The sequence below is a fragment of the Stigmatopora nigra genome, chromosome 13 (genome assembly GCF_051989575.1).
Source record: "Stigmatopora nigra isolate UIUO_SnigA chromosome 13, RoL_Snig_1.1, whole genome shotgun sequence".
NCBI classification, from domain to species: Eukaryota; Metazoa; Chordata; class Actinopteri; order Syngnathiformes; family Syngnathidae; genus Stigmatopora; species Stigmatopora nigra.
The window spans coordinates 4,634,170-4,922,527 of record NC_135520.1 but is presented as its reverse complement, the minus strand read 5'-3'; the positions used below and the strand labels follow the sequence as shown (position 1 = coordinate 4,922,527).

The 288,358-nt window shown below is 39.0% G+C and overlaps 11 protein-coding genes, 2 long non-coding RNA genes and 1 pseudogene across 46 annotated transcripts; 5 read left to right on the top strand and 9 right to left on the bottom strand.

The window, feature by feature from the left end:
* Window positions 1-636: 636 nt before the first annotated feature.
* On the bottom strand, window positions 637-86,016 carry esrrb (estrogen-related receptor beta). Of its 9 annotated transcripts, XM_077730774.1 has the most exons (20): window positions 85,941-86,016; window positions 83,977-84,030; window positions 81,014-81,165; window positions 79,933-80,030; window positions 79,204-79,261; window positions 75,215-75,276; window positions 72,047-72,089; window positions 71,820-71,935; window positions 70,693-70,735; window positions 69,982-70,101; window positions 68,530-68,712; window positions 47,371-47,510; window positions 45,711-45,800; window positions 33,986-34,054; window positions 26,310-26,719; window positions 21,292-21,417; window positions 15,269-15,379; window positions 14,738-14,899; window positions 6,372-6,641; window positions 637-3,459 (listed from the first exon to the last, which is right to left on the bottom strand). In XM_077730774.1, the coding sequence occupies exons 15-20, from the start codon at window positions 26,704-26,706 to the stop codon at window positions 3,215-3,217; spliced, it is 1,311 nt and encodes a 436-aa protein (XP_077586900.1). In that variant the 5' UTR covers window positions 26,707-26,719; window positions 33,986-34,054; window positions 45,711-45,800; window positions 47,371-47,510; window positions 68,530-68,712; window positions 69,982-70,101; window positions 70,693-70,735; window positions 71,820-71,935; window positions 72,047-72,089; window positions 75,215-75,276; window positions 79,204-79,261; window positions 79,933-80,030; window positions 81,014-81,165; window positions 83,977-84,030; window positions 85,941-86,016; the 3' UTR covers window positions 637-3,214. The 9 variants fall into 9 exon arrangements, with proteins under 9 accessions (XP_077586900.1, XP_077586898.1, XP_077586897.1 ...); XM_077730772.1 differs by lacking the exons at window positions 68,530-68,712; window positions 69,982-70,101; window positions 70,693-70,735; ... (6 more) ...; window positions 83,977-84,030; window positions 85,941-86,016 and adding exons at window positions 51,254-51,342; window positions 51,465-51,527; window positions 52,067-52,117; window positions 52,928-53,022; XM_077730771.1 differs by lacking the exons at window positions 68,530-68,712; window positions 69,982-70,101; window positions 70,693-70,735; ... (6 more) ...; window positions 83,977-84,030; window positions 85,941-86,016 and adding exons at window positions 51,254-51,527; window positions 52,067-52,117; window positions 52,928-53,022.
* A 7,468-nt stretch (window positions 86,017-93,484) lies between these two features.
* On the bottom strand, window positions 93,485-112,406 carry ift43 (intraflagellar transport 43 homolog (Chlamydomonas)). Of its 4 annotated transcripts, XR_013328289.1 has the most exons (14): window positions 112,276-112,406; window positions 111,762-111,851; window positions 108,768-108,838; window positions 106,831-106,863; window positions 106,171-106,217; window positions 102,739-102,811; window positions 102,088-102,163; window positions 101,917-101,979; window positions 101,607-101,717; window positions 101,056-101,176; window positions 97,431-100,048; window positions 97,206-97,366; window positions 96,745-96,900; window positions 93,485-93,648 (listed from the first exon to the last, which is right to left on the bottom strand). XR_013328289.1 is itself a non-coding variant. In XM_077730776.1 (9 exons), the coding sequence occupies exons 1-9, from the start codon at window positions 112,318-112,320 to the stop codon at window positions 101,619-101,621; spliced, it is 597 nt and encodes a 198-aa protein (XP_077586902.1). In that variant the 5' UTR covers window positions 112,321-112,406; the 3' UTR covers window positions 101,434-101,618. The 4 variants fall into 4 exon arrangements, 1 of the variants encoding a protein (XP_077586902.1); XR_013328288.1 differs by having other exon boundaries at window positions 97,431-101,176; XR_013328290.1 differs by lacking the exon at window positions 101,056-101,176.
* Window positions 112,407-113,256: 850 nt separating this feature from the next.
* tgfb3 (transforming growth factor, beta 3) lies at window positions 113,257-125,840 on the top strand. The gene is made up of 7 exons (XM_077731872.1): window positions 113,257-113,977; window positions 119,157-119,320; window positions 121,284-121,413; window positions 121,761-121,868; window positions 122,947-123,103; window positions 123,872-124,025; window positions 124,586-125,840. The coding sequence occupies exons 1-7, from the start codon at window positions 113,632-113,634 to the stop codon at window positions 124,742-124,744; spliced, it is 1,218 nt and encodes a 405-aa protein (XP_077587998.1). The 5' UTR covers window positions 113,257-113,631; the 3' UTR covers window positions 124,745-125,840.
* Window positions 125,841-125,925: 85 nt separating this feature from the next.
* Window positions 125,926-165,316, bottom strand: ttll5 (tubulin tyrosine ligase-like family, member 5). Of its 5 annotated transcripts, none has more exons than XM_077731864.1 (32): window positions 164,477-164,759; window positions 164,070-164,179; window positions 163,236-163,342; window positions 162,704-162,786; window positions 161,898-162,004; window positions 161,255-161,385; window positions 160,899-160,981; window positions 158,949-159,018; window positions 158,746-158,830; window positions 157,975-158,076; window positions 157,111-157,202; window positions 156,757-156,864; window positions 152,581-152,662; window positions 152,403-152,464; window positions 150,694-150,785; window positions 149,429-149,521; window positions 149,232-149,323; window positions 148,754-148,816; window positions 148,031-148,179; window positions 147,503-147,776; window positions 146,400-146,517; window positions 145,851-145,997; window positions 145,678-145,766; window positions 145,441-145,589; window positions 145,065-145,168; window positions 144,647-144,941; window positions 144,036-144,223; window positions 142,316-142,446; window positions 137,006-137,198; window positions 134,164-134,342; window positions 131,261-131,343; window positions 125,926-127,107 (listed from the first exon to the last, which is right to left on the bottom strand). In XM_077731864.1, exons 2-32 carry the CDS (start codon window positions 164,126-164,128, stop codon window positions 127,061-127,063), a joined length of 3,657 nt encoding a protein of 1,218 aa, XP_077587990.1. In that variant the 5' UTR covers window positions 164,129-164,179; window positions 164,477-164,759; the 3' UTR covers window positions 125,926-127,060. The 5 variants fall into 5 exon arrangements, with proteins under 5 accessions (XP_077587990.1, XP_077587991.1, XP_077587988.1 ...); XM_077731865.1 differs by having other exon boundaries at window positions 145,086-145,168; XM_077731862.1 differs by lacking the exon at window positions 164,477-164,759 and adding an exon at window positions 165,226-165,316 and having other exon boundaries at window positions 144,647-145,168.
* Window positions 164,947-166,893, top strand: erg28 (ergosterol biosynthesis 28 homolog). 3 transcript variants are annotated; one of them, XM_077731875.1, is made up of 5 exons: window positions 164,947-165,490; window positions 165,586-165,729; window positions 166,201-166,291; window positions 166,381-166,499; window positions 166,609-166,893. In XM_077731875.1, exons 2-5 carry the CDS (start codon window positions 165,597-165,599, stop codon window positions 166,695-166,697), a joined length of 432 nt encoding a protein of 143 aa, XP_077588001.1. In that variant the 5' UTR covers window positions 164,947-165,490; window positions 165,586-165,596; the 3' UTR covers window positions 166,698-166,893. The 3 variants fall into 3 exon arrangements, with proteins under 3 accessions (XP_077588001.1, XP_077588000.1, XP_077587999.1); XM_077731874.1 differs by having other exon boundaries at window positions 164,950-165,505; XM_077731873.1 differs by having other exon boundaries at window positions 164,951-165,490; window positions 165,569-165,729.
* A 48-nt stretch (window positions 166,894-166,941) lies between these two features.
* On the bottom strand, window positions 166,942-180,618 carry flvcr2a (FLVCR choline and putative heme transporter 2a). Of its 6 annotated transcripts, none has more exons than XM_077731867.1 (12): window positions 179,905-180,055; window positions 175,920-176,569; window positions 174,071-174,212; window positions 172,925-173,065; window positions 172,777-172,844; window positions 172,442-172,545; window positions 170,609-170,719; window positions 170,237-170,342; window positions 170,049-170,160; window positions 169,516-169,580; window positions 168,462-168,581; window positions 166,942-168,107 (listed from the first exon to the last, which is right to left on the bottom strand). In XM_077731867.1, the coding sequence occupies exons 2-11, from the start codon at window positions 176,532-176,534 to the stop codon at window positions 168,507-168,509; spliced, it is 1,539 nt and encodes a 512-aa protein (XP_077587993.1). In that variant the 5' UTR covers window positions 176,535-176,569; window positions 179,905-180,055; the 3' UTR covers window positions 166,942-168,107; window positions 168,462-168,506. The 6 variants fall into 6 exon arrangements, with proteins under 6 accessions (XP_077587993.1, XP_077587992.1, XP_077587997.1 ...); XM_077731866.1 differs by lacking the exon at window positions 179,905-180,055 and adding an exon at window positions 178,693-178,786; XM_077731871.1 differs by lacking the exon at window positions 179,905-180,055 and adding an exon at window positions 178,693-178,730 and having other exon boundaries at window positions 175,920-175,989.
* A 275-nt stretch (window positions 180,619-180,893) lies between these two features.
* On the bottom strand, window positions 180,894-183,028 carry LOC144206433 (jun dimerization protein 2-like; annotated as a pseudogene). The gene is made up of 3 exons (XR_013328355.1): window positions 182,839-183,028; window positions 182,250-182,354; window positions 180,894-182,053 (listed from the first exon to the last, which is right to left on the bottom strand). The product of XR_013328355.1 is annotated as a jun dimerization protein 2-like (transcript).
* Window positions 183,029-184,747: 1,719 nt separating this feature from the next.
* On the bottom strand, window positions 184,748-188,128 carry LOC144206302 (protein c-Fos-like). Of its 2 annotated transcripts, none has more exons than XM_077731208.1 (5): window positions 188,012-188,128; window positions 187,793-187,970; window positions 187,012-187,227; window positions 186,613-186,720; window positions 184,748-186,515 (listed from the first exon to the last, which is right to left on the bottom strand). In XM_077731208.1, exons 2-5 carry the CDS (start codon window positions 187,943-187,945, stop codon window positions 185,850-185,852), a joined length of 1,143 nt encoding a protein of 380 aa, XP_077587334.1. In that variant the 5' UTR covers window positions 187,946-187,970; window positions 188,012-188,128; the 3' UTR covers window positions 184,748-185,849. The 2 variants fall into 2 exon arrangements, with proteins under 2 accessions (XP_077587334.1, XP_077587335.1); XM_077731209.1 differs by having other exon boundaries at window positions 188,058-188,072.
* A 236-nt stretch (window positions 188,129-188,364) lies between these two features.
* On the bottom strand, window positions 188,365-194,117 carry mlh3 (mutL homolog 3 (E. coli)). The gene is made up of 12 exons (XM_077731207.1): window positions 191,773-194,117; window positions 191,425-191,526; window positions 191,251-191,330; window positions 191,066-191,170; window positions 190,864-190,933; window positions 190,723-190,791; window positions 190,532-190,640; window positions 189,814-189,973; window positions 189,684-189,707; window positions 189,454-189,532; window positions 189,211-189,362; window positions 188,365-189,132 (listed from the first exon to the last, which is right to left on the bottom strand). Exons 1-12 carry the CDS (start codon window positions 193,943-193,945, stop codon window positions 189,061-189,063), a joined length of 3,195 nt encoding a protein of 1,064 aa, XP_077587333.1. The 5' UTR covers window positions 193,946-194,117; the 3' UTR covers window positions 188,365-189,060.
* Window positions 194,118-194,495: 378 nt separating this feature from the next.
* Window positions 194,496-258,234, top strand: LOC144206299 (ryanodine receptor 3-like). Of its 7 annotated transcripts, none has more exons than XM_077731199.1 (105): window positions 194,496-195,010; window positions 195,109-195,393; window positions 201,879-201,998; window positions 204,806-204,910; window positions 207,565-207,579; window positions 207,944-208,018; window positions 208,318-208,396; window positions 208,740-208,852; window positions 209,796-209,895; window positions 210,215-210,308; window positions 211,380-211,448; window positions 211,835-211,991; window positions 212,088-212,252; window positions 212,873-212,994; window positions 213,605-213,785; window positions 214,919-215,054; window positions 215,779-215,874; window positions 216,026-216,144; window positions 216,260-216,393; window positions 217,032-217,273; window positions 217,424-217,616; window positions 218,753-218,969; window positions 219,070-219,174; window positions 220,530-220,633; window positions 221,322-221,405; window positions 221,527-221,686; window positions 221,848-221,995; window positions 222,186-222,388; window positions 222,585-222,759; window positions 222,897-223,105; window positions 223,181-223,377; window positions 223,696-223,762; window positions 223,842-224,002; window positions 224,075-224,240; window positions 224,726-224,812; window positions 225,368-225,594; window positions 226,036-226,843; window positions 226,973-227,173; window positions 227,827-227,929; window positions 228,529-228,660; window positions 230,883-231,156; window positions 231,235-231,349; window positions 231,686-231,818; window positions 231,946-232,049; window positions 232,263-232,398; window positions 232,618-232,804; window positions 232,918-233,026; window positions 233,122-233,242; window positions 233,965-234,134; window positions 234,786-235,006; window positions 235,148-235,238; window positions 235,919-236,059; window positions 236,690-236,853; window positions 236,969-237,047; window positions 237,614-237,703; window positions 237,838-237,987; window positions 238,080-238,142; window positions 238,254-238,329; window positions 238,594-238,717; window positions 238,806-238,921; window positions 238,997-239,064; window positions 239,135-239,256; window positions 239,408-239,457; window positions 239,992-240,052; window positions 240,739-240,977; window positions 241,348-241,429; window positions 241,524-241,654; window positions 241,761-242,084; window positions 242,582-242,822; window positions 242,888-242,975; window positions 243,068-243,160; window positions 243,754-243,768; window positions 244,379-244,549; window positions 244,633-244,692; window positions 244,834-244,968; window positions 245,373-245,485; window positions 246,657-246,753; window positions 247,507-247,616; window positions 247,721-247,772; window positions 247,844-248,000; window positions 248,097-248,176; window positions 248,251-248,327; window positions 248,415-248,488; window positions 249,638-249,655; window positions 250,163-250,243; window positions 250,326-250,414; window positions 250,509-250,637; window positions 250,730-250,834; window positions 251,007-251,088; window positions 251,185-252,503; window positions 253,238-253,296; window positions 253,570-253,741; window positions 253,827-253,913; window positions 253,991-254,191; window positions 254,675-254,805; window positions 254,887-254,929; window positions 255,091-255,218; window positions 255,293-255,353; window positions 255,424-255,570; window positions 255,902-256,036; window positions 256,113-256,269; window positions 256,462-256,526; window positions 256,620-256,720; window positions 256,888-256,939; window positions 257,346-258,234. In XM_077731199.1, the coding sequence occupies exons 2-105, from the start codon at window positions 195,346-195,348 to the stop codon at window positions 257,439-257,441; spliced, it is 14,679 nt and encodes a 4,892-aa protein (XP_077587325.1). In that variant the 5' UTR covers window positions 194,496-195,010; window positions 195,109-195,345; the 3' UTR covers window positions 257,442-258,234. The 7 variants fall into 7 exon arrangements, with proteins under 7 accessions (XP_077587325.1, XP_077587326.1, XP_077587328.1 ...); XM_077731200.1 differs by having other exon boundaries at window positions 238,254-238,332; window positions 238,600-238,717; XM_077731202.1 differs by lacking the exon at window positions 207,565-207,579.
* Window positions 258,235-261,927: 3,693 nt separating this feature from the next.
* LOC144206580 (uncharacterized) lies at window positions 261,928-263,774 on the top strand. The gene is made up of 3 exons (XR_013328387.1): window positions 261,928-261,966; window positions 263,007-263,084; window positions 263,174-263,774. It is a non-coding gene; the product is annotated as an uncharacterized LOC144206580 (long non-coding RNA).
* A 426-nt stretch (window positions 263,775-264,200) lies between these two features.
* LOC144206785 (uncharacterized) lies at window positions 264,201-267,113 on the bottom strand. Of its 4 annotated transcripts, none has more exons than XR_013328426.1 (6): window positions 266,769-266,927; window positions 266,497-266,589; window positions 264,900-265,157; window positions 264,668-264,762; window positions 264,446-264,603; window positions 264,201-264,389 (listed from the first exon to the last, which is right to left on the bottom strand). It is a non-coding gene; the product is annotated as an uncharacterized LOC144206785 (long non-coding RNA). The 4 variants fall into 4 exon arrangements; XR_013328427.1 differs by having other exon boundaries at window positions 264,201-264,368; XR_013328428.1 differs by lacking the exon at window positions 264,900-265,157 and having other exon boundaries at window positions 266,769-266,926.
* Window positions 267,114-268,866: 1,753 nt separating this feature from the next.
* On the top strand, window positions 268,867-271,720 carry tmem179ab (transmembrane protein 179a, genome duplicate B). The gene is made up of 4 exons (XM_077731490.1): window positions 268,867-269,193; window positions 269,842-269,979; window positions 270,400-270,478; window positions 270,560-271,720. Exons 1-4 carry the CDS (start codon window positions 268,892-268,894, stop codon window positions 270,731-270,733), a joined length of 693 nt encoding a protein of 230 aa, XP_077587616.1. The 5' UTR covers window positions 268,867-268,891; the 3' UTR covers window positions 270,734-271,720.
* On the bottom strand, window positions 271,380-279,274 carry c13h14orf180 (chromosome 13 C14orf180 homolog). The gene is made up of 9 exons (XM_077731489.1): window positions 278,933-279,274; window positions 278,704-278,734; window positions 276,828-276,914; window positions 276,251-276,371; window positions 275,257-275,287; window positions 275,064-275,172; window positions 274,680-274,852; window positions 274,324-274,456; window positions 271,380-273,474 (listed from the first exon to the last, which is right to left on the bottom strand). The coding sequence occupies exons 1-9, from the start codon at window positions 279,083-279,085 to the stop codon at window positions 273,269-273,271; spliced, it is 1,044 nt and encodes a 347-aa protein (XP_077587615.1). The 5' UTR covers window positions 279,086-279,274; the 3' UTR covers window positions 271,380-273,268.
* Window positions 279,275-288,358: the final 9,084 nt, after the last annotated feature.

The window sequence follows — 288,358 nt, the reverse complement described above, 5'->3', positions numbered from 1 at the left end:
CATAGTTGCAAAATAATTGAGGGTAGGAAGAAGGACATTTACTATAGTAATGCTAGTAAGAAAGGATAAGCCAAAAGACTGAATTACTATTGTCCGTTTACATCATCAATGCCATCTTTATGAATAGTTTTAATAAAATTGTCTTGAGTGGAACAGACTACTGCTTTTCAAAAAGTTAAGTGTGTGCTTGCGTTTTGACATCTTCTTGTTACAATGACATTGTTAGCCACTCAATATGATGAGTTTGCCCCTCTTGAAAATGTTTTTTTTCCCTAAGTAAGTTAATATATTTTTGGCTATGTCATTTTTGTCACAAGATAGAAAAGGCAGGACAGTTAAACCAATTGCTATTTCAATCAAAATGTACCTTTTAACAAAATTAAATTAGTATGTATTTGAGTTACGCTGGTAATGTACAAATCTATTATACATATCTACGATAATTAAAATCCCTAAACTTCGCCAAGCGAACCACTACACCATCAGGCGGCACCCATCTACTCACTACAGTGAAATTTATTAAAAATCCTATAATAAAAATAAAAAAACTTTCTGTTAACCTCCAGATCTTAGGTCTAACTTTGTGCATGATATTGCATATGTATGTTTGTCTTGGGAAAAATGTATACAAAAGAATGACAGATTTCAGGGAATATTTAATTCATTGATCCCTTACCTTACTGAAAATCCGAATGGACACAAATACTGACGGTTGAATGACCAGCGGTAACAAATGTACACCATTGCAAATGATATATATCACACGGTAATTACTTGTAATAAAATTGCAGGAACAAGGAGTCAGTTGCCTGGCCCTATGTGCATTTCATCATTGAGAGACCAATAGTGACACACCATTCCAAATAAAAAAAAAAACAGTTCAAAAACAAAAAAACATACCCGCTTTATAACCATCATGGGTGTGGTAAGTGTGGAGGGTTGGGGGTCTCACACCCAGTGATGGCAAAGTCATGTGATCAACATGAAGCATGCGTTACCTTTACAAACAGATCAGTGACAGTGAATGGGACGGTCAGTAATTACAGTTCCAAATACATTTGGAAGGAGTGCTGAGGGAGGATAAAAAACATGGCTCAAGTTAGGTCACAGTCATGTAGTACAGATGATGAAAAGATGCGAAATGAGAGAAATATTGACAAAATGATAGTGAGGTAGTAGTCAGCAGGGCGCTGCATACTTTATTTTCAATGGTACTTCGGCAACCTACTGCACTGAAGGCTGATATATTTACACAATTAGCTTGTTCTGTAAGACATTTTTATGTTAAACAGTGTTACGTACAATGTGGACAGAATTTAAAAAAAAATGTTGGCTACTCGTCATCTACTACAAAGGTTTTTGTTGTTGTTTGATTTTGAAAACGATTCCTGTGTAAAAGCAGTTTCATTTAAATAAACACAGGTTTCTTGCCAGTGAAGCAAATGAATTATAATTATTAATCTGATATACAGGTTACATGTGACTGATTAAAATGAATTCTGAAAATGATCTGATGGAATAACATGCTTTGAGCATGATTTCAATCAGAAACAGTCCCTGTTGTAGTGCACAAGTGGACTTACAGTGTCACAACAATGAAGTTGGGATGTTTATTTGCAATAGGTGAAGGGGGGGTTTGACTTCATAACATAGACCTTAGAGTGCAGTGAAAACTGAACACGTGCCGGGCCATTGCTATCATGAACATGGCAGCGCCTGTCTCTACTTCTTTGATCACAGTATCGTATTTTTGTGACAGCGCCGTTTATTACATCTCATAAAATCCTTCAGTGGTGTAAAGCGGCATGTCTCACAAGTAAGCAGAAAGGAGTTGAGCACAGAGTAATGAGTAACGGCCTAATGGAGGTGGAGCAAAATGGAGACTAATATCTCCTTCTCCCAGTAGGGATCACACCTTGTAGTGACACATTGTTGGCTTTGCATGGCGCATGCTGACACTTTGTTTCTTGCATAGCTCGGCCATCCCGCCCGGGAAGCAAGCCGCTGGGCAATTGTGTCATTCGGCACAGGGCGCCGTGTCAACACGAGGGTCACAAAGCGGTCCGCCAAACCCGCCGCCATGCAGACGACAACCTCTCGCGGGGTTAAATATAAACCCGGTATGAAGTGTCTGTGCACCTGCCGTTTACCTTGCTGCTCCAGGCTCTATGAATGCCGACAGCTATTTAAAGATAGAAGGTGTCTAAGATGGTGAGAGCAGATGCTGGCCACCTTGCTCCCAGTGTGTGGGATGACTGTGCCACAGGCTTAAAGGGTTCCAAAATAGAGCGCTTTGACATATGGGCCTCTGATTGTTTGAACATGGAATCTCCTGGACTAGTGCCACTCTACAGAAAGCCTTTGATACTGATGATCAGCTTTCACCTGGAACTTCCATTTCCAGGCGCCTAAAAAGGGCATATTTGGAGCTCAATGGCTGTCACGAGGAACGGTTTGCGCACGTGCGACGAATCTAAGCGAGCAAGCACGTGAAAAATGAAGGTTGAGCCTGGCGTTCCCACACCATCATTTATTGCTGAGTCACTACAGAAGAAGACTACCAACTAGTGTAACTGCCTATGCTAGTTTGATTAAACAAGCCTTCCAATCTGACCACACTGCTCCCGAGAGGTACTCTACTGGATGTCCCAGGACATTTGAGGTGTTAACAGTTCACATTTAAGCAGTTCTTTTTTTCTTTTTTTCCTCTCCTCTCTGCGTGTGAAGGAGAGAGAAAATGGCCACTGATATCAACAGACTTTAAACTTTACACGCAGTTCTCCAATAATAAATATATACACACCCCAGATGAAAACACATTGGAGAGAATGTTGTCACCTCGGCTGTCTTCAGAATTAATTCAAGGAAATAAATCATTTTTCTTGTTACTGGCGTTGTTTACATATTCTGAAGATGCTGAGGGACACCTGGGAGCATGACCACCAACAATTAACAAAAGAAATGATTACTGTACATAGTATTTCTTATATATTTTAAATTAATCTTCATCATTCTTACATTTATATTAATAACCAAGATTGCTTCTGGTTCTTTTTTTCTCTTTTTCTTTTTTTTTAAGATGGTGTCCCAGTGTTTCAGGAGGAAGCTGAGGTCGCCAAACTGTGGTCTTCCCTTCTGAAGGACCCCCCTCATCCCACCCCCCAAATCGTGCTTCAAAAAGTCTCACGGGGCAGCACTAAAGTAGATCCAAGAATCAGACCTTGGCTTCTAGCATCTCCAAGAACAGTTTGTGCATGGGCACCTTGCCCTGCACCTTGATGCTATAAAAGTGCTGCACAGCCTTGGTGGCCGTCTGCCGCAGTAAGGGCAGCGTCATGAGCAGTTTTCCAGCCCGCCTTGGGTCCTCTGGGTGCTGGCTGCTTTCGTAGTCCTGCAGGGCCTCGTGGAGAGCATCCTGCAGCTTCTGGACAGCCTCCATATCCTCTATGTGCATGGAGTCTAAGGAGAGGGGGGATACATACACAAGATTTAGGGAGAGGAAGAAATGTAGGCTGCACTTGGATACACTGATATGAAATGAAGGTGTGTGTGTGTGGATTTGTGAAAATGAAAGCCCATGATTGATACAAAGTGCTTTCAGTGCAGTGAGGTGAGGAAAAGAACACGTTATCAGTAGATCTCAACCATAGACAGGACAAAGAATGGATCATAAAAGAAACAACAACATGTGCTTTGTTTTATTTATTTCCTTTCGAACTCTGCAGTCCTGTGCAGCGTATTAAAACGGCCTTTGACCACCCCCACTGAAAATCAATGTTATTCCCCGTTACAATGGCATGAATCAAGGGTTAATAGTACACATTAAAAAGCCGTTTAGGAAAGGCAAACAACTATTAGTAGATAAAATGGGGGCTCCATTAGAGAACTTGGATGTCATGGAAAGTCGTTAATAATTTGTGACAAAATTGTGCCGACTTAATTTTATATTAAAATGGGAAAACATTTATTTTGACGTGATACATAACTGCAGATACAAAATTGATATCTGTATAGATTTTGTTTTTATATTAATCTGCTTATCAGAGAAAAAAAGTGATGTTTGTTTGCTTGTGAAAACATTTAAGAGGTAAGCTTGAGGAGATAATGCACTTTTTATTTAATAATTGCTTGCTTATTTTACGGCATTAAGACGACAAAATATCACACACAAATGTAGCCTCTTTGCTTGGATTCTCTAGAGAAGTGAAAACCTGCCACAAACTTGACCTCAATCCCTAATTGACTAAATTCAAGACACATTTGAGTCGACCACCTGTGTAGCCTTGAGGCCACATACATGTTGAGTGCATCACGTTACACGCATCTCTCTCTCTCTTTGTCGCCTTTTTCTCTATTACTATCAGCTCTCTCCTCTTTAAGGGAGTCTCCGTGGTGGCGCGCCTCTCAATGGCTAAGCAACGTCTGACACCCCGGAGGCGACGAGTCATTGCTCGCCTCACACGTCTCACCTTGGCGCCACGCATTTGGCCACGTGGGGCAATAAAAAGGCAAAACAGATTTCAAACTGGGCTCTGTATTCATTGACTGGAACGAGCGTATTCCCAAAACCTTGAGACATTTTTCACCATGACGGCTTTCAAGTCCGCAGTGGTGAAATGAAGTAGGTCGTTTGGAAGAGCGCACGGTAGGGGGGAGGGAGAAGCGACAAGAACAAGAACATAATTATCTTATGTTAGATTTACACTGAAATAGAAAACACAACCCTAATGAGTAATTTGTTCAAATTAGGTTATTTCTTGTTTCATTCTTTCTCTACTGTAAAACCCACAAAGGACACCTTTTAGCAATATTTAAAGTCACAAAAATATTTTTTTTAGTACATAGATATTTAATAAGGATTTTCCTTTTAACTTTTAACAGTATTTAGCAATTCTGCCCTTTATAATAGAAATACTTTTTAGCCATGCTTGTGATAAAATATATGGAATCGATATATATATATATATATATATATATATATATATATATATATATATATATATATATATATATATATATATATATATATATATATATATATATATATATATATATATATATATATATATATATATATATATATATATATATATATATATATATATATATATATATATATATATATATATATATATATGCTCCTTTATCGTATAATAATTGACGAAGGTAAGAATTTAATTGTAACATCTTAAGAAGAACAATACAACATTATTTTTTTTCCTCCTCGACACCACTATGGAAAAGGGAAGATGAAGTGCCATTTGTGCTTGGAGGAAAGCTGGACTTAAAAAACAACTTTGAAGAAACAATTTCCTCGGAATCCATCAATGAGCGCCCATCGATGTGATTGATAAACTGCTAATTACAAAATCAATGGCTATGAATTTTCACAGCTGTCAGACAGGTGGGGTTGCGGGGGTGTCTCCCAAGAGAATGATTTCCCAGGGACCTTGTTCTAACGTTGCGGACACCCCCCACCCCCTTTTCCTCTTCCCCCATCTCACCTCGTGATCAACGTTCGGCTGTTAAAAGCAAATAGCTTGCATCAGCATATTTATTTTTCAGCCTGGACAAAACAAGGGGGAGCGGCCTGGTGACCTGAGTGTGCATTGATCGAGGGTGGGGCGCAGGGGTGGGAGGGGGGGGACAGGTCCTGCCTTCTTAAAAGGAGGCTGTCAATAGTAGCGTGGCATCTTTGCATTGGAACAAACGAGCTCTATCACGGCCTGATACTCATTCCATTCGACTTAACACATTTTATTGACAGCCACTGTGCTCCTAATGAAATGCTAAATTTATCTCTAGTGACTGCTGTGCCCTGCAGCTACTGGTATGGAGATAGTAGAGGAGAAATACCACAACTCGCAAGCAGTTGAATTAAAAAGCTCTCCCTTTTCTATGGCTCTTTTTCGTGCATTGCCCTTATCTTCTTCCCATCTGCTACAAACTAAAGGTTACATGCTAAAAGTCCTGGAAAAGTGAGAAATGTCATATTTAAAACTGCTAGGTAATACCTCAATTTTATTGTACGGTCGACATATTCGTTGGTCAACTAAGACATTGGTCAAATATAACAAAAACTTTTTAAAAATGCATTTGAAATTCTATCCGACACAATTTATATTTTAAATTAGTTGAAAATACAAAATATGACTATGATTCTTAAAAAATGATCGCACATTTAAATGTGTGTATATTGGAACAACTGTTGCATTTAATGTTATAGTAAACAAAGTGAAAAAAAGAGAATAACAATTTCTAACCTATTAAAAACTTGAATTCATTATAAAATATACCGTAAATCCTGCTGATAAGAAAGAAAAAACAAATACCAGCGTGTGTGTGTGTGTGTGTGTTGCTTAATGGCTCACCTGAGTTGGCGAGAGCGATGGCCTTGAGGGTCACAAACTCCTCCTTCTCTACTTTGAGCTTCTTGTATTTGCGAACAAGCTGCAGGATGGACACATAAAGGTCGAGCAGGCCCGTCAGCCGCGAGTGCTCCTCGTCCATGATGTAGTCCTCGGCGTACACCAGCTCGTCCTCGTAGGGTAGTGAACGAAATACGATGCTAAGGATGAGAATCTCCATCCAGGCACTTTGCAGCAGACTCATCTGGTCTCCCAGAGATAAAGTAGAAAAGCCTGGCAGGGCACAGAAGGGGAATAAATGTGTTTTGAGGCATATTGAGGTATGTAGGTGTATTGAGCGAGACCGGCAAAAATATTAAGTAAAGGGTTTTTAAAAAAATAAAACAAATGAACCCGCCTTTATCAATACCAAAGTTATTCTAGTCTGGAAGAGTACAAACTTAATAAGCCTTTAATTTTGAATCCACACATTTACTTAAATACATTTATCTTTGATGTGGTATTGATTTATGTATCAAAAACTCTTAGTTGAGGTAAAAACAAACACGTATGATTTCCAAATGATGATTTAAAAAAAAAAATCATTAACAAATGAGTCCCAAGTGTGTACACATACAGAGGAAAACATGGGAAGCACCTGCTTAAATTTAAATGCAAACAGGAAGGTCTGCTTTGAAGCAGGTGTCAGGGTGTTTGAGTGGGCTTTACTCTGGGCGACGACAGTAAATCAGTACAAAGGTCTGGGACGCACAAAGCCAGGTGGTTACCCCCTTGTATCCCGTCATACTTGTGTTGGTGAGCCGGGGATTAGCACTAGGACGAGTTTTCATTGTAGAGGTTGAGGACATGACACACATGTGAATGGAGGAGAAACCAAGTGAAGAGGGAATACTTGACAAAGTTAAACAAACATGTCACCCAGGAAAAGAGACCTGACAGGAAAAACACTTTCGCTCAAATGCCTGCACACAACATCCTCACATGGTTGAAATCCTTACTCAAATCACAATTGTGCTAAAACAGCGACTCAAGTGCGTCACCCCATTCCGTCATCAATAGAGAACCCGGATTTGCTCTGCGAAAAATTGGGAGGACTCAAAAAAGGTTGTTTTTTATAAAGAGAACGATCTAAATGTCTATTTCCCCAGATACAAGGCAACAATGAACTGTCAAGGCGACAACCCCCACGCAAACCATGCTTTGACACTGTCCCTCCCTCCCTCCCCCCATTGTGCCTGCAGGCGGCCCATTCTGACAGCATATTAGGCTCTCCAGCTCCACCAATGATTAACATGATTGCTTTTACAAGTTCGCTGTTGCCATGCCACCTGCCACTACGTGATTAAGAGGCGATAGATTTCAGTATTGACCCGTGCCTGCTCAACAACTCTATGCCCTTTGTTTTCTTTAAAAAAAATCACACTTGGGGCCACTAACAGTCCCTCTGTTTATCTGCTTTTGCCCAGGACAACAATGAACACACCGAGAAATAAATGCTAGGCTTGGGAAAACTGCAGAAAAGGTACCAGAACATGGCTGAGTGGTACCTGTGTTCAATTCCCCTTATCGTGGTGATGACCACTGCAGGGGAAGAGCTGCAGGATACATTAATTAAGAGATTGGGATCAGAATGCGCGGGCCTTCACATTTTGAAGGGGAATCAATAGTCTGCGGACTCGAGTGCTAACAGTCCGGCAGGACTGGTCAGGGGGCTGAAGAATTTAAACCACACCAACAATTGCTAAAAGCACTCTAAGCACTTCACTATAATCAGTGGAAGCAATAAACCATAGTTTGGAACAGCTTGCACCATTAAATGTATTCGGAGTGAATGTTAAAATGCTTTGTTGTGTTATTTCCTTGTCTGCATACGTTTCCATTAAATTAGACAGAATGCGGACCGGCCAGAGAGAAACTGTCATCGGAGCATGGGCGCCCCTTGATTGCCACATCAGGTTGGCATCGCAATCACAGCCAAAGCTCTGTAGAGCCTTTTAATGGCAGAGAGGGCTGAAGCAGAACTAAAACGGCGCTCCCAATGTGACAGCTCGTATGAAGGCCTTGTCCGAATCTTGTTGAAGAGGCTTTAGAGTTGCACTGATGCAGCTCGCAGCCCTCAGCCTTATGCACATAGCGCAGCAGCCTACAATTACCTTTGACGCTAAAAGTCCTTAAATTTAATCCGCTGTTGTGAGATGGAGAGGTGGTGTTTTCCCGCTGCTTCATCTGTTCTGTTCAGGGTCGAAATTATCACTCCAAATGGGATCTCGTGTCGTTGCCTTGCCTTTTTCCACTCAATTTAATCGAGTAATGAAGTGACTTCCCGACTCCGCAGGTCACACAGCGCTCCGGCCGCCGCACTCTGAAGGTGGCCCGGTTAAGTGCCGCCAGAGTGGGTGATTTCCTCTAATGAAATATCAATATTTACATCTTCATTTCCAGCTGGCTGCCGACGGTGGGGTTTGACCAAACATGACACGATATTGACCAAATCAGAGAGGCCTGTCTGCACATTTGAAGGGCCTTTTCCACTCCACTGCTGAGTGCATTTAAAAGTCCCACCCAACCAAAACAATAAGAGTAATAACAAAGCACAGCATTACCTTGGTCATTTAACGCTGAAAAGAATGTTCATTTTGAAGATTACAGGATGCAAAACATGCCCATGATAAACACTGACATATTCACTTCCCTCAAGTTTCAAAAAAGAATTGGAGCTTAATGACTTTAAACGACACCTCCGCTCAAAGGGTTGGGGATAAGAGCAGCAACGACAAAAGTCAAAACCATCATCTCTGCCTTTATCTCGCCAGTCGGCATCAACAAGGAGGGGGCAGACAAAACCCACAGGCAGCCATCTCCAACCTCCCGGAGATTAATCAGAGCACTGCTTTATGTTCCAGAAGACGGGATGGGCCGAAATGAAATGCGGGAGATTTCTGTTGAGCTGGAGTTCATATTCTATTAATTTATTATTGTTTCCCTCTCCCTGAGGGCCATTAGCGCGGGTAATAAAAAGAGGTGTAATTACGAGGCATGGCGGCCCCCTCCAGCTGCAGCCCCCTCGTAACTCACCCTCAATCAGACAACATAGAGGAGCCAGCGAGGCAGGGAAGGAGAGGAAAAAAATGGCAGCAGGAAAAAAAAAGTGAATTGGAGGATAAAAGAGAAGAAGATACAGGCCAGAGAGGTGGGAGATAAGGGTGAGGGAAAAGGCGTGAGAGCATAAAGTGAAGGGGTCTAGAGTGAGGTGAAGGGGGTTGCAAACCAGAGATAGACAGTCATTCAGGCTGGACGGATGCTGATCTTTCATAGCCAGTTATCAGAAGGACAAGCGGGCCCTGAAGACTTGTGCCCAGTGGCAATCTCACCTCAGCCAAGGCAAGTGCTCCCTTGGCTCCAGTTGGAGCCAAACTGCCTCTAACTGAGCACATCTTTTTTTTTTTTCAACACTATATCCTCAAACTGAATAGAAGGATCATGCTGTGTAACACTCCGTTTATATCAAAGCCTGCTATTTCAAATGGTACTTAAACACACAAATCATTGGTTTGTATAGAACTGTTATATCTGCAGGGGAAGAATGTATGATTGTACATCTAAGTTATGAAATGTTTGTATGAATAGTGGTACAGAGAGAGTAAACTAAGATGACAGAATCTATAGTTGACATTCAAAAATGTTTAACAAAGGTTTCCTTAACACTAAGATTGTACTATTATCAAAATGTCTGAAATAATCTGCTTTCTTTTTATCTTTAGTGCCTGCAAGTCAGCTGTATGTATTACATAAAAAATGACAGATTTGAAAATGAAAGAACACTGAATGAATATAGTAATCACTTGCTTTAATTTTTACCGCTTGGCCACCTGACCCCAGAATTGGAAATCTGCAGACCAATCCTAATGTTAGATATTGCTGGTTGACTCCTGGAATAAAAAAGCCTTTAATCATTGCCATAATTACGCTTAATTTATCTCTGCAGTCATGAAGCAGCACAGCTTAATGAGGGGATGGAGCAGGCTTGATGGTCTCTTAAAGGCATACCAGAGTCTCATGATTTTCTGATGGTTCAGCTTCAAGCAGTTTCAACATAGAATAGACAACAAAGTGATTTTCAATTTTGCAGCGTTAGAATAATTTAATAGTAATGACCTAATGCAAACAGTGTATTCAAAGTCATTTAATACTTGCATTTTACGCAGCAAATTACAGGGCTTCTTGAGCTTTTTTTTTATTACACGCAGGTTGTCTTTAACATTAAACTAAAGAATTTACTGAATGGTTAACTTAAGTCAAACAAATTCATTTTTATTATAATATTTTACCCTCTGTAATTCTGTGGTATGGGATATTACTGTGTGATGTAACTGCCCTACACTTTTATTAGGGGTAGACATTTTTAAAGGGCAAAACAGTAAAACGTATGTATGATTTTACCTATAGAAAAGTAGGGTTAGATATTAGATATTTTTCCATGTTGGAGTATGTGTGTTGTGATGTGTACATCAATATTTTAAGCATAAATTTGCCCTAACTATGAAATTGCTGTAGTTCAAATATAGTATTCCAGAGGTACAAAAATTGACTTTAGTCCAGCTGACATTATGATACATAATACGACAATATTGGGCTGTACCATCTAATGTAACATAACACAACCCTCCCCAATCCCATTCGGCAGACCTCTCCATCCTAGTGCTTGAGCTTCCCGACTGTCTGCCTGTCTCTGATATGCTTTGTCCTGTCTCAATCTCCATGTAGCCTTTCCACCTTCCACCAGCTCTTTTCCTGTTCAGTCTTAGGCTTCAGCATGCACCTGATTGCTCAATCTATCTTTATCTCCTGTGTTGAAGCCTACGACAGTGGGTAAATTGAATATACTACGAGCTGTCTGTTGATGTCTATATTTAATAAAGTTCACTGATGAGGTACTGATTTATTGCTGGCCAGTATTCACACTCTATTACAAGGAGATTACGATGCTTGAGTGGGATCAAGATGGCAACTCAGTAAGTAGATTTCACAATTTAATGGCAAAGAGAAAACAAGAGCCCTTGTGGGGAAGGAAGGTGGAATTGGTGGATTTTATGGCGGAAGGCTACCCTGACGCCAACGTAATATCTCTGTTATCAGCACAGTGACAATTTACATGTCAGATAATTACCAGTCAAATTAGGAGGCAAGAAACTGACATTTAATACTTAAATATAACAAGTTAACAAAGAACAACTGCCAAATCAGTGGAACTTGGTGAAATTTTAATGGATTTTTGCCTGAGCCTAACCCAGCCGACTGTGGGCGAAAGGGCAGACTACACCCTAGACTGGTCGCCAGTCAGTCGTACAGCACACAGAGAGACAAACGACCATTGGCACCTCCAATAATACTGTCCCTAGCAAGAATTGAGCCCACACCTGCCCACACCTAAGTCAGGCGAGTGAACCGCTACACCACGAGGTGGTAGAAGACCAAAATATTGTATGAATGATATTCATTCTATGGGTCCAATACCAGAGCGAAAATACATTTTATTGTTTAGGAGGAAGGCAGTGGCTGCGGCAGAGTGTCAATATTTGCTTGGCCCTTTAGCCTCCCAAGAATTCCCAGCTGAAAACACACCAGCCTCGGAAACCGCGTCGGCAGTCGACAGACACCACACAACAAGCCCCTCATGTATAAGTCACATGCATGGCAACTTTTTACATATGAGCACATGACATTCCCACTGTGGGTGGAAAGGAATTCAGAGTGGAACATGGGGGATCATGGGTCACACTCGCCTCTCGTCACTCCCGAAGAAGGCATCGACGTCAAAGTAGTAAGCAGCTTCCACCAACCAGTAGCTGTCAATATACTGTGTTCTATGAAATATTAAACCTCTTCCACAAGGTAAATTACAGCTTCACGGGGACAAAATGGGTGCACAGTGGACTACTATATACTCTATAGTATGTCAAACATTGTTAACACCTACAGGGACAAGTAGACATCTGTCAGCATCCCGCTAACATTGCTACTAATGACCCCGTCACCTTAAGTAACAGCCGTGTTAGACTCTTCTGCATAGTTCTATTTGGAGCTGTGAGACTAGTGATAAGAATATCCAGAGCGATTATCAGTTTCATAAAATACACACCCAAAAGGTGACATGGCACTTATTTATACAGTATTATTATTAAGTATTGGGTAATTTAGCAAACTGTTCAATTATATACCAACCACAGTCAAAAATTATTTTTGGGCCTTGTAAAAGTTAATATCTAAAATGCTTTGAGAGCCTCCGTTTTGCTTCTCATTTCGGTCAACAAGAAAAAAAAAACTATTCAAAGCGCCAAGTGTAAGTTAACATGAGTTTTGAATTGTTATATTTGGACTTTAGTCATTGGCCCATCTGTCAGTAGTCTAATCAATATGGTCTAGTTCATAATGAACTGTTAATCATTTTAATTCCATCGCCTATGGCCTCAGAAATCTATCAGAATGCAATCACCCTTCTACCCCCCTCCTGTCCCACAGCAGACTGCAGCTCACTGCAAACGCATGGTACGCTACCCCGAGGTTGCTTTGGTGCATGGAGAGTTAGCGCATGGATTGGCAAAACCACTGAACCGTCTCTGATCAGGTTCAGCCATGTACAACTCAATTATGCTGCTATTTCATGGCTGGAGGACACCTACTGGGCTAATACAGACACCACCAATGTGGTAGACAGAGCACTCAGCTACCAGTCCATTTTATATGCCAATATTGTGTGATAATGTTATGTTTGCAAACATAAAACATAACCCAACAGGTTATTTTAAAAGCAGAGCAGAATAATCTTCATAAGCGTATTTCAACAGTACTGCAGGTACTGCACATTGTTTAGCAGAAGACACACTGGCTTACTGCCTTAGGTTTTGGGTTAAATGATCATTAACGTCGCATTTGGAATGACACAAATCCCATTAACAATATGCACCTACGCAATATGCAATATGTGTTTGTATAATCTGATTATCACAACACAGCTACACAAAATCCTAGATAATGTGTTCTTGTAATATGCTGATGATGCTTCTATGAGTCTGAGGGAAACATTTTAAATGAGGATTCTTTTGACGACATAATTTATATTTATATACATAAGGCAAGTGTTTGGCATTTGAGAGAAAATTGCTGTTCTTAACACTGAATGGATTGGGCTGGAATCAATATGGACTATACAGGTGCATCCTCCTGACTGCAACTTCATGCCGATTTGTGATCAGCTGAAACTGTCTGGCATTTTTTTGCAACTGATCAACGGGAATGTGTGTTACCAGGTCGTCTGAGGTCCAGTCCCGAGTAAGCTTCTTGGTTAAACTCTCAGCGTGCTGACCGCGCACAGCAGTTGGGGAGTTATGAAAACAGTTTAGATGCATAACGGGCTGGGGCTGAGCCCAAGGGCCACCGCTAATCTTCTTACTATCAGATCTGTACCTGGTTAATACCAGGCCTTCTGAGAAGTACTCTCAAACCTTTTCAGCACAAAATGCATTTGACATAGAAGACTTGAATTGGAGGAAAATACATTCATAACAACTGAGATGTATCTTTTCACTTGATTTGACTTAAGGTATAAGATAATGTTTGCATGAGAAGGAAAAACTGTGTTAGTGAGAGATGTGTTTAAGTTGTGCTACTAAGAAAAGGTTATGGAAGTGGCCGAGGAGCACACTGTCATTTAGTCTTTTACCCCCTCCTACACCACTGTGATGTTATATAGAGTTATGGGGGTCAAGCTGAAGATCAAGGAGAATCTGCCTTGGTGGCAAAAACAAGGGCCAAACAATGTGTTCTTTGTCAAAATGAGAGAGAAACTCTCGCAGGAAGCAAAATCTCTGCTGACGTGAGGTGCGCTGTGTCCTTAATTCAACAGCCTCTTATAACCTAACACCTCGTCTATCAGAATGTCTGAGGGCCAAAGAGGAAACACGATTATGCCCATCAATAATTCAACGAGTGTGTGTGTGTGCTTGTACTGAATGTGCCTTCGAACGTGCATTTGTGCGTCAGCGTGTGATATGATGTGTTTTTGAGAGGACAAAATCTAACTTTACTCTATGTCTCCCATGTGATTACAGCATGCATTGCCAGTAAGTCAGTGTATACCCCTTTCCATTTAATGTTGAGATTTTAGATGCAGTTCATTGATTTGTTTCTTCTACAGTCATTTCACACACCCTCTATCCCACCTGGCAAATTGTGTTGCGAGCGTCTGCCATTAATTATCTTTGTCAGTGCATATGCCTATTTGTATGTAAAAGCGCAAACTAGAGGAAAGGAAGACAAGAGGAAAAAATAGGTAAAGCTGAGTGGTTAAAGAGCATAGTGTAAGATTATACCTGGGATGTGCTTGGCCCAGCCGATGATGACGACCAGCTCACGGTCAGCCAGGTCACACAGTGTGGTCAGTGCCTTTATGTCGCTTTCTGGCATTGTAGGGTCTGGCATGGCATAGATCTTTTCTGGCTCTGCCACCAACAGATGAGATACTATCTTTGTGACTGAGGGTAGAGGAGAAAAGAAGGGCGGGCAAAGCAAAAGAGATGTTAAATGTGTTATCGTAAAAGAAACCAGAAAAAAAGCTTGATGTATCACAAATATTTTTTTGTTTTAATTCATGTATCAAGTCAAACGGACGGTTTAAAATCTCATTTGCACCAAAATAAATGCACATGTCCCGATTGTCCTTGAGCTGCTGGATAATATTGGCCCACATTTCTGACGAATAAAATCTGCTTGGCCCAAACAATGTAGAGTAGGGGAATATTATGGAGCTTCAAATTTTGCCTAACATTTAACTGACTAGATGCCTGGTAGAGGAGGGGTGACAGAGTAGGGGGACAATGGGTTAGTGACAGGGCAGTACTCACGAGGTTTTTTGGTAGGAGGGGGGAGCGCCAAGCCCAGGTATGGATTGTTTTCAGTGTCCAGCCTCCTCTTGTACTTCTGTCTGCCTCCTCGTACGCGGTCCAAGCGTACCCCTATGGAAGAAAAATTGAAACACAGAGTAGAAACCATAAGTTCTCAGCAGATTTAGGCTAGAGTAAAGACTTACAAACTACACTGGCCAGGTAGTCAAGAAAATATATGATACATGTAAACCTGGGGGACTGATTGTGCTCCTGCTTCTAAATAAACATAAAACGCTCATGAAAGAGTGCATGTATGTGAGCGTGCGCGTCTGCATGATATGATATGTCAGAGAAAAGGCAGTCTTTCCATATGTGGTCCATGCCTGGCTAGTCTACTGTGACACAGCTGAGCCCAGAGCAGGTCTAAACATATGAATATTTAATGCAGGGTCAATGATCTCACAGACTAGCCTTCTAATTATTTAGCTTTTGGGTGAGGCGAACTGCATACTAATTGGCTCTTTACTTGTTTCTGCTTGAGTGAGTGCTCTGCTGTGTGTGGTCCTTACGATCAGGTAAAAGAAACATGATGATTAAATGTACTGTCTCTCTCTTCCTCAGACAGTGAACAAAACATCCGCTGTCATACACCACATAGATAACTAGGTATTACTTCCTCATAAAAGACCCTTATTTCACCCCTCTTTCAGTGAAGCAGCAACAGAGCCTTATCACCCTCAACCACACCTTGGGGTCCAGGTTCTACACCGATACTGTAAATGTCAAGCCGGCCTCATCATAACATAAGTTATTTATTATCTCATTATTTGATAAGAATGTTTCTATTTGGATGTCTTTTCTATTCTATTCATTTTCTTCATAGTTAAAATACTTAATCTCCGCTGTTTTATTCATTTGATATGACCACACCGGTATTCACTTATTCAATGCAAATGTATGCAAACCATTTTCCTGCATCCCCATGTTTATACAAGCCTGTCACTGCTTCCATCCAGCCTAAACAGCCCTGATATCTTAATTCTGTCAAGAAGGAAAATCCCTTCAATTTACCTTGTATGCATAAAGCAGCATCTAAACAAATTTAATACTAAAACGTGGATGAGAAGAGGCTCAATGAAATGTGTTTGGTGAGGGGATAATTTGTCAGCTTGCTTCGTCCTCGGAGCGAACAACACCACAGACCAGAGCACTTTCTTGATGATTTCATCACTTTATAACAGGGAGGACAGTGTCAAACCTGGCCATTGTTGTGGCCACTGCAAATGTGCCTAATACAATTTGCCCATCAGTAAATGCTCTTGGAGAGGATGAGTTTGGATGTGCTGTATGCACAGAATAGGAAATCAGATAATGTAAAACAAAAGTGCCATTTACCAAAAAGGATTCAAGGGTGGATTTATGCAAAATATATCCCCGATTCTCTGCACTTATCTATTATCGCGATGGCCAAAAGCTACAGCACATAGGCGAGGTCATAAAGTGTACTATCATCTAACTGTAAAATAGAGATTTCTTTCACTTCTATGAATTATTTGATTCCCTAGGAGCCTAAATCTGATTAGGATTGTCTTTCAATTTCCTGACACTGACAACCCACTAACCTAATTACCCCCAATTCCCAACAGAGACTCATCCTTTCCAGCAAGACACAAGGAATAATCTGATGGCAACTATACCTGCACTTTATATGCACACTCGCTGATATCTTTTCTTTTAAGTCCAGTAAAGACATTTTTAGGGAGCTTGTCAATCTCTGTCGCATTATTGGAATTGTACAACAAAAAAATCTAAAGTATTTGATGCTGTTCAAGACAGCCAATGACACAGCTATGGAAAATTCCTCTCATGATCCAAAGTGATGTCACCACTTTCTACGGTTACTTGCGGCTCACCCGATGAAACCGACTACTGCCAGATGGCTGCACTCCCGCTCTCCATGATCCTCTCAACCAGTTGAGTCATGTGTCTGTGTCAGCCGGTGTACCGCCGGCGTTTGAAGGTAGCTGGGTGCCTCTTTTAATTAGAGCAGTCCTGGTCATAATTAACAGATGCTGACAGGAATTAAAACTTGGCATGATTCAGCTTCATATTACTGTCCAAGAGGCTCAGAGAAGTGTGTTGTGAAAGAGAACTGCCATTAAGAAAAGTCTCATACACTTTACCATGCAACATGGACCGGTCATTATAGGGTCCTTTGTGAGGTTCATATATCCCCTTGGTGGCCCTCCATTGTAAGTGGTCTGACTCTGCTGAGCATTCTCCATAGTAAACAGTAGGTGTGTTATAAATGTGCAAAGAGATTTTACTGCTCCCTCATCTGAAGTCATCTCACTCTTTTATGGCCCGCCACACAACGCAGCGAGGCTAGCAGAGTGCGGGTATCATCTCTTCAAAGTGGGGTGCTGGGGGAGAGGGCTTTTGGCCAAGGCGGCTGGCATTTGTGCACGGATTAGCACAGGCTTCAGGGTGGGGGCTGGGGCCAGCTGACCTGCGGCTCCTCTTTCTCTCCAAAAACAATAATAATCCCCTTCCAAGCACACTCCTACAAAAGAGCCTGTCTTCACTTACTTTGTGTGGCCGGTCATGATAGGGGCCCTTATTTTGAGTCGCTCACCTGTTCTGTGTCTCTCTCCCTGGGGAAAGTGTCAGGATGTCTGGGATGGTTGGCAATGCCAAGGGGGGCTTAGGCAGACCCTATTTTAGCTGGGAAAATCAAGAGGCCACCTGGCAAGGCATGGTGAACCTCGCCTTTCAAGGAAGCCGCCATGCTAAACTGCCGTCAGCACTATTTCCAAGGCCCGTTCACAACGTTGCATGCTCGTCAGGGTTTTTTTTTTAATCACGGACGCTGATGAGAGGAAGAAGCATGTTGACCCTTTCACATATTCTGACACAAGAGGCTGGCACACTGACACCCTTGTCACGTAGTCCATTTACAGGTTATCTAGAGGCTCCCAGGTGAGCTGACATCCCTGCCCTGACTGCTGAATGAAAACACTATATGTGTGGTACTTATATTACACATTATACATTAATACAACCGGAAGAAAACTGAGATACTGTCATTAATGACTCAGAATGAAAAGTTACTATTATTCGCACTCATTTTTTTTTTATTTACACATCTACTCAACAGTGTGCAGTGTATTAAACAACATATCAAAACAACTTCCATCAATTAAGGACATCAATTGGCTCATAGCCCACATTAAATAAATATTTACATTTTAGCGCATGCATTTCTGTCTTGTTGTAGAAATTGGATAACCTATCTCATTTTTAAAAAATCAATGTGTTGCTTTTTTGCAGACTTTACCATGTAAAGTCAAGTGTTCTGTGGCTATTTCATATGAAACCATGCGATCTAAAAACATATCCGTGTTAAACAGCTCACCAGTAGAAAGACTTCAATTGACTAAAAAAGCTTTTTTTCTGCTCTTGTGCCTGCAACCTAGGTTGTATTGGCATTTGTGCGTGAGTAAGTGAGAGGGAAAGGAAGTTGCTGCAAAGACCAACTGAGCGATGTCAATGTAATCTCTCAATAGTATCTTGTCCGCTCCCTTGCTCTAAGCTCTGACCCGTTTCCATTGATCAGAGGAAAAACCTGTAGCCTCTGACATGTGATTCTTCTATTGATCACTTCCTCCTTTTATACAGTGAGAGTGAAAGTACACCGACTCAACACAAGCTCTGAGCAGATCTCTTTTAATCGAACTGATTATTTCCACTATATGCAGTCAGAGGTACGTAATAATCAAGGAGTACTATTACTTCAAATTATTATGACCAATGAAAAAGTTTAAACTTCCTCTAAATTGTGTGAATAAAGCAAAGTATTCAATTAAGAATTTCATTCATTAAAATCATAGTCTATTAATAAAAATTATAAATAGAAAATAGATATAATTTAAGATGAATAGAAGCTTTACAGACTAATTTCATGTGATAGATTAGTATAATAAATCTTAAAGAGAAACTTTAAATTTTAATTGTAAATAGTATTCAATGAAAACGATTTGCTCACGTTGTATTGAAGCTTTTTTTTCTTTTGTTTTAAAGTAAAAAGAAGACTATTTGTCAAAAAAATGTTTTTCATTTCAGAATAGAGATTTAGGTAAAAAATAACCAAGTTTTAGAATTATGGGCCTAATAAAAACTGAAAGTAGTATTTAGTACTTAAAGAAAGTGGAAATACCTTACACAATCAATATTTTATTACATTTGAGAAATTAAATCTTATTGAGATCTTGAACATTTGAGGTGTATATCTTTTGGTAAATGTTAAACGGTAAAGGATAGTTGCATAGTGGCTTTCCCCCTTTGAGGCACTCAAAGCGCTTGTTGCAAATCATGTTTACTCTCATGTTTCTGTCAGGCATTACATAAATTAGTGACTTGGAAAGCTTAGATTTTCTTATTTGACAAAATAAAAAGAACAATTTATCTGATATGTAAACGCATCAGAGTAAATCTACAACCCACCTCTCTGTGCGGCATAGTATGATCTATACTACCTTTCATCAGTGCCATTAATTTTTGTTTGTTTTTGTGTTTCTTCTTTAGACAGTCATGCTGCACCTTTGTTAGAGCAGTAAAGTTATAATTAGGTGATTTTCCATTGGCACACAATGTGACCTTTCAGCTGTAATGAAAGTAAGTGGCAACCACAGTCACATGAGTGGTAGCCATTTCCACACGCAGGCCTCAACATGGCGTTGAGCTGACGGCTTCACAAAGCTTACAGTGGCCACTGATCACGTGTCCACTATTTCCAATTCATTCAGGTGACACTTTTAAGGAGCCTTCCAACAAGAAAGTCTTGCATAACTTCAACGATGCGGCAGGTTCTTGCTAATGAAGGGAATGATGTAATTCTAAGATTGTGCTGAATGGACAGAAGTTTGCATTAGAACCCCAGGCTTAGCCAAAGTCTGCATATTTGAGTTTTACACTCTTTTTACTCTGGCCTGACACTGGTCATTCATCTACAGCCACGACTACATATTTTTGTAGTCTTGTACTCCCCAAGATGATATATTGGCATACATTTTTCATCAGATAGTAATGCGATTACTCTGTCTTTCTGGCACTATGGCTTTATCTGACTGTATGCAGTCCAGGGGATTCAGTTTCGGCGGAAAGATCCATATAGGTTACGACTCTGGCTTCAGGTGGCGGCTGGATATATATGCATCTATAAATCCCTCTCTTCGGTGAATAATGGGAGGAATAATGTCAGAATATATACAGTGCAAGTTTGCCATAGAACGTTAAAGTCGGCAATTTTATGCAGAATTCTATTCGTTAGCGCCTCAATTCGGCAGAGTATTTAAGATACTAAATATCCATTAGGAATAATTTTACTTTAACAGTATTTACACATTAGTATTTTAGACAAGTAAAAAGTAATTTGACAAGTAACATCCTGATATTTTAAGAATTTCAAGCTAAAATAGAATGCCATACTGGTAATATAATCATTTCTAAGCATTAAAAAGACAAGCACAGAAAAAGAAGGACAAACACTAATGTACTGGAGTATGGGAGAGCAGCTTTGTGTGTCTCTGACAGAATGTTACAATTAGGAGTCTCACAGGGATCCCAGAGGTTAGGGAGAGGGAAAACCCAGCAGGACCATTCCATCCAAAACATGTTTAATTGTCTGGGAATTCTCAGGTGGATTCACAGGAAGAGACCAGAGATGTTCAGAAAACATTTAAAGGATCAATATGCCAGGGAGTGCTGACAATGTGCTCACTAAGCACAGCATTTAACAGATGAAATACGATTGCATTTCTATAAGTCAGATGCTGGAATTCAGCATATTTTTCTCTTCTCTTCCCTAGCTACAGTGACCATTATTTACTGATGTGTAGGTTGACTGGGAGAGAAAAAAAAACTAAGCTCATTCATGAGCCTTTGCGTGTTAAGGTCGACAATAGTTTTTTTATACTCAAATAATAGATGATATTTTTAATACTGTACTTATGGGTGCAAGAGAAAGTAAAAAATGCTCTTACTCTTCTTACCTTCTTTCAGCATCCCCACTTTGAGGCATTTCATGAAGCGACAAGCCTGACATGATTTGCGTCTCCGTTTTGTGATTTCACATTCATTTGTGGCAGGACAGCTGTATTCAATGTTGCCTAAGAAAAGGAACACAAAAGATTAATCAAACAACTGAAAATGGATTCGAAATCAAAAGGAATGGTTATTTGAACAATGTCATACAATTGTCTACATTTTCTGATAAAATATGCAGTCTATTAAAACAATGCAAACTTGGATCAGCAACAACAATAAACCCATCCAAAAATAAACAATGCTTCCTGTTCTAAAACCTAATGGAGTATGAATGAATATTATGAAATAGTAAAGGACCAGACTAGAGTAAGATAAGACTACACTTGGAGCAATTCTGCTCCAAAGCTAAATTGGCCTGGTTAATTCTGTGAATGGCCCTGCAGGCTCCACGGCACAGGCCATGTCCTCTTGTGCTCAGAGGGCCTTGCCAATGCTTCACTAGCAGGCGAGAGAATCAAACATGCTGCCCCTAACCGCTTTACATAATACTTCTTTTAGAGCCAAACCTGTTCTTACCACAATTGCCACTGTTGACTATTTGCATCAGCTTTATGAATTATTCAATTTCAGCACGATTCCATAATGGTGCTATGAAAAAGAGTTGCATATCTTTATAATAATAGAAAAAAGAAGGAAAAAGAAAAAAAAACTGCTGTGCTCAGTGCTGGCATTGACAGCAGGACATCATTTGACTCGGAATCCCTATATTTTCCTGAATTCAAGAGTTATCAATAAAGGGGTTCAGTGTAGTAGAGAAGGAATTTGAATTATACTCATTTGAATTGGAACTGCAAAGCTTTTAACATTGGTCACACTAAACTTTTCCTCGGGGTTGCAGGGGAGCTGGAGCATATCCTACTTAACAACGACCAGGAGACAGATTACACCCTGAACTGGTTGCCACCCAATCACATGGCACATGTAGGCAAGCAACCATTCATATCCACACTCATGCCAGGGTAGTCAATAAGTCTATCATGTCATCATTTGCATGTTTTCCCTGGGCCTGTGTGGGTTTCCTCCGGGTACTCCCACAATTCAAAAACATGCACGATAGGCTGATTGGTCACTCAAGGTATGGGTGTGAGTTTCCATGGTTGTCAGTCTCCTTGTGCCCTTCAGCACCCCCCACCGACCCTGATGAGGATAAAGCGATTCAGAAAATGAGATGAATATTCTATTGGTATTGCTCCACACACCCTTTGACAACTTATGCAATTATGTTAACATTATTAGACAGATCATGTCGGGGGTCCCAAGATGTTGTGAATAATTAGAAATTCCTTCTTATATCTGATTTGGAAATCATTATGCTAATTCCAACCATCTCCTTAGGGTTGGGGTAAATAAAGGTGTGAAGAAACTGGCTGATGGGCTTTGATTGTGTTTCCCCACTCTGTTTTCTCTGTTGTCATAGGAGAACCAGACCATCACTATCCCTTTTGTCTTCACACATGCCAGGAGGAGGCAATCAGTGCTGGAACTAATTCATTTTTCTTATTTAATTTCTATCATAATCGGATAATTTGCTATTTGCAATAATGCATACCCTTCATGACTGGACCACAATAAGCTGCAAATGTTTTTGTTTCAGATTCTTTGTTATATTAGTCTTGAGAATGACAAGATGGAAAAAATGCAATTAAAAGGACTGCTAAAAAATTGGGAGCATTAATTCGATGATTTTGTTTATTTGGTAGCACATGTCTCGAAGTCAAAGAGGCAATAAAAGTGATTATATTGATCTTCTACAGTCTCAACTTTTTGCATTTGAAAAGAGAAAAACATAATGTCAACTAAGGCCAACTAATTAAAGTGGCTGAACATAAATATGTACTAATGCTGTTGAATTAGTCCATATTTTTTTCCTTTTTAATCATTACGCAAGTTCATTTCCTTTTTTTTTTTTTGTACTGAAAGAACGTTATGTCGACTGATATTCCCGCAGCATTCAGCCTTACTTTTAAATTTTGGTGGCCATTTTTCGAGGCCAGTTGTGAAAACTATTAGCAAAACTGAGGTGACATTTCAATGATGTTCCACTGCATTGCTCATTTCCTCCCAGGTCCCCAAAACATGCACGGAATGCTGGTTGAACACTCTAAATTGCCTCTACAGCAATGGCAGCATCATAGCAGAAAAAAAATCTACCCCTCAACCCTCGTGAGGATAAATGGCTCCGGAACTGAATGAATCAATGTTTAATTAAGTGATTGGCTTTCAGACAAATGAGTCATATCCCTATTTCGAGAAGAAATTCAGTTTTTGTTTGTGCTTCAAGTAACACACATGACATGGCATATTTGAACTTCACCTTTCAAAATGTAGCATTCTGGCCATTCTTTGCCCAAAGCTCATGCACATTTATTTGTTTTTAAATAGGTTATGGGTTGGTTACAAAAAGCATTTTAGAGTGAAGGGAGAAGAAAAAAAGATTTTTTTTCCTTCTCTTGATAAGTATCTCTCAATCTGTTTTATGGCTTTTCAGGACCCGTGCCAGGACACAGAGGGGAAAGTCAGGTCTTGTAAGTAAATTACACTAAAATGGCAGGTATTTCTCATCAAAATCTAAACTGACTTTTACAGGCCTGCTGTCAAGGTCTATGAGTTCATATAAAAGAGGGTCACTGAGTTCAATTACTTTTCAACCAGTTTCACACTTAGAATGAAAATGGGAAGAAAACATGGTTCAAAAAGGTGAACGATGATTTTAATTGGTTAGGCACGTGAGGTTTAGGATGTATGTGTGTTTAGGAGGATCCAGACAAAAGCAGGATTTCTGATATTGCTCTGGATTCAGGTTAACATAAAGTTGGCCCTGAATTTAACTGTATCAAACAATGAGTTCATAGGGATTAATTATATGAAATAAATGGTAATAAAGGGTAGACCTTGAATAGGTGAATGAGGCAAAGTTGGAAGTACAAGTGTATAAAAATAGAAATAAAATGATTAAACAGATGAGAACAAATGCAATAAATAAATAAATAAAACATCATCATTAATTCATAAGTTTTTAGTTTAGGTTAAACTGAGATGTAATAAAATGCAATCACCAACTAGCAGTTTGATGCAATAGCTGTACACAATGAAAAACTATATATAAAGGGTAAATTTTTCTGACTGCCAGTTAAAATGATTTGAAAAAAAAAAATTTGGTTTGTGAGTGTAGGTCTACATGCACAGGGATGACAAAACAAATATTGTATTTAGCCAATATACTCTGAAAATACAGTAGTAGTAGGGAATTAAAAATAACTGTTAGAATGGCATTTAACATGAACCTATTTGCTCCAAGTGCTATAGAATAACGTAATAAATAGCTGAAAAGGACATGGTCTTTGTTTTCTTATTAGCTCACGCCGTCACACACTCCAACCTTAACTGCCTAGTTATCCCTTTTAATTAATCAGTTCTCATCAACCTCACTCACGTGCTATTTCAAATATGGTAAATCCTCTCAATTTAGTCTTTCCGTGTTCTCCACCTGTACTGCTATTATGGTCTTGGTGTGCTTTCACCTCCCCTAAAAAGTGGCCATTTCTCTGCCTGGGACCCCTGTCTGATTATTATGCCATTAACCCTCCCTTCTTCTTATGTGAAAGAGGAGCAGAGTCCCTCTTCAATCTAAAGAAGTCCAGGGTTTTCTTCCCCTCCTTTCCCTGAAATTACCCGGCGACGCGTGCCTGAGTTTCTAATTGGCATGCCCGTCCCTGGAGACGCCCCCTCCCTTCTTCCTAATGAAAAGCCTCGGCCTTAATTACACTTTCCAAACGCTGATTGTTATTGACAAAACTCCTGTGGCTCGGACAAACGACGGCAGATTAGCTCCATTACAGGCAGCCCTCCAAGAAGGGAAAGAGAGGGATTTCAAATCGACAATGCAAAGTGGGGGGAGTCTGAGTGGGTGGTGTGTGTGTGTATGTGTGTGTGTGTGTGCTGGGGTGGAATGGGGGGGATTAGGAGCTTTCAATTTCTTTCTTCATGTACCTTCCTCTTAATTGTTTAGGCCCAGGCTTCTCTTAAGACATCTCCTTCTTCTTTGACTCTTTTCTGTTCCATTGTGTTACTTTAAGTGAGAGGACAAAAGGCTGGCTATGTTACTTAGGGGAAAAAATGCTCATCTTTTGTCAATATACACAGGATTGCAGATGGCGGCAATGGTAAACATGTGGATTTGGCCTAATGCTTGTGTTTGCCTGGAAAAGGTACATAGACTGTCTAAAGCTGATAGTGATGCCAGGTCCAAAATCAACACCTCCCATCAAGACAGGCAGCGTCATCATAACGCACGATTTTCGTTGTGGGGGAACTTTTGCTGGGAGCGAGAGGTCGCACATGGCGCGTTCATTTCAAAGTTATCAACCCTCTTGAACTTAGACTAAGTTATTTCATCCTATTTAGTTGTCTAGTGCATATACTGAAGTTTGACATAGGCATTCATATTTAAGTATATATACTGTGTATACATTAAATTTATTTGTGTCACAAATAGAGTCAGAATATTAACACCTAAATCACAACTTTAATGACCTAATAATATCTGCCCAGGTCTCAGTCTAGTCTTATAATTTTAAGTTGTTAAGGGAGGCAATGACTCTAAACATGTAATGATGATGCCTTACTTACAGGACGAAAAAGCAGATATCATATATTTAAAATGTAAAGTTAATGGGCTTTTTAAAGTAAATATATCACTTTGGTCTTTGTAATCCATTAAAAACGTTAAGTGTTTTTTTTTTTAAACAAGTATGCCAATGTTCTAAATCGATATATGATATCTTATTGGTTTTATATAGCTCTATAGATTGAATCTTTTAGATTTCATTTGTATCAGTCTTGTAGTATCAGGAGTGTTTTCGAGATGTGCTTCTTGTGTGTGGAACAAAGGGACAAAATCATTTCAATTCAGTATGTTCAAGATTTAGCTGAGGAAAGATGAAGAAGAAAATACCTTGTATTGTCCTTTTAAAAAAGGCTTTGCAGGCCTCGCAAGATGCCACGCCATAGTGATACCCCGAAGCTATATCTCCACAGACCAGGCAGAGCCTCTTGGGGAGGGAGTTCAACATGTATTCACACTTTATGGATGAGTCCTCCATGATGGTGCTGGAGCAGTCATCATAGCGTTTGCGACAGGTGGCGGCAGCGAGCCCGCCGGGGGTGAACATGGGTGGAGAGTCCATGCCGTTGGAGTGGCTGTTCATTGTGCTGACATAGCCACCGCTAGCATCAGAATTGCCGCTGGGACTATGATGGCTGACCGTGTCGATGACTGAGGATGGACTGGATGGCTCTGTTTTAATGTAGGACCCACAGCTGGAGGGAAGGTGCCGGTCATCAGCAGCCATTCTATTCAGCAGCCTGTAAGAAGGTGGTAAGAAATGACAGGGGAGAAAAGAGAGAGAGATAAAATGTTAGATGTTTTCTTTCTTTATGAAGTAGAAATATAGTAAAAAAAAAAGAACAATACAAAAATAATGATTGTGATAATGATGAGAATGTTACCTACATGCATACTCTATAATAGGGGTTCCCAGCCCACATGCCATTATGGGCCAACTAAACAAAATGTATTGACCATCAGAGTCTGAAGAAAATATTTATCTTGGCACTCAACTATGTGACTCTGTCAGAATGCCCCTCTGATTCGCATGATGTCAGGAAAATAAAGTAAGTTTGGGAAAAGGAAACTTTTGAGACGAAGAAAGCCATTAAGAGACAATATCGGCAACCCTACTACAAACTGTATTGCAGGTTATCCCGCACACATTTCTCAATATAACATGCTGCCACTATAGGCTTGCAAATGAAGCAATTAAGCCATCAAATCTCCTTTGACACAAGGAGCTCACACTACAGTATATGGCTCAAGCACCTAACATTAAAAGACAGTAATGTGCTGTTTTTTTTAAAGATATATTTTTAAAAAGATCTTTGGAAGGGTCCAGCTCAATGAAGAGATAATCAGGGGCTCTTGAACACTACAACATTCCACGTAGTTTTACTTGAGTTATAAATTATTATTTGCGTCTCTCATAAATCTTTATGATAAACAATATATGAGCTTATTGTTCAAAAAAAGGTGGAGAATCTCTGCTTCATATGCCATTAAACAAACTACAACCATGATTTACAGTTACAATACAATGTTTATGTGTACACACGAATGGGAACAATGTTTCTTTTTTAGCCCTACCAACTTGCATTGAGGGAGTAACTGTAAATTAAAAACTATTTCCAAACAGCAAAAGCAAGACCGGACCTTGAATTGTCTCCTTGAATTTGCAGTGAACCGAAAGGAAACACGACAACATATTGGCTTTTCCCGTTCTGTAATAACTGTATTTTGGAGTACAAATGGTGAATGGTGTAGGCTGTCCAAGATAAAGCGCAGAATTTGGATTGGGATAGGAGAAAGTGATATAAAAAATTCTTTGCACACCACAACCATTGGCCTCAGGTGACCTTTAGCAGTGGACTGAAAAAGATGCCACAACTTTGCTTCTTTTTTTTATGGGTAAATAGATTAAATTGGCTAGGTGTGCTGGGTAAGGAGGATGATTGGGTGTAACTTGAAGATTTAGGAAGATTTAGTGACTGTTTAAGGTGATGGGAGGTTCATACGCTTGAATACAGATATCCCCCTTTGCATTAGGTACTGCAGTGAGGGTGAAAGTTCACTTGCAATTTTGTTGCAGTAACAAAATTGAGCATGGCGTGGTTTATGCTAATTTGGCATGCATCGGCTGCACAATAACAGCACCATTGGTCAATTCTGGGCTTTAGCACATTATTCTTATCAGTATATTGCAAAGGAATAATATTGTTTACATATTGGGAATTTTCAAACAGCTTTAACACTGCTGCACTTAAAGACTTGGAAGTCAGCTGTCAGTCTTTGAACTCTTTTCGCTGACGAGAGGAAACCAGAGGCCTCCGCTATGTCTCCATTCAGTTGGCCAAACTGTCTCTTGCTCTCTGAGGATGATTTAATTGTGAAGGTGGGTGACAGAGGGTTTCAGGCTCAAGGGTCAACGGGTCAACCTTATTTTCTCAACCTGGCTTCCTCAGCCCGTGGAGATGGGGGTCAGTGTGTCAAATTAAATCTGATTCCCAGGTTTCTCTCCGTGCCTTCATGTATATTCATCGGAGCTCTAGGTCCCTAACACTTCTAGAAATTTCAAAATAAAAAAAAAAGGTTAGCCGCTAAAATAAATAATAAAACTGTTCCTGCTAAAAAAAAAAAAACACTGACCTTGATGGGACATAGCTGCCAGCATTCACTGATCATTTTTCCTTCTAAATGTATCGTCCTAACTAAGTTAAAAAAATATACATATTCCCATTTTTTTTTACGTTAATATAAAATACAAGAAAATACTCATTTTTAAGAAGGATGGCATTGTTATTCAGATTTACTGATTAGAAAAAAATCCATTTGTTCTCTTAAACGTCCTTGCAGACAGAAATTGAAAGGTGAATCAATTTCATGCCTTTCTAAAATAGAACTTGCCGCTCTTGATAATGAATGCAGATTGCATTTGCGTATATTAATGCGTAGCTCTCTGTTCATCTGCTTTATGTTCTCTGTTTCAGATGGATATGTGCACCTGTGCGATAGGGCACCTGCACTTGGCTTATTAAAGGCTATATATTAAAACGCAGGCGCACAAGATGGCTCCATTTAGCTTTTATTTCACAAATTCAGAGTAAGCCTAACCCGGGTTCAAAGGCCATTTTCAGGGTGACACTTAGCATAATTGCATAAGTGTCTTAACTGTTTCGCCTCCAGCTCAATGCGGTCATTTATTATAAATGTGCTGGCTCGAATACCCTTAACTCATTCTACTATGACACATTACACCACTGCTATGCGTATGTTTTTAACAAGTCTGCATATATTGATTAATGATACTGAGGGAATACTAACCACTTGAACCTGTGGAATTAATCAAACAGTCTGAAAAAAAATCCATAAATATTCCTGATGACAAATGGAACAAAACTGATTTAATTGCATCAATATTGCACCACGAATTACGAACACTAAATATTTTGTCAGTCACAATAGGCGGGATTATTCTTTCAAAATGTAGGAATAGGCGACAATTAGCAGGTGCACTCACAATACTGCAGATATTTTCATGCGTAAAAATCTATCATTCACTTTCACTTCCTTCCTCAAGGTAAGTACAAGCATTTCATATTCTATTGCCTGACAGGCCAAAGGATCTCAGCGCTCTTTTTAGACACAGTAATGCCTCCTTTCTCATTTTTCTCACACCAATCAAAATGCTTCTCATATATTCCCAGTTTCTCTACACCAGAAAAGAACAATCAAGAACACGTGTCCCTCATCCTCTTGACTCTTCCTTCCCCTGCAAGCGAAACCTTGACAAGACCATGTTGAGAACAGCTGTTTGTAACTGAGCCAATTTGTAACTCTTTCTGTGAAGAACTTTCTCACTTCAGAGAGGATAGGGCCATTCTCCATTGTAGCCCATGACTCATGTATAAAACATGCAAAGCAATTCTATAGGCTCGGCTCATAACACAAGTGGCAATCTTCCGATCTTTTATACCAGCAAGAACACCTGATTCCAAAAGACACATTTCAACCATATACTAACCTCATCACAAGGCGTCACATATTTGCCACCTCAAATTGAGTGAGGATGGGCAGAAAAGGTGGGGGATGACATCTGCAGGCAGGGTGACGTTGATATCAGATGCCCCAGTAGGGGGAGATCTGTCTACGTGGCCCCAGGCAATGTGGTTTGATAAGCCACTGGACCTGGAGTCATGTGCAGGTAGGAAAAACTCAATTAGCTCCTGACAGACCTCCTCTGAGCATAGCTCAACCTCTGCGGCAGAGTCAGAACCTCCTGGCAGTCGCCACTGTGTGTGACCTCTTCTCGAAGGGCTACTACCAACCCTTTACCGGTTCAACACACAGCCAGGGACTCAGTGGAAAAGTGATGCCTGAAGAAGTGTGAGGGAGAACCTTACAGCTATTAAAAGACACATTAAGTTTACAGGGTGTGTTCACAGTAGGGTAAACAGACAAGAAAAAGGATCATGGATCCGGAAGGAGTTTGAACAACCCTTGGGGTTATGATATAGCATCAGTTTACACATAAGATATCCTCTTTATCGGGCTGGTCCAACGTTAATAACCATTACGGGAATTTGGGGTTCCCAGGGTTTGAATGGCCGATTGTGCTAAATCTGTGCTCTCCGGCCAAAATATGAAAGATGGAAATACCAGTGAGACAGACTTCAATTGGTCAAGATGAGGTCAATAATTCAGCAATTCTTTGTCTTGTTCCCTCATAAATTGGGTGAGCAGAGTTACCTTGCAAGATATGGGATGAGTTTACTTCCAACAGCAAAAGTTTGCAAAACTTTGCCATTAAAAAAAAAGAGATAAAAATCTGAGAAAGCACAAAAGAGAAAGCAAATCATACAAATGACTATTGTGCATATGCTAAGACAATGCTATCTGTGGCCTCTACAATTAAGTCTCTCAGTCTCTAGCACAAGATTATATTTAGCCACACCACACCAGCGCCGCTATCATCTTTATAAAGCAATGAGCTCACTCCACTATGACAACATGAGCCCCACGCTCCAGCGGCACCATATGATAGCCCAGACCAAGAAGTACTGTAGATCACATCTATTGATCCCAGCCTCCCTCCACCTCCTGCTCCTTCCTGTTGTGGAGATGCTGCTGGCATATAGGTTGTGCATTCCGACTGACGTAAACCGTCTGGGCCGCACAGGGCAGATCTAGTTCGTATAAGTGGCTGAGTTCAGGATGTTGATGGGAGCAAATGGCTTCTGATCAAGATATTGTGTGAGTATGGGGAGGGGGAAGGGGGTGACTGACTAAACTTTAGATTATATAGAGCAAAGAAGTACAATCATCTTCAGAACCCAGTGGGGGGACTTCCCTGCAGAATTGAACAGCTCATCATGCCGAATGGAAAAAAGTAGCTCATGATAAGTCTAGCCCTCTCGGTACAGTACATTTGGGATTAATTGTCTAATTGTGTCTTTTAATTTGAAAAGATTAGTTCCCATTACATCTGTTCTGTGACATTGTCTTGGTATAATTTAACAACATGAATTTACAATGGAACCATGAAAAATAAAAAGTCATTATAATTTTGCTTTTTGACTACTGATGCTGTGTTCCAAATAAAAATAGTTGTGTATTTTAGAGTTTGTCATAATGTCGGGTCACTCACACCCGTAGTTATATATGTGATTAGTAGGCTCTAATCATATGCACATGTCATACTTTCAGCAAGTTAATACATTCAAGTAGTTTTTCTAAATGGCCTATTTTTCCATCCAAAAGTGATACGGGAAGACAAAATTTCAATTAATCACTCAGATCCGTCAAAGTGACATTATACGATTAGTTTATTGAAATACTGACACGGTATGTATTACATTCAATATCTGTTTATAGCGCTATTGTGATAGAAAAAGAATAGGTTTATCAGCGATGCATGGGGTATTGTTGGTTGTGTTTGTGTTAGTGCAAACAGAAATATTATTGTAAAGGGTTAAGGCTATTTAAGTCCAGCGTAGCTTACAGGTTTAGAAACAGTGAGTGTGCGTACAGGAGGACAGAGGCATAGCACCATGCATGAAATTGCTTCATTAATCTTCCTCTGATAGGCTGTTCTTGTTTGGGGGGGTGGGCAACTCTACTTGCTTGAAACAAAGAGCCTATCATACCTCCACCATAAACAATAATTCCAGTCAGAACAGAAGATGAAAATAATCAAACAAAAACATGCAAACAAAATGACTAAATGATCATCATTACAATGATGACTTTTTTTAACATACATACTATTTTTTATAGGTCGGTCAATGTAACTGTCAGAACTGTCTAAAAATTAAAATCAGCATCAACTAAGACTGCAAAATCAAATAAATGTAAATTAATTGATGCTATGATGATGTTTGCGGCTGTGGCACACATCGTCATAGCAATGGCCTCTAGCTTTTTACAAGCTCATCTCCACCAGCTGCCACATATTTCCCATAAATAGTGTCGGTAATAAAAAGGCGGGTGGGCCTTACTGATTTATATGGTAGGGTCCGCCACCACACCATTCAGAAATAATTAAACTTTGGGGATATTTCATGAATTAATGTGTCTCCTTCAGGGGGCAATCTAAACATACATTTCAATGTGCTACTGGTATCTGCGGACACTCAGCAAGTGTGTGTCATGCTGTGTGTGTGAGCGGAGGGGGGGTGCTTTCTGCCTCCAAGGGGCAGGTTCAACAACCAGCCACTCAATGTAACTATTTGATTGCACTAAGCACTATCGCAGTGTTATCCTGAGGTGGTGTTTGAACAAGAGCATATATTTTTTAACCAATATCCAGATGAGCCTGAAATTGCAGACAGGCATGAGTCATTTAATGTAATATAACTATACTGCTTTATTTAAATTTGTATTATGTTAACTGTACAATCACAATTCACTTTGATAATTTAAAAAAAATACTAGAGAGATTCATCCACATTTTATATGGACTGCAAATAACATCCGTATACATGCACACACAGGTGTGTCGGTTGCTCAGACTTGGAAAAACACTTTTGTGTAAAAATTTTAGCTGTTGTTAGGCTGATCCAGCTTAAACAGAAGGGACTTGGTGAAGCTGTCAGTGGGAATGGGAGCCGCTGCTCTGACGGACGGTTCCAATATTGATTCCATAAATAAACAAAGCTAACCATCGATCCTAATGTTATTTTGCATTTCAATTACTGCTCAGAAACATAACCTTCAAACAACGGGCCGCTCAATACCAATAGCCTTCACTGATAAACACCCATATACTTATCCCCTCACATCATTTTTTTTTCAGCCAAGTGGCATCAAGCACCATTTTCGTAGCAGGTGAAACTTTGCAAAGAAAGTTTGTTTGTTTTCCCTCACATTTCCACATTTTTAACATTCACACTTCTTCCTTGAGTTATTTTAGGGAACTTATATGAGCAAAGCCTGTGTTTGTGTGTGCAAAAATGTGTCTGTAAATGAAGAGGAGCCCGCCACGGTTGGAGCAACAGGAAGAAGTGCTGACGCGCTTTGTCAGTGATAGCACTCGGCTGCCACAAGGGCATAAGAGCCCACGTAGGCTAGCATTATCCTTCTATAGACTAATGGACCTGGTTATTTTTAAACAGATTCTCGTACTGCGGCGGAGGTCTCCAAGGTTACCATGTAAAATAAATCAGTTGACGTATTTGTGATGACGGCTTAGTACACAAGCATATTTTTTTGTTGCAGTAGCTACTTTGAGCACTATTAAATTAAAAAAAAACACACCAAGGGTTTGCTTTAGGGACCGCATCTTAAGTTAAACAAAATTTATATTGATATTATCTGCCCCAAAATACATATATTTGGAAATAACGCCTTTAAAATGATTTTATTTCTGTGTAAGGTTGTTCCAGGCTGACAAAAAAAATCGTGAGCATCCATGGAGTGTTCATTTACTCAGCATCCCCATTTGGCCATTGTACTTTCTACCCCTCCCCCTTTCAACTCAATCTGAGTGACACATTTACAGTGAAAGTAAAAATACTAGATACCAGAAATGAGAAGGCTCCAGCGTGGCCAGTGGACTCAGGAATCTCTCTAATGAATTGGACAACAAAGCCCTGTTGGTACAAGGAAGAAGTATTTAGAATGGTGTGACAAACTGAATTTATAGACATCATAGACGCCACAATGCCTCCTGAATACAGGCGGCAAGGAAGAAAGGCGGGCTGGTCAGCTGGGGCGGCAGTTTCAGAGGCTACTGAGGCTCACGTCTCTTAGCGGGGTGGCCTTTCTCAGCTAGGAGCCTCTTCTTGTAATGTATTCGGAAACCAAATTATCGTAAGATGATCCCATCTGGATAGTGTCTGTGCACGGCTGCTTTGGTTACCCATCATTGCCTCTAACCTGTGATAGCATCTCCATGAAGACAGCAGAAATCTGATTAGCCCAACAACAATGAAACACTTGGTCAAAGAGCAAAGAGCTTTTAACTTAAGATACACTAATGTAATTCCCTCGCCTTGTTTTCCTGAAACCTAATAAGAATCTATCGGATGGACTCCTGCATGGGTGTTTGCAGGCTCCAATGCTGCACAAGAAAGGGTCTAATGTCAAATAAATTTAAATCTAATCCATCAATGTGTGCTATCTTAACTTAAAAAAACAAATACAAAAAAAACATGAAAAAGGTCTAATTTCATGAGGGGTTGGGTTGGATAGCGCAGTTCACTGAAGCAGTGGGAAAAGAAGAAAAATCAAGGTGTTGATGGTACATTTAAGACCACCGAAAAATCACAAGTACCCGAAAACATATTTATGTCGTAACATTTGACTATAAGCTGTAAGGTTGCAACTTAAGAAAACATAAAAACTGCTGCTATGTTCATTAAAAAAATATCCACAAAAAATGATAATTAAACCTGTTGTTAATAATTTATTTAAAATAAACATCTATTCTGAAGACCGTTTTGGAAAAAGTGAGCTTTTCAGGTCAATCTATAAAGTGCTGCGATAGGGATTTTATGATGCTACTGTTATTTAAAGAGTCAATTCTGTATATATTCAACTAATTCTCTCATCAACCATTGGTGTCAACTTCAATAGAAAGTGTATGTGCTGAAGAGGAAAAAAAAGACGATTCTTCAATAAATTTATATTACATTTTCAAACAAAAAGTATATTTCAGAAAAAAATATGTTTTAAGGCTGACAATGATTTTAGTTGTCAAGTTTTGCTTGGCTTTTGATTGTATTTGTGGTGGGGGGCAAGGAGTTGTGCTTGTGTGTGTATGTATGGGTTGGGAGTTTAATAATCATACATTTATTTGGACATATTTCCCAACATTCTGCCGCACTTTATGCCTGTTAAATTATCAGCTTGTGACACTAAGAGAATCTTTTATATTTCAATATTTAGAAAATTGTAAATATGCTGATTTTTAATCAGTTTAGCAAACTGATGAAGCAATAAGCTTTCGCTTGTATTAAATGTGTTCTTATGTGAGTGTGCATGCGTAAGTGTGTGAAAGTTCAGTTAAAGGAGACAAAATCAAACTTCACAAGCATAATTTTCAATATAAAGGAAACATGCAAAACGTAATTTACTTGCTTTTATGGCATGTTGGATTTGGGAAATGAATTTTCAGATTTTAATACCTGAATTCTTCATCTAACTTTTCAGATAAATAATGAGATGTGCACAATTTATGAAACATAGTTATTGAGACAATGAGACGTCTGAAAAGTTGCTTTGAAATAAAACTAGTGTTTTAAAGTTAAAATTATACTTCAAATATATTCTATATCCTATACCTAGACTTTATTATTAACTTGACAAGATTCATAATGTAAGTAAAAATTACATCCAGCATATTAACAAAGACTCTATGCAATTTTAATAATGTCACAAGTTTTGCAAACTGGAGTTTTTAAAGCAAAGTAGAATATCGGCAAGAGGAGGTGTATTAAAAAAAGAAGCAAGTACTTCCCTGACATTTTTATTCAAATATTCTAAACTTTCTAAATGTATAAAGTAACTAAACAAGGGATTTAATAATAATGAATTTACATTTTTATGTGATTACATTTGGCGGAAAACTTGCCATAATTTTAACAAGAAAAGCATTGTAAATTCTCAACTACACATTAAATTATATTTAAGTAAATATATCAATACATATAAATAGCTGACTGAATTTAACTTGACTTTAAATAAATACAAATATTTGATCAACCCTTTTACACCCAAGGCTTGCCGGTATCTTTTTTTTTTATTATTTAAAACTAGCAGTGATTAATTTTGCTTTAAGTACTGAACATACCATGAAAATGGTGCACATATGTAATTTAAAAGCTCAAATTGTAGGTTAGGTGCAGTGATGTTAAATGGGGTGAATCAGAGTGTTGAACTGAGGTGGCAGACTATTTTCCGTGCCGCTTAGGACATGACAGCGAGTCGTCCTTTTGTTTTGTTTTTTTTTGTTACGGCCTTTACTGTGCAAATATTCTACTCTTATGTGATGTTATATACATTTGCTTTTAACCCGTTTTAACTTAAAACTTGTACTGTCACAGCTATTGGGTGACCATAGACAAAATCATACCCTGAAGTAATTAAAATGACACTAAAAGAATAAGTAAAACGGAATAACTTAACTTAGCCCACACACTCGGAATGGAACATGTCAAGGCGGTCATAAAAGATGTGCTCACACAAAACATTTACACTACACGCAAATTCTCACACGTACATACATTTTCTCTTGCCCTGTTGCTGGAAACTGTCACCTAAATAACTGATGCAAAAGGACATATACACAGAAAAAGTTAAAAAGCTAAAAAAATGGAATACTAGACAGATAAGTGCAGACAAAATGAAATAAGATGAATTAAAGTCAATAATGATGAACACAGAGAGGTTAAAATGAAAAAGTGAAAGGAAGAAAAAGAGTGCACCTACTGGTTATGATAGCTGAGAGGGTCTGGAAGACAAAGTTCTGAAATGTCCATCAGTCCACTTTTAGCATTCCAGGAATGAGAGGGAGAGGAAAGAGAAAACAATTGAGAGCCGCTTCTTTCCCCAAATGACAGAGCAGGGCACCCTCAGAGACGTTGCTGCCGAAACCCCCCTCCAACAGCGCTTCCCCCAGCCTGCACAGGTATGTTGGACTCTGATGGACTGAGTGACTGTGAGGGTGTGTAAGGGGACATGTGTGTGTTGTTTATGCCTAGATGTGTGGCAAGAAGACTGTCTCTGATTGCAAGAGAGTGCATGTGTGTAGGACAGAGAGAGAGAGAGAGAGAGAGCGGAGGGGGCAGAGAGAGAGAGAGAAAGAGAGAGGGAGGGAGAGACACACAGGCAGTGACGGGATGGAGGACGGAGATGGAGAGTGCATGAAAGCGCCAGCGAGAGGAATGACTCTTTCCACAGGCGGGATAGGGCTCTTTAAGACTCAAGGGCTTGATGAATATGGAACAGCTGCTGTTGGCTGGCTCCGAAGGGGAGGACTTAAAGTGAGGGAGGCAGTCGGCCCAGCGCCGAGGAGGAGGGATCCAAAATTCTCGCTTTGCGTGGATACAACACACACGGACGCATACGCGTGTTCACACCACAACACACACAACATTAGAAGCGGTGTAAAAACTTTCAGGATTCAGCAAGGTGCCATAAACATAATATCCACTGAATAGTAAAAAAACAAAAACACCATAATGTATAGTCATTGAGAAACTATATCAAAATCACAGCACTAGGGCTGGGAGGAGGAGATATTGGATCAAAAAAAGTATTTAAGACTCAAGCGTATATAACAAAAGTTGCGAATGAAAGCAAAGCTCCTAAAAGATGTTGTCTGTTGTATAAAAGCAAAGGAAAATAAAATGTTTTCCAAAACAAGTTTCTTCTTTCTTAATGGCACAGCTATTTAAGAATGCGGACCTCACACTGTCTAATTCATTCATACTTTTTCCGAACTGCACATCCTCGTAAGGGTTGCCGGAGCCTATCCCAGGTGAAAGGCAGACTAGACCCTGGCCTAGACTGGTCGCTGGTCAATCATTGGGGACACAGAGAGACAGACAGCCATTCAAATTCACAATCATACTGCCACCAGAGGGAATTGAGCCCACGACTGCCTGCACTGAAGTCAGGCAAGTGAACCATTCCAGCATACATACATGTTTTAAGCATGTATGATTACTAGTGGAGCGGTGTAACGAGACATCAATCTGGATTAGTGATGTCCCGATCCGATATTCAGTATTGGCATGCCATACATCTATTTTTGGAGTATTGGACAGTATCGGATTTTGTCACAAGATCGGATCCAATCCAGTAGTCTTGTGTTTTCAGTCCCATGGTGCTTTTCGGCTAATGTAAATCCAAACTACTAAGCAAACATGCCGGCTGAGTGGGACTACTTCTATTTAGAAAGTAATTACAGTAACAGAACATTACCTTAAGCAGTATCAGCAGGGCTCACTTTTTTATATATGGCAAACTCCATTGAAATTGAGTATAACACGCACAATACAACAAAAAATGTAAACAAGCAAAGCAATTTTGTTCTAAAGATGATTTCATAATGATCAAAATCTAGCGTTCTCCTTAATATTGAGTTTAGAATCTGTACTCAAATAGTGAACTCATCTAAAATGCTGAATAACATTTTTAAAAGTGTCTGAAAAGCACATAGGTGAATGCCATACAGCAAAGCCACTTTATAGATGATGCACTACGGAGTGGACTGCATTTGCAGCCCAGTTTAAAAAAAGGCAATAGCTTTCAAACCACAAAAGACGGTTAATTTATTTATTGAGCTATGTCGCTGGCAACGCATGCGGATGTTACATGTGTGAGAGCATTGTGAACCTTTCAACACCTGCGAGAAATGATCTGGAGCTATAACTCATGGTGTGGAGACCCATCATCTTCTAAAGCGGCGGAAAATCCAGCTCTGCTCCTCTAACCCTGGCTTTAGAAGCTTCTGTGTTTCAGTGTTGATCAAGCTCAGTAAGAATGCAGAGAATGCAGATAGCATTTCACAGTCAGCAAGAGTTCCCGTGTTACTGTATCCTCGCATTGTACGAGAACAGATTATGGCATTTATTGGGTAAAACCAATAAATGCAACTTGGTAAAAAAAAGGCCTCCTGAGTCTGACTCCTACTAAATGTACAAAGTCTTATACAAGTGGCAGCAGAGTTAAAGTAGATTCATGCCATGGTTTTGCTAGATGGAGCAGGAACAGTGTAAGCCCTGGAGAGGAATCCTGTTCCATTCATCGGCTCACGTTTCTATAATCGATGCAAAAACATCACGCAATCCCTATTGATCATCACAAGCCTATTGATGCGCAACAATAGTGTCTCCACAGTGGCACTCATTTCATAGCATCTGCTCTCTCTTTTTTTTGGGACCAAAACAAATGACTAAATAAATTCAATCCAATTAAGACCGGTGCCAAATCTAGCATCTGTCAGCGTAATTCCAGGGTTCCATACAAACATACTGTCAAACAAAGGTTCAAGACTCCAACAGGACATCACACCACAGACGTTGATGGAAGTAAAACTGATGGAAGTAAAACTGAGGGTGCAAAGCAGATGATGTTATCCCTCCCAGTAAGGCTTATTGTTTTATGTTGGGATCAACATGAATGAGCCCAAGGGGAATCAGAAGAAGTGGTGATACTGTCATGATACAATGTACAATAGTATTATCCTGGTATCTAACTTGAATGGTACCTTTCACCTTGGTAACTGCCTGGATGAGACAAATCTCATATCTGCATGTTTTCATGTGGCTTGCCAAATCTTTTAAGTGACATTCTGACTTGTGTCGCACCGTGTGAGCTATGAAAGCCCTGCTGAAAGCTGCTATCGCTCCTCCTTATCAGCTCTGTTATGAAAAATCACAGCATGTGACAGTTGATTTGACAGAGAAGGATCTGATAGAAATAAAGAATAGAGCCACGTGAGGCCGGCACTCGATCACACTGCATGAAAAGTTAAAGCGGTAACAGGAGTAGGCAAGGACTTGATTATGTCATCTGTTAGAATTGTTGCGAGTTTAAACTGAAAATAAGTGTTTGTTTTGTCAAGGAGTAAATCATGTCCACTTGTGTTTATTTTAAATTAACTATTGCTACTTAAGAAGCAAGACCCGAAGGGGGAAAAAAAGTTACTAAAGTTTTCCAACTTAGATGACACCTCAGCACCTCAAATAATAAAATGCATGGTTATTACAATCAAGTGCTGGTTAAGGAATATATATTTTTTGCTTTATGTTTACTACCGTTTTGCCCACAGGAACAAAAAAAAAAAACAGAATGCTGAGAGGAAAATGATCATGATGTAAGCATGACAGAAATGATAGATTAAATATAGTAAAGTAATATAGTATGTTTATATAGGTACTGTATACATTCACAAGTCCATCTGTGATTGCAGCCTGCTTTGTGAGAAGCAAACACTCCAAAACAAGGAGTTAAGGTAGAGATATAAATGAAAGTAAACTAACATTACAATCTTGTGGGATATTTCTCAGTCATTATAATTGACCTCCTCTTGACCTTACAGGACCTCAAATAAACTGAAGTGAAAATGTGAGGGATGCTGATAGAATACATACAGTTTAGTCCTGAAACAAATGATTTATTGACTTTTAACATCCACTGACAAATGCAATTAAATATTAATCCATCCCCTATATTTTTCTGAATGACAATGAAAGCTACAACTTTAAAACATCACCAAAAAGAAGGGTGAATGTAAAGATAATATGAGATTAACTAACTAATGTATAAAATACCTTTCTAGGCATGTCACTGTCCCAGGCGACTAGCGTACTGTCAGAAAGTGATGATGTCTGTCGGGTTTCTCAGCCTCTGGAAATGCGGTATAGTAGTAGTATTGGAAAGCAGGCTATAGTACTTCGGTGGGCGTAATGCTGGCTGTGGGCTTCCAGGGCCCCCCGTCAAACTGTCGCACGCCACTGCCTCACTTGCAACTCCGCCCCCCGCACGTAAAAACAAACACCCCCACCTGCAAATAAGACTTGCGAGTCGCGTCAACCAGAAGGAGCGTCGCAATATTATGCGCTTAAATAAGCCTTAAATTATATTATTTTTGTATCTTGCCTGAATAAGTGAGGATTCAAATGATCAAATTAAATTCATGTCCATTCTATTCATTGGTTGTTTCAGAATTTGATAATGTGTGTCTTTTACACACGCACGCACAAATCTTTAACTTAAGAGTGCACAGAATTAAACTTTTTTTATTTTATTATTTTATTCTGGGTGTTGGATCAAAGGGCTACCATTTTTACACAGATACAATAAAAAACATACACCTGTCCAGCTTTAACATTGAGTGCAGAGAAGTCAACATGTTATTTATTTATTTACTTTGCTTTTTTTAAAAGTATATCAATAAGCATCATTTTATTTCTATGGATACAGTTTTTCCACATTTTAAGGATCAGTTCTGCAAAGTTATTGAAAGTTCCAAGGTGGAAAATATTATCCTTAGAGTCCAAAGAGGAAACTATTATAAGTGTCATGAATAATAGGAGATATTAAGAAAAACAACGGCTCAATTCAAAGTCATGCAATTAAAGCAATACATTTCCCCCTCTCCATTTGATACTTTGTACTTCTGATTTGAGCGTCTCCACTAGAGGGAGGGCTCTCTCACAACAAAGCCACAGAGGACCTATACAGCAAGGGTGCCTTTATTTATTTTCCTAAAAAAAGACTGTTATTCACATAGCCGATGAATGACAACCAGAAGAGTGCCAACAGCCAGAAGCACAATGAACACTCAACTCCACTGACTTATGAGCACAAAAAGCATCTCCTTTACAAACATATAATCACTGTCCCTAATAGATTAATTCATGGTGAAAGATAGAAATTGACTGGAGACTATTGATGGAATCATTTCAGCGTGGAAATTAAGTGACATCAAAAGAATTATATTGCCACCCGAGAAAGTATTATTGATGGCTTTCAAATGCAATTAAGTGTATTTGAAAATGGAACCTGAACATTGAGCCATACACTAGAAGAACTGAGGATCACTTCATTTGAGAGAGATATAAAGGCCAAATTATGCCATCAACGAGAAAATCTATAAATGTAATGGTGCAGCACTTTAGCACTAAGGAATGACAAAAGGGCCTCATTGAGTTCCCTCTGTTTGGAGCATTAACTACCAGTCTGTGGTTTAAAAATAAACACAAAACAATTGATTAAGTTGACCTAATCTTAACTTTAAAATATGTCATAAAGTCTAAAATGTGAAATCAAATGCAATATTCTGTTTGTACGAAGAGCTCTATTCCAAAATGTATAACGGTTAAAAAAAATCACACTCCTTTGCGTGATATATCAATGTTTGCTACCATGCGCCTCATGAAATACACTCAAAATTAAATATCATTTCAAACCACAATAACCGCCCTGCCTAATATAGTTGAGACTTGACCAGAGTACACTCATAACACATTTCATTTGCATCACTACACTACACTTGACAAATTCACTAAATTGTTACCATCAACAAGTTTTTGCTTTGAATAATTCAAATATGATTATACTACTGGGTGGCCCGCTGTATGAGTGGTTAGCGCATCGGCCTCACAGCTCTGGCCTGCGTGGGTTATCTCTGGGTACTCCAGTTTCCTCCCACATTCCAAAAACATGCATGTAGACTGATTGGACACTCTAAATTGCCCTAGATATGGATGTGAGTATGCATGGTTGTCCGTTTCCTTGTGCCATGTGATTGGCTGGCCACCGATTCAGGGTGTTCCCCGCCTATGGCCCGGAGTCAGCTGGGATAGGCTCCAGCACCCCCCACGAGGATAAAGCGGTTCAGAAAATGAATGAGTGAATTGTACAATTGTTTTTTTAATTGAGCACTTGGTATAGACTCCAATACTGAAAGTGTCAATTTCACTACCTAACTAACTACTAAACTAATAGTCATTTATAAAAGTTTAAAAATGTGCTTATATGTGTAAACACAGATACTGTTTAATCAATGCAAATGCCACAAGTTTAAAAAATTGCCTTTTGAAAGCAGCCCATTGTTCCTTCCCAAGAGTAACTTAATGGTGTGTACACATGTGTACGGCCTCTCTCAAAGTCATCCTCAATCAAACAGCGATTATCGCTCTCTGCTGCCTGCGCTGATGGCCCAACGCTAAACATTTGAAGTGGTCTAAAAATACAATTTTGAGACAAGTCAAACTAAAGCACTTTGAAATTAGATGGGATCAAGACGTAAGCACACATACGAATACATACAGAGTTTCTCACTGGAGGACGCATTATTTAGGAAACCAGCGCATTACACGATTATTCCGTAATCTGTCCTCAAACTCAAGTCTCTTTAGTGACCTTATAGAAAGTGTGTGGTTTATTGGCTGTAATTGTAAGCAGACTTTATTGATGAATTGCAGTATTTGCTGGTTCACTCGGCCATTCTGCATGGTTACACTTCTGGCAATTCAGTGAAATGAATCAGAATGAAACAAGAGACAATGACGTGATACATGTTCAGGCACAAACACTGCTATGACGAGCCATATTCTCTTTTTCAGCCCCCCAAAAAACTGCATCAAAATAACCCAATCATTTTTTTGTGATTGGCATTCAAACTGAATCAGGTTTTAAGTGCCTCTTGCTCTCCACCTACTGTCAGCCACGTTCAATTCAGACCACCCTTAAATTTCATTTAGGAGACATCTTACTCCCTTTCCCCTGCTTTTTGATGCTCCCTACGTTGCCATCCCTGTGTGCTCTTTGAATTCTATGCACCACGGCCCTTAGATTTACTTGCTTAACAAATATGGACAGGGGGCTTAAGTGGTTTTTGAAATCTTCAAATGGACTTTGGACCGCCTATTTTGTGCTTGGTGGCCAGAGTCCCTCCGTCTCCCTCCCAGTTTCAATCACAAGCTGCATGTATCCGCTATTGTGTGTGTGTGTGTGTGTGTGTGTGTATGCTTGTGTTTGCGTGTGCATGCACAGCCGCGCTGGGTGGAGCGGCAGTCTGGAAATGAGATAAGGACGTCTGATTCATAGGATCTGACAGGAAATCTATATCCTGCAATGTTTATAATCCAGCCATTACTACACAGCCAAATGAAAGAACAATAATCCAATCATTTACTCCCATATTTACCTGAGGCACATTCTCAGTTTAAAGAAAAAGAGCGGCCTAGAAGGCTGTAAAAGGGACGAGATGGGCAAGGGTGTCAAGGGGCGGGGCTGAGAGTTGGATGAGAGTGGGACATCTTGGAGGGTGAGGATGGAACATCCTCTAGGGAGCTGTAGCTACAGAGAGTGCAGTGTGCTCTCCATGAGGTTAAAGGTCACACATTAGTCATCATTAAGGTTTGATCGATTAATGTGTAAATGGAGGAATTTGAATATTGAAATGGTATTGTAACATTTCAATCGCACAGGTTCTGTTTCCGAAAGAAGAGGTGTCATTCCTCTCTCTCTTTCTCTCTCTTTCTCTCTCTCTGTCTCACTGATCCTATGTTATACGTTTGAGAAAACTCCTTAGAGGGAATGTCTCTGTAAAAGCGTGGAAGAATTCTCTGGTGATGCTTTACTTATTATAGAGTCTTTCATGACAGTATGAGCTGCTCTTCATTGTGCAAGAGGGGGGTTATCTTATTTGGAAAAGTAAGGGGGCCTGCCCTTATCTGTCAATAAACAGTAATTAGATTTTGTGGCCGATAGCGTCGATTGGTTTCTAATCTAGCTGTCGCTCCAGACGTGTGTAATTAAAATCCCGATTGATAAAGGGGGTAAAAGCCCGCCCACGCTACCACTTTACTGGGCCCTACCCCCGACCCCTTGAAAGCACAAACAAGGGAGAGATATGAAAGAATGCCCGAGGAGAAAACTGCACTTCTTATTGATCCGTTCTATCTGCCTTCCTATCTATGCCCTTTTTTCCACAATGGAGGGGCTAGTACAAAGGTTGCCGACGTAAAACTTCATGGGTAATCTCCATCCAACAGATATTATCCATCTTAATAGTTAAACAAAACAAAATAAACCTTTAAATGTACGTACTGATATTTTGGTAAAAGATGATATCAAAGGCCAGATGTCGTACTATTGAACTTTAACCTGCTAAGAATTATCGCTTCCATCCAAAACTGACATCGACCTTATAGACCTCAATTGTGACAGTTACAGCTGTTTGTCTTTTTTTTTTTTTTAGAATATATATACTGTACACGTAAACTTTTAACACAAGTAAACGTGAGCCATATTAAGAGAATCTCCAAATACACACAAGCATGAAATATAGCACAGCTATATTTGCTATGAATTTGGAATATTACACACAAGCATGCACAAACTTCCTCCACTAAAAATATTTGACCAATGGATCGGGCTTTATGGGGGCGACACACCCACTGTAGGCCATATAAAAAATAAAAAAAATATCCACAATATGTGAAGAGAAACATTGCGAGATAATGGCACATTAAAACAAAACAAATACTCCCAAGCATTGCATTGTGTACAAGTATATGCATGCGTAATACACTAGTATATACGAGCTCTTTTCATAATCTATGTAATGGGGTGTGACTTTACACATTATGATTGATCCAACATTTTTAAAAAAAATCCATGTTGTCCATGATTGCATTGCAGCATATTTACTTTCCGGAAATGATTACTAGGAAAGAATACTGAAATATGATCAGAAAGGGTATGTAAAAAAAAATTAAAGTGTACCTTTTAGTCAGTTTTCATCTCCAGTAGAGTTGATCATCTCGGCTATTTATTCATTCAACCAAGAAGGAATAGCAAAGAGCTGTCAAAGTTCTAGAAAGAGAAAAATATGAAGGTAAGTATGAAAACATTGTTTAAATATTACACAAATGCACATTATAAAGTGATGTATATAAGCGTTTCATCAGACTAAAAGGTGTGTGATGGTTTGCCAGGATTTAAAGACGTCTAAGCCTCGTATGACCTTCCCTGTCTGTCGTTGGTCAACTGCTGTTACGTGTGAATGCCGACCATCACCACTGAATGATGGCTGCCTTCTGTGCTTCAACCCCCTTCTCACACAAATACATGTATGCTTACAGTGTCCCAACAGTGGAACGGATAAGCTGGGCAGAAGTAGTAATATAACGTCGCCAAGAACATAATAAATCACACATTAGTGACTGTAACTCGTTGCAGTTGTATGTTTAAGAAAAGCACTGGTCTAGTGGTTAATTTGGTTCTTAATGGAAGGCAACATTTCCATAGGAAAACTTTCATTGGGCGCCAATGACTTTTCTCAGTTTTCACTTTAGTAACACAGAGAGAGAGAGTGATTGATAAATGCTGGCAGTGCAGTGCCAGGCCATGCATGGCGTGCCTCACTTAACGGATTTCTATAATTTCTCCATAAACAATGATTAATAAATGGCAAGCTAGTTGCACATGTGAAAAATAGACAATTCAAATGCATGTTGCTGAGAGAGCTTTTTCTCTTGTAATATTTCAATCATATGGTGTACTTGTCTTGAGCATTGTTCTTTGGTGTCATAAATTAGGAAGAGAAAATGGATGAATCACCGATTGGAACAGGGTTACTCGTTACCACAAGTGAATCGTGTCCATATTTTAGACAGCCATGTCCGTATTATTTTTTTTAAATAATAAGACATAAGATTACCCATTATAATCTTTTTTTTTTAAATGTCTTGTCTCCAGATAATAAGGCCAGATCACCCGTGCGGTGCCATGACAGTCAAGTGATCTTGTAACCGAGGTGCTACGGGCCACAGTAGGGGAGGCCTATAGGGGGATGGGTGGACATATCATTTCCCTGCAGGCCTGGCAACCGTGCCCTACCTTTCGTTCTCTATCCACATGTCTAACACCACACTGGCCCAGTGCATAGAAATGAGCAGCAAATTATGACTTATCATATATTATTATTAAGCAGCAGAACTAAAAACAATACATTGCTAATAACTATTGTTATTTTATGTTCTTTTATAACTGAAATATACATCTAATTAATTCAGGTTTGAGTAGAATATCTCTACTTACAAAATTAATCAGTTCCAGAAGTAGTTCGGTAATTTCAATTAAACTTAAAATTGTTATATTTGGTGAAATATCAGTCCAGAGACAAATGAGTTTAAGGACTTTTTGGAATTTTCCTAAAAAGTGCAAAGCATGCATCATCAAACTGGGTGATAGAACCACCTGTGAACTCTTTGAGAACAGGGAAGGGTACTTCTTTTCACTTGCATCGCAATAACTTTCTTAAGGCCCATGATGAAAGGCAAAGAAAGTTTCATTAAGAACACTTGCAAAAGCTCACAAAAGAGAGAGCAACCCTATCACACCAATATCGAAATAAAATACAGGGTGGTACTAGTCTATTTACCTTTTGGGGGATGTTTGAATTCCTGAGACTTCTCTTTTCATAACTTGTACTTATTTTGTATCCAGAGACAAAATTTTGCCATTGCGATCTTTCGTGACTGGAATATTTCACATGAAGAAACCTCGTAAGTTGAAGTACAGCTGTAAAACAAAAAAAAATCACTTGCCACATAGCAATGAAGTGTCCATTATTATTATTTTGAAGGGAGTTGCAAGCATTGCCATTTTGACCCACCTGTTCTACAAAAAAAGAACATGCAATATACAAAAAGTAGATGTCCCCGTTAATTGGGAATAGGATCAAAATGAAGCAGAACAAATGAAGGCAGTTATGAGATTTGTTTTGTGACAGTTAAGTTAAACACACTGAAATAGATGAGAGTGCCTGAGACGTTTGCTTCTCCGCTGTGATTAAAAATGTATATTGCCACACACAGCCTTTGGTGTGGAACTCTCCTGGAAAAGGAGCTGGTTAATATTCAGGCCCATGTCTGGCTAATGTCTAAAAATGACAAATAGGAGGGGGTTGCTGCCTTTTGATTGTTCTTCACAGGCAGTCTGGGAGCAGCAGCACAGAGGGATTTAAGGTGGAGGAATCCTCTCAAAGCTCTTCATTCATTTGCTCGCCGACGCCCATCATTAATTGGGCCTCTCGACATAACTCCTCTGTACCCAGGGCCACTAGTAGCTTGCATGGCCGAAGAGCGTTTTAAGACAGTTCAAAAGAGTTCTTGCCTCATGAAAGACATTCAAATGACGTGAAATTGCATTTGTTTCAAGGCTTGCAGCCATATGCATACAGTACATTGGCATAATGTTCTGTATCTTGCATATCTGTGTGGCCATTTAATCATTCTCTTGGGAACTAGACACACTGTAAAGCTTGTGACTTGCTCTATATTAGCTCCAAACTGATTTCAAATGCCTATAATGAGATAAATTAAACATCCAACACTCCACAGGGGGGAAAAAATAACCTTTTCAAATGCAATTCACATTGCAAAGTCTTCCACAAGTTGAAGCAGTTTATCACGATATATACTTAACACATCATTACATTTTACCTTAAGCAAGATAATATAAAACAATGTTGACATATTTGATTATTTTGATAAATAACAACAATAATGGACATGGTTATGTCCTATCAAAATTCTGCAAGAGAACAAGATCTGAAAATACTTAATGATAATATTCATTAAAAATTGTTTGTTTCAGACTTAAAATATGCTTTTCTGTCATCTGACAACATCCACACAATAAGATCTCCAGATCCAAAACTATTTTAATTGTTGAAATGGCAATTTTGAGGCCACACACTGTTGTTCCAACAAGTCTCCTGGCTATAGTCATCCAATCATTCAGTTCCATTATTTTTCCTTTTCTACTTTTCCACTCACATTCATTGAGAAACCTCTCCATCTCCTATTTCAGCCATGGAAGAAGCTTCTTCTATGGCAGTGGGAAGACTAACCGCAACGGGAGGGCTCCTAATTAACAGCCTATTCATTTGTGTGGAGGGACGAGCTCCTGCTTTCCAAGCACTTGTTTTATGGTGGCGCTAGGGAGCCCCATCCAGGGATTTGGAGGGGGATAATTGCCTTTGCCGCAGGCTGCAGTAATCTGGTCGGCTAATTCATTATTTTAATAAGTTAGCTTCTCCTCGGGGGTGTGGTAGCTGCGCTGAGACTCAAACCTTGCTGGTGCACCTCGTTATTGTGGTGCTCTTTTTACACCGCCGCCCGCACGGGGTTAATAACAGTTATTACCCTCTCTCCTCATCCTGCAATTTCTCGTTTAACTGGGGCGATTCAAACGAAACCTTTGCGAGCGTCTAATAATCAACCTCTCTGCAAGCAGGGGTAATCCCTATGAAGGGGCCCGCATAGTGTAGAGAAGTAATGGATGCAATCGCCTGAGTGTTCATTATGGCTCCTGATGTTGTTTTTGTTGTTGATGCGCCTGTTGTTTTTACTCAATTCCTTGAAAAGCATTTGAGGGAGGAACTATTTACCTCCGGCAAGGGGAATGGATCAGGTTTAGACACACAAATAAGATGGTCATTAGGTTTGCGTAACTAATGGCTTCATTTAGTTCGTCATCTTCCATCTCTCTAATAGCTTTGCAGTGAGCAGGATAGGTGTGCTTGCGTGCGTGTGTATGTATGTTAATGACTTGGGTGCACTCAGACATTTTGTGGATTGGCTGATTAAAAACCATGTCATTTCAACAGACAAGGAACAAAGAGAGGGCTTTGTGAATAGAAGCATTTCCTCATATTGCCGTCTAAGTCCAATATTTGAGATGCTGACGGCATGTTGCAGCATTCTTCAGCTAGAATTGAATTATGAATAAAGTACTATTACATTTATAAATAATACATATAATGTCACTTTGTATAGTAGAAAAAGATGTCCCTATTCACTTTTTTTTTTTTAAAACATTCCTATCTTATATCAGTTTCTGTCCCTTCAAATCTTTGTTACATGATAAGCAGTAGGACAAAAAATTCCAGGTGACTTACTGAATGTATATATTATTATTATTATAGTGTTTAATTACCGTGAATGCCTTGTTTTTTCAATATGGGTACATTAGGAATGCTTGCTACAATTTGGAGGAGATGACTGGGTTTAATTCACATACACTAACCTGGCTTATGTTCTGTGCTGTGGGCTAGTTTAGCTCTCATCATGCTTGTCACAATGAAATGAATTCCTGGATATTAAAGAGCCTATCTTTTCATCTATATACTTAACCATGGTGGAGTGACATGTCACGTGGCGTTCAATGGAATGGAAAGTGGCAGTATCATGCTGAGTGAAAAATTTCATGGTCAGTCATATGACTAAAAAAAAAAAACAATCTCACTCATGTCAACTGGCACAAGCAATTAAGTCAGTTGAAATATTGTGCAATGTTTATCCAACAGTGTGACTCTACAATGAATACTTTTAGTACTTTTAGCTGAACTGAAAAGTTAAAATTGTGCTCAGCCATGCATAAGTCCCTCACACACAATTTCAGTGGTTGTGCTCCATAAAGTATGCACATGATCGTAAATGACCTGGTTCGCTATTAACTATTATCCCCTTAATGTCCTTTCTAGCTTAAAGCGTATGTGGCGCTTTGGCCACATGTGGGCCCGAGGGGCCGCCTGGGGCTTGTTGGGGGCCAAGACTTTTCAAAGATTTCTATGCCATCTGCTAAACCAGCAACCTGCTCTACGTATCAGGCTGACGTGGCTAAGGAAAAGATAGGGGCACTTGGGATTGAACCACATCCAGGTGTTCACCAGAGTCACGTGCATAGGAAATTCTGGAGGTGATTTGTATTGTTTTAATTTTCCTTTTGTGATTAGTTGTCTTAACTCCTTCCTATAAACCGGTGTTGATCAAAGATCAAGTGCCTTGATATGAATAGTTGATGGGGAAGAAACTTCAGTGTCATTCACCCACCTTCAACTTCACCAGCGGACATTTCCTCTACAAGAGATATATCAAGACATGAAAGGAAGTAATTGCTAATTTGTGCTCCTATATTGGATTTGGCTAGATTGTGCAGGTATTTTCCAGTACATCTCACTCCTTTCAAAGTGAGTGCCATTGCTTTTTTTAGGAGCTGAATTACGTCACAGATGGAATTGCCTTCAGCAGCATTGCCCTCTTCCTCCTCTTTCACATCTGCTGTAAAAATAGCATGTGAGTGTTGTTCTCATAATGGCGGCGCGATCAATATCCAGTCCCATTTTAGTTGCCCTGCCCCTTTTGCTCATCCACAACCCCCGAAATGGGACAGCTTGCAAAACTCAAACACCAGGTCAGCTAATCACACTCCTATTGCTTTAGTCATCCAGACTCCATCGCCTCAGCTAGGGTTCTTACCCAAGGGTCAAGGGGCCATCCGCCAAATCTCCTTCCAACCTCACCTCCTGCCAAGTGGATCAGAAGGAGGCTGACGTGGCTCCTATCAGCTAAGAAGATGAGATCACAACAGCGCACTTGGGGGGTGGGGGTGGTTTGCCTATAGCATTTTTGGACAACATAACAGCAGAAAACCATTTGCATGAACAACGCATAATATTTCACAACTCACAGAGGATGGTACACTCATTCAACTGATTCTTCGCTCTTGAAGGACTGTCAACCACTCCAAGTTCTACAACATAAAGAAATGGGTTCATACGTAGAGTGTAATTTGTCACCAACAGCCCAGCCGTGCACGTATAAATGTACACAACCATCGAGATGCCACTTATAAAAAGCTAAAGCATGGTGGCCTGAAGCAAAGTTTCTAAAGGTATTTCCCTAAAGGCTGCCAGTGAATACACAAACCAACTGGATTCTAAGTTTGCAGGGACATGTTTAACTGTTGTGGCTCAGTGCTTCTCTCTGAAACTTCAAGAGAATACTACGTGATAAATTCTCTGACCAGAAGTCCTATCAAGGAATCCTTTGAGTAGGTGTATATCTCTGGGTCACTGTCATTTTTGTGTAATATGAGACAAAGACACATAGGTAGATCTATCCTAAAATACAATTAAGACAATGCATTTTTGAGTGAGTTTCCTATGCAATTTTCCTTTATAGGAGGTCAGAAATTACCATTAAACACTTGCAGTTTTATGACAATAGTTAATGTCAAAATGAATGTTAATTAAACAGGAAGGCAAAGGTGCCTAGTAGAATCTTTCTCACCCCCTCATCCACTTTAGCAGCTTGTTTCTGCAACAGAAACTGCAAGAGACGCTGCAAAGAATGAAAGGGAGCCATGGATTATCAATAAAATCAATACAGAGTTGTGTTACATGTGCCCTCTGACCTAAGCAAGCTTACTAACTGTGATGTCTGCAGAACAATGGCAGAAGATTACGTATAATTTCTATGCAGTCAACCCGAGATGATGCAATGATCATTTATTTTGTCCTTTAAATACCCCTGTATTCAAATATTTGTCTTAATTATATGGCATTCTTATATTAGTATGGGCCATTCACTTTATTAATCCATAATAGAAATAATAGATTATTGGTATTCTTGTCACATTTAATGAAAGTCTTATTTCAAAGTACAGTATCACTATAGTACATCCAAAACAGTAACACCACATGTGTGTAAAACTATGTTGGCACTTTAATTCATGCTTAGTATTTCATGTTTAATTTTTAGCCTTGGTTGCCCAGAGGGATTTAAACCCTTTCTGCTGTCTCATATTAATCGGATGCATTTTTTTTTCCTCGTTAAATGTTTAACTTAAATTGGGAGCCTCATAAATATTCCAAATCACTCGTGCTGTGTTTGATGAGGAAATGAGCTTTGTACCCGCCGTGATTCCCCAGGCAGAAAAAAAAGCCTACAACTTAACTCTTCGAAGCAGACCTCTACGCACCGCCCTGACAGCCTCCATTAACGAGCGGCAAATTGTTTTAACAATGCGAGGGACCGCCTTTGAGTCGAAATAATGATGATATCTCTTTTCTTTTCTGACACTACATGCTGAAGTAATCATAAAGGTTTCTGCAGTTTACAATCTGAAGCCCAATATCAATCTTACTGCACCTTGTGGGCTGAGGACATTCCAGGTAGACCATGATGGCGTCACATAACTGAAAGCAGAAAGCTAGATTTCAGTGATTTTTTGAGAGAGAGGATATATTTTGCAATCTTATACTCTCCTCTGGCAAAGGACTAACATTTCTCAGTGTTGTTTTCTTTAGATAGGTCGTTTGAGAGGTAGCCAAATGTTTCAGGCCAGCTTTTCATCCCTCGGCTCTGTGGTCGTTAATCTTCTGCGCAGGTGCTCAGGACTCCTGACCCTCTGCTCCACTTCCTCCATTAGTGCCATGACAGCTCAACTGAAAGGTTCATATGCGCCGCCTTATTCCCTCCCCTTTTCTCCCACGCCACTTCACCTGAAGGGGGGACAGAACTCCTAAGTGTCCCCTTAACACTCAGACGTTCATTCATATTAAAGAGAACCTTCCATATCGAAAATTTAACCTCAGACGAGGAAGGGTAGGGAAGAAAACAGAGACCTGGACAAGTGCCTTCAATTCAAACAATGGCTGTCATCTTTAAAATGTGAAACAATATTTCCTCCAAAGAACAAGCTTTTTCCTAAAAAATACTCTAAATATTGATAACACCTCCCACTCATTTGAAATCTTAATTCAGAGAAATATTTTTACTATGCTTTTCGCAGCTTGATTAGAGTAGTTTTAGCAACCAGCAAAAACAGGTAACAACAAAAAAAACTAACAAATAAAAAAGTGACCTAAATCAGAATGAAGAAAAAAGCCTTTAATGAACTCAATTTGTAGTAACTTCTTTTAAAAAAAATAAATACACTATATTCTAAATTTAACTTCTGTTTGAGAGCAATGCTTTCCTCAAAAATATAGCCAAACTGTGGACTCATTAAATAGATTCCATTCCATGTACAATACCCTTGAATATAGTAAAGGTTTACATACAGCGTCATTTATGAACGCTGATGATAACGTAGATATCTTTAAAAAAAAAAAAAGGTAGATAGTTTTGTCCCACTTTGTGATTCTCTGCCATGACCCGAGGTTGCAACCTTAGTTGCGCAGTTTCAGTTCCACTAGAGATTGAAGTGAACACGCCACAGTCGGGCTAACCTGCACCGACACAGACAATGGTGTATATGTGCACGTGTTCTCACATCACACAGAAAATAAACAGGCATAATTCATGCAGGCGATTGTTTAACATATGCAGAGACTGCGTGTGCATCGCCTGACAGGCCGCCATACGCGCAGGCCCAAGGCAAAGGAGAAGACAAATGTCAGTCAGGATGGGGGAAAGGTTACGGCCAAGCACAGAGATTGATACTGTTAATTTGCTCCCTGGGGTTCATGAAGTCAGCTCACACCCTGATCTGACTCTGCTAACTCAAGAGATATATTCAATCTAACTGCCTGGTCATATGGCAGCCAGAGGCAATTTTATGAAAAATAACTTTGACAACAACCAGCTTTGCTTTAAATGTAACAGCAGTAACAATTCAATTAATTTGAGTTAGAGATTGCAGAGCACACAATAGGTTCTTGTACTTTCTTTAGTGTAAAATAAAATATGGTTTGCGCAGGTGACCTTAATTAAAAGTAGGGGCAATTTAGTTGAAGAATATTTTGTCAAACAAAATGAATAGCATGCAATGTCAGCAACTTTCGGTCAATAATAACAATAATGTCAATTGTAGTTGCATTGTTGTTTGTATTGTTTTTTTAATTGTTGAATAATTGTATATTGTGGTTTGTATTTTTGATATATATATTTTTTTGTGTAAAAACTCTTTGGCATGCTAGTGCACAAATCAAGTAAAAAAATTGAACAACCATCTAAATGTCTTTTACATTATAAAAACACCAATTTCTCCATGCATTAGTTGACGGCTAGGTGGAGCGAGTCCCTTTTCAAAATATTTTTATCACAATAAAGTCAAAAATAAATTGCATCATATACAATTTAGCATAATGGGATAAGAACGCACTACTCCCTAAAAAACGGAATGATTTAATACATTGTAAACCTTGCATGTATTGCAATTCTTAAACCTCTATTTATTTTGATTGGATAAAAAATGAGAATCAATGGTAATTGTTTGTTAAATAAAGCCTGTATCTAAATTTAAATTGCTTGAAAACACAATAAATAATAACTTGCATTCCTGCCAAGAATCTCTCACCACTACCGCTACTACGCTGGCACAGTAAATATATAGTCACATTTTTGACATTCATTCACGACAAATGACATTTAGTGAAACACAATCTCCATTTTATCATTATTTACACTCGACAAAATTACATTCTAGGGTCTTTCTAGGTCATAATAGCCCCAAATAATTGAAACTTTGACCAAGTCAAAGGCTCATTTTTACCTTTTTTATGCGTAAAAGAAGTAGAACATTTAGATTTTGATGGCATGAGACCTTTAAATCTGTACTATACAGCTCCACATCCATAATTGTGTCTGTATACGCGCCTGGTGGTCCAGTTTGTACGCTGTTCTGACTTTCAGCGCACCCCAGCCCCTCCCTCTGCTGCCTCAGTGGGGTCACCTCGTTGGTATAGCAAGCGCAGCAGTCACATTGTGCTTCAATGCAGACAGATTGCTTATAATAACCTTTCATTTTTCCTTGTCAGCAATTTGCAGGATAATTTTGGCACCCTTTAAAGATCCAACTGTCCTAATAAGAGGATAAAAATAAACAAGGCACTATATTGGGATGGCCTAATCCTATTTACAAGTCAGAATGCACTCTGGCCAATAAAATCAAGGTCCCTTCAACAGTATGTGTAGCAATTTTCACCATTCCTTAAATAAGCAATGAAAGATTGTGACGCTTTTAGACCGTTAAGATTTGATAAAAGGATAAAACATCACTTTTCAAATGTCATTAGTGCAGGCCTGGACAGAAAAGGGCTGGCCATCAATTCTTGTGTAGCACCTTTCACAGACAACGCTCACAAAGCTCTTTCCATGGAAAGTTCAAATCCATGAAAACACTCGTAAACCAAATGCTGTCAGACTTTCAGAACATATTGATTTTTAAAAGCCTGACAATTATATTCCATCTATGTTTATAATGGAAAAAGAACAAGGTATAGTGAATTGACTGTGTTCTAAATAAATGACGTCATTTATATTACAGCACGCAAAAGACAGCTTTGGGGGGAAAGGCAAAGGATGAGGAAAGCGTAAACCCAATGGAGAAGGGGGCATGAGCAATTTATATGTTTTGATTTTTTTACAGAGACGCAAACAGGGTAATATGGGGATAAAAAATAAAAGCTGGGAGGTGGCAAAAACAGTAATAGCCAGGCAAGAATTCAAGAAATTATGTAAACAAGGAACTATCCAAAGAAAGGAGAAAATAATGAAAAAAAATGAAAATAGTAGAGAAAGACTCATCACCGGCCAAAAGATTAAGTAATGTCAACTCTCCCTCAACAAACACAGTATATGTTGATAAGATCTATCCATTACAGCCATGAACACATTTAATGCAACATTCTCATTAAAATAACCCCTTCCGACTCAAACATATCAACATCCCCTCTTGCACATAAGACCAGTATGCATAATTCCTACACACAGGCATGAACTGCAGTATTGCCTGACCATGCAATGTAATCTATGCATTAATAATATGCACAGGGAGCCAATAAAATGGTGACTCAAAAATGGGGTTCATGCAGGGGCACTGAGAGGGAGCGAGAAAAATACATATATAAATGTGTGACATTAACTCAGTGCCTCTATTTATGCCATTTCCTCTACTCCCTTTATGTATCTAATATTTCTAATTTAGCACCGTGCGGGGAAAAGTGACACAAGGCGCCATAAATTCTCTTCTAATTCCAAATAATTCCGATTACATGGACGAGCAGTTTTCAATCAGAAAGATAATCTGGATGATAGATGGTGGGATAATTGGCTGTCTGTGCCACGTAAATATTGTGTCGTTCTATTAATCTTGCCGAATGAAGTGTCAAACTGTCACTCATTCGTCAAAGTGAATTAGGAACTCCAACAAATAAATAAATGCATGTGGTATGTGTGTGTGTGTGTATATTTGTGTGTGGTGGAGAGAGATATAAAATAAGATCAGGCAGCTCAACCCAAGAAAAGGCCAAGTAGAGTTGAGTGTTGAAGTTGTTAGTGCACTGATCGAGAACATATAAAAACACATTATTTGACTATGACTTGATTCTCTTCTTGTTTCTTTTTTTTGAACTTTATCACAACATTAGTCCTTGAAAGAATCGATGACCGTGGAATTATATGTTAGTATTTTGTCATAATCTGGTCCTTTTCTTAACCAATCACTAAAAAATGCCACCAGTAAATCAACAGCAAATTAAATGTGTTAAACCTTAAGCTTTTCATAGTCCCTGGGAACAAACAGACTACAAAATTATTGTTTCTAATATGATATGTTTGGCCAATTAGGTTTGATGGTGTACCCTGCCATTTGTTGATATATTACAACATTTTCTCAAAAAAATAGGTCACATTTTCTATGAATTATACGCTAAACATGGGCAAAAGAAGCCAAATAGAACATATTGCAATTAGTATGGAAGGGGTGATATTTTTTTCCCCATCATTCCAAAGGTGATAAGTATCTTATCTTCTCAATAACCTGTAGGACGAGGAGATAAAAAAAATAAATCAAGCAGTGACATACTCTTAATTCAATTTATAAAGATCATAATTAACGAGCTGGAAGCTGTGCAATACGCCATTCAAAAGGCAGAGCCGAAAAGGGCTCGGCCACTAAGTATAAGAATTTTATATCGAATTTTGAATGAAATCTCAATATCAGTCATTTCACAGAAAAGGTCAGCCATAATTGAGTTCCAGCCTGCATTTTAACGTCTTTCAGCTCCTCGTGCTGTCAGGTGTGTGGCTAATTGAGGCTTGTTAATAAATGAGAGTGTGGCCGTTTTTTTAAACGCAAACAAAAGATTGCCCTACGATGTGGTTATTTTCAAACGAAGGCTGGATGCAAAACAGATTAGATCTCGGGTGAGAATAGGCTGTCCATTTATCTGCCTGATGAACTCGCAGTCTCTCTCCATTTTCAATTGTCAGAACGGAAATGAGATTAACAGAGTAATGATGCCAGCCAGTGAAGCAACGACATGTACATGGACAGAAAGCCACCATTGAGGCATTGATCAATGATCATTAGTGAAACATCAGAGATTACGTACGGTATCTGTTTCACGGAGGAACCATAGTATTTTCTTTGTGGAGTTCATCCATTCCGCAGCTCCCCAAGACTTGTAGCACAAGAAAAGTTTTTGATCAAGTGCATCCCAGCTGAAAGAATCAAAGCAATAAAAAAAAAAACACATTTTGTTTTTCTAATGTGTTATTGTGGAGAAATTGATTTACATGTTGACTATTTTCTCAATGAAGATGCCAATCATTATTTTTTTCCATGATCATGGTCTTCACACATTTGTAGTTTGCATATTTTAGAATTATTCTTTCATATGAATATCATTTCTATCAGGAATTTTAAGTTAAATAAATCTACTTGTGGATCCATGCTGCATTTTTCCCTCATGGGTCAGGCTTGGCTGTCCCTGACACGCATAGCAAACATCTCAGGCTCATCGTAAAGCTGACATCTTCACTAAACTATGCTAACAAGGCCGTAGTGATTTGTATGTGCCCGGCACGCTGGCACGGAGCTTTGGAGGGGGTTGGGGCGGCACTTGAAGAAGATGCGTGACCTCTGGGAGGGGAAGGGTGGAATCTACTTGTGTGGTGAGGGGACAGCTCATCAAAGCACCGCCACGTGCAAAAGGTGCAAACATATGTGCATTTAAGAGATCTGAGGATTGCTGTGGACTGAGGTGACAGAAAGGCAGCTGCAGGATACAGTGAACGTCTTAGACAGCAATTTATCGGTTCCAGGGTGAACAACTACCACAGGTGACAACTCCTCTACTACGGTCATGAGTAATTTTACTGAGTAACAAACAACCACCCTGGCATCAATATAAACAATTATTTAAGACTGCCGTTAAATGGGTGACATGATTCAATACTTAGACTATCATTATTTAATTAAATTGACAACTTTATGGTCTACATGCAAATAACATACCACAAAATGAACACCACTATAAATTGATCCAAAGTATGTTGTATCCAGCAGTACTATGTCTTAAAAGGATAGTTGATTAAACTATAAGAGATGATAGTATTAACGTCTGATGTTTGTAAAGCAGTAATGGTGAGACAAAGCCTCATCAAGTATTGATCCAATTGAGCCGTTTGTTCAAGAAAAAGTTAATTTCTCAAAGCTTCAATGTACCACCTTCTCTCCAGATGTATAATCACAGTAAGTTGTATTTTAGCCATATGACGGACTACGCCTTGAACAAAAAGTGACACAAGCATATGGTAAAATATTCCCATTTTTAGTGTGTGGAAATTTTTCTGCAAAGGCGTGTTGTATCAAGATTTTGTTTGCATCTGACTGTTCATTTTCTTCATTTCCTAAATTTAAAACTCTAGGTGCTAAATAAATTTTATCATCCCATTGTCTTTAAAATCAATCATGCTGGTATTAAAAAAATGGAATGGAATATTTTTATTAGAGGCAAAAATTAATTAAAATTATGCACCATGGCAATGTTAAAATAGGGTTATGTAGGATATGAATTAATTTTTAAACTTAAAAAAAAACTTTAAAAAGTCTTCTAGGTCCAGAACTGAACAAGGTAAGAACAAATCGAATGTATTATTGCTTTCCAGAGTCTTTAAGAATGTGATCCACAAAGCCATAACAATGATTAATATGTATTATGTGTCAGCATCTAATCATAGATATAATATGAGCCAGAAACTGACCACGTATTGTTGTTTTATGTCTCAAAGCTTTGAACTGCACACGTACAATGAGTTTATTGAGTACTGGTCGGAATTTGTGCTCTATTTATGAATAGCTGTAGCTGAGGCATTAGATGAAAGAATCATGTCGACTGCTCGCTTACTAGCGATTGAAGTCACCAACGTGACTCTTAGTGACCAACAGGCGAGGCTTATTTGGGGCTATCAATGAGCGCGGTAGCCCAGTCGTGATGCAGCTGCTGCTAACTTCAGAGGCTCATAATTTAAATTAAATTACATTTCATTAAAACACATTTTCCCCCCATCTGTGTTGGGTGTGACGTTAGGAGGGGATTGTTCAATAGGGTTATTCATGGAAAGAGCTTAAACTTTTAAGTGTGTAGCATGTTAAAGCCACATATGACAAAACAGAAACACTTCAACCATATACTTGGACCGGTATTTTTTTAAGTCATTATTTTAAAGATCCAGTACTTGCTGCAATCATCACATTGTTGTGATTAATTTGCATTACATATATAAATGACAAATCAACCTGTTTCAGTGATTGAACTGGTTAAAGTTCAGATAAGTGTGCGGAAGAAGTGATTGTTGATCTAAATTTCTTAGCGTGGATTACGCCTAAGACAAGGTCCTTTGTTTTTTTGCATCAAAAATCACCTGAAGGCGTGCGGTTGAGTTAGAATTTGAAAAAAAAAACACTAGTTTGGTGGTGATCCATTGATCCCCGTCCATCGGCATCGAGAAAAATGCTGATACCCAAGGACAGATTCTAATAAAGGACGAGATATATTTTGTGGAAATATCCACTGTGGAAAATTTCTATTGCTCATTTGATCAGTTCAAGTCAGCTCGATGTCACCACCAACATCAATACTTACATATAAATATAACAATATTGAATCCCAAATGCAAAATGATGCTCAAGGAAACAAACCCTTTCAAAAAAACCCTCAAAAATCAAATTGTGATTCATCTATCGTGGTTCCAATTACTCTAAATATTTCAGTTCCTTTATGGTCTGTCAAGGTCATTTGATATGAAGAATCAAGTCACCTTGATTGTACACACTAATAGAATTCCGCAAGCAAGTAAAAACATTAGCACTGCTATTAAGAGCTCACATAGAAAATCATCTGATTTGACTCTCCCCTCTCCAGTTTCTCCAGTTTCCATACACCTGCTTCTCTCTTCCTGTCCTGCCCTTCGAGTCTGCTGCCCCCTGTCCCACGGACCCATCCCTCGGGTCATCCCCTTCCTGTCTTATCTGCACTTCAAAGAGCATTGACTGAATTATCTTTGGCCCAAAAGAGAAGAGGAAACAACTGTCGTCAGCCTTCGGTCAGTCGGAAAGAAACTCTTCACCGACAGCTGGTTGGCTAACTGCTCTTTGCCGCCTAATCCCGGGGTGGAGGGACGGGGAGGTGAGAGTGTAAAGATTCATCACTCGGAGATCAAGAAGCACTCCTCCCCCCCAAACGCCGCAGACAAACACATTCACTGTTTCCTCTCATAGGGCAAGCCGTGTCATGAGATTTTCCTTCCGAGAAACAGCGGAAACTGAGGTCTCCGGTGTGATTGGGCACAGAGGGTGCTTGAATGGGGTGATGAGAGGTGGAGTGGCGTGGGGCTAGCAGGCAGCCCACACGGGAACACAGAAGGTTGACATGACTGCAGAACTAATGTGGGTACTTGAGCTTCTTGAATCAGAACATAGGCGTTAAATCAAAGGGAAATGTATACTCAGTGGCCACAACTTTCTGGCCAATGTAGTGAGCTCTATTAACTGCAAATACAACATTCTACCTTTTGTCAAAAGTCATAGGCAAATAATTAAAAAATAAGACAAAGAAACACATAAAAACAATCACTTATAAGAGCTGCGAAATGGCTGGTTCATAAAGGATAATGAAATGTATACTCAATGGCCACAACTTTCTGGCCAATGTAGTGAACTCCAAGAACTGCTTCATAAAGGATAATGAACTATCATTTTTTCCCTATTTTTTTCCCCCATTCAGTGAAATTGTCTATTTTGACACAGCGCATGTGTTAACAACACAAAGCTTGAGCCATAACTTTATACAATATGGACAGCTACAAAGACTTGATCTAAAGGAAGCTCTTAAGTCCTTCCCGCACATATTCACAGAGCTGTCCCCTCCGGCCCTCTCGTTTGTCTTAGCACGATGGAGCATGCACAAGGTCATCCCATAGCCGTAGCCAGTCACGACACTCCAATTAAGCCGACTGATGGACGCTGCTAATTGGTGCGATTTATAACCTCTTTTTATTATACTTTATGAGGAAAGCAAGTGGAGGGCATTACCATTTATAGGCCCCAAGCTCCACCCTGGACCACTGTCATCTGCAACTGTCCAGAGTGACAGCAGGAGCAGCATATTTGCATCCAGGACATCCGAGGGTAGGTAGTGCAATCAGTTTTCCTTTAAACTTTCCCTTTTCCCTTGATTTGTTAGTTTGAGAGATTCATTAAATTGCACAGTATGCATTTACAAGCTAAACCTGAAAATATGAAAGAGATGAAACGGTTAAAATATGGCCGGAGGAAAAGGAGTTTAAGATGCAGCGAGCCAGAGCAGGCTGCCGAAGGCAGGCAGGGCTCCTGTAATGAGTGTGTGGTTATTGATTGTATTGTCAGGGGGGCAGAGCGGGGTCCCGTGTGCGATGGGCCCCAGTCCATCTGTGGACATTGCAGTCAGTTACACTTCAATGCACCGTCTAATAAAGAACAGGCAGATTGATGTCACCAGTACGGTTGAACTCTGCCTAACACTTGCCAGGACACACCCATGCACACACACACACACACACACACACACACACACACACACACACACACACACACACACACACGTGCATGCACATGCATGTATTGTATACAGTAGGTCAGTGCTGAAGCTGTGATTTTTGTATTACTACATAGAATACTGAAAATTCCAACTATTGTTTACGATTAATCAAATGCATAAAATATCACAGTCATCTTATCCATTTTTTATACTGATTATTCTGTTAAGGGTCACAGGGGAGCTGGGTGTGGTACCGATCTCAGCTGAGCCCAAGTAGCAGACACAAAGGGCTGGTTACTAATTTCAGGCACTTTTAGGACACAGATGACACCTTATCACTATATGGGAATTGAACCCACAAAGACAGGGAAATGTGACACATATCACGGACCCTAAAACGTTGTCTTGTGTCTATATCTTAAGTCACATTTTTGAAGGGCAACTTTATGATTCATCAGAAACCAAGAAAAAACATAGTAATAAAGTAACAATAGTAAAATAGAGAAGAACAAGCATCTGTTAACAAGTGTTTTTGAGTGAGATAAAAAAATACCTCTATAAGTCGCAAGTAAAGCCAAACAATGAAATAAAATGCGATATACATTCCAGAAAATATGGTACTCAAGTATAAATAAATACATCAAAGCTGAGAAGCACACAACAAAGATAGCACAGTATAATGCTTGTCACAGAAAACTATGCAGCAGCCATAATGCCGCAGCACATTTTTTTTAAATTTTACATTTTGCTGTTGATTGGCCTGCTGATAAAATCTTCAGCATTTGACAAACACTGTAAATAGTGCAAGAAGTTGAAGTCAGAGAGTTAAAGTTGCATCCTTTAAGAGGAAGTCATTGCCTCCGCCTCAGCGCTGAAATGTACTGAAGCGGCGTGGCCGCTTTGGCCGTGTGGCGAGCGATTACCCTTGTGCAGCCAGCCAAAACACAAAAAATCAATAAACAATCTCAACGTTTCGGAGGGTCTGACTTAATAAATGCCTCAATCCACTCTTATGATTTCATTTTGGTCTTCTTTGTGTGCATCTTTTGCCGATCAATTAGAGAATGAAGTGTCCCTACTCTCACGCTTTCACCCCATCCACAAATGGGTCAAAGTGCACATAAATACGTGTCCAAGGTGAGTGTTTATTTTAGTCCTAGATATCGGATACTTTTCCAAAGCACTCTATTGAATGGCCATCATTTAATAGCATAAAGCATTCGATTTTACTCTTTTGATAAAATACAAATGTTCAGTACCTCGTAGTATTGTAAAAGTGTTTTATGTGTATTTAAAGCACTTTGGAGAGAGAACACTTTAAAAAAATGGACCCTCCGTATTTCAGACTTAGACATATTGCATGCAATGTGTAGGTCTTCACCATGCCTGTATTTTCTTGTACTGTTTTTTGGGTCGAGTCAAATAATGATTCAAATATGTCGTCTATGTCACAAGTTCCCAGCTGTCAATGGTCAATGACGAGAGCGGCATCCTTCTGCCGTGCTTCTGCGGCTGTCACAGGCCTTAATCTCAACGCTGGAGGGATGACAAGTGAGCCGAGTCAGAGCCTTTGGTCTGTGACTTGAAGCTCAGGGAGAATTTCACACACAGCACCCTCTTGTTTCTCATCGATTCTGCCACTTCCCATTATTGTCAATCAGTCGGGGCCATTTCTATCGGAGACGCTGTGGCACATGCGACTGGAGAGGTGGAGGGATACATGGAGCAGCAAATGGTCAGCATTCCATGATGGATAATGAATTGCGGTCATCATTTTTATCCTTTAACTCGTTTTTACACTTAGGACTTGAACGACTTCGGAATTGCATTAAATATATGTAGACTATACTAATAAGTTACCGTGGCATGGACTGTATTTATATAACAACCAGGAAAAGAAAGCAAATAATGCAGGCTTTTTTTCTATTAGCTGCTTAAAAAAAGGTGTGCAAAAGGAAAATAAAAAGTATGTAGTGTAAATGAGAAAGGTCTTAAGTTTGATGCAAGGCAATTGTAAAAGAGAAAGAACCCAACTGAAGTGGCACCTAAAATGTTGTGACTCCTTAAGCTTGACAAAAATAATTGAAATGACAATATACCACAAATTATCATCTCAAAACTCTGCCAATAACGATACCCTGAAAAGATGTATAAACACATGATTTGTTTTATAATTGTTATTGAAGGAGCAGGAGGATTACAAAGACATTAGCTAGGCATATCTTTAAGCAAATTGCAGAGAATTGGTTTTATGAAGGTGACGGATAAATATAGATAGGTGCGAGAATCTAAACAACATCTGTATTTTTATTTATTCACATAAATATCACTAAATATTAATTAATTTCCACTGGCTTTTTGTATTAAAATTTTCTTCGATTGGAGCCTTAAGATCCGATACCCGCTTGATCAGCTGGCTGAGAGAATTAATGGAATATCATTCATACTTGTTGTCAATGTGTATGTGGAAAAATAATGGATAATTTGTCAGGAAAATTGGAGAAAGTGAAACCCAGATCATAACATTCCCCCACAGTTGCTGTTGACCCTGAGTGGGTGCCTGTTGTTGTGGAGCTGTGCAAGGCATCCTGGTCAGGTGGGGCCACAAGGCAGGAGCTATAAGCCGTGGAGATTGATGGTAGAGGTGGCCTCCCTTCCTGCACTGTAAAAGATTATCCGCTCACCCGCTGGAAACAAAGCTGTGATGGAAATTCGTCTCGCATCATCAGCAACAAAATATCTACACGTCCAAGCGGGAGTCTCTCATTTTTCATGGGCTATATATTAAATAAAAAAAAAGGGTATTAAAGAAAAAAAGGAAAGGAGAGCCTGAGTGATAGCGTTGGTTAGTATTTTTTTCTAAATGGGATACTTGAATCAAGGAGATTATAAGGTTTTTATTGGCTGTCAGGAAACACAACTTTCAGCGTACTTCACCCGCTGAAGCTTGTAACGCTCTGATTAGAATGCCAGCCAAAATGAAAAGAGATGGTCCTCGCGCAAAGACACAGGAGGAGGCACAGCAGCAAAAGCACGATGCACTGGAGATGACTTGGCCACAAACAGGGGAGCATCTATAATCTCACTTAGAGGGGAAGTGAATAAGCCTGTAAACCAAATTTCCCTGTCAGGTCTGGTGTCGGGATCGGGTTATGCTGTGGCGGGAGACGCTGCTTATTCTGACCCTGACACATGAGACACATCAGGCAGTGTGTTATCTCACGCTAAGTGAATATTGCATTCAGCAGATATGCGATATTTGAATTTCCCATTAAAGGCCACCAGCCTGAATAAGGGGAATGGGGGATTGCCTCAGTGATGCTTGTTCATTGGACTCCAAAAAGTGAAACGGAGTCTTCCACCCAATGGAAAAGATTGAAAAGGTGATGGGGTCTCAATCATGATAAAGCTAATTGATCTTGTACAGTGGGTTTTAAACCGAGGATACACTGCACGAGTGTCAAACAAATATGTCGATTAACACCAACTATAAAAAATAAATAAATAACACTTTTTGGGGATGACAAGAAACATTCTGCAAGGTATCTGGGAGTGTCTGTCTTTGGGATTTTTTATCCATTCATCTGGAAGAACACATATGAGGTCCAAACTCTCGTCCATCCCAGAGGTTTATGGCCAAGGCATGTTTTTCACCACACTCACCCAAGCATGCATTTATGGACCTTGCTTTGTGCACTGAGGCACAGTCATCAAACCAAAACAGCTCCCCCAAAAATTGTCCAAAAGATCCAAATGGAAGAATAAGCAAAGGCTAATTTAGTAAAACATTGTCTTTCTATACTTCTGTCCGGTACCCAATGACGGAAGCATCAGAGTGAATGCATCGTCTTGGGAGGCTCTAGTGCTTTCACATCTGTCACTTAGTTTGCGCTTGGCTTTCAATTTCCCATTGAAGAGCAAGTGGAACAGCAACCTCTCCACATGACAGAGCTTGCGCTTTGTGACGAGAGGTAGCCATTGATTTTTTCCTCCGTTACACCATCAATCTGGAGGAAGAGAGGTGACTGTGGGTGCTCAGACAGTTGATGATGTGATTTTTAACTGTGGGCCACCAGCGAGCACAAGGCAACGCGCCGACAAACCTCTTTGGCATTGAGTGACGAGATGAACCCTTAGGGTAATACTAATAATCTTCATGGGCCCATGGACGATTGTTCCATTTACAGCCATGCGTCACTTTGTAACTCCTACAAGATGGCTCCTATAACCTCCCTCATCCTATAGGGCATTGGTGTCCAAAGCGGTTCTACAAGGCTGCAGGTTTTTACTCTGACCGATGAGAGGATACATTTTCACTAATCTATTGCCTCAAAAGTGTAATCAGTGGATTGCCATCAGGTACTACTGGTTTCAGAGGATCAAAAACTTGGACCCACTGTGGAAAGGTTTTGACACCTCAGTCATGGAGTATTCATTTCCATTAATAGGATATAACCACAATGCCAACTGTTTGATGTCAATGTTTGAAGTACTGGTATAAGATCATGAGTTTCAAATGCTAGAAAAAATCTCAAAGGTATTTTGTGAATATTTGAAACTGTGAGGCATACAGCATTCATTCATTCACAACAAGGCTTAACCTTAAAGGCGGACTACAATCTAGACTGGTCACCAGTCAGTCACAAACAGAGACAGAGAACCATTTACACTTACAGTCACACATAGCAGGAATAAATCCTACACTTGCCTGAGAGAAGTCAGGCAAGTGAACCACTACACTATTAGGTAGATATGCATAAAACAATGAGTTACAATTTTTTTTTAAATATTTTGTTACATCTTACAAATAGTATGACCCGATCTTGTGAATGGAATCAATAAAAATACTACAGAAAAGTCTGAATATATAATGCTTTGAGATGTTTTCACCAAAAAGAGTGAACAATTTTAAAATTGGTAACAAACTCAATGCATTATTTCAAAGAGGTCAGTATAGAGATGGCAAGAATGCCACATAATACGTCAAAGCAGCCGGCCAACAGAAACCCTTCAGAAAGGAGCAGGATACCACAATTGAAAAGGCATATGCAGACACTACAAAACCAGATTGAATGATTTTCTTCAATGTTTAAAGTTATAGAATAATACACATGCTACACAATAAAATATATTGCTGTCATAAAATATGTTTAATTAAATGGTATGTACCGGAGAGTAACAGTCATTTTAAGCCACAATTTAAAGGTTACTTTACACCAAACTGTAAATGATGCACAGAGAGAGTGTTTGCATTTTACCAATGTATGGTATATTTTTCAAAACTAACTGAAATCACACAGAGGCGTAATCCTTTGTAGATCATTTGCAAAGCAATTAGGCATGCCTTCACTACTGTTAAATAAAAAAGATAAGAGCCATCGAGATAAGATGTTATTAGTACTCCATATCAAATACTGCTGGCTGCCTGAGGTTTTGCTATCAGAAAAAAACTATTTCAATCTTGTTAATTTTAAAATGTTAAGAGGGAAAAAAAATACACAAGATGTACTTTCTGTCTGTCATGACTTTAAATTGTGCCCTCAGATCTAATCCTCAGTTAAGTGGCAGGTAATTACGCAACACTTCATTAATGGCACACTTACCCACCGCAATGTTCAATATTGATGTAGACATTGCATTGAACAAGGCAAATATATAAATAGTTGGAGCTGCCAAGAAAGCAGGAGATAATGTAAATTATATTGATTTGTGCTAGAGCGGCCACAGGAAACTACAGAGACCATGTGACTGTATGCGAGAATGGCACCTAACACTTTGAAACCCAAAGTGAGTTGAACTAGGTGACCCACAACATGCATTTGTCAGCAGGAACCAGAGGGCGTCGTTTGCATGTCTTTTTTTTCCCCGTCACAACGCACAAGACTCCTAAGCAAATGCATCAGATGCAAAAGAGGGCCTTCCAAAGAAAAATAATTTTGCACTGACCTGACCTGTGACCCCGAGGGACAAAGAGAAGCGGTTCAAACAGAGTTTATGACAGCATGATCTCTCCTCTTCCTCATCAGCCTTCCTCCCACGGGTGGACGCGAGGAGCGGCGGCAGTAGCGGAGCCGACAGAGCAGGCATCACTCATTCACTCACCTCCTAGGTGCCTTTGTCAGGTGATTGCTGGCGGAAAAAGGAAAACAGATCAATACATCTCCCATGGGCCTGACAGGTAATCTTTACCTGGGATGAAATATGAGCCGTACCAGCCTGCTGAATTTCTTAACTGTAACAGGGCAATTGACAGCCTGCATGGAAGCCATTTCCGCACTTCCTGGCCACTGGAAATTCATTTGGGACCAAATGGTTTGGCTAAAAAGTCATTATTGTGACTGCTAATTAACGTGGAAGTACCATTGGAGAGACATTCCCCCCCATCTTACTAATGGAACGTTATCTCACCCCAGTATTCCTGTCATGTCAATCTCTTGGCAGCAAACATGAACAAACCAATAAGACAAGGGTGAGAAGCTCTCCTTTGAACAAACCCAGTCAATACACAGCAGCCATTAATGTATTCTTCAAGAGTTTTTTTTTTCATAGCAAACATGCATGGGTCATAGGTGAGATTTGTGAAGGGTGGCCTACAAGAGCCATCCATTTAGATGAGTCTGCGAACACAGCATTTGTAAATGTCATCTCTTCGCACATGTAAAGCCGTCAGTGGAAAATTTGCCATCAAGGTGTATAACTCATTTTAATTGGCAAATTTCATTCAACTAAAAGCTACCTCTTTTTAATGACACTCGTGGCAAGATTGCTGGTTTAGGACTCATTTGTAAATCCCATTTTGCTTGCATGAATGTTTACACTAGGAGTTTGTACACAGAGACAATTTATTCTAAAAGGAATATTTTCCCTAAATGTGCTTTTTCTTGAGTTAATATTTGTCAAGTTGTTCAAAAAACAGATGCAATAATCAATTTCTAGTAGGATGTTTTTAACCAAGATTAATAACATTATGCAGTTAGACAGAGGTCTGTTGGTGTGCTGCATGTCATCTAACCTGGTCACCCATAAGGGATGACAGATCCAGTGTTAAACAATTAAAAAAAATAACAATAATAAAATCAGACATAGGCATTGTCATCATCATTGACTTGACAAAAGCCTAATTGTCATCATATCCAGCTGCATATAACGAAATTGCTAAATTGAATGTGTTGTCGTCTATATAGTGTCTGTTTTAACCAAATAATAATACTTTATATTTTTTTCTGGCACCCTTGTTCACTCCAGGAGTGCTCTGCACCCACATGTGAACACATAACATGCTTTCATCAGAAAAAAATCCTTACGTGGTTCTATGTTATACATTTGACTCTGGCGGATTTTTCAGCATATGTTGCTTATTTACCAGACTGACTGTATCGCCTCTCAGCGGACACTTACATTGATCTTTTAATGCATCCGATGGCGAGGGAGACAAGGAAACGATATCCTCTGTAAAATGTCTCCTTTCCTTAGGGCTCATGCTGGATGCACAGCTCCACGGGCAACAACTCGGCGGTGCTGGAAAACAGGTCGTTCAAACACAGTCATAACTGGACTTGAACTCAAATATGTTTTGACCACATTTGAATATGGAAGGTATATTGAAGAGAACAGAAAAGGCACTCTGGGGAACATAAGGACTCTCCCTCTATATTATGCTAATGAGTTGCTTTTATCATTTCTAGTTTGTTTTTTTAAAGAAGCCAGTACATTGTGTGGGATTGGAGCATGTCTGAAGCCTGCAGCAAAATTCTAATGGGCAAAAGACAAGCATCCGAAAAGTGTCCCGCTGTCAAATGGTGTGACACAAGAACTGACATGATGGTAAAGATGTCACTTTGCAGGTGGTCTCTCTGTGTGGAGCCATAATCTGCAGTTTAGTGCGGAGAACCTTAACCTGCTTGATTGGATTTCAATGTCTCATACTTGATAGAATTGGGAGTGAATGCTGATTGGAAATTTAATTTTTCTTTTTATCATATATTTCGTCCAGCAAAAAAATGTTGGACACCATTTCTGCTCGGCATTTCCACAAGCTCCAATGGCTACAATGCTTTGTTTAGGTATTAACATTTTTCCTCAGAAGTAAAACAATTACATTAAACTTACCTGGAGAAGACATGCGGGAAAGCTGATTGGGTGAAAACAACACCTATCAACAGGTGGGAATAATACAATTATCAAATTAGGGAAAATACTTCAGAGTGAGCCAAAGCAAGAAATACACTAAATAAAAAGCACAATTAAACAGTTGACCATAGACGGTTCAAGCAAGGAATAAAAAGAAAGCATAATCATAATTTGAACGCCAGAAAAGAACATTTTCCACTCTGACCGCTTGAATGCAAAAATTAATTTCATCAGAAGCTATTCATCACGCTGTTTTCGGGATGTTGAAATAAAACTTTGAAGCACTCCTTTGCTAATAGGTTAAGTATTAATGAGGTTTTGGTCAAGTGAGCCAAATCCAATTTGACCTCGTATGACTTGTGGTCATGGTTATTAAAAGGCCAATCTGTACAGCAGCACGTGGCTTAACTCCCCCCCCTCTTCTAGTTAGGATTTGTAAGGAGCTCTGTTTTTCATCCATCACACGTTCACATACGCCTGACATTCTTTTTATTTAACATGCTCCGTCTTGATGTTCACCTTTAAGGCCTTCTGTCTAGGAAAAAAAAAGTCAATTTTAGAATCTAACTTGCTTTCCTTCTCTGCTACTTCACTACGATAAATCTTGACCGATCTCTGTGTTCTCTCCAAAATAAAGCAGTGTGGGTCGGACAAGATATTTGTGAGGCAGACAGAGAGCAGAGGATAAGCGAACTAGAAGTGACATTGTGGCGGTGGGCTGTCTCAAAGGATTAGGCATTACAGCGTTCACTGGCATGTGCTTGTGCTCGCTCCCATTATATTTGCTTGTGCCTCTTTCCAGATGACTTCTTCCCCAAACCGATCCGGCGGGCAAGATAATTGATTAATTTTACTTGAGGGAATGATGACTAACCGTTGCCGAGTTTCAACCCAAACACTTGGTTTAAACAATACAATGTGGTCAAACCTCTAGACCAGTTTCTATATTTTGCAGATACACACAAATGGCTGAAAAAATGTAGGCAGCAAGCTATTCAAATATGTGTGGCCTGGTGGGGAGTGTTTAACGCATCAGCCTCATATTTATTCGGTCGAGGGTTCGATCCCAGGTCAGTTATGACTGTGTGAAGTTTGCATGTACTCACCGGGCTTGTGTGCATATTCTCTGGATAGTCCGGTTTCCTTCGACATCCCAAAAAGATGCAGGGTAGGCTGGTTGAACCCTCGAATTTCCCCTAGGTATGAGTTTGAGCATGAATTCCTTGTGAGAATGAGGGGTTCAGAAAATGAAGAAGATTATTAAATGTAACATTCAATTTTAGAGATAGGACAGAAGATAATTATTCAGAAAAAAAAAATAGACTTGGCTTACGTCAATTTCCACCGCAGATCATATCATAAATTGGAGGTTGTATCTACATTTTGGGTAAATACAAAAGGATTATCCTTCATTAGCTAATTAAATGTTTATTTACATGTGGGATGATTACTGGACTATTTAAAAGGTGAGTGTACAGTAGATAATAAATCAGATTATCTACACACTCAACTTGTTTTACATCAAGGTCACTAAAGATATTATAAGGTTTTGAGTCAATGGAATGAGAATAACCGTACATGCATTTATTGTGGGCGATAATGGGAAGTTGAATGGAACCATCTTAATAAGCTCTCATGTGATGCTCTTTAAAAACAATCATTAGAGGCTTTTCTGGAGCACTTGCCTTCCCCCTGTTTATTAATCAGCTAATTACACATTGACAGTCATGGGCTTGCTGATTCCCACATTTAAATGAACGAGACTCTTTAATGATTAAGCCTTTGTGTGTGGGTCTCTCTCTTTCTCTGTCTCGTTCTTTTTAGATCTTGTGCTCTTTCATTTTTTCCCCCTCTCTTGCTCTCTGATAGAGAAAGTAAAAGCAATCGTGAAAAAAGGAAATTAAAACATTTAAGCCTCTTAACATAAAGATTTGCCAACCAGAAAATGCACGGCATGTAATAGAATGACGTTCTATAAACAAATGGCTGCGAATACATACAGAAAAGATTGTCATACAGCAAACAATAACACTCAAAATTGATAGTTTTTATGTATACGAGTGAAATTATTACTACCACATAAACTCCACGCCTATTCCTTTACTTCCTCTACTGTTTGTGACTGAATGCCATTGAACCATGCCATTTAAAATAACACTTTGCCAATACATTGCTGGGGCATGGCATCACACATTGTTGAAGGGCGCGTGCAGGGTGTTGAAGGGAAGCCGGAGAGGGCGAAATAGTGCGGTGGGCTGCATTTCTGTCAGCAGAAGTGATGGCTGAGCACAAGCCATATTTGTCTTGTGCTGCCACGCGGGCCTCGCACCAACCTGGGCATTAATGAGAAGAGGCCGGACCGCTGGGTAAGAACACGACGCACCTACGATGTGGGTGATCTGTCACGCGGCCGTCTGGCCCACGGAGGGAGACACGAGAAAGGAAGGAGAGGCAGCAGGACCCCTTGATGTGCTCCAAATAACACTGGAAAACACATGTACTGCTTATTTTGTACAAAGATAACATTAAATAACTGCTGCCATATCAAATGATCACATCTTAAACTCAAAATTGCCATGGCTGCTTCTTTTTGGCTCTGTCTGTAAGTCTGCTTGTGGTGCAAGAACTTGGAGTGCCCACTCTCTATAAAAACACCCTTACTTTTATACAATCTATGATAGAGTAATCATTCACCGTGCCAAATGGTTGGCATGATTCGATTTGTAGTCTAAGTTAAATTATTACAATTTCTGTGAAAGGACGAAGAAGCGGTCCTTCGGATTTCGTGTTAATTTATGGATAATTCCCTCACATGAATTAATGTATATATACGTCCAATTCCAATATAGAGCCAGGCTGTTGCTAATTAAAGTGAGAATAGTACTTGTTGAAACATGGAGAAGCTGACAAAAGTTTTGTTCTCTATCTGACAAAGAGCTTTTAGACTGAGTTGGATGGTTGATTGATGGTTGAGAAAGTAGCAAATGGTCAATTTGAGCTGTTGAATTGGAAGGGCTGACCTAATCCAAACAGATCTCTTCTCTAGATGTTCTTTTTCAGTTTTTCTTCAGTTTTTTTTCCACCCGTAAATTTGGCTCCAGTCCTTCTATCTAAGTGCTAAAAGGATAAAAAAAGGAGGACAAAGTAACAGCTGGGTACCACCAAGGTAATTCCCCATGGAGACCAGGAAGACACCTCAGGACACAGACCATTTTCACTCTTGATTACAGATGCTCAAATCAGGCAGTAAGTCAAACAACAATCCACTCCATGCGGCCCACTTCAACAAAGGCTGGGCTGATGGGTTCACAAACAGCAACACAAGTCCTTCTTTTGATTAAGTTGACAAGTTTTTTTTTCTATCAAATTTACATCCAAAGGACCTAAATATGAACCCAGAGCTGAAAGGTTTGTCATCACGTGTCTGCTGGCAGTGCTGAGATTACAAGAGTGAGACAGTGTAACATGCTGCCAAAGTAAAGATTTATACTAGGCAGTTGCAGCTGCAAAAACTGACATTGGACAGCATGAGATCCTTGATAAATCACTGTGGACAGCAGGCGTTCAACTCAAGAAACAGAAAAACACTGTAAACATGCGAGAGGGGTGGTGTCAGTCAGGCACACACCGTTTAGAAAAAGGCTTTACCATTTAGTGGTAGTTTTCAGGTGTTTGTTGTTAAAAACGATCAAAATTTTAATTTTCATCTATAACAGTTCACTAAAACTGAAGCGTACAGTATTTAAAGCTTCCTTGAAAATCAGATTTTGGCCAATCATCAAAATGTGGCTTGCAAATTGAACAAGAAATCATATTTGTTGGGTAAGAAAACACAATTTTTATAGAGAAATATAAATTTTGAAGCGTCATTTAACATTTTATATCTAACAATACAATGGAAAACTCTAACTTCATAATCTATAATGGGTATTTAGTAGGCAGCAGTAAAGATTTCTTATTTTAAATTTCTGTCTGCAATTGGTTCAGCACTAGGGGGTGATGGACAGCGACACTGGCCATTCCATCACTCAGTGCAATAAATGGGTGGGATTTGTAACCATGTAAAGCAGTGGCTGGCTTTAAATTCCACCTCTATCCAAATTAATAATGGAACCCAGTATAGTGCACTGTGCGGCTACATATATTAATAAACATCGGATACCTGCACCTTTCACTAAATCAAGAAAACACCAACATTTCTATTCAAATGACACAGTGAGACGGTGAGACAGAAAATCTAAAAAAAACCATTGTAAAATGAATATACTAAATACATCATACCTGTACCATTACACTAATGAGAAAATGAAGGTTTGCTGATCCAGAATGATGCTTTTTAGTTTCAGTAAAACTAAAAAAGGCACTTAACACTAACTAAATGTACCAATTAATTGTTCTTCAGACGCTTGTAAAAGTTTACAATTGCTATTTTTAATTTCCAATAATGTTTAAATCCAAACTTAAATGAGCTACTGATGTATTGGTGCGAGTGAGGTGTTACCTGATGAGGTGATGGATACTGTATTCATGTTTCCCATGTCAGTACATGAGTGATGTTAGTCTCTGAAAGCACACAAACACACAAGTTAATCACAAATGTAGCTCTCGGCAAACAATGAAATGGAAACAAATCTAGTAAGTCACAATTTGCAGCTATTAAGTAAATATTATGTACCATTTGTCTTCATTAAGGCCTGTTGGGACCACAGAGTACATATTCCATGAATGGCGGTGCGTGTGGGCACGTGCAGAATTCACATTAACAAATTACACCTGCCCTGCGCCTCTTGTGCCATATGTTACGAGCCCTGAAAAAAGAACACCCCCGTATCCCCATCAGCTTAATAGCCCTGACTTCTGAGATGTAAACTTAAGGTCAAGGTCCGTTTCCATCAGAGGTGGGAGGGTCGACTGGGTTATAGTGGGGAGGGGGCCGGGGGAAAGGTACCACAGTGATAGATGTTTGCGTATGGGTCAAGGCAGGTGGGGGGGGGGGGGGGATAAGGTGAGGGGGCTATAGTGACAAAAAATGAGCGATTAGTTTTGTTCCCATACACGACTATAGGGAAACATATATACATATATGATTTTCTATAACCTCTCTGTCATAAAGATTTTAATTTTGCAGGTGAATCTGGAAAATATTCCCGTGTGATAGATTACAGTTAACTATATGTATTCTAAGATACATTTGAGGAACAAAGATTTTGAAACAGAAAAAAGGTCACATAAAGATAGGACTGATTGTAGTATGACACACTTTCTCTTTAACCCCTTTGGCTGATCTGAGACCACATGGCAACATCCCCATCGGGCATGTGCTACCATGAGGCCCTATAAGGGCAGCCTTTTAACAGGCACCATGTTCCATGACCTCAGCACCCATAAATCACATGACAAGCACGCAGCCACACGGTGTCGGGAGCCGTGCAGAGCTCCCTTTGAGTCTCTAAGTTGTATAATCAATAGATATAAAAATAAATGGCCTGACCGTTATTCTCTCTCTACTACTGCACTCTAATAAAATCTCGCTAATGCATATTTCATTTACTTTTATACTTATTGATCACCTGTACTCCAGTTAGTAAATCACGCGCCTATTGATCCCTCAATCGTACCTCTGTCGGACAGCACATAACCAGCTATTTGCACCTCTGATAAAGAACTCAGCCACTGAACAAACAGTAAATCCCTGCAAACTAACTTTTTAATTCTTTAATCGATCCCTAGTTAAACGTTGCATTATTTCGCAAAGCATGCCATATATATCAAAACTAATACTCTGATGCACTTGATGTTTGAGTTTGATTTATTTAATGTTAACATGCACATATGTCTGTCCTGGTCTAGGAGCATTGCTTCAAATGCCTAAAATGGACAGGCGACACCAGGCTAATAAAACTGTACAGAAAGACTGAAAAAGTGAAGTGATGAAGAGTGTTTTAGGGAAAATAATGTCAAGTTAGTGGCAGAGATTCCATAACAGGACAGGCTACCCATGCAAAGGAGGCTCTATGTAATTGTGACCAGTTTAGGGTATAGTCCACATTTCAACTGCACTTTGTAACTAGAAAACATGTTAGACTGAAAAACACAAGGACAGAGTTTTTTTTTTTTATAAATAAAATATTTGAGATAGATTTCTTTCTGGTCATATGAGACTTCACAAAGGAGGAGTGTTCCCGTAGGGTGCTGACTTAAAGATCAGTGACAACGGGTCAATTGCAATTTTGGCACTGACACCAAAAGCAAAAACATCAATTAAAAAGAATAACTCAAAAGAGGGCCGAGGTGCAACGGTTGCAAAATGGCTATCTATTTTCATCAAGGCGCACAGCGCTTCAGGTGCAAGCAGGATCTCAAGATTAATAGAGCTATTCAAATGAATCAGAAAGGATTAGGATCTCCAGGGAACATAATCAATAGCCTCAAATCAATAATCAATAGGCCACTCACACCAATATACTAACTGCTGACACCAAGATCTTACAATTAAAAGGAAAATAGGGAAAGGAGGGACATAAGTCTATGATATATCTCACCATGCGAAATAAGTCAATATAGAAAAGCCTCATAGATGGAAGACGCCCAGGCATTCTAACACGCCTGCGGGCCGGAGCATCACCAACTGAGTCCTGGTTTGAGGCGACGATAAGCGACATGTAAACTCACCCCAGCCTTCATTGCTTAACAGCACATCTTCTATTGTTTTCGTCACTCGGCGCCAAAGCGAAGATGACAGCTTTTATTAATGTAATGTCGTTTCAGCGTGGATGCAGTGCAAGATTAATTCTTACATTCAGCCCAGAGGGTAAACACTTGAGCCTGGAGGGTTATAAATCCATCAAGTGAGATCCTCAAAAGAAATGAAATTTTGAAAAAGGTCGTTTATGATTTGTTTATAGCAGGTATCGGTGATTACAGCAATGCTCCATAGTTCTTTTAATTATTTTATGTTGGGTTGGGGTCAATTGGATGCCGCATGTGCAAAGGGTCATGAGAATGGAGGAAGTCACTTCAGTGGAGAGTGGATTTGAGAAGCTTGGGGAAACTGATTTAGCCGGCGCCATCCAGCAGGACACATCAGAAGACCCTCTCTCCAATCCCTCCCTCTTCCTCATTCATTTGGGAGTATGATTTATACTTTTTGAAGTGAAGGGTCTTGAATCCTACTATAAAGGAATTAAGAGGTCTCCCCTGAGTCTGCCATTCAAATGAGAGCATGGCAGGGATATGAGGGCTTTTTAACACAGAGAAATTAGTATTCACAATGCCTCAAACTGAAATCTGAAGGAACCTTTCAGGTGGAGAAGAAAGAATGTGTTTGGAGAAGAGCGCCCTAAGAAGCCAGGGGCTTTTCATAGCACTCGTGTATTTGCCCCTCATCAAGGGGAGCTTGGGGAAATAAGGGGGTGGACGGTGTGTAAAAGTGTGGATGAAAACAAATTAAGAATGCACCATAGATAGGCAATCAGTAGTCGCACAGTTGTGAGGCCAAAGGGGCTTCACAATGGTCCAAACCACTCCTATTCACATGCAACAGTTCCTGTTATGACTGGAAGCCATGTGATGTTACAAACATCTTTTAGAAAATTGTATTTTTTTCCCCCAAAAAACTTTGCAGCCAGAGATGTGTGAGCATGCATATCGGCATTTCAACACATTCTATTTTTGTACAATGACCTTGAAAACTTGAAATTAAAGGGTGTATACAACAAAGTAGTTTTCTGTGGAGGACTACTGTCATTTATTAAGCCTTCAGCCTTACAAGACAACAAGGCAGGAATGCAACTTCACTTCTTTACCGACATTACACTATTAAGTGCTATGCTACAACAGCATCTTTGAATTTAAAATCTCCAAGCTACACCTATACTTTTGTCTGTTCATCACTAACTGTTATTTATATATTTTCAAAGTATCATGAAGGGCCAGAATGATCGTTCAGGATTGTATAAACAAAATAGTACCTTACTTGTTATATTAAGCATGAGGAAAAACACAAATTAACTGTGTTAAACTCATGGATTTCTCCAAGTAACAGTGAACTGCCAACTAGAACGAATGCTTTTAATAGAGTCTGTCTTCATCAATAAATGACCTTCATTGGAAAAGACTGAATTGTTTCTCCAATAGACCAATGGGAGGATTCCAACAAGTCATCAATGACCACACTGGAGGATAGTTGAGTCTCAAGATGGAGAACACTTTCAGACAACATGCCAATAGGACGTCCCAGTAAAGAAGGTCAGAAGTTTCTAATTAACATAACTAAATTATCAATTGAGCTTACAAGATGTAAACTATGAGGAATTGGTAAGGAAATCCTGGAGTTAAAATTTGTAATGTTGTGGGTAGTATATTGTGATTTATTTTTTCCGCTCTATATGTGAGAAAGTGTCCACCGTTTTGGTGCTGTGGAAATGGCCAGAATGCAAATAAGCTGTGTGAGGGACAGAGGTGACTATTTCTGGAATTGTGGTTGGATACCTTGTTGCAAATGTGGGTTGAGAATTATGCAAGTCAGCCTCACTGTGCTCATCATCACCTGCAAACACACATAAAGACAAGTTAGTTGTTGCACCCGTTCTACTTAATGTTACCTGTTGTCTGCCCGCATGCGATAATAATGGATTTTAACCACCATTTAAGCACAAGAATGCATACATGCTTTATACAACAGTCTTATAATTTAGTTCTATGAATAATTTAATGGGTTGAATTTAATGAATTCTCTCCAAGGATTGCTGTGCACACGAACCTAAGTCAACACATAAACATATTTTTCTAAACCTCTCTACCATATAAAAGGCACTTGTAAAAGTGCTCATACAGCTGTGCAGCTATTTGCAGGTACAACCGAAAAATGAGGATTTGTGAGTTAATTACTCCTATAAGTAGACAACACTAGTTTAGTCCCTAGACAGGAGGATCCTTTCAGATCTGTCAGTCAGCAGAGCTGTAACAGGCAGCATGCCTCTCATAGTCAAGGTGTAGTGACAACTGTTAAATCAGAGGCCGACTGGCCCCACCATGGCTAATGAGATTAGCAAAGGCTTCAGCGCTCATTAACACGACATGACAACGTCTTATTAGAGTCGCATGGGTGCCCAACAAACACTCCGTTAGGGTAAAATAGACAATTTTTGGTGGCATCAAAAGGAGCAGGTTTGTTTAAATACGTTATAAATGAATAGAAATGAATATAATAAGGATTACTTTGTTTCTTTTTTCTTTCTTTTTTTTCCCCAATACCTTGTCGGCCTTCATCATTGGTGAAAAGGTCTGTGTCGCTGCTGTAGTTATTGCTTGTATCACTGCAAAAAGAACAACAAACACATAAAATGAACGAATGCACTGACCTGCTTCTTTATCATCCGTGACATTACAGGCCAGTAGTTCTTTTTAAATCTCTATTCTTAAACCAAATGGGTTCTCAGGTCAAACAATATTATAACATCTGAAAAGTGAACAATGGGAAGTGAAATTTGTACCTGTGCCCTGTCAAGCCAAAATTTACCATCTAGTAATCAATAATAGCAATAAAAGGAGTAGTCTGGAGCTGGAGGTCGACATAAACAGAAGTGGCAGAAACAGACAGAGCAGGCCATGTGATCCCTTGCCGGGATGGCAAACACAAAGGCAAAGGCAGCAACTCTGATCCAAGCCACCGAGTGACATGCACAATCTAATTGAATATCCTCCGCTGTCAGCTCCAATCTAAATCGGGCTGTTGTCGTGGAGGATGACAGCAGAGTGAAAGGCATTCACTGCCCCTCCCTCTGGGTGTGCCCCACACATGCAGAAGCTGCATTCACAACTGGCCGACATCTGCTACGTGTTGCCTGCCTGGACTGTTCATCACCGTACCTCAGGGCAGCCCCGATTTCTCTGACTAACCCACACCTCGTGTGACTTGATCTGTGACCTTCGGACACACCAAGGTCATCAGGAGAACCAAAGATACCCAGTTTTGAAGATACAAGAGTTGAAATGTTGGAAGAAGCTAGAGTACCCATTGGCAAAAAAGGAACCATATATTTTGTTAAAATTCAGCACTATATGCATGTTCAATTTAATTTATCTCTGATATCGCTCAGGTGCATTTGGGTTCAAAGGCTGTGAATGTACTTTATTGGGTTCCATTTCAATGCTGTATACCACTACTGATATTGTAAAATTCTGGAGGATTTGATGGTCCTATATGTGCTAATACATTGCATTGCCATATTGCATATGCCCGTCAGCAATGGCACGATCAGGAAAACGCCCATCTAGTCCACACATTCGTACTACTAACCAGATGGTCCTGCATCTTGAGCAAAGGAAGCAGATGTGAATGGGTACGGGCCTCTCCAGGGAAACTGGACCATGTCTGGCCCTTTCCAGACTGATTCCCCAGGCCACAGCTCATCTGTACCACATCTCTGGAAGCACCACACTGGCTGGCAGCTGGACGAAAGCACATAGCGTCACGGTAGGACCCGATTCGCAAAAACATTAGCAAATACACTAGCAATGGGTTGGTTTGCTGTGGTTTAATACTTGCAGAGCAGCTTTATGAACAAAGTTACTGGTGATTAGTGCTATTTATTATATTTAAAAGGTCTATTTTTTTTCTTTTGTGTTAATAGTGACAAATGGAGTGGGTGTTCCTCCGCAGCACCCAGCGCGACCCTTATGAGGATAAGCGGTTTGGAAAATGAATGAATTAATGAATGAATAAAAGTTTACTCGCCTATTCTTGATTACCCGATGGGAGGGTTTAAATTCTGATGCCCTTAGTTGTTTTTGTTTTGTAGAGGAGATTAAGTAAAATAGCGGAGCCTGATTTTGAATATTTGTTTTTATGTTTCAGTGCGAATTAATCAATTATGGACTTATTGTTGTCTGTAGATGACATTACTTTTTTGGCTCTGCTTTTCATGTTTTTGGTTCGATGAGTTGTTTGGACTTCCGACCAGTGGTAGTTCACATTGAAATTATGCAACCTTCTTCATTCATTGACCTTTAAAGTGGAGTAGACGTTTATTTAAATACTTGGATGTGGCCCATATATAAAACTTGGAGGTTATCCTAAAAGGGAGCCACCCAGTTATAATTTACTCTGTAACGGATTATGCTTCATAAAAACAAATAAGGCTTAATGACCTAAAATGCCATAAATCCACAAAGAAACAAAGGCAAGGGCAAAGAAAATGGCATCTCAGTGTTTTGGTGCTGAACCCAACCCCCAATGGCCCTATTGTCTAGATACATGGCAACAAAGTGAGGCAAAAACACAGTATCCAGATGAGCACTAATCGTTAGGATATAATCCACGGCTCATGGGAGAGGCCGACCAGTTTGCTTACAGATTACAGGGTAGCTGCCATTTATTGAGCTGGGCTCATTCTTAAGGCATAAAGTGGAGGCATAGACAGAAGGGAACACAATACTGATAACAATGAATCTGTGCTCTCTTTAAACAAGCCACCGCAACTCGAAACCATGCCCTCTTCCATGGTTTTCTGATTATAAGGTTATCCCTTTCTCCCGAGCTGCAGTAATTGGATTAGACTCAGAGATTTATGAAAATTAACTTGGGCAAACGGCACACAGTTTTGCTCAAAGCTCCTTGTGGAGTTTTCAAAACAAAAATTAAAGCAAGCAAACAGCTGCCTTGTTGTATTCTCTCTAGGTGGTAAAGTGGGAGTCAACTCTAGCGCATGTCATGTGTGGTGTCACACCCACAGGTGAGCCCTACTTTTAGGCCAGCCGGGGTGCCAGGTGGCGCTGTGGCCCAGCAGGCTGCACCCGTTTTACGGAAGAGGGCAAGTTGGAGCTGCCAACATCTGGTTCCCTTACACTTGGGTGACTGAAGGCATGTTCTAAATGCACATCAGAGGGTGACCTTGAGGAGGAGCACGTATGAGGAGAGCACGAAACAAAGGCTAATGGAATGAACGGGGACCAATGGAATCTGAGTGCTTCAAAAGGACATTTTTACAGCGGTATCAGATGAAGCGAACACTGTAGGATTATAAATACAGCTGTTGTACCACTGTCAACCACTCATTGCTTGTAGCATTCTTCCAAATCGTTCCCCTCCGCCTGGATGGAACCATTAAGCTGGGATGGCCCTCACATCAGTGTGGCAGTCTACTGAGCAACAATCAAGAGCTTTGGAGTTGTATAAGTGAGAAATGATTGACAGTGCACTACGCTGGTCCCATTTATTTCTTCTCCGGAGCTGTTTTCTGTCAAGATGCCTATTGATTTTTCCATAAAGTAAGAAAACAAGTACCGTTTAGGGGCTAGGGAGGTCAGCACAAATTAAACCACAAGAAGTAAAGCCTTCTGCCTTGTCCCATTACTGCTCACCAAAATACACTTCATCTGAAAATGTTTTCAACAATAATACAAGTACAGCATCATCAAAATGAGGCTCTGCACAGGACTTGGTGACAGGAGACTTGATGGTTAACTGACCACAATGCATCAAACACTGTTTTTTCATCAGTTACTTTCATGGTTGCTAACAAATACAACAGAAAAAATAAAATTTGCCAAATGATTTGCTACCTAATGACTTTTTGACATTATTAAGTTCAAAGGTTCAGTATTCTCTGTGTATATGGGATCTTCATTAGTAGTCTAAAGGTGATAAAACTTTAAAATGAGCATTAATCTACAAGTATTCGATGTAACTTTAAATATGATCTCAGATTTCCATTACATCCACAAGGTCACACTAATAGCTTGATGTGTAATTTGTATGATTGAATTTTCTCAATATGATTGAGGAAAAAAAAGGAATTAACCCAAAACAAATCAATACCAAAGAACAAGTCGCTTAACTTATTTGTGACAATATTCTTGGGGAGGAAATAATGAGCCAGCAGATGCCCAGAGGCACAGCTATCAAAGATCCCTCCCTGGTGATCATTTCGGGCTATAGGAGATGAGGATGAAGAGACTTCATCATTCATTTTTAATGTCAATTCAATACTTTAAAGTGGAGACTCATGATTGCGCCACATTTTTGGGAGGGTTTAGGAGGTGTTTAGTTCAAGAGAGTGAATATTGACAAGCAGGTGGTTAAAAAGAGCATATACGGACCAACTTAACATCACTTGATGTGCTGTTACTGCACCCAAAATGTTGTCACCATTGCTCCAAATCTCCTTTGCCACAAGTTGAAAAGTGTATCAAACAAAGAAATAAAATAAAGCAGTGAGAAAATATATTTTAAAAGGTAAATAAGAGTCTAAAATGACTTACCAGCTAATCAGAGGAATTCTCTTCATGTACACTCGCTCAGGAACTCATCTGCTCCTAAGGATAAGAGTTTTAGACATTCAACATCAATGTTGGGCATTTGACTTCATTCCTTCTGGATAATATCTCTCACTTTTGCAGATTCTCTGAGCATGTTATTTAACTGATATCACATTTTAAAACAGGACAAATATATTTAAATATTTTAGAGATCATGAAATGAATCATTGAACTCTGAAGACCAGAAAACCTCCAGAGAATAAAGCTATGACACACACCACAGAATGTATTTTATTGCCAATGTATCCTTACATTATTAAGATTTATTTTCCAAAGCACCAATTTTAGGAATGTTTAGAAATGGTGACGTCTTCTGAAACTCTCTGAAATTTGCGCAGGATACAATTGTAACATGTGGCTATATTAAACCTCATGCAGCCAGAGGCAGAATTAACATGATGGCCATTTTCTTTCGTTGTTATTGCACCAGCAGGAAGGCCGAATACATGTAAAACCTAGCCTCAAACCGTGTAAAATGCGTCATTAGCTGTAGATTACGAGATTAGAGTCATTCTCTTGCCCCAGCACCTTTTAAAACAAAAGCGGGACTCATGTATGACATGTTTTAGTAAAGGTTCACTGCCTCTTAAAGTCAGTCTTTTTACTGAAAAAAAAAAAACAAAAAAACTAATTTAGCCTTTTTCCCATATCTGAGTCAGCGTGCAGACAAATAATCTAAAAAGAAAAGTGTGTGAAAATGAGTACAAAAGCAATTTAATCTCTTTTATCTTCCTCTTAATAACTGCAAATTTCCCCTTGGGCCCCTGGGAGAGAGCCTCTGTGTGCTACTGCCACCTTATCTGTCGCCGCCATATTTCAGCGGGCTGAGTTACTCCCTCAGTGTGCAACTACGGACCTCCTCTCCTCGGCCCTGTGGGGAAGCCGGGCTCCAGGGTCTTTCATTGTTTTGGCCTGGGAGGCAGTCCGGGGAGAGCTCAGAAAGCCTGAGAGTGGAAGTATTAAAATAAAAAATAAAAAAAGGAGAAAACTTGTGCCACTGCTTCATTAAGCGAGTGCCTTTCACAAGCAAACATATCAGAAGCAAAGTCCTTTCAGAGACACTAATTAGCAATTTGGAAAGCTTTCCCCCTCAGGATATACAGTTTCAATTTAGTCAGCAGCTTTAGATTCCCGGTCACTTAATATTCATTGTTTCTGCCATTTTCCCAATTCCTCAATGTCCATTGTCTTGTCTTTCACTGGTGATAAAGTGTTTTATCTTTCGTGTAATTCCTCTTTTCAATGAGCCCTCTGCAAGAGAAGTTACTTTTTATTCATGCGTTTCTAAGGGGCTTGCACAGAGAGCATGAGGAACGGTGCAAAGTGCTCCTCAGGTGCAGAATTGACAGCACTTTGGGGTATGTAAGTCTGCTTGGCTGTTGGGAAAGTTTGCTAAGTTTCAAAGTTAGTAAGAGTTGTCTTTGCATATGAATCATTGCTATTATCACCATTAAGAACATTTAGAACTCTAGAATGTGACCATCTTCTTAGCGTACAGGTTATGTAGTCAACTCACATACAAATATTACTTCAGAGGGAGGTTGTTTAGGGGAAGGAGCAAGGGAAAGACTACACTTATCTCATATACCATGGAGCCTTTGTTTCCCAAATGCTGCCATTCATTTGCAATCCACATTGTCTAAAAGAAATAATTGATTTTTGCCTCTTCTTTGACAAACGGAAGAAAATCCCCCGTGAGTTAACGTTTTTGTCGCAAAATCAGAATTCCAAGATCGACATCAACACTTGAGTACATTTGGCAACTCATTAGAAGCTCGTGAGCATCTAGTTGTAGACGTGAAAAGAGAAGGCAGGGAATGAAATAATGAATATGGTGAGTGTGAGCTATCTTTCCTGGGCAGAGCGCCACTTGGGATGCAAACTCTCAGCCAGCAGAAATGAGCTACCTATCTTGGAGAAGAGTGACTGCTCCATCCTATTTGATTTGGTTCTGCTATCATCTCTTAAGAAGATGTCAGCCTTGCTTCTTCTATTGCTCTGAGCCTTTATCAACCGCCACACCATTTTCCTACCCAAAAAAAAAAGAGGAGGAGGCATTTCAGCGCCTTTCAGGAAGAAACACTAAAGAATAAGTGTTACGCGATAAAAAGAGGTTTGTTAAATAGATCTGTCTATTTGTATGGTAATAATGATCGCTTAAAGACTCAAAGCTCCGTGACTTGTAGAACAAGGATACAAATTTGTATTCTGCTATTGTGCTTACACAACTCGGGGAGACGACCTTGGGAAACTTTCATACAGAGAGAAAAGAATGAGTGGGATTCTTGATGTTTTTTTTTCTTTGTTTATATCATTCTTTTCGTATCTTTTTAAAGAGCTGCTGCTCAACTTGTGTTCAAGCTGTATAATCTCAAACTTTTTCTCTCGAGGCTTTTTGCATGCTAATGATGCAGCTCCGGCATAGATTTTAACGCTTTCTTGATTATTTAAACAAAGACTAATACATTTTAAAAGGACAAAAAGACACAAATAAGGGAACATTGCTGTACCTAAAATCACCAACATTGAGAGCACATTACCAATATGCACAACCACTCTATTCATTATTAAATACTTCCTAGTTAATGACTGAAATCCAATTTAAGCAACAGGAGTAGACGGGTGCACAGATAAGACACATTTGGGCAAATGCTTGCATTTTTACAATAAAATATTACACTGTCACAAATGCACTTCCATGCACACTTCATTATATAGTTGTATATTATTTTTTTTACAATTTTATAGGGGGATATTCCTTCTACGTGGGAGAAAAATGGTTTGAAAGTGGAGAAGGTGTCAATGGTTACGTTTTAGCTGAGAAAAAGTCCAGTCTGTGTGTATGCTATTTTTTTCTTTAAATGGATTGAACTACAAATTGAAGGAGGAGGGGGCAGATTACTGTAGCTCCCCTCCCGGCCTGACGTTGAAGACACTCGAGGTAAATTGATTAGCCTATTCATTTTGGCTGATTATTCAGGCCCTGTTAACCAAAATGAGCGCCATTTGTGACTGATTAACATCCTCGTAGACAAAATCTTCTTGAATAATCTACAATAGATGGTGCATAGCTCAATTTAGGATCTTACAATGTTATCCCGACTGATTACTTGTAATATCTCTGTGCAAAGTTCTGAATTTTACATGTGTATTATGTAACCATCGCTTCATTAATTAAGAGGAGTAATTAGTTTTTCTCCTTTTCATTTCTTTTTAGCTTCCAATGGCTGTGTTCAGTTTAGTATATCCTTACCAATGTACGATTGAATAACGTCTTTATATTCTGTTTAAAAGTATAACGTGTTTACGCAAATCTTAATTGAACAGATACAATTACAATTCATACATTGTACATGAAAAGGAATGTCAACTTTAAACATGGAGAATCTTAACCAGATAATGTTGTTTCAGATTGAAGAGGATATTTTTATGCTCATTTTACGCAGATTGGAGCAGAGAAACATGCAGTGGACATTGACTTGGACTCGATTAGAGCTCAGTGCCATCAAACTATATGGGTTTTAGCGGTCATACCTACAGACAATTTTGGAGCATCCAATATGTCTACACACATGTTTTTCGATGTGGAAGAAAACCAGAATACCCAGAAAAAAACCCATGCAGGCATGTTAGGAACATGGAAACTTTACAAAGACAGGCCACAGCATGGGATTTATCCCTTGATCTGAGATTAGTGAGGCGACTACCGTGCCGCCACTTCCGTGAAAATATTTGAGGTTACAAAAGTGTTGCACTAAGGAATTTTCCAGTTCAGAAACTTAAATCACAATGGCTTGCTTATTACCACCTAACAATCTTTAGGCCAGGGGAGGGCCACATCTTTTTTTTCTTTTTAATAACGCTCCAGTGGAAACCGAACAACCACAACAACTTGCCTGTGAAGTGAGCTGAATGAAAGAAAGCAAGACATTAATGTAAAATGACTCTGACCTTTCGTATTAAAGTGAGCATGATATTGCTGACACCTCTAGAGAGAAAGCACCTTTTTACCCTCCGTATCGTTGCAATGATCCTTTTCATCTCAGAGTTTAATCTCAATGAAGCTTCACACCCAGTGACATACGGCTTTAACTTTTGCTTCTACAAACACAGCATTTGCAAAAGACAACTATTTCAATTGTGTTAAATTGGTACCAAGATGTTACTTTCATTTTCTATTGTGCTTACAGTGATGAAAAAGAAAAAGACGGGAGTTCTCAGGTAGTAAGCGAAACACAACTCAGCTATACTATCCGGGCCCACAGCTGACCCTCACAAATGAGTGGCGTTTCTCAGCCTGGTCCTCCGTTACCATTTATCTAAAGGGATAACTATAAAAATCTGTCATGATGCAGGGTGGGTTTTTTCGCTCAGCTCAGCCCAGCTGGCAGATTGAGAGGCCTCTGTAATGCAAAAGTCTGTTTTTATTATTCTTGCTGGGGGAACACTATTTCATCAAGTGCATGATTCCACGGAGGAGAGGAGATAGCCCATGCTGGGCTATATTTCTTCCAATCAAACGTTCCAAGGGGAAAAAAATGAGCGGGTGCCATCAAATCCGAGAATAATGCTGCCAGATTTTATGTAAAAAGAAGGACTGATGGACAAATACAGGAAGGCAAGACAAGTTTAATGGCGTGTGTTGAAGAGGTGAGATTGGAAAACTGACAGAGAAAAGCAGCCTCTTTGCTGGAATATAAATTGTTGTGCGCTGTAAAAAGGCTTTTATCTGGAGTGAATATGGGACGTAATACACAGGTCAGGGTTAAGTCATTTTCTCCGGCAAGTTAAGCGAATAATGAAGGCGAAGCCGCATGGAGAGGAGCACTACTACTGCCAGTTTGTCTTCATTTATTATGCCAAATCTCATGATTTTGGCATTGGCGCAGCAAGAGCTGTGGCGCGCACCGGTGGACGACATATCACTTAATTTACACAAGGTAATGAAAGCAGGGAGCGGGAGGACAAAACAATTTACCTGCTGACATGGGAAGAAGTGATTTGCGAACATGGGGGGGTGGAGCAAAGGAGCAGGCAACGGGCCGAGCGATTGGGGGTAAGAAGAGAAAAGGGGAGGGGGGGTAAAAGGGAATGACAGAGGGGTGCATGTGGAGAATGATGAAAAAGACAGAGGGGACTTGAGCCGCAGCAGGTGATGATGGAGGCTTCAATTAGGTGACAGTAAAGTCTCACGCACATCGCTCCCTCCCGTTCACAAAAAACACGCAATCAAGGGGAGAGACTGACCTCAAATCTGAAGAGCAGGTGCTGACAAGGCACTCGTTTTTACCACTCCTTCAATTCTAATCACTTATCACAAAGCCAATTGAGAAACAGAAGCAGACAGTCTCACTCCCCAGGGGCAACAGGTATTTTCCCACTGAAGACCAAATCACTAATATGGTCTCCAGACAAAAAAAAAACAGCACTGTGTCCATATGGATATTACAGGATTGGTCATTTTTCAGACATGGTATATTTGGGTATTTACTTTTCTAATAAGATGCTTTCACTACTAACATTCCAAAACAGATTTTGAAAAAAATGACACTACTTTACATCAGGCATGAAAATATATATATTTGAAAGGAGTGAATCATAAACCTGTGCTGAGATTTTGAATCTTTGAGAACTTCAAAAGCAGGAACAGGAGAAAAATAGAGGAACAAGAGAGTACTAATTGAAAATATATCAATCCAAATTTGGCGAACGACAAAATATGTTGATATTGTGAAGTGTTAGTACATTTGCCAAATTGGAAGGGCGTGTTAATTATTCTTTCACCGCTTTCATCCAAATATGCTGCAATCAGAGACGACCCTCCCAAACAATCACTCTGCTATTCTGTAAATGTACAATTGCCCATTCAACCGAAAGCAGAGGCTGTCCAAGCTGACAATACGTACTGCACTGTAATTTTCCAATCACTGGCGCTTGTTGCGGTCCCACTCTTCAGGGCAGTGAGATCAGACAAGCTGAGGCATTTTCTCTTGTAAGAGGCCCAACTCTATTTGTCTGCTCGCAAGAACAAAAAACCTTCAGGGAGTCGAGAGAGTAAGAGTACAAGAAAGCGAAGGGGCTCTATGGAGAAAGGCCAAAAGCAAAGGGGGTGGGTACGGTGGTGTGACACAGTTAACTGGTAAAACCCCCCTTCCCTCTTCCCTACTATGCTTTGCTGCCCGCTGAGGGGAGCTTGGCTGTGGTGATGATGAACGGAGACGTGTCTCAGCTCTAGATCTTTGCTGTCACAAGGTTCTCTGCAGGATGAGAGGGACAGGAAGTGTCACACTCTGTGGGCCTGCTGGGCCAGCCTGGATGCTACTGAGTCCTGCTGTTGGAGACTTCACACAAATCAAAACACACCAACACCTCCCTAACACCCACTAAGACTAATTAGCATAGCGGTCTCCCACCAATTGGGCACAACTGATAGCGGTCTGTGGGCCATTTGATGCCGGGTGGAATAAAACAAGTGTTCCAATTCTATTCGGATTTTGAAATCGCTTATTTTTGTCATCTTGATGTATAAGTTAAACACAATGCAAGGTTTACATCGCGAACCAACTGCAAAAAGAGTCAATTTCACGATACAAATACCCTATTTAAATACATTCACTATGAAAAAATGTAAAAGGCCTTGAAAAAGAACAAGAGAAATTGAGAACGACACTATTACCGAACACAATGTGATGTTTAGATTTTATTTAGATATGCATTTAGGTGTGGCTACTTAATTTAACACATTACTTGCGTCCACAAGCCAAGAGATCCCTGATACTGTTTCTCAATATCTGCCTTGCAGGCTCTAATGTAGGTGAGCGGGTTCTTGCAACGGGGCCCTTCGCAATGCCCGCCACCTTCTTATAGCCACACCACTCTCTCTCCACCGGCCGATTTCCCCTTGCAATGAGAGGTGACAGTGAACAGTGGAACTCGTCAGTGTGAATAACACACAGTCACGCTTGGTGAGACTCTCTGGTGGAGCGCGACGCACACACGGCGACTCAAGGGCCCGGCGGCGGGCACGCTGTCAGCCTCACTGCACGCCCTTCCATTATAGCTTAACAGGGGACAGATTGAGCAATCTGATGGGTTACGTTTGACATGTTTGCTGGTTTGACCTGCTTGAGGCACTGTGCAATTACTTTCCATAGTTTCAGGGCACAGAAAGAGGGAAGTGAAGCCCTCAAAGAATTCAATCATTACAAAGCACTGTGTCGGAAATACTGTAGCTTTAAAAACGGACCTGCGCAAGTAATATTGTCCAAGTCGTGGAGTGTCCTTCACTGGCTCCTAATAAGAGCAGTTCATAACACATGCAGTGGTCAGGCTTAATTTACCCACTTTCCCTGTCCACTGCCCCATCAGCATATAGTATCATATAACTGCTAATGGGGCTAATGGAGGAAGAGGTAGGGGGTCGAGAAAGGAAGACAGCAATAGATAGGGAAATGGAAATAAGGTTCATCCAAACATTTAATAACTTATCCAATCTAGAGTGTTCGCCTCTTACTGAGCTAATTATATCATTTAACTGGCCTGGGCGAGGGGGCCTGTGTGGATACTTCATCTTACAGTGTCATCACATAATTATGACTTATGCCAGTGCCGCCTCGCAAGCTGGGTGAAGTCAGCATGCCATAAATTTTAATGATCACCTAGACAATACTAACGTTCCTGGGGGAGAAAAATGTAAATGTCGCAAAAGAGTGGACAGAGCAGACGCAAGTGATTGTCCAGAGTGGACGGAGCACAAGCAAGTAGTGAGTGTCCAGTTTGGAAAAGGTGAATTAAACGGGAGTTCATGTAATGTCTAACTTGATAACATTGATTGGTCAGCAATTGATGATATGAATTGAGAGTCTTGTTCCACTGACATCTTCTCAAATGGCCGTGCGGTCTCCACTTTCTGTTCATATTCCATCTATTCATAGTGTGTTGTCCTATCGATGCAACATTAGAACAGAAACTCAGAGAACAATTCCTATCCTTTTGAAAGAATTAAATTAGATTGAAAGTTGTCTGTCCTGGGGTTGTCAAATGAGCTGTCAGTCATACGTCAAAGCCAGGCCTCTTGCTCATCTGCTCTAATACATCCCACTGCTTTTTATATGAATCAGCGTGAGTGGGAGTCACTACCCAAACGCCAGAAGCTCTCTCTCCTGCCACATCCCACCCCTGGGACATGTGGTGATTGATAACATCCCTAGCTAGTCACACCCGTCCCCGTTTGTACACTTTGGTTGCAGTGCGTTCCATTGCCGACATCCTCAGCGGCCATCATCGCCTCGCACAGAACAATGACATCAGCTTCTGTATTACAACAATTGGCTCAGACGTGTGCCAGGAGCGTGCGGCTTCTTCCCATTCATAAAGTACATCGTGACAGCAATTGACACCCGGCTCGTCCGAGGGGGCGATACTAGTAGTTTCAACAATAAAAGCAATTGGAGAAAAGAGCTCAGGTGCCACTTGCTATTAAAGATGTCAGCTATTAAATCACATCGCCTCCTACAGATAAATGTTTATTGCTCATTAGCATGTCAGTGCACCATTAATGCCCTCGAAACAACCGCCGACTATTGGCGTGGCATCCCGAGGCTGTTTTGTGTTACGTCCCACCGGCTGATTGGTCCAGTTAACGGGCACTTGGCTCATAGACAGCTATCCATCGCTATGTCAGCTTCGCTAATCCAATTGAGGCAACCTGCTTGGCATGAGAGAGGCTCATCTGTCTTTACCGCTTATTAATGGGTCTCATGGTGGAAGGGGGTCTTAAAGTGGAGTTACACGTATTTTTTTTTTTACAGTGTGAAAATGCTTTAGCACTTTTTTAAAATGCATTTTCCCAAACGTATCATGATCAATGCAATGTTCCTATTAAATTCAAAATATAGATAATCCTGGGTATTTTTTTATATTTCTGATTCTGTTTAATTGTCGTTTTTTCTGTCTTAATCATGGACAGAAGTGGGACTCTCCACAAAGCACAAATATTCTATTCGATGTCTGGAATTGTTGCATTTTGTTGCTATAGGCCTGAAATTGCTGCAGTCCATTACTTTAAAAAAATGCAAACCGGGTGGGTGGAGTATAAGGTGAGAATAATACAAAGGGTCAGCTGATGACAATAGATCAGAAATTTCTCTTTTCACGTGCAAGTTGTGTCCAGCTAGGTTTACACTACAGTCCTGACAAATTATAAAAAACTGTCAGTTTAATAAAAACATCTTACCTGCACAATTTCTTGATATTATTACGTTTGCATACATGTACCTTTACAGCATAAACTCAACTCATTCCTTTATGTATGTATATTATATCCATACAAACATACAAATTGGCGAAGGAGCGAAAGAGAGAGAGATAGAAAAAATATAGATATACAAATTTGTATTTGAACTCACCTGAAAAAAGAAACAATCTCTCTCAGGTATGATGGCACACGTTAGGTGATGGATAATTGGATTTCCTGTGTCCTGGGCGGCGTGCTTCTGCAGCTGTGACATTATCAAGGTAACGTAACCTGAAGGCTGCGTTGCAGCTGCGTAGGCCCTGCAAGGCCTGTCCTCTCGTTCCACATGACTGCCTGCTTGTCTATTCATCCTGTGGACCCTGTTAATGAAATTACGGGAGGAAGAGCAAAGGACATTCTTTAGGAATTAATCCCATTTATGCCTAAACCCACTCCCGATTTTTATTGTGAGCCCATCTTAAGATATACAGCGCATTTACAATTAGACAAGGCCTTAAGGGGGATGGAGAAAAGTAGCCTACTGTGTACATTGGTTTGTTTGACGACTCATTTGTGGACACAGAATCAATGTTATTTTCAAATATCAAATGTCATTGAGATTCTTCTTCACCTGATCTCAAGATCAATTTGAGTGGACTGAGTCATCAAAGGGATTTTTGTTCATTAGATAAAGAAAATAACAAGCGGGTGGGTGGGGTATTTTAAAATATTGTGAAATGGAATAGAAAATACTGTCATAAATCACATACGATTAAAGTTCTTAAAATATAGCCAATCTTGGAATTATGCAAATTAAAGTGAGAGCAAATTATTCCATATCCATTATACTCTCATTTCATGTGTTCATGTGATTTTTAAAATGAAAAAGTATATGGAAAAAAATGTGTTTATGGATTTATTCTAGTAAAAATAAAATATTTTTTTATGTTGATAAGCTTTTAATGTTTTAACACAGATTTTTTTACACAGTGTAAAAGGACATTTTTAAGTCATTTGCAACGAACACAGTAGCACAACTGTACATAAGAAAAACTTTAATGGCATTGTGAGGCCATTAACCATTCTCCATTGATGAAATTGTCACAGAGACAACATTAAAGAATGACCAGAAGCAGCCTTGGATAGAATTTAGCACTGACTTTATAAAATTTATTCTGCTGCTCTAAATGACAAACGTTTATTCCAAATGTATCGTATTTGAAAAGCAATGCACAATTTTACCCATCACCTCGAGTATAGCACTCTAATTGGCCATCAATTTAGGTTCGGAGAGTCGCGATAGAATGCAGATAAACACTGCCCCCTAGCGTCATTTATTCAAGTTAACTACTTCAGGTGAAAAATAAGTTTTGTAAGATCAGAAAAATGTTCTTTTCCTCAATTGAAACCATTTTTTTCTATTACCTTTATCCCGAACACATTTCATTCATCTTTTAAAAGGCCAAAGACTGACTTCACTTCTTTAAAAATGCCATTAAAAAGGATGATCAAAAAATGATTGCTCAACTGTGACGTAATCTCAATAACTTTAAAACGGAATTGTTTTTCCTTTCAGTCAAACACACCAGGACAATAAAACACACTGAATTATTGGTTGCCAAATCATGCTTTGAATGATTTTTACTCCATACCAACAAAAACACTTCAAATATTCCCTTCGTGTGGACATAAAAGGAAAATACACACACAAGTGGGGCAAAATGACAAGCCTCCTCAGACAATAATTATCTAGTCTGAGTATGCTGGAGACAGAATACATCCTCAACTGGTTTCCAGAAATGTCTGAATGTCCAAAAAAGACAAAAATACATTCATCTTCACATTCAGCAGCTAGGATAATATCTAACTAACCTACAGCAGATTTCTTATGATGTACAAGGAAACAAATCTATCTGCACCAAATACACCAAAACATTACAAACTGCCATTTAGAAATCCTGGATTTTTTACTTGAAAGGTGACTAACTAGTCCACTACCATGATGCCCCTTACAAATCTGGGTTTGCCTATTGCCATGATGCCTTCATTAAAAATAATCTTATTAAATTTGTTAAATGACTCATCACAGAGTACATGTGCACTCGAATTATATATGTCAAATCTAGCAGAGGTGCAGAGGGGCACACAAATACACGCAAAGTATTAGAACAAGGGCTGCGATGATTAGAGCTACTTCACTCAGCTCATCAAGACCAATGCAGCAGGACATGCACATATAAACACACCCTGTGTACAGAAACATACAACAACATCCAAACACACACTCAAGAGGCACAGAATGACGAGCCTCCTCAGGCGGCTGTACAGCTCATGCGAGTCCCCGCCATTATCCCGTCCTCTACCCTAAACACGCAGTTTTAATTTCAAAGCTCTGATTAGCTGATGATTGCATGACAGCCGCCGACGTGGTTCCCTTTTCACCGGCTCCCAGACTGCAACTCAATCACGCCCAATTAGTGAGTCCCCAAACACTCTCTCTTATTAGAGGACTCATAATCGACTCATTGTGTCCTGATTTGGCAAATAAATCACTCTGGAGGCGGCTGACTACCCCCCTTTTGCTCTCCTCCCTTTTCTTTCTTTCTTTCTCTGCACTCACCTCGTGTTTTTGCTTGTCCAGAGGTTTAGTGACAACATTTTCAGGCATGCTATTCATTGGACCTGGCAGTCTGAGCAATGTCGGACTCTTTTTTTCTTTTTTAATTCCTTCTACTTTTTTATTCCCCATGAAGAATGAAGAATAATTTAGTGGCTAAAAAGCAAGGCAGGCCGGTGGTAGCATGTGGGTGTCCTTGTCCTACAAGGTTAAGAATGTATTCTATCTGAGTAAGAAAGGAGAGAATTAAAATAAATGATGGCCAGATATTTATTGTGAGTTTGTAGATGAGGCCGAGCCATTGTAGAGGACCGGCAAGTCCTGAGTGACTCTCCTACTGACTAATTCAATGTCATTCATGAACTGCATTTTGATATGATATTTATACATACTCCATTTGGGTGCATCCATTAGTTTCTATGAGTGACATAAATAAGAATGTTGGGTAAATGAAATGAACAAAATCACTAATTTGATCAATAGGGAGTGAAGTGGTTCACTGTAGTTGATTCAGTAACTATAATATCTTGCATGATTTCATAATACTCGCTCTAGGAATGCTTCATAGTTGTCCCGTGAAGGGACAATCAATCAAATCCAGGATCTGCCTTTCATCCAAGTTACTTTTTCTGTAGCAATTTAATAATTTATTAATTTCACAAGGTTGCCATTTGGGGCAATATCACTCGCTGCCTCATATTAGAAGTGACCTTATTACAGTCACACCCTGGACTGCGAATAAAGAATATTTTCTTATTTTCTGAAAAATCTACACGTAGCAATAGAAACACTAAGTGTCAGGCTGTTAAAAATCAAAGGTCGGTGTGTAGATTCATTTATGCATTTTCTGTCAACTCACCCAGGCCGCCTCGTGGTGTAGTCGACTGACATTGGTGCAGTATGATTGGGGGTGCGGATGGTTGTTCGTCTCTGTGTGCCCTACGGGTGATTGGCGACCAGTCCAGGGTGTATTCTGCCTTTCGCCCAAAGACAGCTGAGTTAGGCTCCAGCAAACCTTTCGAAGATGGACAGTATGGAAGAAGAAATTAATAAATGAATGTAAACTCAACCTAACCGGCAAGCAACTTGCAGCTAACGCTGTCAAATTAATCCTGTTTTCAGTTTTTGCTTTGTTGGTTTAATTGTTTGAGTTGGATTATTTTTTTTTTACACAATTTGTGGCCGATTTGACTGTTCTGTGATGTTGCAGACTATATACAGGGGAGTAGGTGAGGAATCTAAATATCTTTAATTTATTGATTCTGCAACATTAATCTATATGTGTGCGTGCCTAAAGAATAGTCAATAGTGTCTGCTTACGTTGAGGAGTCTGGCCAGCTGGTTTATGATGTCTGATGTGCCACTTGGTGCTAAACCACTGTGAGAACCCCATGGCAGAATCACCGAGGCCCAGCAACTCTTCTCCCCAGGCAGGCAGCAGTCTGTGACGAACCCTCAGCAGATGGACCCTCCAGCATTCTCTTCAAAATGTAAAAAAAATACATTAAGATGGACTAGAGCACTAGAGACTGGACTAAGGCTAACCTCAACCCATCACAGATGCCAGGAGAAGGAAGGGATTTTATCGAGCCCCCCCACTGCGATGGTCCAGTTGGAACAGGTGCAGTTTCGTCTCCCTCAGTCCCTTTGTCAGCACCTCAGTGGTGGAGCCCGTGCTCTCTTCCTGTCCCGGGCTTCTTCTCATTCACACACTTGAGAGGTGTTGTGGGACTACTTCCAGCCCATCACCAAAGCCAGCCGCATATCTTTCCATGAATCCTCATTTTTCCACGCCAAACTCCACTCCCCCCTGCACAGTGTGTTATTCCTTGAACAGGAAAAATATTCAAGAAGTGAGAGTTGTTGACCTTCACAGGTCAAACACTAGTGTTGTGTTCCCTCTGCCTCGCCAAGATACAAGGTCCACTGTATACCATGCGGCCGGCACCCTGTGTGATGGAAAGGGTTTACGACAGGCGGCGCAGGCAGCGAGGCACCGAAAGGCCACCTTGACCTCTCCGCGCTTAGAGGACCTTGGTGAGCCCTTTCCCATTGGCCCCGGAACCCCATCACTGCGCCCCCCGACCATTTTCTACTACGTCTGAGTTATTATCATAATTTCCCGGAGAGTCATTGCAGGGCTTCCACAAGCAGAGAGGCATCTGTGTTTTACAGAATGTTTGGTGTTTTATTGCCTTTATGTCAGTCCTAGGCCAGCGTATAGGGGCCCTTCAATGATAAGAAAAGCAGTCATGTGAAAAATGAAGGCCCTGGCGAACAGGACTGAGAGGTGAAAAGGGAAAATAATAAAATACAAGACAAATGTGGAGCTTGACTGTATTTCATGGTCAAACCTTTTTCTTTTTAACCTGCCCACACTAAAAAAAAGCCAAACTGTGTCTACATAACACACCCTAAATGAAACAAAGGTACTTTTTTTGCCTGTTCTGGTCAATACTGTGATACATACATATAGGCTAAGGCATCACAGAATCAGGAATTTTTAAATGTAGTGGTACATCTACTGACAAATTCTTCTAAATGCAAAATGCTATTTACGTTACAAAAAGCATTGAGGGGAATCACGTACATATGTTTACTCAGCTGCAACGCAATTACACTTTGTTGGAGATTGTCTTTGCATTATTGATTTATTTTAATGGCTTAATAATTATCATTTTTCTTTTGCATAAATACATTTTGCATGTATATTTCATACAAAATTGGAAAATTACTTAATACTAATAACTTATAATTGATTACGAATTCTGCTACTTTAAGGTAAAAATATCTTTATTTTAAAAAATTCTACTTAAGAAAACACTTCTGGAATGAATTAATTTTGTAAGTATAGGTACCACTGTATATTAAAAATACCTATAAAACATTAGGTAAAAGGACACTGATAATACACCTCATAACTTTAGAACGGGAACATTTTTATCAATCCCACAGCAGGTACCTAACATGTGGGATTCCTTGTGATCATAATTTAGCGGAATCTCCAACCAATATACAGTATGTGCAAAGGTTTGACATACCTAAACTTGCATTCTTGGCTTTTTCAGGCAACTAATCATGTCTTCATGACAGACTGGTGCTTTGGCTGGTTCCGAGCACCTGAGTGATGTCGTGCTGGCCTGGTCACTGACTGGGAACCTGTGACCAGCGCATGCCCCCTGATGGAATAGAACTAATCTGAAATGTTACACAAGCTTTAGCACATCTGTCCTCACCACTCACTCTGGATCAGAGAGGCCCCAACAATCACTAAATCTCCACATTTTCGTTAATTACAGAACAGCATATTGCTTTTGGCTTTAATGAGAAGCTAGATATTGAGAGAAGATAAGATACATAAACTTCTGTCAACACCACAGCATATTAAGCAGAGCTCAACACATATCAACTCTATTATATCCAACCAATTAGCACTCAATCTCAAAATATGAAGCACAAACCTTAAGAGGAAGTTGAAGAAATATGTTGCTTTATGGGGTCATATCCATAGCCTAACTGGAATATCAAACAAAAATTGTTAAAGGTGCATTTGAAATTTTATGTGATTTTTGTTAAAACTGCAATAATTATTGCTTTTAAATACCGTATTTGAAGACAAATGCAACCGAGTTCAAGTGCCATGTTATTGTAAATTTAAAAAAAAGAAATTAAAAAGAGCAATCAATCATTTTTAAACATTTTTAACAATTGATTGGGGAAATATTTTCAACAAGGCCTTTAAATAACTGAATTAGTTTGGTAAATATTCATTGTGTTCAAGTAAAGAGTGTAAGCAGGAAATTGCAAAAATTGTGATCACTATTTTTAAACTGTCTTCTCCATTAAATCACAAAATTCCAGTTCAAGGTCCCGACTTTAAAACAGAATTTGAAACAACCGTCCCTAATAATAGGAGAACAACATGTATTGTAAAAAAAACAAATAACACCCTAAACCTATATGTGTGGTCTCATCTCCAATCCACATGATTATCAACATGGCCTCAGCCCCAGTCCACATACCAATGACACTGTGTTCATTCAAAAGCTTCTGCCACAACTGCCGTCTCCCTCACAAGAAATATTGTTGTTTTGATGAGATTGAATTCACTGCACCCAGACAAGAGGAGGTCATCCCGAGTCCTGCCGCAGCATCCCAATACACTGTAGATAATAAGCAACATGGGGAGAATAAAGGAGAGCATCAGGATGAGGCAGTCGAGAGGTCACTTTGAGAACCTGGATGAGAGCACATGCCAAGCAGCATCCCTCCATCCCCCACTCGCCCCCATCCTCTTTCCTCTCTATAATCCCCTCTCTGATCCATCAATGTTCACGGCTGCCATTGAAGGCAGGCCGCAACCCGCGACCACCGGCCCCAATCTGAGCCCTCGCCGTGGCCGGGCCGCACCTCTGACAGCAGCGGCCGGCTGCCAGCGTAGGAGTGGCAGGCTTAGCCTTCTCCAGAGAGACAGCTAGAGGTTGTCTCTACATGGATGGGCACTTCGCAGCTCGGCGGGGGCGGGAGGAAGGGGCAACATAGCAGCTGCTCAGGACATATGGGCAGAATTCATTAAGTCTGGCAAAATGAGCCAATTGTGGAGGTGGCAGGAGTGAGTGTTTGTATGTCTAATAGGGAAATAGTCATTGCATTTTGAACTGAAGTATTCCACAGCATATAAATATTCAGAGCACAAACATCCCGCATGATAGCTTCATCTGGAGGAATTACACTAGATGAGGACGACTCGGGGGCCTAACAAATAGGCAAAAAATCTGTCTCTGTTTGTGATGGGCAGTGATTGAGCTGTTAGATGCGTGGAGTGTGTCCTTGAGGTCTTTTGCTGTGCATCTCCAAATGTCAGGAGAGCATGGTGTGTCTCAGAAATAAACCTAATCACAATCTGTAAATGTTACAACTGTTTCCCTAATAGACGTGCACGCACGTTGGAGGGCCTACATTGAAATTCACACACATGAACCGACCAAAGACTAAACTGAATGCTGATACACACGGCCGGCTCGTGTTCAACAAGCAGTACACAAGGCATTTCATGCTTTACACAGATTCCACACGAACGTGTTGTAGCAAACGCTGTCCTTGAACTTGCGCTGTCCTCATTATATCCTATTTTCACTTAAAAGAGCAGTTTGAACGGGAGCCAACTTACATCTATACTCCTCTTCATCCAAAATAAAGGTTTAATGTATGCTAATCCACCTGATGTCAACAGGAACAGTGTTCAATGCATTTGAGATAATCGTGAAGAAGTGGTTGCTGCTATCGAAGAGCTGCAAGATAAAGTCAATGGCATAGTCAATAACAATAAGGTTGTGGGCCTTAATGAGGAATGTTAATTTGAACACAATCAACTGGATTTCAGCTTAGCTGATTATCAACCTTGGACTTGTATGAAGGTGTTGATAATAATGGCTGGGGAAACTACTTCATTTCTTCTTGTACTTCCGCGGGACTTTTAAAACAAAAAATACTGAAATGGTTCATTTTAAAAGGTTGCACAAGTCATTGACGCAAAAGCCCAAAAATGTACACTAAGCAGCAAACTTTATGTAAAAAAAAAAGCAAGACAAACTGTATAATGTGTATATATATGTACATATGAATTGCAAGATATAAATTTAAGATCAGACTGCAGTGGTAAAAGTTGAAAAATTCAAGCCATTGGCTTTTCAGTTCGTATTAGAGTTATTTAGTGCGGACCTGAGTTGTAGGTTATGAAGCTTGATCGTCACTTTCTCTTTGATCCCATTCCATTAGGAGCTCAGAGGACACCTCTGTAAACAGATGATCCCAGTCCCAGAGCACATCTTCCTGCAGTGCAGTCAAAGAAGAATTGGGGGCAGACAGAGATGTCCGGAGAAAGAGAAAATGGGGAAGGAAGAGGGGCGGGGGAAAGGGGGTTGTTAATGTACACATCATAAATCTTGATTACCTTGGAAGCAGGTGGACAACAGCTGGGCAGTTCTTAGCAGGGAGCTCAGAGACGATATCTACTAAAAAATGCACTCACCTCGTTCACCTCGTGCTCTGGTGCTAAAACTTTTGTAAGGAGCTTCAAGTCAATATCACCATCCTGACGAAAGAATTCAGTGAATGCCTTATATAATATTCCACTGATCACCTTGACAAGTCAAGTTATTAATATAAAAGATATCAAGATATATTCAAATGTTTGACTTACGAGAGTCTGAAAGGCAGAGTAATATTTCAGATCATTGTCCAGGTCTCTGTAGGACATTACCCGGTTGACTTGCACACTAATTACAGGATATAAAGTGAGGACATTAACAAAAAAATAACCATAATTTCAATCAATTTCATGCAAAACTGAAGTTAGAAAGAATACGTTTTTGGGTGTCAAGACACTAAACCCACAGAACACAGGGGTCGGTTGCCAAGTGGTAAACACCTCAAACTGAAACCCAGCTGCTTATCTGCTGGTTGGAATTAAGTGAGGGGGCTCTGAAAGTGGCCAGGGCCTAGTAGCGCATGCCAGTCCTACTTATTGCACATTACACGCTACATTGCCCCTGCAATGAGTTCAATGTGGATATTATCTCGCACAGAGAGCGAGCCCCAGCCTAATAACCTCCACCGCTGTCATAGCCTTGCTACATATTCGACACATGTCGGTATGCCTCTCACTGCCCTGTAAATCAAGGGACTTGTTTGGTAAGGACCCAGGTAACGCAGTTGCATAAATCAACCCAACAGTCAAGTGGCACACTCCATGGCAAAGGCAAGAGTAGAGAAAAGGTGACTGCCTCCATGTTCTAAATACCCAACTCCGTTTGTGAATCATGGTCATGGCTTAGTAGGTGTATTGGCCTACCTCGGTGGAGCCGCTACTTGCATGTTGAGATCTTCTTCCTGCACTTCATCCAAATCCGGAATGACTGGAATATCTGAAAACACAAAACTGTTTATAAGGCTTCTGCTAAGGGCAGTGAAAGAATTTTCAAACGATTTATTTTGAAAGTATGGCCGGCCTTATGTTAGGGTGCCATTTCCTGGCTTCCCATTGTCCCAACTCAGAGGAATGGTCCTGTCACAATAGCCATGCGGCCATGAATATTCAAGAGTTGAGGCAGCAGCTCTTCCCCACTGTGAGAGGGGCTCTGGCCAGGGGCTCCCCAGAAAGCACCCCCGCTACCATAGCATTTGGGCCCTGTCAGCGCTGCCCACCCGGAGGACCCTCAGTGGCCGGTGGGCTGACCTCCATGTCCACTCTGCCACTCCGAGTGGGGATGCGTCCAGCCTTGTGCAAGTGTTTGCTCGCAAGCCCATCTGTGCGGGGTCAGATGTCACCACGCGGCCTGGCAGGGACTGCGGTGCGGAGAGCCGCCAGCCCGCTGCTCAAACAGTAGGAACCCGCTTTAATTGGCGAAACGCAACAGGAGAGAGGATAGCTCCACTCCCAAGAAGGACAAGGCAAACTTTCACATCATTCCGCTTAGACATTTGCTGGAACAGGAAAATATGAAAGGCGATAATGAGACGTACAGCGAGACAAGATGGAAATGAGCTATTGAAATTTCTGTGCATGTATTATCAAAAGGTTAATTTGTTAATTGTTGTCATATTATGTAGTTTAAAAAAAAAAAAACTTTCCTTTGACACATTCACCAAATTAGATACACTAATTCTGTACTGGATTCTATCATTCTGGGATCAATCAATTAAATCCCACGCTTTGACATTCCTGTGTGGAGTTTAGGTGTTCTCACAGCCCAAACCAACTTGCATGGTAGGTTGACTGGACACTAGAAATGATCCATCGCTCTGATAATAGATGTAGAATGTTGTGCCGGGGGAAATATTACAGGGTACAAAGAAATTTACACAGAATTTTGAGGAAAATTGGATTAATACAAGATTAAAACTAACCCACAAGTGGAACTTTTAGCAAAGTAATGTCTGTGTAACCACAAAAACTGTTTTTTTGTGTGATATTAAAGGCATTGTGCTCTTCAACTGGCAACCAATTCAGGGTATACCACGCCTCCTTCATATCCCTTTCACAAAATATATTTGAGATTGTGGCTGCACTTTGGTCTAGTAGTGAAAACATCTGCGTTGTCAGTCACATAGATTAATATAAAGGGTAACAGCAATATTGTCACAGTAAAAATTTGAGGTGGATTCTGTGTCAGTCATCTCAGACCACAGCACTGCACTCTGAACACAACGACAATAAAAACTAAACAGAGCAGAAGTAGATGGGAGTTTGTGTCCTCAGACGTTCAACATGGACATTAGGAGAACTCCAAAAAGTAAACTAGAGCAAGACAGCTCATGGTACTCTATGGTGGTGACCATAAGAAAATGAAATGGCTTTGATGGTTATACCACATGCACATTTTTAGATCAACAACACAAATTTCCTTGTCAACTTTTTTTGCGTTTAAGAGAATTCTCCTCACATAACTTTTATCTTTGTTTTTGTTGTTGTTTTTTAATTAAAATAAATTAAAAATGCCAACCTCGTTTTTCCGCTGACAAGATTCATCTGTGTTTCTGATATCCAAATAAATGCAGGCGCTGGTATTTCATATTCATGAGGCCCCGGTGACACTTTGTCCTCTCATTTACAAAGCACAACGTTCAGCAGAATCCGTCCCCTCTGGACCCCCAATCAGATTTAATGGTCTTAGTACAATGACATCAAAAGGCCTCGCCACCCGGCTCCTTGCAAATAGCATGCTGGCCTGTCTATCTGTACCACTCAGACACCACTTCGACTAGAAATGCACTCCGTAAGGCATACTGTTGTCAATGCAAAGTGTGGAAAAACACTGGGAAAAAGACAACAATTGGTAGCAAGCTGCTCGTCCACTATAGAGCAGAGGTCATGCAGGACAACAGCCCAAGCTCACTCCATCATAAGGAGCCATTTCCTCTCTACCATCCACCACGCCCAGCACTTGCAGTATACACACAGCCTTGCCTGGACCAGGAATACATTTGATTGAGGCTGGTAGCGAAAAGGTCTGAGCCGATTCATTTTACACGATCTTCCTCTTCACTGAAGCATGTAAATATCAAGCGGGGATAATTTGCAGTGAATGTAGACCATCTCCCGGCAGGCAAACGCCAGTCAGCGACTTTGAACAGGACGTTTCGCCACATCAGTCGGGCCTCTTAAAACAGACGTAAGGGTCCAGTCAAACGATCGGTTAAGCGTAAAATCCATTTTGAAAAGGGTTATGGGATGATATTCAACACATGAGAGGTTCCATGCAAGACATGATATAGACGAGTGTATTTGCAGTGAGTTCTGCTATTTTAAATGACCGTCAATGAGCTGTGGGGTCAGGTGATGGGCGATGGGAGCCAAGACCTCCGCTCTTTCTTCCAGTTAGTAGCCAGTGGACATATGGGATAAGCGTCTGGGACATAATCAAGATCGTAGCGGCTATCTCACTACCCCTTAGCACTGCAATTTCCAATGCCCCAGCCTTTGCGCTCTGGGCTCTGTTTTAATAGTTTTTGGACACTTTGAAATCATCTTTCTGCCAACATTAAGGGAAAGAAAACTGAATCTATTCAATTTGGAAAACCATTGGCAACATGTTGATTGATTTAATTTTGTTCATTCTAACTTTGTCTTACACAGTTCAAAAACATCCAAGAATAAAAGGTAGGAAATGTTTCTTTTTCTAAATCATTTAACAATTCATCACAATCGTTGCAAGAATTTGAAAGATGAATGCTATAAAATTACAAATTAAGTAACAAAAATCCTGTGCATGCATTTTCACGTACTGTCATTTCAGAAAATATTTTGTACACTGCATTGATTATTGTCAATTATTTTTGTTACTTTGCATTTTACATGCAAGATTCTTCATATAAATGAAGAGCACCATGCATAATTTCCCATTATTTGAATGCTCTGACCAGGCATTTTTGTACACAGAATTGGACCCTCATTTGAATCAGTTTATGTGTGCAGTGATTTACTATGTCGTTATAATGGGAACCAAACGAATTCCCTCAACACAATTCCGTAGCAAATAAGGATCTAATTTTTCTTAATGAACATGTTCATGTTTATCAAAATGTGAGTTGATATTTATAAGGCGTCAGAGTCAGCAGCGCTCTACATTCACAGAGCATCCAAGGAGAAATGTTGCCAGCTACAATCTTGACGGCCTGCTTATCTGCACTATTGCTGAGAATAAATGTGCCGGGAAGGCACCAGAGGATTCCTATCTGCCCATGAGGAGAGTCACAGAGTGGGGTAGTGTAAAGAGGCTCTTACCTCCATCATCATCTGATCCTTGGGGAGTTTGCGGTCGCAGCCGGCGGCTGTAAGAAATAGAAAAAAAGTGTCCAAGAATTCATTAGTGAATACTTTTCTCAATGCAGTCTAAATAGTGATGTTGTTCTTTTGTGGGAACTTGTTTTTTTAACAGTGGTAGTAAGATGTACTTAAAGTTTTTTTATATACATATAAATAGTATTACCAAGACAAGAGTGTATGATTTTTTGGTGAGGTTGCCAACTGGGCCAATCTACCCTAAGGGGTCTTAAATATAGTGTAGCAGCTGTCGCGATGACTCAAAAATAGATACCTGCAATGCATCTTCTACCTGCTCTCCACATGACCACGTCTATTCTAGTCACAGCTTCACTGTTATTCTAAGAATAACAGCAGAGTTTGGCTCCTCACAGCAATAAAAGTGATGACAACTCAGTCACGCTGTTTTTTTCAATCATGTTAAGTGATTGTTCTTGGAAGGTAAGGATTAGATTCAACCAAGGACAAGCACAATGAATGCCAATTTCACTTTGCTACAAGGGAGGTATTTACATTTCAAAACCTATGTTTATCCACGCCTAGAAATGTGTCATTGAATTCAATCATCAGCTACAAAAAGTTCTTGGAAGTGTGGTTGATTATGTGCCTGAGTCAGCTTACTCTTCTAGGTCGGCAGCAGCTCGTCTTGAAGACCTACACAAGAAATACAAGAAATTGTAAGGTACTGTACATTTAAATAATGTGTTTTTCATTTGTAAAAACAGTAACTCTATGTATCTTATGATAGTAATCTTGCTCCTAGCAAGCAATATAATAGAGAAAAGCACCTTAATGCTTTTTTCCACTCTGCTGGAATCTTTGAAGACTTTACCATTACAACATACCACATGAACTATAATACTGTTATTTCAATGTATTGTAAAAATTAAAAAATAATAATTATGAAAGGGGGTATCTCCAAGTAAAATTTGATTTCACCATGTGATTTCTTTAAGACTACCCAAGACATGCAGGGATCAATTGTTTCATTCTAAGGATTGTGGTTTATTTTCCTGGTTAGATACTGCCCCCCTTTGGCAGATAAGATGACAGTCTGTGCCTGAAAGCCTTTGCATGATATCCCTTACATTACAGCAGCTAACAATTGCAATCTATGCAAAACTTTGTAGAGTGCATTAGCCTTAATCTGTAAAGCATGTCACGGCGTGATCATATTGTAAGAAAATTAAATGGAAGACTCACTAACACGGATAATTTGTGCGTCAAAAGGAACACCCTTTAGTCCCCTTTTATTTTGCAGTTATCAGAATCATAAAAATGTTTTATTCATTTTTTATTTATGCTACAAGTAAAGATCACCGACACCGATAAAGACATAAGCGACGCATGCGCTTATCACATTATAGGAACCTGAATAGAACACACACTGAATTGTGAATTATGTTAGGAGCATCCTACACTCTTTATGAATTTATCAAGTATTGCTTAATTACTTGGTGTTACATCTTAAATTGGAAAACAAGAAGGAGAAAGCAGGGGTCAAAACTGACAGGGCAGCGAGGTGCAGAGAGCCTCGTGTACCTGCATGCCCTTGGGCTCTGTCCTATCTGGGCGGGGGGGCGGTGTGGGTTCCACACTTAAGACACATTACTGGCTCCTTGATTAAGACTCATGTAAGGCAAAGCGATAGACATGGTATAACTGTCTGGAAAAAAGTTGTTAGGGATAAAATATATTGTGACAACCTGGTTTCAAAGGTTCATCAATAAACTGACAGATCATTTAGTGTCAATTAGAAGTGATAGGTCGACAAATCCTGGGATTTCTGAGCTGGGATTAGTGGGAGGAGGGCAGCGGTGATTGAGCACGAGGGGTGACATTGAAGAGAAAAGTCCTTGCAGGCTCCAGGGGGGGCCATTACTTACTTTGTTTCAGAGAGGATCAATGCACGTGCAAAACCCCTTTACACCTTCTGTATCTCAATGGCTTTGAGGCTAGGAATCAAGTTAGGTTACAAAAAAAATGCGGAGAAGTGAGACGCTGACCTTTTGGTAAGAGGAAGAAAAATCCATTGAGTTTGCTGGTTGGCCTGCTATAACACTAAAGGTAAGGTAAACTACACACGTGACTGATCACCTCAAAGTTCATGTGCTATTAATTCTAGAGAAAAGAGCAGAACTTCATGACAGGTATCCCACCAATATAAAACATTAACATAGATGTTCTGTCCTAAATGTTTAATGACTGTCTCTGAGTAGTGTTGTGCTCCCCATGTACAGCAGCTCACACCGGGTGATAAAGTGACTAGAACCTCTGTGATGGAAGGACTGGCTGGCTAGCTAACAGTGCCCTCCTGTGGCTGATGTATTAACCATGTCAATTACCACCTTGCTGGCAGATGAAAAAAAAAATGGAAAATGGCCTGCTCAGACAGGCTCGCTCAAACCTTTTTGATTCACAGCACCAGGACCAAAAATGCATTGATGAATAAACTTGTTCAAGAGCATCAGAGTCTATTAATAACATGCAACAACAGTACATCACAGCTTACTGACTGACTGGTGATGGCAATGGAGAGAGAAGATCAAGAGACTTACTTGCCAGAAGCGGGTCCCGAGCTTTCTTCTGCCCAACCACCCTGCCTGCGAGGTGGTTTAGGAGGGGGCCCCTGGAGTAACAAAATTAAACAATTTAAAAACTGGTGAAAAAATAATTGTTACATTCATTTTTACAACAAGTGTATGCCTTTGTTTGGTTGATTTTGAAAGAAAATGTTGTTGAAACAGTGGATATAAAAGGTCTAAATAATGCAAATGCAAGCTCAATAAGTGACTCCAAACAATTTTGACACCATTAATGGTGTATAAATTGTTGAATAGTGAAAAGATTTTACACATTTCAGCTCTACACTGGGATATGTCTTAGGTGACTTTAAAGGTGAAAGAAGCGGTCATGTAAATAGGGATGTGTTGTGGAGACCTTTTTCATTCACTGTTTCTGCCTGGAAATAGCAAAGCAACTAGGACAGGAAAGTACTTTGAATGACCTGCACTAAGGAGAAGGCCTTTGTTTCCCAGTAAGGCCAATAGGAGATGAGATTGTCTACTACAGAGATTCCAAAACGTCTCGCAGTGAAACAGAACAGAGCTACAACTTTAACTGAAATGTTTTCCTCAGGATGTGATAAGCGCAAGTGCACTCAAATAACTAAGCTACATTAATTTAGTTTTGAATAGCTTCATGTCCAAGACCAAACCATATGGAGCACAGAGTGTGGGAACAGCAAAGATCCCTATGTAAGTCTGACCTTAAAATAGATTAACAGAGAAAAAATGACCTTCTCCCTATCGTTCTTTGATTCTGAAAATAGTAAAGCAAGAATGCATCTTGATCTTGAGAGTGGGACCATGAGAACTGCCCTTGAATGAACGCATTCCTCCAAGCCCACGAGTAGGGGCACGAGACAAATGAATGTGGAAAAAAAATGCAACAACATTTCTCATTACCAAATTGAGTCCGCAGAGGACAAAGTGCTCGTGAAGAATTTCTTTCATTTATGATGAAATAGGAGATCATTTTTCATGGCTGCCCCCTTTTACCCGAGCTATTTATAAATCTGGACGTCAGTGTTGGGCACAGGATGAGGAAGGGAACATAAACCAACTGATGCCGCTTAGAGGGAAAACAATTGGGGCTCAAACAGTATGTTCGTTAGGTTTGGGGTTGGGGTCTGGGTTTGAGTTGGGGTCTGGGTTTGAGTTGGGGTCCGGGGTTGGGGTCTAGGGTTGGGGTCTAGGGTTGGGGTCTAGGGTTGGCGTTATGTTTAATTGCTCATGCCCAAATCCGTCAGGACTTTTAGGGTGCAGGTTAGGGTTAGTCTAATTGCTCATCTCCAAATATTATATTAATCCAATTGCCTATTACCAAATATGTCAGGAAATTTAGGGTAAGGGTTATTCCAATTTCTCATGACCATATATGTCAGGACTTTTAGCGCAATTAGTTGAGACCTTTTAGTTTCTAAATACGGACTTTGTAATGGCCTCCAGGGCAGGGAACTTGTAGTGTCCAAGCCCTGTGAGCCCAAAAGGCAGTGGCGTCTTTGTTTAAAAGGATGCCAGGAATGTGACCAATCAGTTGGGTATTTCAAGCGGAAGAGGCCAGGCTTGATAAACGATGACTGTAAATAAACTTACCGCACGCTGGAAAAATGTATTGCATTTACAGAGCAGGTCATAAGGGGCACGAGAATATTGGTCCCCGCATTGTGGAAGTTGGCCTAATTTGGAGAGATTGGCCTAAAGCGATAGCATTGCTGGGATGCTTCTGCTTGGGGAGTGCTGGCTGCATTACAATTTACCAAACCAAGCCATGTGACAGAGACCAAAAATGTTAGCGATTAAGTGATAGGAATTGTTGGCTTTTAACTGTCTGTGCTGCTGTGACTTGTCTTGCATATTTTTGTCCTATATTTACACACATGCCTTGCATCATTAAATGCACTCTCCCTGCCAATTGTTTTTCATTCATTTTTTAATTCATTTTCTGATGGGGCATAGTCTTTATTAATTCAATAAGGTTTAAAACTTGACATAAATATGTGAATCCAATAGATTAAACAACATAATTTTTAGTCTATAAATCCACCATTCCAGTGTCTTACAAGTATAATCAGTTGATTGATATGAGAAGCTGCTTGTTTCATTACAAACCTCATTGGTTAAACTGTCTGTACTGCATCGATTGGAACAAAGACCAGACCAACTGCAGCCCTTTGTGGAAAAATTCCCCACCATTGCTTTAAACTGTATTGGGCAGCCGAGACATATGGGTGCCGCTTTCATAAATTCAATTTGCAGTCAAACCACACAGCTCATATTTCTTTGTAGCTGCCATCCCCGTTTCTATTCTACAGCAACAACACACACAAGCACACAAAAAAGAAACACTTCACTTTACTAAATTGGTTACAAAGTTTTCTTGGTTTGTAGCCTAGATTTTGTACCACTTAAAGTGTAATGTTCAAGAACTTTCTACATGGAATTTTAAAATTAATTAGAAATGAATAGTAAAAAAAGAAGTGGTAAAAATAGCAGCTTTGTTTTTTCTCCCACTACTAGTAGTCTGTGTGACCATGTCTTGAGTCACAATGTGAATAAGACAAAGCATATAAAAAGGTAAAGAAATTAGTAGCGGCAGTTTTGGGCTATTTATTAGCTGCTCCAGGAAGAACATGACAAGAGAAAGAATAGAAGCATATATGATAAAAAAAAACACTCCATTCAGTTTATACCATTATGGCAACCTGGGTTAGTTTTCAAAAGGAAAACAAACAATCAGGGTTAACAAAACCATGCAGTTCAGATGGACTTTTAAAATCAGCCTTGACTAATTCTGATGTATGGGGTAAAGCTGAATATGGAGTGTTTACAACAAAAGCCATACAAAACCACAACAACATTCATTCAACCTACCTCATCTTCATCCTGGATTAAGGCATAGATTGTAGAAATGACTTATTTTATAATTATTGCAAGAATAGTGTTCTCTACAACATGCAATGAAATATAAGTTATGATGAGAACACATACTTCTCCAGCAAATGTGGACTTCCTAGAGTTGGGTGCATCTCCAAGGGATAGATCTGATGTCAAGCGAGATCTTCTGCCAGATTTTGCCACCTGAAAAGGAGATCATTGAATTTAATTTAGTTTTGGTGAGGACATAGAGAACAGCGTTATTCGTTTCTCCTCTTGGAAATGTAGATGTAAAACAGATCATGGGATTCAGATGGTGTCGATCTTCTGAATGTCACGTGACAAGATTTCAATGTTAGCATACCTAGCGTAGCTTTCAGTCTATGTTTTATTAATATGAAGAGACCATTCCTTCTGTAGTTCATCATATGAATTCACTGTTATGCAACCATCACATGAACCCAAGATCGACCAAGCTAATAAGCTATGATTGACGATTTACGTCAACAATAGCTTGAGCGTCTTGCACTAGCATTGCTATGGCGGAACAAGCGTATAGTACCTCGAAGTTACATACGAAAAGAAAAAATCCACAAGGTTACTATGCTAACAGGATGGTAAAACTCACGTTTTTAAACGGGCCACTTTCACCCGATTGCTCGCCGTCTTCCATTTCGTTCTGTGGTTTGGTTTAATTCAAGCCACCATCGCGTTTGTTTGGTGAGGAACACGTTGCACAGACGCAAAGCTGTCGCCTTGGTAACGATTTGCGGTACTTAAACAGTGGGTTTCAGAGGAAGAAAAAAAATAATACAATTATTTAATGATTTATTCATTTATAGTGTTTTTGTCTATTGCGCACTAATTGTCTATTTTCAAAATGAAAACAACACATCTTTATCAATAGTTTTTATTAAAAATGTAATGTTGTATCCACATATTCCCACTAGATGACAGTGTTGGAAAAGAATAAAATTGGCTGTCACTTTATGTCTGTAGTTGAGGGTTATTAACCCTAACCCTGACTGGCAGCGATCAAACAATTACTTCCATCCCAAAATAAAAATCTATTGCCACCAATGGCATTTCGATATGATAACTCACCAATTGAAAATGTATTTAATGTCTATAAATATCCATGAAACGAGTTAAGGGCTACAAACAACAAAATAATGCAAAGGTATCCCCAAAATATACCCACTTGTATTTACAATACTGAAACAATTTTTAAAAAAGTCAAACAAAACAATCAATTCCACAGTTTTCTACCTGTGTGTCAAAATTATGTGACGTTTTGAGCGTCTGCTAATGGAAAAGTGCCGTTTCAGCGACTCATTCCATCCAGTGCTCAATCAGAAAAGTCAAATGTAGGCTTTACTCGAGGTTCTTGTGCAGGGAATATTCACTGATGTGTTCATCCTTTGCTGCAGGCAGCGGGCCATAGTTTGGACACCCTTGCGCGCTATGTGCGCTGATGACGTCACGAATACAATGTGAGACCTAAAATGACAATTTTGACTAAAAGGTACCCATCGCTCCTAGATGGGGCTACATTTTCAGTTGTCCCACCCTCAGAGACGTCATACTCTGAGAGAGTATAAAGCTTGGAGGGAGCGCGGTGGTCGGTGCACTGTTTTAGAGGCTAAGGTCTGTTTGCTGTATCAACTCCTCATCCAAGTAGAGACAAAGATTCTGGCAATGGAGATTGTGACCCGTTCTGCACAGTGCGTGATGTCCGAGGAGGAATGAAGAGCAGGCCACTTAGTTTTAATGACGTCTTGACAATATTCGTTGCCATGGCACTAATTCGCACCCTGAAAAGGGCACATTTTGCACAGATGTCATAGCGCTCGAGATCATGGAACTCCTCCAGGAACCGAACTCGCTCACGTGAATGAAAAAAAAGGAAAGGGATTTCTGTTCTACTCAACGAGGTTGTTTTGTTCTTTTACCTGGACGGCTGTGAATAGAGAGAGTGTGAACTATGAATCTGGGAAAAGCGCTTCTGTTGCTCCTGATCTCCAGTTGCGTGACTATGGTGCTGTCGCTCTCCACCTGCACCACTGTGGACATTGACCATATCAAGAAGAAGAGAGTAGAAGCGGTACGGGGACAAATTCTTAGTAAACTCCGACTGACGAGCCCACCCCAGACGACGGGTCCGAGCCAGGTACCGTTCCAGGTGCTGGCCCTTTACAACAGTACCAAGGAGCTGATCGAGGAGCTCGGGAGGGACCGACAGCAGAGCTGTGGACAGGATAACACGGAGACCGAGTACTACGCAAAAGAGATTTACAAGTTCAACATGATCAACGGGTCGCCTGAAAATAGTAAGTTTCTATGTGATGGATTACGAATCCATCATTGCTGCCGAATAGAGGCCTGAAAAATAAGCAAAAATGTATTTGTAATATGTTATCCATCACTGAATTAGTTTGTGTGGACAAATCATCAAATCATTAAAATTTTGGAGTGAAAGTGAATACTGTTGGTCAGCAATGTGCACTTTTCCCAACCTTTTTGAGTCAATTACATCATTTCTATAATTAGTTTTTTTATGTAGCTGTCAGTCATTTGCCCAATTTACAACTTAGCAGGAAATGATTTTAAATGATTTAGTTTTGTTGCAAATAATTTAAGTAAATTAAACTACATTTATGAAGCCCGACGGGTGAGCGTGTCAGGCTCACAGTTCCTAGGTTGAGGGTTCAAAGTCTGTGTGGAGTTTGCATGTTTTCCCTGGGCTTGCATGAGTTTTCTCCGGGTACTCCACTTTCCTCCCACATCCCAAAAACATGCATGGTAGGCTGGTTGAACACTCTAAATTAACCCCAGGTATGAGTGTGGGTGTGAATGGTTGTCCGTCTCAATGTGCCCTGCGATTGGTTGGCCATCATTTCATGGTGTCCTGCACCTAGAGCCAAAAGTCAGCTGAGATAGGCTCCAGGACCCCCCGTGACTCTTGTGAGCATAAACATTTCAGAAAATAAATGAATGAATGAATGGGATATTTATAAATATTAGTGAGGTTCCTCTCACATTCTAAAAACGTTAGGTTTGTTGAGGATTAAAAATTCCGTTGCTGGGAATGTCATTTAATGGGTATGAACATGATTCCTAATTTACCAGAAATAATAACACCTATCTATGCCAGTGAAATTTTGACTGGCACAACAATTACGATGAATAATTGCTCTTTTTATGTATCAATTAATTTCCAAGTATCTAACCATATTTTGTGAAGTCTTCTCATTAACATGTTCTAATGAAATTGTATTTTAATGAAAAGGATTAAAGCAGCAATACATCAAGACCTAACAATACGAATCATTTTCCTTTTGTTATTATAAGAAAACTTCACACGACTATACTAAGCCAGAAGATATTCATTCACCAAATATATAAATGTGGTCAACATATGAACAATTATGGTCTCATTCGTATCTATTTTAAATGCTGTCATTTGTTTGAACTCGATCTTTACGCGTGTGCAAAGGGGTAACCAAAGTAAACAATTTAATTGAGCACCATTCCTCATACATACCTCACACCAAAGCCATGGGAACTCCAGCCTAATTCTGACACATTCCTAAAAGCGGGTGGATGGGGTGGTGAGGGGGTGGGGGGGTCTTCAGGCAGTTAGCTTCTACTATCCATTGCCAACTCCAATACCTCATTTCCATTTTCAGGCTGCCAGTTTCCTAATATTTTTTCATCCTCCTTCATAACTTTCTCACTCCTGTTAACTCATTCATCTCATAGTTCTTGTATGAGGTAGTTGAGGTATCCCAGTGTTTTGATCCATTTCACTCGTTCATCCACGTTGGTATTTCCTGTGTAAAATGCTGGCTATTTATTTTTAGAGACAGTCAGCAACTGAAGTTCGCTATAGAAAATTCCAGATGGAGTTTGTTTTTTAAGGTGGAGGGTGGGTTTTTTGCCCTTTTCAGGTCAGATCAACAGGTGTTTATGTTTCACTGTGACAGTGAGCAGACCTTTTGAACGTTTGGGTCTTGAATCAAATCTGTCGCAGGACCCGGCGTGTGATCCTGACATTCCAAACACACAACTCAGAGGTCTATCCACTGGTCAGAGGTATACAAACACAAACTTCTAAGTAGCAGGACCACTAATCACCCATTCTTGTACCGCATGTTATAATACAAGACATGAGTTTGAGTTACAATTGGCACCTCTTCATCTGACAAATCTCTGCCAACATACTGTAGATCGATCAAATAGCACATTTGTTTTTTTCCATGATATAATTTAAAGAAAGCATGACATGCTTGGGCACGTAAGAACATAGTGTGTCGCCTTGATAATTCGATTTATTTTCATTCCCATATGATATAATGACTTTTACATTCACTCGTTTTGGATGCTGAGAGAATGTAGGATAATAGTCATGTTTTTCACGCCCTCTTAAAAAGTTAAACAGAACCTTTTCTCCCATTCTTCATGCAACAGTTTTCCCAAATAGTTGCTATTTATATGTAAAAACTTTAAAAATAGTATACCAATACATTGAAAGTGGCATTGACACCATTTTTTCATGTAATCCTTCGGGGGTGAGACCCACCTTGTTGATTGAGCTTGAAAAAGCGAAGCTATTTGGATTTTTTAGCAGCACCTTAATGCAAGTGCATCTCATTTTTATAACTGCAAGTTGTGTAACAGTGTGGATAATCACATCTGCCCTTTCTTTCATGAGGTCAAGGCACTTGCGCAGCTGGCGTGCACCTGCAGCCTCGTGCTTCCTCTTTCCTTTGTTTACTCTTGTAAAGCTTTGGGGAGAGTGACATCATAGACAATATTCCAGGCAACAGGGGAAAAAGGAGATTCCCAAGTTCTTTATTTATTGTTTTTATTTTATTTTTATCTAATGTCAAACAGAAAAAGAGAAGGATCAACACTCGTCCATCCCTAAGCCGCATCCATCCTTAAAATTGAGAAACAACAACACAAAACTATGTTTGACTGTAACAGTTGGTCAGCAACTTGGCTTACGTAAAAGGGGAACCTCCAAAGTTGATCATAACATTCTCTAAGGCATAGGGGGACTTTTTCTGTGTCATTTTCAAATCTATTTCTGCCATTGGAATTAAAAACAGGAATTATAGTCTGTTCCAACTTAACTTTCCGCTTGAAGCTTTTAAAGAATATGGACTTGGCATTTGTAAAGCTCTATCACCCTCCAAAGCAGCCACAGAATCGTGCTTTTGTTGATGCTGAGTTCCAGTGCAGCCTTCCAGACAGGATTTTAAAGTTTTACTTACATCATTGGTAGGAGTAGCAGAGTTTTAGCTTGGTGGTTTGTCAAGAATAGATCCTATTCTTGACAAACTTGTCATGGGTGATGTCAAGTGTAGTACGTGTTGCAGCAACATGGAGTATAAAGCTTTATGGAATGAGATAGGACAGAAAAAAATCCTTCAGTTGACAATTTTGCGGCACTACTGCAATGTTGGTTGGAAAACCTTGGACAAAGAAATTATTTGCTTTTAAATACTATTATTATTGTGCTGTCAAGTACTAATCAACCCAAGTTTATCTGACTGACATCTGAAACTAAATACAAAAAAAAGTAGTGCTTTTGGATCTTTTTGACAGCCTGTAAAATGAGGAAATATTAAGATGTATGTAGTACAAAATTATTACTTTTTTTGTTTTGGCTGGAATCAGTTTTACCAAGTACATGGGGAATTTAATGTTCATATGTAATTGCCCTTTATTTAATTGCATTGGTCATATTACATTGGGCCAGACATTTAATGTCTGGCTTTCTATAATAACCCGCTTTCTCCTTTCGAGATTCTTCTGTAGTAGCATAACATAAAACAAAAGCTTAAAATATGGAGTTAATATTTCCTATCCACAGGGAAAAGAAGACTAAAGAGATTTGCTGATGTCTCATGTTTAAGTCAAAGTTTTGACTTTGGGAGTACATTTTCTCCTGTAAAAAAGTTGGGTCAATTCCAAACTGTACACTTTTTAGGGCCTTCAACTCTGGAGGTTCAATTGTAAAAGTGGTTGATGTTTGATAGTTACCTCACATATTCTGCTTCAATGGGTTTGTCCCTGCATGTGACTCATTCAAATATTGGGTCATAACATTAGTAAATATACTTCATTTTAATTATGTAAGCTATCCCCCTCCATTTGCCAACATGGAACAAATTACCTTTCAGACCCTTGGCAAAAATAAACCATAATGTGAAATCCACCTAAAAGTGTTGCAATGGGAAAAAAATGAGGTCATCCAAAAAGGAAACCAAAGACTTGATTAGAATTTCAAATCTTTTTAAAAAAGGGGGGCTTTCCGCTTTCCATAGGGGTTTGAAAGCGGGGTGGGGGCCTGTGAGTGAGTAGAGCAAAGGGCTACTGAGGTTTTTCTTTCTTGCCGATTGCGTGAAAACAGCGGGCAGATATATGGCCTGGGTTTGAATGCTTATAAGGTCAACTATAAATAGGTTAACTTTTGTGGAAATATCACATAATGGCTGGGAGTAGGATTATTAGGTCAAATGAAGTAATTGGAGATGTTTGTATGATGACACTGATACACAGCTGCATTTAACATTTTCCATTGTATGAAAACAGCTCAAGGTGGGAATCAGATGAGGGTGTGATAGCCTCCTTAAGCTTCTTCTACCAGAGTTGAAGCTGGGGGGCTTATAAATTACCCAAGGCTTGGCTGTAAATGACTGTTTCCACTTGGCTCGTAAAATGTTTGCTATGTGCTTGTTCAGCTCCGCTCATGTGCCTGGCTCGTTAAAATAATAAACTATACTTTGATTTAATGAAAAGAAGGGCGAGCCTCGGGTCGGGTGCAACAGGAAGCTTTTCAGGTACAAGCACAATGCGGCCATTTATATCCTGCTAAATGTCAGCCTGCTACTTTATCAAGCATGCACGCTCCAGCGTGCTGTATGACAAGTTATAGTGCTTGCAGAGCGCGTGCAGTTGCTCACTCGTTGCGATATCGTCGTGTTCCAGTATCTGGGTGCTTGTAACGCTCAGCTGGAATATATAACAATGATCAATACATTAGTCTATACGATACAATATTCAATTAACTAATCAAGTACTATTAATAACAAAAAAAGCTTGAAAAAACTGCTTTTTCGGCATATTAAAATATAATGTAGGGTTGCTCAATAGGGAGACTGAAAAAAATACATATTTGAGTGGTGGAAGTGATCCATGATTCAAGCCCTGGGCGCTGACAACACCTTACAATGTACGGCATTAGTTAAAGGGAAGCCATACAGCATGAAAAGGCCACATCTGAGAAAGTCTCTCTGAAAAACAGTATAAATCCTCACAAGATAAACATGTTCATTTCTCTAAGAATATTGGCGGAAAATAACTTTTAATAATAATATACCCAATGAGGTAAGAAGGGAATTTATCTTTCAAAGAATTCGGCCAAGAAAAACATTACTTTTGGGAGTCCCACATAACAAGCTACCGTTGAGTCATGTTTTTTTTCCATTTTACCTGCAGATGACCTTCCCTACTGCCCAAAGGGAATCACCTCTAAGGTATTCCGCTTCAACGTCTCCACCATGGAGAAAAACTCCACTAACTTGTTCCGGGCAGAGTTTCGGGCACTGCGGATCCCCAATTCAGGTGCCAAGAAAAACGAGCAGCGGATCGAGCTCTACCAGGTATGTCAACTTGCTCATGCCCCCTTGCTTTTTTCCTCTTTCTCTCTAGTAAGGGGGTGGTGAAAACATTTATATTAGGATATCCAATTCCATCCAGATCTGGTGCTTGTGTTAGCTGGTAATTAGTCCTTGTGCTTGTGATTTAAATTGGAGCACATTTAAGGGGATTACTACTAACCTGCGCTTGCTTTTTCTAAATTAACTAATTTTCAAATCCAGTGTAAGTGAGACCTGCCAGCGCTAATTTAAAATTGGTTTGAAATCTATTGCTTTCAATGATAGTCAGTGTGTTGTTATTATTATAGCTCTTCAGTTCATCTTTGTTTGCTTGACTTCGGAATCATCATTTGATCATTAAAGGTTGAAATGAATTTCACATTTTTACCATTAAGAGAGGTGACTTCAGTGGAAAAATGTGATTAATTTGAACAAAAATCTTTTTTAAGGGTCATATTTATAATTAATAGCTGAATGTAAGCACTTCTTTGCGTATATAGTAAATTTTGTATATAGGTGCTAAGGAATATTTTTTTAAGTGTGTTAATAAAATGTTGAAATGTAGTTGTTTGTTTTGCGGTTGTTTTTTAATGGTATTGCTTTATCTTGTATCTTCATTTTTTGCAGATTGGTCTGGAACCAATCCACTGTTATAAATGAGGGTTCAGTCTATGCGTTTTTCAGGAATGTTTGTCAAGTGTCAAAGATTTTCCTCATTAATCTCCCATGAGAGACTAGAAATAATGATTGGGTTCCTACATTTCCTGCCAGGGAGACAAGCGTGTCCAGACTGCATCAGGCCTGTGAGGCAGTCTCTGGCCAGCTCTGAATGCAGACTGTCAGGCTGGCGGATTGTTTCCAGGGGCCCGCGAGGAGATATAGACAGGGTCACCCACGGGGGGAGTAAATGGAGCTTGTCACTTGTTCGCCCACGCAGTCTTTAGAGGTGGTTGGCAGAAAGAAGCCTGATACTGCCAGCTCTCAGACCTTTACTCCCAAAGGAAGTTAGATTAGATTCTGACATTGTCCAGGGACCTAGTCAGGCCAAGTAACTCATGCTAATGACCTCAAGGCTGAAACACAATCCTTTTCAAGATCTGGTCCACCTCTGATACGATCAATTTGGTAACAATTTATAAGAAATATTGGGAATACTCAGGGCCAAATCAAATCATGAAATAAAAAGCCTTAATTGTCATCATACACAGCTGCGTATAACGGAATTGGTGGTAATACTCCACAACGTGAGATTTCCCAGTAAAAACATAAAAAAGTAATATAAAAATATAAAAAGTCACGTACAGGCAAGGTACAACTTCTACCAGCATAAGATGTGTATGGTATTACAAAGAAGGTACAATTCTTCAGTCATATAATTGTAAATATATGTTAACCTCGATAATATTAACACATTTTAGTCCGAAATCATTCTAAAAATCCCACAGAAATCGTAGCTTAGTAAATAATATTGAAATATTTACAGAATATCATTATTATGATGTCAGAGTCACTCGTGAATGAGTATCCCACAGCAACTTCATCCTCACTGAGACTCCCGAGACATTGGACTGAGGTTTTTGCAGAGGGAAAATGGAATTCTGTTTAACGTCATTTTGACTTTCGATCTTGAGCATGGTGACATCATGTTTTTGGGGCAAGTACGGTCGGTGCATACAGAAAAAAAAAAGCCCGGTAGTACAACACTGTCCTGCAGACCTTGTGGCTTTGCCTCCTAGCTCAGATGCAAAGGCCGGCTAGGTTCCCACTGGCAAGAGGATAACACGCAGTCATTAACTTGCAAAATGGGGATATCAACACAGTCAGTCACTTTTTCCATGAAGAGTAGACATTTGGCCCAAGGCATCCCGGAGAGTCTGGCTCAGACAGACAGCTCTGCTTCTTAGTGTGTGTATTTGTGAGTAAAAAAGTTTATGCAGCTGGGTCATATTTTCATACTTCCTTGCAGATCCTCCAGAAAGACGACCCCAAAGCCAAACAGCGGTACATCGGGGGCAAGAACGTCCTGACCAAGGGGATGGCCGAGTGGGTCTCTTTCGACGTTACAGAGACAGTGAGGGAGTGGCTCATGTACAGACGTGAGTGGGGTGTGGACGGGCAACCCTAATTCTCTCATCAATCAACATAGACAAAATTATTTATGGCCTGTGCTTGTAGAACATAAATTCATGTATCTGCAAGCTATTAACAAGCTGTGAGTGCCATCATAGGGAGTATTCTTTAACTACCTTGGACAATATGCACTATGCAATGCACTGTGCAATTTGCAATTACTGGACAAGCCAAAAGAAAATGGATTTTGCAGACTTTACAGTCAGTTCAAAATTTGCCATATGAATGACCAGAAATGTAAATGTATTAATGCAAATTTATGCATTCTGCAAAGATACTCAAGTCCAGCTTGTGTTTCCATCCTTTCCCTCAGAGACCAATCTTGGCCTGGAGATCAGCGTACACTGTCCATGCCACACTTTCAAGCCTAATGGGGATATCATTGAGAATGCCAATGAGGTGCTTGAGGTGAAGTTTAAAGGTAAGGCTGTGGTAGTGCATTGAGTTAGTTGGCATGCCAGACATACCTTTTTTTTTTTAGGGACGCAAAGTGTTTTGTCACATTAAATCCATTCATTCATCCTTTTTTTTTCTGTATCACTTATTCTCATCTTTAGAGTTAGGAATAAGTTGATTAGCCAACATAGTTTGGGTAATAGAAAGGATACAACCACAGCTAGATTTAACCAAAGTGCATATTCTTCCTGTGCTGTGTGTATGTTCTCTCTCCCTTCAAATATGAACACGTTTTATTGAATATTTTACTTTGTGTTTATATTATAAGTGCTTGGCAATCAGCCGGTGATCAGTCCAGGGTGTGCTTTTCAAAAAATGGATGTGTGCCACCTTTTTTTTTTTTTACATCTAGTTATTATAGTGTTTGTTTGAAGATCCCAGACCAGATTAACAGATGGCTTGATTTGTCTAACGCTCCAATATTTGTTGACATGCTAGCAATGAGCAAGATTACTGCATGAGGGAACTTGTGTTGAACATTTTTGTGATTGCAAAATAGCCTGTTTTGTCTCACAAATAAATTAGACTGACAAAGGACAGTAGAATTAAACACCTAAAATAGTGTTCCTTCATAGATTAATTGAATGTTTGAATTCTTGTCAATGTAGTCTTTTTGATTAAAAGATAATGGTCCTTCCTCTTCCGAGGAAGGCAGTCCGAGAGCATGGGAATGACATTGATCTGGTATCTCACTTAGTACAAGGGGCCTCCAGGCCTCAGGTCCTGGGAACGCTCCGGAACGGGCTTGGCCACAAGGAATGTGCTACCATGGCGCTCAGACGTTTGGCCCTAATTAAAGCGGGGCCAACATATCCACCAGCAGCATCTCTCCTGAGATATGTGCTGCTTTAGCCATCAGGCCTAGAGCGGAAGAGCAGACGGTGGGAGGAAGTAAGTTAGGGAACAACTGCTGTGGAAGGATGAAAACTAATGCCCTGTCTGGACAGAACCTTCCCCTTAAAAGTCGAAAACTGATTATGTGTGTCGTCGGTCCTGACTGGGCACCTTTTGCTTCTGAGTGAACACTTTGATTATTCCCGCAGGTACGGAGCCAGACTTTGATGACCTGAGCCGCACTAAAAAACAAAGGGAGCAGCTGTACCCCCATCTCATTCTTATGATGCTGCCCCCCCACAGACTGGATACCCACACTTCATCCCGAAGGCGCAAGAGGGCACTTGACACAAATTACTGCTTCAAGTAAGCATCAATACATTTTTACTAAGTCAAGTCTAAATTGAAAAATTTGAACATTTATAGCAATGATTCTCAAAATGGGGTTCCTAGGAAAACATGACTGTTTTAATACTTATGAATGCCTCTCAAAATATTAAATATCAACTCTTTCACTCGACAGGCGGTCCTTAGCAGTTTTCTTCTTTTAGATTCGATAACCTAAACTTGTTATCAGAAGGTGGCATCTGTTACTAAAATATGACATAATTCTACTATAATTTATAAAACAATCTAGGCCATAAATAACACCCCTCATGTGCTAACAGTGAAGTATTTTTACTCAACTACACTACCTCATTCATCAAACCATGAACCTTTGCATGTTTTAGAACAATGTGGCATTCACCAGTGTCTATGACACAAGTCCAAATTCTTGTTTTATGTCTTAACTTATCGCGATTAAATTGAAGGAGTGTTAAGCCAGCATACAGGAAGACCTTGCGTGATAATCAGCGAGATATGATGACATGATACAAGTTAGGATCTGTCCCTGCAGCTACTGGTAGAAAAATACTCGCCACTCTCACATGCCAAGCATCTCCTCGACTTCCCATATCCTCTTTCGGGCTGACAGACACCTGGGCTCGCTGGGAAGGGAAAATAAGGGCACACCTAAGAGTGGAATTTGGGAACTTCTCTTGTCTGTGGCAGCAAGGCCACAGGGAGGAAATAGTTGAGTTACATGGTGGTGTTATAATGAGCGCTAATCTCCTCTTCGCTCCTTGTCTACAGCAATTACGAGGAGAACTGCTGTGTGCGACCACTTTATATTAATTTCCGCCAAGACCTGGGCTGGAGATGGATACATCAGCCTGAGGGTTACTATGCCAATTTCTGCTCTGGTCCTTGTCCCTACCTACGCAGTGCTGACACCACACACAGCACGGTGAGATGAAATGCATTGCAGGGGAGAGTCTCTATTCGGAGGCATCTTATTTAATGTTAAAATCTTTGTAGGATAATATAGAATATAGACCAGATTAGGAGAGAATGGTCATCGTCCATGAAAATTGCTAACCTCCTTAAATTAGCTCATTAACTAATTGACTCATTTATATTTTAGAATTGGTCGGCCAAGTAAAGCAAAATTCAAAATATTTTCTGAATGATCTGCACTATAGTGCATACCTGCACTATATAGTACTATGAGCATTTGACTAATATGTATGTGTACATACATTCTATTTTTTTTAAGTTGGGACAGAACACATGTGAATAAAAACTGAATGCAATCATACAAAAGCTACACATTTCAATGATTTGTTCAGAATATATTCAACATATACATATTTTCCCCTTAAAGTTATACATGTATGTAAATATGAGCAAATTTGGGGTTAAAAAGTGGACTGAAAAGTAACTCTCAGACACTAAATAGTTTGGAAAAAATGCATGGAACTTTATAACCTGCCGAATTTATACCTGTGCTGGTCTCTTTACTCAAAGCTGCTGAGCCTCTACAACACATTGAATCCAGAAGCGTCAGCCTCACCATGCTGTGTGCCCCAGGACCTAGAGCCCCTCACCATCCTCTACTATGTGGGTCGCTCACCTAAAGTGGAGCAGCTGTCCAACATGGTGGTCAAGTCCTGCAAGTGCAGCTAAGAAGCTTCAGGGACCTTAGAGAAACCTTCCTGCACTCCTCAGGAGTGGTCCCCGAGGTTTGGGGAACCTCCATTGCTCCTGTACTTGAGTCTTGTTCTAGCTCCATCTCACAGTTGAACAATATGGGCAGTGTTTGGTCCAGTTTTGTTGATGTGACAGTGCTCTAAAACCCAACAGACCTCTTGACGACCATCAACCCTGTATTTTTTTTTTAAACCATCTTTAGTTTTACTTCTTATTCCAGCATTTCTGAACAGCTCGTACCTCAGTGTATTTTCATCCTGTTTTTATCTAAAGCGGAAAGGAACAGAATTGTCTTGGAATGACCACTGCATTCTTAAGGACAAGAGAAGGTGGAAAAAAAAGGAAAAAAAGCCCCATAGAAGAGAGACTGAACTCAGCATGACAGGACACATAGGACACGTTTGAATGTCCGAGCTGGAAAGTGATGCTCTTCTACACTGTGTATTTAGGATTAAATGCCTTTAAATAAAAATGATTTTAGGAAAAAATGTTAAAAATGCTGGAAAACAACCTAGTTAAAGTCATATTTCAACTGTCATGTTAATACCTCTACATTGCAACAAGATGGTGATTCCGGGTATTACATATTTCAGATGAAACTCAAGTTTTTCTCTTGGAGCCAGGGATGGACGTTTGGAAACACTCCCTTGATTGACTGTAGAGAAATGAATGACAGTGATTACTTGTATTGAGATGGGGATACCTTTTCCTGCACTCCCACCTCCATGTCAGTGTCGTATTGTGTAAAGCTGAGGTCTGTGTGGATGTAGACCTTAGTTTGCGTCGTTATATTATTGTTGAGACCACGGACACTAGTTAAGACAATTAACAGTGCCCATAATGGTTGCAGCCCTGTAGTGTAACTACTCAAGTTTGCCCTAATTTGCTTCACTAGTATTTAGCAAAAAAATGAACTCAATCATTGACAGTTGAAAAGTATGCCCATCCCAAAGAGAGCATGTATCTTACCATGTGGAAAATGTCCGAAATGGCAGACATGTAATTGATGTTCTACTTACTTTTGGAAACACATTTTTCTTTCATTAAAATGACAGTTGGGTTTTGATGTTTAGTTGTAGTGGGAATGCTGTTTTATTTTTAGTGAGGAATATTTTTAGAGGACTTTAAAGGATAGAGTGATTTAATCATAACAAGGAGATAATAAAATTCTACTTTATTGACGATATTATTTCACTGTATAACTTACACCCATTAACAGGATTAAGAATCCTTAAATATAAAATAACAGCTAACATCAACAAGCACAAGTTTTGTAACAGTCAGGAATTTTGAACAAATTGAGATTGTCTGAACTACACTTGCTAATTAGGGCAGTAGAAGATACACATTGGATATGGATTCTTGTAACAAAGCATGCTGTTGGCAGTGAAAAAAAAACTTGAGATGCCAACCATGCACTGAGTTACATTAGGTACAATTCTGAAATTGTATACAAAAATCTGTGCAAACCAGATACATTCATCAACATAGTAGAATTAAAATTCAAGTACTTCATAACAATTGTTCACAAACATACATTATGCTGACTAAAGATATCCAGCAGAAGTTTTACCAACAAGTTGCCCTGAGTGACTTCGCGATATCCACACAAAGATTTTTTCAAGATTCTTTTGCACTGCTGCAATGGCTAAACAGGGCCCACTTATAAAGTATTAACAACATTTCCTTCCCATATTAAATGGAGTCTATCCATAAATAAACCAAAATTGTTAATTTAAGCAAAGATTGCTATAATTAAACTTATCCTTTGCCAGTGAGGATTTGGTAACATGTTTGTTTTCATTCTGGACTGTAAGTCAGCGTCTAATGCCAAAAAAACTGGACTGCATGCTTACCATTCATGGGATGTCTCCACTTGATGACGGTGGTTTGATGTGAATAGCTTGCATACTAAATGCCAGCGGGGCATCTGTTGAAAGCTATCTGCCTGTGAAATCTTTCCGTGGCATTGGTAGCGCGGAGAGAATGAGGGGAGGGAAACTGTTGGCGCAGAGTACCTAGTGCAGGCTGGAAAGGCCATCTGATTTTGGACAGCACGATCAAATCCCAACCTGCGTCAAAGCTGGGAATTCCGTGCCTGACACGCGATATCCTGCCATGTCTGTGGCAGTATGACAGACAAATTAATATAAGCCTGGCACACTTTCCACTGTTGTTCTTTCCCAGAATACATCAGTGAGCCAGAGTTTTTTGTGTGTGTGTGAATGGTTACATGCAGAGACACCTGTCGGGCCAGCACAGCGGCAGGACTCGCCTCTGGTCACTGTCATGTCATCTGGGCTCCTGGGCCTGCAACACCTTACGGTACACAGAAAGACCTGCACGACAAGGCAACAGAAATTGTAATCATGGGTCAACTTTTGGAATTTTGAATATGTGAAATCTTTTAGAAAGGTGTCAAGTAGAAAAGTGTTATCTGTCTTAATTCATGATAGAATATCACAGCAATGCAAAAGGAACAGACAAATGATATGACAAATGTATACCCTGGAGGCCAATGAGTTGGTCCTCCATGATACCAGCATTGCTGCTTTGATCAACAATCAACACAAGGATCCAAATGTATAAGTGTTGTGAATGAGTAGTGTAGAGATTACATCAGCTAAAAAAAGTTGACTTGAAGTGATGGCATGACATCATTTTGTAATCAATCTTATATTTGTTCTTCCCCACAAAAAATTCAAATTATTGCGATCTTTAGCATTCAACCGGCAAAACAGTGGGTAGTAGTTAGCCAAATAGTTTTGAGCTTCCAGGTTCAAAATTACATAATAGCTCCATGATGGTGTGCATTGTCACAACCCTGGCTTCCTCCCACATTCCAAAGGATGCATGTTAGGTTCAATGAGGACATTTATGCCATGTTGTTGGCTAGAAACCAATTCAGAGTTTACTTTGCCTCTCATCTCTCAATGTCAGGTGTTACACACTTCAGATAATCTGTTACTTAAATTTGTGCTATAATAAACTCAAATGACCTCAAACATTTGACAGTTTTCTAAGGCAGTATTTGTATTTTTTTTTAAATGGAATTGCAATTTTTAATCAAAGAAGAGGAATTACTTTTTTATCTTTTTAATTGAATAGTAAAAACAGTAAATATTGTATTTTTAATTTACATTGCCAAATAAAATAAAGTAAAAATGTTCAGTTGGATAGTATTGGATAAAAATAAGTACAAAAAAAATCTAAATCAGCCCCATAGTTCTGAGATTGTGGGTTCGGTCCTAGGTCCAGCTTGCATGTTTTTTCATCCCAAAAGCATGCATCGTAGGCTGGTTGAACACTCAAAATGTCCCCTCGATGAAAGTGAGCGTAAATTGTTGTCCCTTCTCCATGTGCCCTCCAAATGGCTGGATGTCCAAGATGTCAGTCAGACTTCAGTCAAATCAAGGTACTGCTGTACTATTTTCTTGGGCCCCTATTCGTCATGGCCCCTTAGAATCAACTCATCTCTTCTCCCCCTTATAGTGCCTCTGCCTGTGGAGTTAATACAACTTTCATGAGGTCAATGGACTAAAGAGAGCCAAGCATAGAAGGGATACAACTGAGATGCCTCCTTTAGATGTGCTTACTGCTCGGCGCCTCATCGTATTGCCTGGCATGCCGCCAGACGTCCAGTAGAAAAGGCATTCCGAGTACAGTTTGAGCTGCCGTGTGCATTTGTGCTCCCAAACAGTGTTCCCTTTCATTCCCCCTCTGCACACTGTTTATTTTGGTGCTTGTCTACGCCGTGAGGCCTGACTGAGATGGAAAACTGACTTCCAGGCCGATGACATGACAGCTGGAAGCAGCTTCCTTATGCTCAGCAAGAGCGAGATAAAGGAAATGCATCCCCCTTTCCATTCTGTATCATGCAAATCCTTGAATTACACATCTACAAGTGACTAATAATGCAGTTCATCAGCCAAAGCAATGCTAATTAAGGAAGAAATATCTAATTGGCATGTAAAATCTGCTGACGTTCCAATGGTCGAACAGTTCTCCGAGTTAAGGACAGAGGTTGACACCTGTTAAGAGCAATCCTGAGTTCACAGCAAGGATGATTCGAGGTTTGCCATTCTGTGAGCAGCAAAAGATGTCCAACGTAAACGTACAATTGCAAGGAATTTGGGAATTTACAAACCAAAATCTTATCAAAGGATTCAAACAATCTAAAAAATATCTATGCATGAAAGCAGCAAGGCTGAAAAATAACATTGACCATCCAGGCGCCAGTGCATGTAAAAATCCATCATTGTCCACTTGGGTCAGGGAAATCACTGTCACATTCATATTGAGGGATAATTTAGAGTGTCCAACCCACCTACCCTTCAGGTTTTTGGGATGTGTAGTCCCTGAATAAAACGTGCAGACTCCACACGGGAAGGTCCCATCAACTCGCCCTACTGGAAATACATATATGAAAAGGCTTTGTGAACTGAGCTGAACTGCATTTCGGCTCAACATGGCTTCAATTCAATGCTTTCCCACAGACCCTTGAGTAGCCAGCACCCAAATGAGACAATGGCAACCGGCACCATGCTTCTTCTGCCCGATTCTGATAAAGATTCCTCGCCCTGACACGATCCGACACTCACTCATTTCCTCCTCAGACTGAAGGCAATAAATCTTCCCTCAGTCAGCAGCTACAGAAGCTTCAGATCTGGAGAACCTGGCCAAGAGGAGGCCTGTAGAACACATGTGACTCATATTCCCCTGAGTTCTGTAAACTTTGATATAAAAAAAAAGGCTTTACTTTCATGTCACAAAAACTGACAAGAGTAACACACCGGCAAGGCATGCAAAAGAAGGTGCACAAAAGACATGTTGTCTGAGCAAAGAGAGCAAGAGATTAGGAGAGTTTACAATAGTGATAGTTAAAGGGAAAGTGTGATTAATGGTGACTGACAGCTGATCACAAAGAATGCTCTACATTTGAAGTTGCTGTCACAGTCAATCAGTGTGGCGCCGTCATCGCATTGCAAAGGTAAACAGAGAAGGCACTGAGCCCCACAAAGGCTGTGCCCCCTTCTAATAACACCCTGCCCCCTCACTACAGATCTCCCTCCTCCAAAACACTACACTGGGTCTCTTTCACTTCACTTTTATCATCTTTGCAAGGATCGAGTTGACATGCAGTCTTGTATTCTGTAACTGAATAATTCTATTCATATTTCTCCGAGGTGGAAGGTATTTCAAGGTATTTATCCTGTGTGTTAGTTATTATTTATTTCATGATCCACATCGTATGACGGTGACTACTGAGCAAGGTTATGATAGATGCACAAGCTGTAATTTCTCAATACCTGGCTCTAGAAACATGCATGTGTAGGCTGATTCAGCACCTCAAATTGTGCGTAGATGTTTATATGAGCATGTCTGCTCTGCCCCTACGTAGATGGGATAGACAATTCAGAAAACTGTGTGTGGATATTAAAAAAAATAATATATATGTTCCCCAAAAATATTGATTCTGAAAAATATATATTTGTAACGAATTTGCTGGGCTGTTCTCATTCATGTTGGAAAATGTGCATGAATTATTCAATATGATAGTAAAACAAGAGCAGAAATGCTGACTTGAAATGCAGTCAAGGTAAAAAAAAGGGTTTTGGGAAGGTCAAGGGCTTTATCAGTCTCATTAAGAATTTAAAGTACTGCATCTCCTACATCCTCTGTTCTTTGTACCCTACAAGATGTAAAAAATGATTGTGAAATTTCAGAAGCTGCTACCAATAGATCCAGTTACAGTAACTGATGACTTTATAAGATGTATGTTAACTTGGGCTGGATTTCAATAATCGTATTAAAAGAATGGGAAGAAATGTTCTGGTCACATAGACGCACACACATTTTCATTTAGTGGGAGGGACGCACATCCAGCGTATTTTTCCAACAGTTCAGTTTGGACGAATCTCTGCTTGGGCTTGACTGTGACACTCAAATGAAGTGATGAATGGTAGGATTTGCTAATGCTAATCTGCGATGGAAAAAGGCCCGTGATCAGACAAACAGATGTGTGGTGCATTGGTGAAAACTGCTTAATATCACCGGTGCTGCAAAAAACCTCAACACTTTGCCGAGCCGTCGGCTCATGATGGAAAGATCTGCTCAGGTCCTGAAAGATGACGGGACACACGTGAGCACCGAAACCCACAAGTGGATCACGTGAGCTGCATAAACTCAGAGCTGGATTTTTGATTTTCTCGGTGCAAGTGAACAAGCTTTTGGCAAAGAGAGAGTAAGTGGAACTGGGGAGAATTGTCCAACAGATGGGAATGTCCTCTCTGTTTCAAGATGCCATCATTGTTCAGGCTCTTATTCATCTTTCAGCAATGACATCACCTCTAATCTATCTAACTGCCTTCAGAGCAACACCGGGGTAAAAATATCCTGTGTTACTTCTCAGCCCTCCATGTCTTGGCTTGAAACAATCACGCTGGCAACAGAACTTTTAATGCAAGTGCCGAACCGCGTATTAACACCCACCTGTTTTAGCACAGATGGCATCATAGACAGAATTCTGCCTGCCGGTGACTCTTTCAAAGGCCGACCTCTGAGTGCATGTCTGCCTGTATTGAGGGGAGACAAAAACAAATTGGATTTGATCATATAATACACCATTGTCTTACTTTACAAATAATTAACAATGTCTGGAGTGTCAATCAGCAAATACTCTCAGTTTTCAGACAGATATAAAAATTAAAATCCAAATGACAGCATCTATTGGTATTCACTTATGCCATGTGGTGCTGCACTGACTATATTTATCCTTGTTTTCTTTACAAAGGTAACCATCAGTTTAAATTGAACTGATTCTTTCTTTTTTGAATGTATTTATTTTAAAATATCTTTGTAATTTACAGTGGATCACTAATGGTCAAGTTGGTGGTGGTGAAAATGGATGGATATTCTGCACCACTGTAAGGCAAATGCAGTAAATCATTGTATAAGCCAACAAGGTGTGGCACAGGCATTTCTGTAACCATATACATTCAGTCAGTTAAATATTTTGTTGTTGTTTGCGATGGAGGGTGGAGGATAATAAATAAAGCTCAACTGGTATTAACCTCTCACCTCATAGCAGTGGCCTGCCAGCAGAGCATTACCAGGTAATGAGGGTACACACTGCTTCCTTGTAAGGGGCTGCACAGTTGTTCTTTCATACCATTACACAACCACAAATAGAATTGGCCCACTTTAAGTGTGGCATACTTTGACAGGAAGCAATTCCTTTCATACAGAGAGGGGAGGGGAAAAAAAACTGACCTCTTGGGTTTTTCACATCACTTTCTTTGTCAACAGGCTCTCATTCTGTCACTTTAGGAGCCGGGCAGTCATAAACGCTGCATGTGGCTTTACCGTGAAGAGTGTGACCATGTGTACACCTTGTTCTGCACACAGGTAGCTTGCTTGTTATAATGGTATTCAGAGTGACCAAGGGGGATCGAGTTTAACCATAAACACACTTCTGGCAGCTCCAGCGTGTATATAGTGCCCTGTGCAAATAACTACCGTTGTGGGTGATTAATAGGGAGTGAAAGTAGTAGCGAGGCTGACATTAATGGCACTCCTGTAATTGTCACCCTATTAGTAATGCCACACGACAGCCAGTGGTTTCCGTAGTTACAGCTGTAAATGGCCAAAGTGTGCAAACAAAATACCAAACAGGCCCATTTATTTGCGTTACAAATTGCCGCTTTCAAAGCCTTCACTGAAGTCATCCCACTGTGAGACTTTGCAGCGCCTGGGGTTGGCAGCTGTGGCATGTTGATAGGCTAAGCGAGGCCTGCCCCACCCCATGTGATAACAACTTGGAGCATGTATGTCGCTCACGAGTATGCCACATGTTGGGTAAGGGCAGGTCGTCAGCAGCAGAAGCGCCCAAGTCCTTGTCAAATCGTCTTTTCAGAACCAAGTGTCTGTGGTAAACTTTGCCGCCATTGGTTTGATGCCTCGCCAATGCTCCAACACCCGGCCACTGGATATTAGGATAGTGAGTAGATTTGGCAATACCTGTTAGAGTTAACTGAAAGTACAGGCTTACTTGGTGGAAATGGAAGTAATTTTGTCAGTGTTTTGTCATTCATCTTTTCTTTATCTCTTATCCTGTTCAGTGAAAAGACAGTTTCACACAACTGAAACACAGTGTCATACTGTTCAGTATTTTTTGGGGTGGGGGTTGGAACTGTATACAGTTCAACACCCAGTGAAAAGTAGGGTAGCCTTGAACTTTATTAATAAACCAAGCGCAGCGCGATTGTGTTGCAAGTAAAACGGGTTTAGGCATAAACTGGGATGAATATTGGATAACAGAAGGATAAGGTTGCCTCTAAAATGAGCACTAGAAAGGAAGCAACTTATTATCCCACCATTCTCTGTAAACAATCATCTCCATTCCCCTGGACTGAGTTAGATTTTCTGTCACTCGTTTCCATTCTCTTTCTTCTTTCATTTCATTGTTTCCATCAGTACTTTTTGGTCCTGAAGCTTCCGTTTTTCCCACACTCACCCCTGTCACACTGGTCGACCACAAAAATGCAGGACGGAGAAGAGTGTTGGGGAAGTAGGGGGGTCGGCTTTGGGGAGGGGAAGGTTGCTCTGGAATTCCACATGCAGTGGGTAAACACGGTAACTGCCAGGAAGAGACGCACACACATTCAGGAGCAAACACGGCACCTAGCCGGCAGCACTAACCTTCATTACAACCCCTGGGCTCAACCCATGCCAGTTTAACTATTAGATTGACAACTCTCAGGCAGGTTTGTTCAGCCTGAGTAAGGTGTATGAATGAAACACGTCAGCAAACAAATCACTTCCTTCCTGTCAGGCTTTTAGGACCACTGCTAACTTCCACACCATATGTAAGTAAACATGGAAAAATATATTCAAGACTGAGTACAGCTGAAACCTCACACCGACTTTGTGTCAACCCCTCACACCTGCAACAAATATCAAAAGAACAGTAGTCTCCGATCAAAGGAAATTGCCTTTGTTTTGTAATTTGGCCAGATTCTATAGTATTACAGTCATAAAGTGAGTGGGGAACTAGCTGGCCGTTAAGCACAGTTTCACGCTTTTCCTTTGATTTTCCCTTTGGTGCTCCTCAGCTTATCTCCAAACCAAACAGGACTTAAATGGCGCCCAGAGCTCAGGCCCTTCCAATGAACCACATTGTGTTTATGGTTCAGGCAGAAATTGGGCCTGTGTGGAGGTTGTTTACTGAAGAGGTAGATTCACTGTGCAGCTAAAATACGTGGAGCACAGCACACATGTTGGAACTTTCATTAGAATGAACCTTGTCCTTTTAAACTCCTCAACATTATACATTCTCACGCCAGAGGAAATATTAAGAATTCAGTAGTGACTGTGTTTCAGAAGGCAGCACTTACTTTACAGGGCGCGTTGTTGCTGGCTTCCTAATTTGGCCCTCCCGGACCTCGCTGGGTGGCTTTGGGAGAAGAACGGGACTATCCCGGGTCCAGATGTGATTGTGATGGGGTGGACCCGCAACGCTGGAAGGCTTTGTGGAAAGCTTGGGGGGTGGGCTTGTTTCGTCTGATTGTTGATCCTACGGGAAAATATGTTTTAATTAGACACTCACTACCATTTTGTATAACGATTGTAATGGGCAGAGGAGTGCTATCATACCTGAACAATATACACTTAACTATTGAATGAAAGACGGGGGTGTCCAAACTGGTCCTGAAGGGCCTCGGTGGGTGCAGGTTTTCATTCCAAATAATGAAGAAGATACATTTTAACCAATTTTAAAACTAATGCGTTGATTGCTGTCAGGTGCTGATTGGTTCAGAAGAAGTCTCTTCGGTTAAACAGTCCATACAGGATCAGTTGGAACAAAAACTTGCACCCACTGCGGCCCACTTTGGAATAGTTTGGACATTCCTGCCGTAAGAGCTTTGTTCTGCATGGCATTTCAAAGCCATTTCAATTGATTAATTAAATCACAGACATTTTTAAGTTGCTTTGGCAGAGGTCCACACTCGAATTAGTGTCAATGTGCAGCGATATGAAAAGGTTAGGCCTCTTGTGACAATTTCAATTATTTTAATCCATAGATAATTGAGTGTTTGGATCAGCAACGCCATTTTGGATGTATTAACATACGAAAAACAATGGACAGTAAAATATTTCAGACGTTAAACCAATTTTATGGAAGTAACAGTAGATGTACAATATGCATGAAAGCAAAATCACGAAAAAAATGTGGGCCCCCATGTCGGTCTGTTCATATTTTCTTGGTTCTTTTGAGAACACATGTTTTCACAACTTTTTTTGTCTTCAATTTCTTTTCAATGGCCATACCATGGCGTGTCAAATCGTGAAAAAGGAAGGAAAACTACAATAATGTAATAGGACTCTACTCCTAGCGGCAGAGAAAAACTCTCCTAGAGGTTCTGGGAGTCAAAAAAGAAGAAACTACGTACATGGTGGCCTGATTATCTTTTTCTGAACTCATTATAATGAATGATGCCACTGATGATACAGTTCAAAATGACATGCCATGAGAAGAGGATTCTTATTTTTATTACTCTTGGCTTCACTAAAAGCAAATTCTTCACATTATTTGTTTGCTTAAGAAGAATACTTCAAAGACTTGGGTTAAAGAGGAAGCAAGTTGCTTCTGACTTAATATTTCAGGGCTGAACTTCAATCCATCCTTACAGTAGTGGTGAAAGTTGCATAAATTCTCCACTCTTCTCATGTCTACACTTTTTTCACTGAAACTTTAGTTATCTATGACGCCAATGGCTTTAGAGTACAGTTGTTCAAAGGGCCGCAATTTGGGTGGAGAATACAGTATTTGAAGTAATTTCTGTGCTGATAAATGAGAATCTGAGTTTCCAGGTTGCATGGCCTATGGCTGCATTTCAATTTGAGCAAGGCCAGGAAGGGCACCTTTGTTAGGCTGCCAGGTGGCCACAAGCCAAGCCCACAGAGGAGCCGAAATGTCTGCACCCAATAAGTGAAACGTGGAGTAGAGAGGATCTGAACAGCCCTCCTGACTATTTCACCCTGCCGGAAATCCCACAACTGTGGATACTCACTCTTCCAAATGGATATGTAGGGAGGTGTGCTCAGGATACCACATGCCAAATTAAAAAAAAAATGCAGCCAAGTCATGTATTCAATAGGAATGTCTCGTGCAATATTCCTGGACGTCTTTAAAAAAAAGAATAACTTTAAGAGGCTATCAAGATGTTGTTAGGACAGACTGTCGAAAAGACACAGGTGGGTGGTTTGAATAGGTAAGAACAACAAGGGGTTAACGGAGAGTTCCCAAACATGGTGACAAACTCTCACAACCAGATTCATCCTTTTAGTGACATCAGCTTTTGAAATATTTGCAAGGGCATTTAACTTGTAGGATGGCAGGGTGAGTAACAAGAAGAAAAAATAAGTTTAAACTCAGAAAAGGTACGATGAAAAGTGCTCGTATAAAAGCGCTCAGTATGGAGCTAGGCCAAGATATATTTCACTCATATTGCATTAACTAAGGAGAAGCTATGAAGATGAAAAAACAATGAGGTGGTAGCAACAGCATTACTGAAAACTGCTTGGAAAAAAGTTCTTGCTTCCAGTCATTCCACACTGTAAGCTGTCCCATGGCACCCTCCTGTCTCCACGTCTCCCCATCCTTGTGTTGACTCCACAAAATCCACTGGAAAATGAATAAATAAGCCCCTCCCTGGGATCATCTTTCAGAGACACTGTGCAGAAAGATGGTGGTGGGGACTGTGTTTTTCCCCAGTAAGTCAAATATCATTTATCTTCTCCAAGAAGTCATGAATGTTTTAATTGCCATCAAAAGATTTAATAACAGCACTTCATGCAATCATGGGTAGAAGCGCTTGATTGCTTCCAATACAACGCTGGCAGCATTACACAGCAGAGCAACATAACTTTAAGTGAAGAGTCATGTTTTGCTCTCCAGGAATGAGCTTCTAGGTAGGATGTTCCCATTGAAAGACTGAGTGGTTTGGAGGGAGATGCTCTGAATAGCTTTGGAAATGCTAACATGAAAGCTTCCCCTTCATGTGGGCGATTTTTGGATAGCACATAGCTTAGGTAAGGCGATGTTCTTTTTCAAACACGGACTCATAACTCAGCAGTTCACAGACATGTCACTGGGATTTTGTCAGTGCTGAGCTTTTTCAGAGTGATTTTGTTCTTAAAGTTATAGACCTAGTGCGATTTCTGTAGGTACTGTACCTGGTATCCACAATAGTTCTGCTTCAATATTTGCGGTGGGTGAAATTTTTGCTGATGCACTTGCTGGGCAGCAAACTCATGGTTTCCTCTAACAGGGTGCCGGATCTGCTCAGCATTTGCCCCTTTTGCATGAGTGAGGCTGCTGCGACTCTGTCTTTCACTCAAAGCCCCTGCATCGTCTGTCCGGCAGTAACTGAAAGAAAATACATTAGAAATAATTAGAAAAGGAATATTGTTTTGAGTATTTTGTATGATCCCCCTTGGTAAACTTAACGCTGATATTTAACAATTGAAAAAACAAATATAAAACTGTTGGCCTTGTTTTATAGATACTTCTTAAATTTACTAGTGGGTGAATAAACATCTTCAGTTTTGATCTCAGAGTATAGCCAACTACACCAGTGTGGTACTATAAGAAACTCCTAAAAATGCAGCATCAATGCCTTGCACAGCTTCTGTCAAAGTATTGAACTTGCATAAAAAATAAGGCTTAGGAGAGACAAAGTCTCTTCCTGTTTAACATTGAACTTTCATTATGTAGTACTCCGTAGAGTAATTTACCATCAGTCAGAAATATTATGCTTAAGTGTGCAAATCAGAGTCAATGACAAGGGAAAACCTTGTGGAAACCATAGAGCAAACATCTACGGTTCACTACTCCCAAAACTTCAGGTTTCATCTCCATCACAAAGCTGCAACCTGGAACGAAAACTATTTGACAAGCGCCACAAGTTTGTAGCTGGATTATCTGCTATTAGAACTAAGCCGTTTATGTTTTTTTTCTTCCCCCAACTGCTTATGATCACAAGGGTTGTGGGGGGTGCTAGAGCATATACCAGCTAACTATGGGCACCAGGCGGGGGACACACTGAATTAGTTGAAAGATTAGTCCCACTGGGGCTTGAACCCAAGACATTTGTCATGTATACAGCAGACCGCCACTACACTGAAGTATTGCTGAGAATATAAATAGACGGGTCCCCTGAATAAACTGCCCTTGTAGTGTGCTTGTATTGTGGTTCTGTTTTCATATGCCAATAAATGCTTTTGTAAAACCTAATCCATCACAAAGAAATAGCTAGTTCTATGGTTTGGAACATTACTTTGGGTTTGCCCCTGCTAAAAATAATGCCTTAAAAAGCACTATCGGAACCAGTGAGGAAAGATTGGAAAAAAAATAGAAAGAAACTAGCTCAGTTGAGGAAATTAGATCCCAAAGGAGTCTTATTGAGGAAAATAAGTTCTTGAGAATTCCCCACAATTCATTTTTCCACTCTACTGAAAACCTAAATTCACAATAGCTGCAGTATCTTTAGAAAAAAGTAATTTAAGTACACACATTATTTTTGAATAACAATGTGTGATACCAATCTTGTGTTGCTTAAGTGAAACATATTCGTGCCCTTGTGTGGGCAAAACAAAACAACCTGCCAGTACATTTCTCAGATCACATAATAGAAGCCATTTTACAACAACAAGGGGTGTGAAGGACAATTCATTTTTCTGCTCCTGGAAACAAAAAAAAAGCGTGTCTGTGAACATTTCAAGGTCAGAGGCCAGCAGACAAAACAAAAACCTGTTCTTTGTTTACAACAGTCTTTCGGTTGAATGTTTTGCATTGGACCACAGGGAGCTGCATTACCACTTTTTTACTACCATATGGCCTGACAATTTGTCATGTTGGCTGGTCATTTTAGTTTTATTGCGGAGATGCAGTGTTAACCCGATTAAATAAATAGTTAACAGTAAAAACAAGCGAGTGAAAAGAACATCTCTTGCAAAATAGGCAAGACATCCTGCCTTACTCCCTGCTGTGCTCACTATGCTTTCGTACGCTGATATGACTTCTGGTCAAACAATACAGCAGTGTAAGTTGAGCACATGTGCGGCATCAATCTAACTCAGTGTGAATGTGGGAAAATGAACAGTGTGGGATGACGTTGTGACACAGAATCTCAACGTTCTGCCTGGGCAGCCCCCTCACTAGTGATGATTTCTTGAGAAAATGCATCTTTTGCTAATCTAAAAGACAAACTATTATTGACAACAATCATGAAGTGTGGCCCTACTTGTGGGTAGCAACACGGCACGTTGAGTCGCATAAAACTACCCGCCCTCCTATTACAACATCTGGCTCCAATCAACCGCGAATAAAAACATCTTTTAAATTCAAAGCCGGAGAGACATCAAGACAATTTTGTGGAACTTTTGGTGAAAATGTTGAACTTCTTTGATGGCAGACAGAGTCGTTTTATTAGTCGGGTTTGTTAGTTCAGCGAACTGGCTGATGTAAAATTCTCTGGAATGTCCCACCAATATTCTACCAAGTCAAACAGCAGTGTGACAAAGCACTGAGGCGAACTAAAAATAACGCAGAGACAATAGTTTAGATGTCTGTTTCTGTGGCGAGGGTGCTAACACAACCAAAGACGTTTAAATGTGTTAACATGACACAAGGGACAACTAGCTACAAACCACTATTGATTTTATTTAACCATAATCTTACTGGCCAACCATAATTATTACACGCAAAAGACAAACAGAACTATTCTAAGGAGAACCGAGAATATTTATTGCATCACAGATTGGTGTGATTGTCTCTCTATGCTTAAAAGTTTTACCGTAAACTGTTTCAGAAGAGCACCAAATTGAGGTCAATATAAATGTGCCAGGTCAAACACTTGCCGTAAATAATCCTACTGTTTACAGTGGTTGTAACGGGACAAGCAGTGTTGTTTTCTGGCCAACTGACGATCAGTCCTAAAGAAGCAGCCGCTGTTGAGAATGCTGATGCGGCATACCTGCTGGATTCTGGCAGCGGTACTTCAAAGACCCACAAGTGCTCTTTGGACCAGATCATAATTCACCCCTGTGGTTGCCTTAAGAGCCAGTGCGCTTAACGGTTTCAGTATGTTTGGCACACAATACCGGGCCAAACGCAGGGGGGAGTGACTTGGGAAATTCTAAGCGGCATTGAGACAAAATCGGCCTAATATCTTTACAAATATCTTATTAAAGGTTACTCAGCGCGGGAGAAGGTCAATTTGAAACCAAGGGGTTTTGGAGACTTAACAAAGGAGGTTTGTGTGCTCGGTCAGTCTTGTTGGCGGCATGAGATTTTTGACACACCAAAAGTACAACATGTACATAAATGACTTGACTTGTACGATAATGTTAATTACCAAAGCTTTCAAAAAGATGTGTAACATTGGTTGATGTATCAAATCAAGAAATTGAATTTACTATGGTCAATAGAAAATCTCACTTAGCCAGGTGTCCCACATTTTTTTTCCTTCTATAATAGTGAATGCTTGAGGTCCACAAGGACAGCAACTTAGATTGGAGGGTGAAAGAAAATATTCCCTTACAGCCTGCAGTGGGGAAAATTGCAATGGGGTCGGTATATTCCCTGAGGACAGTTTAAACAGTCTGAGAGCGAAGGCAGGAGTCAAAACAACAATCTCCTGATTGCGTGGCAGTCACTTGACCCCCTGAGCTGTGTCATTTGAATTAGACTGGGGATCTAACCCAGGACATGTAAAGCAGATGTGATGACCACAACTAAATCACAAAACACCCGGACAAGGTACTTTTGTAAACTGTGTGTACATTGGTTTGAGACTTTGGGTGTGCATTTGACATAGAAGCCAAAAAACTAAATAATAATGACAAAGTAACAACAACAAAAAGCACATTCTTTCCAGTGGCATGGAACTCAAACATTTCATTTACTATAAGTATTTCCACAAGATGGATGTGATATGGCCCTAGTGTCGTGTCAGTGGAAAAAAAGTAAAAATGTTTTAATTATTTACTTTCAGGGAGCAGATCTAATGAATGCAAACTAGAAATATTGCCTGATTACTTTTCTTGCCTGCTAAATCAACAAAGTTAACACAAATGTGGAATTTTGAATTACAAAGTGTAATTTGCATATTTGTTTTCCCTTCCATTTGTTTTGCCTAGATTCAGATACACCATAATGAAAAAAGTATTACAGGCTTTCTGCCAGTGTTACAAACAATAAAAAAAATCTCATTCATGATTTGTGTGAATAAATCATTTTAAAGGGGAAAAGCCGATCATGCTTAGAATTCTTTCAAAGAGCCAAAACTAAGGAAGTCCTGGACAGGAAAAACAGTCTGGAGTGAGCAAAAATGATGAGCTCGGAACTCCTTGATGAATGGTCAACTATTTTTCAGGATGAACTCAATAAGACAAGGAGACAGTGAGCATTATGATATTGTGTGTTCATCATTCATCAACAGTGAAAAATGATGACCTGTCATCTCTATCAAAGAAAGTAGAGGGAAGCAATCTGGTGACTTCCCCCACTTAATCATCAAACAGCATTAAAGCAAGAAAGTAAAAAAAAACCCGAAGGAACAAGTGTCAATTGAAGCTTGCCTGTCTATAGGGTGGTGTCCGCTTTACTATCTAACCTAGCACTTTTCAATATACATGTCAACAACTTGACAAGAAACTCATGTATGTGTGTACATAGCTTAATCATTGGAAAACACCTTCTATTTGGGATAACTGGGTGAAATACTGATGTGAACAATAATGGAGGTGTGATGCTAACCAAACAACAATTCGTAAAATGCCTGTGTCCACGAAAGAATGTGCACAAATTTGAGTGATTTCAGAACTGGTTCCCACCACGGTGTGGACGCAAACCAAGAGCACCACTGTGTCAAGATCTTGAGCAAACTGTTTTTGTGATTGGATACCCTAAATTACCCCTAGGTATGGGTGTGAGTGTGCATGGCTGTCCGTCTCCTTGTGTCCTGACCACCGATTAAGGCCTCTGACCCAGAGACAGCTGGGATTGGATCCAGCAACCCCCACGACCCTAATGAGGGTAAAGCGGTTCAGAAAATGAAATGAGATGAGGAATTTGGATAAAGGGAGTAAATGCTCCTATTAGTCTTTTTTTCTCTCCTGCACTGTAAAGTAGAAAATGCATGAACTTAATGAAGTTAATGACACAAATAGAAAACTTTAAACACCAGAGAGATTTGGGGAGATTAAAAGGTAGGATGAAGCAAGAAAGTTCAAACACGAAGCATTCTGAAGAGAGATTTACGGTATAGTTTTACAATTAACAATCATGAGCATTTGCTATGTACTATAATGTGCAGCTGTCCTCTTAAGGCCAGATTTCTGCTGCCCTTTTTTTACAAATATTGCCATGTGGTTTCCAGTAAATAGATTCTTATATTTTAACTTCCCAATACCTAGAAAAAATCTGATATAGGTAAATAAGTGTAAAAAAAAACGCAAGGAAGTGGTTTATATGGCACTTACTGGGTCCTGTTTCTAAGAGGATCTGTTTTGGAGTGGTCCAGCTCAAAAGGTCCTTGAATATTGGCAGATGGGGGCTGCATCTTTGGACTTCCTCCATGCAAAATCTGGCTAGCCAGTTTTAACCTAGTCAACTGTGGAGAGCAGAAAAAAAAGGTTAATAATATCAACAACAAAAACAACTAAATATATTTTCAAGAACTGGAAGCAAACCTACTTTAAAAGTTGCAAGTAAGTAACAAAGTAGACGGCACACAAACAGCCCACAGCAATCTACTCTTTGTCTTGTGCTATCTACAAGTGGAATACTCCCATCCACTCCGTGATGGATCCAGTTATCATGACCACATGTCCCAAAAATTTAAATATCTACCCTGCACAGCACGCCACCCACAGCTATTGTTATTAGCCTTTGTTATGATTTGTTTCACTAACCTCCTTTGGCACGAAAAATTAAAACATTGTGAGAATGCCCTGTTTTAAAGGTCATGTCAACTTTTCCACTACAACGAGGTTCAGTTGTCACACGACAGTAGAGTCATTTCACTTTTAAGAACACTGGGCTTATTATTAATTATCTGTGAGGGTTTGAGGGTATTTTGGTTGCTTGGGATTTCCCTGCCACTATGTCCTATCTTCACTCCCATGATGGATTGTTACATTTTTTTTCTTTTATTATCTCGATAAATTACTGAAATTCTGTATTTGGGTAAGGACACAAAACAAACCTTTTTCACATGTTAAATGGAAAGAAGGAAAATTGTGAGTTTTATCTGCAAGGTTCTGAAAGCGAAAATAAGGAGTAGTTTCATATGAATCCTTACACGAGAGTAAGTAATCACTGAGATTGTAGATGTTATGCAGTACAAGAGGGAGCTGTTCGTGTTTACAAAGTTCTCCTTTTGCTTCAGCGAGTGATTTAATGACTCATAATCTTTGTCTTTAAAAAGACTGTAACATGTCTGCTTAGCACTGCAAAACAAATTGCTGCCATGTCCTGGACTCACATCTCAAAGGGAATACAGTAAACACCTTAAAGATAGACAGAATAATGTTGAAGCAGCATAACTTCATCATGTGTGGTCCTTGTGTCATCCGAAGTAGCTCTGACAGAAAACACCCAAGGAAATAGACAAATAGTGGGAGGAGCAGCCAGAAGTAGGCTGCGGGGTTCAATGCACCGACCGACCAGGATAATGCGGGAGAGGTCTGTTAGGAAGCTGATGCGTAGTTCCATTTCGTCACATTCCTTTATTTATAAGCATCAATTACCACCAAATAGCAGCTTGTTGAGTATCAACAGAAATCACTCCCCCATGGTGCATCTGATAATGAGACCTCACACACAGTGGAGACGTGATGCTCCACTCAGCCAGTTTTAAGCCCTGAACTATATAAGCCGCCCACGCAAAAGAAGCCACAGTCGACAGGCAACCAAGGGAGGAAGGTGCACAGCTCGCGGCTGCAGACCCTCAGGCTCCGACAGGTCTGCTGGAAGAGTGAGCAACTACATAGATGACGCCGGTCAGCAGGGGGTCAGGAAAGAATTAAACATTGCTAAAGAGAAATATAAAAGACCTCACAGAGAGCGAGCCTCCAGCGAATGGGCCACATTTGTCTTCCTTCCATGAAACACTGTTTATTAACCCAACATACTGAACATTCATATTTGAAGTTAGCCTTGACCCAGGTGGGCTCATTTAGTTGAGAATAGAGAACTCACATGTTGTGTCAGAAGGTTGATTTGGCTTGAGCCAGTGTTGATACGTGCAACCTGCGTATCTCCCAGCTTTTGGAGAGCTGAGATGAAAGCCTCCTGGTTGGACTGGGCCTGGACAGTCATAGAGTTCAACTCCCTGACACCCGCATCGGCATTAGAATCCATTTTACCAGAATTGCCCATTTTGGAAACTACAAATAAAGAAAAAAATGTTTGTTATTCCAGTATTTTTTAAACATTTTCGATCAGTATAACAACTTTTGTATGGGAAAACAATGCTTTACAAAAAGCACTTATTTTTTTCTAAAACCGATCGTCTAGGTCACTGGTAGAAGACGAAAATGTCACCATCGATTGCTAATGCGTAATCAGGGGATTGCAATTAGGGGAATGATTGGCTGAGCTTGAAAGGTTTGACATCTTTTTGAGCCTAGAAATTGACTATATTAAAGAAAATGCAATTTTAAAAAAAAAGAATTGTCCTTAGCGTTTCATGCGCCAGTCCTCTACAAAATTAATATAATATTATAATATAATATAACTACTCAAAAAAAAACAAATAGCAATCAAACGTTTCCTCCCTTGACAAGTTGCATGTCAGCACAAGTGTTTACCTTGGCCTGCATAAGTTGGTCTAGAGAGCTTCTGGCTGTAGATGTGTAGGGCACTGGTTATGGAAGAAGCTGCTGCAGAGCTTGACGTTAACACTTTGGAAGATGGGATTCTCCAGAGAACCTGGGTTGGTTGCCCCAGCGTTGACACGGGAGGAGGGGTGTAAACTTGAGCGTTGTTGAGTACTTCAGTCTGGCTGAATTGAGACTTTGCCAAGAATTGCGAATTAGGTGACGGCTTTGGAGGAAGCGGCTGAGGTGAAGGACGATGATGAGAGACGGATGAAGAAGGGCAGTTCTGTTGAGGAATATGTGGGAAGTTTGAAATCACAGGAATGCTTGAGCAGCTTTGAGAAGCTGTGATCTGTGGATGGATTTTTGCATGCCCAAATCTACTCAGTTGGCCTTCAGTCAGACAAACCGCTGGTTGACTTTCCGTGACCTTGCAGTCTGTGTCGCTGCTGACTATTCCCATGGAAGACGTTCTTTCTAACGAGCTGGAATCCTCTTTGGCCACAGTCAGGGCTGTTCAAAAGAAGACAGAAGCCAGAACTCCTTTATCACCAGTAAGCCATTCCATGGCTCTGACACACATTTGTTTTCTGCAAATGGGATCTATTCCTTTGAAAGTGACCCTCACTTTACCCTGTATGACTCAATCTTTTTTTCCCCTTTATTTCAGGGAGTTTATAGATCGAAACAGCAGAATTATGTTTACTGTGCTTGAATTGTAGCATATTAAACATAAACCAGACCAACACTAAGAGAACCATGAAACAAACATGGATAGAACTCACTTTTAGAAGTTTTGCCATTGCCTGACTCTTCGGAGGCATGTCTTTGGTGATGGGCTTTTTTAGCACGCCTAGCTTTTGTTCCAAGGAAGACGGTGGCTGATTTATTTTTCTGTGTGTAGAATGTCAGTACTTCCTCCAGATCACTTTCACTGTTTAAAAAAAGGGGGGAAAAGATGTGTTTTGCAGATTTTCTATCGGTCCACTGAACACTGGAAGAAGGCTTGCCAATTCACAAACCTTGCAGCCGTGATGTAGTCATGAAACACGCTGGTGGCAACACACTTCTCTGGACTGTTCTGCTGTTTTTTCATTATATTCTCAGTTTCCTAAAAAGATAAGGAAGCATAACAGAAAGGAAATCGCACAATGTCTTCTGTGTTTAAGTAAAACCGCACTCTTGGAATAGGCACCTTTTCATAACACTGGATAAACTCTCCTAGTTGGTGGGACAGGATGCGTCTGCGGTCTTGAATTGGAAGCTGGTGACTGGGTAGAACCACCTTGACATCTTGTTGGAGGTTACTGGCAGCTCTCCGCAAGAAGCGAACTATAAGCTCCTGTGCACACACATAAAACAGACCAAGTATTTTGAATGCAGGTTTATTATGAGTGAATACAATGGTTTCTCTTTCAGTTTCTAATCAGATATCTTTATGAATCAGCCTAACATTACAATGATGTTCCTATAAGGTCAGAAGTTGCTCCTGATGAAGATAATGATGATACATGCCACAATTCCAATGCAACATAACTTTCCAATAAGGCAAATTTCTTAAGAGGCCTGATTTTCCTCTATGTATTCAATCCAACCACAACCAGGGTACAGATGAGTAATAAGGGAAATCTGGCATGTAGTGTTGATACATCAATAGAAAACAATGTTCCATCCAAGGTTCTATATAGCACTCCTGTTCATTAAAAGAGAGGCTCCACCACTGAGATGTTTTGAATAGTTTTACCATTTGGTCATTGTCTTTGTCTGCCCAAGCTGGAGTCCCTTTGAACCTGCTCTCTGCCAAAAGTCTTTGTTGAACGCGCTGTAGGTAAGAGGAAAAGGTCATCCGAGCTTGGACTTTACTGTAGAGAATAGAAAAGATGGGAAAGTCATTAACATTGTAGCATTAAATCGAAAGGAAGTTTTCATCCAAATGTCGTCAATCAGATGGAAGCTGATCCAAGTGCCGAATCAAAGGTCATCACCAGGGTGGGATCTGAAATGGCATTGTACCAATCTGTTCCCATAAGGCATTATACAATTAGCCAAACGGGAACTGCAATTGCTATACTAATGATAGGGTATTTTTATTGGAGGAGTTTGCTATAGGGTTATGAAAAAATATTTTTATAAAAGACTAGAAAGGCTACATAATGACAGATTGAGGAATTTAATCATTACTAACACTTAACAGTAGTTTGATTTTAAATCTGATGTGTCACTTTTAGAAAATTCAATTCTGCATGCCATGGAAATGTTTTGCATCATGTTGCATGAATAATATAATATCAACCAATGGAGAATTTGAATTTCGGCAACGCAAATTTAGAATCTTAAACAAACCTAACACACATGTTCATGGGATGTGGGAAGTGTTAGTATGAAAATACAATTGATGCTAGCACACATCATGCAATATCACAACATGAATTTTTGTCGCTTGTTTTGGTACCAAACTTTAGAATACTCAGATAAAAGGTACTAACCACTAATCCATTCAGTTAATTCAAACATTATGATAAGCGGCTCCCAAGATGAATAAATGAATGTAAGTGCCTTTATTGCAATGGCAAATAGACATATATAACAGCTTCGATACGGTTGTTGCTAAGAACTTGAAGGAACATTTACTTTAGAATGGATACTGAACATTACTGGTGTTCATAGCTCTCTGCTCTTGTGGTGAGAGAAAAAAATAGTCCCATCAAAACATAACCCTGCCAGTAAATAGTCTCAATTTATTATCCGGCACCAATGGACCAATTTCCAAGGAGGTTAGCATGAGAAAATAAAGAGGGGAAGGATGATGAAGGAGCATGAGAAGCCGCCTGCAACACACACACTGACCTGATGTCCCACCCCTGATGGAGGAAGTGAAGCAGGTTGACACGGGGCCCGCTGTTGTGTGCTGCTGTTGCTGCTGCTGCTGCTGCCTGAAAGCTGGACAGAGCTTCGGTATGAGAATTCTGTGCTGGTGAAGCCACTTGTTTTCTTTGCTCTGCTACCAAAATCTCATCTGAGACTGGCTTGAGAGCAAGTTTCATCTCCCCCCTTTCCTCCTGTATGCAGTCCTCTCCCTCCAGGCCACTGCTCCCCATCAAAGAGTCCTTGGATTGCTTCCCTGAGGTATGCAGCATTGTAAGGGGGGGGGGGGGGACATGTCAGTTGCATCACCAAAATTTGGCAAAAATATACACACACAGGCGCACACACAGTACACTGAAAATAGGCTTTTTGTTTTTGCTGCAATTACATCAGCTCATTCAGAGCCATATTTGGCTAACCTTAGTGTGACACATGGGAGTTTTTTATTGGAACCAAAAGTGCACGTCAGCTTGCAGTTTACCGAGCTGAAGCAGCATACATCAAGCCTACCCCATTTCTTCTTTCCAGCAGCAGAGCGATGGCTCAGGTGGTGCCGTCTCCTCTTACGGGCCTCCAGAGACGGCAGCTTCCTCTCATACTGGACGGTGTGGTAGCCATCAACTGGATCCATCTGCAGCTGCGCATTCCCGTTCACATTCCTCAGAGACAGAAGAAGACATGTTGACACAACCATGGTGACAACAACAATACCAATGATTTATCTGGAAATTAGCATTTCCAAAAAGAAGTTACAGAGGAACCTCTGAGAAAGATTAGTAAGTTTGAGTATTTTTTCCAGATGTTGACATGACTGACAGTGACGGTCCAAAGGAGAAAGAATAAATGTTAAATAATAACACTCACTGAGGCATTAAAGCAATGAACGATCTCTACAGGGAAACTCTTCAATGTGACGGCTGTAAAAATCTTGCGGAAATGCCAACAATTCAACACTTGTACAAACCATAATGCTCACTGATTGAAACAATATTTGTACATTTCCTTAATACTGTACACAATAATAAATGTTTGACAGTTCTCCCTTCCCAAACTAATGCCACGTACTGAAGACATTGGGCACACTGGAAAAGTTGAGCATATATCCTCTTCTCAGCTGTCCCTCTCACCTAACCAAGTGAAAGACCAACAAACTCCATGCTGGAATCCAACTGCTTCCATAAACTAAAAAGAGGGATCCAGCCCCCTGATCCTGACCACAATGGAAATGCTTACCTTCCATGGAAAAGTCTGTTTGCCAACATTAAGTTCAATGATGTCTTGGACTCCAGATATCCACTGGGAAAGAGAAGATAATAAGCAAAATCGGAATATTATAAGAGGAAAACTTCATTCTTGTTATTAGTGACAAACAATAAAATCAAACAGAGCTACCATGGAATTATGTGCTTAAAATTATGCCGCAAAATACATGCTCCCGTGTGCCTAATCAAGCAACAAACCACGGATGAGAATATGAACTATTAGCCAAAAAAAAATGGATTTCCTTTTTCTAATAAAGTATTGATGGCATTTTAACATAGAGCAGAGTAGCTTGTGGAAAAAAAAAGATGTATGTTGCTCAGTCTACTTTCAGAGAGTAATTTGAGTCTACTCATCTGAGGAAAGTATAATAATGAGTAACATAATAGACAGATGGGATCTGGAATTATAAATAATCAGGGTTTTTTTTTTCCATCTTGGCTCAGTTTACCCATAGAGCTCCCATGTCTCTTCAGTGGGAAATATTCGGATAAAACCTCCTCTTCTCTCATATTCCTCCCTTGTCCTCCTCAAGACTTTGATCTACCAGAGTGAAACGAAATGAAACACATGTTTTAGGACATGCAGGTCTTCCGTAAACGCTGCCTGAAATTAAGCGTACCGCACAAACACATAAAAGGACTGTACCTTGTCTGCGCTCAAGCCTAGAATACAGTCTCCTTCTTCCTTGTCTTTAAACTCTACTGGTTCACTGTTTGTGGCTGCTGGGGGCCTCTGCCACTACAAAACCAAGAATTGAGGACACACCAACAATTAATCGATCGACCGTATAATCTATTGCAAATTTACATGAATGCATAGTATAAATATTTGTATCCAAACACATTTTTGTTGCACTAGCAAACTGTGATTGACAGCTTTGGCAATCACGTTGAAGTAGAGATCAGAAGAGCGGAACAGCGCCCCTGAGGATCGCATTCACAAAATGTCATCTAAACAGCACCAGGATTACTTTTAATTCATGTGACGTGACTGGGGGTGTAAAGGCAGCCAAGAAGTGAAAGGGACTAAGCGCTCAATAAAAGGCTCAACTGTTGCAGCAATCAAAGTAAAGGAAGACGACAGGTTCTCTAAAAGTGGTCCGAGTTCTTAAACAGCCCTGTATGACAAGCCTGATTTACTGTAAGGCTTTTGGGTTTGTCACAGTGAGTCTATAAAGAAAAGTTCAAAGCTTTTTTAGCCAAGTGGTGCATTGCTGTATTTCAAACAAAGACTTATGCCGGCCACTTGGCTAATGTAATGAGAAATCTCCTAAAATGTTGCATTAGAAAGCCACGTGGGCCATTTGCCAGTCACAATGAATAACAGTAAAAGAAATAATCAAATCAGGGGAAGGGCAAAAGCAATTTCTTACTCGTAATGTAGGAAACATCAGAGAATTGCAGAGGGACAGAAGTAAAAAGGAAAATTATAGATGGAGATGGAAAAGAAAATGCGAAGTGGCTGTAGAGTCAGTGAAAAGCGGCAAGGAGCCAAAAGGTGGGCAAAGTCTGTTATGGAAGGCATAGCCTTCAGATCCCATTATTCATTTATTAATTTCATTCATTTTCTGTCGCCCAATAAGCCTACCATGCCTGTTTTTTGGAATGTCGGAGGAAACAGGAGTACCTGGAGAAAACCCATGCAGGCCCGGAGAGAACATGCAAACTCCGCACAGGTAGACTGAACTGGATTTAAACCCAGGACCCCAGAGCTATGCGATGTGCTAAACACTCAAGCCGCCGCGCCGCTCCAGATTTAAAGTTTTCACCATAAAACCCTTATTCTATGTCCAAGCAATCACAGGAATAAACTGCAATGCATCACATGAGTGGTGAAAGTGAGAGCATGACTCAGAGCCCTCCTGTGAGTCCATTAAAATGCAGGTTTTTTTTTTTTTTTTGTAGCTGTACCTGTGTTCTTTGAGCTGGCTGCTTGAGGCTTGGGTCCGTGATGACTCTCCCAGAACGTGGCTTTCTCATCAGGGGGTCCTGACACACCAAGCCTTTGGTGACAAAAAAAGGGTTTATTAAGGAAAACAGCATTGTTTCATAACAACCAACAACAAATGTTCATAGAAACACAAAATAGCAATACAAAAGGGGGGTAGTTTTTTTGTCACAGAATCATTGTGGGTACTTACAGATCAGTTACTTATTACAATTATAATTTTGAGATTCCACAAAAATCCTGATTTATTGAGCACATACTCTTGGGTTGGTGCCATTCTGCTGCCAGCTACACAAAGATATCATAACATGAATGCAAGTAATGGTTTCAGTTTACGGAATTGAGAGACGGCCTTAATTTGGTGTATATTATCAGTCATAACTCATAGTTGCAAATAGTCATGCTACGTTTTACAAGCTATTACCGAGTTTCACTTGGCGAAATGTCGCATTCCAAAGATACAAGCAAATTATGATCCCATCCCTCCATTAATGACCGTATTTAATTGCTGGAAGGCATGGAACGGCTGATTCATGCTTTCGTATAGGAACGCACAGGCACACAAGCATATATTTCTTGCTTGAAACATGCTAATAAATAGGGTCTTTTTTGAAATGATGATAACACATTTTCATATTTGCTGTGTTTGTGGTGTTGATCAGATATAAAAGAAAACATGCGCTATCAATTATTTAGGGAGGAGACCTCTTGTTCGAACACATTTAATCCTTGTTTGTGGCGCTGCGGGCTACTATTTCTTATGGCTACATGTTTAAGATTCATTTAGTTTTATTTGTCGGCTGATCCAACTTGTCAGGGCACACAATAGGAAAATAATCTGTGCACACACACCACAAACCAACAGCAATTATAAATAATCAACGAGTTTGGTTAGAAATTGGTCAGAAATGTCAGGGCATGTAAAATATTGCCGTTGTATTTCATTCAAAAGAGAACTTGCATACCGTAAACAGCAAACACATCGACCACAAGCAGCACATCATGACTTCATCTTAGTGTAGATCAACATCAATTTGATTGACTGGCCCATTTTTACAGACAATTCATCCAAGTGGCTCCACTGACACTGGCGCCTTCGTGAAACTAATATTTGTGGTTTTGAGCAAAAATGTCTTGACAACTATTGATTGATTTCCATGAAATTGCTGCGTGTCTTACTGAGAGTGACTTTTCATCAAGTTATTATCATTATTTTTGATCTCTTGACATGTATGCTAGCATGGTTTTGGTTTGAGAGCATGGAATTGATAAAATGCCAAGCAAACTGGCTGTTCTGTGCTTTTTAGCAAATATACATAAACAGCCATGAAGAGCAAAATATTCTCTCGATCTAAAGATGTTTATTACGCTGTGCAAATTTATCGTTATCAATCATTAACAATCACAACTGCAATGTCTTTTACATATTATATACTCAATGAGCATAATTTATAATCAACAAACACTCATGAGAATGTAATAGGATATCATTAAACAATGAAGTGAATGTGTTGCAGTCATTCAAAACAGTAATATATCCTACCAACCATCACCCAATTGTACAATCTAGAATATATTTGCCATAAAGGTTGTTCAGGAAAATTATTGGGTTTCAATATCAAGAACAACTCAAATTAAATCCTGTTTCAATACTGGTTTAGAGTTCACTAACCCACAAGTGACAGCATGTCTGCAATCATGCTGGCCTTTATCTTCAAATCCAAGGGGGCATCACTATAAAAAAAAAAAAAGTTGTTATAAAATAGCGTCAGATAAAATACTAAACCATGAGAATAATCGTTCCTAAAAACAATAGGCTTAAGACAACCAACTTCAAAAGTGTCACTCACCAGGCCAGGGATGGAGATAGATTCACCTCCAACAACCACGGTTTTAGGTTGGAGTCAATTAACACATCAAATCCATAGAGTTCTATAAAGAGAAAGTCAGAACTAATCAAAAGCTTTTCACCACATTCTTGTAAAGTCACTAAAAGTAAGGCCAGATTGCAGCAAATAAAATCTGAGGAGTATCAAAGTCACAAGCATTTCCAGAGGTTTATCAGAGGCCCGTTATGCCGGATTTGGCAACATGGCCCATATTGCTCTGCTCTGCTATGGATTACATGCATGTTATATACTCAGTCACTCAAAAGGGAACACTCATCCAGCACTGCTACTGAGGGCTTGGCTCAACAACAAGGACTAAGTGCATACACATTTCATCAGTCGTTAAATGCTTATGTAAGGCAGGGGATCAAAAACAAACCATGGTCATGAATAGTTTTGTAGATACAGTCAAAAATGTACTAATAGCTGGGAACAGTATGTTCGTCTACATATTGTCAGAACTTATTAACAAGAAAAACAGCGTTCTGTGGAGCTTCAATTTACTATCTTGTCGATTTAGAGAGAGTCAGTTTTTCCTTCTGTTTCCCACACTGATACACACTGCACTGTCAGTGTCCCCCTTTTGAATGTAACTCTTTAACATTTGTGGACTGCTCTGGGGAGTGTCACTATGGACCAAATGGCGGAATACAGGGAAAGCACACATTTTATAGGGCAAGAGCAAAGTCCCGGCCGAAATGTAAGAGAAAAAAAAAAAAACACAAGCTTTTAATGGAACTTCAAAAGAACAGACTGTGTTGAGAACAGCCTAGAGGAGATGGAGGTTTCAAAGCAGCGCCACTTGTACTGTTTGTTCAAGAATCTCAGCTCAGTGCCAGTGTTAAATACACAAAAGACCAGGGGATAACGTGTGATAACATATTTAATACATGTCTGAGCAGTTTTGTGAATAGAAAGACTTATTTAAAAAATTTAAAAATAGAAATACAAAACTTGTTCATCACTAGATTTCTCATATTGAAACATTAATTCAAGGAAATTATATATAGTAAATGATAGAATTGAAGGCAATTATACAGTATAGTAAAGAACTGTACATTGTGCTATTATAGGCTGAAGGCTGTGACAAAGAAAATGCATGCCTTCTATTGGTTAATCCCTAATTTACAGGAAAAAATAAGTTTGCAATGAATTAATCAATGAATTAATCACCCTAGATCAAGAGTCCCCAACTCTGGTCCTCGAGGGCACCCTATCCAGTCTGTTTTCCATATCTATCTCCTCATATCACACCTGAATCAAATGATCAACTCATCAGCAACCTTTCCAGATGTAATATAATAAAACTACTAAAAGTAATTTTGCCATAAATCTCAAACCAAACCAGTAATCAAATGATTGTTTGTTTCCTCAACTCTCCACCACCTCTCCACATTTAGTTACATGTCAATTCACACTTTAAATGCTCCATCACTTTGCTCAATGTATGTCTGTATAAATGTAACAATTTTCCACCACAATTCTCTGCATTAAACTTGTTGGACATTAAAAACAAGAGTGAAATTGTTATAACTGCAAATCATATATTCATAATGGAACACAACAAATTCTCCCATCTACCTTAAAGCCAAAATCTGCAAAACAAGTTCCCTGTGGATGGATAAGACCCCCCACTACTGAGCACAAGAAGGATTTTCTTTTCCACTTTGGAGAATTAGCTCTTTTTGGGGGTTAAAACACATAAGTTAAAAAAAAGTATTATACATGTGTGTCTTTAATGCACCATCTATTTGACTTAAGGAGCAGAATATTGGTTAACCGTTTTTTCGAGTCTGAAGAGCCTCATTGGTGGTACCACAAAAACAAGAGGAAAATGGGGAGTTCTGACACCACCTCGCAGCCCCCGACAAGATGACTCCATGTGCCACACATTTTTCCCCCAATTAGGGCGTGTCCCATGAGCATGCTGAGCCACTCACAACCAGACACGTTGATTCTATTGAATGGTTTTGTGACAAGCGTCACAGAAAAAGAGTCAATGCGGCAAACATCCACAAGAGGCCTGCAAGAGAGGGTGGAAATTTGGAAGAAAAAAATGACAAGAGAAAAGGGATGATGAATATTTTTTTTTGTATAATATATTAATTTAATATTTTGGATTGCCACTACTGGAAACATCTACACAAGAGAGAACCCCCCCAAACTGGTTCCATGGCCAGTCAGGAACACAATAGCAGAGTGCATCTTCATCAGTGAATAAGTATTGCATCATCACATAATAAATCAAGACAGCTTTTTCATGAAAGCACCTTCAAAGTCCAAATGATCAACCATATTATGATAGCTGCAACAGATCTTGATCAGCAGCTGCAGTGTCATCACAGCAGTGAAAACAGGCAGTGAATAAGTGGGCGTGTCTGGCCAATGTAAAACCAGGAGACAAGAACCGACCACACTCAGCACTTAATGGGGGACGTTCAGTGGAACTCAGGACGAGTGAGCGGAATGTTTTGTGTGGAACAAAATAGGCCTTTGGCTTGGCTAATCAGATTTTAGTCAAAACATCTCGTAATCAGCATCCCTCAGCAAAAAAAACCCATCCATTAATCACACAGCAGTGGTGAGAAGACTCATGGGTGGCATTTTCCACTCACCATTGACACACACCCTACACTCATGCATCCTTAGTAATGTCTAAGCGAATAATAACCTGTTGTTATTATTTTGCCACACATGAAACACTGTTCCACCGTAAACAAAAATTGCGGTAAATGTAAGAATTTCTTGCAAACATGGTCATAGTATTTTTAGCTGTTAGTTAAATGTCTAAAGTTAGTAATTTATTTGTAGTAAATGAATATAGTAATATCCCTGATGGATTTACATGGCTCCATTCCAAGCAAGTCAAGGAAAGTGTAGAAAAATGAACAATAATGTTTTTATAAGTACTTTCAGTGCCTGCACAGATTTATGTGTATGCATTTGCTGCCGTAAGCTTTGATGCTTTACCTGCTTAAAAGCATATTGCAGCTGTCACCACAAAGATGAATTCTAATGTAAAGTGCCAAAAAGGTGAATAATGAAAGAGAGGGAGTGTTTTTTATTAAAAGATTCTCTCTAGAATTGAATTTTTAAAAAGAAAAAAATAAATATATAAATAACAAGGGCCAATTGGTTTTAAGACTGGAACAGAAATATTTTGTCACAACATTTGCACTGGTCTGCGGCTCTCAAAATTTTCCCTGTACGTACGGTTAAAAGAAAGAAGCAAGGCAACAACACAGCAAAAAAAAAAACATGCATATTAAACTTTCCTTTCAACCAGGGGGCTGCAAACGAAGGTCGTGCAAGTTCCAGATATTTGAAACATCTTATTAAGTGTCTTCAATGAAACTATCATGTATGGGTTTTTTTTTTAATATGGAAGGAAATTGGATCCAGACAATAAGTTTATCACTGTGTCTCTGTTTAAATGCTGAAAAAGTCAAGTATTATTCACACTAATGGCAAAAGGTGTTTTATTATACTATTATTAACTGAGCCAAATAGCTCATTCAGGACTTTGTTCAGTCCAAAAAAATCGGAACTAATAATGACATTGTACTTAAAAATCAAACAAACAAACTCAAGAAGAGTTTCAGGCTGCATGGCAAGTAAACTACATTTCGAGGCTAATACCTCGGCTTTGTATCATGTAGTTTTGTAAAGATAAGACGGGTGACTTTCTACTTGACATGTAAAAAGTTCATATTGATGTTGAACGGGCCATGGCCAGGATGAAGTTACTTATGGTATGATCCAATTAGACAATGCAATATAATTTCTATTTTTCCAAGGTACAAATCACTTATGTAGATTTATTTGATACGTGGGGAAAAAGTGCCAAAACAAGCTATTAATCATATAATATGAAGTGCTTCATTTATTGTTTCTTACTAAGACCCATAGTATGAGTTAATAACACAAAGGAAACTATTTTGTGTGCAGAGATATTTTTTTGTTATGCAAAGTCTTAAAAAATGTGTGTATATAATTGAGATGAAAAATGTATTCACATTTTTAAACAAGTGTGTATTTCTTAATCAGGAGAGAATGTACAAGTACTTTGGTCAAGTAAAAATGTTGTGTTGCATACGTTCTGTCACTTGCATTGTGTAAGAAGAAGAAAATGAATACCAAAGCAGTTGTTCTCGTGAGGACTGAAGGTCCTGCAAGCGGTGGCAATCTGCGTCTGAGCACTTAGCACAGCTTTGATGATCACATCCTCTACCTGTCTCATCAACACTGTGAGAAAAGAGAAGGCGGAAAGATCACAGAATGGATTTACAAAAAGTGTAGGGTGACATGAGGCATTAGGCTCAATGAAGCATTAAATCCCAGCTTTGGATGAATGACAAGTTTATAATATGATGAGGTTAATGTCAATACACTCAGCAACAAATGTATATAGAGTATTTTATTTTAGTTCATCAGGAGTTGGGGCTTTAAAGACACATGTTACTCTACAAGATATTAAAAGCTCAGACTCACATGTGGTGTCCTTTCCTTCTTGCCTCAAGTAGCGCAGCACTGCACTCATACTCCACTTGTTGCCATAGTCCTCAACCTCGGGGTCATCACAACTTAAAACAAAGAAGAGACATACTTCAAGTCAATTACTATTGGAGGCATCAATCGTAACCTGTTGAAAAGATAAGCATTTCCAAACAATGTTCAAATGAGATGTAACATGAGAACATTTGTAAATTGTTCTACTACTGTGTATAAAAGCATCCAGTCTGGACTGACTACATAACTTAAGAGCATGTTTGTTGGGTGGTTGAGATGGGGAAGTGAATGTCTGTCTCACAATCTCTGTTTACCTCTGAGGTATTTGAGGCATAAAATACCTCTGCGGGCAGCCATATGCAAACCGTTCCCACAAAATAGAGAGCACATAGTTGTCCAGTATGTCAGGAAAAAAATTAAAAATGTCTGCTAGACCAGGTGTTATCACCCATTTTCAAACTAGGAGCTGCTTTCTGGATACAAATTTTGCACCCTAACCAGATTGATACACACTTTTGAAACCACAAATTGACTGCAATAACAATTTATTTTCATATTATTATTGATTTCTGAATATATTTAGCAAAGCGATCCATGTCATCAAGCAACACTTTTCTGCACAAATTACTGCTGATGTTTTTATTTTTATATTATTAGAATTATCCCTTAACAATTTACACTGTGCAATCACAGGTGGGCGATTTTTAGAATAAGTCCATCGGCTATTAAAGTTATCCGTGGGAGTCAGAGGTGGGTGATGCCTACTCAAAACAAGCCCCTGATTGATGCATTGATTAAGAGGTCCCTTCATAATTTTGTCAACACGACAGTTAAGATGAGGCTTACCTGACATATTTACTGCTCTTTTTGTTCACACTGTAGTTTGTAAGATGCATAAAGTTGTTCTTAATGTTCTTTGTATTTCTGTCGTACTTGACGGTGGCAAATCTGAGTACAAAAAGAATTCGTTTAGGTCACATAAACTTTCATTCCCAAAACAAAATCACCAAATTTCTCTCATTGATGAATGTACAGGCATAATGTGTATAATTCGTTTTCTAGAAGTTTTTCAGAGATACAAATGTCACAGGTGCCACAATAACAATTCTTTGGCACACATAATATCCCTGAATTCCAGAATAACCAAAAGGAATGTCAAGAGATAAAAGTGGAACCAGGAATTTAAGACACATTTATTATTCACAGTTGTTAACTAATCCAAAATCTACCTTGAAACTGGTTGTTCTATCAAGTTTGTACTTATAACAATATTTTACTTGAACAATTATGTCCCTAGAGTAACACTTTGCGACTACCTTTACTTGAAAACTATTATTGCTCCTAGACTCAAAATAAAAACACAAATGTAAAAGTAAAAGATAGGCTCCAGCACCCCCTCAACCTTTGTGAGGATAAGCGGTTCAGAAGATGAATGAGTGATATAATACATTTGGAGAGGGGAAATGAACATTTGTTAAATATTCAAAGTGTGAAAAACAAAACAATCTGACAACAATTTAATTTCGGAATGGATTTTACTTAAAAGGTTTTTTTTCTGTTTCAGATCTGTAAAAAATAGTGTATGTATAATCCAGTAAAATTATCATCAACACTCACCTGGCGAGGCCTTCCTCATACACATATATGAGAAGGGGATCGTAAGATGTCACCAACACATACAAGCGCATATCAAATTTGAAATCTGTGTGATGTGGAGAAAATGCAAAATGAAAGCAAATTAGGGAGATTCTCTGCCGTCCTAATCAAACTATTTGAAATGTATTCAATTTGTTTGACATGGACACATTTTAATTACTTACCATCTATAAGCAGAGGGTTATGGATATAGCGGGACACCAATATATTATCATCCACTGAAATCTGGTTTGGCTGTGGGATATAGAAACCATATGTCAAGTTGTTATTTTTTTAAACAGTGATATTTAATCTTGAATGTTTATATTTTAAAGTTGCAATGTTGAAGTCACTTTCACAAGACTGCACTGATGATTAATCATTGTAGTGGTTCCCCATTTGGAGATGAAATTATTTTTTTTTGCCAAATCTGGACACATTTTGTGCTATTGATAATGCAAAATGTTAAATAAAAATATATTTTAACATCATTAGGTTTGTCACAGGTTTGGTAGACATTTTTTGGGTTTTTTTATCAACTTTAGGGACCAAAAGCTTACTTTGGTGCTTGCATATTCAATGTAACAACTCATATATCTTAAAGGCTTAAACTGTTCGAAGTCTATAATGTGTTATGGTATTTGCAACATTACTTAGTAATGCACAATGTTTTTAAATCAAGGGTTGTCAAAATGATTGTTTTAAAACGATAACAAAAAACAAATGTGTTGGCCTTACACTACACACTCCAGTATCATGGTAAAACTGATTTTTTTTTTAATTTGTGATATGTGCGGACAATTAGCGCAATGTGGGCTCTCTCTAGTGGTGAGTGGAATGATCACTGAATTAAATGTTTGAAGGAAGCATGTTATAGTGACTTTAACTTCTTCATCATGTACACATTAATTGTAATTTTGGGTTTATTTTTTCTTTATCTTATGTGGAATATATTTACTATTAACTTTAAATGGCCTCATCGAAAAGGACAAGTGTTGTGTTGTTTCTTATTTTTATTTGTACTCTGTAAAGCACTTTGGTCTGGATAAAGATATTTTGTAACTGTAAGTTAAATAAACTTCACTTATACAGTATTTAACCCTTACAGTATGTGATAAACACATAAACTGAATGTCTTAAGTGCAGTACTTATTTTATATATTATATGTATTCATGTGTTGAAGTGTGTTTATATTGTTACAGTGTCATAAATTAATATTAAATATTCTTGAAACACTGTCCTAAAGTATGGTGATCAAATATCAAGAGAACGCAAAAGATGAAGTGACATCAGAGGTCATATTGTCTTTTATCAGGTTAAAAATATGCTGCAGGTTACCAAGTTGACTTAAAAAAAAACTCAAGTGGAAAGTGATGAACCGCAAACTTGGCTCCAGTTCAGAGAAAACACAAAAAGTGTAGATGCTGTACTATATCTTCCTTCTCTTCAAACATCACTTGCACATTATTTTTATAAAAGTGCCACAGAAGAATAACTGTGCAAATGTTTTCAGAGAGTGAAAATCTTGTGGCGCTAATCCAAAAAGTAAAAGGCCTTGGAAGTGGATAATTTACTCCACCAAATTAATTAATATTTCAAGCACAAGTTGACAGCTCTTTTAAATAGAGTGCACGCACACTGACTCATACGACATCTGCTTAACCGAAACTTAAGTACAGTACAATTCCCAATGAATCAACAATAATGTTAATTATTAATCTCCCCTCACACTATTCCCCATACCAGTGAAGAATAGTAACTTTCACATGTGTAATATGTTCATTCATCTTAAAAAGGCACTTAGCCAATTGTGAGGAACTGGAGCCAGCTTTCTTTGTGAGAAAGTCAGACGACACCTTCGACTGCTGGTCGGTCTTTCACTGCACGTTTAGAGGCAGATATTCACACTCACTTTTACACCATTGCTGATTGGAAACTGAATTTAGTATTACAGTAATTTCCTTTTAACTGTAAGATTCACATATGAATATGAAATATAAATCGAAGAGTCTTTGTTGCTTTGTCATCATTCTCAAATGCCCAAATTGTGAATGAAACAGCCAAAAATTTACAGATTAAATGTTTTGCTGTGACTCCTTGGAAAAAACTTGAAGTTTTGAATTGCGTTACTCACATTGCTGACTAAATAAATTCCTCGTCCTCTTGAAGATGCTACTGGTTTAATAATCCATGGCCCTCTATCCTTGGCATAACAATCTGAGATACAAGCAGAAGTAGAAGAAAATGCACAAATGGAAGAAAATGTTGAAGTCATAAGAGTTCTTTTTTTTTAAATTTTCGTTTTAACAATGTAAAGGATGATTGCAACTACAATAAGTAGTATTACATTTACAAAATAACATTGTCTTTATAAGGCAAAATTATATGTCAATGGCCATACATTATAATGTGTATTGCGCACCTTTGTTTGTAACTGTAAACTTTCTTTTAAGAAAATAGACAGAAATTAACAACTAGGATGGAACTTACTGCAGAAGTCCTGGTATTCTGATGGAAGTACAAAGGTCTGTGGAACTATGTGGAAGTTTTTGAATCCATGTGCCACCTGCATTCGTTGTATATTTTTATAAAGCCGATCTTTTCGCGTCAGTTCATAAGATCTGCAATTCAATATGGTAAATATGGATATATGAGGAATGTGAGAAACCTCAGTGGGATATGTGAGAGGCTGAAGTTAATGTGTGATGCAGTAGTAGAAGTAACAGGGAAAGTGTTGGAAAAATATAAACATTGTCCATAATATGTACATGAATAAAAAGTAGATGAAATGTAAAAAAAAAGATCAACTGTGTAAATACTTTCCACTGAATGTGACAAAAATGCTATAATCAATCATACATCTGCATACACATTAGTAGTGGTTAACTTTATAATTCTGTGACAGCAATACATTATACTTAAAAAGTAATCTGCATGTTTACAGTTTTGTTTACTGTGGATGAAATCATTTATGGTTTTTAACAGGACATTTATGTTGAAATTGGAACAACCTAAAAGTCACACAATTTCATGGGATGGATTATGTTCATATAAAATTGTTGTTTTCATTCATTTTGAAAACATAAGAATAATAACAACATGAGAGGACACTTATTGGAATGACTTTTCATACCTGGGAAAGTGGTTGACCTTCTGGAAATCTTGAAAGTTTCGGAGTAGGTAAGGTTTCAGGTGGGATCCAGTCCACATGAGATTAAAATCATTACTATTTGGGTGAACCTGAAAAATATAAAAAGATAGTTTCATTTTCATTTTGAAGGTTGGGGAATTGGATCTATTTGATTTAGTGTTCACCACACACCTAGTTTGAATAGATCAGCAAAGTTGAACGTAACAACAGATGAATGAAAATGTCACCATGTTTACATCTGACTGGGTAGGGCGTAAACGTCAGTGTCACCCATTACTCTATAAATACTCCCTGCTCCACTGAAAGCTTGACAAAATGATTGCTAAACTCACATCCTCATTATGCTAATCTGTTTTGCTGGATTCCAGCGATTCATTAGGATGGAGGCTGCATTCACATAAGAGCTGGATGTCTAGAGGAGACAGATGTTTGCAATAAAGCCTTATTAAAGTCTGGCTCTGGCCATTCACTGTGGTAGACACTCGTCTGCCTTTGATGATGGGTTACTAGGACTCAAGAAGCATTGAAATGAAATAAAAAGAGAATTAATTCTAACTGCTTGGAAAGAGAAATAATGGGGATTGTATGGCCTCATGAAACCAGATTAATGCTCTTGAGGTCATTTTTGGTTCTTTCCATGCAAGCGTTCCCAGGCTTTGACATCGTTATTATTTGGGTGTGGGGGCAGCAGCCCTGTTATGCTACACAGAGGAGGTTCACATAAATAGCACAAATGGTCATTTTGAAGCTAATCTTTAACATTTGCCTTATGTTGTGGAGAACATTACCTCATGGAAACCATGATTGGTCAGTATGCCTCGCACCAGGCGACTCTCGGTGCGCACAATCTTGAAGGTCATATTGTATCGCTCTAGCAAAAGAAACAAATCATTGTATAAAGGACAGATGAACCACACATATTGTACGATATTCTTTTCCAAATAATGCAATAGTAAGCATTTTTAGGTTATATCTTTAGATCTAATGTCATAGAAAATGTGCAAATTTCAAGATGTGAGTTCACTCAGTGTAACAAATCACATATAAAATTGTGTTTTCTATTTTTTTGAGTTATTCAGCAATACCATTATCATGCAACTATAGGACAGTGTCATCATCTGAAAGCTTTCTCCTTCCCTTATTTACCCCAGCTTTACCATCTTATGATTAGCTTGAAACAAATCCATTTTACAATATAAAAACGTTATGCAGCAAGGTAGTGAGCATCAAATAAGTGTCTGCTTAATTTATGCGATTCCACTTTACAATTCTCTACTCACAAATAATTATCTATATATAACAAGAAGAGCTAGAAAGTACCTCCACCAGAATATATGGGTCTATCATTTGAAACAATTGCTTCGGGGAAAAACAGGAAGATTGGGGTTGTCCTACTAAGGCCACTCCAGGCAATGAGATGACGGTTCCTAGTCATTAAAAAAAGACACACACAAAAAAAAACATTTGCATACCACAAATAAGCCAGATTTTTTCAATATCATCATGAGGAGGAAGTTGTCAACAAAACCCACATACTGTACTAACAAATGATGTTACACTATTTGGCTGTGCCAGATACAGCGTGTTTATCAAGTTGAAAATATGATAAGGCAGCATGTTGATGTAGAAGAACTCAAGTTCCAGATGAAGCTATGCTGCCCCCCATCTACGTTTGATATAAAATAAATCAGATACCATTTTATCTGTGGTTGATATTGGACAAAAATGATGGTTAAGAAATTCAAATATTATGCGCTATGTATGTGATTTAAGAATTAAAAAGCAGAACAATTTAGAATGGGGTGGAAACATTTTTAAACAAGAACTGTAATGCAGTTGTTGGCCCGGCGGATGCGTGGTGAGTGCATCGGCCTGGGTTTGAATCCAGGTCAGTCCACCTGTGTGGAATTTGCATGTTATCCCTGGGTCTGTATGGCTTTTTTTTTGGGTACTCCGGTTTCCTCCTGAACCTGCTGCAACCCTTGTGATGATAAGGATTAGGATAATATATATATTAGGATATGCAAAAGAAAATGTGTGACATTTCCAAGATGATCAGGCTTCAATGTGTTATAGGTATATGCTGTTATGGATGGATAGATGTATGACGTCATACACCTGTACAAGAGGTACTGCAAACAACTGAAAACTCACCCATGTTCGTCCTCAGGTGAGGATTCAGAGTCCTCTTTTTCCCGGGAAACAGATGGCATTTCCAGAGAGAAAATTCAAATCCCACTGAGATCAAGTATATGCCATCCCTCCTAAGGGAAATCAAAACAAACACAATAGGTCTGAATCAAAAAAAGGAGCAACTCCACTGATCATGAATGTATAAGCAGCGATATGTGGCTGTATTGGAAAATAATGCAATGCCATGTAATGGATAGTATTTAACAGCGGGTATCATGCAATTGGAAAAACCATGCGTGTTAGCCATGAGAAATTGACAACTACAAAATAAAAACATTGTCGATATCGTGCGTTGTGAGCCGATCAAAAAAACTATAATGAAGGGAATGCATGCGGCGTTTTGCAGAGAGAATATGCATTAAACCTGCCATTATTTCAGGGATGTTGTTAAAAGCTGAATAGCTTAGATGGATAACCATGAAGAGTTGATCATCGCTGCTAATCTTCCTGGTTACTACAACAACTAAGTAGCAACACTGAATGGCGCATGCGTAATACAAATTTAAATAGACCTGCAATATAATTAAATATATAAGATGACACAGTTTTATCAGAAATCGGTACAAAAGTACTGCGTTTAACGTTACGTTCCGCTGACGGTCAATTTAACCATAACGAATGACTGCTTAAAGCACTATCTGAGCTTGCAGAAGAACTCTTTGGCAGTTACGTGATTTTGAGAGTACGATTGGCTAACAATACAAGTGGGCGGTTTAAAATGTTTACACTAACCAATCATATGAATTGTACGATTTAGGAGAACCATTATGTGAGATTTGTCATTGGATACTACCAATGATACCACATATGTAAAGTTCTTTGTAAATCTAGAAGTCTAATTTGCGCTTTAAACTAACTGGAACAAGCATCGTCACTTTCGGCCGTTTTGCAACAGAGCTGCCCGATGAAATACATTAGTATATACATCAGAACAGTCATTCGTTAGTCAGTAATATGATAAATATTGTTAAATTTCAAATCAGTCTTCAAATTAATAAAATCAATTAATTGCATTTTAAAAACACTGTAGCATTTTCCCAACATCCAGACTGACTAACATCCACGTGCATACGGCTTGTTATAAACTAAGAGTATTTTAGTGGCAAAAATCACTCACCCAACTACCGTTGTTGTTGAGCCAACGAAGACTTATCTGACGCAAGATGACTACCAGTTGACTACGCCGCCGTCGTTTGCAATGCTCATCTAGCCTTATATAGCTGCCTTCTATGAATGAAACTACCTGGAGAAAGACATCGTAGTATTTCTTTTCCCCTCTGAGGAACAATTTGCATAGATATTTTATAGAAGACATCCCCTGTTTAAAGCAACGATTCAAGAAAACATTAGTGTTCAGTCTGATTGTCTGTCACTGCGTCCAGGTAAAAACAGTGCAGGTATGCAATTGAGCTGATACTTTCCAAAATAAATGTTTGTGCTTCTATGCATTTTAATTGCAGTTATTACTCTAATAAAGGTGCTGCAGAGATGAGTCGCTTTCTAAACGTATTGCGCAGTTGGCTTTTGATGGTTGCAGTCATCGCAATGGGAAACACCGTGCAAAGTTTCAGAGATCACAGCTTCCTATCCGAGAAGCTTTACACCGGCACACCAGAATTTGGTAAGAAAATTTGAAATATGATTGTTTCATGGCAACTCATTATAATATATTAACATCCATTTTGATTAAACTATGTTTTTACATTTCTGTTCCTCCTGTGTGGAGTTTTCCCGGTCCTTGGGTGGGTTTTCTCCGGGTACTCTGGTTTCATTTCGCATTTCAAAAACATGCATGATAGGCTAGTTGAACACTCTAAATTGCCCCCTAGGTATGAGTGTGAGCGTCTCCTAGTGCCCTGCAATTGGCTGGCCACCAATTCAGGGTGTCCCGCGCCACATGCCCAGCTGGGATAGGCTCCAGCACCCCTTGCGATCCTGGTGAATATAAGCCATTCAGAAAATGAATGAATTTATTGGTTGGTATACTGCAGTTACAGACAGAAAATGTGTAAACTTTTTTTTTTTACTTCCTTTTCCACACATGAAGTTGCTGATTTCCCTTTACAGTATGCTTCTGTTCACTTTTCTTTAGTCAATGGTCTTCAAGCTCGAACATTCGGCATTTGGACGTTGCTTTCATCCATCATTCGCTGTGCTTGTGCCATTGATATACATAACAGACCGTAAGATGAATTTTTGGCTAAAGTTGCATTGCTGTTGCTTATTTTAGTGGTCAAGCATGATTAGAGTGTCATTTGTGCATCATTGGCAGGTTGTATCACATCACTTTATGGACATTTGTGTTGGCACTGGGTCATTTTCTGTCGGAGGCCTTCATCTACAAAACTGCACCACTCACCATCGGAGTCATGGCACCTCTTATTGTAGCCAGTAAGTATAAGCTACCGGGTTACTCTTCTTGTTCAACACTAATCTACTCAATTTGTAATTGTTAAAATTGGCTTGTTACAAAAGGTAATTGCTGCATTTTCTTCCACAGGTTTTTCCATCATAGGGATGTTGATTGGATTCCAGTGTTTTCCAGAGACTCCAGAGGAAATAGGAGCGCACCAGAAGAAACGGAACTGAATGACCGAGACTTTGCAAGGCATGTTCTGATTAATCGCAGTGTGCTGCTTCCCAGATGTCATCTTACATTATATCCGACAAAAGTAACCTTTGTCAGAACTCTACACACACATTTACTTATACCTAACATGTGGATAAGATTGCAAAGTTCAAGATTTAGGTGTTTGATAAATGTATATAGACCATTCCTTCATTCAAGTTCGAATTTTAATTTCATAAAAAAACACTTGACTTGAATCAAATATTGTAGGAAGTCCTGAATAAGAATCATTTATTTTCTGTTAGAAATCTCAAGGATTGTCAGAGCTTTTCACATCTTTGTAATATCTGAAAACATGACATGAAATGGTAAATTAGCACCACCAACATATTTTGTAAAAGAAAAAAAATCACAAAAGGTAAAAGTATTAAACTCTCAACAGCATGTATCACTTTATGATACATTTAGAAGTAAAGCACATATGAAATATTTGATATATACTTTTTGTGCAAAACAAATTATTCCATTCACTGCTATATAACGATGAAGATTTCAGTTATTATATTTTATATCTGCTACTTCAAGGGAAGGACAAAGCTTACAGGGTGTTAAACTTACTTCATCAGTGGCACTGATGAACATCAATAGCCATTACAAGTGCATTGGACATCTATCATCATCATTTTCAGGCAATGAATTGATTGTTTTTTTACATTTTGGGTACTGACAGGTCACTTCTGGTAAATTTTGGATCTTTCCAATTGATTTTGGGGGACATTCCGAGAAACCTCTTATTCCTTTGTCAGATCCTGGCAGGTTCAATTCCCACTGGTGGCAGTATGATTTTGAGTACGGCTGGTTGTCTGTCTCTCTGTGTGCCCTACGGCTGACTGGCGACCAGTCTTAGTGTGCAGTGTTCATTTTGCCTGAAGTCAGTGGAAAGGCTCCAGCACCCCTCGCAACTCTTACGATGATGCACGGTACAGAAGATGAACTTGAATGTACTTACAACATTGATAAGTAAAAAAAAAGTACTGTAAGAGTAGCACACCAGTAGTTGATACGGGAATCACACGGTATACTTACAGTAGAAGATACAGTAATCACACAGTCCACTTACAATACAGGTAAAAACAGAAGAGTGAAGGAGGCATTTGATGTTCTTAGTGAATTGGAAGTGCTTGGTTGATTTCTTGTGCTTGGTTTGGGATCCATGCGATGTAGGTGTTTTTATTGGTGTGTTGAGTCTACAGGGTTTCCTCATGGCACAGCAGTTCCTTAGTCTGATTGGTTGGTGCAGCGACCATTCAACCTCACCAAGGCTTTTACAGAGGAATGTATACCCACATTTCCTTCCTCTATTCAAGCATCTTTCCTTCTTTCTGGATTTGTATGGGAGGAAGGATTTTATTTTGGTCAGTAACCATGTCCTGGTAAAACAGAAAGGAAGTACAATAAATTATAAACAGGATCCTTGGCTTTTTTTATTTTCCAACGGTTTAAAAATGGGGAAAAAAAACTTTAAAATGTAATTTTGAACTCATCTGTGAATTACACATGATAGCTAAACTATAAAGTATGGTTGTGTTATTGCTGCTCTTTTAAAAATAAGTTATGGAAAGGTTTCCTCTGCTCATGGTAACATGAGTGTCAATGCGTTGCTATCTTAAAACTTAAGAGACATTTCTGTCATTATGCAGTTTAGTACTTTAATAGTGTAAGCACTATAGTTGAAAACAAATTGAAAACAATTCTACCCAATGGAAATTAGAATATGCCCCTACCTTGGCAGGTGTGTTTTGTTTTTTTAGTGAGTTCACATTATTATGTCAGGACTGCTGTTGCCAGGGGCTCCCACAAGATGTACCCCCATAGTCCTGAACGGATGACTCTGATTCTGCAGGCTGGAATAATAACTTTGGTGTCATGTGTCTAAAAGGGGCTAAAAAGAACCCTACATGCAATAGCACGGGCACTAGCAGAAATGGAATCCCAACAACACATGCACACAAACAAAAGCAATGCTGCCTGTCCATTAGAACACTACAGTGATATTAAATTAGTTTTGATGTTTTAACTATTTAATACTTAGGTGCGTGTGCAGGATTTTTGGTACTTCGTTTTGTGTCCTACTTTCATTTAAGAACGATTTTTAAAAGCTCATTTAGTAATTTTGTTTGTTGTTTCACTGAATCACATTAAATCATCATCAGTCATCCCCGAATAGGAACCAAACCCTTCCCCAAATAGCAAAAAAAAAAATGGCAAGAAATTAATGCCTTTAGTCAGTAATGGCTGTGATTCCCTAAAGATGCCAGTATATGAGAAAAAAATATGTTTCCATTAAACTATTCTTTGGACTAGCAAAATTGGTGGTGCCACAGTTCAACATTTTGTATGTATTGTACTGGCCTTTGAGCTATGCTCAAAAACAGAGAATAGGTCAATACATAACAGATTAGGTTCACCCTAAAAAACAAACAGAAACTAGAGTAATTCCCAGGCAGAGACTTGCCAGTATGCAGGGGGATGCTGTATATTTCAATCAAAAATCAACTAATTGATGAATTAATTTAATTTTCAATGCTAAAGTTGATGGGTTTAATAAATACACAGTGAAACAGAAACAAAAAAATATTGTTATGCATGTTTGCATAACACTTGGGTATTATTCATGCCCGTTAGGTGATTAGAAATGGGGGAATGCTGGGAGCTTATATTTGCGCCAAGTTTAAAAAGTGCATTAATGAAGCTTTGAAAGCAGTGTTCTCAGAGATAATGTTTGTTTTGACCATGCTGAGGATGCAGTGAATTTAATCGACAATATATTGCACTTACACTGATTGGTGGTCCAGCAGCCTGTGCGTTGGCCTTTTGCCTCCGGAGGTCAGATTTAATGAATCCTGTAATTCAGAAAATATGTTATCGTTTTATGTCTCTCTCCAATAAAGAAATAAAAACAATTAAAATTCACATTGCAAACCCATGCAAAAATACTGCTTAGATTCCAACATTAAACCTCACAAATGAGAAGCAAACCTGCTAATCTTTAAGGCCCAGTGGTGATACATGAGTAAAATCTTGTACAATCGATAAAGGGAACGGTTTGGCAATTAATGGGGTGAAGGGAAAATAGAGATGAACTGTTTCGGTTCTACCACTAGATGGTGGCCTTATTCTTTAGAATATGTGAGTAATGGATGATTACAGTGTAAATTGCCATTCTACAAAGGAAAAAAATGTTTTTTTATTCTTTGTAAAACAGTATTTTAGTATTTTACTTGGATAAAAATTAAAGCATTGACGTTTCAAAACGTTTTTCCATTAACCAAGAATGATAAATTAGTAATTGATTGGAAATGTTACTGTACCTGTCATGATAGCACCTATTAACAGGAAAACACACAGGAAAATATTTCCTGCCAAAGTGCCCCATGTGTCTATAATCTTTCCCTGGCCGATAGTGAAGATGATTCCAAAGATCTGAAATGCAATCAGATTGGTAAAATGCTTATAATGTCATGTTTATTTTTTGAGAGTGAAGGAAAAGTGTAATAACCTGAGCTGAACAGTTGAGTAATCCAGATGAGGTTCCCTCTGATTCTGGGTATGTGAGCTCTACTGCAAATTCAAAACCCAAAGGAAGATATCCTGTCATGAAAAAGCTGTAGGAACAAAATTAAAACTCTTGAAATCAAAACGAATATGAAATGACTTAAGATTCATTGCAACATTTTAAAAGTTTACTCATTAAATGACGAGATAAATCAAGATGATACTTTGTAATCTTCAAAGCATGGGGATTTATGGGAATTTATAGAACCAAATGTTTGGTTATCTGTTATTTTTGCAATCTATTGACATTATAATTTTTAAATGATGTTTCCATTTCTATCCATGATGTGCAACAGTTTCTGCAATAAATACCCACCCTAAAACTCCAGCTGTGACAAAAACCACCCACAAGTGGCCCAGGTTAAGTGTTGAAGCATACACCACCATACCGATCAGGGACAGGACATACACGACCAGCGTGGTCTGTCTAATAAGAGGGAAGAGTGAATATTTAGCATTTCAGAGGAAAGGTACAAATCAAGGTTATTTTTTCTTCTTCTCTAATCTGATTTGACAAAAATGTAGATCTGAATCATGTGAGCTGGCTCATATTTTTAGGCAAAAGCTGCTCAGAGAACTTCAATCCTCTAGCATACAATCACATTCATTTGGCAATAAAATGGGATGACTTTTCAAATATTAGGAGTGCATATAAAGTCTTAAATTTTATGCAAAAAAACACAACTACTTTTACAGTTTTTTTTAAGATTATCAATGGCCCATCTTAAAATAAAACTGAGAACATTTAAAATCTCTGAGAAACTTGGATTTAAATGTCATTAAATGACATGTTCAATAAAGCTTGCCAAAACTTAAATCCTGAAATGCACAAGCAAGCTTATTCTGGTCTACTAGATTCTTGTACAACCATGCGTAAAAGAATGGTTTGTTAATATAATGTCGTCCTTGGATTCATTCTCTCACACATGCAGTACTTTAAGACAACAGGGGAATGTCAACAAATAAATCTGGACCTGGCTGTTGTGACAGCTGGGCATTCCATTGTCATGTGGTGAATCTGAGGCATTTATTTTGTCCATCTTTACTATGTGTTTATATCGTTTATGCTTCCCTAGACCTTTACCCACTCAATTACATTTCTAAAGTCTGAAAAGACGAATTTTGAAAACAAATGTTCACATTTGAAACTGAACACCTAAAAGGAATTTCAAAGTTTAGAGCAGGAAAGCTCACTAGTGTAGATAAGACATATTAGGACTACAATAGCCAACCACGCCTGTCAGTTCAGATAAGCAGAAAGGGACATCAGAACAAAAATTCAGTTCTCCTAGTGATTTCCCCTCACATCCACATCAATAGACTTCTCTGAGCTCAGCTCCCTGTGAAATCATGATTCAACATTTACACAAGAAGACTACTTTTACATGAGCTTTTGCTATAGCACAGACCCATTAAAGTACATCAAATAAAACAAATAATTGATATGACATTGGTGCTCAACACACCGATCACCAAGGTACAATTCGTAGATCGATCCCATTAGGGTAAGATATGATTCAGTCATACCCCCTTAATGTGTTTTTAGGAAATCTGCTCCAACAAGATGCTTATATGTCGGATTTGCTATCCTTTCCCTTTCTCTCTCATCTCCAGCTGCCTTCCAATGTTGATTCTGCCCCCGGTTTGAATTTGCATGGTAAAATTACCCAGGAATTATGTTCTTCAGGACTTGTAATGTCTCCACTAAGGCATTATTAATTTTGTATTCCAACAAGTCGCAAGATCAAGACAACAGGTTTCGACTACTGTTTTCCATTCAGTCATACTTCCCCTCCAACCCTTGAGTCATCAGTTTCAACTATACAGTTACAAACCGTTCCATACACTAATTTTATGTACAATTTCAATAGTTATGGACCTGTTGGGAGTCTTAATGACATCCCTTGAATACTCTTTGATGACACTCCGCTCTCCTCTACTACCACTCAACTAAATAGAGCTTAAAGATGACAAATCTAGAAACAGTTTAATGTTGCAAAGACTGTAAAAGAAAACGTAATCATTCTTTTCCAACACTAAAATACAAATTCAGTCCATGCATACTTGTTTTGCAAAGGTAGACATTTTAGAGAACTTACTTAAGACTGACTTACTTTACTCTAAAACTCACCCATTTTAGAGAACTTACTTGTAGGTTTTAGTCTTGTCCAGCCAAATTCCACAAATGAGGGATCCCACCATGCCTGCAATGACAATGGTCAGCCCAATCCGACCTGCATTCACTTCCTCGCCCTAAGAAGATAAACACATTTCTGTAAATAGTGGCCTACTGTAGCAACTTATCTGTAAAACCCACAAGGTAAGACAATAGCCCTCTCAGTTTCCTGGCAAAGAGGTATCAACAGTCTAAAGAAGAAGAAAAAAACTACAAAACGATGCTTGGAAAACACTGAATAGGAAATAAAAGCTACTATAAATAAATCTGAAATAAAGCAAGTGGAAAAGCAATAGCAGCAGACTTACTGGATAGTGTTCAATAATCATTCGGTTTAGAAGCGTGGACACTGCATAAAAGCAGCCAACATTCAGTCCTGCAAATGACCACAATGCAGTTTTCACTGTGTATGATTAAAACGAGTTACATCATATTTTACACAGGATGATTACTGACCATAGCTGACGACTAGCAGCATGAACGGCTTGTTCCGCAACAGTCTCCAAATTGAAGCCATATAGGAGTAGCTCTCTGCAGGTATGCATCTAGCCTGAGCCTGGGCTTGTGTTGGAGGGAGTGCTGGTTTGTCTTGGAACACTAGAAACAACACATTCAATAAATATGACAACGTAGTTCAAAGTATTGTGGTCAAGTTTTGGCATTGGATGGTCATCAATCACCAGAAGACATGAACAGAGGTTACAGACCAATGAGGAAATTGTTGGGTGTGTAAAATAGCATCACGTTTTTGCATAACTACAGCATTTAAAATTGAGATAAAACTGAGCGGTTTAAGGAAGAGTGACAACTATGATGTTGACGATGACCACGGTCATCAGTAAAAAGCTCAAAAGTCTCAAAAGTTCACTTATAAATAATAATTATCTATGCGGAATGCATTCTTGTTAAAGTGTCAGTGTTCCTCCTTTGTTTTTCTGGAATTTTTATTGTTTTATTAGCTCGTTTGACATTTTAATAGCCCTTTGCAAACAGTTTAAGTATTAAAGGGACACAAAGGGTAGATATAGACAATAGATATCCTTTTAAATTCAATTTAATATTTCATTCACAAGCCACACAATTGAAATTTCAAATTAACCAAAAATATTCCAGAAACCTGGTCTATCCTGCTTGTCTAATTATAACAATTAGCCTATTTCAGAATTATGAGAGAATGCAGAGCAGACAGCACCTTGGATGGGTCATAAGGCACTCACAAAGTGAGTGTGAATAGTTCCTTGATTTCCAAATTTGCTATCTGTCAAGCTTTAGAATAAAATTCATTGTCAGTCAGGGTCTATACAGATCATCACTGTGGTTGAGTGGGAATTGAAGTTCATACAACAATTACATAACTTGTGATCTCTGCTTGTCTTGTACATTGTGCCAGAACATATCCATCAAATAGCCGACTTTACGGCATTAATGGACACAGAGATATTGCAGCCCCACAGATCACATATACAGAAAAAAAAAGGTCTTAAGCAGAACACTTTCCTCTTCATTTCCATCACAACATTTGACATTAGAAAATTAAAAATACTGCATTGCTGGACAAAAATCCAAAATGGGAACAACTTGATTATTCTGTTGAGGACTTACCAATAACCACCAGGATGAAAATTACACTGGCCACACCAGCACTGATGTAGAACATGATCTTAATGTGGTGTGCTAGCTCTTCAACATCGTCTACATTTGGCACGAGGATAGGAGGAATCAAAAATCCAATTGCAATGCCCATCTGTGGGGGAGAACAAACAAAAAATAGGAAAAATAAATTAGGGAAGGCAAATCCCACCAAGGCTTGAGCTTCATCACTTCCTGAATAATAATTTAGAATATTTTAGCTATTTCAACAGAACAAAACTTTGTGGAAATCAAGTTTTTTTTCACTCCTAAAGTATGGTTCATCTATCAACAAGAAAATTGAAAGCCTCATTATTAAAAGAGAAAAATCACTTTAAACCAATTTAGTGGCTTTATTTGTATATATATATATATATATATATATATATATATATATATATATATATATATATATATATATATATATATATATATATATATATATATATATATATATATATATATATATATATATATATATATATATATATATATATATATATATATATATATATATATATATATATATATATATATATATATATATTCACAATGGATCATATATTATGAATGACTAAAAATTATACATTTTCAACTACATTCAAAATGGCCCTGTATTGTCATAATCTGTTTAGGCACTAGATTATTAAACATTTATGATTTAGAATCTCTAATGGACAACCAATCTTTTTTTTCCTTTGTGAGAGCTATTTCATCTAAACATCTTAGAACCAACCACCTAATATGAATAACAATCGATGGATATCAATGACAATACATCCTTTAATCCATCCCAGCAGGCTGTAAAAACAAGTCAAAAAAAACAAAAACATGCATTACAATCACCGGTAAAGAGTGTATGGTCAAACAGGCTACCACAAACAAGGGAGGCATTTACTTCAGAGAACAGTTAATTTTGGCATCTTTTGAGGATGTACATTTATTTTTTCAATGTATCTACGGTATACTTGCAAGATCAGAAGAAACAGGACTAATATACAATAGGAGTTAGTTTCCATGAAAAGAGCATTACGATCATACCCAAACCCCAATGAAGTATCTTTCAATAATGACAATATGACTTATTGTAGTTTCATCTCATGTCATTTTATGAACCGTTTTATCCTCACTAGGGTTGCAGGGGGTGCTGGAGCCTATCCCAGCTGGCTTTGGCCCAGAGGCAAGAACACCCTGAATTGGTGGCCAGCCAATCACAGGGCACAAGGGGACAAACAACCATTCATGCTCACATTCATACCTAGGGCCAATTTAGGGTGTCCAATCAGCCTACCATGCATGTCTTTCGGATGTGGGAGGAAACCGGAGTACCTGGAAAAAACCCACACAGGCCTGGGGGAGAACATGCAAACTCCATACAGGTGTACTGACTTGTATGCTGTATAGGCAAAGCCTTGGACAAGGTGGAATGTTGTGCAATGGCCAACAATATCCTTAACTTAATCTAATTTTAAATAAACTAGCGAGATGGTGAGAAAAACATGAACTAAACTCAGAACAGCAATGCCTTTTCTATTGACATTGTTGATTTTATAGCCAGTATTTTATAACCATTATTTTATAGCCATTATCTTATAGCCATTATCTTATAGCCATTATTTTATAGCCATTATTTTATACCAGAAACAGTGGTGTCTAATATTTTAGATACTGGGGCTTGTTATCTCATATTGTACATTCTACAGCATTCCCTGAAGGTTTGGGAAAAATGGAATCAAGTTGTTTAAAAAGGCTTTAGATAATTCAATTTCTTTCACTCCCACACACCCTTTGCCGTTTATGTTACATGTTGATGTGGACGCACCTGGTTTCCCAGAACACCAATTGAACAGGCCGTGGATACCTCCTGTTGTCCAAACCACAGAGAGGCAAGTCTGGAAGGAATACCAAGGACGTAAACAGTTGCCACAGAACAAACAAACTGACCAAGGAAGGTCACACCAAATGAGCCAGGGTGAGCCGTGCTTGTTTTGATCCAAGCGCCGATGCAATTGAAGGCGGAGCCCACCATAACTATTTCCCTGAGGCCTCGATTGTCCAGCAACCACATGACAGGCAGGATGAGAGGGATGTAGGTGAAGAAATAAATCATGGAGAGCCAGTTGATAGCCAGGTCACCAACACCATAAAAGTGCTTAATGATGTTGCTGATGATCCCATACTGCAGCCACATCATGGCATTGCTCATGGAATAGATGTAAAAGAGAAATAGCATGACCCAACGTCGCGTGTACAGTTTGGTCTCCATGAGCGGGAAGAGCTGAGCGTTTTCCTGAATGGACGAGTCTGATAAGAGGTTACCGTCTCCCAGAGCGAGATGGCGATTTAACCCTCCGAAACAGGTTCTGGTTTTTCTAGCTGGAGCGGATCCATCATGACTGTCCATCCAGTCATGACAGAGCTCCTCCTGACTGCTCATGTTGCTCCCCACCTCTTTCAGCCCTCTGTGATCAGCTGGAGAGAAAAGCAAACAGTTCTGTGTGTAAACACAGCAGCCATTTACCTGACAGTCCTCTCCTAGTCAACATGTATAGCACTTTTTTTTTCTAAAGAGAAAAAACTAAGTTGCCCTTGAGCAAGAAGGCTTGTTTCCTTTGCTGACTAGGTAACTCAAGGCTGAGTTTCAGTTGGCTAGTGAGTGGTTCTAGTGTATTCCAAAGCTCCATCTCACCTGTGAATTGTCCAATAGAAAGTGGAGGAATTGATGCATTTTAAAGATTACAGTTTTCCAATGAGAAGCCCTGGAAAACTGCGCTTAAAAAATTATATTGCATTCTACCTGTGCACAGACTCAAAGTTCATAAGATTACACCTCTTTGCTCATGTGAGTGATGTTTTATGTGAGTGTCACTGAATAGCTCAAACTCCTCCTTTTCAGTTTCATCCCACATTGTCTTGCGAGCTCAGTTTATCTGTATATTGCGTAACACAGCATATGACTCTCAGATTGAGAATGACCCATAGTGCATATTCAACAGAATATGGTTAGTTAAAGGTAAAAAAAAAAAAAGTAAGGTCAAAGACCAACATATTCTGTTTTTTGGTCAGGGTTGATGGAGGAATTGTATTAGGGTTATAATTTCTACATGCAATAACACACTTTGCACATTGCACATTCAGGACAGGCTATTGACTTTAAAGAATGTTCAAAGAACTGGCTGGTTATGCCTGAAAATCCAGTTTTGTCTGCAAAAATTGCTGCATTAGAGGCATGACTGAAACGGACAGTCACTGTGTCACTTATAGTTTGAAGTAGCAGTGGTTTCTTTACAGGTCATATGCTGGTTCAATAAGGGTTTGACCAGTCAGTCACATAGTACATACAATTATCAACAAATAGCGTAAGAATAAATGGATATATCTCAACAAGGTTTATTATACTATACAGTTATTTCCCTTAATATTAAATATTAGATTCCAATTAAAAGGATGCAGTGCCCCAATTTGGTAGCAGAAACTTGTATGGTTGTTTTGCTATGATTGTGTGTTATCACACACACACACACACACTGTATAGTTTACTCAGTGTCTTTAAAGCTTGAGATTGCATTGGAGTTGAAAAGAAAGTACTGCTGTAAGCAATGAACCGCATTTGAGAGAAAAAGCTCTTAAAACATTTTAAAGTTGACCCGGAATGTTTTCAGGAATGGGGAAAAACTAAAGGAGGAGAGCATTCCTTGCCAGAGGGGCAAAGAGGGTTTTTATCTTGTGTTTTTTTAATCCAGAGCAGTGTACTGTCCCAAAAAACAAAATGATGTGCAATATAAGAGATGGTGAATGAAAAAGTATAGGATGCAGGATATTTTTCATGCATTTGTACAAATGACAGTATAAATATACATCGACACTATCCATCCATCCATTATTATTTTTATTAGGGTCATAGGTGTATAGTTTTTGCTTCATATTTTATATATTGTATAGTCTCTGGTTTGAGTGACAGGTTGCTGAACTAGTGTGATGGATGTAATTTGGACCAAATACAATAACGGATCATGTATCATCATTTCACTACCGAATGTGTTTTCCAGGGTAAATTTATAGTTACTAAATCAATCAGATGCACACATAACCAATATATTTCATGCGTGTGTAAACAATAAATTATTCATACAGATGAATATAATAATGAATCCACGATATCTGTCTATTTTAATGAAAAATATTAAATTTTGGATTGCGGGGCTACGCCCATTCTGTCAGTCTTAAATGAATACTGTACTACAGTACTTCATTCACAGTCACGCTATTCTTCATTGAAGCTAGCAAAGTACCGTGGTAAAGTTTCAATCTGAAGTTTTGCAGTTTCAAAAGTCTTTTTCGCCATCCGATGATTAATTCCAATACTTTTTTTGCTGTGCGATGATGAAAAGTCAAAGTGCTTGTCACACGAGGATTTACGCTCAATGCCAGTATAACAGTTTGTTTTTAAACCCCGTTTGCACAACATGCCTTTATGTCCTCTTCAGGGAAGTGCCGAAAATGCACATAAGACTCATCCATATACATGCCAAAACTTAGATCAAGTGAAAAAAGTAGCACAAAAACACATTTTAAAATGTATTGAGTTAACCTACCTGAAGTGCCAGTATTGTTTCATTTAGCCGTATTTAATGTACACCAGCGCCGAATGGGCGCAAGATGGAAACCTTGAGCGAAAATAAACTTCCACGTCATTTCCCATTTGAGCGTCAAAACAAATAGCCACGGTATTCATATTTGAAATGAAAATGTCTCGTTCATTTTCATACTTTTTTTTCAGTCAACATCGAGGAAATAGTTCTAAATCCCTAAGCAAATAAATAAATACTCACTTATCCATTCATGTATTTATTAATTCTTTCATTTTCGCAACCACTTTATCCTCACTAGGGTTGCAGATGGGGCTGGATCGAGTAGTGACCATTCACACTCACACTCATACCTAGGGGCAATTTAGAGAGTCCAACCAGCCTAACATGCATGTTTTTGTAATGTGGAAGCAATCCGGAGTACCCGGAAAAAACCCACGCAGAGAATGTGAATACGTCACACAGGAGGACCGATCTGAAATGGAACCCTAGCCCCAAAACAATGAATTAATAAATCCAGGTGGATCATACTTTTTGGGTTTTATTATTTTTTTCTTGTGTGGCTACATAAACTAACAGTATAGGATGTAGGCTGCCTTTTGCGGTCTGGGATAGGCTCCAGCACCCCACAACATTGGTAGGCAGTGTTGAAATGATATGGATACTTACTTACTACACTACTGTATTTTAAGGATGGCTATTATTTTGGTATTTGAAAGGCTTTGGTTTTGTTCTTTAGCCATTTAAACAGTTTGCTGAAGTGGCAGTTAGACACAAAGTGCAAAAAAAAATCAACGGTGAGTGCCAAAGAGCCACACCTTACATCAAAAGCAGCATTAAAAAAATGCTTAATAGTAACTTAATAGTTTTTAATCATCCCTGATGAATGTGCTTGTTTTGTAGGAGAGAATAAAAATAAGAGAACCTTGAAACAAGGCAAAGAGCCACAGTATACACAAAATATGATAAGAAACTAGACTAAAGATGGAAATTAGCCCTCGGCTTCGATCTTACATATTAACATACATATGTTCTTATTTTAAAACAATTAAAGTCAAACTCAAGCAAAGAACAGCATTCATTTTGGCCGGGAGCCGCATGCGGCTCGAGAACCACTTGTTTACCACCCCTGATCTAGAGTGAGGAACCAGAACCCAGCAAAAATCACAATAAATAACATTGTCAGAAAGACAAATGGAGGTCCAAACCCAAACTCACCTGATTCCCAAAGACTCCAATGGAACAAGCAGTGGAGACCTCATCCGCACCAAACCACACTGAAGCCAAGCGAGAGGGCATTCCAAGAATAAACACCTGAGCCAGGGAGCTGGCAACCTGGCCCAGCATGGTGACCCAGAATAGGCCAGGCCCAACGCTGGCCACTTTGGTCCAAGTCCCCAAGCAATTGAGCGCGTTGGCCAACAGCGCAGTGAGCCGCAACCCCTTTTGGTCCAGCAGCCATGTGACGGGGAAAATAAACGGGATGTATGTGAGCATGTAGACCATGGACAGCCAGTCTATGGCGAACGCATCCACACGGTAGAACTTGACGAATATGTTGCTGATGATGCCGTATTGGATCCACTGGTACGCGTTGCTCAGGGAATACGCACTGAACAGCAACACTATCGCCCAGCGCTTCCCGTACACGCGAGTAGGGGGAACGGGACCGTTATCCCCGTTTGTGATGCTCTTGCATTCTACTCGCTCAATTTGAAGTTTTAAATCCCCTTCAGGGCCTTTCTCCTGCACGTCTTCCATCTTATTGTGGAACTTTGCGTCAAAACAGTCCCAAAATCAAAATAACGGAGCGACTCTCCTTTCTGCGCGCACCCACTGGAATTTTACTAAGCATCAGACTTGGCTGAGAAAATCTAGAAAGCACCGACTTGGCACACCACTCCGTTGTAGAGATTAGAAATTACAATGAGCTCAAACAATATAGGAGGAGGCAGTCACGCACTAGGCATCTTCTAGTTATCATGCATGAAATACTGCACACATTTAGTGCTGTTGCTCTACCTGGTGGTGGACTTGGTAAAATACAAATACAATACAAAACAGAAATTGCAACATGATATATTGAGTGTTTGTGTGATATAAACATCCTTTTTGTTCATGGTGGCTACTAAAATAAAGAAATATGAACGCATTACAAAGTATATTTTATATATATTGGTTGAATGGTCTTTTGCATATTTTTGTCAAAATATCTTTATTAAATACAAACAACTTGTACATGAAAGTGACAATAAGAAGACAATATCAGTATGCTTGTGTACAAAAACTGGAAAAAAACAAAAACAAACAAAAAATCCAGGGGAGGGGGGGGTGGTCCATGTCCATTCAAAGCATGTTTGTTACACACAGATGAATTCTTTCAAATTACAATGAAAAATAACCACACCCATTCAAGTGCTTCCTTCTATGACATAACCACTTGGCTGGGGGAAAAAATGAGAGATACTGCAAGATTATGCTGTTTGAAATACTGTTGAGTTTTTGTTCTTTTATATTAGACCTTATAAACAATGCACGGAGCAATGTTGTCATTTTAAACAGTCAGAAATGCAGCATAAACATCTAATAGGATTATGTCATATTGCATCTTTGGAGTGCTGTGATATGCTGTGCTGTCTTTCTTTTCCTAGGTATCGTGGTACTTTGGCTGTTGGCATGCAAAAACTATTATTAAAATCTTTTCCAGTTCTAATATTTTTACCGCGTATAACTTACAATACTCAGTATAGGTATTTGTTTGGAGGGGTAACATCAAAGTAACAGAGAGGCGAACTCTCATCCATTCATTTTCTGTACCAATGAGGTTGTGGAGGGTGCTAGAGCCAAACCCAGCTAACTACAAGATTAGCAGGGGACACCCTTAATCGGTTGGAGATGGGAACAACACCCACACAATCTCGAGGAGAACATCCAAACTCCATTGTGTGAGGACCAACCTGGGATCAAACCATCGACCCCACGACTAAGAGGCCGACGCGCTAACCACTTGGTCATCGGGCTGCCGAGAGAAGAACTTGAATAGAAGAATATAAACTCTATTTTAACTGCCACGTCAGTGTCCAGACCACATCTTTGTGGTAGAATATGAGCCTTGGAGCTGCTTCAGCACCATCTTAAAGCTTAGTGCCATGTCTCTTTTGCCATATTAGGTGCAACTTCTCGATGCTTCTAGATGGTGCAGCGGCAAAGGTTTCACTTCAGTTTCAGGTGTCTGGACACTGTCAGTTCGGACGATGCATGTGGGTCGATGAAAGTTCAGCATGTGGATCAGCTGCTGGCGTTCAAGTTTTAACTCCTCGATCTGGGCTTTCAAATCTGAGTTTAACATTTCTAGTCTTTCGGATTCCTGCGGGAGAAGAAAGGAAGGGAGTTAAGAGAAAAAAAGAGGCATTTTTAACCTTTAAGTTATAGCTGTAATGTATTACTTTTTTGCCAGATAGAAAAAAAACCCAGCTCCTATTTCCAACAGTTATGAAAATGTCTATAAGGATTAAGATGAGAAAAATGATGAGAGACAATTAGGAAGGAAACAAAGACCCCACCTTTTGTAGATAGTCCGTTCTTTCTTTTTTCTTGTTTCGACATCGTGCAGCAGCCACCTTGTTTTTCTCTCGTCTTCGTGTCCTTCTATCATCCTCTTCACCTATCTGACAAAGCAGGGAAATGCATTCTTAGTAAAAGTATCAGATTCTCTTATTTAAGTACAAACTGTGAATCAATAGCAGTTCAATAGCCTATTATACTAAGATCAAACACTTTATGCAACTTTAATGGATCTTAATATTCTAAATTTACAATTCGGTTTTTACTTGGATGATGAAGTTTTTTGGTGTGCCTTTCTGCATGCATCCCATTGATTAGGATCAGGGTAACACGTTTGTCAACATAATTCTGAGACTTTTTCTACTTTAAAGGCAGTGAATTGACTAAAATTGCACGCGTTTTCATGTATTTGCACTTCTAGTAAATTCTGAGTATGGCTCTCAATGAATAACAATTGAAAATATGAATTGTTTATGGCTCTCTCTGTCAAAAAGGTTCCCGAACCCTGGTCTATACCATCTCGCATCACACAGGCAACAGTTTAATACTGTTGATGAACACTATCTTTGGTTCTTGTACAAACATTACCTCTGTTTTGATGATAATAGGCCTCGTTCCCAGACGGCTCATGAACTGCAAGGGCGACATCATCAACTCGTGGAGCTCGCCAAACTTCAGCGTTTCCGTCAGCATGATGGCTGGGATGCCAGCCGGAGGGCCCACCCAGCCTGGCCAGAAAACCTGCAGTCAAAGAGGCATCTGAAATTTGTCCTGGCATGACCACAGCTATATAGGGAGATGCACAATGGCTGAAATATTAAGAAAAAAATATTATTCTAACTCAGTTTATGTGCAAACAATTTCCACATTGGGAAAATTGGCAATAACACTATTTTGTTTGCAATTATTCGCTCATGGATACCTGAAACTTCCACCAAAGATTACAATATTGGGTTTTATCAATCTGTGTTCAAGTGCAGTATATCATACAAGTGTCATATTTGGAAATATAATAATAATGAAGATAAGGTATTGAATTTTAGTCGCAAATTATCAGCCACAAAGAAAACTTCATTTTAAATAGTTCGCCTTCAAACCTTATCTTAACCTACTTTGATACTATTTTACGGTTTTGTCTTTTGCCATTCCATACTCAGGGAATAACATAATCAAATAACATGATCAATTCGCAGTCTCTTTTCTGTGATTATGGGATGATTTGTTTTGTTTTGTTTGTTTGCTTTATTCCTGGAACAAATGCACATTTTTTATTCTAAGAATCGGTGTCAATAACTCCACAAATGGCGTCTGACAACTTATGCTTTTATTCCCTGCAGAACTAAAGACATCCATTACTGAGAAATATCAACCTCCAATGCTTTTACGCAACTTTAGTTTTTTCATAAGAGGTCAGCCGCACATTTCATGTTGCAATGCCGAAACAGCACTTTTAATAATCAGTGCACGTCAAGAACATTCATTATGACGCAAGTCTACATAAACGCCAAAAAATAATAATCATAATAAAAAATTAAAATCAAAACGGAATATTTTTAGCAGCAATATTTGAAATTACAGTAGAAATAAAGGCGGACTGAAGTACTACTGCAACATTGGAGCAACCCTAATACTATCGCTGCAAACTCGGATAGTACTTTTTGTTTTAGTTAGTCTTTCCAACATGCTCACTCACCGCACTTCAAAGAGCAAAATAAGAACAAATATCCTTTTTTTCTGGTCGCCTTGTGAATCGTGTGTCAAATCTATTTAAGTGGAAACCATTGCATCAACCCGAGAAAACGTGAACTGAATCTGGGAGGATTCAGGAATGCGGAAAAGAAGTGCGAAGAGAAAAAAAAAAGAGAAAAAAAGGAAAGGGGAAAAAAAGGGAGTTGCAAAGAAGTCACACTCCTCCTTCTCCATTCAACAGGATCATATTCTGAATTACAAATGTAAATAAACTCAGTTAGTCAAGATCCACAAGTAAATCATTCTGATATTTTTGTAGTAAAGTACAGTATGCACAATTAGATTTGAATTATGTGATTATAGTCTAATTTCTAGATAATTGGATTAGACGTCTGTCACCGTCAATGGCAGCCAATATGTTAAAAAGTAACTTCATCTTTTGGTGAAAGTGAGTGAATCCAAATGAGAGCAGAGCATTTTTTTACTCAACAAGTGTCCAGGTAGCACAACAAAAAGGATAAATGTCTTTGCTTCCAAGCAAAGAAAACCTATTATTGGATTTAATTTGCAATCCGGAGAAGTTATTGAATTTTAATCACCAGCTATTGTTTATACAATTTGAATGATGTGTTTTTGTTTTTTCAATCGATGCCAAGACATACATAGACAGGCAGTGAATGCTCCAAAAAAAGAGTTTTTGTTGGCCTTTTTCCAGTTTTAAAACATCTTAAAAGCATTTACAAAACAAACAAACTAAACTTGTTGTGTTATAAAGTGCATTCAATTTAATTTGAATTAAAGAAAAATATTTGCAAGTCTTCTTCATTTCATTTTTTTTTATTCACGTTTTACACACTATCCCAACTTGGTTGGAATTGGGTTTTGTACGTATATAACATTCTTACAGACGTTACAGTACACCACCATCTTTGTGGCCCAAGTTTTACACATATAGAGGTCTTCTCAAACATTTGGGGTCCCTGTGAAAAAAATAACTCTTTGGCCTTTGCCATATCAATGTTGTAAATTGAAAATACTGTACATTTATTAGGTCCCCTTCAGTCAATAATGATCACAAGGATAAATATTGCCATCCCTTTTCAATCCACAGGTGCATTTTCAGTCATCCATCCATTCATTTGTATGTACCGCTTATCCTATTCTAGGTCACGGGAAGTTTAAGTACAGAGCTGGTCAGGTTGCCTAAAAAGAGAGACAACCATTCCCAAATATACAGCATCAGTGACCTTTAAACTTGACCTTTAAAGTATTATTTATCCTATATACTTTCCAATTAGTCCACTTAGTCATATTATTTAGCAGCATAGATTAGGACTCAATGCTATATTTCCTCACCCCTTAACAAAGTGTGACAGGTATAAAAATAAATCATAAGTTACATCTTGATACATATATTTATATATAATTTATATATATAGTACATAGCACTGATGTTTTCATGGAAAACTTTCTCAACAGCGAGATCAGAAAAACCACAGTCGATGATGACATTGAGGTAAGTATGGACGGATGCGTTTGTGTTTACATTATTGGTAGCAATAAATACATGAACTGACACCAAAACACAAAACCATACAGTCACATTTAAATTCCACACCACATCCTAGATCTAGCAACAGATCATACATTGATATAGATATCCTGCACAATATATGTTTTGAAAATCATCTGAAAACATCTCTGCATGCTTTGAAATGGAGAGCTCGCTCGTATCAAAGAGAAAGCCATGCTACATCACCCTCACCCTGTTTGCTTTATGTCTCTCTTCAATGTGGTTATCTTCAAAGCATCCCCGCATAAACACAGTGGCCTCTGCAAAATGCTCACTTTCTTTATCCGAAGTCTGGAACCTGCAAAAGAGCGAAATAAATGAGAAACATCGCCTTCCTTTATAAGGCCAGCAGAGTTGGGGAGTTAAGGTGGTCAACAGATTCAGCTTTTCCTCCTCCTTTAAGGCTCTCCAGTCCCTCTGTTAGCAAGTCCAACTCAGGACAGGAGAAGGTGAAGACGGACATGTAGCTGCTGCAGGTCGGGGTGGAGGTCACCACGGGTGTACTGAGGGGCTCCAGATCGCTGGAGACAGACCTGTACAGAGTCTCCCAGTCTGAGACACCGAGGGAGCTACTAAGGTCGATGTCTGGGACAGATCGAGCTGTCTCTGTGGGAAGCTTGTCCTCTAAAGTAGGCAGCATTGCATCTAAAAGCCCCTCTTTGACATCCAACGAGGGTTCCATATCGCAGACGTTGATTTCGGCGCTGGCACACAGCAGAATGTTGGAATTCCCCGAGATGGCTGTAGACGTATCATTGGGGATGTCCATTTCTTGGAGCGAAGGAGCTTCTTGGACGCTGTCATCTGGGATACTGTGCTCCTCTGGACTTGGAGGGATATCTGGGGATCCAGCGGACTCCTGGAACACTGATTCCATGTCCTGGGACATTTGGCAAGCTGGTTTATGCGTGGTCAGGATGAATTCGAGGCGCTCCTTCTCTTTGAGGAGGTTGGCAATTTCTGTCTCCAAGGATGCTTTTTCCTCCTCCAGCTGGTCTGTCTCCTTTTAAAAGGACACAGCACCGCAGCATCCACACAGGAAAAACACACATGAGTGGGTGAGAATGACAGCTGAGCAAATTTGTCCCTTGTTTACTTACAGCTTGCAGCGTATCCGTCAGTTCCCTTCGTCGGTTACGACACTTGGCAGCGGCCATTTTATTCCTCTCCCTCCTGATCCTCTTCTTCTCCTCCTCCTCCGGAGACAGCTGGCATGTGGAAGAAACAAGTGAGTGAGAAGCTCTAACAATCCAGCCCCACTCATCCCCAGATGTCTGGTATACATTTCATTGGCAATTAACGCATCCTCTGGAGAACAGCAGGGAGCATGTTTCACTGCCTTGTGTCTAAAAATAGGCCATTGTTGCAGACATGCTGTGACCTGAATATAAATGGAACGCCTATAAGGAAGACGCAATGGCTCGAAGAGTATGCACAATGTTGCACGCGAGCTGTTCACTGTGGAAATGTGCATTGCATGCTGAGAGTTGACCCAATACCTGCTCTGCTTTTGCCTTCCGCGCCGCATTCTTCCCCTTATTCCTGCTCTCTCTTATGGGTGTTGCCTGGCGAGAGCTTTGCGCCTCATTGGTTCGCTCGCAACCCGGAGACGGGGAGACAGATGTAATGATTGTAGGCTGGACCATCCACTGGAAATCTGGGCTAGAGGAGATTGCGGTGACGGTCGGAACAAATGCAGTGTCTTTGCAGATATCCTGAGGGTGGAGAAAAAAATGTATTGAAATATTTAATGATTACAATTTGAAGTTCTATGTTGAATACACTGTGAATGGAAAGAGATTGGATACTGGGTAAAGGGAGGTTGCGGTGATGGTTGGGGGAAAAATCCAAATTACAATGCTCAATAATGAAATGTATTAATGATATTTTCATAGATTTCATTCACTGCGGAAGGACCGACCGTTCCTTGACATGTAACCAAACAGAAATAGCTTTCTCCCCGATCAATATTTGACTTTATCATTGCTGGTGACGTCAGCTCTGACGCAGAAATGCTGTGGAGTCTCCTGAATGGGATTTATTTTTCTCAATGAACCTCTGCATCGACACGCACACGCGCACAAAACCTCCCCAGAAACAATCAATCAAGCAAACAAACAAAAAACAAATAAATAAGCAAAAAGCGTCTCACGCAGCGCTCCAACCTCCAAAAATATAGATGCGTCCAAAATGCAACGACGATATTTGTGTTTCATTTATGGATGAGGACTTAACGGTGAATGCGTGATTTTACTAAAAAATAAAAATAAAAAAACATACCTTTGCATTGACGGTCGACGAAAAGGCAGATGACGTGGATGAAAGTGAGTTCGATTCCTCGACTGTCTCCTGGCACCTTGTCCCAGTGGGAGAGTTGGCCCGGCAGGTGGGAGACGCTGCCTCCACGTCTGGAGTCATCTCGTTGCGAAGCATATCGAAGATAGGCAAAAACGGCGGACTTCAAAAAGTATAAACAAATAGAAGAGGGAGGAAACAAACCTCAGTGATGGCCTACTGATGATCAGTCGTCCAGGTAGAAGTCTACCTGGTAACTGGACGCGCTGGATGTTCGCCCCTCCTTTAGAGCCCTGCTACAATTTTATGAATGAACTAGGGCTGTACCATTGTTCGATGGGCGGGGGCGTCCGTCTGACAGCAAAACAAGGCTTTCATTTTTTTGGGAGGGCGTCAGAGGCTTATCTTGATTTCTTTATTATGTGCCTATGATTGCTGGTAGCAACGGTATCAAATACAGCCCAATTGATGCTTAATAAAATCAGCTTGTTTCGGGTGGCAAGGCATCTTGTGAGTTATTAATACACACGTGACCGTGCAATTCCTCAGCCATGTCATTGGATGCGTTGTTTTTATTATATTTCATTTTGTTTGCAGGACACGTTAAGATGGAATGTGACAATGAAATGACGCTGGGTGTTCTGTTGTTATGAATGAAACATAAAGGAGACATCATCAGATGCTGTGTACCCGGTAGGTGAAGGAAAAACGTGAGGGCGAAGGAAGCACGTGACTGCAGGACAGGCGACATGCCAGTCTCCTCTTCCTCCTCCACAAGGACAGACTGCTAATTTCCATTTTATAGCAGTCATTTTCACTTTCTTTTGGTAAGGAGGGTCTAAGTTTTTTTTTTTATATTCATTCATTATTTTGATGCACATTGTGATGCTCAACTGCACCAGGAACAAAAAACATGCTTGATTATTGGAAGTCTCTATGAATCACTACATTTTTAAAGTCATTAAAAAAACAAAGTTTGGCAGACCACCTGAGTACAAAAGGCAGAATACATATATCAGTATTTTCTTTTTATGTATCTTTGGGCAGTATAATCTACTATTTTGCAATATTATTACAAGCCTTGCCTCTGAGTGAGGGAGCGAGGAACATTTTCCTGTACAGGATTGACTGCATGTTTGGGAGAGCTGAACAGGAGTGTGCACATGAATACAGTTCAGAAAATCAGTTAAATGAAAGAATAATTTATTTTTAAAGGAATAAGCAAATAATTTATGTGGTTGGTATGCATTACACTACCTATTTCCATACAGTACCCAAGCTCTGTACATACTTCTTAACTTTCTGAGGTTCGGTTTCATAGGCTCCTGCAAAGACAAAAAATGTTCGTCACCATCAAACTACCGAGCAGGGCAATTTTGACAAAAACCTCTGTAGTGCAATACCTTCTGTTTGGGATCTAAATGGAGGACGTCGACAAGCGGTGCAATGGACGGTCGGCCGTGGGCACACTGGAAGGGCAACTGGCAGGTTGATAAAGACGCCACCAAACTGTGGCACTCTTCACGATTCAGGGGGTCGTTAAATTTGATGGCGCCTGTTGGAATGTGTAAAGCATTTCAAGTCGGACCATCAGGGTCAAAGGAAGATGATGATAGTGATAATGTGGAGCTGTTTTCAGCACTTACCATGGCATGCTAGTGAGGCGAGGACTTTCAGCACTGTGAGGGGGATAGTTCCCTTTACTGTACCAGTAGAGCGAAGTAACTAAGTAACACACAGACACACACAAAAATGCATTTTTAAAACAGAAAGTTGAAGGTTTGCTTCTCTTCCAGCTTGTTTTTCATAATTCCAAAAACAGATGAAGAAATATGTTCCAAAATATACATTTTCAATATTTCCATTTCACTCTTACCTCCATCTCCTCTTGAAGGTAGTCCTGACATATGATTGCAGATAGGAAATGACAAAAAAATAAATAAATGGTCAAAGTCGGTCACATTCAATATTATTTTCAACACCAGCATGTAGCATCATACACCTACCTCAACAAGACGTTTGATTACAGATGGTCTCTTCCGCCGAAGCTCTGTACTTTCTTTTTCCGCAAAACAAACGGGCACTTTATATACGAGCACTTGATTATCCTGACTCGCTGAGAGCGTCACTTCTAGGCCCAACTTCTGCAAATCAATCTGATAAGACCTGGTTGAGGACACATCAAGATGCTTGTTAAATATTAAGTCAAAATGGCCATAAGGGGTGTAACATGTTACGGCGGCATACTTTGGGATGTTTTTAACATTTAACATATACTTGAGCTATCTCACAGAAGTGATCAGTGTTACCAACTGAGGAAGGTGGTTGCCATATTAAGTGTGATGTTTTGTGCATGATGAGAAAGGAGTCCAGTAGTATCCACACAGTCAATTGCACCGGACATTGAGTGGGATTTACCACAAAATATTTGAACAGAGATATTGAGACATCCTGAGTTGAGTCTCCCTGATTGATGTAAGTGAGCCAGATAAAATATTCCTGATTTTGTGTCTATGGAAATAAGTGTTTCTTTTGTGAGTCAGCGTGCAGGAAAAATAATAACTCTTGCATTGTGTTTGAAAAGGATTATGGGGGTTAAAAAAAAAAAAAAAAACTATTGGAGATTTTATTCTAAGGCCATATTGCCCAGCGCTGTGAGTACTGCATTGTGCTAGTTAATAAAGTGCATCCATAATGTTGTTTCAAACTTGTAAAAATATTCACCTGATCATCCTTATTTCCTCTTCAGTGACACAGATGTGTAGTGGTGGTGAAATACAGGATGAACACAGACGTTTCTCGCCGGGTGTGTTTGGATCGTCTTCAAAGGAATCTGGAAGGATGCACAGTGCTTTGAATGAAAATCTCTTTTAACTAGTGAGGACTGTAACATTCTTAGTATTTACGTTGTGTACCTGCTATTAGATTTTCAAGACGTACTCTCTCATGTGCAGCGTGTTGGTCCAATAGTACTATAAGATGACCTGAAATTTAAATGCATTCAATATCCATTCATTTTCCATACCGCTTATCCTCACTAAAATCATCCATCATACCTTCAGTGTTCACATCATCAGTTGTATTGATAAGGCAGGCAAGAAACTTGTTGTCAACTTGATTGATTACCTGCAAAAAATAAAATAAAATAAAATCCACCCTGGAGCTTTGCCAGCGAGGAGCTTTTTAACCACCTCAGTGAATTTAACCTCAGAGAGGAATATGCCGCAGAGTCAAGGAAATCCCTGAGTGAGCCTTTACCTTCATAGAGTGTATCATGTCCTTGGAGAAGCGGTACGGATACAGGATGTTGTGAATCTTAACGGCCAACCCATCAGCTTGCCCACTTGAAATGTCTACAGCCACCTTTTATCACATGACACCAAATTTGTAAATGCAAGTCTGAATTTGAACAGCAGATTTCAACATTTGTCAAATTAATTTACCTCTGGAGGACGCACAAACACTGGGTTGTTCCACTTTGAGTACAAAGATGAGATTGAGTTAAAGGTCTCCACATTGTCTTCTGGAAACAAAAACAACAAAAAACTAAACCTAAAAGGCACAGTTACAGTTGAACAACTTGTGAATATTGATACTTCTCTCAGTTCCTTTGGTACCTGTGTTATCTATCCCTGCACTAAGCAATCTTTCTCCTCTGTCTTTAGGCAAAAAAGGCAGCACTAGATCTGCTTGGAAGGGGTAGCACCTGGACTCCATCCCTACAGTAGAATACATTAATCCAATAACAGAGTAATATCATGCAGTGTACAGTAAAAATGTGGAAACACTTTGTGGTGAAGCTTTAAATCTCATTATATTTCTATATCCACAATAAAAATCTTCAATTCAATTCTTCTTTGAAATGACCTGTGATTTGATCAGGAAGACTTTATTTTGTACTCTATTACAGCTATCTACCTTATTGATAATGATATTATTTAGTCCAAAGACTGCTAATGACTCACCTGTTTCAGAGACAACACTAATGGCCATGTTTGTGATATCAGACGTGCAGCAGACCACCTTTTCTTCCTTTGGTGGTTCCTCATATTTGCTGAGGCCAGTTACTTTGTTGATGTAGGCTGTTTTTCCCGTTTCGGTATCAAAGCGATGGAGCCAATCTGTCGATGTGGTTGTCCCCTCACAAGTATTAGTAGTAGTTCCAGTGGCATTGTTTATGTTTTCTTGAAAGCATTCATTACTAATGGGACTAGAATTATCTCCAGAAGCACAGCCAAGTGTTTTGTCTGTGATTGTGTTTTGTTTCAGGCGGTTGAGTTTGCCTGCTAAGGATGGTTTGACTGATGTGTGTTTTATCTTTGTGTACCCCAAGTCATTAGCTACACAATGGGGATCCTGTTGTCTCTCCTCATTGGTCTCTTTGATATTACTTTTTATTTCCTGGTTCTGGGAAAGAAGAGTATTCTGGGTAGATTCTAAAAAGTTTCCTTGAAATAGTTTACCATTATTGTGGTTCTCCAATGAGGCAACATTTGTTTCAACAGATTTTCCATACATTCTTTTAAACTTGTCAAGTGACCCAGACTCTAAAGCTACTACTTTGGAAACCTTGGAGGGGTTGTTGTGAGAAACGCTTCTGTGAGTTTTGAGAGGTAATACACCATTTTGGGAGATAAGGGAGATTTTGCGTTTTGAATGATGCTGATGAAATTGTTTCCTTCTATTGTGTTGTGAATCCTGCAGACATTTATGAATGAATGGAAAGTTGACACGAATCTTTCTGGAAGTGTTTTTTTCTTCTTCCACATCCTGTGGAACAAGAGTTGTTGTTTTTGATAACCCGATCTTTTTTTCAATCTCCACACTTTGATTGAATCCGGATTCTGTCTTTTCTGCAACGTCGTTGACAGGGTTCAGCTTAGTCTGATCAACGTGTCCATCATTTTCAGTTTCAAGCACATCAGATAGTATGCGAGTCTTATGTTCACGATGAACGGATAGCGATGCACACATGGAGGTGGTATGGACACTATGGTCCAAGCCGGTGTCTTCTTTTGCCACATTTTCGACTTTAAACAACCTTGGGGATGCATTTTGCAGGTCATCTTGGGAGAGCAGCAATTTCTCCTTGCACAGAAAAGCTTTTACAGCCTCCTCTACGCAAAGCAAAACACCGTCCCAGTCTTTGAACTCCATTAGGGTTTTGGCAGGCTCGAGACTAATATCATACTCCGAATAGGAACATTTAATATTAATGACATATATTCCATAAAGGTCTTGGGTTCGTTTATGTGAGGGGCTTCTTGTACCTGACTGTTTTTCCGGGCTGTTGTTTTTCTGAGGTGGACTACCGAGTTTGCGTAGAAGCGTATTCAGCAGTGTGTGTATGCGCGTCCTTAAAAGTAGTCTACCATTCACATACAGAAACTGCAAGCTGGTATTGTAATGACCCTCTCTGCCAAGGTAACCCATCACCTCAAACGGGGCACGTGTGTGCTGGATCTGTCCCAATTTCCGAGCTCGAGCCAGGCCATGGATCTGAACAAACCTGTGGTACGTGTCGCTGACTTTTGGGAGCTGCACCATCATGGCTCCAGTACAATCATTCTTCAAGGTGAAAGACACAGAGGGGTGCATTAGAGACACAGCCTCTACCCGATGTCTGATTCTCTCACTTTCCAGGACAATGTCCACCCTCTTCCTGCGCACGGGCATATTGTGGAAGAAATTACAAATGATGACTGTAGTTCCAGTAGTGGGTCGGGAAATGTCATTTTCAAACACATCAATTTCTTTACCATGTTTGAACATTTTCACAAGGGTCTTATCTGTGTTTCTGGCCCGGGATGAGATTTCTACAAGTGTGGCTAATGCAACTATACTTGCTATGGCTTCACCCCTGAAACCGTAGTACCTGAGCTCATGCAGATCGTCCAGTGAGTGACATTTGCTGGTGTGGTATCTGTTCCCCACGCACGCCATGTCCTCGGTGCTCATTCCGAAGCCGTTATCAATCACCTGGAACCTGAACGCGTCCAGATCCACCCGGACGCACACACACGTCGCACCGGCATCGAGGCTGTTGAGGACGAGCTCTTCCACGCATTGTTGAAGAGATGGGACGGCAACGCCAGAGCGAATTTTCACCCTAACTTCTTCGCTCAGACATTTAATCATAACGCTTGCATGTTTTGTTTAGGAACGTGACCGTTCAACGTCAGCGCGTCATTTCCGGAACGCGCACAACACCAGCATGGTCAATTCTCGCGGAAAAAAGATAATTTTGAGTTATGCATTGTTTTCAAAAGCTGATGTTTACAGCTTAATATAGAAAGATCCGGAAACTAAATGATTCCTACCGTCAACTCATCGAGTTGGAATCAGTAGACTAATAGAAGGGCGTCATCTACTGCACTGGAAGTGATGTTGCAATGAATAGATTAGATTATTGTCAATATCAATTTTTTCCCCATATATCAAGACCTTGGTAAGTGAATGATATCTCACGATTTAAAGTCTTTAATTCCCAATTTAAAAGATATGGCGCCATATCTTTTACCGATCTAAAGATCATGATCTCATCATTTTAATTTTTTTACAAGATCCACAAGCCCACACGCTTTATCTTTGTGCTTAAACTCTAATTCCATCTAATGTACATAAAAAATAATGAATCGAGAAACAAAACAAAAGAAAAATATTAGCATCCATGGCCCCACCATGATGATAATACCAGTTAAACAAAACTAATTAAAAACATTTCAGTATCACGGATGATGACCACGTTGTCGTGAGATCCATTAGAACTACTTAAAACAATTAGATCATAGTATACTTTTAGCCTAGTAGTACTGTATATTAACCCCTACAATGGCCAAAAGTCCGCATAAGTAAATTTGTAGGAAACATTTTTGACGCAGAGGGGCAGCATCGGATTTCCAAACTAGACGCCCAGTCTATGAGCGCGTACAACAGTTTTCCCCTCACGACAAATATAATACAGTATCAGCTCCTACAAATACAGCAATTGCCTTTGTTAAAAATCAAAGATTTCGTTGGGCTACAACGATTCTCCCTAGTTGATCTAGTTTCAGGGCAACCTTTAAGAGCGTTCTTGCTTTTTTTACTGAGATCAGTGTATCCTGTTCCCTCACACATCCTTGGCTATCTCGACATGTTGCACGCCTGAGCTTGGCTCCAAGGACCAATTTGACTGCTTTTTCGAGAAGGAACGATCTGAGGGTAAAAGAAATAACACATATTCTTAATGTTGTGTCTTGAATGTGCCATCATATCCTGGCATTTACAAACAGATGTGTGTCTGCTTCTCCTTATTTCAGCCAGCAACAGCATCAGCATCATAAGCAGCATCAGCATCCCCTCTTCACGCTCTCCGCCTTTCTCCTCCTTCCGCCCTTCCAACACCTCCTCCTCTTCCTCCCCAGGGGCCACCCGTGAAGGAGGCTTGTGCGCCGGGGTTTGACCGGCAGTCACGCCGCTGAATGACCGTGGATTAGCTGTATGCTCACATCGACAAGAAAAGAAGAGCCAGCGCCTGAGCGGGCTCACTTGCAGCCATGGCTGAAGGAGGAGAAGGAGAAGATGAGATTCAGTTCCTCAGAACTGTGAGTACACCTTTCCTGATGACTTCTCTTTGCCGTAATGTTTTTATCATTCTACTGGAAATGTGGTTGCTGTCTAAATCAAGTGCCCATCCTTGTTTTTTTTTTTGGGGGGGGTTCTAATAGAATCTTGATAAAGCCTCGTAGACACACTGAAGACAGTGATAGTACAGTATGGTGTCTTCTTGTTTTCGCATCATCGGAGTGGTAGTATGTAAAGGCACTGCAGTTTTTCAATTGAGAAGTTGACAACAAGTCCAACAGTGACTGGTTGCTGCAAAACTCAGTTTCTGTGATTACAGGATTTGATGACAAAGGGATGCGTAAGGGGAACTCTGTGTGATATATTTTAAAATCCAAACATAACATTCTGTATGCTAGTAGCAAACACTTCCAGGAGGAGGAGTCACAGAATGCGTCTTTGTCAAAAATATTGATAAACATAATAATACGAGAATTTTAAGCATTTAGCCTACTGACAGTTGTTCTAAATGTTTTGTTTCCTTATTAAGCAAAGGGGTTGCATTTCTTTTACTGTTTAATTAAAGTGCTAAGAGAGAAAGCAAATATTTCAGATATTTTCTTTACACTATTTGAATCAATCCGCAAAAATGATTCAAGGCATTTATAAAACTAGGACCACAGCAAAAGGTGTTTCCTTAGAGAAAAAAAAAAATTGCATTTCTTAACTGAACATAATTGACTTTTTAAAGCCAGCTTCACAAATACAGCTTATCAGATTGTGCCGGTGTACTTATTGTTGGGGCCGGTGAATGCATTTTAATGTGCTTGCCTGGCAGTGAGGGCAGACAGTTGCTCCAGGCTTGATCTGTGCAGCAAAGGACTATGCAACTAAGGCTACCAAAATGTATTCTAATATTCACTGTCACTACTGATGATAGGAATTCACTACAATATAGGCCGACAAGAGTCTGTTTGAATGTGAGATGTAGTGCAGAATATCGTTTTGAGAAAACAGGAATGCTGTTGACAAAAATAGATAATGACATAATGTGGCCAATTGTGGTCAAATTCAAAGAATCAAATCTTTGCACATAGGACTCCTAAATATACATATTGGAAATATAGTAGAAAGCAGATTTCCAAGTGATTTTTTTGTCTTTGTCAATGTTTAGACATTTTTTATGCAATTATTAAATGGCTATACCCAAATATAACAGTCAGATGTGAACAGGGTTCCAAGAAACTTGACCCTGTGCTACAGAATTTTAGTTTGAATGACGTCCATAAGTCATGGAGTCCTTAATGTGTACTTGATGCACTTACCGCCCCTAAAACAGCAATGATCTTTTAAAATGGTCCTTCCTCTGCCTCACTGTCGTCCGATACCCCCTGCGACTCTCTGCCACTCAACCTTTTAACCGCAGTGCATAGAGGTCACCACATCAGCATTGCTCCTAAAAGAAGCTGACATTTCGGCTCATCTTTCCTGGGAAAGAATATATTTGGCATCATTTCTCAACTGCATTTTATTTAAGGTATGCCTATTTTGGGATTTGGTACTTTTAGGTCAGTGAATTAGCTTGATGTGCATTGAATACAAATGCGGAGCTTTGTGGTGCAGTCAGGCTGCACCAGACGTGCCACAACAGAACATAGTGCAGAAATTATTCATCAGTCCAAGCGCGACATGGATGAAGGGATAATGCGTGCTTACACACACATGAAGACCGCGTACACTATACTTATATATCATAGGTGCTCAATTCTCAGCTCATTCCTGCATGGAAGAATGCTCAACATGGATACATGTAAACCTAGATAAACAGAACAGCCTGAATGCACCCATGCAGTAGACTGACTCTTAAGATGATGTGCCATGTTTGAAATCACCACTTGGATGCTTTCTGTATATAGAGGCTGTATGTTTCTCGCCGGCATTCAAATGCCATTCGTTATTGGCGTCGAAGCGCTTGATAAAGCAGTTTGAAAAATGCCTCTTCTCCAACAACAGAAAGTAATTTCCCTGGAGTGAGAGCAGAAATTACCCCTGCTGGACTACTGCCTATAAAGCCAACTCCGAGGGAAGAGATGAAAAGAAGTGAGGGAATGCCTGAAGTGGTCTAGGTTGTGGGTAATACAGTATTGTGTTGACAGGAAGAGGAGCCGTGCTGATTGCGTGCCAGGAGACTCAGTGAAACCTTTCCTCCAAACTGTTGTTATAAGGCTGCAGGAACATATTGTGTATACATCCTTATTGGAATTGGACATACGCCAAGATGCACCAACGGTGGCTTTATAATGAGCTGAACCAATTTGAATAGAACAGAAGCTTACAATCACATGAATCACACTGCGTATTAACCACAAAGTTGTTCTCCTAATGAATGGCAGCCTACTGTGTGTTGTGCCATTAGAGTGGACACAGTTGGAAGCAAAACTAGGGATTCCGAAAATTGTGCCTTGGGACGATAAGTGCACAAACAATTGCAACCTCACTGTTGCAGGACTGCGTACAAGGAAAATGTCTTATTATTAGTCTGTGTGAGCCTAGTGACTTTTAAAAGGCTAGACTGGCTCTGTGACTCATATGCTAGGGCAGCTCTCGGCTTATTTATGTGAAGCCACCGGTCTCACTTTGGATCATGGCAATGACTGTTGGTCCAGTAACATAGAAGAAGGGTATAGGCAGGAAATCTTAATTACTTGCACCCAGAGGGAAGAAAAATGGTAAACAACACGGAGCAGGCGTTAAGTGTCAAATGTGGTAATCAGTGTGTGTTGTAACATCAGTCTCAGTTTCCTCGCCCTAACTAACTGCTTTTTTCCTTTTTACAATCAAATATATGGTTATTTGTTCATTTTACATGCCGAATTTCCATTGTCCTCATAAGGGGGGGGGGGGGGGGGGGGGTATTGGAGCCTGTCCCAACTAATGACGGGCAAACCAATCACACTCTTACCAATGTATATATATCTTTACATGTTGTATATGGACGTTGCATGTAAAAAAAAAGCTTTCCCTTTTGATATATTGATTCCGGTTTCTGACTTCAAAGTCCAAAAGTGGAAGATTTGAATTTGCATTAAAACTGCGTGTGGAGCTTTTTTTTTTTGTTCAATTTAAAAACATAATGACTAGAGAATGTGGGTCAGTGAACTCCAAATGATCAAATTGAGTAAAGTACTCCCTGAGGTGACAATGGAACTTTAAACATCCTGAAAATGTGTCTTTTTGTCTTTACTGCGCTGAGACAACATTATTGGTGAAATCCCTCATACTTCTCATTTAGAATAACCCTTTTACAAGTTCATATTACTTGTGTTAAGCTTAACTATATTGATTTGTCACTGTAGTGGTATTTGGCAGTGCTAATTTCCTTCTGTTGCATAATGAAGTTCCATGGGTAAAATTGGTCAGTTAGGAAGCGATAACTGAGCGAGATGGTGAGCTCACAGACATTCATGTGTAAAGCTGCTTTAATGAGCTATTGATTGTGCTACCAAATGAAGAAATTTCCACACTAGTGTCAGTGGCATGCGGTAAGCAGCCCTGATTGATCTTGCGTGTCAGAGTGTGAATATTTAGCAAGGCATCGAAAGAAGCAGTTATCTGTGATTCTTTTTTTCTCGTGGTTATACCTCTTATATGATGTGTGCTCATTATTTGAGCTTACACAACAGTGTAGTTGGTTTGACACCTATATATGATATTGTAGATTTATGATCAGTATGCCTTTGAGAACAAATTGTTGGTACAGTAAGAATTTTCTGGTACTCATACCTACAATCCCGCAATTATTCAATCTAATTAATTGATCCTGAGAGAAAAAAGGGAAAAAAATCCAGGTCTTACTATTGCTACGCAAATTTCCCTAAATTATACCTAATAATTCATTTCGTGGTTACTCACAAATAATGGGCAATTCTAGTTTGAGCCCTAACCAAAAAAAAAAACAACAACAAGAAGAAAATAAGCACATATTGAGACCTAATATAAATGTAAACTCCAAATCACTTGGTTGCTCGGACTACATCTTAACTGAAGCCAAGTGCTTATTAGGTGCATTAAGGAATACGAGTTTGTTATCCCCTCCTCTCTCTCTCAAGAGGATGAGCATGCCCTGAAAGCGACGAGCCATGTTTCCACAGAAACAATGTCAGTGTGTCACATAATATTCATTAAAAGTCTTCCTTCTTTTGCCCATGCTTGTGAATCATTCTCTTACACGCATCACTTCTGCTATCTGCCTGTAATGTGGTTCAATGTTCTTTCTTCCCGCAGTGCCCCTAGTAAGCCATTTAGAGAGGTGTTAACTGCAGCAATCTGGTGCTCTTACTTTGCCCAAAATGGGAGGGTAGAATCTGTCTCTAAAGCTTGAGGCATATCCCATCAGGAAACATTTGAAGCTTTGGGCAAGTGCTAGACTTAAAAGTACTCTATATCATTGAATTGCACATATTCACTATGACTCATGGTGATAGATGTTCAATTCATTTTAGCAAGAATGTGCTCATGGTAGACAATGGGTTCATTAGGAAAAACGGAATGTACCAAAAAAAAAACAGCAAGAGAAAGAGCAATTGTGCAGAATTTGAACATTCTACTAAACTGGATACCATATAGCCCAACTAAAAAAAGTGTGCCCTGCCCATTGGTGGCCTAATGCTTATATTTTCGATTTTCATGCAGCCCTCCCAAACACACAAATGAGTAACAAAATGTGTGCACATCATGCATGCATCAGAGACATGGAGTCACTGTCTTAGGGATTTTTTCATCATGCTGTACTGTAACAGAAATGCTTATGGATATTGCTACTTTATTACCACTACAATCTGCTCTCAGCACATTCCTCGCATTAAATAATGCAGCTGGCCATTGTATAACAATTTCCCGCCCTCCCCTTTCTCGTCCCATAACGCCACATATCAGCAGATTTCTGCTTGGTCTGCTATTGCTAAAGTAACTAGTACAAGTTCAGCATTTATAGTCTTCAACACTATCATACTCTTTTCCGCAACAGTAGATGCATGTTTTTAGCAGTTATGTCCTAAAAAAAATCATTTTGCAGAAGTAGCTTCTGGCAAAGGGAATAATTGAACTCATATCCTATAATGCAGGTAGTGAGTGATTCGCAACAGTGGAAGAAAACTTAAGCAGAAGCACTACAGTCAGGGAGTTGAACCATCTGCATGAATGTCTGTTAGGATTATTTCAACTTCAACCCATGTTTATTAGCAAAGTTTTCATTAGGTTTGAAAAGTCAGTCAAACATACAGACACATACATACTCACACATAACATCAAATGTGCATTTATATGCATTCATTCATTTTCTCTTCTGCTTATCCTCCTATGGATAAATAACAATAATTCAAATAATTTTAAAAACCAATCACCATGCCTAACAAGACAAGCACAGATATTTGTGTAGATGTATTTAAAAAATCATACTTTTAATTGCAGTAGTAATGTGGCTTGAACAAACTATTATATATTTGCATTGATTCATACCAACTGTTTTTTTTTTCTCTTTCGAATCCTAGAGCGCTTAACTCAATTCATTCAACTTAATTCACACCGTACAAACAGTGTAAATATCCCTAAGGAGATTGGGCGAGCTCAAAGGGATCAGCTATGGATGTGTTTGATCAACACATTAAAAAAAGAAAACCCTCCCAATTTTCCATTTGCAAGAGAAAAAAACAACTGTCTTTTAAGCATAAAATGTGTGGTGGTCTAGAGTGCTCGATACATCCGCAGCACTGTATGTTATGCTTGAAGAATATCAAATGATTATGTACCTTGGTAGGGAAATAATTATTCATTTGTTTTCAGAATCAGTTGGGGTAATGAAGTCTATCCCAGAATTGGAGGCCAGCCAATCAGCTAATCATATATAGTACATATTTATTTGTGTGTGTTTTAAATCTGTGTTTTTTTTATTGCATACTATAAGTGTTTTGTATATAAGTTGGTTTGACAGTCCCAGTTTTTTTCTCATTCCGGGAAATGTCGTGCTGGAAATCCTGGCATTTATATGTTTATTTTTTATTTTTTTTCAACATGTTATAACAAATCAGTAAGAAAATATCCTGTGCTTTTTCGATTTATTAAGCAAGTATCTTTCTGCTAGGGTAAACATGGTAAAGGTGTTGGCTTTGCATTAATTTTTGTATTTCTTTTTTGGCTCTTTTCAGCCTTTTCTAAAATACAGTTAAGCAGTGTGTTATACATGCTGCATAGTGTTTTCTTTTTCTTCCTCCAGGCAATTGTACACGAATAAAGTAATTTGTGTCAGGTCAAATACTCAAATACCCCACCATATGCCTTTTTAGATTAGTGTTGTCATAAATTATTTACCTTTTTGCATTCGGTAATGCACTTCCTAAGTAGTACTGAACAAAATGCTGAAAAGTCCAAAAGTAGTATCTAGATTTCAGGTTCCTATCCAAAAGATTTAGGGTGGCCATGTGCTCTACATGAGTGCACATCCAGATTGAAGTCTGTTTTGTCTTGACAGGATGATGAAGTGGTGCTTCAGTGCGTGGCCTGCATTCAGAAGGAAAATCGAAAGTTTTGCCTGGCTGCCGAGGGATTGGGCAACCGCCTATGTTATCTTGAGCCAACGTCCGAGGCAAAGGTAAGCACACAAACTACTATCTACTTTTCATCTTTCCATACATTCATTCATTTTTTGAAAGTCTATCGTTTTCACAGTCACAGGTATACAAACTGACTGATACAACTCTATTAAGTAACATGATCTGAGAATGGAACTATCCCCCTAAAACTAACAAAAGGTGAACACAAAAAAGTCCCTTTATCAAGAGTTATCTTAGTGTTTTTATCGAAAATAATTACATTTAGTCATTTAAATATGAAACGGATGATGAATTGTATTCAACTAGGCGGTGGCTGAGCATGAATAGAACCATCCAAAAAAAATCTAACAAACACTGAATATAAGTTTCTATGTAAAGTCCCCTTTTCAAAAAGCATTGTTCTTTTTTCTGGAAAATAAATAAATTCAGTCATCTCAAAGTGAAATGGATGACAGGTTGTGTTCACCCAGGTGAGGGCTCATGAACAAAACATCCATTAAGCTCTTTTTTTGCTGCTACAAACAATCAGTGAATCCAACTGGAGATGCACTGAAAAGCACATTATCAGCTTGCTTTTACTGCAGCCTCCTTTATGAGCTTTTCTTGCAAATATTCCAATATGAGCCTTCTTCTGTGGACCTGCTATATGATGATTATCTTCTACAATGGCCGGTACACCCCTGGACATTTTTGATGGATTATTTCATAGACGACGTTGTCAGTTGCTGTAACTGCTTTCAACTTTATTATTGCTGAGCGGTGTGTTTGTAGCTGATGTTGCATTTTATAGTGTGTGCAACTATAGCTTCTTATGGTTTGTTTACTCACCAAAGTATGGTCCTGAAAAACTGAATTAGGTTATTGTTTTAAATCCACTGAGTGGACACAGTATATGCATGTATAGAGCATAGTGTCACATCATTGAAGAGCAAAAGTGACTAACACCTTACCAGTACATGTTCAAGTCCATCTTTAGTTGGCCAAAGATCATTTGGGTGGTACAAAAGAGTATTTTTTAACAGATGAGACCAAATTAGAAGTTTTTGGTTATAATTCCACAAACTTTTATAGGATGAAGAATAATGATGAATATCATCCCAAGATTTAGAGGGAGCTTAATGTCTGTTTCTAAGTGAAAGCACAGAAACCTGACTGATCTAGAAATGATCTGTGAGGAAGAGTGGGCCAAAATCCCTCTTATTGTGTGCAAACCTGGTGAAAAACTGCAGGAAACGTTTGACCTCTGTAATTGCAAACAAAGGCTCCTGTACTTGTGCAATCTGTCTCTGTCTTCCTCATTTCTCCATCTTAGACCCAGTTTTCCTGGATCCATTAAGCTTGTTTCTCCAAAAGATGCAAAGATGCACATAGTACAGTTTGTCGCCATTTTTCGATGAGTAGATGGGACAAAAGGGTATATTCACATTTGGTAGTGACATTTAAAATGTCTGACAACAGCAACTTTCCCTACTTTTGTGGGCTATTGGTTATTATTTAACATTTTCTCCACTCTTACACATTGACCAAATTAAACTCTGTAACTTTGTGTTTTATTATCAAGATTTGTTCAAGCATCCATTCATTTAGTTGTTACTAAAAAAAATCACATATGAAATATAATAAGTCTCGCCCTATCAGGTCAAACAAATATGTTTGTTTATTGTTTTTCCCCTGCTACATTGTCCCTGTTTAAGACAAACAGACAAACAAACACCACTGTGAACTATACGGTATTAGGGTGAGCTCCCCACAGGGCTAGTGTAAATAGATGGATTAGATGTACATAGCATTATGCGGCAACCAATCAATTGGCCTTTTGATTGTGATTAACTACCAACAGCTCAATCCTGTCAGTGTCTTGATATGAATGCCAATTAAGAATATCAAGCCAGATCTTTCACTGTCCTCTGTACACAGTGTCAAGCTGAAGAAAGGAAACCAATTTCTGGTTATTTCTGCATACATTTTGTGATAAATTAGGTGCCATGTCGGACAACAGGCCACAACCCGATGTGAAGTGTTCTCCTTGCTTTGCCCAGTAAAAGAGCATCTCAAGAGAAAAGAATGCTCATCACCCTTCCCAGCTCCCCAGGAGCTTCTTTTTACCATCATGCTTTGTAGAGTGTAGAGGCTTAACATTATTCGGAGGGGGTCAAGGGCTGCTTTTAATCATCCTAAGGGACTCAGTTGGGTGGGGCTGAATTGCTTCCCATCCGGCCGTTTAGTTTTATTTCCACACAGATATATGGTATCACATTACCTTTCCCTTGCACTGTTTCCTATCAGTACATATGTTTGAGATATTACTGTCTGTAATGCACAAGTTATGTATTGCAATATTCTAACATAATTTGATTTATGTATTTTTTACACAAATCAATGTGTTCAATAAAAAGTGTTAATCCTATATAGTCCAAACCACTAAAAAATAGACCGCAAATTTATTTTTTTTTAGACTGTGAGCCTTTAATGGTCCCCCTAGAATATGAAGATTATAAACTTCAATATAATCTGTATTAATTTTTTTCATATTCATATGATACAAAAGTTTTTTTCCAAGGCAAAAATATCACAGCGCCTAAAATTCAGCCTATGCCTTGTCAAAATGACAGCTAAATTATGTCTAACAGCAAAATCAAACTGAAGTTGTGACTGCAGCTTTATGGTCAATTTTACTCTGTAACTTATCAAAGTGTAGTACACAAATATGCCAAGTGTGCATTTGTAGGTGTTCATTTGATTCTCTGATTTGCTTAAATTGTGTAATACATTCCCACAAAGAAACATTCAAGTAATGTCATATGTCCTAATTACAAACCTAATCTCCCCTGTTCTGTTGCTGCAGTATGTCCCTCCAGACCTATGCATCTGTACCTTTGTGCTGGAACAGTCCCTGTCTGTACGGGCCCTACAAGAGATGCTGTCTAAAAGTGGACAGAACAGTGAAGGGGTAAGCAATCCTGAACACAAATGAAGAAAAATGCTTATGTATTGAAGCACGCACACACACCACCATTGTAGATTCATACTATCATTCTGCAGGCTGTGTGGGTCTGCAGTCAGCTTAATTTAGGTCTAGAGATTAAGAGTCTAAATAACCACTGCAGTGACCAGGGGACCGCAATTGCAAAGAGGTCTTGGCCTTCGTGTGTATTAATGAGAACGAATGAGATGCAGAAGCCTAATGTAGCTTTAGTTTTCTTTGGTAGAAACTTTACCAAGCTTGGGAATATTGAGACAAGATGGTGCTTTTCGTGTCCATTTAATATATATATGCCAGTAGCATGTATTATCATTTGTTATTATTGCTCTTAGCGTTGCCGTGTGTTTCGTATCACATTGATGTCTATTATGCCATCTTTGTCCTTTATTTCTATGTTCAATTTCCATCCTCCACATGGTAGACACGCGGCCCGGATCGATGGGTATGTTTACTGTTGATAGCATTTTCCTCCTAGTCTCTCTTGCATGACAACAATGAAGTGATTCCCACAGTCACACTCATTCATTATTATTCATAATTACAGTAGAACTCAGGTGTATTTGGATTACTGCTGTACCTATCATTTTATGGTCTTCTGAGTATACTCCTTATGAAGAGGCTGTTTTGGGGATTTTACCAGACTATGTTTTATTAATTGTGTCTATGGGAAATTTTGCCAATGACTGTAAGATGAAGGTATCTTAAGTAAAGGAGCACAATTCGATAAATTGGTGATTTAAAAATAAAGCTTTTTCGATACTTGAAACTTTTTAGACAGTTCACTCCATAATGTTACATAACTAATGACGTTGAGGATTCCAATAAATCTTGATCTGTTAGGGGCTCATATTCATTGCCTTGTCATGTGATAAATGGATGTATTAGGGCTGCAGCTTTGCATTTGCAAACGGTTGTCTTTGACAAGACGAGGCCATTGGTTCCGCTACTTCTGGGAAGTACGAGCACAGAATTATGGGATGCTTTGGGAAGAGGCAGCTCAAAATATTAAACATTAAAGTAACGCTCAATTAGACATATTTTACCACGGTTCCAATGTTAGTCCTCTAATACGGCGCCTGTTTAAAGGAGATAAATATATAGATCAGAAGACACAAAAAGGAGACCTCAGGCACAACATATTTATGTATTTCATTTAGGTAATGACCATTTTATTAATACTCACAGTGGCAAGGGGGATGACATAGCTTTCAGACCTCTACATAAATTGGAGAATGAATTTCACAAAGTGTATTGGCTAGACGATCAAAATACAGGCATTTCTCATTATGAGAGTATCCCAACATTAATATCTAAAGGCTCTGTATAGTGTGTCATGAGCTATTACATCATGCACCAGAAGAAGAACTGCTTAGTTACTGCTATACCATACTGCTATGCCCTGGCTAGATACACAAATATATACTTAAATACAGACTTTAACCATTCATTGTGTTCTTAGTCTTGGTGTTAGACCAGTTTTGGTGTTGGTCTTGATCTTCAGTTCAAAAACTCTTGTGCGCTTGATTTTGGGAAATTCTTGGTCTCAACAGCTAGTGTATACTGACAAGCACATCACCAGTGTAAGTGTCTGGGTATGCTCAAAATGCACAGGATTCAGATCCAAATCAACATTGGTTTTGTGCTCAGAAAAATTGGGGATTTTAATGCATATTTGCTATGTTGCTCATTAATGAGGAGCTGGATTTTGTATGTCTAGGATGAGGTGTTGAAATCAAGAAGGCTCAAAAGAGACTTATCAACAGACACTGATTTAAGGCATGCGTTGGGACCATCATGAAGCACAAATATAATGTGTTAAGTACATTTACTCAATCATTGTTATTATGACATAACTAGATACCCAGCAGTAGGATGAGATCAGTCCATCAAAGTGACAGCACTATCCTGAAGATGTATTATGTGCACCTTCATTGCTCTCTTTGTGGCTCCTTCTAGACCAAATTAGTTGGGCAAATATTGCAAACAGCTGAAGTAGTTCTACATCTTCAAGGGATGGTCTGTAAGATGCCACAGTTAGATTAAAGATGTCACTTGTGATTTGGAATCTGCATGATATTCTTAATCACCCACCTTTTAATCCACTTCATTTGAAACTCATTGCATATATGGTTCGATTAGATACAGCTGATGTATTTTGTCATTTAAGAAATCAAGGATTTAATGGTGATCCTCCTATAGAGATGACTGCTTCACAGTGGTATAGGGCTTTGAGACTTGGGTTTATTGGTCACAGTAATTGCAGCTGCATGTGTCTTACTGCATTAAACTCAGTATCCCTTTCTCAAAAAAAAACATAGCCTGCTCGTGGCCAACCCTGGGAGCCATTGCTGTAGTCGGTATCAAATTACTGGCTGGCTGTCTTCTTTTCCCCCTTTTGTCATAGAGTGCAAGCGACAAACTGCTATGGCATTAAGGATAGTTATAGCAGTATGCTTAGTCTTAGTTTGTGATTAGATATATTTAGTGTGGCATTTTCTTACATTTTCTCTTTAAAACGCGCTGGTTGACAGCCATTAAGAATGATGGTCATCATGCACCAACCATTGTGACAAGAAAGGCTTAGAATAATGAACTTCTTGTCTTACCTTAATGCTTTCTAGAGGCTGATAAGAAAGGTGAGTAATATAGGACTTTTAAGATAAAAAAACAACAACGCTTAATCTTCACCTTCAGAGATCTCATCCGTTCCCTTCCTGCATCTAAAACTTCACAATGGGTGTAGCTATTGTTGATGTGACTGACTGTAGTTTATAATTTTCCCCACATACCTCTTGTTGGATTGCCAGAAAGATGAGCCTATAATAGTAGTATACCCGCACATATCTCTGGGGGAGATAATCCCTTCCCTAAGATATGTATGCCCAGCATGAGGCCGTCTTTGTGAGGAGGTCCTTGCTAAGGTCATACCATATGTAGCAGCTTTAGTTGATGTGTAATGTATTTAATTACAGTATGTATCTGTGTAAATTATGTTCTCAGGCAGCGCAGAGTGGTGGCCACAAAACTCTATTATACGGACATGCCATCCTTCTACGGCACTCATTCAGCTCCATGGTGAGTACAAAATTATATCACAGTAGGAAGAGAATATGATAGATATCATAGCAAAGTATTTTTTTGCACTATCTCTATTATCATACAAAGTCATAATCCCATCAGACATGCATTTGTAATATAAATGATATTTTTCCTTTTAATTTGCGCAAATTTAACATATTGTATTGATACTACACATACTGGCTAATGTGTTATTGAAAGCTTTTTGTGCTAGAGTTGGTGGTTACAGTTCCCGTTGGTCCAAACGCCGACAGCAGGTAATTCAATGTGTCTGTTTGTGTATATGTTTCCCACAGTACCTTGCCTGCTTGAAGACATCAAGGTCACAGACTGATAAATTGTCATTTGATGTTGGACTACAAGAGGACTCAACAGGTAAAAAAAAAAGGGAGAGAAACTTCATCCCATCCTCCTCTTGATCTATGTCTTGGTTGTTCCAGAGTAAATTTCAGTGTGTGCCGTTTTATCATCACTATTAATATTCCCTGCAGAGCAATGTGGACATAAAATGTATTACTTTTGTCGGAGCTGATTAGATCTCGTCGACACATTTTATAGTCTATTGCCATATTTTTTGTAGTACCATTTTTCTTTCCAAGAATAATATTTTGTTGTTGTATTTGCAGTAGATGACACTTGTTGTGCCAGTTTGTTACCAATAGTGAAGTCTTTGACCTTACTGTCTCATTGCTGTTACCCTGTATACGTATTATTAAAGGTGAGGCTTGTTGGTGGACAATCCACCCCGCTTCCAAGCAGAGATCAGAAGGAGAGAAGGTGCGCATTGGTGATGACCTCATCCTTGTCAGTGTGTCCTCTGAGCGGTATCTTGTGAGTCTATTTTGCTTATCATGTTCATTTCTCAATGGTTTTGTATTCTACTTTGCGTTTGTTCCAAAATTGTTTACTTGATGTCATTTAAAGGTCATATAACTTCACGGAAACATTGACTTTTTACATGATTATCATGTTGATGGAATTTGATTGATACTGCTGTTAGTATTTTTTTCTTTTGTAAAGGACGAGGCCTGTGCTGTTATCATCCTTGTCACAACCTCATCAACCGCTGCTGTGGGGCTTTGTTTAATACTACACCAAATTCTGCTCCCTAATCTTGCATGTTAGATTTGCACCCTTGCAACTATTAGAACACAGTTTCAGTGATACATGGAAATATAGAAAGTATGTTTGTAGCAGAAGGGGCGTGACTTTCAATAATGCCAGTCTCTAATGTCAATCTGGCAATCTGTCCTCATTGTGAACCAGTTTGTGGGGACATGCAGCACCTAAAGGCTGCACAGTACTCTGGGGAGAAAGCGTTATCAGGACACAGCTGCCACTCAATACAGTTGCTGGAGTTCTGAAATAAGCAATCTCTATATGCAACAATAGGTTCTTCTGCTTTATCTAATCTAATGCAAACAACATATCATTAATGATTTCTTTGCATTAATAAGAATTTTTTACCTTCTCATATTATATTTGAATGGGTAAATATAAATGCATTATATATATGTCATAGTACTTGTGTTTGTATTATATGGTGCCAATAAACTGAAGTCAGGAGGACATTCAGGAATTCTCATACAGCATGTAGTTGTGCTCCAGTCCTATCGCAAAAAAACAAAAGAGTGGGCACATAGTTAGGTCTTAATTATATTCTGCCATTCCTTTATCTGAATGCTGAAACTAATGAATTTTTGTCTGCATTTTGGGGTTTGTTTAACCTGGTGACATTAAATACAGCATGCAATCTTTTTTTTCTTCCTCACAGCACCTATCAATTTCGAATGGTAACATCCAAGTGGACGCTTCATTTATGCAGACACTGTGGAACGTCCACCCTATCTGTTCTGGCAGCAACATAGAGGAAGGTAGAGAACTGCTTCGACAGTTTTATCTATTTTATTTTCCAAGATACATTTTTCTTCCTTGCTTTTGTTACTTTTGCCTTTATTTTTAATCAGTCTCTGCATTGATCCTTTTAAAAAAAAACATGAGAAAAGGAATGGGAAATTGAAAAAAATATATATATATTTGACCCCAAGTGAAGCCATTATCACTCTTCTTCAGTGTTTAGATTCACCTCCCTATGATTTTTTTTGCCACATTTCCCTGATACTAAAGATTCTCACAGGAACACAGCAGTAAAACAAAACATTAAAAGTCTATTTCTGCATTCTGCTCCAATAGGCTATCTGTTGGGAGGGCATGTAATGCGACTGTTTCATGGGCATGATGAGGTCGTGACCATCCCGGGGTCAGATGAGAGTGAAGAGCAACAGAGGTATGAAATATAACACTTCATTAAAATTGCTTGTGTTCTGTGAAACGCTTCAGGTTACCTCAGAAAATGAAGATATTATAATATTGATGGTGAACCTTTATGACTCATATAGAAGAAATTCAAGTCATCAAAACTTGTAGGACCATAATAAGGTTTTCTTGTTATTTTCATTTTCATTTTTTCAACCTGTTCCTGGGACAGAGTTTGACATTTAAGGATAAAAATACGGCACAATGATTTAAAAGTGTGTCTAAGCCACAGAATCATTCCACGACTGACCTGAACACTATCAAACCCCTGGTGATGAAGTAGAATAGATAGTGTGTCAGGCCCTCTCACGAAAGGAGTGGAAAAAGATGGTATATATAGTATCAGATATTCTTTCTTTCTTCACTGACGAGTGATATTTTTCACTGGGCTACAATCCCCTGTGGCACTTTTACGTTCGTCATCACTGGCCTATGGCATAACAAATTTGAAAGGATGAATGAACAAATGTGACAACACAAATGCAAGCAGCATTTGAATGGAAAATCTAGAGTAGAATTCAAGTTAGCCAGGTATTCCGATAATAACATTTTTCATAATAGCGTTTTTATGTGAATATTCCTTTGAGATTCGCACACACACTCACTGAATCTATTTTTAGAACATAGCGTGACAGTTGTGAGAGGCAGGACTGAATAGTAATTTCCATTTTTGGCTTCTCCATTTGTGCCCTTGAATTTGCACAAAAGGAGCACATCCCATGAATACCTCTCTGAGATGTCAATTGGAGTGACGTGCCAATTCTTTGCTACTATCTAACCACTGATAGAAGGTGTTTCTGTGGCCTATCGAGGGAGGCATGTCTGTCTTTGAATGCAGTAGTTGGCAAGTCAATGGATGCAGGCTATTTTGTTCATGGATTTATGTGTCAAACATTTTCCCATTAACAATCAGTGTGACAAATGAAAGCAAGCAATGTTGTTGTGTCTCAAAGGATGGATGACCTTGACTCTTCCAGTGGTGTCTGCACCATTAATGCATCCACAGACTTTATTACTAATTTGTGCACTCTTCTGTTTACAGGATAGTCAACTATGAAATAGGTAAAGCTAAGGCCAGGTCCTTATGGAGACTGGAGCCACTCCGGATCAGGTGGGCTATAAATGATCCCTTCTCAAATGTTTTTTTTTTGTCAATCCTGCACCTTTTCCCCTTTTCCTCTTCTCTTCTTAATGGTAGGATTCTGACTATCAGACAGTAGATGTAGACGATTTTTCTGCTATGTGTCTAATCTTGATGCTGTGACTTTCTTGCTTTTTCTTGCCATCTGCAATAACACAGCGTAATTTAGTCCATGTTTTCAGCCATTTGCTAATTATTCTACCTAATCGCACAGCACTTTTGATAATTAACAGCCAGTAAAAATACTCAGATAAAATAATTAGTGATGATTATTAGGCTGTCAGGGCTTTTGTGAAATAAAACTATCCACAGTCGACTGATACCTTTGTGTTTGTATGCACAATATTACAATTTAGCTGGAGTGGGAGCCACATTCGCTGGGGTCAGCCATTCCGGTTGCGACACCTGACAACTGGTCACTACATGGCCTTGACTGAGGACCGGGGCTTGGTGGTACAGGACCGCGAGAGGTCTGACACAAATGCAACCGCCTTCTGCTTCAGAGCTTCGAAGGCAAGATCACACAAACATGCCTGTTTTTTTAGCTAAAATGTTGCCCATTCATGTTTTATACAATGACAGCTTTATTCTCTCTCCTTCCCTATACAGGAGAAGCTTGAGCAGATCCCAAAGCGAGACTCTGAAGGGATGGGTGTAGCGGAGATTAAATATGGCGACTCACTCAGCTTCATAATGCACGTGGCCACAGGACTCTGGCTCTCCTACCAAGCACCCGATGTTAAATCTGCACGTTTGGGCCCGCTTAAAAGACGAGTGAGTGTAATAACTAAAGCGCACATCATTTTCTCTTAATATTAGATGTAATGCAGAGGTATATAAAATGAACTTAATATTTGATTGAAATTTGGTTGATAACAATTTACTTTACTAACTATTAAAGTAGGCAGCCCATTGGGTGAGGGTCTTCACTGTGTGGAATATTCATGTTCTTCCCGGGCTTGCGCGGGTTTTCTCCAGGTAATCTGGTTTGCTCCCACATCCCAAAATCTTGTTGTGTATAGACTGTTTGAACACTTTAAATTGCTCCTAGGTATGAGTGTGATCCTGAATGGTTGGCTGTCTCCTTGTTCCCTGCAATTGGGTGGCCACAAATTCAGGTTGTCTCCCGCCTTGTGTACATTGTTAGCAAGAAAAGGCTCCAACACCCCACTTGTGAGGATAAGAATAAATGAACTACTAGGTTAATTAACTTTAGGGTAATGATTTGATTGAAATGCCTGCCAGAATGTATCCCAGCCGTAGAATGTAAAGCAATAAGTTGTCTCTTCAACTAAAAAAAGCTCATCATCCTCCTGATATCCCCGCCTTGAAGTACCATTGCAATCATAACTATATCTTACAATCATATCTCTCTCTGCTGTGTCCCCCTTAAGGCATGTCTACATTCCGAAGGTCATATGGATGACGGCTTGACTCTGCAGCGTTGTCAACACGAGGAATCTCGTGCAGCACGTATCATTCGCAACACAACACTCCTATTTAACAGATTCATCAGGTATGTAAATATGCTTCTGGGTCTTAATGTACACTGAATTTTTGAGGTTATTGCAAATTATCCTGAAGATCAACTTCACTGGTACATCACACAAATTCTCAAATGGTGCTCTAAGTCCTCATGTAAAGTTACGCCAGATTGTAATAACATATGAATTAAGTCATATGTACCACAGCATCAAAGAATTCAGTGTTCATTCATGCATTTTTAAATTGTTCCACATACGCTCCATATTCAAACACGAAACAGGGGAACATAAGAAAATATGCACTGACTAAGGTAGTCAGCTGACTACCTCTATTTGTCATTAGGCTATCTATCTTGTGTCCCATGTGTGGAACTGGAAGCACTCATGGCCCAAACATGTGAGAGTGTGTCACAGCCTCCCCTGAGGCTGTGACACACACATCCCCTCTCACCCCCCCCCCCCCCCCATGCACACAACACGGGCTATTTTTAGCCAGTGGAAATCAGCATTTCAGCTTGAATGGGCCCAATGGCTTAAACATCATGTTTGTTATAACTATCTTCATTTAGAGGGCATTATAATCAGAGGTAGGATTATGTCGAAACATAACCAGGCTTCTGCATGTCTGTGACTCTTTGCTAGGGATCTGGATTGTCTGGGTTTGAAGAACAAAGCACTTGTGGCTCTGCCCATTAAGGAGGTTCTTCAAACCCTCAATGACCTCATCACCTACTTCCAGCTACCTGATGATGAGCTTGAGCATGAAGAGCGGCAGATCAAACTCCGCTCGCTTAAAAACAGGCAGAATCTCTTCAAACAAGAAGTGAGTTTGAACACACAAGAAACAATTGATACACATTTCTTTGGTAAATAGCTCCTTATGAATAGTAGTCTTTAGCTGCTCCAGATTTGTGTTATTCATTGTGCCCAAACACAAGAGGACCAGTGTTATTCTGAGTACACAACACATGATTAATCTCGGCATGGTTTGGTCATACTGGTGTAAATTAACATGACTGGCCATGACATTCTTTTTAAATCTTGCTACAAATTTACAAAACCATTCCTGCAATCAATTACATTTGCAAGTACATGTACCACTGTATTTTATCCTTGTAGTGTGTGCCTCTATGAATTTTCCAAAGAACTCTCTTAAGGGTCTTAGGTGAACTGGAGTCTATCCCAGCTGACTTGTTCCAATTGCAAATTACGTAAAGAAAACGAAGCATTCACACTTTAATTCACTATTTGCAAATTTAGTGCCTTCACTTTAACTAATGTGATATTTTTTTTAACATGACATAATTATCTACATGGAGAATGACCAAAAGCAGTCTTGCTCAAGTGGGTGCACAGATAAAGGATGCGTGTTAATGTATTGTGTAGTGAGTTTCAGTAACATCTTGTGTGATTTGAGGCATTGTATTATGAGGCGTCAGCAAATACAGTGCAGCGTGAGGCTGGCATGAATGCATCGAGGCTTTGTGCTGTGCCTCCAGCACCCAAATTGCTTTCATCAATTACCAAATGTCAACTGCTTGCCGAGTAGTGGGTAGAAGATGGTAGAGGGGTGTTAGGTTGGATAACGTTTTGAATATTGTATCTGCTCCATAAGTATAACTACCTCTCTGGGGTGTCACTAGAAAGTGCCACATAGATCTAAAGTTCAGGATTAGAATATAAGAATTGACCCATCTATGTGGAAAGTGCAATATCTTCCCCTTCTTTTGTGGATTGTTAATGGTATGGCTTTTCTCCATTCATTTAAATACATTTGGGTTAGGGTAGCTGAGATCCCACATTTGCCATAAGTATGAATATGTATGTGAATGGTTATTATATACCCTTGAGATTTTCTCAACCCTCAGAGCAATATAGGATCTAATTCATTCTAAGCAAGCTGTACAAAAGAGATCTTTTTTTCTTAACTGCTTCTCGGATGGTTCCAATTTTTAGGGCATGTTGACACTCGTGTCCAACTGCATAGACCGTTTGAATGTCTACAACAGCGTTGTGCACTTTGGAGAGTGTGCCGGGCCAGCCGCCGGAGAAGCCTGGAAAGACATTCTCAACTTGCTTTATGAGCTATTGGGTAAGCTCTAACACAAATATCGTATGCAATTCTTTGCAGTGATTAATAGCTATTGTCCAGCTGCCCTGACTTGTTTTTTTAACCTTCGACTTACTGAGTTTGCACAATTCCCATTGATTTTAATGGTTATGAGCATTCTGGAGGAGCAGCTTGTACACTCCTAACTGTTTAGCTCAACTGTAATAGTTCATAAATTCAGTCACTTGACACAAATTACAAGCTTGTTTTCTCCTATATGACAAACGTCAATGTTTGTCATTTCTCTGATAAAAGAACAAACAAAGGAAATTATTCATCTGAAAACTGTTTTCAATTTGTCTTTTTATAGAAATTAATGCACAACCTCAACCCTGAATGTAAATGTCATTTCATCTCCACCCCTTACCCTCAGCATGTGTCCTTCATAGGCTTATTTGCACTCATTTCACTGACAAGTCATATTAATGTTTCAGCCGTATCGTGTCCTTCCTTCAGCCAGTCTGGCTCCTCTTCTTCTTTCTTCACACCTGCTACTGTAGACTGTTAAGTGGATTTAGAATGGCCCTCTCTTCCTTATTTATGCCTGTCTGCTGCTCTGCTAGTCCATACAAATCTGTGATTATTCAAGTTCTCTGCTTGTCTGGGTTATTGCACTTTTGGGTCTGATTGTTTGGTTGTCTGTGTCTACTTTTGCTTGTCCTCCATCACTCCTAATACAGATGCACTCTTTCCTTAACTCATGCAGCGGCATTAATCAGAGGAAACAGGAACAACTGCACTCAGTTTTCCAATAACTTGGACTGGCTTGTTAGCAAGCTGGAGAGACTAGAGTCTTCTTCTGGTGAGCACATTTTCATTGTAGATATTTGAATGCTGCACTATGAAACAATCTCAATCAAATATATTAAACTTTGCCTTGAGAAGTTATCTCTGTAAGCGTAGAGGGTGCCTGGAAAATGTAATATTTTGTCACCTTTGTTGTCAACCGGTAGGCATTCTGGAAGTTCTACACTGTATTCTAATTGAGAGCCCAGAGGCTCTTAACATGATCCAGAGAGGGCACATCAAGTCTATCATATCGTTGCTTTACAAACATGGACGCAACCATAAGGTGGGTAGCCCATGCATAAACTATCAGTGGACATATCATAAGAGTCACTGTGCTATTATTTATGATACTCATTCTCGCTCTTTCTCTCTGGCCCTTTTCTCCCCTTTGCCTTTAGATTCTCGATGTACTTTGCTCATTGTGTGTGTGTAATGGTGTCGCTGTGCGAACCAATCAAAACCTCATTTGTGATCACTTGCTGCCCAAGAGAGACCTGCTGTTACAAACCCAGCTGGTCAATGACGTCCAAAGGTTAGAAACCTTCTAGTTTTACATTTCAAAATTAAAGCAAAGTCCAGCAAGCAAGTGATGTGACTTTATAGTTACTTTTACAATTGGAATGGTACTTGGGAGATTCCCATCCAAGACCAAAAAACATATTAAATGCATAATTATCTTGGGAACTATCGATGTGCCAAACTGTTATGACCGAAGCCGTAAATTTGTGGAATCACCCTCTTTGAATAACTTGTTCTTTATCCCTTATACTACTTAAACACATTTCTGGATTTAGTGTGGGTGTCCTCACGTGCACATAAAAAAAAAAAATAAATAAATAAATAAAAGGACTGCATATTTTACTTTTACTTCATGAATATCAAAAGAGCCAGTCATAGCTTGTAAATGGGCCATGTGTGGCCCGTATACTTTTCCTAGATCTGATGAAGTGTATAAGATTGCATTTTGATGCCTCAATTTATGGCATATTTAATGTCTTACATCCCCTATGCTTGTGTGTGTAAAAGACTAAACTGCCGTGAGATATGTACAATGTACAAAACCAAATAAAGAATTAATGGAATTGCCTCTAAAAGGCGACGTTTAGCGCTGGAGAAAAATATATAATGGAATGACTTTGTGGAATATTTACATCTTTCTTCCATTGCCAGTATGAGACCAAACATCTTCCTTGGGGTGAGCGAAGGTTCAGCACAGTATAAGAAGTGGTACTACGAGCTCATGATTGACCAGGTGGACCACTTTGTGACCAGTGAACCCTCTCACCTGCGAGTGGGCTGGGCCAGCACCAAGGGCTACGCACCTTACCCTGGAGGGGGTGAGGGCTGGGGTGGAAATGGTGTGGGAGATGACCTCTATTCCTATGGATTTGATGGACTCCATCTCTGGTCAGGTGAGAGGATTACAGTATGTCTTTGTGTGTGGGTTTGTCTGACACACCTGTTGCATAGAAGAGTCGCATAGTATAGTCTAGTCATGTCCCATACTACCCTATCAAGTATGCCATCAGTTTCCCAGATGAGTGCATTCGATTGTTTCCTAGGTCGCATCCCCAGAGTGGTTGCATCTCTCAACCAGCACATCCTGACCTCAGAAGATGTGGTGAGCTGCTGCCTTGACCTTGGAGCACCCAGCATCTCTTTCCGCATCAATGGACAGCCCGTTCAGGGAATGTTTGAAAATTTCAACACAGACGGTCTCTTCTTTCCTGTCGTCAGCTTTTCTGCTGGTGTCAAGTGAGTTTTCATATTCCCCACAATTGTACATGAGGAAGACAAACTGAATGAGATGTGACAGACAGGCATACACTCCACTCACATGAAATGCTGCTTATTGAAATCCTTCTAATCGATCTCCACACAACAAATGTATTTTCACAAAACTTGAATTGGAGACCAATGAAATTGAATGTAGTTGTCTCTGTTGCTGTGGGGGCCACAAATAGTGTGATCGGCATGCACAAATGCAATTTCAAGCTCAAGCAGTTTTTCAAAAGGATGTAGAGCTTTTTACAATCCCAATTTAAGTGTCTGAAGCCTACAAATATTAGAGCTTTTCTTTGTTTTCGGCTTGGTTTAGCAGGAAGAATTACTCAAAGAAAACCACAGACCATCTTCATTTGTCCTTCGCAAACATTAAACACGCTTGATCAATTTTGTTAAATTAGATCACTACCAGTAATGTTTACTTTTGTCTTGCTTTTTGTAATCCAACACACATCTTTATCTCTTGCTCCTTAAAGAACTGTAATTTGATATGAGCATATTTGAAGTTAAATTAATACTTTATCTACATAATCCAACGAATACGTACCACAGTGGAGGCAAATCTGAAAATTAAAACCTAGAACGTTTGGTGATGAGGTTGGTTTTAATGTCCCACAATGTCCCATTAAAATTCAAATACAACATCATATGCACAGGATAATAAATTGTGATGGATCAAAGCAGAAAGATTAGCTGACCATAATTTTGTAACTGCCTGCATGATTTCCAGATGCACCATTTTATCTGAGATGAAATGGTTCCAAATGAGCTTGTTGCCCCACTGAACAGGGTTCAGAATTCTTCCATTGGTGAATGTGCACATTTTCATGCTTCAATAATTGAGGGCAGCAGCCATAAATGACTCATTTGCGTCATCACTTCTACGTCACCATACAACTCCAATCTTTATTTCGGGCTGTCTCGAGGGAGCTTCTTGAGATTGACGACTGAGATCTTCTTTGTAATACACTTGAGTTAAATGTGTCCCTCTTAAAGCTCACACTGACCCACTAAAGTGGTTGACGACACAGTAAGGAGAATTTCCTCTGCATCCAGCCTTGCATGACAACTTTTTCAAAGAAATGTCTTTTTTTTTATGTGTTCAGGGTAAGGTTCCTGTTGGGTGGTCGTCATGGTGACTTTAAATTCCTGCCACCATCAAGTTACGCCCCTTGTTATGAGGCCCTGCTGCCCAAAGAGAAGTTGAGGGTAGAGCCAGTTAAAGAGTACAAAAGGGATGTGGATGGTGTCCGAGACCTGCTTGGTACCACCCTCATCTTGTCTCAAGCCTCTTATATTCCAACACCAGTGGAAACCAGCCAGGTAATATAGTAAGAAGATTAATGTATTTTAATTGTGAGAAAAATTGATTTGAGAACATGTAGGATAGAAAAAAAATGGCCAACTCTGGTTGTATCCTCAGGTGGTTATGCCCCCTCATTTGGAGAAAGTCCGGGACACTTTAGCAGAGAACATTCATGAACTGTGGGGCATGAATAAAATTGAACTGGGCTGGTCCTATGGAAAGGTGAGAATATACTTTTTTTTTTTGCCATTTACTGGGACAGTGAAAACCCAATTAAGAAAAAACAATCCATGCATTTTACCATGTATTGGAAAATAAACATTTGAATTACGTATTTTCATGTTAAAGTGGTAAGAAACTTTAGTATTCAGTTGATCACAAAAGCCTGTACGTCATCTTGCTTTTTCTCTCATAATTTGCGGTTCACTTCAAAAAGAGGGTAAGTGGAAAGTCAAATTTCATTTTTCTTACTTAGTGCTTTTCATGTCATCTGAAGCTTTCTTCCAATTTTAGAACAATCATACTGTCTTTGTTTCAATGTACACTCAGTCACAAATGGCTGTTGTTTCACCTAAGGGCACAACAGGATTTTTGAGTTTGGCACAGTGATAAACCAAGACAATAACTTACTTAGCTTTTTGTTTATTTTCTAAAATCAGTGGCATATCTTTATCTTGTTTATTGGAGAACATCAGTGAGTATTTTAATGGATTGTCGAAGCACCATAGAACAATCTTAAAATGTAAATACATAAAGTGCTGTATTGATTCATTGCTGAGATTAGACATGTTTTTGCATCCCACTTGTTATTACTAATAACATGCTATACTATTCCTTGTGATGCTATATATTGAGCCTAAATTTAATGGTGGTTGAGTTCAGTTCGGAGTGTCGTGGCATATTGAAGTACACTAATGTCTGTGAAATAAATCTTTCTTGGTTTATTGCTCAATAAGTACAATATAAAAAGAGAAACAAAATGCTAAAAGCAAAAATATAAATCGTACCTGTTTTGCCCTAGTATGAAGAAATACAGACTTAAATAACCTGTGTTTAATATGTGTATATTTTAAAAGCATGAACATCCTCCCTCTATTATTACTACAATATTTTCTTTTATGACAACAGGTAAAAATTAGTATTTGCAAAGTCTTATAGTCATAGCCAGCTACCTCACTGATGTGATGAACTGCTGGTAAAGTGACATATTATTAATTTGATTTATTATTTTAAGAGCTGGTGGGTGTTCATTACGTACACACACAAACACAACTACATATCAGTGCATGCTTTCTTGGTAAACATCAACCATTGCCCTGCTGCATTGCCAATGGGATATTTTGGCATAAAGAGTAGCCTCATAAGATGCAATACATCTCTCGCTTGGTATTTTCAGCCATACAGTGAGAAGATGTGTTCCTTTGTTCTTCTTTCATAACATGTTCACATAAGCAGCCTGTGTTGTTGACACATTTCTCTTGACTTGTCAGCCCATAGCAACAAGACATAACGTCTTCTGTTTGAGTTGTGGATGGAGATTCAATTAACATCATTTACGTGTTGTTTTTGCCTTTTAGATCAGGGATGATAATAAACGGCACCATCCTTGTCTGGTGGATTTCTCCAAGCTGCCCGAGACTGAAAAGAACTACAACTTGCAGATGTCGACAGAAACCTTAAAGTATGTCAACAACTATGGTATACTAATGGCAAATCTTAGAGCTGTCATTAAGATAAATATTTCACTTCCAGTACATCTGTTTCTAGAGTACTTAAATATTTGGTCAAATAACTTGGACATAAAATAAATATACAGACTAAAACTGTGTTTAAGGTGAAGTGCAAAAAAAATCTGTTGAAATACATTTTTTTGCATTGTATAGGTCAATTCATTTTGTCAATATAGTTTTCTTTAATATACGATTCTGTTTTCCGTGTTAATTTAAGAGAGTTTGAGACTTTCCTATTTGCATTTGTTGCATTTCAAAATAAGTTTTGCTCTTTTATCATTCGCCATCACTCAACACTTTAATTGCCTTCTAAAAGTTCGACACAGAGATAGTAATTCAAGTACTTTACATACATCTTTTAAATGATGCACAGAATGCTAGAGTCTGCTGTAATTGATATTTGTGATGTGTTGTCAAAGCCACTACATTGTGGTAACGCTGCAGCTCGCTGGAAGTCAAGCTTTTTACATGCCCCCTGTCAAAAGGTGTGAGGACAATTTCACACTTAGTGCAGTCCTCTGGGTATTCCCTTGAATTTTCTCGTGGCATATATGCATAGTTGAATAAATTAGCTCACCTCAAGTGGTTACTGTGATGCTTATGATGAAACAAAATTTGTATTTTGTTTTACCTTCTTAGAACACTGCTAGCACTGGGATGTCGAGTAGTTCACGTCAGTTCAAATGCTGATGAATCACTTAAGAAGATTAAACTCCCAAAGAAGTAAGTCATTTTCCCACAGCTCTTTTAGTGCTCTATACTTTCACTTGGTTGTATTTATTTATTATTATTATTTTTTTTTAATGAATAGTAGTTTACAAATAATGACCTTTCTTTGTTGTAGCTTTATGATGTCTAGTGGTTACAAACCAGCCCCTCTGGACCTTTCTGACATGAAACTGACACCAGGTCAAGAGTTGCTTGTGGAAAAACTGGCAGAGAATGCACACAATGTGTGGGCTAAAGACCGCATCAAGCAGGGGTGGACTTATGGTATTCAGCAGGTAAGGCTTTATTTTATTCCTATTGTATATTAGAGTGGAGGAATAGCAATATATATATCCAATACTAATGATTACAAAAAATAATCAGGATTAACAAAATACAGTGGTCGCTCCACTTACAAAATGATTACAAATATGTACTTCTTTCTCTATTCCTAAAGGATTTGAAAAGTAAGCGTAATCCTCGCCTTGTCCCTTACGCCCTGTTGGATGAGCGCACCAAAAAATCCATCCGGGACAGCCTACGGGAAGCCATTCGTACTCTACTTGGTTATGGCTACAACGTGGAACCATCTGATCAAGAAGGAGGTGTGTTTCAAAACATGGGCTTCTTATAAGATGATAAAGGAACTGAGGAGCCCAACATCCATTTTCACATCCAATTGGTGTAATGGACAAAAGGCCCCCTCATTACTTTTGTCCATACAGTGGATATTACCTCAATAACTTATACTATACAGTAATTCATCTTTTCTCATTATGTCACATTCCTTTTCAGGACAAGTGATCGAACGTCCAAGCATCGACAAAATCCGATTTTTCAGAGTTGAACGGACATACGCAGTCAAGACTGGGAAGTGGTACTTTGAATTTGAGGTTGTCACTGGTGGAGACATGAGAGTTGGTTGGGCAAGACCTGGGTGTAAGCCAGATGTGGAGCTTGGCACGGACGAGTTGGCTTTTGTCTTTGATGGATACAGAGTATGTTTTCATTCCTATGTTTCGTAGACATTTCAAAAAATACTACTATATAAGTACCATCAGATTTTGTTCGATTCAGCAAATTATTTTTTGTGATGATATATTTTGTGAGATATTTTCACTGTACTGTTTATTATTATTTTTCTAATAATACTATTTTTTTGCATCATTTTGACTTGTCTTGAAATTTCCACAGGGTCACTGCCTAAACATGGGCGGCCGTTTGTTTGGGCGCTGCTGGCATAGTGGAGACGTGGTGGGCTGCATGATCAACATGGAAGACAAATCCATGATCTTCACTCTCAATGGAGAGATACTCATCACCACCAAAGGCTCTGAACTTTGCTTCACTGACTTTGAAATGGAAGACGGTGAGAAAGTTTTCATTCTTTGAATTGTGAATTTGTGGACACTGCTCTTGGTCAGTGATTGTAAAACTGAAACTGGGGTTACATAGCTCAGACATGACCTAAATTAACCTTTATTAAATGCTTTCCTTGCTCCACAGGGTTCATCCCTGTATGCAGTCTGGGCTTAGCTCAGGTGGGTCGGATGAATCTTGGCAAAGATGCCAACACCTTTAAGTATTACACCATGTGCGGCCTTCAAGAGGGATTTGAGCCCTTTGCTGTCAACATGAACAGAGAGCTAACCATGTGGTTCAGCAAGCGTCTGCCAACGTTTGTCAATGTGCCAAAAGACCACAGTCATATCACAGTATGAGCAAAAAACTAAAATACCTCTCAAAACAGTCGCAACCGTTGGAGAGACGAGACTATTGATATTTTTCAGGTGACAAGGATTGATGGGACTGTCGACAGCCCCCCGTGTCTGAAGGTTACGCACAAGACATTTGGCACACAAAACAGCAACACAGACATGGTGTTTTGTCGTCTCAGTATGCCTGTGGAGTTTCACTCCTTCAAAGGCAGTCCTGTTATTGACATGAATGGAGTTCATGATGACGATACACTTAAAGTTAAACAAAGGTAACCAGCCTTTCATTGTGATCCTTGAAAAAAAAGAAGCATTTAAGTATTAGTCTTCCAACATCTTCCTTAAAAGTGCCTGTGTATATAAACCAGTATATGTTGTATGGATCATGGTATTTAGGTGAAATTACAATTAAACTCACTGAAACTGTAAACAATCGACATTGGAAAAAAAAACGGCCTCAAAGATATTTTAATGCCTTTACATGAAATAACAGAGGGTTTAAAACACAACACCATACATCCATGTAAAACATAATCAACGAGAGCTTTTTTGTAAATGTGCTTGATAAACTTAAATGTGGTTGTTGACAGATTTCCACTGCGATCCGTGCGTCACAGTGATGAAAGTAGACGAGTGGACTACAGCAGCATCACAGTGGTAATAAAGCATTATTGATCAACATTCGAAGTAAATCCCTTTTTTATAACATTTACATTCTTTATCTTTTCCTTCACAGTACTACCACTGTGTGAGAGTTTTTGCTGGTCAAGACCCAGCATGCATTTGGGTCGGCTGGGTTACTCCCGACTACCATTATTACAGCAACAACTTTGCCCTCAGCAAGACCAGAACAGTGACTGTGACCTTGGGTGATGAGCGAGGTCGGGTCCACGAAAGGTGAGCGTGTGGAATGGAATTTGATCTTCCAATTTACCTTGTCAGATAAACCAATGACGTGTCTTCTGCTAGCGTCAAGAGGAGTAACTGCTACATGGTTTGGGGTGGCGACTTTACCAACGCTACTCATGGCTCAAGTCGTAGCAATGTTGACTTGGAAATTGGTTGTCTCAGTGACCTGGCCACCGGCCTGGTGACATTCACTGTTAATGGCAAGGAGGTATCCACATCCTACCAGGTAACCAATGTGTTTGATGTAGAAGATAGAATACCTACTGAATGGCTGAAATCTAACGTAGAATAATCTACAGTAGATGATGCAATACCATAAAAATAACACGATGATTCTGAGCACTTGTGCAATTGTTCAACCAGCCATCTTATAGAAGTTAAAATTGGCGACCTTGTCGGCGATTTACTTCCTGCCTTTGCATATTTTCCTAACATATTCATGACATTTGCATTGTTGAATTTCAAACAGTTGACATCTTTACTGTTCAGCTTTGAGAACACTTTTGAAGGGTTTAATCTTCTTATATTCAGTGGCGTCATTCAGCGCTGAGTCATCTCCAACCAGTTTGTTGAAGATGCATTACACATACACGCAAACACAAGTGGTGACAATTTATGATACCACATTAAGCTGCTTTGCACAAGTCGTCCATTGATACAGTAAGCAATTTTTGTGGAGCTACTTTGACGATATGTTTTTCCTCTTCCCAGATGGAGCCAAACTCCAAGCTTTTCCCTGCAGTATTTGTGCAACCCACCAGCCCCAACTTATTTCAGTTTGAACTCGCCAAAGTAAAGGTACACTTTTTGACAAATTGTGCATTTAATACAAATAAATGTTTGAATGGTTCTATTGATTTCTGTGACCAGCACACTGCAAACCACCGTATTCCGTATTAATGTTCTCTTGACCAATCGCCAAACAAACAAAAATTTTGTATGGAACAAAATAATATTTACGTAATATAACTGTTAAACCCGTAATGGAAAAAAAACGTTTTGTAAACTTTCGCAGTTGACAGCAATAATGCTTAATGGTAGATCCTGATTACTCTCACTTGCTTTTTACCATGCGCATAGACTGTAAACTGCTCAGTCTTAACTATATCAGACAGGCCCCCATTTAGCATTTATTATCTTTGCAAGATTTTACAGGCTGCAACAGCAAGATAGCACTTAAGCATTTGCATGTTGGGAAAAGGGTAGATTTACAGGCGTAGTCACTGAAACGACTACATCGAAACATTCATTCCGAAGGTTAAAATTGATTTTTATCTCAAAGTTTTTAATGCTGACGATCACTCCATGCAAAGAGAATCTCTAACTGGCTTAATATCACACCCCCTTGTCCAGAACACCATGCCACTGTCATCAGCCATTTTTAAAAGTGAACATAAGAATCCCGTGCCTCAGTGTCCACCTCGCCTTGATGTCCAGACCATCAATGCAGTGTTGTGGAGCCGTATGCCAAATACCTTCCTAAAAGTAGAAACAGCGAGGGTCAGTGAGAGACATGGATGGTCCGTCCAGTGTGTGGAACCTCTGCAGATGATGGCAGTTCACATACCCGAAGAAAACAGGTAAGCCTGGGGAGAACATACAAACTTCACACATTGAGAACCCACCTGGGATTGAACCTTGTGATTGTTAGCATGAATGGTTGTCTTTCTCATTGTGCCTTGCGATTGGCTGGTGACCAACCCAAGGTATCACCCGCCTACTGCCCAAAGTTGGCTGGGAATGGCTACAGCAAACTATTTTCATCTATTTTTATCCTTTGCTCTTATTTTGATGCTTTTAATGTTTACGGATTGTTCTTTAAAACATAAGATAATATTTACATCCTATGTCCAAAAATAATTAGTGCTGGTGCTTTTACCAAAAACTGTTTCAAGCAATTATTGAACATAAAAAAGACATTTTTAATCAAACAATGCAGCCAAACAAATAGTTTAATTATTTTTTTCCCCCCTAGAACTGTTAATGATTTTTTACATACCTGTTGTATCATCTATTTGAAGGTGTGTTGACATCATGGAATTGTCTGAGCAAGAAGACATGAGGGAGTTTCACTACCATACATTGAAGCTTTATTGTGCCCTCTGCGCTCTGGGAAACACCCGAGTGGCCCACGCCCTCTGCAGTCATCTGGACCAATCTCAGCTCTTATACACCATTGACAACCAATATCTGTCTGGCATGTTACGAGAGGGCTTTTACAATCTTCTCATCAGTATCCACCTGGAGACCGCAAAAGGTGCTCGACTTATGATGAAAGACGAGTTTATCATCCCGGTCACATCGGAGACACGTTCAATCCGTCTTTTCTCCAACGCTTCGAAGAAACACTCACCACCGGGGGTGGGCCTGAGTACGTCGCTTAAACCCCGCCTCAACTTTTCACCTCCCTGTTTCATCAACACCAAACGGGAGCATCATCTGTACAGTCCTCAGATTCCACTGGATGCATTAAAAGAAAAATCTATTTCAATGTTGACCGAGGCGGTCCAAGGTGGTGGCCACTATATTCGTGATCCGGTAGGAGGAGGTGTAGAGTACCAGTTTGTGCCCATCTTGAAGCTCATCAGCACATTGCTGACCATGGGCGGGCTTTGCAGTGAGGACGTTCACAAGATCTTACTCCTCATTGACCCAAATGTATTTAGGGTGACACATGAGGAAATATCCATCCATACCACTGACAAAGAAGGACTCATGGGTCCTGAGGAGAAGGCAGTGGAAGCAGGAGAAGAAGAGGGATGCAAAGAGGCCAAACAAGCAATGAAAGGACTTCTAGAAAAAAGGCTGCCCGAACCTGTAAAACGTCAGGTGATGTCATGCCGTTTAAAGCTAATTGTTCATGTAAACTATGAGAATGATTTTTTTTGAAACTAGAATGTAATATAGTAGTATAATGCAACATTTCCAAAGCATTGACGACCTTTGTCTACTTCACAGATGTGTGAGCTGTTGCACTACTTTTGCGACTGTGAGCTCAAACACCGCATCGAAGCTATTGTGTCCTTTTCTGACAACTTTGTCTCCAAGCTGCAGTACAACCAAAAGTTCAGATACAACGAGCTAATGCTCGCCCTTAATATGTCTGCCGCTGTAACGGCCAAGAAGACCAAGGAGTTCCGCTCACCTCCACAGGAACAGGTGTGCTCACTAAAATCTGCATTGTTCTAATGAACTATACTGTTAGCTTAGATCTGCTGCAGCATCCCCACAACCCTCATGAGAATCAACAGTACGGAAGATGAATGAATTAAAAATTCATTGCAAAGCACAAGTGCACACATTCATTTTCATATCACTAGCCACAGACCGTCTGCACCCTATTTGGCTTTCCACTTGCATAAAAACTGAGCGACATTTTGCATAACTCATGTCATTTTCCACATGCATGCTTTCCAAGATTTTTGCAATGGTACACTTTAAAAAAAAAAAAAAAAAAGCTCACACACATCCTCATGGATATAATTGCTCTTGCTCCAAATTAAGTCCTTTCCATCAATTTGAATCCGCACGATTTTTAAGACAAACACAGCTTTAATTATACAGTAAGAAAACAAACACACACACACAGGTACAGCTCACATGCACTCAACCAAGAAGACACAGGCACACATCCACAGCCCCCTTGAGGGTCACAGCTGGATACAGACTATTATGCTGTAATGACTTGTCATGGTCTCCTTCATTCACTGAAAGCTTAATTAAACACTTGAATTTCTTGCTATTATTATAATAATTATTATTCATCATGTTACACAACCTGAGAATGAAAGTAAAATGTCTTTTTTTTTCAGATAAACATGCTCTTGACCTTCAGCACTGGCGATGACTGTCCTTGTCCATCAGATATCCAGGGAGAGCTTTTCGAATTTCACAATCAGCTGCAGTTACACTGTGGTGAGCTCTCGACTATAAAATATGATTCCCTAGGAAATGATGTGAATGCAAACTGTGTCCAAAGTACACTGAGCGCAAAGAGTGAAGAAATAGACCCAATTACACGAAAAACTCTACCATTCACTGTGTTTTTTTTAACCAGTCTGGACCGTGAGTTTTTTTTATTTTTTATCTGCAGTCTTGGTCTCAGCACAGGTCTAGTTCAGTGGCCCAATAATTTGCAATATTACTTCAAAGAAAGGGTAATTGAAATGTGCAGTTCAACCAATCTTATGGCAATTTACTTTAATAATCCAAACACACCTACCATGTCATAATTCTTAAAGGGAGTGAGGCAATACATTTAAGAATTACCCATGCGAAACTGATGCTCCTGGGCACCCCTTTACACAGATTGATGATGAGGAAAAATAGATAGATCTCTAAGAGCGAGAGTGACCGAGAGAGTGACCGAGAGAGAGAGAGACCGAGAGAGAGAGTGAGAGAGACGGAGAGAGAAAGAGAGAGGTAGAGAGAGGAAGAGCAAGAGAGAGAGAGAGATATTACTGCAATAGTTTTATCTAAAATTATGTTTGTCTTGTTTCTCTCTGCAATTTTAGGAATCCCAATGGAGGAATACGACGACGAGCAAGATACGTCAATTAAAGGCCGACTTTTAACTCTTGTGAATAAAATCAAAGGACAAGCTCATAAAACCGAGCAACCGTTGGAGAAGGAACAAGCTGCGCCATGTGGGTATATATTATTTATAGGAGTTTTTAAGTGTATACAGTATATTAGTTCCTGGTTATCTGTAGGACTGGCCCTCATTGCCAATTAACTGCTGGCATGGTGCAGTACATCAGCAAACATAAAACAGTTTGGCCCTTGGCTTTTCCAGTAAATCCATGGCTGTACCAATCCATACATTTTTTTTGGACAATATTTAATTCATCAACTCACCAATTAATGGCAACACAATAATATACTCCACCAACTTGGAGAAAACAAAGTGGATTGCCAAAACTATGTACTGAAAATGTCCAATGCATTTTTTGAACATTTTTAAATACAATAATGTACAGATTCATAACAAGACTTTGCAATTTACCAAAATTACTTTTGATCAGTCAAATCTTGATATTAAGTATTTAAAGAAAGGATAAATTTTTCATCCAAAAAAAGTAAATAAAAACTTCAAATATAATAATACTTGAAAAAAGCATTAGCTTTATGTGTGGAAAACTCTCCTGAAGTAGCTCCTGTGAGAGACTGTGGCTTCCTTTTTCAATTTGTTTTCAATTTCATTATGCTAATGGCTGCTTCCAAGTGAAGAGCATCATTCAACCGTTCTTGGGGATAAAAAAAAACAAAGCACTTGTGATAAAATCAAATCCTTCACCTGATTAAAGCAATACACATGCTGCGATCCTGTTCCACCAAATATGCTGTTGCAGCACCTTCACAGCACACTCAGTTTCTGGGCAAATGCAGAACAAATAGAGTTTCATTTTTTTGCATTTAACTTGTTAATATCATGATAGAAATATACAATTATATATCATTATTTTTGAACATGTAAATAACTTTCAATTCAAAGCTACTGTACTGCACGTTTAAAGCAATTAAATCTGTTGCAGAACCTTAATATCAAGCAGAACAAATATGGATCTCCATATTAGACATCTGGAAACACTTAATATAATTTGCAAGAAAACACACATTTATTATCTGGAATTGTATTCCTGCATCATGATTGAGGTACTATCGAGGTAATTAAAGTCAAGGCAGGGTTTTCGCGGACCAGTGGATATTTTTTTGTAAAACAGTGTAAAAAGGTCTATTACATAAGGGCTGATTGAATAAACTACTGGTTCATATTGGCAGCTGCAATTTCGAAATGTCTACTTCAGCAGCATCTGGTGCCTTGAGAGTGTGAGCGAAGGGCAGCAGAATAACTGAGGGAGAATTGAATTGCTGTAGGCAATGCTGTGTTCTTGAATCCCATTATCTCTGTGCAAAGTTCACCATTCGATTCAAAAAGTGCGTTTGTAAGCTTCTTTTGATGCTCAGTTAGGACGAATAAAGTTATCCAATCCAATACACATTTCTGATTGACTTTAGGTCATTAAAAACTCTTTCAGGGCTGGGGAAAAGCCTCTCAAAATACTGTCATGTAATTGCAGCTCACTTTAGAAAATCAATATTTCTTAACATGCATGTTTGCTGATGCATCTTAGGTATTATTCATCTGAAAAGATGTAAGATACCCCATCTTTCATAAATTGCTGTTTTAACATGAGACTGCACTTTTTCTGTTCTACAAAATCCATTTCAACACAGAGGCACAATATTGCACTGTATGCAACTTGCTCATTGTAAATGTTGTTTTCAATCGCTATAGAATAGAGTAGACAGCATTGCTGACATGGTGAAATTGTCTTTTTTTTTTTTTTATAGCCGACATAGGGAGGAGATTCCGCACTCATTTTAGCCCATCTGATGTCAAATGAAGGATTAAGAACAAACTAAAAATATTTTCTTTTACAATTATTTGTATCTAGGTTAACTGTGATACTCTGGTGTTCCACATGCCAAGATTTTTAAATCCCTGGAAACATTGGTAGACAGCAGTCAAACAAAAATATTGATCTATTTAAGCCCAGATTAGAAATTTTAATTCCTTGCGGTGCCATATTGACTTTTGATTATGTCAGTTTTTGGTGGTTTGATTGTATAATAACTACATTGTAGTGAGTTTCATTTTCCAGTGTTGTTTAGGGGAAAATTTCACCACATCAGGCATAGGCTCACTTTTGTGAAGCAGTGTCCGTTATTTTTGTTTTGGGTCTTTTATTGTCAAGACGTTAAGTTAATAGCAAGCAATACTTCACATGTAAAAGTATTATTGATGGCATGCCACTGGTAGCTTCCCCTGTATAATGCATACACAGTTTGCCTACTTTTCTTGCAGCCAACTTGAAGGAATTGATCTCACAGACCATGGTCAGTTGGGCTCAGGAATGTCACATCCAAGATCCGGAGCTGGTGCGAAAAATGTTCAGCTTGCTGAGGAGGCAGTACGACAGCATCGGTGAGCTGCTCAGAGCCATGAGGAAGACTTATACCATCAGTGCCGCTTCAGTCCAGGATACCATCAAGCTCTTGGCTTCTCTGGGCCAAATTAGATCGCTGCTATCTGTTCGGATGGGGAAAGAAGAGGAGAAGCTCATGATTGATGGACTAGGGTGGGTAAAATTTGGCCCTGCTTGATCAGCATATCTTTCTTTAATTCACACTTAATATGATATTTTTTCTCTCTCCAGTGACATCATGAACAATAAGGTTTTCTATCAGCATCCTAACCTCATGAGAATTCTAGGCATGCATGAAACTGTCATGGAGGTCATGGTCAACGTACTCGGAGGGGACAAATCACAGGTTTGGAAACTTGTTTGCCTATTGGAGGTCCAAACATTTGACTGCATGAGCACTTAAGTAGTACAGTCTCAGATACTGATTTTATACATCACCTATACATACACTACGGCAATAGGATAGGTAGTTAGCAGGGATATAATGCATTCATTATTGTTAATCTATTGTACTATGATGTACAACTGCCATTGTCTCTCACTCATATGAAGTTGTTAAATCATGTAAACAAAACAAGTCATGCTTTGCACAACATTCTGGCATACAACTGGTGGATATGTATTTGCACAAAATACACATGCATACACTCTTCAATGTTTTTTTTTATGTTTCAACCTGTAGGAAATAGCTTTCCCCAAGATGGTGGCTAGTTGCTGTCGCTTCCTGTGCTACTTTTGCCGTATTAGTCGTCAGAACCAGAAAGCAATGTTTGACCACCTAAGTTACCTGTTGGAAAATAGCAGTGTGGGCTTAGGTAGGTGACATTTTAAAAGTTTCAATTTGATAACTTAACTTAAATGACATTTTATGTTACAATTTTATTTTTTATTTTATGCTTTATTTGCATCCCTCCACATTCAGTATATGGTCTGTTGTTACAGCATCACCAGCTATGAGGGGTTCCACTCCTCTTGATGTGGCTGCTTCCTCACTTATGGATAACAATGGTTTAGCTCTTGCACTGGAGGAACCTGATCTGGACAAGGTAAAAAAAAAAAAGTCTTTGAAAATTAATTAAATTGCGAGATCTAAGGAAATTTCACCTCAAAGTTTAAATGCATGACATAAGTGCTACATTTACAATAGTTGCCTTATGAGCAATAGGCGACCATATTGATATGGCATTTAGTAGATAGACATGAGTTTCATGTGTAGACTGTATATGTTATTGAAATATATTTTCTTTCGACATACACAGGTGGTGACCTATCTAGCTGGTTGTGGTCTCCAGAGTTGCCCGATGCTTCTTGCTAAAGGTTATCCAGATATTGGCTGGAACCCCATTGAGGGAGAACGTTACCTCACTTTCTTGCGCTTTGCCGTCTTTGTCAATGGTATGAACGTTGTTTAAATTACTCCCTGCCTTTTTGATTAATATTCTATTTTACATGACTCAGTAAGTCAAATTTTTGAAAAGGCTTTATTCAGTCCCTATTGGGAGACTGCCTTCTGGTAAAATTTAAATTGAGCATGATTGTTTGGAAAGACAGCAAAGTTTGTATTGGATTTGATTAATGTAACATTGTATACATACGTACTACTTGCATTTGTAGGTGAGAGTGTGGAGGAGAATTCAAGTGTCGTTGTCAAGCTTCTCATTCGTCGTCCTGAATGTTTTGGACCTGCCTTGAGAGGCGAGGGAGGAAATGGACTTTTGGCGGCCATGAAGGAAGCAATCAAAATCTCAGAGACGCCGGCTTTGGATCTGCCAGGTTCTGTGCAGGGAGTCAGCTGTGACGGGTAAGCCCTTTATCATCAAGAAAAGCTTAATGAGTCAAAACAGATGTTTCCCTGCCAGAATATTAGTTGATTTTGATTAAAAAAAAATTGTTTTTATCACTGCTAACCTACAGTTCCACTGATGATGACGATGAAGAGGAAGTGGTTCACATGGGCAATGCCATCATGTCCTTCTACTCAGCACTGATTGACCTGTTGGGACGTTGTGCACCAGAGATGCATGTATGTGTGCTACAAGTCCTATTTATTTGCCCATTTCTTTTTTTTTTCCTTAAGATGATTTTTTTGCATTCAAATAATCCCTATCGTTTTTTCAGCTCATTAACAAAGGGAAGGGCGAAGCTCTTCGTATCCGTGCCATTTTACGATCCCTAGTGCCTACTGAGGACCTGGTGGGAATCATCAGCATACCACTCAAAACACCTATCGTTAATAAAGGTATGGTGGACACTTCACAGCTAATCACTCACCGATATTGCAATCTACAGGATATTTTACAATTTACTGCAGGAAGCTAAATATAGGACCATGTTTAGGTCCAAAACTGCTTTCATACACATACATATCACATGTTCACTGGTTGTCAAATGTCAAGTGTACCACTCTAATGACAAAGTAAATGATATTAACTGTTTTAATTATATTTGCGTATTATAACAAAGTACTCGTATGACAATTGTTACAAAAGCTTCAACATTTAGAGCAGTGTGGATTGATGCAGTGATTGATTTCATTTTACCGCTCATGCCTTTTTAATCAGCCAAGCGCTTTTTTGTGCACTCCCACAGCCCTGAGTAAGCCAGATCACTTGTACTCTGAGCTGTCTTGCCCTATTGATTGATCTGCATACGCACGGCAAGACGTGCCTCTTATGCAGCCGTGGGCTCTGTCAGCAGACTAGCAGAGGAGACATAAATGCCTCTTGCTGAATAAACAAATGGGCATTTATCACCCAAAAATGACTTTTTCAATCAATCATCATATGTTAGTTAACTTTGAAAAGTCTTCCCTTTGTTTAATTTTCACTTCTTTTAACTTCTTATAATGCTTTGTTGTTGCATTTCTTTTGTTCTCGCAAAGTACGTGTAAACACAGGTTTTAGAAATTTGAAGTCCAAAATGACACATACTTTATGATTTTTTTTGCTTTGTGCCTTTCAGACGGTGCAGTGACGGAACCTGATATGTCAGCATGTTTTTGTCCGGACCACAAGGCCCCCATGGTGTTGTTTCTAGACCGAGTGTATGGTATTGAGGACCAGTGCTTTTTGCTTCACCTTCTTGAAGTTGGCTTCCTCCCTGACCTGGGAACAGCAAATTCCCTAGATACAGTAGGTAGACTCATTAACAATCATTGTGTGAACCTAAGAAGTCTATTCACTCTCAGATTTTTTTTTTTGGAATCTCAATCGTTTAATGCATTATTCAACAAAAGTTATTGATGGGGTTGTTTGTCTCGCTGTGCTAATTGGCAGCCAACTAATTCAGGATCTACCCCTCCAACTGCTAGTGAATGAATAATGACCCATTGAGGGTGATGTATTCTAATTGCACTCTTAAAATTTAACCATCTCAGCCAAAAGCAATGTATTGTATTTTTATCACACCAGTCAATTGTCATAATGACATCTTGACATCTTTTGTCAGTTCAGTGTTTTACATCAACTTTAAATCAACGTCCCTCCTTGGTGGTGTACGTTTTTTATTTTTTTATTTTAGTTTTCTGCAGACCTGGCAGCTGACGTGACAACAAAAAGGACCGTTACTGAACTCATTAAGCTATTATCTCTAACTGGTTTTGCCATTAACACAATGCTTTTCATATCAATAGATTCTCAATGCTAATTACTAGATTTCAGTTGATCCATTCCTGTCACAGTAATATTGGCCTGCCACTTTTAGCACAGCATGCTATTTCCTTATTTGCTATATTTCATCGATTCACAAGCTCACTAAATGTAATTTCCCCTGACTTTACGCAGGAGGGTCTGTGCACCACCGAGACAGCGTTGGCCATGAACCGTTACATCGGGTCAGCCATGCTCCCCCTCCTCACACGCTGCGCACCCCTCTTTGCCGGCACAGAACATCATGCCACGCTCATCGATTCCACCTTGCACACAATCTACCGCCTCTCCAAGGGCCGCTCCCTCACCAAGGCACAGAGAGACGCCATAGAGGAGTGCCTGCTGGCTGTCTGCAAGTGAGGAAAGCACACGAAGCACATTCATCTGCGTCAACAGGGATTGAGATTAACTATAAATCGGATCTGGCTTGTCAGTGAATGGTGGTTAAACGCAGGTCCAGGAGGGCACTCTTATCTCATTCTCGCCTTTTTCTGCAGGCACCTTCGCCCCGCTATGCTGCAGCAGCTTCTGCACCGCCTCGTTTTTGATGTACCTCTGCTGAGTGAATACTGCAAGATGCCTCTCAGGGTGGCCAACATATTCTTTACTTTTTTAAATGTGTTTATTTTTTAAATGTGCCACCTGAGGGTGTAGAGGTTCACTCGCCTGACTTCGGCGCGGGCAAGCACGGGCTCGATTCCCGCTGCTATCTGTATGATTGGTTGTCTATTTCTCTGTGTGCCCTTTGGCTGACTGGCGACCAGTATAGGCGGTAGCCTGCTTTTTTTCAAAGTCGGCTGGGATAGGCTCCAGCAACCCTTACAAGGATGCGATATATGGAAGAGGAATCACTGAATTTATTTTATGAAATCCCAGCACACTCAATCTTTATGCCAAAACCTACATCCCTCAGATTCATGCCTCATTGTCCGACATTTTCCTCTCTTTGATCATTGTGGTCTGCAACAGTCTTATAGTGTGTTGTACAAAAAAGATCACTACATTCAAGTTCAGTACTGCATGGAAAAGTATAAAGGTGGGCAGCAAAGAGAGTAAAAATGTGTGGGAAATAGATAAGACTATGACATCACAGCCGCTTATCCACTTGCGTCATGGTGCAAGTAAAAAAAAAAAAGGAATAAAACGTGACTGGCTTGTTAAATCTGCAAGACATTTACATAGGCACTCTCAGAATCCGGGCATGGGTTTTAGATGCATTTAAGTCTCGCTATGAACTGACATTTTACCCATGTTTGTTTGTCTTTCAGCTGCTAACCAACCACTATGAGCAGAACTGGAAATATTACTGCCTTCCATCAGGCTGGGGAAGCTATGGAACAGCTTCTGAGGATGAACTCCAACTTACCAAGAAGATCTTCTGGGGAGTGTTTGATTCTTTGTCTCAAAGGGTGAGGCTTTGCGACCTTTAAGGGGTGTACACTTGCGTCAATAAAGCAACAACAAAACTCTAAAAAGGCTTATACAATTGTCCCTTGCGACATCATTCTTGTGATGAACACACAAATTAGCTCGTTCTGATTCAACAGCAAACATTTATGCCCGAAAATACCATACACACTACATAGCTTGACTGCCTAAGAGAAAGGCAAAACGCTGCCATGCCTTGCAGTAAGACACAGATACATTTAAAAAAGACATTTGTGCTTTGTGAAATGTCTTCAGGAAGGCATTTTCAATTATTTAGAGTTTGATTGTTCACTTAATGAACAAACGTTTTCAGAAGACATCTTGGCATTCATACATTACGATAATGCCAAAATCTGGACTCAGCACATTTGTCTAAATGCATGCTCATGAAAAGAGTCTGTGTAGAAGGCTGGCCTAAAAACATCAATATTAAAATGGATGATATTGATCCAAAGCCCTAAGCGTGCTTGTACTTCTGCACTTCAGATAATTCATCGTTAACATCTCTTCCACAGGCTTTCTCTTTGTCTAACCATTATTTCATGGCCCTCCCAACTTCAATGACAATACTTTCTCAATTAGGCCAATTATTTTTTGTATCTTTTGTACAGAAATATGATCCAGAGTTGTTCAAGATGGCAATGCCTTGCCTCAGTGCCATAGCGGGAGCTTTGCCGCCAGACTATGTGGATGCTTTCATTGGTAGAACAGTGGACAAGCCAGTTTCTGTAAATTCTCAAGGCAACCTCGAACCCAAACCGATCACAACTGCCATGTAAGCCGCATTGAAGCTATACATTTTAATTTTAGTTGACTAATTGTGTTATGAAAAGGAATGCAACCATAATCCCCAGTTAGTTATTAAAATTGCATTTTCTTTATTTTCACAGCATTTCCCTCCCGGAGAAACTGGAGCATTTTGTTAACAAGTATGCAGAACATTCTCATGAGAAATGGTCGGCAGAGATGGTATGGCTAAAGCAACAATTCTCAAACTATAATCATGCTTATTGAAGCCACAATATATATACTTGTTTTTCCCCTTGGAACTGTAAAATCATTTTCACAAAATTAATATGACAAAAATAATAAACCAGAAAATATAATGGTCTCCTTTAGTACATAAAATTCCCTTTACCATTTTGGAAACACGGTTTTGTTAAGTTTCCATTTTTTTCCATTACAGTGATCCTTAACCCTACCTACTGTTGGTTTGTTTGTTTTTCTCCATGGTAAATTAAAAAAAATATATTATTATTTAACATATGTATGTTCACTACTCTTAATTAAAACAACAGTAAAATAGCCCTTATTCTTATAAATTATAAGATGTTTGTGGTTGTAGAAAATGTAAATTGTGAGTAACCTGACAATAAATAACAAACAATGAACCGCTAAACACTCAAAAATTCAATGTTGCATCTTTTGAAATAGAAATTTACAGTCAAAATTCCAAATTAACATTCTGTGGAGCATAATAGTGAACAATTGAAAGGGTGCCTTTTCTTCCAAAATACACTATGGGTGTTTTTCAGGTGCTGCTTGGGTGGAAATATGGAGATTGTATTGACGAAAAGGCTAGAATTCATCCACAGCTCAGGGCATACAAAGCTTTGACAGAGAAGGTAAGGGGCACCAACTGTGCAAAAAAAAAAAAAAAAACATGATTGTTTGTAAAAGACATCATCCATAAAAACATGCGTGTACTTTTGCCATGTTAATTCAGGCTTCTTTCATTTTGTTACTTCCTTATGTTAAGGAGAAAGACATTTACAGATGGCCAATAAGGGAGTCATTGAAAAGCATGCTGTCAATGGGCTGGAACATTGACCGTGGGGCCAGAGATGGAGAGAACACATCTCAACAGGGAGAGAATGAAAAAGCACGAAAGATCTCTCAGGTTTCACAGGTATGGAGTCCAAGTATATATAAATAAACATCATGAAGTAATTGAACAAGTTCACAAATGTAATCTAACCAATTTTCTTTGACCAATTATAGGCAAATGGTTTTAATCCTAGCCCAATGGACACAAGCAATGTGGTCATACCCAGAGAGCTGCAAGTGAGTGACTAAATATTAGCTGTGTTACAAAGAACAGAAAGGAAAGAATGGTTGATTTACAAGATGAAAAATGTACTGTGACACCTTTCTTTCTGCTTTCTCTTTGTACAGGGGATGGTGGAAGTGGTGGCTGAAAATTACCATACTATCTGGGCAAAAAGAAAAAAGGGTGACTTTGGAAATAGAGGTGATTTAGAAGTGATGTACTCAATTCTGGTTCCTGTTTTCAGATAGATTACATTCAGAAACTCTCACTGACAGATTTTTTATTTATTTTTTTGGCCTGACTAAGTCTAAGATAGCTCTTTTATTTGACATAGACAAAAGAAAATCCCCAAATTAAATGCCACATACTATAACTAGTGACACATGGTGGAGAGCTTGAACACCTAATACTGTGACTCCAACACACTTTTGTTAGGGAATGCCTGATCAAAGTCTGCATTTTTAGGTGGCGGTATGCACCCTTTGCTGTTACCCTATGAGACACTGACAGCCAAGGAGAAGGCACGAGATCGGGAAAAAGCTCAAGATCTCTTTCGCTTCCTGCAAATCAGTGGCTACAACATCACAAGGTGGACACCAATCCATCTAATACAGGTTCTTTTAGGAGTTGTTGACCAGTATATTGACATGATGAGTGTGCCTTGTACGGCTTTGCAGAGGTCTGAAGGCCTTGGAGCAGGATTCTTCTTCCATGGAGAAAAGGTTTGCATACAGTTTTCTGAGGAAGCTGCTTAAATATGTCGACTCCGCCCAGGAGTTTATCGCTCACCTCGGTAGGTTAATGCAACAGATGAGAGTAGTAAAAAATTAACGTTTGAGTTCTAATGTGAATATATTTATTCAACCAGAGGTGATGGCTGCCAGTGGGAAAACAGACAGGTCTCCTCATGAGCAAGAGATCAAGTTTTTTGCCAAAGTGAGACTGGGATGCTGTATTTGCAGTCTTTTTGTAAGTCTATCATATATTTAATGTGTTGCCTCTCCAGGTTCTTCTTCCGCTCATTGACCAATACTTCAAGAATCATTCTCTCTACTTCCTGTCGTCACCCAATCAAAACCTGAGCAGCAGTGGCTATGCCTCCAACAAGGAGAAAGAAATGGTTACCAGGTCACCACATAGCCTTGCATGCACACAACAGTAATGTGCACTGCATGACAATAACAGCATGACAACAGACTATATTTACAGTCTTTCCTCCAGCTATATACCCACTGTAACACTCTCAATTCCTTCCCTTTTCTAACTTTGACACATCCAGTTTGTTTTGTAAACTGGCAGCTCTTGTCAGACATAGGATCTCCCTCTTTGGTAAGCTGCTTTTCTGTGTATACTGTATGTCTCCAATGATATGTTTGTGTGTGTGTGCGCATGTCTAAGCATGTGTCTTGTAAAATCTGCATTTTTTTTTTAACTGAAATGAAAGCATCTGACCTTTGTTAGATTATTTAAAAAATGAAATATTTTATAAATTATAATTCAATTATAAATTATGATGACGTTTATTCCTTTCCTGCTTTGCCCATTTGAACTTTGTGTCATCTTTCCTGCTATTGGATGCATCTACTGACTGACATACATATAAACCAGTAAAGTTTTAGGAGAGGAACCAATGTCAGAGCCTTTTTTTTTGCACTGTTACTTCATTTCACATTTCGGCCTCACCCATTTATGCACAAATGCTGATATATGAGTGGAGGGTGCTACTGCCATGCAAGGCTTTGCCATGAAAAGTCAGAGCAATTCAGGGTTTAGCCGTGTCTTGCCTAAGGACATTGTCTATAAACTTTGCATAAGTACATTTAAACTTGTTTATTCTGACAACTTCTGCTTCTTATTTCCTAGGAAGTGACTCAACCACAATGGTTAGCTGTTTGCACATCCTGGCACACACACTGGATACTAGGTGGGTATACGGAGATATGACAGCATATAAAATGAATCTTTAAGTAATCGGATTCCAGTCTAAAACAAAAACATTTTGTTAAGACATTGAAATGACTTGCCAGTTTTCCCTATTGTACAATAACTATGTCTTCAGATCCTTTGTTTTGTATCCTCATTAAAAGCATATTTGTCAGGAAATCCCATTGCTGGATTGTCTTGTGGGATGCACTGGCAATTTCAAACAGCATCCTTTGGCATTTAATTAAGTAAACAAGTTGCATGCTGCATTTGATGCCCAGGGCTTGCAGTGTACTGCTTGTTAATACAGCTCACACATAATGAAGGCCATATTGTATTTTGCCTTTCATTTCTTGTTTCTATGGGGAGACATCAAGGCCTTAGTATTCATTTAGCTATGTTATGAATTACAAAATGCTGAAACTAGACAAACTAATCATATTAATGCATTGCATATGTATTTTCTGTTCCAGTGAAGGCACCTTGCATTTTATGTACATATTTACGTCATTTATTGAATAAATCACTCTTGTATCAGTGCTCGAAGTAGTGAGGTGGGCAGGTTGTCTCATATTTCATGAACATTCATACCAAGAAGTGCTGTGCTTCACATACCGAGTGTTATATTTTATTACCCCATATATTTTCTGTATGATGCTTGAACAAGCTTTTTTTCTATTATGACAGGACAGTGATGAAGTCTGGCTCTGAATCGGTGAGGGTTGGGCTCAGGACGTTTTTTGAAAATGCCGCCGAGGACCTGGAGAGGACATTAGAGAACCTCAAACTAGGGAAGTTCACTCACTCGCGCTCGCAGATGAAAGGTGTGTCACAGAACATCAACTACACAACGGTGGCACTGCTTCCCATCCTGACCGCTCTGTTCGAACACATCACGCAACACCACTTCGGCATTGATCTGCTCTGTGAGTTGACACGATTGTAAGACATAATCAAACAAATGTTAATGTGCCATGCAGAACAAAAGTGATTGTTGTTGCATCTTGAAAAGAAGATGGGTGAGCAATTTGGGTGGTAAATTTCTTTGTTGTGCGATTACATTTCAAGTCAAGTACAATAATAGAACCCACTGGGCGATAATCACATTGAACCCTAGCAAATCCAAATATATTGACTATGATTACGTTATATTGAATTGTAAGACATTTCGAACAGTTTAACCGTAACATACAACATATGTTCATCCCTACCAAGAATGTAAGAGGTGTTTAGTAAAGGACATCTTATCTGTTTCAAAATAATTCCACTCAACTTATTTCCTCATTGATATTTCAGTGGATGATGTCCAAGTATCCTGCTATCGTATTTTGACCAGCCTCTATGCTCTAGGGACTGGAAAAAACATCTACGTAGAAAGGTATATACCCGCCTACTTGTAATGTTAGTCTATGAATACTGGAGTTCATTGAAATCTGAGCCCTAACAACACTGATTTTCTACATGTCCTCCAGACAGCTACCAGCTCTCGGCCAATGCTTGGCCACCTTGGCAGGGGCCATGCCAGTGGCTTTTCTGGAGCCAATACTCAACATGTATAACCCCTGCTCGGTCTTTAACACTAAAAGTGGCCGTGAGCGAGCCAGTAAGTTGCATGTTGCCCTATCCATGTGACCAATGTGTAGTGATTCTGAACAAGATGTGTTTAGGTATATGTTGTTTTAACACTTAATCCACACTGTCGTCTTTAGCCCTGGGCATTCCGGACTCAGTTGAACGAATGTGTCCCGGGATGCCCCGGCTGGATGGGCTCATAAAGGACATCAACGACATGGCCGAGTCTGGAGCACGTTACACAGAGATGCCCCATATGATTGAGGTTGTACTGCCCATGCTTTGTAACTACCTGTCGTATTGGTGGGAGAAAGGGCCTGAGAACCAGCCAGCTAGTGGTAGCAGTGTGTGCTGCGCCACGGTCACCTCAGAGCATCTCAGCCTAATTCTGGGCAACATTCTAAAAATCCTCAACAACAACCTGGGCATTGATGAGGCTTCATGGATGAAAAGGATTGCAGGTGGGCACCCTTACAACTAAGTATTTAGTATATAATTTCCATATCCAACCAGAGACTATACATTCTTAGAGCTGCCAAGTGAACAAGTACGAGTCATTTGATTATATAATATCATAAATATTGTTATAATTTTGACACTTGTATACCACTCTAGATGTCAAAGTTAAAAAATTTGAATTTTAACTTTTTACAATAGTAAAGAATCTTTATAAGATAATGAAATGCATGAGTTAAATCAAAAATATGGATTGGGAAGTTTGTTTTATATTTTTTCATTAATTGACAAATAAAAACATACTATGGGCCGTGCATTTCACACCTCGGCCTTCAATAATGCTCCTCCGCCTGCATCAATCCAACCAACCTCAATAACGTTTTTTTTGCCTATAAAACCTTTACTGCAGTTACAGCTCCCACACATACATAAAAACATCAATAATAACCACATAAAATTGCAATATTATTTTATCACACTTTCACATTTGATTTTTTTTCAGTGTACGTCCAACCCATCATCAGCAAAGCTCGCACTATTTTGCTCAAGAGCCACTTCCTGCCTACACTGGAGAAGCTAAAGAAAAAAACGGTGAAAGTAGTGACAGAGGAGGAACTGTTGAAGGCTGACAGCAAGGGAGACACTCAAGAGGCTGAACTACTCATTCTTGATGAGTTTGCTGTGCTCTGCAGGGACCTTTATGCATTTTACCCCATGCTCATCCGTTATGTGGATAATAACAGGTTAGATTTGGATGACGGCTCCTTTCAGGTGTACAAGGTCAGAGTCAAATTTCCCTTTGCTCCAGGTCCAGATGGCTAAAAGAACCGGATGCTGACTCGAATGAGCTCTTCAAGATGGTTGCTGAAATTTTTATTCTCTGGTGCAAGTCACATGTAAGAGAGCGATGATCTACACAGTAAACAAGTCAATTAACAACGTACAAAAAAAAATCATCATCTTTATTTGGTTTCCCCTTTTTTTCCAGAATTTCAAACGGGAGGAGCAGAACTTTGTAGTTCAGAATGAAATTAACAATCTTTCATTCTTGACTGGAGACAACAAATCAAAGATGTCAAAGGTTAGTTTCTTTTCTATTGCCTACTAATCATAACATTGAACTATTTTTTTTCTTTAATCGTTTTTTAGAATTGTTTCATGCAGTATATATCATTGTAACTGCCGAATGGGTGCCAGTTTTTTAATTGAACTTCTAAAAAAATATATATATATATAGCTATATGTATATATATATTTTTTAACTATTTATTCGGATGCTCAGGTAGATGTTTTAATCAGTGTTTTTCAATTATGTATCCAAAATGCCGTTTTCTTCCCAAGATACAATATTGTTATGAATTTCTGGTGTCCTAATAATGAAATAGTCTGAACTCTTTCCATGGTACATTCATTTCCACCAGCATTGTCTTTCTCACACTATAACACAAATGTAGGAGAAAATAATTATTCAAAGAATGTGTGGATGCCTTTATGTATGCCGCTCACACTCATCCATCTGAAACAAATATTCCTGTATATTTGTCAACATTAAAAGAATGTAGTATTCTCATTATTGGACACAAGTGGTCAATGTGTGCGTCCATTAACTTTCATCCTTATCTGCTATTTGCCCGTCTCTCTCTCTCTTTTCCTGTCTCTCTTTGTCTCACAAAGTCCTTTAAGGAAAAGGTAGTGTGCTGCAATGCATGTTTACATGACAACTTACTGGTTAATTAAATCTTAAGAGCCTACAGCACAACATGCCTCTGTGCTTTATAATTTATAGTGAAGTCTTATTGTTGTCCTTATGTTATTTGTGCCCTGAACAACTGTGACATAGTGAATTTTCTTGTCCCTTTGTTTTTTAATTTGTCGTTGTGGGTGAAATAATGATGCCAAATGTCTTTTTATTCTTTGATAGATTGTGCAGTGCTATATTTGGGTACCATTTGCCTTAAATGTGTATATTTAAAGCCGTATTGTGTATGTGCGTGTGTTTATTTTGATGTGAAAATGTACACTATGTTTGACTTTCATCACCGAGTCTGCTGATTCAAATTCGGCTCAGGCTTGAGTTGTCTTTACCATCAGTTAGCAGTTGTGAGATGATAAGCTTCAATGGTTAATATTTTTATACACAGGGCTTAGTCTGGACAAACATTATCCTCCCAGCCTCAGAATACTGTAAATTCCCATGTCAGCAAGCTTAATAGATTCTTTGACATATATAGGAATACTGATTTCTCTTTTTTAGTTGATTTTGTAAACAGATTGGTGTATTGAATATGGTATTTTCCAGTCTGGTGGACAGGATCAGGAGAGAAAACACAAGAAAAGGCGGGGGGAGTTCTACTCTATCCAGACATCACTGATTGTGGCAGCTCTCAAGAAGATGCTTCCAATCGGACTCAACATGTGCTCCCCGGGAGACCAGGAGCTTATTTCCTTGGCCAAGACACGCTATCTAATGGTCAGGACTATAATTAGCTCATTTAACAAGAGTGCAGCATTGACATGATTTGGGTCCATGCTGATAAATATTTGTTTTCACAGAGAGATACAGACGACGAGGTCAAAGATCACATCGGGCAAAATCTTCACCTTAGAGAAAAGGTGAGTGTAGAATGTTGTTATGGTTGCTATTTTATTCCTTTTTGGCCTACTACACTGTTTTTTTTTAAACATCCTGATTAGTCAAGGGTGCATTGGCTCATTACTATTTGTTAAACATGTCTTTTGGAAACCTACGCCCAGTCCGAAGACCCTGCTGTAAGGTGGCAGTTAAATCTTTACAAAGACATAATCATGAGAAGCGCGGGAGCTCTGGACCCTAATGGAGTGGTGGACCGTATCCAGAGGATATCTGCTGCTGTTTTTAACCTGGAACAGGTACAATATTTACATTTTTCCACTTTGGAGGTGTTAGCAGCTTTGGGATGTACACCACGTAAAGGTCATTTGGCTGACATTGGAAAAATGCTGTTACGTGTTAAATGTTACAGCTCATGTGGTAAATATATGTGACCGTAAATTCTGACATAATTCTATTTTAACACTTCTGTACCATCTGGTCTTCCCCATCAATTTATATGGATCACTAAAAGCATATAAAGTGTGTTTTAGAAGCATATGGTTTGACTAAATCTTCATTCATTCATCAAATTGTAAGAAAAAAAATGCAAAATATTAAATCCCTTTTGAACAGATCACTAAAGCATGCACGTTTTTTTTTTTTTTACATTTGAGGTGATGTGCATTGTATTTGTGAGTGAAAGCTTCCTTCCTCTTGCTAGGTGGAGCAGCCATTAAGATCCAAGAAATGTGTCTGGCAAAAACTGTTGTCCAAGCAGCGAAAGAGAGCAGTTGTTGCGTGCTTCCGTATGGCTCCACTTTATAATCTTCCGAGGTAAAGTAAAGGATGACCTCTATCTGTGTGTTGTGTGTGCATCCAAAAATGATAAAAGCACATCAGTTTAATAATTCAATTGATCTTACTGGTGAACCCCTTATGGTTATGATAGCAACATCACATTTCTGTTTACCTCTGACTCACAAGGTCTATTTTTCACTCACTGGATTCTGACCATGCATTAGTGTGAAGGCTCTGGTGGAAGAAAAAAGAAATGTCTGGCCTGCAGACGTTTTCGTGGAATACAAAAAGGGACACTAGCAATTTCACGGCCTGCTGGTCTGTAACTCAATTACAGGAAACAAGCTACAGTAAGAGGAAAACAATTGTAGGGTCCAAACGGGAGGACGGCCACTTTCAATATGTACGCAGTTGTGACAACCTGCCTACTTGCCTGCCTGGCAGGCATCATGTCACAATCACTACCACTTGTTGACATTGACATTGTCCCAACCTAGCAAACATTTATTAAACACTATTTCCAACGGCGACACATTTCTGCTTCCGAATACAGTACAAATACATTCCCCGCATGTGAAGGATAATGCAAGCTATAATATATCCAGTGAAACTCTTTATTGCCGCTCAATGTCACACTTTATTGTACTTGCTTCCCTTAGGGACAAAAACAATAATTACTACCTGAACGCCTACCGACATATTTGGCTGGAGAAAATGCATGAGAACTCAGACTATGACAGTCTGCTCTCCATGCTGACGGTAATGTCGAATTGACCCATGTTGATTGACAAGGTGGCTGACACTACACACTCCTCTTGTTATGAGCCCTTGCTTCCCTCTGGGCATAAACCTTAACTTTCATTCATTCCAACTACTGGTTTCACCACTGGTCTTCCAGTTCATTTATTATAATATACTATGTGAACATGCAAACTTGACATTGATGGTAAAATTGAGGCTAAGATTCAATGCTCAGAATTGTAATGCAGACTTGCTCTCCACTAAACTACCTACCCTCTTGTTCTGAAACCAATCTGCATGTATTTTGCAGTATTTTACTCGCAGATCGGACAATTCCTTGAAAAAAAGTCAATGACCATTTGGGTTGTACTAGACCCTGACTACCAAACCTTTTCCAAAGGGCTGACTTCCCTGCTTTCTCTTGCTTTAATCTCACCTTTGCTAATTTCCTTTTACCCCCGCATAGGCATCGCTCTATTAACCTCTTCCTCCTGGCCTATCAGAGAATATGGATAGAAACAGAAGAGTACTCTTTTGAAGAGAAACTAGTGCAGGATCTTGCAGTAAGTACTAAATATAAAACGATGGCACGATGTGCAGGAACGCTAGTCCCATCTTTCTCGTGTGGTATATGTGACGTTGCACATGCCTGAATTTTTTATTTATTTTTTCATCCAGGTAGTACCTTTTGAGTGGAAAGCTTGACATAACCATGGATGTCAGAGCTATATCACTAAATCACTATGCAGTCATTTAGATGATAAGTTACTAAATGCATGCAAAATGTTGGACGTGCTGCACTTGCTGAGAGCATTTGTACTCATGAAACCATTTTTTTTTCTCATGATTTTTTTGGGCAGGCCTAAGATGGATAACAACTTTTTTTTTTTTTTTCGTATTATTTAATATAAAATGGAATTGAAACCATAGGAAACTGACATATGTATTAAAACTTTAATCACCAGGTGATTACTAAAGTACGTATTTGAATTTTTAAATATTTTTCTGGTAACACGATTGTTTTTTTTCTCCTGCTGAAATAGGCGGAATTGCATATATTTTTGTAAATATTAAGTAGGCTCAGGCTGGATTAAGCTTATTACTATTCTTTATGAAAATGCTGCATGTCTGTCACCTGTGCTTATGTGTGGGTTTGCATGTTAATCCATGCTTCTGCTTGATGGGCTGCATACTTCCATCGTACACCCATGCAAGCTTGTTGTGTCAGGGTAAGATTGTATAGTATATGATCATGTACTGTTTCAGTAGGCGTGTTTTACTGTATTATTGATAACAAGAGGTGATTACTTGAACAGAAAACGCAACCCAAAGTGGATGAGGAGGAAGAGGAGGTAGTGAGAAAACAGCCTGATCCACTTCACCAGCTAATTCTGCATTTTAGCCACAATGCTCTCACAGAATGCAGGTGAAAACACACATAAAAAATGCACCTAAACACACATGACTAATGATTTCTGCAATTGTGCATCCTTTAATCAATCGAGTATTTGTCCAATTGATTTATTTCAGCTCTTTGGAAGCGGATCCATTGTATATCGCATACGCTGACATGATGGCAAAGGTATAATATTGCTTTATTGTCTTTGACTAATGCAAAAAAATATATCATTTTAAGTCACATTTCTCTTTCAGAGTTGTGCTGAAGGTGAAGACGAGAATGACGAGGAAGAGAAAGAGAAGACGTTTGAGGAGAAGGAAATGGAGAAACAAAAAATGTTGTACCAACAGGCCCGTTTGCACGATCGCGGAGCTGCAGAGATGGTGCTACAGATGATTGGTGCTAGTAAAGGTAATGCATATACCTGCTCACTCCATTGTCATACACTCCCCCAATCCCCCAGATTCACTACAATATATGGAGTCATTCACACTCTTTGGTCATTAGGTCGCCTAGATGCTATGGTGACCTTTACCCTAAAACTGGGCATCTCGATTCTCAATGGTGGAAACATTCTGGTCCAGCAGGTAATGGCTGCACTCAAAGAAGAAATGATCAAACTGGCTTATTCAACCTACTCAACTTTCTTGCTTTTTTGCAGAAAATGTTGGATTACTTAAAAGAGAAGAGAGATGTCGGCTTCTTCAAAAGCTTATCTGGACTAATGATGTCTTGCAGGTAATGAAGGCATTTTTCCCGCCTGCCCTTTTTCAATTTAGTCCAATGATAAGAACGTAAACTAATAATAATGTTTCATTTTCTCAGTGTGCTGGATCTTAATGCTTTTGAGAGGCAGAACAAAGCAGAAGGTCTTGGGATGGTTACAGAAGAAGGATCAAGTATGTATTGTCACTCAATCAGCACTAAAAGCAGTTTTAAAGGTTACAGAGCCAAATTATTCTATTGTCATTTTCAGGAAAAGGAAAAAAAATAATACTCGACTACCTGTTGAGTTAAAATGTACATCCGTAATCCGTAACTGTTATATAGGAAGTAGTGTAAGGTGTTTTTTTCCCTGTGATTTATATAGCAATTTTCTAATCAATTCAGCCTGCCCTCTAGTGTTCACTTAATCCTGGTACCAGTTGCTCAGAGCAAATAATTGATTCTACGTGTACACTGTACAGTACAGTGCGTACATCTTAAATAAGAGAACTATTAAACAGTAATAGTGCATATTACAAGCTCTTTTTAGGTTAATGACAGACACACACATCCGTGATACGTAATTAACAACATATTTCTAACATGTATTTTTATGACTGCATTTTGAACTATTTGTGGATATTTCGCTGTTGTCTGACATATTCTTAAGGTCCACCACACGTGTTCCAGAGTCCTTTTGTTCTTTGGTGTTTTTACACTTTCATTTTCACACCTTTTTCACATGTCAAACTGTGTTATTGTATGTCCAAGTCCTGTCTCACTTTGATCGAACAACTACCATTTCTCTTAGTGACATCAAGTAAAAATGCTTACAGTTTTAAAAATGGAATAATTCAATTTGACAGCAGGTTTGCATAAAGTTTATAGTGTTTACATGTGTACAATCAAATGAATACAGTAACTCCTTACAAATCATAACCGATGTCACCGGGGTAAACTAATAAGTATGGTACAGTTTCTACCCAGAGTAAACTCATATTACTATTGTTCACCAGAGTACCAATGAAATTTGTTGAAAATACTTTACATTTAGTCTCTACTAATCTTTGCATGACTCATTTAAATTGCAACAGTGTACCTAAAGATGTATCACAGTTCAATTCCACTCCATAAACTCAGGCATAATTGAAGGTAACTGTTTTTACTCCTTGCCTATAAAGAATAGACTGAAAATGAGTAGATTATAAATCTATACATGTTTAAGTTATATCTGGAGTAACATCATTCTCTCCTTTGTCTGTGATTGATATCTTGTCTTCTCCTTTGCTTATGTCTGCTTTTTGTGTGTTCTTATGATCATTTATTTATGTCATCGGTCGCAGTCAACGTGAGTGAGCGGGGTAAATACACGGATTAGATTTTACTCTACTCTTTGTAATGCTGACATATTGATTGCTCCACCCCTTTGACTCCTTTATTTCATGCCTCCCTGACCTTTCCACCTTTTCACCCTGAATGCAAAAAAAAAGTCACCTATTTCCTAACCTGGGCTGATGAAACGCCTGCATGCTCATTTTTAACATCTGATAGACTATTTCAATATATTGTTTTGTCTGTGGTTTTATTATCCAAAGAAGGTAGTGCTTGCAAGTTGCTTTTATTTGAATATTTTCTAACTAGTATAAAATATGATTGGCATTAATATAATCATGCTAAGTATTTTATGTATTTATTTTGATTCCTTTTATCAATATTTTTGTTTGACGGGTGATGGAATTTAAAAAAAAGACTGCTTGATGGATATACAAAAACATTTCTATCAATATTATTCGTATTAAGAGAGAGGATTATATTCTGACTGCTTCAGAACTACAACAAACGGTTCATTTCATTTGTGTTCTTTGCAGGTTCTAAAGTGCTCCAGAATGATGAATTCACTAAGGATCTTTTCCGATTTCTGCAGCTTTTATGTGAAGGACACAACAACGGTATCTTGATTCACTGAAACTGAGTTATTATCATATTAATGTCATTTTTTCTAACATAAAATTCTGATTTGATCATCTGCAGATTTCCAGAACTTTCTAAGAACACAGACAGGAAACACAACTACAGTTAATATCATTATTAGCACTGTTGACTATTTGCTTAGACTACAGGTGTGAACTTTAACTCTGCACCTCCATAAATATTAAATTCTCTTTTAAATCATGGTTACCTTTGTCTGATGGGCATTTATATGTCCCTTCATAGGAATCCATCAGTGATTTCTACTGGTACTACTCTGGGAAGGATGTCATTGATGAGGCAGGTCAGAGAAACTTCTCCAAAGCGCTTGCTGTCGCAAAGCAGGTCTTTAACTCGTTGACAGAGTACATACAGGTATAGTATAACACAATATGAAAGTGTACTTGTTTTCCCCAATATGATGCAATATGTTTATATAGGAACTAAGATTCTTGCTGTGTGTCTAGGGTCCGTGTATAGGCAACCAACAGAGTTTGGCTCATAGCAGATTGTGGGATGCAGTTGTAGGATTCCTACATGTTTTTGCAAATATGCAGATGAAGTTATCTCAGGTAGGAAATACTGACAAGATAATCATATCTTGTATTCTGTACATAAAAAACCTACTAATTTATAGCCTTTTTTTCCAGCACATCTCCTAAATAGAAACATTTAGATCCTGACTAATACCTGTGCAATATAGTTCAATGAAGCTTTCTCATCACTGTGTCCATCTACTTACAGGACTCTAGTCAGATTGAATTATTAAAGGAACTGCTGGATCTACAAAAGGACATGATAGTCATGATGCTCTCACTTCTTGAAGGTAAAGTCCGTGAGATCTCTCTCAGCATCTTGCATTTGTATCATTTCACATTGACATATTTTTGATGCAAGATACTTGATTTATAATCCCTCACAGGAAATGTTGTCAACGGAACCATCGGAAAACAAATGGTGGACACCTTAGTGGAGTCATCCAGTAATGTAGAAATGATCCTCAAGTTCTTTGATATGTTCCTCAAACTGAAAGATCTAACCACCTCAGACAGTTTCAAAATTTATGACGCGGAAAGCAAAGGTTTTATTTCCAAGAAGGATTTCCAGAAATCCATGGAGAACCAGAAGCAATATTCTCAATCCGAGATTGAGTTTCTTCTGTCTTGCGCTGAGGCCGATGAGAACGACATGTTCAACTATGTGCAATTTGTGGAAAGGTTCCACGAGCCCGCTAAGGACATTGGCTTTAATGTGGCCGTTCTGTTGACAAACCTCTCGGAGCACATGCCACACGATGCTCGCCTCTCCACGTTCCAGGATCTGGCCGAGAGTGTCCTCAGCTATTTTGAACCTTACTTGGGTCGTATAGAAATCATGGGAGGAGCCAAGCGCATCGAACGAGTCTACTTTGAAATCAGCGAGTCTAGTCGAACCCAGTGGGAGAAGCCTCAGGTGAAGGAGTCCAAACGGCAGTTCATCTTTGATGTGGTCAATGAAGGCGGAGAAAGCGAAAAAATGGAATTATTTGTCAATTTCTGCGAGGATACCATTTTCGAGATGCAACTAGCGTCTCAGATTTCTGAGCCTGACCCAGTAGAACGTCAGGAGGAAGATGATGAAGATGACCACCAGAGCTTGGCTGAGGACCAGGAGGAGGAAGAGGAGGAAAATGTGATGTTGGAGTCCTCCTCGGCCTTTACAATCGCTTGTATCTCCATGAGAAAGAACAGCTGCCACTTTCGCCAATTGCTTACCCTTAAGAGCATGAAACGGCAGTACAGAAAATTCCGCAAGATGAGTGTGAAAGAGACGGTGCATGGCTTCTTTGCTTTCTTTTGGATGATCATCACTGGCCTCCTCCACTTTATCTACAGCTTCATTTGGGGTTTCTTCCATATTCTCTGGACTACCATGTTTGGGGGCGGCCTGGTCGAAGGGGCAAAGAACATAAAGGTCACAGACATTCTGGGGAACATGCCAGATCCGACTCAGTTCGGGATCCACGGCGATGTGTCGGAAACAGACAAGATGGAGGCGCATGAGGCGTCGGCGTTGACTGAGATGGGTCACATGGCTCAGGGGGATGTGGGCGAGGCGGACCTGATGGCCGAGTTGCTCAACATTCAGCCTAAAAAGGAGGGCAAGCATGGAACGGAGCCTGGATTAGGGGACGTGTCTGAGGTGGTCGTTGGGGGTGATGCTCCTTCCATAGCCGCTGCTGTCAAGCAGAAGAAGGCTCAGGTTAGTCCAAAGTCGAACACGATCTTAAAAGTCGTTTTCTTTGTTTTGATTTATTTCGAATTTGATCACTTTGACATGATGAGTTTGAATGGCACTTCGTCGTGTAGAGGTTCACTCGCCTGACTTTGGTGATGGTCGTTTGTCTCTCTGTGTGCTCTACGGTTGTCTGGTGACCAGTCTAAGGTGTATTCTGCCTTTCACCCGAAGACAGCTGGGTTAGGCTCCAGCAACCCTTTTAAGGATAGGTGGTATGGAAGAAGATGATAGTTTGAATGCTAGTTTATTTCTAATATTATAAGTACAATGGGTATGTTTCCAGTTAAGGCCTTAACTCAAAATCATTTACTTTTGCTTTGTTCAACTTTGAGCTTTCACAGTGCTGCACTTTGTTATTGAATGTGTCATGTAACAATTAGTGGATTATGAATGTACTAGCTTTCATATTTTGTAGAGGTCATGATGATTATGTTTGCTAGTAAAAGCTTTTTGCCTGTTACAGTTTGTAACATGGTATGCTATGGTTAATGGCCCGGACGACTTATATGGGACTTTTATCAACACCTTTATAGTGCTCATCACATTGCATTAAATGTATTTACGCATCAGTGAATGTGAATATATCCAGGTAAATAAGAAAAAGACAAAAAGCTTAATATTTTAACAAATGCATGCATTTTTATCCTCCTTTTATATGCAAAAAAGGTTTTCCTGAGATTTATTAATTTGTGTTATAGATGGCTGCGAAAAAAAAGGCTTCAAATGGAGACTACAAATCAGATTCGGAGAAAACAGAGTGAGTTTTCGGTGCATTGTAATTCTAAATGCATTTTATTTAGAACTGCTATAGAACAAAATAGAACAGAATAGACTTTGACCTTATTGTCAATTGCTCGTCATAAGTATAGAGCTAAAAAGGCAGTTTTGTCCAGCTATACATGCTTTAGCAAACATTGTATTATATATGTACAGATGCAATGACTAGTGATTGAACAGTCTGTAGATATGGTTAACAATATGAAATGCCAGTAATATGCTGATGGATTTTTTTTTTTTTGTTGTGGTTTAGCTCTGATGATGGAGAGAGGAAGGATCACGACAAAGCCAAAGATGAAGCCCCTCCTGAGCTTTCACTAGAGAAGAAGGCTCCCAGGAAAAGACTGGGCATGAAGAAAGAACCACCCGAGGCATTCACAGCCAGCTTCTTTGCTGGCCTGGAAATATACCAGACTAAAATGCTGGTCAGATTTTATTTAGTTTTATTATTAACCCATCGAATTGATTGCTGAGTTTTGATGCATATCTTTTCCTCTATGTATTTAACAGAATTACCTCGCCAGAAACTTCTACAACCTGCGATTTTTGGCACTGTTTGTCGCATTTGCAATTAACTTCATTCTTCTCTTTTATAAAGTGAGTTAAATGCAGCTTTAAAATGACTATAAGGATGGGCTTCAACAATGAATCTGATTTTTTTTTCATGTTCTAAGGTGACTGGAGATAATGCTGAGGATGAGGACCCATGGAATGGTCGAAGGAGAACTAGGGAAAAGGAGGAAGAAGAAGACAGCTCTCTTGAATATTTTATACTACAAGAAAGTACTGGTTATATGGCTCCAACACTTCGCTGTCTAGCAATACTGCACACCATTATATCCTTTTTGTGTGTAGTGGGCTACTACTACCTAAAGGTAAACACATACATTTCCTATGAACAATTCTAGAGTGCTATCTATCATAAATGCTGTATGATGGATGCTATGCGGACAAAAGCATTGGGTTCACTACATTTTAAATAGAGATCATTTTATTAATGTACATTATATAAACAGCTGGAGCAATGAAGAAATGATGAAAGGGCCACTGCTCAAAAGTAAAGTTTAGTTTTGAAACCGTTTTGTAATGATTGCCGTTTATTTGCTCAGGTGATAAAGCTGCACATTCTTTGAAGAAAAAGCCTTTAAGAACACGGATTTCATCCCTTTGTTGTGGTTCGCATTTGGCATTCAAATCGCATTACATTGTTTCCCTGATTTCTAAAGTTTACAATGCTTTTGTCCTTTTGGTTATATACTGAATTGTACTGAATGCATGGTATAATGGAACAATCTGTAATAGTGAACTACAACAACATGTGAAAACAAAGGAATGTTATATTTTTGTGCTTATTTAAGGTTCCTCTGGTGGTGTTCAAGCGTGAAAAAGAGATAGCCAGGAAATTGGAGTTTGCTGGACTCTACATAACAGAGCAACCGTCAGATGATGACATTAAAGGACAGTGGGACAGGCTGGTTATTAATACGCCGTACGTTGAACTGCTTCTTCAAATCATTGCTTTACTTTTTTCAAAACAATTACTAACATTTTTACCTTTTTGTTCTGTCAGGTCCTTCCCCAACAACTATTGGGATAAATTTGTCAAACGAAAGGTAAGGAAAGGTTTAATCTTTGTATACCCTGACACCTGAATATTGTACTCATTTTGGCAGTAAAATAAAGGCTCACCCTATTGAATGATTCACCTACGGTGAACACACTTGGAAAGCAGATATTTTGCAGACATTAGTTAGAGACGTTGCTCCTCTTTTAGGTTATCAAGAAGTATGGAGACCTGTATGGAGCTGAGAGGATTGCAGAACTCTTGGGTTTGGACAAAAGTGCTCTTGATTTTAATCCGACAGAGGAAGCTGTCACCAAAGAAGCATCGTTGGTGTCATGGTAAAAAGATTAGATGGTTAATTTAACCAATCCAATGTGATTGTGTTGATTACTTTCTTTTTCTTTGTTGACAGGTTGAGCTCAATCGATACAATGTACCATATTTGGAAGATGGGCGTAGTCTTTACAGACAATGTAAGTATGAATGGATGAGGAAAGTAATAGGAGGAATTCATTAAGTTCATCAAATCTCTTTCCACAACAGTCATTTCTGTACCTCGTGTGGTACACGACAATGTCCATTCTGGGCCACTATAACAACTTCTTCTTTGCCGCACACTTACTGGACATCGCCATGGGGTTCAAGACACTCCGCACTATCTTATCGTCTGTCACCCATAATGGCAAACAGGTGAAGATTATCCTCTTACAATGTTCTAAACAGCCCAAATATGTAAAGCAGGGGTCACCAGCTGTTTTGTATAGCTTCCTCTTCCCAACAAACCTGAACCTGAACTGATTGCTGATGAGTTAAACATTTGATTCAGGATAGTTTTAGGAGGGAGATATGGAAAACAGACTGCATAGGTGAACTCGAGTATCACAGTTGGTGACCCCTGATGTAAAGGATAATGTGGTTGGTTGTTTTTCTATACAGCCAGTTCAAAAGATATTTTCTACAGAGTGTCATGTGGATTTTTCATCATAAGAGAACAAGTTTGCTTATATTTGTGTGTCTTTAGCTGGTATTGACGGTGGGTCTCCTGGCTGTCGTTGTCTACCTCTACACTGTGGTAGCCTTCAACTTCTTTAGGAAGTTTTACAACAAGAGCGAAGACGACGACGAGCCAGACATGAAGTGTGATGACATGATGACTGTAAGGGAACAAAAAAAGATTTATGAATGGAAAATCGTACTGCACACATCTTGTAAGTGTAAGATTTCCTCCACAGTGCTACTTGTTCCACATGTATGTCGGTGTGAGAGCGGGCGGAGGGATTGGTGATGAGATTGAAGATCCTGCTGGTGACCCCTATGAGCTGTATCGCATCCTATTTGACATTACCTTCTTCTTCTTTGTCATTGTAATCCTCCTGGCCATCATACAGGGTGAGACTGTAATTGTGACTGTGCACAGTACTTGTTCATGCTATTAAATGAAGAGGTGCATGCAAGGCTTAAAGAATACATTGAAACAATTTGATTGGACAGGGTTTGGAGTGTTTTTGGCAGCAAAGAAGGGTTTTCTGCAAACACAGTTTATCACTTCAAGCTAGGAAGTTTCAGTGTTGTTGTTTGCAGGTTTGATCATCGATGCTTTTGGAGAACTGAGGGACCAGCAGGAACAAGTCAAAGAAGACATGGAGGTTCAGTGACGATATTACTGTTGACAAACATTCTTAATAACTACATGGGATGAATTTATTTTCACAATGCAACTTCTTTTTTTCCCTCCTCAGACTAAATGTTTCATTTGTGGAATTGGAAATGATTACTTTGACACAACGCCTCATGGCTTCGAGACTCACACATTGCAAGAGCACAATTTGGCCAACTACTTGTGAGTATTCATTTCAAAGAAATATTTTATTTGTCTTGTCAGTCAAGACATTCAAGAAATGATGATATAGAAAAGAATCTAGCTACACATTCTACTAAAATGATGTTTGTTTACTGTTGCAATAGCTTATGATACGTTTTCCTTTATTGACTGTGCTTTTTTGCAAGGTTTTTCTTGATGTACCTCATTAACAAGGACGAGACTGAGCACACTGGGCAGGTGCGCAATAATTTCCTCTATGAGAAAATGATTATTTGAATTGAATCAGAAATTATGTGAACAGATATTGCAATTCTTGCTGTTACGGTCCTGAGATCATTTTGCCAGTGCAGAACTGCCAATAGAAGTGACATTATTTGTTTTTAAATTGATTGTGTTCATTTATATATAATAACAATCTCCAGAGAGTGTCTAACTCATAGTTGTCCAATTTTTTTTAAGTATGCCAATTAAAAATCCTTTCCATATTCATTTCAAAGAAAGGGGGTAATTAGTATTATTTTTTTAAGTAATAGCTTTAGCTGTAGTTTTGACACCCCTGATGTAAATGACGATAAATAATCTAGAATAAAGCAAGATATGAACGTGTTTTACACTTCACCATGAATTTAATTGTGTGTTTCAGGAATCGTACGTGTGGAAGATGTATCAGGAACGCTGCTGGGATTTCTTCCCAGCCGGAGACTGCTTTCGTAAGCAGTACGAAGATCAACTGGGATAGAGTGTATCCTTCCTTCTTAACTATGGGGGGTGCTGCTGCTCTGAATTGTAACCATTGACCCACTCAAACTGAGCTGAAAGTGATACAAATGCTATTTTTGTAAAGGCTCAAGAAAGAACGCTGTCCTCTCTACCTTCAGCGATGTCAGCCTCCAATTCACTTTGTCAGGTTATGGTTTTGCACCACATTTTGACAGAATTGCCTTTTACTTAACATAAACCCTCCACCCACTCATTGCACAATGTTATGTTGTATTCTTGAAAAGCTATGGTGGGGCAGTGTGTGGGTTTTAGGAGATGGGAGAAGAAAAAAAAGAAATAAAATCAATCAAATTATGCACAAGAATCCAAAACTTATTTAGAGAATGTTGAAACTTAATGCCAAACAACGAGTGAAGTACATTTGTTGTTTAACCTTGCAAGAAAAGTGTAGAGGCAAGCAGTATTATGTGACATAAATTTTTGTTATTGATTTCCATCAAGTGCCTTATACTGTAGTACATATTCTACATTACAAAGAAGCTATGCAAACTTTTGTGCTGTCTTTTCTTATTGTATCCACTGTAAGTGAACAGATACAGACTTTCATGAAACATTGGACAAGAAAACATAAGATTTATTTGTTATGCTGAATGCAGCATACATGCAAATGTTCCATGTTGTACAAATGACATCTGAATTGACATGAAAAAGCAAACTTGGTATTGCTATTGTATGGCTGTTTGTATGTAGTAGCTTTAAAGATTTGTGCATTTCTTTTGATGGGACAAAAATAAAATTGTGCCAGAAATCTCTTTTCTCTCTGTATTGTCTGTCAGCTTCCTTTCATTGCTTTTCCCCCCTCCTCTCATTTTCTGAAATGCTTTATCCTCATTAGGTTCGTGGGGGTTGCTGGAGCCAATCCTAGCTGCACTCCACTGGGCTGCTGTTTCCGGATGTGTGTTTCCATATTCAAGCATTTAATCACATTTCATTTATTTGTTGCCAGGGTCAGAAGTCTACCTGGAGGCCTTCCCAATCAGTTCTGCAGGCCCTGCAGCATAAAAAAAAGTGTCGATAAAACTACTGCTTTAACCAAACACATTTCCAGTTGGCGACATGCAACATGAATATATGAATGGAAATGGATAAATAAATGTCATACATATGTTGTGTTAATATCAATTCATAATATAAGCTTTATCTTATCTCCATTTTCCCACCTGATTGCTGAGGACATGTAGTCCACCAGTTTATCCTCTGACTCTGGATAACCAATGGTCTGCAGGGGGCGCTAGTGTTGTATTTGAGAAACCTGAGAGGGTTTTAGAAGATCTCATGTAAGTCTCAGAGGATTTTGTTTCATCATAAGACAGCGGGTGACCTCTTTATCTGGACCACCCCCTACTCCAATCCCTTTCTACTTCTGTTCCCTTGTCTTTCAGCATCAGTATCAAACCCTGCCTTAATGTTATCTTATAAATATACCTACTGGCAACCCCCCCCCCATATAGATATATATATATATATTTATATATATATATATATATATATATATATATATATATATATATATATATATATATATATATATATATATATATATATATATATATATATATATATATATATATATATATATATATATATATATATACATATATATATATACATATATATATATACATATACATATATATATATATATATATATATATATATATATATATATATATATATATATATATATATATATATATATATATATATATATATATATATATATATATATATATATATATATATATATATATATATATATATATATATATATACATATATACATATATACATATATATACATATATACATATACACCGCTTATATTTATATGCATGTGTGTATCCATCTGCACCTCTGTTATTAGTTTTAATGCACATCTGCTTCATCAGAAGACAAAACATGGTCCTATAATTGGCAGGATATGAATAGATAATAGTTTTAGCTGTGTTTTATGGGATAATTATTTCGGCGTGATGCACTCACCTTGTTATTATTGTACAATTTTGGACCATATGGTTTTTGGCAGGTAAAACTTCATTAGGCCATTTTGTTAAGCATGTGTTTGTGAGAAAATGTGTGTGTGTGTGTGTCTGTGTGCGGGGGTACTTCGAATGAGCGATAACCATTAATTTGAGATTTACTGTCGTACTCGCTAATACTTGGAATGGTCTATTGAATTGTTTCTATTAATCGTTTCATCATTTTCATGGCTTTCCTTTTAATTCAATTGTGCGTACTGTAGGTTCCGCCATGCCATTTCACAAAAAGCAGTTTGCGTTGTATTGGTTGATTGTTCGTGTTTGAACAACACTCTGGTTTCAACAGGAGAAGATAAATTGTCTCTATTAGTAGCATTTAATCAGTGGCTAGCTCAGTGTTCTCAGTTTCCTGCACCTGCTGGGGGGAAGATGAATGTCTACAGGATATTTCATCGGACCGCTCACATCAGTGTGCAGGATATGAACCATTAAAGCTGTCTGTTTTTTTATTACTTGCTTTTAGGTACACAAATACACAGGAATGTTTTGCAGGTTACCTAAACATTTGTTCATTCATCGTACATCGTCTGAACCGCTTTATCACTACTAGGGTTGCGGGGGGTGCTGGAGCCTACCCCAGCTGACTTCAGGCCAGAGGCGGGGGTCACCCTGAATCAGTTTGGTTCATTGTTTGGCAGTGGTGACTTATGGAAATGGCAGGACTTGCTTTACTTTCTATGACCTGCAATTTAGTGCTGACCAGTCTAGGGTAATCACCCAGTAAAGGCTTTACCTCACATCTGACCTTGATACTTTAGTGGTATGAAAAATGGATTGATATTTCCAAAAGGTTATGGGGTTATATCAAACTAAAGTAACTAAATGCCCATTTATACTTTACTCAGTAAAACTCCAGGCCTCACTACCCTGGTAATGTTGTGCATCTATTTTCTACTTATTATCAATAAATTGCTTTTGTGAGGGGTTGCTGCTATGTTGTAGTTCCACTACACCCTGTTGCCCACCCTATTTCACCTGAAAGAGGATCCTTAAATAATGTATGTCAGCAATTATTAATCATGTGTGAATTATTAGAATTTTCACAGATTAAAATCTGACCAAATAAATTGTGCAGGCCTTGTGTGTTGTTGAAATGTTGTAGTCGACACTGCAAGGACACACAAGAGGCAATTTGATGTGTAAATGCATCTCATTTCACGGTGTCCTTGAAAGCACACTTTAGATTGTTCAATGTGCTCGATAAAGTGTATTTGCTTTGCTTCCATCGCATCTCATGAAAAATGGATGATCTCCTATTGCTTTCTGCTGCCCACTGCTGCCTTCTCCGAATCGTGCGACCACATTTGGTGGAGACCCCCTCCTCATCTTACTCGCCCCCATCTTCCGCTCTACCTCTGTAGTCTGTTCATGGGTAGGTGGTTTGAATAACTTAGCACATATTTCAGCCTGACACACTTTTTCAGTCGGTGTCCCCTGGGTGCCCAGTTCATGAGCCCGCACCTACTGTTTTATTTAGAAGTAAGGCTTTATGTGTGTGAGTGTGCATGCAATAGCCTTTGTTATTATTTAGAATGCTTCATAGAGTTGTCTGCCCTTGATCTTGTATTAAACTCTGACAGGAGATGATCACTGTGCCAACACAACAGCACATTAAGATAGGTGTGTTGTAAAATCTCAAGAAAACATCATAAACATAGACTTATATATATGTATATATATATATATATATATATATATATATATATATATATATATATATATATATATATATATATATATATATATATATATATATATATATATATATATATATATATATATATATATATATATATATATATATATATATATATATATATATATATATATATATATATATATATATATATATATATATATATATATATATATATATATATATATATATATATATATATATATATATATATATATATATATATATATATATATATATATATATATATATATATATATATATATATATATATATATATATATATATATATATATATATATATATATATATATATATATATATATATATATATATATATATATATATAAAAGAACACAGAGTTATTGTTGGGTTTCTTTTTTAATAAATTATATCTAAACCACCACCAGATAACTTGTTTTTCTTTCCTGCATAGGAAAAATGGATTTTATCATCCTGATGAAGCTTTTGTTATCAGGGAGTTTTAGATGTAAGTATTTTTGATTGGTATTTTTATTGATGTATAGGGGAATTCCATAGATGAGCAGCAAGATCCTCACTTTACTGTATGAACGTGGTAATTGAAAAATTACGCCACGCCACAGGAGGGCAGTAGTTGTTGGCTGCAAAAAAAAAACAGCTATTGTGCGTAAGCCAACCAGCTGTTTAAATTTGGCACATGCGCGGTACCTCATTCTTTCAGGAAGCCATTTCTCTTCCGGCGGTCTAGACACATGCATCCGAACGAGGTAAGTTCTCTTGCGTTTTACGGTCATAAGTGCGTTTTATCACGCCATCGTGAGACTTATTAGTAATCGATTGAGCCCATAACGCCGGTTAATCTGTTACTTTAATGCCAGCTTCAACACACCGTCGACAATTGAAGTTTGAGATCCTTTTCCTATCCAGATGTGTGCCGCATCTGACTAGCTATTTTAGCATTAGTGACACGACGACACTTTTCATTTGGCTTTAACCGTATTGTCCGTTTTCTGTCCATTATTCCGTCGTGTTGAAATACTTTTAATCTAATCAAACAAAGTCGAGATGTCAATGTAAGTATAGTTAGTTTGATGGTTAGATGACGTCCAGTGGCACGACTTATGTTGTATGTAAGCAGATTTCACACTTAACATTATTGATGCAAAATAGTTATGTCAACTTTCTTATAACTGTTATCGCTACTGTGTATATTTAATCGCCTTATCTGTACTAAACGCCTCAATTTTTAATTGTTCTGATTTCACTCTAAACATTATTGATGCAAAAATAGTTACGTCTACTTCTAACTGTTATTGCTACTGTTTATATTTAATCACTTTGTCTGATAAAGGGAAAAGAAAAGCACAACACGGCGCACTAACTTATTTTCATTTATTAGCTTCATCGTATTTTACTAAGTTTTTTTGTCAGATTTATCAACATGAGTATAGTTAGTTTGATGGGTAGATGCTCTCCTAAATTACATCCAGTGGTACAACTAATGTTGGATGTAAAGATAGATTCCACCACGAGTGCCATTTCCAATTTGTAATTGTTCTGATTTCACACTATAAAAAATATTGATACAAAAATGGTTACGTCAACTTTCTTCTAACTGTTATTGCTATTGTGTATATTTAATCGCCTTGTCTGAAAAGGGAAAAGAATAGCACTTAGCAGTCACTAACTTATTTTCATTCATTATCTTGATTGTATATTATTAAGTTTGTTGTAAGAGTTCTCCATTTTGCAATAATAGTCTTGCAACTCCCAACTAGTTTGGTTAAATCAAGTTCTCTCTTTTTAGCATCCGGATGCAGGTCTTCCAGAGTGCTCAGAACACACGCCCTTGAGGTTAAAGGAGAGGAGATTGGGCCAGATCAAGGTAAAATTAATTCAAAAGAAAACATTAAGCCTTTTTGGTGAATCTTGATTCTCTATATTAAGTTTTGTTTTCTTCTTTGTACACCTCAGGTCCATGTCACTTGAGACTTATCTGCACTTCAGAGATGACTGGCAGGCTTCTCAAAGGTTAACGTATTTGTTTATTGCAAAGTATCCAAGTCTTCATCCAAACTAAATAAAAGCTTTAAATATTATAATCTTGTGGAACTCCATGATGTGATATCTGATCTTTATGGTGAGGTTTCACTGAACATAAGTTTGTGTTGTGACCTCTTATATAGGTAAAGTCCACAAGGATATTATTAAAGATTAGAAACTTCATTTGTTAAAGTAGATTTTTCTCAAGTACAAGACTAATGTTTATTCTTTCTCCCAAGTGTTTACTCCCCTTGGTTTTAAAATAAAAATAAAATCCTAAATATATATTGTTTCTCCACCTTTATAAAAAAAAAAAATATTCTAAGTGTTAACTGCTCCAACTTTCTTTTAAAATATGGTTTAATCCTTCAGCTATTAAAAAAATGTTAAATTCCCCTTGGTTTTAAAAAAAAACCTAAATGTTTATTGCTCCATCTTTTTTAAAAAAGTATTATTTATACCCCCAACTTTTAAAGAAAATATATGCTAAATATATATACCCCTGTTTTTGGATATTCAATTTATTCCCCCAGCTTTTAAAAAAAAATATATTAAGTGTTTATTGCCCTTTTTGCTAAGTATTTATCCACCCAGCTTTTAAAAAAATATATTCTAAGTATTTATTGCCCTTTTTTTTGTTCATTTTTTTTCTAAGTATTTTTCCCCCCAGCTTTTAAAAAAAAATATTCTAAGTGTTTATTGCCCTTTTTTTTGTTCATTTTTTTTCTAAGTGTTTATTGACTTTTTTTGTTCATTTTTTGCTAAGTATTTTTCCCCCCAGCTTTTAAAAAAAAATATTCTAAGTGTTTATTGCCCTTTTTTTTGTTCATTTTTTTTTCTAAGTTTTTTTATTTAATTTTTCTAAGTGTTTTTTCCAAATTTAAAATGTTTACTTGTAAATAAAATATTTTAACTTTGATTGTGACTTGCATCTTTTGTTAAAGACAAAACACATGCATACATTTAAAAGCTTTTATTTTGAAAAACTTGAGCAAAATGAAGTAATTCTTCCAGTCACCAGCAGGAAATACAGGAAATAAAAGCTCCAGCTTTTATTTTGAAAAAGTTTGTAGATTGGTTCCCGCTGGTGCTCCAGCATCGTAAAAAATCGAATCTTCTCCACCCCCTGGTGGAGAAGATTCGAAAACTGAAAAAGGGGGGGTTAGTACACAGTTAGTTCAAAAAACAATGAGTAGGGCTCACCTTTTATTTTGAAAAACTTGAAGTAGTTCCTCCTGTCACCAGCAGGAAATCCAGAAAATAAAAGCCCCAGCTTTTATTTTGAAAAAGTTTGTAGATTGGTTCCCGTTGTTGGTCCAGCATCGTAAAAAATCGAATCTTCTCCACCCCCTGGTGGAATTCTGGAAAACAAAAAAAAAGGGTTAAGGCACAAAGTTAGTTAAAAATCCAATGAGAAGGGCTTACCTTTTATTTTGAAAAATGTCAGGCTGGTTCACATTGACCATCCAGCAGAGAAAAAAAATTAAGGCACCTGAGGCTATCTGTTCAATGGTGGAATTCTGTAAAACAAGAGAGGGTCAATATATCAAGTTTAGGACAACTTTTATTTTGAAAAATGCATAGATCAGTGCTGGCTATTACACCAAACTATGCATTTTTCAAAATAAAACGAAAGACCTTACATATGAGGTTTTACCTGACTTGGGTGGAATTCTCCCAATTCAGGTTAAACCTCACTTGTAAATGGTTGAGTAAAAAATATATTCACAAGGTCTTACCTTTTATCTTGAAAAAAAATACATAGATCAGTGCTGGATGTTACACCAGAATTAATCTACAATTTTTTTTCCAAAATAAAAGGCAAGACCTTGCAAATGTTTTTTAACTTAACCATTTGCAAGTGAGATTTTACCAGAATCAGGGAGTGGTGTAGTCCATCAACTTGGGTGGAATTCTGGAAACAAAAAAAAAAGGGTCAATATACAAAGTTAAGTGAAAAAATGCATATATCAGTGCTGGATGTAACACCAGAATCAATTTATGCATTTTTTAAAAATACATTCACAAGGAAGGTTTTACCGGAATTGGGGAAATCTTTTATTTTGAAAAAAAAAAACATTTGGGGCTAAATACTTTCGCCTCGAGTTTTTCAGTCAATAATTTAAAATCTATTCATTCTTAAAATGCTTGTTTTTCTCTTACACCAAGACAAAAAGTTATTTTACCATACGAGAGTCAAAAATGACCCCTGCACTATGGTTGAATAAATGCCTCACTTAAATTTTTGTCAAAACCACATTTAAAACTAAAAGTTAAAAGATCCAAGCCCTGAGGTCTTTAAGAAAGTCAATGGGGTAAAAATACATGATTGTTTTAATCCATCAAATATTAGCAGTTCCACTACATGGCAGATTATTTATTTAAATTCAGAAAAATGTGAAAAGCCACATTGAAACTCACAAGCAAAAGCTACTTCTCTATTTGCCACTATAGTATTAAATTCAATATGCATAAACCTACTTTAAATTTTTCCTTTATCGCAACATGTCTGGTCTACATTAACCATGATAATTAAGGGATTACCGTTTAGCCTAGAGCTCTTTGAGAAAGTTAAAGGGCTAAAATTATATAATTTATTCAAGTGCTCAGTGCCACTGCATGGCAGACTACTTTTTTAAATTCAGAAAAAAGTGAAAAGCCACATTGAAACTCAAGCAGAAGCTACTCTTCACTTGCCACTATAGTATGTTTTTTAAATTAAATTCAATAGGGATGACCCTAATTTAAATTTTTCCTTTATAGCAGCCATGTTTTTTCTACATTAACCACGATAATCGAGGGATTACTGTTTAACCCTGAGGTCTTAAAGAAAGTTAAGGGGCTAAAATTATATTATTTATTTAAGTGCCACTACATGGCATATTACTTTTTTAAAATCAGAAAAATGTGAAAAGCCACACTGAAACTCAAGCGGAAGCTACCCCACTTGCCACTATTATTTTTTTAATTAAATTCAATTGGGTTGACCCTACTTTGCAGTTTTTCCATTTATCACGGTCCACATTAACCGCGATAATCGAGGGATTGCTGTTAATTCCTTTCGCATCCACTAATGCATTTGTGTGGGTGACTTATCCAGATTTTTGCAATTAAAAAACGCAAAGTCATTTGGTGATCTCATTCAAAATTTGAATGCATCATGATGAAAAACGAGCCAATTGCGCAAATCCTTGAATACTGAAAGCTGATGTTTAAATATTAAACGGAGAAAATCGGAACTATTCAAAAAATACCCCCTTTGTTATGGCGTCGACCAGTTGATCCTTTCTGGTCGTTTCGGCCACATTCTCGATGTTTCCCAGTAGTCGGTGGTGCTCGTTGAGGGACTGAAACACACAAAGGAATGATTAGTTTTAAAACAAAGAGCGATCGGTAACGCAATGCAGCCAATTTGTTTGCAAACATTTTGCTGTCATGGCTGCATCACGCTAACGGAGCATGCTACCGTCAACGATCACTCATAAGATGAGAACCGGGGCTTCGAAATCCCCAAACGACGACATACTACATGTGCAGCAACGTCTTGTGAGAAGTTTGTCAGCCATTCTCCGTCATATCGTCAGCTCTGAGCAGCTCTGCAGTGCACGCCCGTGCAGTCTCAATCGCCATTTTGCTGTACGACATCGACTATTTGAACTCTTACCTCGGCCACGCCTATTAAACATAGACAAACACAAAATAGAAATTGTTTTCATAATAACGTGCATTAGTCAGTGTGTGTATGTAAAAGGTTATATTCCGAACTGCCTTCGGCATAGGTGTTGAAACGTTTTATCCAAGGAAATTGGGTGAAACACTTTTTTGGACAAAATGCTTCATCCACCACTGAATACTTATACACTTAAACACTTAGGCATTTTAACTTATTCTTTTTAACTGAATATTTGAAAAATCTTTGCCGGCACTGAGAATTGAACCCAGGACAATATTAAACTGTAGTATTTGTTGCTTTGTCTCTTTTCATACCCAGATCACACTTAGTCATTTATTGTAGAACTTATTCTTTTACCTGAATAATATTGGGAAAATTATTGCATGCACTTGGATTCAAACCCAGGACCACAGATGTGAGAGACTGACGACTTATCCACTGGTCCACCACCCTGTGAGGGAATGTAGTAGTACCTGTGAATTTATCTCATTCAGTTACCTGAATAATATTGGGAAAATCTTTGCATGCACTTGGATTTGAACCCAGGATCACAGAGGTGAGAGACTGGTGACTTATCCACTGGATATATGATTCATCATGATGATTACAAAGGGAAGTGTAGTCACTTGGTTGGTGCAGAGGTTAGTTCACTGTACTCCTGTCTGGGGGACCCGGGTTCGAATCCTGGTTCGGACACTTTTTCACTTAGTTGTTTCTGTGGACTTCTTCTAAAAATACTCAAATGATTACAAAGAAAAGTGTAGTCACTTGGTTGGCGCAGAGGTTAGATCACTGGATTCCTGTCTGGGAGACCTGGGTTTGATTCCTGCTGCCATCATTTGGCTGAAAATACTTGGAAAGAATAAATGGTCAATGGAATAAGAAGAAGGGGGAAAAAAAGAAAAAACGTTTTTATTTATATTAAACACTTAGTCATACTTTTCAGTAAAAGGTTATATTCCGAACTGTCGGGTCATGAAATCATCATGGTGACTTATCCACTGGGCCACCACCCTATGGGAGAAAGCAGTAGTACTTGTAAATTTATCTCATTTATTTACCTGATGACTTAGTTGAAAAATCTCTGCAGGAACTAGGATTTGAACCCAGGACCAAAGACACTGGAGACTGATGACTTACCCACTGGGTCACCACGCCAAGATTAATGTGTTGTATTTGTTATTTTGTCTCTCCCACCCCTGCACTATACCATGAGGCAAAGCACCTATACATGGTCATTTGGAGCTTTTATTTAAGGAAAGACTGAATGACTTAGTCTTTTTTAATGGCAAAATGGTTCATCGTCCAATGAGATTTGAACTCTGGTCTCCCACATGGGAGTCAGGTGAGCAAACCTCAACACCACAAATAGGCTACATTTTCCTTTGTCATTATTAGAAGGTTTTGACTACAAATACATAGAAAAAAACTAAGGGTGGTTGTTTGTCTCTCTGTGTGACTTACGACTGACTGTTGACCTACTATAGGGGAAACAAACAACATCATGCTAAACACATATTCAAATAAAAAAAAATACATAGTCACTGCAAAGGCCTAGTCTGCGAGTGATTAGCGCTGACCTAGTTTTGTGCTCAAGAGTTCAATCCCATTGTTTTGACCCGTGTGTGTGTAGTTTGCTTGTGACCCTTGTGAGGATAACCTGTGAATGAATGGATGAATGAATTTATCATTAGGATTGGGAAAAAAAATAACGAATTAACATTTTTTATGTCGTTTCTGAAGTGTGTTAGGCTTTTAGGAGCTGTTGTAGTGGTTATAACGTCGAAGAGAAGATGAACCCTGCAGGTTCATTAGTTTTCACCCAGTGCGTCTCCGGATGACGCGCTTGTCCCCAGTGCGTCTCCGGATGCTGCGCTTGTCCCCAGTGCGCATGCCCAACCTCTGCAGGACGGTCCTGCAGAGGTTGGGCATGCGCACTGGTCCTGGACCCCGCACGGAGGAGACAGAAGAGGAAAATGGCCCTCGATAATTTAATTTTCGCGCAATGCATTCTTTATTTTTTAGCCTTTGTGTTTGGCTTCATCGCAGTGGTACCTCTGTCCGAAAACACCGAGGACTTTGGGGGGAAATGCTTGTTGTTCACGCGTGGGATGTGGCAGAATGAGAACATCACGGTGTCGAAACAGCGCTTCATCGTGGAGGAATGGGGAGCAGAATCGTCGTGCAGTTTCATCGCATTTGTCGGGATTGCTTCCCTCATATTGTCTGCAGTGCAAGCCTGGAGGCTACTCTTTTTCCTTTGCAAAGGACATGATGAGTGAGTACTGGCCGCGATGTTCTCCGATTTAATGGCGTTAAATGCGTCTATCTCTGACGCTCCAGTAACGTGCTTCTTGAAGCATGACAAGGATTAAAACAGCTAGGCTAGTAAGGTAGAAGAACACAAACGGGCTGCCTATTGCACGGCCATAAACATCATCCGATTGTTAAAACGACAAGAGGAAACCACTTATGACAAAAGGATGCTTTGGGAACGCCCACCCAATGGCCAAATATGTTTGGAATATTTCTAACTGATTACAAATTGGGTGGGGCAAAGTCTATTTTTGACTCACCAAGATAAAGCAAGATTTTGTCTAAATTATTAACCCAGATTTAAATGATGGGAGTTCAATTCCTTGTGTAGGATGTGACTTACTGGCAACTTTATGTGAATGCTTATCACAAGTTAACATTGTGTGTATAATAGTGGTTAGCACTTTTACCTAATACTCCAGTTGTTTTACAATCTTTGCTAGTAGGATTTCCCATTTTGTTCTCATTCCTCTAGCTTTTAAAATGTGCATTGTTGACTGTGAATAGTAAGACCCAATGTGCTGTCTCCAACCCCCAGCGATGAAGGAAAATCTCTATAAAAAACAACCAAAATGACAGGAATGATTATGGATTACCTCCTTTTTTGCAGCTCCATCTTTAATGCTTTCCTCAACCTGCTGATTAGCTCCTTGGTGGTGTTCACCGTCTTCCTGTCAAGCACCATGGTCAGTGTTGGCTTCAACGTTTGGTGTGAGTCAATCACTGAGGGTGGCACAATGCCCAGCAGGTAGGAGATAAGTACACAGAACACTTGAAATAAATTGTTAGTGTTGCATTTCATCTATTAGACTAACATACATTAAGTAAATCATTTCCAATATACACAAATTAAAAGCACAAAGGTTCAATGGACATCAAACTAGTAAATATTTAACATTCTGCAAGGGAATGATATGACTGGTGTTATGTTATTATTATTTGCAATAAATAGAAAAACAATAAAACAATATACTTTACTCATTATTGACACTTGGGGGAGGCAATGCCCACTCTGAAAACCAACCAGATGGTCTACACTACTAATTTGAGAGTGAAATGATAATAGTCCTGAAAACTGGGAATGTAATTGTAATTAAAACATTAGTGAGGGATCTCAATCGTAAAAAAAAAATGTATTGTGAATTCAAATTAGATCTATTTCCCTTAGATGTGAAGACCTGCAGGATACTGATTTAGAACTGGGTCTGAACAACTCTGCTTTTTATGACCAGTTTGCAATAGCTCAGGTAAATCCCACAACCCTACGGAGCCATCCAAAAGATTCCACCTGTCATCATTAAAATAAAATCTGCTCATTTTTTTTTCAGTTTGGTCTGTGGGCTTCGTGGCTCACATGGCTGGCCATTACTGTCCTGGCCTTCCTCAAGGTATACCATAACTACAGACAAGAAGATATGCTGGATAGTCTCATCCATGAGAAGGATCTGCTACTTGGACGTTCCTTTCGCCGCAGCTCTGACCTCAAAACCGGCCTCATCTAAGAGGCAAAAGGACCTACACCCAAATATTCACTAACTCCCAAGTCCATACATTTCCTCTCTTCCCATGGCAAACTCCAATGCTTACCCTTTTTGACAATCAAAATGAGTTGCTATTTTTTGTGCAGATAGTGAATGGACCAGTTTAAGTTGATTACCATTAATTTCCATTGATCCTTGCTATTTTTCCTCCTTTTAAACTGATGGGTCGTAACAACGATATCCGTAGCAAATATTCTACCACTAAAGATCCACAAAAATGCCATAATACTTTGCTGAATTATGTATTTGTGAACCATATGCATGACACAAAAATGCATGACTAAATTATAATTCAGTGAGTTTTGGATCAAATATATTGTGGTTTGTACACAGTTAAACGTGATTTTTCTTTTATAAAATCTTAAAATCAACAAATAATCCTGCATGCTGCATCAAATTCAATAAAACTGTGCTTTTGTGATGTTCCTGCATTAGTGATGCAGTTATAAAAATTATTAACTGTACTTCTAGCATCCATCCCAAAATGATTTCAGCAGTTTGTATTCCACAGTCTCAAGTACATATTCCCTTCCAAGAACTGTCAGCATTAAAAATTCATGCTCTGTTTCATAAAAGCAGAAATTAATGCATGTCACAAAACCTCTGATGCCATTTGACTAATTTTATTCAAAACAATAGAATTCATAAGAGAAGCAACCATGAAAATCCCTCATAAAGGCACTTTTTATAAAGTGACCATACATAAAATGCAGCAAGGCTAAAACGTGCATACATGTTTCTTCATTACCAGTGAGTTATTTTTTTTTATAAAATGTCTTTGCTTCCATATTAATATTATATTTAATATTGCTTTGGCTTAATGCACTTCAGGAAATATACTATATGAAAAACAGTTTGAATGGTAAATATGGGGTGTGCATTTTTGCTCATAATGAGAGTTCCACTTTGTGACATGCTCCTCCACATAAACTTATGTGGTGGTTCCAATCATGCTTTGATAAAGGAAACTCACTTTACAATTCTTCTGCTAGTCATCTGTGTTTCACTTCAAAATAACAGTAATATTGAACATGATCCAGCTGTCACTCAACCAAACCAAACTTGATTAGCAAATGGCTTCAGAAAGGCAATCTGAATATTGCCTTTCAAAAGAAATATAACAGTTAGTTTTTAACAATTTCAAATGCATGTGATAAGGGATGATTTTTAAAATGGATTGTCCCTTAGTGTTGCAATGTGACAGAAAGTAATCTCCCAGACAACATCAATGAGGGGGCCGAATCCTCCTCATTTCACACAAATTACAGCTGCCAAATGTACTCAGAGGCCGCATTAAATATACCTGCACAAGGGCAACCAGGTCCCATACATGTGATGCATCAAAAATGATTTAACACAAAGAATGGGACTCACTATTGTCTTTATCTAACAATGCTTGTTTGCAAGTAGAATAGCCCAAATATCACCAATCCTCTCAAATAAAACTCAAACGAAACAGAGCAATGTAATCTTTTACAACTAGCATAATATTGATGCAGCTTTTGTATTTGATTATTTAGTGTGTTGAATATTCTGTCCAGTACATTTTTAAAAATTACATTCATTTGTGGATAAATGCAAAAAACAAACATTATTGTAATATTTGTTAGTGTATTCCACAAAAATATTTAGTTTCATATCATATAGTACCATAATAAAATAATTATTTGCATTCAAAGACAATCAAGTGCAATACGAATAAGAGTATTTCGTTAATTTCGTGGCGAGCAACACGTGTGCATGAATAAATAAATGGGAGGCATAAGGTGTAGTGACTGCAATTGAAAGTTAAATGTAGTGTATAGTACATACAGTGGAGCAAATAAGAATTCAGTCAACCACCAATTGTGCAAGTTCTCCTACTTGAAAAGATTACAGAGGCTTGTAATTGTCAACATGGGTGAAACTCAACCATGAGAAATAATGAATCTTGTTATTATTTCGACACCACGGGGTGAGATCTTGCATGGAGCCCCAGATCGAAGAAAATTATCAGTGGTCTTGTATGTCTTCCATTTTCTATTAACTGAGGTTTACTCATGTTGACAATTACATGCCTCTCTAATATTTTCAAGTAGGAGAACTTGCACAATTGGTGTTTGACTATATACATATTTGCCCCACTGTACATGAACGTGTATAAACGCGCAGCAATTATTGATTTCAACTGTACGAAAGTTGTTTTGAACATTTTCTCCAGTTTCCTTTTTCCACCAACAAGTTTTTCTGGAATGTTTTGCAGTTATCAAATCCAAAATAAAATTAACTCTAACCCATATAAATGCAGGATATGCAAGATGGATAACAATTTGGATTCACATTCATCAATGTAGAATTGCCTGCACCAATGTCAGGTTAATGTATCAATACACCATCACCAGAAAACACTAGTGAGGTTTGGTTTGTGAAGGGAAGGTTGGTGTTTTCTAGTAAATAGACCTTTTCGTAGAATTCAAGCATCTTTCCAAACCTGAACTTTCCACTGATTGGTACCTTTCATTGCATAGTCAGCCATATCCAACATGTCCACACAAGCTGCTTAATGTGAAGTAGGTAAACAGCTAGTATGGCCTCCAGCTGCTCATATGCTCGCTGTGGATGTCGCCTGTCTGTATAGTACATGGCAACACCCAGGATGGACATCATCAGGAAGAGGCAAATGACTCTTAAAAGATGAGGGCGGGGTGGCGATGTCTCATAAACTATATAGAGAAACATAAATGCACACTAAATGAAAGACAATCTTATTTAAAAACTACAATTCTTTGTAGGATCAACACTTCTGACTACCAACACATCATTCGCAGAGCAGTTTTACCCACAATTACAATTGTGTTAAAAGGGAAGGGGCCAATCCATGTCTGTTGGGAGTGGCCTATTGAACGAGTTTCACCCACACCCACAGACAACCCAGTAAACACAACCCCACTTGGTAGTCTGGTTGAACACTAAATAGCCCCTATACTACTACTACTACTATAGGGCCTATAGGTAGGAGTGTGAGCCTAAATGGTTGTCCGTCTGGCTGGCCACCGCACATAGTTGGCTGGAATAGGCTCCAGCACCCCCCACGACCCTTTTAAGCATAAAGAGGTTCAAACATTTTTTTTGTTTGATCTGTAGGAGCTAGTACTTATGGCTAACAAGATGAGTCACCACTCAGATGCTTAATAAATGCATAATTAATATGATAGGGGAAAATAGAAGTACTCAAAACATCCCCCTGTGTGTCAAATGAGTCCATGCACTTGCATACAGACTCTCTGCCTGTATCGTTACAGGAAGGAACATCTGTGGGGTTAATAGAAATGTAACATGTCAGGGAAAAAAAATCCCATGTACAAATAGCTGTTTGATCCCTCGAGATTATACTCTTTCACTACATGAGGCACAGAGATTGGCTTTTATGCATGCTAACCCTTAGAAGCAAACCATTTGGTTATGTGAAGATGACGCAGGAAAATTGTTTTTCTGTTCTTTGTTGTGTACATTGTATGAAAAGAATAACTAATAAAACTGTAAAAAAAAAAAAAAGATATTTGTCTCCTCACCATGTACTGTGGTCTCAGGATCTTGGAATCGAACCCTCCGCTCACTTTTCCGCCTCTGGTTGGATTCTGGATCAGATCTGTAAGGAGGACTTGGCTTCTTGAGGATGGATGCAGGGGTTTTGTCATTGGGAAGCTCAATAAAAAAAAAAAAAAAACGAGAAGGATTGCATTGCTACAAATTTCAACATGCAAACAGGAAACATCTTAAAATAAAGACATGTACACATCCCCACACCTACATGCAAGTCCATGCTCTTACCAATGATATATGTATTGCTATATCATTTTTATTTCTAAAAGGAAACACCCCTAGTAGGACAAAAGGAGTCTGTTTGCAAGTGTAGCTGTGTAAATACCTTGAATTGTACTTTGTCTTGCTGTTGGTGGTGGTGGTGGTGGGAGTCTTTTCTGTGACGAATCTCTGAGTGTTTTTCTTGATGTGAATGAGGAAAACCGTTGACTGTGACAGTAACCGATTCATCATCACCGAAGCGTTTTGACAGCATTGACATACAATGACCCAGGGAGTCTACCAAGCAAACACATTTTTATATGATCACTTTCAATACTGCAGGTTTCTTTTTTTTAAATCAAAACTCTACGTGTTTTAATTTCTAATGAACTCTGCCTGCACCCACTAATTTGACATATTGAGGATTTGGGATTTTGTGCATTTGCTGAAAATCACTAATAATCCTGTTAATTAATTTCACAAAAATCTAAATATAAATTTTACTCGCCTGAATATTCAGTCTTGCCAATTTCAACATACACTGTGGCCATGAGCTCCAGGCTTCTGGCAGTTATAGGGTGGTCATTACCAAAGGCCCTTTGGTGGATTTTGGCAGCCTGAATAGAGTCCAAATTAGAAAGAAACTCCTCAAATGTTAAAAACAAAAAACAAGAGAATAACAATTTTTAAAAAAGACATACCTTACCACTGTACTCAAGTGCAAGATGAGGTCTGAAAGGGAGATGGGGAAATCCATTAATAACACCACAAAGAAATTATAAAGACCTGTCACACACAATATTAATACATGCAATATATCTGACCCTAGGCATGTGTTGTAGAGCCCAAAGGATGAAAAAACACACGAGAGTAGAAGAGTACTAAAACATATTCACTGCAAATTGTACAAAAAATACTTCAATATTATAATATATGATATTATTTGAGTTTTTCCTTTTTCCCCCTAGGTTTTAACAACAAAGGCAGCTGGGATTAAGATCAATTCTGTATATTTTCCTCTTTAACATCCTAAGATGCAGCAATAAACCCATCCAATAAATTGATAAGCAGGCAGTGGGTATTTGGCTGCCTGGAAGTGGAAAAAACCTTACTTTTGCCAGTGAATACGTGCTGATGTTGTTTAGAGTTTATGTACTCGGTTGAATACAGATCACCCAGCTGTGTTCCCTGATATGTGACCCGTCACAGCGTCACCCTCATGACTTCACCTCAAGCGTAAAAATGTGGAGCAACCTCTGTTTACCATGACAGAATGTCAGACTTGCCCTACCGAATCCACACATTCTTTCAATTAGTAATGCCTCAGTCTCGCTTCAACTCGCCTCTTTTAAGGAGACTCATGGCGGATGCATAATCAGAGAACCCTGAAAAAAACCTTCCCATAATGTTGATAAAAGATGAAGGCACAGGTGTTTCAAGACTATATTCATAAAAAGATAATTTGACCATATTTCTGTCTGCATGTCAGATGTTTGTATATATTACCAAAGAGACTATATTATCAAGTCCAAAGAAAAACGTAAATTAATTACCTCATCATTAAAACAATCTGCCAGTACAACTCCTACAGTATTAAACAAACAGATGTATGTAGAGAATTAACCTCTGACAAGCCCACTGATTGCTTCAATTCACATGAAACGTCAAGTCCAGCATACTGGAAGTTTTACCTACCGTTTGCTCATAATACAAAGCTGGGCCAGTCGCTCGAGGTTCTGTGCCTGGGAGGCTTGCTCCGAGAGCTCCTCTGGGGACACCCATCCTGCAGAGCAAAGTGAAGAGTCCTTCTCGGCCCCTGTTACACAAATGCAGGGCATAGGATTTAGGTCTCCTTGCTCCCAAAACACACAGGCTCTATCAAAGTCCTCTCTTCTGACTATATACAAGCTTTCTATATATAATACGGTGTCTTTCTACTTGGAAAACGGATGAGAAACAACAGAGAGGTGGAGACTAGAGCAGAGAGATATAGGTAGAAGAAGGCAGATAAGCGGGTCAAACAAAACACTCACCACACCCACTGGAACACTCTGACACACATGCATGCAAGGTGACAACAAACAAAGTCTATGCTCAAACAAACAACTTGAAAAATTTCACCTACAACAGCAAGAATTAGATCATAACAAGCAAATGACACTTTGTGAAACCATCTCAGATTATGAAGAAAATGGCATAATGGACAAATATAAGTGAATACATTTTCTGTTCATAGAAATATAAAACATAATGTCACGCTTAGTGAACTTGCCTGTGCTCCTATGGAGAGCTGTGAGCTCGATCAATGCAACTTCATAGAACATTTTCTCAGCCTGGATGAACTGGAGGGCTTTCTCATCTGTTTATATGGGTAAAGGATTATTCTTTTGTCCATTGGGATTTGTCTGTTGTTGGAGATAAAAACAACCCTGTTGTTGAGCTCAACTTACTTTCTTGTGCTCTCCCCTACTACACATTAAAAGAATGACTTCTTTATGCTATAAACGGTGCAAATTGTTAATTTGTTCAAGAAATTTAACAATTGAAAATAGTTTTCAGTATTGATAAAGTACATCCCCACTATAATATTAACTATGAGGGAGATGTTTATTGGAAAGAGCTTTCATTTCACAGTAATGTTATCGTCAAATGCCTTTCTATTTATAGCACATCCAAAAATAATGCCTGCTCACGCTGTCCGAAACATTTCTTTGAACTTGGCCTACTATGAAATGACACCAGCAAACGCTGTTAAGTGAATTTTCAAGAGCACATGCCTAAAAATAAATGACTAAAGTGACAATATATTTAAACCAAAACTGTCATTTGTAAAGCTATACATTTCTCCTCGTTTGTGATTGACTTTATGCACAGCACTATCATTAAAATAATTCTATCTCCCTTTGACACATTTCTTTTTAATAACACACTTCAATTAACTAAGATATGCATTTTATATTAGAAAAAGCTCATGGCAACCTAACAAAATTTCACCTATTTGCTGAAAAGAATGCTCAACTTGTTTCATTTTAGTTAAAACTGATTTATTTGCAGTATAACTAACCCCCCACTCCCCTTTTTTATTGCAGTAATCTGGATTTAGATCGATCCCCACTGCACACCTCATGATCGCATAAGGCACTCTGTGGTATATCATTGAGAATTACTATAAGCGAAACAGAGAAATGTAAATAACACACCGTTATACCCCCCCCCCCCCCCCCCCTCATGTCGATAGGAACACTGTAACACAGATTTTTCTGACCTCATTCTTCTTTGGCTGCACTCTATCTCAGAACTGTATCAGTAAACATCGATCAACTAAAACAGCGTTTGACTTGTGCAAAGTTCACTCTCCTGTTAGCTAAGTCTCACATCCAAAGCAGTTATTGCCCACACACAGTCTAGTCGTGCATAGCCACACATGTTCCCCAAAATATATATTGTTGCTCGATTCTAAACATTGACCTACACAAAGGGACATGGAATGACTAGTGTCTTTTAACTGGAATTAAAAAAAAATCCTGACATAATTATTTTCACTGCTTGCTCAGGTCACTAAATGAACTACATTTTAACACAGGCATTAATATTGATGTGACAATTTAATAATGCTCTGCAGGCCAAAGGATGTCACCCTGTCCTACGAGGTAAGTAGATAATGCTTCACGCTGAAAGGGTCCTGCTGATTGCTTGAGTTGAAGCGACACCTAACAAATGCTGCTATTTAAACAGTGGTCAGTGAGGGGTAACCCCTGGGTCATGTAGCAGGATAGTTAAAGACAATGTCTCCACGACAGGGAGAAGGAAGTATATACACTGACATCCAACAGTGTCTGTTTTCCCATTGCTGTATAATGTTAAGCTTTATGGAGGCTGTTAAGTGGCAGTAGGCAACCTAGTCAAGTGCAGATACAAGTTAATTAGTTTACTCGGCCGCTCTGTTGTGCCAAGATAAGAGCTTGCAAATCCTCTTACCACTAAAGCTTCAGCTTTAGACAAACACTGTGGTATTGCCGGACAAACGTGACATTGTTACCCCATTAACAGACATTGACTCCTTCTTCCAACACATCCTTTTCATATTGTATTCCGTAAATGATCTACGGTCTGGCTGCCTGGTCAAAGTACAAAATTGATCAGGATACAGTTCTTTTCAGTGATGAACAGCTCTGCAATCTGTAAAGAAAAACTGTTGTTAAAAGTTTTGGATGATGTCATGAGTTGTTCAAACAATTCCTTAGTCTGATAACTACGACAACTACACTAGACATACAATGTAAGGAATGATTAGTTTGTTCCAAGTGCCTGATGTACAATATCCTGGAGTGTAAATACATCCATGTGTGGGACAAAAACAGTGTGATGCTTGCTTACCTGATGCAGGCAGTTTGGCAAAGAGGTAAAGCTATGCACATGGGTCAGTCCAAGCAGGCAGCTAAGAAAACAGTGCAGGGCGGCCTGATACTCCCCCTGCTGCTGGAGCTGCTGTCCCAGCTCAAACAGGCCCTCCCTCCCCACACTCAGCATCCCCAGTCCCAGCCAGAGACAGCACCATCTGCCATCAGAGAGCTCCAGATCTCACAAGCAGCTGATGGCACACGCCGACTCTCAATCTTGTCCCACAATTTCCCGTCAAGGACAGGTTGAAAGAAGCGGGTCGTTCATGCTTCGGCGACTCAAGCTGATCAGGTCCATTCTCCCTTCTCTTCCCAGGCTGCACCAGGAAAGGAGGACAGAGGAAGTGGAGAGTATTAACAGATTGAGTGGCAGAGCTTTGGACCAATCAGCAATGTACACAGTTGTTCTCCACTCTACAATGGAGAAAGTATAATGTTGTGATGATGACACATAACATGACACTGATCTATGAGTTTTAGATTTAAGAATGTTTTCTACTACAGGATTCGGCCTACATAAGCATAACAAGTCAGTGAAATTATAGTATCAAGTCAAGTGTGCACTCCAAAAAGTATTTTCACAAAAAAACTTGATTGTGGCAGGTCAACAAACATACCAACCATGGTTAAATTAATTAAATTAAAAATACAATTTTGAATATATAATTCTAGTGCTCCTTAATAGGAGTGGACCACACTCGCACAGTTTAGCATCAGTGAGTTGTCAAAGATCAGGGAGGCCAAATGTGGGTCCCACAATGAAGCATTAGAGACAATTTAGACAACGGGTGTCCAAATTGATCCTTAGGGGCAGCAGTGGGTGCAGGATTTTATTCCAACCAATGAAGACGATACATTTTCCCCAATCTGGTGTTTTAAACCTACAATCAGTGGATTATAGGCAGGTGCTGCTTGTTTCAGAAGAAGTCTCATTGGTTAAACAGCCTGAGTTGGAACAAAAACGTGCACCCATGTACTGCATTTGTCATTCGTTCTTTATCTTTCAAACCCTTATAGTCCATAAAAAAAGTGCATATTGAATTGTGCCTACAGTCATCACTGAAAATATTGCATTGTTACTTTATTTGAAGGATAGACCTAGTCAGTTCTCTAATGTTAGCACCTCTACCTTGTGGCCAGGGCATCTACATTGCTGTTGGATTCTGGCAGTTTAATAGGCCCAGACCTGATACCCCCAGCTCCTGGAAGGCTCTTTATGACCTCCATGTAATCAGCAGTAAATGCTGCAACCATCTGTCTCTTTTTACTCAATTATCTGACCCAATGACTTTTACTGATAATCACTGTCCAAGTCAGCACAGCCACATAGATCCAAGTTAAGGTTATCACATCATTATATACTATATACACCTTTTTTTTTGTTTTATCTCACCTTCATCTGAGCAGAGGGAACTTGGCTTATTCACTTATAAACTGAAAATAAGATGGCAGAATGAATCACCAAAGACTAAAGAGGTCTCATTGTATGAGGGTCACATAACTATAAGTATTTACAGCACACTCAGTAATGCATGGCAGACTCAGCACTTTGCTGTTTGAGTGCTGACTCTTAGACAGGTCATTTAACTTGGTATGCATTGGATTCATCACTGTCACTGAATGGTAAAAGGCAAAGGCATATCAAGAATTGATAGTTGAAGTAAATGCTTTGACAGCTCTCCTTCGACAGGATTAATACAGTGTTCTCCTCTTACTCCCCCCAGTGGAGAGCTTCCATAACTATACATATACTTATTAAGATTTCACACAAGGAAATAGTAGGATCTCTGGATTCTGAGCAGCCCAAGCTTATTGAACATTTATTTATAGAGTCATCAAGAAGCTATGGACATTTTCATCATGGGAAATAAATAGCTGGAGTCATGTCCTTCACTGGTGAAATATATCGACTTCTCTGAGCAGGCACAACACTAATAAAACATTGTGGCATTGAGGCATAAAACTCCAAATAGTGGGCGAACACTTCCACAATAATCTCACAAGACCCTGCTTTAAGCCATGATTTACCCAGTTTAAATTTGTAGTCAAATGTGTGTTTTTAGGTTACATTTTTCATTTGTAATTTTATGAAATTGAGAAGTTAAAGCCTGAAAAATGTTTAATTTATTTTTCTTTCAAGAAATACCAATATTAGCATAAATAAAGACATGCCTGTAGAAAAAAAATGGAAAATAAATGAACATTTAAATCTAAAAATGTTTCTTCCAGGAACATACACGCTGGTTTGTATGATTAGAAAGTCTCTGCGAACCTCTCTTTATGTTTATACATACATTTGTTAATGTATTTATTGTATAATTAATTTTACAATAATCATATTATTATTCAAAGATTTATTAATGACAGAGTGCTAATTTTTATCTAAAATAATTCACATGTATCCTATTTTTTTTTAACTGACTGACATGAACTTCACAGTACACCACCAAAAAAGACTTTGAAAGTTCACTAAGACTCTTTCTGACATTGAAGAACATCAATATGTGGTCAATGTTTTTAACCATCTAATGCCGCATAAAACATTTACGACCATTACTAGTTTGACATAAACTGCGGAAGAATTATCAATGTGATGGCAATGCAAATATTAACCATGGCCTTATTTATCATTTGAAATACATAAGCTTCTTTCCTATGCACAAACTATTCTTGTTATATTCTAACTGCTCCCATCTGGTTGTGATGGCCATAAAGCATGAGAGAATGGAATGGCTCTCTCAGGGGAAATCTATAGTTTGTTTGGCGGGAAACAGGAAGCGTAAACAAACGGAAGGCAGAGGAGGATTTAAGATATTCTGATGCACACATCTGTATGGTGGGGACAATCCCACTTACTTAGTCATAGCTCATTGTGTCAGGCGGCAAAAAAATAAGGCAGTCAGAAAAAGTAAACAAATTATTTAGTGAGATCTCACCTTTTCTGTCATCTCCTGCTTTCCAAGTCTCTGAAAAAAAGGAAGCAAAATCCTCAAATTAGATACTTATTCCCTAATGTAAACAAAGTAAACTGTGGCAAACTGTAAAAAAAATAATAATAATAAAAAAAAACTATATATATATATATTGGTGGCTTTAATAAAATCATAATGTAAACTTAATCATTCAAGAGAACACTCAGGTCGCTACCTTCTGCTTAAGGGCAAGCTTTTATTTCCTCTTAATTGGAAAAGATTCATATTTTGAAACATAAAAAACAAATAAATTAGCATAAGAGACAATTCATTATCAACCCTATTACACTGGTATGCAGCCATAGATGCTTTTACTTCTTATCGCTTTTCCTTGCTATAAAGCTGGATTATTGTATTATTTTATTTTTATTGAGGTCTAGTAAAAAAAAAAAAAAAGGATTCATCTGAAAAGGCTTGATGGTTTCCCCTCCAGGAAAATAATAATAAAAGAAAAGAATGGGGCATATTGTAAAAAAATCCATGATAATTATCTTGCAATATTGGTTTTATTACTGGAGGATATATCCCAGCCACATGCTGTTTTTGCTGATAATTCTAAAGCTTCTCTGTCACATCAGGAGGGAAGAATATAGCCAAAAATCATGCCAACAAAATACTAGTTTGGATTGACCTTTTACAGCACAGAAAGTTATTACTATACCTTGTTTTACATATCTTTATTTTATCTGACTTCACTTTTTTTCCTAGTTCCAAAGAAACAAAATACTGTTATGAGTATCATATTGTTTAACTGTAGATTGTGTCTCAAAATGTAACAAGTGGTGCGAAAATCTGTGCAATAGGAAATAAAATGATTTTAGTTTTTCCCACAGCAAGGAATATAATACTCAAGTCTCAATTCTTCTGCATCTAGTGCACAATGGGAAGATGCATTTAAAAGCTGCAACATTGAATACCCTTTTCCCCCAGTAAGCACGCATTTTCAAGGCGCCAAGGTCTTTCTTTCTTTATAGCCACGACTACAGTATTCCATTTGTGCCCTCTGACCCTGACTGATGTCACATTTTCAATCCAATTCCAAATGAAATGGACAAAGTGAAATCCACGGGGTGTCTGCAAAATAGCAAGGGGTTGTGCGTGTCTAAAAGGAGTTTCTCTCTACACATCGTTTGGACATTCGACATGATGTAATTGCATCTACTGGTTGTGGTCGCAGAAGGCCAGAGATTATTGAATGGCAAATGCATCAGTGAGGCAACCTGTGGGAAGATGGGAGACTATTACGAGAAGTCCCACACATCAGAGAAAATTGAAATAGCTTTTCAAAACTGGCTATGTGACATTTTAATAACATGAAGACACCATTTTGTGGGACATTACTAAAACTCTACATCACTGGCAGGTTATAGTGTCCGAACCACACAGATGTGGCTACTGGATTCAAACGAGGCAGGTTTGTCTTTATAGACAGCAAAAATGCATGTTTTTTTTCTTATTGTACAATGAAACAAGCCCCACCTTGATTTTCAACTGCCATTTAGGGGCACTTCTTTCTGTAAATATGGTGTACTCGCATCACACACTTGAGTTCCTGAATCATGTGCATTTTGCAATTCATCACAAAATTACACGTTGTTACTTGAGTTGTATTTAATGTTGCAGAAATTGGTATCTCTTAAAAACTCTTAGTATTAAAAGCATAGTCGAGATATTTCACAATCAATCACAATTTGCCGTGATAACTATGTTGTCAAGGAATTTCTCAAGAGAGAATCCTACAATATCCATTGGGAAAAAAACAATGCCTCCCAGAAAAACAAGCGGTTTCTTTTTATTGGAAAATCTGAAATTGATAGAACACCATTATATTTCAATGGGGATACCTGCCTCCTCCTAGCCCAGCAGCACCACAGCCAATCTGGGCCTGCTATTGAATATTACAGAATCTTGATTCTTGTCTACATTCTACAACGGAGATGAAAGGGATTTCGAAGCAGTCATCTTTGAAATGGCACAAACAAACCACACACAGCCCGTGGTCAAGGTTCACAAAAATCACTCTAGATTTGCTACACAAATCTGACCCACGCTTGACAACATGCATCCTATTTTCTGAAAATCCATACACGGATACGCCTAAATCTTTATTTGTAACGCTCTTGCGCATCCACCGACAAGACAAGACAATAGTTCAGCATTTTTTGGCAGACATTCCACACAGGCATTAACATAAAATTCCAAATGTCAATTTCTAGCTCTAAGATGACATCAAGGCCAACAATAACTCAGGTAACAGAACCCAGAGTTTGAGTTTTTATTTGTTGCTAACAATCAATCGGTGATACTCATTTGAAAAATGCTTATAAAACCTGAACTCGCTGTATGATTTTCTATAAATTACTTCATCATTAGCAGATGTCGAATCCATTTGAACTGGTTAGACAGAAACTAATGAATGTTTATCACTAACAGGCGTTCGATGAAGTGGGATTTGGGGGTCAAGGAACTATTGGAGTCATTGTCAGTGGCAGTCAGAGAATTAAGAAGATGTAAATTGGGTAGTTTTGTCCTGCATATTCATATTTCACTCTTTTTTAATTTTAAACTATCTGTACTTGTTAAGAGGGCATAAAAGTCAAAAGAAAAATGTTTAGGGCAATATTGCTGAGACTAGCAAGGACATTTTCTTTTCATTTTGATACCTAACATCATAATTCAAAGGATATAAATCTGCTTATTTACACCACACTAGGCACAGAAATGTTATTTTCAACCGAATGGGTCAAGTCTGAATTACAAGGGAAAAATAACAGAGGAAATGTCTTCCCAGACACATTAGCTTGACCAACGGAACACGGACAAAGGCATGAAAAGTGCCCAGCGGCAACAGCTATCAAATGAAATAGAAGTGTATTTCTCTGTGACATGAGACATAAAATGCATTCATCCAAAAAAGTGTACGTGTTCTAACAAAAGCTAACATGGAGGGGCACACAAGTGCTAAAAAAAACACTGGTCTTATCTTTATTAAGACTGGAACTTAGTTGTTCTAATTCATATAATTTTGATATCCCTTCAGAAAAGTTCTTTAAAAAATTGCAAAATCAGACCATTATGGACTAATTAGACTAATAAAAATCTGATCTAGAGTGCACTAAACTAAAACTAAACACTAAACGTGGAAGAGATAAATACAGTATTAAGTGTTGAACAGTTTGGTGATTTTATAAGTAATAAAATGCAAGTGTCTGTTGATACTAAATCACAGTTTTCGAATTCCAAAATGGATCAAATGGAAAGACTTACATTTATACCATATGCACATTTCAATTGTGTTTTCAGTATGAAAAACATGACAGCACAATAAGAAGAAGAGAAGAACATGTTATTGTTTTAAGAGAAAACATCTTTCTAATATATTTATTGGTGCAAAGTAGAGTGCATCTTCTAGATGCATTGCTTTCTCAGTAATAGTCCATAAAATTATATGGCAATCGTCTCTCTTTAGTGCACTAATGCCTCAATATCTTTGCAAAACAATTGAATGGCTCATAGGAGATAATTTGTCTTTGAATTGTGCTGGGAAGAGTGTGTGTGTGTGTGTGTGTGTGTGTGTGTGTGTGTGTGTGTGTGTGTGTGTGTGTGTGTGTCCAACTAAATAATACAACTGGATGCTGTTCACTCTTTCCTCACTTTGATGGTGGAAATGAAAATGAACCAAGACAAAAGATAAAAACCTAAGAGGCACCACAGTCAATCCTTCAGTTGAACAGCTAGAGTATTAATTCACTTGTGGACACTCGAAAGAAGGCTGCCAGGAAATAAGGAGTGTTACTTGGAAACATGATGCTGTTTAGCAATCAAATTTACCTGTCAGCTTCTCTCAGATTCTGTCACTAAGATGAAAAACAAAAAAATGTATTATTGATAAGTTCCAATCGTAAAATGAGGATGTCATATTTCTATCCAGGGATAAGGTTGACCCAGAAGAGCCTCCTGATTCAGTGAAATCTGCATCCAGTATCTCTCCAAATTCGGAAGAATGTTGTATTATTCACTAAGAGCTTGAGTATTCTATTCAGCAGTGATGCAATGATGAACAATTTTGATATAAGTCTCGCATCAGCATTTCACAGCAGCGTGATGGTGCTTCACGGGGCCCCCTGACCTCATCATTGGGGCTTACAATGAGCAAACAAATCCATCAAAGTCATACCAACACAAATCTGAGTGCATACCTGGCAACAAGGCTGCTGTGCAAGTCAAAAAGTAGCCCAATAAGATGGGTGCAAATGAAAGATGTCATATTTGAAAAGTTTTGGGGGGTGGGTGGGGTAAAGCATTTCACCTAAGGCTATAGTTTTTGATGCTGCCTAAGGTTTTTAGCTACGGCCTTCTGAAACTACAGTTCCTTTTTTTTATTACTCATCAGAAGTCCTGCAGAGCCTCTAATCTCATTAAAATCTCCTGTAGAGGAGACACTACAGAGCAAAACACAAGCTTGGATTCATTCCGTGATCCAATTAGAAGATGAGTCAGTCATTGCATTTTAGCAAGTCAATTGCAAATAGGAAAAAGGGTACAGTGTCAATGGGTGAATAAAATGATGAGAATGTTACCTCACCCTCATTTGTAATCTTCCACTACTCAACTATGACAGGAAAATAACTACACTTGTTCGAGAATTCCACAATGAATTTAAAATTTGCAAATATTACAACATAAATTATTTTCCTTTACAAGCACACTAATTTCAATGGGATCCAAATACAACTGTGCACTATGTCCAGAAAAGGGCAGGTGAGAATGAATCCAGCGTTTCCTGCGGGTAAACACAATTTTCATTGTTTGCTGTATCTCTTCCACTCCATAAAAGTCCTCTCTATTGCAGCATCCATGCTTCCAACACAAGTCACAAAAGGATTAATTGGAATCAGACCTCCTGCTGATATGAGGTCAATCTGGATAGATGGCTCATGTAACTCCCCGGAAATGCTTAATGAGGGACATTAGGAACAATTACAAATGCCAGCAGACAAGCTTTACCTTTCTAAAATCCAACAAATAGTCCACTCTGTGAGAGAGAATTAGTCAGACTTTAAATGATTTGTTAATCGTTAAAAACATGCAAACTCCACACAGATAGGTCGTAACCCACCGGTGAGTTAAAACTCGATCCCAGAAATGTGAGGCCAATGTGCTATACACTCGATCAACGTGTCGCCATGAAAGAATACGGCACTCGTTTATTAATCGCAGAATTATTCAGTCGATGAATGTAAAAGTTAGAAAGTCGATAGATTGTAAATTAATGTTTGTATGCTTCAGTGGTCTCATTGCATTACAACAACAACAAAATGAAACCTTGCCTTGAATTTAAAATTGAGCAATAAATCAGAGGAATGTCATGCCTGAACTATACACTTGTTGCTAATTAACTTCTGACATTTAAAAAAAAACGCACATTGTGACTAATGAACTTTTCAAAGCATGCGTAATACTGAGCGATTTTCAGAATGAATAACTTCCATCTGAAATAAGAAATGTTTGTATGTTTCTCGCATCGGTAGATTTCATTCGCCTACCATATATAGTGTTTGGAGTCGTTTGTTGAACTTTACAGTAGTTTCATATTTCCATAACCCCCATGCCCCATTTATCTGACATTCTGTTCTACTGGGGTCAAGGAAAAAAACAGTCAAGCGGGTGGATCCCATTCAATCCCAGCTGGCAGACCCCGAAACACCATCGGATCTCCCCCCTCTTGGTCAGAAAAGAAAAGCTACACTGGCACTGCCTTCTTGCCGACCCCAGATAATTAAAAGTGAGGTATAAATCATTGTGTAAGCAGTAATCACACCAGCTCCCACCACACACACACCATAAATCTATCTGGAAACAAAAGGTGCCACCCTGACAAATAGTCAGGAATCCTCAGTGGATATGTACTTCTTTAAGACACCATATACTGTATGTATCTTCAGCTAAAATAATGCCATATAGTACATCTTCAATGGGAAACACTGTAAGAGAATCAAGGTAGGAGCAATATGAAACATAACCATTTATATTGTTATATATCGTGTTATTTGCATAACATAAACCATTTCTATCGGGCATTAGCACGAGTGTGAAGGATGAAATTAATTGACAGCTGTGTAGATGGAGATGTAGGAGCAGAGGCACAAAGCAGACAATATTGATTGGTTAAAAAAAATGTGAAAATTGTGAGACATGAAAAGAAACTATTGATCAATCCTGAAATCCTACTGATTAAACTCTGTCCAGTGCAGGAAGTCAATAATGCTTTCCTAGTGACTGCCTCCTCAGCAGGTCAGCTAGAGGTACACGATGACAACAATGCAATTCAACAAAAAGCATGAAAAGCTATGATGGAACCCATCCATCTCTTTCTAACGACCAAAAGGCGAATCTATGTCTTATTAAATGCCTTCTCACTTCCTAGCTAT

Coding starts and splice junctions, on each gene's coding strand:
- tmem179ab (XM_077731490.1), top strand. CDS start 268,892: ATGGCCCTCGATAATTTAATTTTCGCGCAATGCATTCTTTATTTTTTA. Junction 269,980..270,399: donor GGTGGCACAATGCCCAGCAG/GTAGGAGATAAG, acceptor TATTTCCCTTAG/ATGTGAAGACCTGCAGGATA. Junction 270,479..270,559: donor ACCAGTTTGCAATAGCTCAG/GTAAATCCCACA, acceptor TTTTTTTTTCAG/TTTGGTCTGTGGGCTTCGTG.
- LOC144206302 (XM_077731208.1), bottom strand. CDS start 187,945: ATGCTTCGCAACGAGATGACTCCAGACGTGGAGGCAGCGTCTCCCACC. Junction 187,228..187,792: donor CGTCGACCGTCAATGCAAAG/GTATGTTTTTTT, acceptor CTCCACCCTCAG/GATATCTGCAAAGACACTGC. Junction 186,721..187,011: donor GGAAGGCAAAAGCAGAGCAG/GTATTGGGTCAA, acceptor TCCACATGCCAG/CTGTCTCCGGAGGAGGAGGA.
- LOC144206299 (XM_077731199.1), top strand. CDS start 195,346: ATGGCTGAAGGAGGAGAAGGAGAAGATGAGATTCAGTTCCTCAGAACT. Junction 238,718..238,805: donor AGTGGCTACAACATCACAAG/GTGGACACCAAT, acceptor ACGGCTTTGCAG/AGGTCTGAAGGCCTTGGAGC. Junction 256,270..256,461: donor CCTCCTGGCCATCATACAGG/GTGAGACTGTAA, acceptor TGTTGTTTGCAG/GTTTGATCATCGATGCTTTT.
- flvcr2a (XM_077731867.1), bottom strand. CDS start 176,534: ATGAGCAGTCAGGAGGAGCTCTGTCATGACTGGATGGACAGTCATGAT. Junction 173,066..174,070: donor TTTCATCCTGGTGGTTATTG/GTAAGTCCTCAA, acceptor TGTTGTTTCTAG/TGTTCCAAGACAAACCAGCA. Junction 172,845..172,924: donor GCTGCTAGTCGTCAGCTATG/GTCAGTAATCAT, acceptor GGTCATTTGCAG/GACTGAATGTTGGCTGCTTT.
- erg28 (XM_077731875.1), top strand. CDS start 165,597: ATGAGTCGCTTTCTAAACGTATTGCGCAGTTGGCTTTTGATGGTTGCA. Junction 165,730..166,200: donor CACCGGCACACCAGAATTTG/GTAAGAAAATTT, acceptor ACTTTTCTTTAG/TCAATGGTCTTCAAGCTCGA. Junction 166,500..166,608: donor GGCACCTCTTATTGTAGCCA/GTAAGTATAAGC, acceptor TTTCTTCCACAG/GTTTTTCCATCATAGGGATG.
- ift43 (XM_077730776.1), bottom strand. CDS start 112,320: ATGGAAGACGGCGAGCAATCGGGTGAAAGTGGCCCGTTTAAAAAC. Junction 106,864..108,767: donor TCGGGACCCGCTTCTGGCAA/GTAAGTCTCTTG, acceptor TTTCTTGTGTAG/GTCTTCAAGACGAGCTGCTG. Junction 106,218..106,830: donor GCTGCTGCCGACCTAGAAGA/GTAAGCTGACTC, acceptor TATTTCTTACAG/CCGCCGGCTGCGACCGCAAA.
- ttll5 (XM_077731862.1), bottom strand. CDS start 164,128: ATGCCATCTGTTTCCCGGGAAAAAGAGGACTCTGAATCCTCACCTGAG. Junction 157,203..157,974: donor AAGAGCAGTAAATATGTCAG/GTAAGCCTCATC, acceptor CTTTGTTTTAAG/TTGTGATGACCCCGAGGTTG. Junction 152,663..156,756: donor TCACGAGAACAACTGCTTTG/GTATTCATTTTC, acceptor TTCTCTTTATAG/AACTCTATGGATTTGATGTG.
- esrrb (XM_077730767.1), bottom strand. CDS start 36,943: ATGGACATTTCAGAACTTTGTCTTCCAGACCCTCTCAGCTATCATAAC. Junction 26,720..33,985: donor CTGGAGCCTTCTCATTTCTG/GTATCTAGTATT, acceptor ACCTTCTTACAG/GCTGCTGAATAGAATGGCTG. Junction 21,418..26,309: donor TTTTAAAAGGACAATACAAG/GTATTTTCTTCT, acceptor TCCTTTTCTTAG/GCAACATTGAATACAGCTGT.
- tgfb3 (XM_077731872.1), top strand. CDS start 113,632: ATGAATCTGGGAAAAGCGCTTCTGTTGCTCCTGATCTCCAGTTGCGTG. Junction 113,978..119,156: donor CAACGGGTCGCCTGAAAATA/GTAAGTTTCTAT, acceptor TTTTACCTGCAG/ATGACCTTCCCTACTGCCCA. Junction 119,321..121,283: donor AGCGGATCGAGCTCTACCAG/GTATGTCAACTT, acceptor ACTTCCTTGCAG/ATCCTCCAGAAAGACGACCC.
- mlh3 (XM_077731207.1), bottom strand. CDS start 193,945: ATGATTAAATGTCTGAGCGAAGAAGTTAGGGTGAAAATTCGCTCTGGC. Junction 190,934..191,065: donor ACATGATACACTCTATGAAG/GTAAAGGCTCAC, acceptor TATTTTTTGCAG/GTAATCAATCAAGTTGACAA. Junction 189,974..190,531: donor GAGGAAATAAGGATGATCAG/GTGAATATTTTT, acceptor GTCCTCAACCAG/GTCTTATCAGATTGATTTGC.
- c13h14orf180 (XM_077731489.1), bottom strand. CDS start 279,085: ATGCTGAGTGTGGGGAGGGAGGGCCTGTTTGAGCTGGGACAGCAGCTC. Junction 278,735..278,932: donor TGCCAAACTGCCTGCATCAG/GTAAGCAAGCAT, acceptor TTTTCTTTACAG/ATTGCAGAGCTGTTCATCAC. Junction 276,372..276,827: donor AGCTCTCCATAGGAGCACAG/GCAAGTTCACTA, acceptor TTTGTGTAACAG/GGGCCGAGAAGGACTCTTCA.